Source organism: Anolis carolinensis, chromosome 5, assembly GCF_035594765.1.
Source record: "Anolis carolinensis isolate JA03-04 chromosome 5, rAnoCar3.1.pri, whole genome shotgun sequence".
Lineage (NCBI taxonomy): Eukaryota > Metazoa > Chordata > Lepidosauria > Squamata > Dactyloidae > Anolis > Anolis carolinensis.
Genome location: NC_085845.1, coordinates 170,365,041 through 170,641,984, shown reverse-complemented (window position 1 = coordinate 170,641,984; position 276,944 = coordinate 170,365,041). Strand labels below are relative to the sequence as shown.

General features: G+C 39.3%; 6 protein-coding genes, 2 long non-coding RNA genes and 1 other non-coding gene across 18 annotated transcripts; 6 read left to right on the top strand and 3 right to left on the bottom strand.

Annotated features, from left to right (window-relative positions):
• Positions 1-14,292: 14,292 nt before the first annotated feature.
• Positions 14,293-37,875, bottom strand: st13 (ST13 Hsp70 interacting protein). Its single transcript, XM_062981010.1, has 12 exons — positions 37,645-37,875; positions 31,826-31,883; positions 27,978-28,053; positions 27,812-27,882; positions 27,440-27,506; positions 25,992-26,076; positions 24,064-24,174; positions 23,498-23,600; positions 18,356-18,472; positions 17,701-17,764; positions 16,745-16,869; positions 14,293-15,911 (listed from the first exon to the last, which is right to left on the bottom strand). The coding sequence occupies exons 1-12, from the start codon at positions 37,752-37,754 to the stop codon at positions 15,783-15,785; spliced, it is 1,116 nt and encodes a 371-aa protein (XP_062837080.1). The 5' UTR covers positions 37,755-37,875; the 3' UTR covers positions 14,293-15,782.
• Positions 37,876-38,206: 331 nt separating this feature from the next.
• xpnpep3 (X-prolyl aminopeptidase 3) lies at positions 38,207-68,971 on the top strand. Its single transcript, XM_003221022.4, has 10 exons — positions 38,207-38,433; positions 43,443-43,559; positions 47,089-47,487; positions 51,601-51,803; positions 53,786-53,848; positions 55,037-55,150; positions 57,938-58,023; positions 59,669-59,852; positions 63,951-64,071; positions 66,231-68,971. The coding sequence occupies exons 1-10, from the start codon at positions 38,373-38,375 to the stop codon at positions 66,395-66,397; spliced, it is 1,515 nt and encodes a 504-aa protein (XP_003221070.2). The 5' UTR covers positions 38,207-38,372; the 3' UTR covers positions 66,398-68,971.
• Positions 68,972-74,712: 5,741 nt separating this feature from the next.
• On the top strand, positions 74,713-79,489 carry rbx1 (ring-box 1). The gene is made up of 5 exons (XM_003220987.3): positions 74,713-74,971; positions 76,596-76,674; positions 77,948-78,018; positions 79,030-79,115; positions 79,331-79,489. The coding sequence occupies exons 1-5, from the start codon at positions 74,894-74,896 to the stop codon at positions 79,341-79,343; spliced, it is 327 nt and encodes a 108-aa protein (XP_003221035.1). The 5' UTR covers positions 74,713-74,893; the 3' UTR covers positions 79,344-79,489.
• Positions 79,490-96,809: 17,320 nt separating this feature from the next.
• On the top strand, positions 96,810-100,890 carry LOC134299611 (uncharacterized). Its single transcript, XR_010006840.1, has 2 exons — positions 96,810-97,425; positions 97,832-100,890. It is a non-coding gene; the product is annotated as an uncharacterized LOC134299611 (long non-coding RNA).
• A 23,032-nt stretch (positions 100,891-123,922) lies between these two features.
• ep300 (E1A binding protein p300) lies at positions 123,923-208,650 on the top strand. 2 transcript variants are annotated; one of them, XM_008110739.3, is made up of 31 exons: positions 123,923-125,461; positions 142,557-143,218; positions 156,015-156,191; positions 168,861-169,122; positions 169,596-169,709; positions 170,718-170,954; positions 171,794-171,887; positions 173,564-173,701; positions 175,891-176,008; positions 176,849-177,020; positions 178,520-178,594; positions 180,200-180,309; positions 180,920-181,075; positions 181,931-182,416; positions 183,530-183,733; positions 186,150-186,306; positions 186,692-186,810; positions 187,160-187,399; positions 188,301-188,389; positions 190,640-190,720; positions 193,442-193,498; positions 193,819-193,896; positions 194,788-194,855; positions 196,498-196,648; positions 197,981-198,127; positions 199,958-200,071; positions 200,868-201,033; positions 201,918-202,082; positions 202,625-202,786; positions 204,384-204,665; positions 205,313-208,650. In XM_008110739.3, the coding sequence occupies exons 1-31, from the start codon at positions 125,368-125,370 to the stop codon at positions 207,542-207,544; spliced, it is 7,407 nt and encodes a 2,468-aa protein (XP_008108946.2). In that variant the 5' UTR covers positions 123,923-125,367; the 3' UTR covers positions 207,545-208,650. The 2 variants fall into 2 exon arrangements, with proteins under 2 accessions (XP_008108946.2, XP_062838961.1); XM_062982891.1 differs by having other exon boundaries at positions 190,610-190,720.
• Positions 195,449-216,262, bottom strand: LOC134299610 (uncharacterized). The gene is made up of 3 exons (XR_010006839.1): positions 216,087-216,262; positions 197,057-197,202; positions 195,449-195,636 (listed from the first exon to the last, which is right to left on the bottom strand). It is a non-coding gene; the product is annotated as an uncharacterized LOC134299610 (long non-coding RNA).
• Positions 216,263-216,326: 64 nt separating this feature from the next.
• On the top strand, positions 216,327-258,037 carry l3mbtl2 (L3MBTL histone methyl-lysine binding protein 2). Of its 5 annotated transcripts, XM_062982900.1 has the most exons (18): positions 216,327-216,482; positions 222,042-222,300; positions 225,200-225,333; positions 226,511-226,634; positions 228,372-228,440; positions 230,464-230,543; positions 232,494-232,611; positions 233,918-234,052; positions 237,554-237,642; positions 240,057-240,288; positions 240,716-240,792; positions 241,409-241,513; positions 243,485-243,632; positions 244,522-244,604; positions 245,786-246,020; positions 247,078-247,146; positions 251,853-252,020; positions 255,080-258,037. In XM_062982900.1, the coding sequence occupies exons 1-18, from the start codon at positions 216,462-216,464 to the stop codon at positions 255,226-255,228; spliced, it is 2,295 nt and encodes a 764-aa protein (XP_062838970.1). In that variant the 5' UTR covers positions 216,327-216,461; the 3' UTR covers positions 255,229-258,037. The 5 variants fall into 5 exon arrangements, with proteins under 5 accessions (XP_062838970.1, XP_062838971.1, XP_062838972.1 ...); XM_062982901.1 differs by lacking the exon at positions 228,372-228,440; XM_062982903.1 differs by lacking the exon at positions 222,042-222,300 and having other exon boundaries at positions 216,402-216,482.
• On the top strand, positions 227,264-227,374 carry LOC134299811 (U5 spliceosomal RNA). Its single transcript, XR_010007055.1, has one exon. It is a non-coding gene; the product is annotated as a U5 spliceosomal RNA (small nuclear RNA).
• A 2,070-nt stretch (positions 258,038-260,107) lies between the features above and the next one.
• On the bottom strand, positions 260,108-272,180 carry chadl (chondroadherin like). 5 transcript variants are annotated; one of them, XM_062982897.1, is made up of 7 exons: positions 271,793-272,180; positions 271,286-271,470; positions 268,541-268,571; positions 266,262-266,429; positions 263,149-264,819; positions 262,483-262,649; positions 260,108-260,838 (listed from the first exon to the last, which is right to left on the bottom strand). In XM_062982897.1, the coding sequence occupies exons 3-7, from the start codon at positions 268,550-268,552 to the stop codon at positions 260,607-260,609; spliced, it is 2,250 nt and encodes a 749-aa protein (XP_062838967.1). In that variant the 5' UTR covers positions 268,553-268,571; positions 271,286-271,470; positions 271,793-272,180; the 3' UTR covers positions 260,108-260,606. The 5 variants fall into 5 exon arrangements, with proteins under 5 accessions (XP_062838967.1, XP_062838966.1, XP_062838968.1 ...); XM_062982896.1 differs by lacking the exon at positions 271,286-271,470; XM_062982898.1 differs by lacking the exons at positions 268,541-268,571; positions 271,286-271,470.
• Positions 272,181-276,944: the final 4,764 nt, after the last annotated feature.

Below are 276,944 nucleotides of genomic sequence, written 5' to 3'. Positions count from 1 at the left end.
AGGTTAAAACAGTGGATGTGGCTCTTAATGAGACATGTCGCATCATCACAGGACGCCCCACACCACTGGAGAAATTATACTGTTTAGCCAGCATTGCACCACCTGACATCCGTGGGGAAGTAGCAGCCAGCAATGAAAGAACCAAGCCAGTGACATCTCTGGGCCATCCCCTGTTCGGCTACCAGCCAGCACACCATCACCTTAAATTAAGAAATAGTTTTCTAAGATCTACAGAGATACTTGCAGGAACACCTCAGCAAGCAAGAATCCAAAAGTGGCAGTCTAAAATCCAGAACCTCAATCTGGCTGACGCCGGATGAGAGACTCCCTCCTGGGCACACAGAAGACTGGGCGACTTGGAAGACGCTGAACAGATGGTGCTCTGGCACCACAATATACAGAGCCAACCTTAAGAAATGGGGCCACAAAGTGAAGTCCACGACATGTGAGTATGGAGAAGAGCAAACCACAGACCACTTATTACAATGCAGTCTCAGCCCTGCCACATGCACTATGGAGGACCTTCTTACAGCATCACCAGAGGCACTGCAAGTGGCCAGCTACTGGTGAAAGGACATTTAGTATAATGACAAGTTATTGTTTTTTTATACTTTGTGTTTTCAAATACATTACAACTTGTACCCGTGGTTCGCTTCTGACACGATAAATAACCAAATGACATCTCCCATAATACAGATGACATAAGAGAGAGATTGGTCAGTAGTTCTTGGTGTTAGAGGCATCTTTACCATGTTTTAAAATTGCCATAATCTTAGTTTTCCTCCATTGTCCGGGAATCTGTTTGCCAAGCATTGATGCTAAAAATTGAAGAAGCCAATGTGTTGGCGAAGTCTCTCATGGCTGGAATAACTGGGTTGCTGTGATTTTTTTGGGCTGCAAGGCCATGTTCCAGAAGCATTCTCTCCTGACGTTTTGCCCACATCTATGGCAGGCATCCTCAGAGGTTGTGAGGTCTATTGGAAACTAGGCTGATGAACCAACCTGGACACAGCATATTATTTGAGAACACAGAAATGCTGAACCACTCTAACAACCACTATGTCAGACTCAATTGATTGTCACCTTGTCGTGGTCAGGGGGCTTGCTTATTCCAATGAACCTGCAGGCGTACCACCAGAGTCATGCACTCCCAGGAGGGGCCGCAGGGGAGGTTCCAGATTAAGCACAATCCGAAGACCTGAAGACCTCCATGGCAGATCAGGCGGAGGATAAAATGGTACATGTTACAACATCTGTGAAGGTGGAAGAAGGCTGCAACAGATTGGGAAGCCACCATCGTCATGTCAACCACACCACTGGTTGGTACCCCACTCTGTGAAGACTGTATGTTGATGGGCTGTGTGCCAACCTCCACAAATTAAAAAAAACTCATGCACAGGCATCTTCCAAGAAACCACCACCAAGACACTACACTTGGAGGACCATCATCTTCGAACTACCATGGATTGCTTAAGAGAAGAAGAAAGAATATCAGACTACATAGAGAAGCCACTGAAATCCACAAGCATTTGGACAATTTCAACAGAAAGGAGGAAACAAGGAAAATGAAAAAAATCTGACTGCCAGTATTTAAAAAAACTAAAAAAATCACATCAGTAAATAAAATACAACACTCTAAAATGGGAATTCCAGACATGAAACAATCAGGTCTAGCTAACACCTCCCAACAAATTATTCCCCCAGGCAGAAATCAGCCAGGCCTTGAGGCTGCAAGGCTTCTTAATACTAATCAAGATTATTCATTGCAACATTCACACTTTCCTCCAGCAGACAAGAGTTCTTTTTCCCACCCTGAACCTTCCACAGATATATAAACCTCACTAGCCTAGTTTCCAATATACCCAACAACCTCTGAGGATGCCTGCCATAGATGTGGGCGAAACATCAGGAATTAATGCTTCTGGAAACATGGTGTTTGATTTCCTCCATCATCTAGGCCAAGTACTTTACCAGTTTTGCATCGTTTAATAACTTCTCTAAGTTCTTTCAGGTTTAGGGGAGATGACAACTGGTGGGTTTCAAGTTCTAGTGCCCTGTTGATTTTCACCTTTACTCTGCTGCAGTTTGTTTTCCCATTCTGAATTAGCTGGTGTGCTATCTGGTCTGGTGTTACATTTGCATGTCCACAGTTGATCAGAGGATCATTATACAGGCATCTCAACAACTGCCAGGCTCTATGACTACTCTTACACATATCAAGATTCTTCACAATCTATCCATGTGAAGCAGGTGAATATAGCACTAGATGAAACATGTAGAATAATCACAGGATGTCTTAAACCTACATCTGCTGATAGACTTTATAAGCTGGCTGGCATTGCGATGGGAAGTTGCTGCCAATTGTGAGATAAATAAGGTTGAACACTGTGAAAGCCACCCACTGTATGGCTATCAGCCTCCTTGATTTCCTTGATTTAAGTCTACTGGGAGGAAACGTTTCATGAGAACCACCACTCTTCTAAATGTTCCTCCAGCAACAAGAATATCCCTGTTGGCAGCAAAATCAGGCAATGTAACTGGATGCCCCCCCCCCTCCCAAATGAGGGTCTTATTCCAGGGGCAAACCAAGAATGGGCAACTTGGAAGTCTCTGAACAGACTCAGATCAAAAGTTAACCTGGCAAAATGGCACTATCTAGAAGAATCCCCTGCTTTGTGCGACTGGAACAGAACAAACAACGTATGTATGCTTGCCTACAATACCCTGCCTCATGCACAGAGGAAGAACTGTTTAAAGCTACAAACAATGCGGTTGCTGTTGCCCATTTTTGGTCTGAAATTATTTAGCTTCTAGGGCTCCCTTCATTTTATCAGTTTTAAACTGATCTATTTATGCAATGCTTTTGACACGAAATAAATAAATCTCCCATGATTCCATAACATCGAGCTATGGATTACAACCAGACACAGTGAAGACGTCTGCCCTTGCACTTTGCTCCTCTGCTGCTGTACGCATGCCCAGCATGGAATACATCTCACCACATTAAAACTGAATGTGGCTCTTAGAGCCCTTCCACACAGCCATATAACCCAGAATATCAAGGCAGAACATCCCACAGTATCTGCTTCGAACTGGGTTACCTGAATCCACACTGCCATATATTCCAGTTAAAAGCAGAAAATGTGGGATTTTATTCAGCTGTGCGGAAAGCCTTAATAAGACATGCCGCATTATCACAGGATGCCTACACCCTACACCACTGGAGAAATTATACTGTTTAGCTGGTATTGCACCACCTGACATCCATCAGGAAGTTGCAGCCTGTAATGAAAGGACAAAGGCATTAAAATCTCCAGCCCATCCTCTATTCCAGTGGTTCTCAACCTGTGGGTCCCCTGATGTTTTGGCCTACAACTCCCAGAAATCCCAGCCAGTTTAACAGCTGTTAGGATTTCTGTGAGTTGAAGGCCAAAACATCTGGAGGCGCACAGGTTGAGAACCACTGCTCTATTCGGATATCAGCCAGCATGCCAACACCTTAAATCAATAAACAGCCCCATCTACACTGCCATATAATGCAGTTCTGTAATGCAGTTTAACTGCGTTGAACTGAATTATATGAGTCTACACTGCCAAATAATACAGTTCAATGCAGTGAAATCACATTATTAAACTGTATTATATGCCAGTTTAAGTGGGATCTGGCTTAAGACAACCAAATTGCTGGGATTTCTTGGCCAGATTTATTTAGAGAGGTTTGCCTTTGCCTTCCTCTGCAGATGGAAGCGTGATTTACCCAATGAGTTCCTATGGCATTGTCAAAGTCTCCATAATCATCAACCATCAATCATCCAATAAATGTTGGAAATAAATAAATAAACCAAGGCTGAGTCTACACCAGAGCTTCCCAACTGTGTGCTGGGATACACTGTGTGCCTGTAGTCCACAGGTGTGTTGAATTAAATATGCTCCCCCCCTTCTGTCCCCAAAAACAAAAGCTGTCTGGAAACCACTTGGAGGAAGCATGTTGGCCACCCCTGGAGGAGGAAAAGAACCTCAAAGGGCATCTAGTCCAACCCACTTCAACCAGGCAGGAAGACGCAAAGTCCTCCCAACAGACAGCCATCCTCAGTTCAAAAACCTCCAGAGAAGCAGACTGTTGGAATCCCAGGCAGTCTGTACTTCACTTTAGTTAGAAGAACCCTCCCCAGACAGCATCTAGTCCAACCCCCTACAGCCAGGCAGGAAATGCACAATTGAAGAACTCTTTGATGGCCATCCAACCTCTGTTAATAAACCTCCAGAGAAGCTTAATTCCTACAGAAGTGGAATACTGGTGCTGTGCAAATGTAGGTACTGCTATACCTCTTATAACTATCCTATTTAAAACCTGCAAATATTTGACACATAAAACCGAGGCACATGTGGCTAAGCAACAATCACAAAGTAATAAAGAGGAAAAATGTATTAATGAGAATGAACACACAAACTAGGAGACCCTAGTTTGAGTTTGCCTGGATTTAGTGCAAGCTACTTTTTGCACTTTGAACTCTTTCGCGATTGAAGTAAGCCAGGATAAAGGAGAAGGAGAAAGGAGGGTATTTTAAAAGCAGCTGGAAAAGTAGTACAACAGATGATTCATTGGGACTATCCTTGACAAATCAGGGCAGTTGGAGAGTATGCGTTTGCAGGGCTCAATGCCAAGCGTGAACAGGAATCAAGAATATGCAACTGGGTGTAGTGACCGCATATTTCTAAGCCAGGTACAAACAGCAATTAAGTATTTAGAATAGATATCGTAGAACCCTCTTTATCCTTACACAAAGTGTGTATATATTCTGCCCTATCTTGTTCTGAAAACCAGTTATGCAGGTAATACTTCATGGAGATTTTTTTTAAATTCTGCAAATCTCTCAGGAAGATGGGGGACAAACACCAACGTTCTGGAAGAAGCCATCAGCACTGAAGCAATGATTCTTCCATCTCAACTTCGCTGGGCCGGTCAGTTCTGAATGCCTGATCACTGTCTCCCAAAGGAGTTACTTTACTTTCAGCTCAAGAACAGAAAACAGAATTTCAGTGGACAGCAAAAGAGATTTAAAGACAGACTTAAAGCTAACCTAATTTTTTTGGAATAAACACCGAAAATTGGGAAACCCTGGCCCTTGAGGATTGTAACTGAATGTCAGCTGTTACCAATGGTGCTATAGATTTTGAAACAGCAATAATAGAGGGCAAAAGAGAGAAAGGTGCAGAGGAAGGTGCATCAAGCAAGCCCTTGTTGGGACTGCCTTCCATCTTGAAATCTGTGTCCTCATTGTGAAAGACCATGCAGATCCAGAATAGGTCTCTACAGTCACTTACAGACCCACCACCAGGGCTCTTCCCTTGGAAGACAATTATAGGCCATGAGTGATCGATCACCTATCATGATGACTTAATGTAGAAACAGTTAGATGGCAAGCACCCCCACTCCTGAAGCTTTATGTGCTGGAATGTATGGTGGGTTGTGGTAATCTCTGAGCGGTTAGACTCAATTTAACCCTCTCTGGGGGAGATTCCACCAAAATCAGCAGAGTAGCAAAAGCAAAGCTTTCAAATGCAACAGTTACTTACACTGGCGAGCAAGAGAAGCCTTTTTAGGATTGCAATGGACTGCAGAGTCTCAATAAAAGTTCAAAAAGTATTTATTCAGGTAAAAGGAACTCCATTGTAGATAGAAAGCCTTGGGAGCTGTCTAGATTACTATAGACTGGATTCTAAGGAAAAATAAGTAAGGAAAAATAACAAACATCTACATAGTTACATCTTGCCAGGAGAGATGGCAGGATGCTGCTTGTTAGTTTGAAGAACAAAGGGAGAAGAGAGAGAACCAAAATGGTTCCAACCTCATGGTCCAGTTTATTGGGGCCATAAAAGACACTCTGACCAATTGGAAGTTAGTGTCCCTAAAGATTCACATTTCTACCAACTTCAAAGTAAGGGACGTGACGTAAACAGGATAGAGTGAAACACAGTAAAGCCTGTCTAGGCATGCTTTGGAAACAGGGAAAGGATTCCCTCAATCTAACTCTATCATCTATCTAACTACATTTGGACTTGAGTAGTCCAGGATGATTTCCCAACAATCCCCTTCTTCAGCCTGGGCTGCTCATGTCCATCAGGTTCAACATCTTCTTCAACTTATCATGAGCATGTCTAGGCAGGGGTTTTGTCAGAATGTCGGCAATCATGTCTTCAGATCTGCAAAACTCCAACCTCATAAATCCTTCTTCGTGTGCATTCTTCACGATGTGGTATCTTGTGTCAATGTGCTTGAGCAATGCACTGATCTTCTCTGTTTGAGTATACTTCAGACAACCTTGATTGTCCTCAAAAACTTGTATTGGTGTTGGTTCTTCGATTCCAAAATCAAATAACATCATATGTAGCCATTTCAATTGTTTGCACGCTTCTGATGCGGAAACATATTCTGCTTCTGTTGAAGATGAAGCTACTACTTTTTGTTTCTGTGTTGTCCAGTCTATCAGTGCATCTCCGTAGAAGAATAGATAGCCGCTGGTAGACTTGCGATCTGTAATATCATTGGCCCAGTCAGCATCCACATACCCTGTCAGTGTAGGGTTGCTGGTGGCTTGTAGTCTCAATTTGAAGTTCAGTGTGCCTTTTAGGTATCTAGCAGCTCTTTTGATTGCAATTAAGTCATATTTGGTTGGTTTACTAGTCTTCCTGCATAGTATCCCAACCGCTGCTGAAATATCTGGTCTTGTGATTCGAGAGATGTACAACATTTTCCCAATTGCCTCTCGATACAAGGTGTTGTCACTCAATGGTTCACTTTCTGAAGTGTTTTTCCAATAGTTCACTTCCATGGGTGTAGTCACTGTATTTGCTTCTAAGAGTCCAAGATGTTTTAGCAAGTCAATAATCTTTTGTCTCTGATTCAGGAGAAAGCTCCCATCTTCTTCTCTTTCAACCTGTATTCCCAAATAATGACTCAAATTGCCAAGTTGTTTGATTTCAACGGTACGGCTCAAATGTTGTACAAGATCATCAAAGTCAGATTTCTGTTGAAAGCAACACACTATGTCATCTACATAGGCTAGAACATATGTCCATCTGTTGTTTTTGAATCTAGAATAAAGGCAAGGATCAGCTTTCCCTTGTGCAAACCCCTTCTCAATTAACATTTGATTTAATTTCTGATTCCAGCATTTTGCTGCTTGTTTTAAACCATAGAGAGATCGTTGCAATTTGCATACATATCCTTTGTGTGCCTTGTCTTCAAATCCAGGTGGTTGTTGCATAAATATCTCTTCTTCTAATTCGCCATGAAGAAAAGCTGTAGCAACGTCAAGGTGTTCAACATTCATTTTTCTAGAGGCTGCAATTGCAAGCAATGTCCTCAAGGTGGTGTGTTTTACAACAGGTGCAAAAACTTCATCATAATCCTCTCCATATTGTTGTGAGTAGCCCTTAGCTACAAGTCTGGCTTTGTATCGCTGTATCTGTCCATTTTCATCACGTTTCAGTTTGAAAATCCATTTACAGCCAACTACATTCCTATTTTCTGGTGGTGGTACAAGTGTCCATGTCTTGTTTTTATGTAATGACTCTATTTCATCTGATGCAGCAGTAAGCCATTTTTCTTTTTCATCCTCTGGAAACTTCAGCATCTGATTCCAGGATGATGGTTCCTGTAGTTCAGCTTCATTGGTAAGATAAGCAAATCTCTGGGGAGGGACCCCACAATTTGTCCTTTGAGATCTGCGTGGTAATTGCTCATTTTGTCCATCGGGTGTCTCTGCACTTTCATCTGGTCCTTGAGGGTGCCATTGATGTTCCTCTGCCATGCCACTATGTGGGTCAATCCTTTCATCGGGTCCTTCGACCTCAGATGTCAGGGTCTCTCCACTGGGTGGCGTTGGCTCATTTCTTTGATCAGCCCTTCTGACCAGCGATGGCAGGACTTTTCCAGCAGATGGCGCAATTGGCTCATTTCCACTCTGCAGACCGCATGTTAAGTCATCAGAGTCATTTCTTAACAAAGGCTCATCAACAGGAGGCTGTAAATTTCTTCCAACTCTTTCATCTATGTAAACCGTCTTTCCTACAAAAATTATATTCTTTTCTGGATCATAAAGTCGGTAAGATTTATGTTCATCAGAATAACCAACCAGTAGGCATTCTTTAGAGCTGCAATCAAACTTCCCACTTCGCTTTTCTCTTGGGATGTACACATAGGCTTTGGATCCAAACACACGCAAATGCTTTACACTTGGAGAATGACCAAACCACAATTCATATGGGGTTACATGACTTTTTGCATTGGGCATTCTATTTTGCAAATAACAAGCAGTATTAATGGCCTCAGCCCAGAATTTACGCTGAATTCCTGCATGGTAAATCATGGATTTTGCCATTATAATCAAACTTCTATTCTTTCTTTCTGCAATGCCATTCTGATGTGGAAAATAGGGAAGAGAATATTGGCGTCTAATCCCATATTTCCTCAATAGATCATCCACTGCTTTATTGCAAAATTCTCCTCCATTGTCTGTCCTCAGAGTTTCTGGCATCCTTTGAAATTGATTCTCAACCATGGCCAAATATTCCTTTAATTTGTTAAATAATTCGTTTTTGTGCTTCATGAAATACACTTTGGTATATCCAGAAAACGAATCTTTGAAAACCACAAAGTACAAAGACCCCCCCAATGATGTAGACATGGGGCCACATACATCACTGGATATGACCTGCAGAGGGCGTTGCGCTTCAAACTCTTTGTCTTTTGGAACATTTGGAGCACATGCCTTGGCCTTTATACAAGTTTCACATATCTCCTTACAACATGAATTTACTTCCATATCTCTACATACTTCTTTTGCATTCCAGACATATTTCTCATTGGCATGACCAAATCTTTCATGCCATAAACGAGCACAATTTCGTTTCTCACATTCTGGTAAGGCTAATCCTGAAAACTTTGGCTCAAACATAACTTTGAATATCCCATGATATTCCTCAGCCTTTAAAACAAGTTTTCCATCTTTCAGCACTTTACATAGTCCATTCTCAAAAACAATTTTACATCCATGACGCATCAGCTTTGCCACAGAAATCAAATTAGTTCCAATGTCTTTACTGTAGTAAACATTGCTGAGAGTTAGATTGATCCCAGAGTCTGCACATGCAAGATTCACTTTGCCTAGCCCTGTACAATTAACTTTTTGACATCCAATTCCTTTCACAGTAGATTTTTCTTTCTCGATTTCAATAAAATAATCCAAATGACAAAAATAATGGTCCGTCGCTCCAGAATCTAATAAGATATCCTTTTCATTAACAAGCTTATTGGTCACATGTAATGCAAGACTTCCAAAGAAATCATTAATTCCTTCTGACTCAGCTGTGTCACTTGGTAACACCAAATTTGCATGCTTTGCAGAGGTGTGCTGACCTAATCTCTCATTTGCATTTTCACTGGCAAAGGACTGGCTTTGTCTTCTGACCTGGGTATTGAAAACCCTAGGCTTTGATCCTTGACTCCTGCTGTGAGAAGCTGTAGAACTAGTTTGATTGTTTTTAGCAAACCAGCAGTCCCTTTGCAAATGTCCTGCCTTTTGGCAGAGATTACAAATCACTTTATTCTTGAGTTTAAATTTGTGCCCAGCTTTCAGAGCCATGCTTTTTGACTGAGATTCAGATTGCATATTATTTTTGGGATCAGATCCATTTCTTTCGAGATATTCAGATTTCAACTCAGCCGTGATAGATTTAAGAGTAAGCTCTTCACTTTCAAGTCTGTGTGTATTACGTAAAATTGTAATAATACTTTTGTAAGATGGATGGATCCCACACGCAACTAATCCTATGCACATTCTCTCAGTAATTGGTTCTCCGCTAGATCTCAATTGATCAACTAGAGATCTTATCTGTTGCAGGTAATCATTCAAATCATCTTCTGAATGCATTTTTGAATTAAAGAGTCTTTTATATGCCAATATAATATCTGCCTCCGACCCTTTACTGTAATTAGTCTGCAAATAGTCCATCATCTCTTTTGCATTAGAAGCATCTCTTACAAATTGAAAAACTCTCTCTGATAGGGAATTTATTATTATGCATCTCACCAAACGATCATCTTTCCGCCACGTCTGGATAGCCTCCTCCCCGGCTCCTTCTGGTGGCCCGCCTTCTTGCAGCACTTTTAGTTGTGCTGGTTTGAGCATGGTTTCCAGTCTTCTTTTCCAGTTCAGGTAGTTCTCTCCATTATCCTGCAGCTTGGGTAGGCTCCAAGAGGTTTCTTTGTTTTGCTCCATCCTTTCAATTTCCAAAAAGATTAAAAATCTCCAAAAATCAAAATATTTGGAATAATCCAGAAAAATAAAAAAAAAAATAAAAATCTTGAAATTAAGTCTCAAATCTTTTGAGAACTTTCCTCTGCTCCTTATTTCAATTCAATCCTTTTAAAAAAACAGGCTATTTCCCTTTTGCTCAGCTTGCAGTGTCTGGGCCCGTAAACCCTTTGTTGTGGTAATCTCTGAGCGGTTAGACTCAATTTAACCCTCTCTGGGGGAGATTCCACCAAAATCAGCAGAGTAGCAAAAGCAAAGCTTTCAAATGCAACAGTTACTTACACTGGCGAGCAAGAGAAGCCTTTTTAGGATTGCAATGGACTGCAGAGTCTCAATAAAAGTTCAAAAAGTATTTATTCAGGTAAAAGGAACTCCATTGTAGATAGAAAGCCTTGGGAGCTGTCTAGATTACTATAGACTGGATTCTAAGGAAAAATAAGTAAGGAAAAATAACAAACATCTACATAGTTACATCTTGCCAGGAGAGATGGCAGGATGCTGCTTGTTAGTTTGAAGAACAAAGGGAGAAGAGAGAGAACCAAAATGGTTCCAACCTCATGGTCCAGTTTATTGGGGCCATAAAAGACACTCTGACCAATTGGAAGTTAGTGTCCCTAAAGATTCACATTTCTACCAACTTCAAAGTAAGGGACGTGACGTAAACAGGATAGAGTGAAACACAGTAAAGCCTGTCTAGGCATGCTTTGGAAACAGGGAAAGGATTCCCTCAATCTAACTCTATCATCTATCTAACTACATTTGGACTTGAGTAGTCCAGGATGATTTCCCAACAGTTGGGACTGCCTTCCATCTTGAAATCTGTGTCCTCATTGTGAAAGACCATGCAGATCCAGAATAGGTCTCTACAGTCACTTACAGACCCACCACCAGGGCTCTTCCCTTGGAAGACAATTATAGGCCATGAGTGATCGATCACCTATCATGATGACTTAATGTAGAAACAGTTAGATGGCAAGCACCCCCACTCCTGAAGCTTTATGTGCTGGAATGTATGGTGGCAGGGCTCACAAAAAAGTGTACTATGGGTGGTGTAAAGAACAGTGGTTTGCCAACTATTCTAAGATCATGGTTTTCAGGAGTATTCCTACATGTGATTGGACTTTGTCTGGCATCTCTTAGAACAGGTGCACTCCTTTAAATATCTGGGGCTGCACTTTGCTGAGAAGCATTTTTAAGCTACCAGAAGCTATGATTTTTCTGCACTAGAGGGAAGCAATCAATAAATCATGTCCTATGGAGAACAGGAGAAGTTACAGCAGGCTGGAAGAAGGCAAATATTCACCCATCTTTAAAAAGGAGGGGTTGGGGAGATTACCCAAACAATAACTGCCCTGTCAGGCTGGCATCAATGCCAGGAAAGATTCTGGAGCAGATAATTAAACAGTCTTTAAGCACTTAGAAAGGAATGGCATACTTACAGAAAGTCAATACAGGTTTCTCAAAAACAAGTCTTGCCAGATTAACCTTATCTCTTTTGTTGATAGTTACAAGCCTGGCAGATGAATGCTGTGGATACTACATATTTAAATTTCAGTGAGGCCTTTTACATGGTTCCTCATGACATTCTCACAAAAAACTAATGTGACATGGACAATGATACTGTTAACCTGATTGGGAATTGGTTGACTGGCCGACAACAAAGGATGCTTACCAATGCTTCTCTTCATCCAGAAGAAAAGTGACTATTGGGGTGCCATGGGAGTCTGTCCTGACCCTAGTGCTATTCAAGATTTTTACCAGTGACTTGGACAACAGAATAGAAGGCATGCTTATCACATCTGCAAATGACACCAACTTGGGAAGGATAGCCAATACCCCCTGAGGACAGGGTCAGAATCCACAATTCTGTCCCAAAATTAACAAAATGAATTTAAACAGTGAGAATTGGATGGTTGACACCTGGCTTGAAAACAGTCCATGTGAAAGGGATCTAGGAATCGTAGACGACCATAAGCTGAGCATGAGTCAATATGATGTAGCAGCCAAAAAAGCCAATGCCATTTCTGGCTGCATTAATAGGAGGGATCAAGGGAAATAGTCAATAGTCAATAATAGTCCCACTCTATACTGCTCTTGTCAGACCTCATTTGAAATAAGACTGGGCACAACAATCTAAGAAAGATACTAAAAAGTTAGAACATGTCAATAGAAGGGCAACCAAGCAGTGGAATATGCTGCCTCCTTGGAGTGTGGTTGTCTCTTCCTCTGATGATTTTTATGCAGAGGCTGGATGCCATCTGTCGGAAGTGCTTTGATGTATGTTCCTGCATGGCAGGGGGTTGGGTTAGATCAGTGGTTCCCAAACTTATTTGGCCTACTGCCCCCTTTACAGAAAAAATATTACTCACCTGCCAGGACACAGGGAGTAGGGCTAGAGGAGGGGGCGGGGCCTTTTCCCAATGCCTGACAGGGCTGAACCTCTATACCCTGCCCCGGTGTTCTAACAAGCGCCTCAGGGGAAGGTATAGAGGCTCAGCCCTGTCTCCAGCACTTGGGAAGAGGCCCCACCCCTCCCCCAGCCCCACCCCTAATAGGTGCTAATAGGTGCCATCACCGCCCCTCTGGATTGCTGCAGCGCCCACCGGGGGCAGTAGCGCCCACTTTGGGAATCACTGGATTAGATGGTCCTTGTGGTCTTTTCCAACGCTCTGATTCTGTGGTTTCATTGTCACTCAAATGCTCTATGGAGGACTAATTGGGGGGAAGAAAGCCTGCTTAGGAAATTTTGCAGAATAAATTCATGCAACAAATTTTGGGCCTTCTCCCAAAGTTTCCAGCGGCTCATGTTAGTTCTGTGATGAGTCTTCCTTCAATTGCAGATTGAATTGATCAGTCTAGTTTGTCATATACTACACACACTTAAGGAACGTTCCCCCAGCAAACTTGGTTGACTAGAGCAACTGATATTTGGGTAGGGCAAAATTGGACCAAAACAAAGGTATCTAATGTTTGCAACATACGTGCTTTCAAGGAATCTGTCAATTTATAGAAACCCTATGAATTTAACAGGAATTGTCTTGGTTACGGAGAATTATCTTCACCCTTTTCACCTTAAAAACGAGAATTTTTATTATCATGCTAGCCAAAACAGAACAGTTGTACTTGGGGCACAAGTTTTCATTTGGTATCCTCAGATCTAGGTCAACCATGCAAGCTACAGTATTTAGACGCTTTTATACCCACCAAAGAACTTTTACAGTAGCCAGATTCCAGCAGATGTCTTCTGTGTAACCTGAGACTTCTAGGTATTCCAATTACTGGGGGGGGGGGGGGGAGTATAGATTGTCATTGATTTTGTTTTCTTGTTCAATGGTTTTTTTAGAGAATTGTAAAAATGGTTTGAAAATAATGTCTAATATTTATTTATTTATTACAACATTTATATCCCGCCCTTCTCACCCAACAGGGTGTAGTAACATTTGTAGTGATTTATTTCTAATACTGTAATGCTAGATGTTATATGCTTTAAGACTTTGCCTACATATAATAAAGTTTACATCCACCCATCTAGTATTGGTGGCTACGAGACTAAAGATTTTTACATCATCTGTTGAGTATAGAATACATGCTGTGCTTCCAAACGCAAATTCACATAAATGCTATGACATTCATGTAGCAAGGCTATCTATTCTTGTATATTATAGAGCTTCAACAGTTAAAGAAACATTATTTTGCAAAAATGAAATAGAAACATTGTTCCTGTTCTACAGAAACTCTACCTACCTACCAACCTGAAGAAATTCATATCCTAAGAAAATATGTAGGAAAGATTTTAAAGTATTTTACAACCCATCTCACTCCCATATGTTCACTTCATATTTTTGCTCTGCCTTTCTCCAACTCAGAAAGACGTTACTCTGTACTATAGGAGGGAATCAGTACTTCAAATACCCTTGAATATCTTATTTCTTCTAGTTACCTGAAGCATGTTTGTGCAAAAATAAACCACAACTTTCTTCAAAACCAATCTTTATTTTTTTAAAGGCAACTAGAAGTATTTTCAGAACTATTTATCAAGCAAAAAGGAAATCATGTTTTTATTTTATTTGACAAAGTAATTAATGCATGAGGGGGGAAAATCTGGCATTTTATTTTTTAAACTCTGTTGTGTTCCTAAACCAGACCAGGTATAATTAAAAACAAAAAACATACATCGATTATGGATTCAGACAAAATTACAAGAGCACAGAACAGGAAACATTTAAAAGTTCAAGAAGAGACCAAGACTTAATTACTGTTACCTTCTCAGCCCTAAGAGCAGAAAATTAGTATAGACAGAAAACTCCCCCCCCCCCAAAAAAACCAGTTTAATTGCATTAGTTATCAATGAACAGTTCAGCAAGGCGTTATTATATTTAAGACCTGCTATTCCAGCACTTTACCTCTCCCTCTTCATAGCTCGACCTGCACACGTATCAATATAATAGTATGACATTAACAGAAAATATAAAACTAGTATTAGAGATTGATGACTGGGATGTATGAAAATATCCAACTGAACGAATGGAGGTAATACCATCAAATCTTAAGGATCTGTTCAAGATATGTAGCCTTATTAGGATTCTCACAATCACAGAATCCAGAGTTTCAACGTTTAACAGACCTGTACAGTACATCTTCATTATGAACTGTTTAAAGAACAAATGCAAAATGATGGTAAGATTCAGTTATTTTTCTTTCCACAATATTAAAAAGTTAAGCCAGGCAAGAATGTTCAAATGTGAAATCAGTACAACAACAAGATTCGTAACCACTGAATTCAATGAAGGTATTAATGTGGATAGAAGCATTTGCTCAAGACATCCTGACAAACCTGTTACTCTGCTAAACATTGATTGTTAAGTTGTCAAGCCTTAATAGCACTTGTACTAATAGTTAAAGCCAAAACATGCAACAGTAAGGGTGTTTCCCTCTGTTGCAGGGATCTGATTTATTAAGAGATTGATTTTTAGCTGTTTTAAGTCACCTTTGTGAATGTAAAAAGTGAATATGAATTATGTACTATTTCTTCTAGTGAAAACAAAAATGCTGAGCTTCGCCTGCTCATGTCAGATTCCAGTTACTGGGAAGAAGAAACTCAACACCATTATTTTAAAAAACCCAATTATCTTCCCTTGCTTCCCCTATTTAAAAAAAATAAACCCAAACCACCCACCCTACACTTTTTGGTACAATCTACTGGAAGCTTATATGTAACGAAATATAAAAGTGAACTGCACTACTGTTGAGTAATACAGAGCAAAGGTGGTGGTGGGGAAGTGTTTTTCAAACAGAACTTGGATACAATCGTGAACTGGCTGCCATTTATTTCTGAAACATGGAGGGAGAATTCTACCCAGTGCACTCCAGTTCTCTTTAGAGACTCAGAGGTACAATGGTTTGTTATTGCAACATACAGTAAATGATCAAGACTTCCCCCATGTCTTGCAACCAAAGAGGATTTTATGGTTGACTTCCAAACTTGGCTGATAGTTTGCCAATGAGATTCATGACTTTGGGGTTATTCTGGTACTTTGACATATTTGCTGGGTTCTGGGCAACATCTTGAAAAGCTGCCATAACCTCTGGATCCTAGAAAACAAAAAGGGAAATATGCAAAATTCTATTAATGTTTTTATCTCTGAATTACCTTTGTATACAAAACGCAAAAGATATTATTTCAGTTTCATCATACATTTTACTCATAAACCCCAAACAGATCTGTACTGAGTTGAAATGAGGGCAGCTGGAGAGATTTGTCAGAAACAAAGACGATCCCAACAGAGAATGAAAAGTAAATGAAGAACAGTTGGGAGCCAGGATCAGCAGGATAAGCTTATGCTGTCCACGTATGGCATCCTGGGGGCAGCTGCTGTGTACTTGAGCCATGAGGAGAGGTGGGTAAGAAATAAAATGATCAGTCCTCACAACCTTTGAGAAGAGAATGCTTCTGCAACAACAGCAACAACAACAACAACAGCAACAATACACTGCTGCAATAGGATCAGGCTGGGTACAATGCTGCTCTATCAACTAGCTCAAGTGTGAACTATTTAAAGTGCAAGTTTCTCCAGCCCTCCTCCAACCACTTAATGCTTCTCCAGTTAGATAGAGGATGATATGTAAACAGGGCCCTTAGGTAGACATATGAAGACTTTGTGAAAAGGAGTGTCTTTTTCACAGACTTTCTGTATATGCAAAAGTGGAAACAGGAGAAAATATACTGTTTGCTGATTATTACCAAGGCAGCAAAAGTATTATACTGAGAGCATTTCTGAAGGCAGCATAAATTGGGTGGAAATAAATGATTGGGCAGCAAAAGAATTGGGGAGAATATTGCTAAGAAACAAGGACAGCACCTATGCAGAATCAAAGGTCCACATGTTTCTCAGCTTTCATGATTGTTCTTATTTGCTTTGTCTCACCTGCATGGCTGCGAGAACTTCAGGATCACTAAGAATTTCATTAAGTCCTGGCATGCCCCCCATCCCAGGCATTCCACCAGGCATTCCACCAGGCATTCCACCAGGCATGCCACCAGGAAAACCACCTGCAAATAAAAGGGATACTTTCAGAGAGAGAAAACTACATTAAATGATACATTTCCTAACATTTCCCCCTTCTCAGGAACCTTCATGTATCTAGGAAAACAAAGAGAAATGTATTATCAGGATCAAGGGCATGTTATAAGGCGGCTTACTTAACTAATTGATTATAGCAATTAATGATTTTCATCTGAAAAGCACTTTCATCTAAAAGAGAATATATTTGATTTGGTGCTTAAAAATTGTGCATTATGGTAAACCTTTGCCCATCTAATGAGGGATATATTTTACTGAGATACCTCCAGCTCAGCCTAAAGTGGGATTTAAGAAGCTGCAAAAGTCTGTTTCAAGCTGGATGAGCTACTGGAAGCAACATCTATCCTTAGCCCCAGATCCTATCGACCATTTCTTGCTATGTGCTATAAGCTATTGATTGATTGATTTATATTCCACGTTGTCTCTGTCAAAAATGTACAATTTAAAACCAAAAGGCATTGAAATAGAATTAAATGTAGGGGTGTTAAAAATAGTTACAACCGCAAAATCATTAAAAAGGAATATAATTAGCATGAAAAATTCATCAGCAGGACTTCAATATACTTACATTAAGGAATGGGGTGACAGAACAGATATCAAGAATGACATTTTGCTTGATGTGTATAAGAAAGTGATTCTTAAGTGAGGGAAATCCTGAATCATAGCCAAGCAGCAGTCCACAATCCGAAAACAGTCCCTCAGATGGGATGCTATAGCCAAGAGGACAACTGCTTCTTGGGTATCACTCACTTCACCTCTTAGACCTTCATCTAACCAAATGATATGAGATAAATTCCTACCTGGGAAGCCACCTGGAAAGCCACCAAACTGAGGACCTCCTGCCTGTCGACGTGCCTCTTCCTCCTGCAAAGAATCACAAGAACCGTCCACATACAAGTGGGTAATTTACGAAGATCAGAGGACTACATGGCCCCCAGATGCTGAAAAGCATTTCCCATCATTTTCAACACTCCATGTCCCCACTCTTGACTGGACACTTTCACTCATGCCCTTCACATGCCTAAAATGGCTTCACCCATCTCCTAGAAATGACCTGGGGGTGAAAAAACAACCTTGGGGCAGACTGCAGGCCACATACTGTCCTCTCTTGCTCTACCAGCCTCCCAAGGTGGTGTGTAGAAAATAGAACAAATGGCCTAAGTGGTTATAAATAGATTTTAAGCCCATATGCTCCAGATATTCCAGCAGTCATGGTACTACTTCTGTCAAGCCTAATACAAAACAGATAGCTTTTACAAAATATTGATTCAATCTCTATATTGCCTGTTATTGACTCACATAATTCTAGCAGTGGATTTTAAATTACCCTGATTTTAATTCTCTGCAACTACACACTAAGATAAACACAGGACACTAAAACAGAATTCACATTCACATATTTTGAGGTATAATGTTATAACAAGGTCCTAGTATACATGATTTTTAAGTTCTTACCCTCTGAGCCCTTTCATGTTCCTCCCGGGCTTTCTTTACTCTTTCCATCCTTTCCCTGATTTCTTTTTCCTCACGTTTTCGTTCATATTTTCTTCTGTGTTCTGCAATCTTCTGAGCCTGAAGCACATGAAAGAGAGTATTCATAATAAAGTAAGTGCACAATACTAGCTTCAAACTCTGCATAGTCATTTTAATTAATATATTCTCTACATAAGCCCCTTCCACACAGCTGAATAAAATCCCACCTTTTCTGCTTTGAACTAGAATATATGGCAGTGTAGACTCAGATAACCCAGTTCAAAGCAGGTATTGTGGGATTTTCTGCCTTGATATTCGGGGTTATATTGTTGTGTGGAAGGGCACCAAGTCTCTTACGGTAGACAGAACTGATATACATTATTATTTTTATGTTTTAAATGTCCTCATACAGAATTTACAATCAAAAACAGAAAAAGCAACAATAAAAAGTAGTTCATCAGAAAAAAGTGCAGAAAAAAGCATAAGTACCCACTAGACACCACATCAAAATAAAACAAGGCACGGGAGAGTGGACATGGATCCTGAGTAAGAAAGGTCTCAGATTGCTGACTGAAATATCCTAAAGAATCCATCACAGATTGGTTGTAAAGGAATTCTGCTGGCTATCAATATGTTCCCATTCAAACTGAAGGTGGTAATGATAACATTTAAAGCCCTGATCAGTTTGGGACATGAATACTTGAAGGAGCTATAAAATGCTTTCCTAGAGGTTGAGATTCACTGAAGGAGCTTTCCTTTGTGTCTTATCAGTGGAGCTGTAGAAAAGGGTGCTGTGACATCCCACCTCTGGAATACCACCCCCCCCTTTGAGAGATCTGACTGCCATCAACATTAATTTCATTTATTTAATATCCCACCTTTCTCCCAATCTGGGATTCAACCTCTTAAAAATGGAATACACTAAAAAAAATCTTAGAACACCTTTAAAAACTGAAATTAAAAAGAAAGGAAAACCAAATTTTAAAACAAATTTAAAACTTAATATTTTTAAAAAACATTTTTATTAAGTCATTTTCAATAAGAAATAAAATGTACATACATAGCGGGGGCTTAGTAGGGGGAAAAACTTAATAAAATTTAAACACAACACTCCATTAAAATTCTATCTGCCAAAACATATTTTTTTTAAAAAAAACAAATGAAAAAGTCTTTACTTGCTGGCAGAACAGCAGCAGGAAGAAGCCAACTGGACCTCTCAAGGAGTGGGCTCCACAACATGGGAGCAGCCACTGAGAATGCTCTAATTTGTGATTATGATGGGACAAGTGTAAACCCTTCCTCACATATTTTAAAGCTCAAACATGTTCATACAGGGACATACAGTCTTTCAGACAACCTGGATCAAAGCCATGTAGGCATTAAATATCATAATCAGCACTTTCGATTTCAACCCATAAACAACTTCTAAAGAAAGTGTTTCAGCATCTTTCTGCAAAAACATTCAAAGGCCTCTGCTGATAGTAGCTCAAGGTCTGCCTTATCAAATACTGGCTTAGCTCACTTGCTCCTTCTTATTGTAAATATACGATTGGTTTGTGACTCTTTTTTTGTAAATATTTTTATTAAATTTTAATAACTATCTACATTGAAAATGTGAGAACATTGTTTTAGAGTAAAAAGAAAGATAGAGAAGAAAGGGCTTTATATAAAGAAAAAGAAGAAGAAAAAAGTTTGTTCGATTTCCATTCTTCTTCCTTCCCTTTGATATTCCTAAGTTCATTTCAACAGCTCAATATTCTTTCCCTCTTGTCCATTGATGCTTTTCTGTCCTTATATTTGGAATTCTATTTTCATGTAATTGTCAACTATAGACCAATCGGTTATTTTTACTCCTCTGCGGTTATTTTTTTCAATAAAAAAGTTAGTTTATCCATATCCTTTATTTCCATTACTTTCTGTAGCCAGAGAGTCTTGTCTAGTATTGTTTCTAATTTCCACATTTTTGTAATACCATTCTGGCTGCCGTTATCAAAAATATGAATAGTTTTTCTTTATTTATATCTACAAACTCTTTTTTATCAAATATGCCCAGTAAATAAAGTTCAGGTTTCATTGTGTATTACATTCTTAATATTTTTTGGCATTCCTTGTGGATCATTTTCCAATAACCATTTGTCTTTGCACATGACCACCAAGTGTGGTAGTAAGATCTTTCTTTAATCTTACATTTCCTGCGTCTATTATCTAGATTTTTGTACATCAAACTAAGTTTCTTTGGAGTTAGGTGCCAACGATGTAGCATTTTTAACCAGTTTTCTTTTACGTCCGTGGCATAGGTGTATCTTATTCTTTTTTGCCATACCTCTTCCCATTCTTTTAACTGAATTGGTCTGCCGATATTCCTTGCCCGTTTTATCATTGAGTTTTTCGTTTCCTCTGTTTCTGTATTCCAACTGAGCAACTTGTTGTAGATTTTTGTTATTAGCTTCTTTTCGGTTTGTAATATTATTTCCCAGAAGTCTTCTTTCTCACTAAAATCTTTCTCATTGTCTATTTTGTAATATTCTTTTATTTGCAAATATTTTAACCAAGTAACTTCTTTATATTTTCTTTGTATTTCTTCATGGTCTCTTAGGCGGTGAGTACTTCCTTTTCCTATCAGTAGTTCTTTATATGTGGGCCATTTCATCCACCCCAGCAGTCTTCTCTGATTTGCTTCTAATTGAGAGACCCATTTTGGCATTTTTTCGTAAAAGTGTCTTATATCTCTCCCACACCCTAATCAGGGAGGATCTGATAAAGTGATTACCAAAAAAAAATTACGTTGTAATCTTTCCGTACCAAATGTATGAATGCCACCCTTTCCTCAGGTCAAAACCTTCCAATGTTAATATTTTTACTTTGTCTAGTTTTATCCATTTTTTAATCCACGTCAAGGCACTGGCTTCGAAATAGAGTTTAAAATCCAGCACGCTAAATTCTCCTTTTTCTTTAGAGTCAATCATTACAGTGTTTTTGATTCTTGGTTTCTTCCTCTTCCATATAAATTTCTTCAGCTCCTTATTCCATTCTTTAAAAAAATTATATTTCTAATTATAGGAAGGTTTTGGAAAATATAAAGCAATTTTGGAAGTAGATTTATTTTAATTGCGGCAATTTGTCCCAGAAGTGATAAATTTATATTCTTCCAGTTGTCTAATTTTTTTGAATCTCTTGCCACTTTGTTAAATAATTGTTTTTCAGTAGTTGATTGTTTCGGGCTGTTATTATAATTCCTAAATATTTTATCTTTGTGACTCTTGAAAGCAGAAGAAAAGCATGTTTCAACAGTTTTCACGGCAGTTAGTCCTGCCCATTTTCAGGCATAGGCATTTCCTAAATAAAGCTGCCATCCTATTAATGTATAAACCAGGAGAGCAAGAGATACAGAATCCATAGTTACAAGCACATCAGAGACATTTCTAATTCCTACTAATTTAAACTCTGCCTGAAAGAAATGCAGAAAAGGAGGACAAGAAAACACAACTCATTCAGCAGAACTCCTCAATGAAGTAGATAGAATATGCAAGATTTAGGATTGCTGAATTAAACTATAATTCTACATATTAAGCATGTAAAGATAGTATGGCATTAGCAGCTCCACCTACATAATGGTAGAGAAAAGGAACAGGGCAGGGGTTTCAAATCTAGGATTCAGAATGTTCAATTACATATATGATCATAATTCATTAAAATTGATACAGTGCTATTGCATGCATTCTATAAGGTGAAATATTTCCCCTGTTGATTTTTCCTATAATACAGTGGGCCCTTGGTATCACTGGTGTTTGATTTCCCCTGCAGATACAAACTCCTGTGGATGTTCTAGTCCAGTGGTTCTCAACATGTGGCTTCCCAGGTGTTTTGGCCTACAATTCCCAGAAATCCCAACCAGTTCACCAGCTGTTAGGATTTCTGGGAGTTGAAAGCCAAAACATCTGGGGATCCACAGGTTGAGAACCATTGCTCTAGTCCAATTTTATACAATGGCATTGTAGAAGGTGTCCCTTCTATATAATGCCAAAATCAATGTTTGTTTTTGGAGCATTTAAAAAATATATTTTCAAGTCACAAATGGTTAAATCCATGGATACAGGATCTGTGGATATGGCAGGCTGACTGTATTCCAGTCACATAATGCTACACCACAAATATCAGTAAAATATTAAAATATTAAAAATTATTATTTATAATCTACTAGCTGTGCCCGGCCACGCGTTGCTGTGGCGTTGTCTGGTGGTGTTGGTGAGAAATTGTTGAGGTAGTGGTGGTATTTAATGTCTGTTGTATGGTTGTCTTTATGTTTAGTATGCACACTGAAGTGGATTATATGGCAGTGTGGAGTCAAGATAATCCAGTTCAAAGCAGATAATATAAGATTCTAAATGGGTTATATAGCTGTGTGGAAGGGCCTTGAGTCTACACTGCCATATAATCCAGTGAAAATCTGATAATCTGTGGAAGAGGCCTAAGTGAGGCCTAACTGTGCCTGTCCCCTGGGCTGAGTAGGTTGCTAGGAGACCAAGTGGGCAGAGCTTAGCCTTCAAACTGGCAGCAATTGGATAAAAACTATTATTCCTCTCCCTGTAATTAGGACTTCATTTTTCTTTTCTTTTTGTTGTATCAACCTTGAGCCGTGAATGATGGGTTGTGTTGTCAAATTTCGAGGTTGGGGGGCCTGTAGTTTTGTTGTTTTGTCCGCTGCCCTGATGCCATCACTCTTTTATATATATAGATAGGTGTGGTCCTATCGAAAGAATGTTACAGAATTTTCTAACCTACAAAAACTGACAGTGGTCCTTTGTGGAAAATCAGCAAAGCAAATAAAAGGCATTGCAACCAAAGCATTCATTTTGAATTTTACAGAGAAACTGTATTTGCTTCTTTTCCAATGAACATATTTATATTGGGAGGAGATGCTCTCACGTATGCATACACATAAACACACATGCATATTTGCTGCCCAAATTGCAGCTGGTAACAAAAACATATACAGAAGTCAGTTTGGACCATAAAATTCCAAGAAGCTCTGCCGTCTGGTGCATGTTCCATACAATACTGCAAAAATAAAACCTTCACTAAGGAAAGGAAAGCCTTATAAACATTCCTCCTTTTCTTACTCACCCGTGGCTGCACCTCCTTCAGCATGGCACTAGCATCTTCATCATAATCTAGTTTACAGGCCAGAGCCAAGTCGTGTGCAGCTTCTTCCCAGTGACCCAGGAGCCTTATAATGGAAAGATTCCAATCCAAAAGTCAGTATTTGTTCCTAAGTAAAAACATTTAATTTGTCCTAAAAGAAAACCCATCGGTATGCTCTCAGTTAATTATTATGCCATATTATTTTTGGTGTCTAAAATGTTTATTATTTTTAAATTTTACACTTAGAAAACAAAGGCTATTTATCCCACACCCCACAAATGTTATTTCCTACAAACTGTTAAAATGCTAGAAAGACATGCTACAAATTTTATTTAAAGGTATACTTCAACAGCTTGACTAATTCATTATGATCATATTTATATGAAGTTCAAACCACAGGGTACAACAGTAAAACTCATTCAAAATATTTTGTTTGGTTGTGTTATTTGCAGAATTAAAAACCAATTAAAAGAACAGTATACAATTTGCTCATAACAGAAAAATCAGAATATTTTATTTTCTTAAATCAGAAATTTCAGTTTCTGTACCTGTGAGCTTTTCCTCGCCATTTGTAGGGCTGTGCTGAATCAGGGTTTATCTGAATGGCTCTATCACAATCCCTTATGGCAGCATTTGGCTTCTGCATTTTCACAAATACACTGTCAACATCAAAAAAGCATGCAGATTTCATAATTAGCTACACACTGTTTTAATATTTATGCTAGAAGCAAACAGGAACTGCAATCAGTCGAAAATATCTATTATATTAATTACATCCCGTTGTTTCAGTATTTTGTGTATATCCTACACTAACAAGTAAAATAATGACGTAACATTGTAATGACTTCCACATTTTTCCAGGACCATAAATTGGTACTGACTGATTATCCCTTAACTGAAATGACTGGGACCAAAAATGTTATGGATTTAGGAGTACCTACATCTGTATATACGTACACAATGGCCTATCTAAACACAAAATTATTTGTTTCACAAACATCTTATATGAATAGCCTGAAAATGATGTTATATATGATATTTAAATTGTTGTGTATAAAACAAAGTTTATGTTTGAGGAGCTATCAGAATTTAAAGGTATCACTATCTCAGCCACCCATGTGGATAGTTTTGTATTTTGGAATATCTCGTATTTCAGCATTCCAGATAAGGGATACTCAACCTGTATACAACAGCCACAATGTCATAAATTACAAATATTCTTCTCAATTAGCAACTCAAAGCTAGCAGCTTGCAAGGCTTATTATATGTTGCACTATTCATGTTAAAACTCAGAAATGTGACATCCATGTTACCTTTGAAAAAATCAAATTAAAAAAAAGCCTGCCTGATTATATATTATCTCATGAATACAGCTACGGTGATATGAAAAATGAGGAAAACAGAAAAGAAAAATGCAAACAGGGACTCTTGCAAGGAGTGACAACCATAAAATGTTGGTACAGTAGAGTCTCGGTTGTCCGAGATAAAGTGGCGGGCCCAATCTCGGACAACCGAACTGCTCAAATTGCCGGGAAGCCCTATTATCCCTCCCGGAAATCTGGTTAAGGGAAGCACCCGTGAGCGCTGCTGCCTAGCAACGCTCACGGGCGCTTCCCAAGGGGCGAGGGCTGGCCGAGGGATGTCTCCCTGGATCTCCCTCGGCCAGGCCCTTGCTGGAGGAAAGAGTTATTTTTACTTGCTGGAGCAAGGGCCTGTCCTGCCAAGAAAAGTAGAGCGCGCCCCAGATCTTCCTTGGCCAGGCCCTTGCTGGAGGAAACTTTTTCCTCCAGCAAAGGCCTGGCCGAGAGAGATCCGGGGAGACATCCCTCGGCGAGCCCTCGCCGCTTGGGAAGCACCCATGAGCGCTGCTGCCTAGCAGCGCTCGTAGGGTGCTTCTCTGGGCTGAGCCCTCGCCGATCGCGGGGCACTTCCAGGGCACTTCCTCCTCCCTCTCCCTCTTGAGCTCCCTTCGCTCAAGAGAAGGAGAGAGAGAGGGAGAGGGAGGGGCACCCCCGGCAGCCCCTCGGATAATACAGAGGCTCGGTTAACCGGGGCTCAGCAGCCCCTCGGATAATACAGAGGCTCGGTTAACCGGGGCTCAGTTAACCGAGACTCTACTGTAATTGACGAAATTAAGAAAACCTGATACAAACAGGTATCTCCTATCCCATAAACACCTCCATAGCCATCATAAGGATAATAATGTCATTAGTTTCAGATGATTAATAGCAACTTCAATGGTGAAACAGTATTTTAGCTTGGAGGTGGGCCTACCAAAAGTTAAAAGAGTTTAGACAGCTTTAACACCAGGTAAAGTCTTAAGAGCAATCATGTAATATACTAAAGTTCAAATTTTAACAATTTAAAATAAGATCAGTTTTATAATCCAGATTATGTCACATTAATTAGTTCATACTGGACTGTTTGTGTATAAACAATTTGATACTTACACAAGTTTTAAAGTTTTAACACTTACCTAGCTCGTTTGGCATACAGGATAGCCAGATGAGGATTCAGCTTTATGGCTTCTGTAAACAGATCAATGGCTTTTTGCAATTCACCTGAAACATTAATAAAGCTTCAATTATAACCCCCCGCAAAATAAGTCAGTACATGCCTTAATTAGGACAACAATTTCTCTGGTAGATGGTATCAGCGGCAGCAACTCAAGCAGCTTTGCAGAAGGGGGTCAGGAAATGTCCCACACACAATAATTATAGCTATAATTATTGTCAACTGCCATCAAGTTGGCTTTGACTTATAGTGACTTATAGAGACCTCTGAGTCACCCTATTATCAACAGCCTTGCTCAGGTCTTCCAGACTCAAGGCCATGGGTTCCTTTTTTGATTCTATCAATTTATAAATAGTTTTCCTCTTTTCCTACTACCTCCTACCTTATCAAGCATTGTCTTTTCTAGTGAATCATGTCTTTTCACGATATGTCTCAGTTTAGTTATCCTGGCTTCTAGAAAGACCCAGATTTGATTTGTTGTAGGACACATTTGTCTTTTTAGCAGTCCACAGTATCTATAGCACTCTCCTGTAGCATCACATTTCATAATTTTATTATTTTGTTATATAATTTTGAATACATATTAAATTCTCTATCAACAAATAAACAAGCTACAGAATGTCTTGCCCACACATTCCTGCTTTGTTATAATTACATGCAGTATTTGATATTTTATAGTATTTGACCACTTATCTCATGGAGTCAGAAACAGAAATGCAAGGGAGCAGACTTTCTCAGATTTTGGAATGCCAGAGAGACAGAGGGTGAATGAGGGATAGCGAAGGAAGGGAGCTAGTGAAATTGCCCAGAACTCACTTATTTTTTTCCTGAAAGGGCCCTGATGGGTGAAAAAGAAGGGGAAGGGAGGAAGGACTCTACTCACACAAGGTCCCTGTATAAAAACAGATGCCATAGACATGTGCCTGATTATCAAAACACTTTCTCTTTCAGTAAAATAGCCAGGAAGGGAGGAGAAAAATCCTTCTATCTCCCTATTAGTCTTTTTCATTTTCTTTGCGCTGGATTCAGGCAGCAGCCAATGGGGTTACTCAATGCTTGCTCTCCCAGTAGTACCACTGGTGGGCTCTGGATGTGTCACTAGCCCTCATTTTCTCAAACGTAGAAATAGCAGTTGTTGACAAAAGGTTCCATTTTTGGAGTATTTTGAATTCCAGATTTCTGGATATGGGAGATTCAACATGGGAAGTTATCATATAGGACTTAGACATAGTCATCCACTTTTATATAATTAAGAACCCTAACCATGCAGGCAATTTTCAATGGAGAAATACATTTTGAACTATTTCAGACAGGTACGCTCACAATTCAATCTGTAAATGAAAAAGTACTTCATATATACTTTATTAGTAATTTTTTAATTTTTCTAAAAAGGGAACTTAAGGAGCTTACCTTCACTTAACGCATTAATAGCTTCCATCTTCTTTTCATTAGCCTGGTCCATCATTTCTTCTGTTACCTAATAAGAAAAGAGGGAAAGAGACTGGAATGCAGAGGAAATGTTTCATGTTTAAAATTAAGATACCGTAGTATCAATGTGAGTAAGATGCTTCAGTGGGTGTTTAACTAGAAACAGATCTGAGTTATTTTTCTGTGCGTTGAGGTGCTGGTTCTCAAGGTTGGTGGAATACCACACACTTATCATTGTTGACTTGTTAAATTTTACTTGCCATTTGTAAAGCTATCCCATCAAGAAAGAACCAATTTATCTGAAAAACAACATGTGATTTACTACGAATTTCAAACTCATTGAAACTTAATTACCTCAACATTTTCATCGCCCATTGCCTGAGGTTCATCATTGTCTGGTTCAATCACTCCTTCATTATCAATGTCTGCAAACAAACAGTAATAAATTAGCAATAATTACAGTTATGAGATGTAAAAATAGCTCCATAACTCCAGAGACTTCAAAATGTTAACAAGTCACCTAAATCGCTCTCTTCACTCTCTGGCTCTGTTGGTTTTGGTGGTTCTTCTGGTGGTTTCTTTTCTTCAGCTTTTTCCTAATGAAAAATTCATCCAATCACTGACATGCTTACTTAAATCTTCTCTCAAATGACAGTGTTACCGAATGCTAACACAATCCTAAAAGGAATAGTGTGTCATAAATTCTTTATTATACTTAGAAAGGTTTAAACCAGCATCAAGGAGAACATACGGTATGCAAACATAACAGTTTTGTGAAAAACTGCCCGTTAGCATTAAGCCACTAGAATTTCAATTCAGTTAAAATGCATTCATGAATCGGAGAGCAGGTGGAAGCATTGGCTGGAAAAAAGCAGTGCATTTAAATCGGTAAACCTTAATGTTTGCTAATAACAGAATAATTTCTACCAATGGGTGGGACAAAAGAAATTGCACCACAAATTGCATGCTTTATAATGAAACTTCTTCTTAAGAGCAGCACCCTTTGCCCCCTTGGATGGTGGTAGAAAAATTACCAAGAAACACAGTAAGAACTTTCAGAGGCTCAAAAGTATAAATGCAATCAGTGAGATTTGCTTTCTGGTAATGCTATTTCAGTACTGCAGCCTTATTTTTATATTTCAGCATACTGAGTGAATCCACTAAGTGAAGCTACAAATTCCTACCCTTTATGCTTCATAAACAGAAGCATTTTAGTTACTGGTCCCTGACAGATAGAAAAACCCCTTGGGCAGGGTAATGGTGATGGCAGACACGCCCACCATTTTGGTTGGGATCCCTCTTCTCAGGGAGACCTCTGTTTGCGCACTTAAGATGTACCAGTTCTCCCCTCAGCCAATCAGGGGTGAGCCTCATGGCTCGCTATGATTGGCTGAGAAAGGTGGACTGAGTGAAGATCTGCCTACCAGCTATTTGAGCTGGTGCACTCGCTCCTCTGGCTCAGTTGCATTTGAGCTCTTGAAGGCGAAGGTCCAGAGGAGCAGCAGGACCTGGAGAAGATGCTCGAAGAGAAGAGGCAGTGATAGAAGAAAAGAGGACAAAGATGAGGGAAGTGGCGGCATGAGCGACGAGGAACAGGCTCCCATGTCCAAATGTTCCACAATAGACTTTGTCAGGACTACGAGAGCTGAGGGGGTGGTCTGGGTGAACTGCAGCGGCCATCAGGCTCCCTGACATTACTGGATCTTTTTTAAGGCCAAGTGAGCAGATCACCTGGCCTGGGAGGCTCTCAACCTTACCAACAGATGAGCTACCTCTACACAGAGGAAGGCAGGCAGAGTGTACTGCGGGCCCAGACTTTGCCTGGCAGTGGGTTTGTCTTACGGCCCCCACCCAGTTGACGAGCAGGTGGTGAGTCCAGGTCACCATCTTGTCACCAATGCCCACCTTTTGGGAAGGTTAGTCACATTTGTGGCTTGGTGGTTGCCCCTCAGGGGCTTACTAGTATACTGTCTAAATCCCACCCCACTTTATCTCCTGAGCAGAATGCCACCGAAAAAGAGCAACAAGAGGGCCCCACCAGCAAAGGAAAGCAACGAGGGGGCCCCAACCAAACCTAGTGCTAAGCAACATGCGGCTGCCACACCAGGACAGAAGGAGTGGCAACCCCCCAGCAGGTGTATGGTGCCAGATGGGCCAAGGGGGAGGAACAGAAGCTGGAGCATAAAGTATATGCTGGAGCATCAGGAGGTGAGGAGACTTCAGAGGCACCATCCACTAGCTTACCATTACAGGAGGCAGCACGGCAGCAGAAAATTGCTAAACACAAGAAGGGAAATAAGGAGCAGCAGAGCAGCCAAAGCAGCTTGGAGTCAAGTGAGGAGATGTTCCTGTCCAAGGCAGAGGACAGGAATCTGGCCAAAAAAAGTCTTAGCAGCAAGAGGAAAACAACTATCTAGGAAGCGATGTTGCCACCATGACTCCGACAGTGAGGATTCTTATGGTGAGTGTTTTGATTATGTTGAAGGGGATCGAGTTAATTATTGGAGAGCAGCAGCTCATGTCCCTGGCCTCCCCTCTTGGGTATTGAAATGTAGGTTCATGCAAAGTGATGTCCTATTGTCCCCCTACAAGGCTCGGAACAGAGGTAAGTCCAATGCCCTTTTTCCTTGGGTTCTTTTCAAGGATAACTAAAACACACATGTACCCCTCTCTGGGATCCATTTATCCTACAAGGTGAGGGATAGAATCTTAAAAGGTGTTATGTGGATGTCTTCTCCTTGATTAAGCTGGACGGGGAAGAAGGGTGGGACCCTCCTTACAGGAAAAAAAAGTTAAGAAAGGAGAGAAGTCTGAGTCTGTGGAGCACACATTTAGAAATTGGATAGCAGGATACATACATAGTCTTCATAGGCATAGTTCAGGTGGCCTTCCCTGATGGGCTGGCACCTCTCCAACCACCAAGCCAAGCAACCATCATATATGACACGGCCTTCTGAAAGAGGGTCTCACAGAATGTCAATGCTAGATGGGATCTGATCAATCATAAGATATGGTTAACTAAGGTGGATCCCAGCATAAAAGAAAAATCTGACACAAGTTGTGACCTTTGTTATCCCAGTATATTTTGTTTGGCTGTTTTTTTCTGGGAGCGGGATGGTTACCCTGTGCATGCAACTACAACAAAGGTAGAACTTGCAGGGGCATGGCCCACAATGTTTCTCTATGAAGCAATATTAGCTCATACACAAATGTTGTCCACTCCTCTAGATAAAAACTTTATATACAAAACATTGAAAGCCAAAGTATACATCAAGCTCCATCAGGTCTTCAGAAAAGCCCTCAAGGCTCTTTATTTTCAATGGGCTTCTGTTGACTGTTGCATCTTGCTTTGTTATCATCATCATCATCATGATTTAATTACTTATTAATCGCCCTCCATCCAAGATGCTCTAGGCGATTTACAAGCTAAATTGTAAGGGATAAAAATACATACATACAAATATTGATAAAATTAACATAGATCAAAAGCTCTAGTAAAAAGCCAGGTCTTAAGTGCTAGGGTAAAAGGACCTAACTCACGCATGGCTCTCATATGGGGCGGCAAGGCATTCCATAAGGCAGGGGCAGAAATAGAAAAAACTCTGCGTCTTTCCAAGTGCACTTCTCTAGGACCCGATATATAAAGTAAGTCGTGTTGGGATGGTCGTTGCGACCTCCGATGAAGGGAGAAGTTATAAAACTGCTGATGGTATAAATGCAATGCCTTTTGGATTTTAGTATTTTGAAAATGGGATATCTCATTATTGCCTATTATAATTCACTGCAAGACACTATGATGTGGTTTTGCTCCCAGATAAGAAATTACTACTTTAAATATTCGTTAAAAGGCTAATAAAAATACAGAAAAGGATTTTAAAGGCTAGTTGGTAGATTCAACTTCTGAAAGTGCAACACAAAAGTCTTTAAACTGCTTCCAGAAAAATGACAGAGGAGCCATTGGTCTCCTAAGAGAGTCAATGCAAAAGGAAGTATCCTGTAACCATGGAAAGTCTCCATAAGCTTTTTATAAGGCATGTTAAAAATGGTGCTAGAAGAATCATAGGGGCACATGTCTTCACGTAGGATGCCCATGGAAACAAGTAAGACTGAAACAAATTTTTACCAGTTGAAAAATAGATTGGGATGCCAAGACATTCCTAACCAGCTTTTTGAAGAATGAAACAAATTTAATCATATAAACTCATATGTTTATTTTCAAAAACAGACCCTTTCAGACTGTTTTGAAAAGTAATTAGAAGACTATGCCCTGAACTGAGAAATAAAAATCTTACACTTAAATAATAAGTGCTTCCCTATTCTAGAATCGTATGTACAAATTTAAAAGGCAGTCTCAAGTTCATTTCTTACCTCATTGTGCCCTTCTCTCGAAGTGTTGCACGGAGGAGGTGGAATTCTGCCTCCCATGCTTTATAACAGAAAGAAAGACACCAGTTAGATACAGGATTTGACGTACTTTGTAAGCCACCTTGAGTCCCCTCCAGGGTGAGAAAGCGGGGTACAAATGGGACAAATAAATAAATAATAAATTAATACTTTGGAATACAAGAAGAACTGCAATTAAGTTGGCAGCATCTTACAGTGACAGTCCACCCATATATTCAAAAACTAATTTAATAGAAAAATATCCTGAAACTGATTAGTTACATTCTTAATGCTTCTCAGAAACATTTCATTAGAATACAGAACAAGTTGGGAGAAATTATGACCTGTAGGCAGCATGTGACCCAGTGGGCATTTTTCAGCCTCCTGACCCAGAAAAGATATAGAAAATGACTAGAGATGATTACTTTTCTCGAAATAACTTGTACTTTAAAGTACCCTTCCACAATTTCCCAATATTAGAATAATCCTAAAATATTCAACTTCCCCCTCACTCCAAACAAAATGACCAAAGAGAAGTCAACTTAAGCTATTTTAACAGTAACATAAGAATTCTTTCCGTGAAGAGATGTGGAATGCAGAGCAACCACAGCACCTACAGCAAATAATGTCATTAATTTGCTTAGCTTGCAAACTACCACTCTGCACTACTTTAACTGCCCCAGGATGGAAAGCAAAATGCAGGCGAAAAATATCACAGTTTCAAACCACTGAGCTGCTGAACTTGCTAACTGAAGGGTTGCCAGTTCGAATCTGGGGAGAAGGGGATTCGAACCTGGCAGCCTTCAGGTCAGCAACCCAACCTCCAAGTCACAAGGCTTTAATCCACTAGGCCACTGGAGGCTCCAGGCGGGAAGATAACGGTGCTCCATGCAGTCATGCCTGTCACATAACCTGGGAGGTGTCTATGGCCAGCTCTTTAGCTTAAAAATGGAGATGAGCACCAACCCCCAGAGTCGGACACGACTAGATTTAATGTCAGGGGAAAACCTTTACTACATCAATAAATTCATGGTGTTATGTTCTTTCTCAGAAAGACATGGGAGCTAAAATAGTATCCAACTACATTAATTTTACAGTGTAGAGTTTGTCACATTTATCAACTAATTCAATGGATCTATTCTTGTCAGGAAAGCAACTAGATTTAGCCTGTTGCTTCAGCATTTATTTCTTAAAATTGAAAAACTTCTATGGGACAATCCCATAGTGAGTTAAAAATATCTAAGCCCACAATTTTCAACACTGAAAAGGACAGTTGATTCAAAATCAAAGAGCAAAAGTAACAACAGGAAAAATGTAAATAACCTAGTTGTTTGCTTTAGCTAAGAAGTCATACTGCTACAGCAAGAGCAATCCTGAAGGAACTCCAATTATAATTTTTCTTGCACTGCTCCAGTCCACAACACTTTGAAATGCATGCCTTTGCACTACAATCGAATCATACTTTCATCTAAAGATGCCTGAAGTCAAAGTTATCCTACTGTTAATAATCTGGTTCGACTCTGGACTATGAAGCAATTCTTCATTGTGGTTTTGAATTTATTTCTCAAATATATGTTGGATGAATAAATGGCACTCTTGGCAACATAACATTACTTTCAAACTGGGCCTAAAACCCTAAAGGGGACATTTTAACAGCCAATTCCGCTGCTATGCTGAGAGAGATGGGTAATCCAGTTCAGAGCTTAAAGGGCTAAAATACACAACAGTATGGGAGAAGCTCTGTCTTTCCAAATATCACAGGGGCAGGTTTTCAAAGTGAACACAACTGATCGCAGTCAATCTATTTGTGCTGTCATTTTATATGTTTTAGAATACATGGTTTAACAGAGTTTTATTTTTTACAATGAAAAAACTAAGTAACTCAGAGGTTAGAGCTACATCAATAGCTACATTTTCCCAAAGACAAATTTCTAAGTAGAAGAGGGAAAACAAGGAATAGGTAGACAATCCTCAAGTTACAAACATCTGACTTATAAATGACTCATAGTTAAGAATGAGAGCAAGACAACACTGAATGAGAGAAACCTCAGAAGGGAAATTTACTCCTGAAAGAGTTATCGTGGGAAAAGGTGTCTCCACTGAAGCTTTTATCACCAATCCTTTTCCCCAAAACAAGCCAAATATTTCAAAATCCAACTACCACAGGGACAGAAAGTGAGATGAAATCTTCTGAAAAGGGGCACAGACAGCAAAATAAACACCACAGGGGTGTTAACCCTTTCCTATGCTATCCAAGGTGCACACTCTCCCTCCTTCCTGCTATATATATATGGCTGGAGTTAAGACTTCAAAAAAGTACCTGTTCCAATTTGCATACAAATTCGACTTAAGAACAAACCTACAGAACCTATTTTGTTCGTAACTAGGGAACTGCCTGTAATTGGTTCAAAAAGTGGGTAGGTTTCCAATGAGGTGAATGACCAGGCTTCCCTCCCAGAAATGCAGCAATACATCCCCTAAACCAGTATCTCATCCATGGAAAAATACTGAAGAAGCAATTAGAGAGTTAAGCAATCTATTATGCAAAACACTGTATAGTTGGTCCTCTGTATCCATGGATTTTGTATCCATGGATACAGAGGATCCGCAGCTTGAAAATATTCAAAAACATTCCAAAAGCACATTTCAAGTGTACCAAAAAGGACACCATTTTTCTAAGCCATTGTATATAATTAGACTTGACTATCCATGAGGTTCCTGGAACCAAACACAAGCAGAGACCAAGGGTCCACTGCAATGACTTCTCTTCCTGGCAGCACAGAATTCTGTAGAGGTGCATCTACACTGTAGAATCAATGCAGTTTAAATTGTTATGGCTCCATGCTATGGGATGGTGGGAGTTGCACACTTTGGTAGAAAAGGCTAAAGGTCTTCTAAAACTACAGCTTCTATAATGCTATGCTTTGAGTCATGGTTGTTAAAGTGGTCTCAAGCTGCAGTAATTTCAGTGTTGAGGCACCCTAGGACAGGAGGCCACGTTCCCTCACAGCTCCTGGCTACCGGCCTTCTGCTCTGGCTGGTCTGCAAGGGGTGTGTCTCCAGTGCAGAATGGATGCAGTTTGACGCCACTTTAACTGCCAGTGTTCAATGCTCTGGAATCCTGGGAGCTGTAGTTTAGTGAGGCACCACCACTCTTTGGCAAAGGCTAATGACTAGCTCCATATGCTGCACATATTGGAAATGACAACCTTCTACAAGCCTTCGCTAGTAATGTGTATCTATGATCCTGTTGCTTACTATTTGTATGTATTTTCTGATATGCTTCTTTACTCTATGGTTCCTGAGAAATTATAAAAGGGGCTACAGACCACATGATCACTTCAGACTACTACAGCAGACCACTTCATATTTCAGATCACACACATCCTTACTGTTTTGCTGTGAGAGATGTTTTGTCCAGATGGCACATAGAATTATCTCAAACATATCTGAAACTGACCAAATGTGTTGTTTTTATGAAAGTCTACTTCATTTTTGTTACTTGATGCATGACATCAAACAAGTTCTTTTATAGAAGCATTTGAGCACTAAAAAACACTTCTAAAGCTCTGCTGTTTTTTTTTAATGCACTGGCAAAATCTCTGTTTTCCTAACAGATCAGAGGTAACAGGTTATTCATTCTAACAACTGAAGCCATTGTCTTGCGTAATTATATCTGGTTCTATACAACAAGAGAAGATTCTATTCTAAAGGGTTTTTGGCTCTTCACTGGAAGGTCATGCTTTTCTTAAAAGGTTATGATCTCCAAAAGGTTACGAATGCCATTTTTCAAAAGAAGAATCATGGCAGCTGTAGTTTTACAAGGTCTTCAGGCTCTTCTGTCAAAGAGCAGTGGTGTTTTCCCAAAGCACAACTCCCAGGATTCCATGGCATTGAGCCACGCCAGTGAGGGAAACAGAATTCTCTTTTTAGTAACTTTCAAAACCACCTCCTTTTGACTTCCCTCCCCCCCCTCCCCTTTTTCCAGGAATGGAAAAGGGTTCCATTGGGAAATACTGCTCAGTCACGGTTTTCTTTGATTTTCACCAATTCACTCTTATATCAATGGGAATTGAGAGAATGTGCTTTCTAGGCACCAGCCTTGTGTAGCGGTTTGAGCAATGGATTATTGTCATAGTCATAGAATTGGAAGAGACCTCGTGAGCCATCCAATCCAACCCCTGCCAAGAAGCAGGAAAATTGCATTCAAAGTACCCCTGATAAGATAGCCATCCAGGTTCTGTTTAAAAGCCTCCAAAGAAGGACTCCCCACTACATTAGGTTAGCCTACTGCTGAACAGTTCTCACATTAAGTAAGTTCTTCCTAATGTTCAAGTGGAATGTCCTTTCCTGTAGTTTGAAACCATTGCTTGGCGTCCTAGTCTTCAGGGCAGCAGAAAACAAGCTTGCTTCCTCCTCCCTATGACTTCCTCTCACATACATGGCCATCATGTCTCCTCTCAGCCTTCTTTTCTGCAGGCTAAACATGCCCAGCTCTTTAAGCCGCTCCTCATAGGGCTTGTTCTCCAGACCCTTAATCATTTTAGTGTGTCTCCACCCCCCCCGGACACATTCCAGATTGTCAACATCTCAATTAAATTGCGATGCCCAGAATTGGACACAGGATTCCAGGTGCAGTCTGATCAAGGCAGAATAGAGGGGAAGCATGACTTCACTGGATCTAGACACTATATTTCTATTTATGTAGGCCAAAATACCATTGGCCTTTTTAGCTGCCACATGACATTGTTGGCTCATGTTTAACTTGCTGTCCACGAGGACTTCAAGATATTTTTCATATGTACTGCTATCGAGCCAGGCGTCCCTCATTCTGTATCTTTGCATTTCATTTTTTCTGCCTAAGTAGAATACCTTGCATTTGTCCCTGTTGAACTTCATTTTGTTAGTTTTGGCCCATCTCTCCAATCTGTTAAGATTGTTTTGAATTCTGTTCTGAAGTATTAGCTATCCCTCCCAATTTGGTATAGTCTGCGAACGAGATGATCATGCCCTCTAACCCTTCATCTAAGTCAGTGGTTCTCAACCTGGGGTCTCCAGGTATTTTTGGCCTTGAACTTCCAGAAATCCTAACAGCTGGTAAACTGACTGGGACTTCTGGGAGTTGTAGGCCAAAAACATCTGGGGATCCCAGGTTGCACACCTTTGATCGAAATCATTAATAAAGTTGTTGAACAGAACCGGGCTCAGAACGGAACCTGGTTATGGTATTCCACTCGTCACTTCTTTCCAGGATGAAGAAGAAACATTGCTGAGCACTCCTGGAGTTTGTTCACTGAGTCCTCCTGTGCCGGCCGACTGATGACTTGAAGGTCGGGTTGCTGACCTGAAGGTTTCTGGTTCGAATCTAACCCAGGGAGAACGCTGATGAGCTCCCTCTATCAGCTCCAGCTCCATGCGGGGACATGACAGAAGCCTCCCACAAGGATGGTAAAAACATCAAAACATCCTGTCGTCCCCTGGGCAACGTGCTTGCAGACAGCTAATTCTCTCACACCAGAAGCGACTTGCAATTTCTCAAGTCGCTCCAGACACACACAAAAAAACTTAGCCAATTACAGATCCACCTAACCGTTGTTTTCCCTGGCCCACATTTAAAGAAAAAGAAAAGCCCATGAGACTGGCACTCAATTCAGCTACTTTATTTCAACGCTAGCTTAAGCAATACCGAACTGCATTCATTCGACAGCGTAGATGAGCCTCCGAGTCCCAAACCCTGCAACGCGAACGAAAAGAAGGCAACACGGGCCTACTTTGGCTCCAGCGGCGCCTGCTTGCTCCCTTACCTCTCCACCCATTCGCGGAAGAAGCCGAGCTCCTCGGCGTGAAGGAGGGTCGGGGTCTCCTTGCAGAGTTTGACGAAGGCCCGCAGCTCGGTCAGCTTCCGCGGGTCCATGGCTGACGGAGACGCGAGGCCTCCCCGCTGAACAGCTCTCCCTCAGAGAGGCGCACTAACCGAAGTTCCTTCCCTCCCTCGAGGCCCCGCTTGTCAGTCACGCGCCACTTCCTGCTCCTCCTTTCCCCGCCCCTTCCGGCTCCTCGCGAGCCCTCCAATCCGCTGCTTTCTCTCGCTGAGGGCGCGGGGACCAGAATATTCTAGAAATCGTATTTTAGTTGTCTATTGTAATGCCTGTTTCTTTATCCTATTTATATCCCGTCCTATGTACCCACTCCACTCGTGGTTAAAACCACTCGTTGTCTTAAATCGACTAAGGGGTTATGGGACCTCAAAACCGCCCCTGACTCGAAGCGAGCGGTGGCACTTTCTAAATCAGGCCTTTGCTGTGAATGGCTATGTAATCCTAACCGTCATTTCCGGAAGCTCTGAAGCAAAAAGGCGGTATGGCAAAGGCGTGATGACGCCATCAAGCAGGGACCCAGTAGGGGAGAGGCCCTCGGAAACGTGCGGGTGGTTGTTCGAGGGTGTTTTTTTGAGCCCGGGGAAGTCGGCCCATGAGAGGGAGCGGGGGCTTGCTGGCGTTTCCTCCGAGAAACGGTGGGTCTGGGCTCAGCCATGGTGCGGTTCCCAGTCCAGAGGCTGATCCAGCCCATAAAGGGCAAGCGCTGTCTCTCAGGTCAGAGTCTTCCTTTCCTTCTAAAGACGGGAAAAGCTAGGAGTTACTCACGTCAACTCGTGTTATGTAGCTGCCTTCTTTCTCAGTATTCAGAGGGTATTCGGGGCTACATCTACACCAGGCATGGGCAAACTTGGGCCCTCTCTCCAGGTGTTTCAACTCCCACCATCCCTCACAGCCTCAGCCCCCTTCCTTTCCCTTCCTTTAAGCGGCTGAGGGGGAAAAGGAAAAGGCCTGAGGCTGTGCGGAATGGTGGGAGTTGGAGTCCAAAACACCTGGAAGGCCCAAATTTGCCCAAGCCTGATCAACACTGTAGTTTTAATGCAGTTTGACATCACTTTAACTGTCCTGGGTCAATGCTATGGGATCCTGGGAGTTGTCATTCTACGAGGTCTTTGGTCTTCTCTGCCAGAGTGCTGGCCCTTCATCCCACTACGACTCCCAGGATTCCACAGTCATTGAGCCATGACAGTTAAAGTGTTGCCAAACTGCATTAATTCTATTAATTCCACAGTGTGGGTACATCCCTAGAGTTCCTTTCTGTGTAGAACAGTGGTTCTCAACCTGGAGTCCACAGATGCTTTTGGCCTTCAACTCCCAGAAATCTTAACAGCTGGTAAACTGGCTGGGATTTCTGGGAGTTGTAAAGCCAAAAACATCTAGGGACCCCAGGTTGAGAATCACTGGTGTAGAACCACTCAGTGGGTGTATCTAAAGAATTAATGCAGTCTGACACCACTTGAACTGCCACAGGTCAATGCAATTAAATCCTGGGAGTTGTAGTTTTACAAATAATAGTAATAGTAATAACTTTTTTTTATATCCTGCCATCATCTCCCTAAAAGGACTCGGTGTGGCTTACATATGAAATAAAAAGTTCAATATACATAAAAGCAACAATCCAGTAAAACAAAACCAACCTGTAAAATCAAATCGTTAAATAAAACAATCCATATAAAACACAGTTAACATAAAAGAAAAACAGCAGTATTGAGGCTCCATCAGGCCGTGTTCAGCAAAAATCAATGACCATGATTATAAAATAGGCATGACCAGCCTTTGGCCTTCTCTGCCAAAGAGTGATAGAGCCTCATCAAACTATAACTTCCAGGATTCCATTGCATGAAGCCAGGACAGTTAAAGTGGTGTCAAGCTGCATTAATTGTACAGTCTAGAATAGATGCACCCTAGATCTCATGTAAAGAAAAAAGCATGTTTTTTAATGTCTAAGGTCACTAAAACTATTTCAACATCTACATAGGAGCCCCCGATGGCGCAATGGGTTAAACCCTCATGCTGTCAGGACTGCTGGCCAGAAGGTCAGCAGTTCAAATCTAGGGAGTGGAGTGAGTTCCTGTCTGTCAGCTCCAGCTTCTCATGTGGGGACATAAGAGAAGCCACCTACAGGATGGTAATACATCCAGGCATCCCCTGGGCAACATCCTTGCAGATGGCCAATTCTCTCACACCAGAAGTGACTTGCAGTTTCTCAATTCATTCCTGACACAAAAACACAAACATCTACATTTATGACTGAGATCATGAAAGAGGCATGGTTTTTGCAAAGTGTATGGCAAAACGTGCATCTACACTAGAAATAATGCAGGATTTCCATAATTTTGAGCCATGACTGTTAAAGTGACTCACTGCTATTGAAGCTGAATTAATTTGATCTACAGTGTAAAGGCACTCTTAGTGAAGCCTCAAGATGGATAACAAACTAATAGAACCTTCCTGCTTTTTGAAATTCATTGTAACTTCAAGCCACTAATCATACACAGGCAAATCATACACATTGGTAGTACACGTCTTAGTCACATTCACATTAGACTGCTGTAACACACTCTATGTGGAGCTGCCCCAGAAGAGCGTTCAGAAACTTCTATTGGTACAAAGGTCAGCAGCTAGACTGCTCACGGGAGTGAGATGTAGGGAAAGAACTATATCCTAAAGCAGTTACACTGGTTTCCAGTTTGTTTCCACGCGCAATTCAAGGTGCTGGCTTTAGCCTATAAAGCCCTAAATGGCTTGGGCCCAGCCTATTTTAAGGACTGTGTCTCCTGCTATCAGCCCACACTAGCCCTTAGATAATCAGGAGAGGCCCTTCTCTCAGTCCCACCACCGTCGCAAGTACGGTTGGTGGGGATATGAGAGAGGGCCTTTTCGGTGGTGGCCCCGTGGCTCTGGAACTCCCTCCCTAAAGAGGTGCGTTCGGCCCCCTCATTACTGACCTTTAGCTCCCAGGTTAAAACCTTTCTATGGAATCAGGCCTTCCCCAACAACCCATAATAAGCTATGACTAGGCAGCCAGTGATTACTGCCAACAGTCATCCCTGACAGCTATTTCAATGTGGCAAGGTTCACATGACCAAAGATTGGAGCTTCGTGAATCCCAGAGGATTTTTAAAGATAATGACAAATCTTATTTATTATGCTTATTTATATGGTTTATATAATGTGTCTGGGTAATGTGTTTATTTATTGTTTACGTGGTTGTGTTGGGGGAATGATGTTGTGTTCTTGTATTATGTAATTGTTTTTTAACCATTTGTTCGCCACTTTGAGTCCCACCCATGGAAAAAAGCGGGATAAAAATAAATAAATAATAAAATAAATCATTGTCCAGTGTAACAGTCTAAGCCTTCTGTTTATTTTATCTAAAAGGACCTATTAGTTTTTAAGAAAAATATTTCTACATTAGTCATTGGAGGAATTTATTGCAATTACACAATAAAGGCTTTTTTTACATATTCCATTATAGCTAATTAATTATGAAAATGAATGTTAAACAATAGTTTTTACAGACTTTTTACATCTTTATTGTCCTCCAAAGTATATACAATAGAAGGTATGTGAGCTAAGAAAACCCATCAGTACAGATGTGTATCACCATATGTTTTAATGTCAGTATCGAAAAAAGACCAGTGCTTTGGCTTTGGTTAGTGTGCCTAACCTTAGGGTAGATATGACCAACTCAACTGAAATCAACAGGTTAGGCATGTCGAATTCTATATAAAGCTGCACTGCAATCTTATTTCAAAATGCTGTGGGGCGTTGAAGGCGCACAACAACAAAGCTGGTGAGGTTAACTTACGTCTTTGGTTGTCACCCTGTTTTCTTGTTCACGCATGCTCAGAAAGGGACTCTGGAGGTAGCTGCTGTTTACCTGGTCTGTTGTAGGCAGGGCCACAAAAGTACAATAGAATTGACTAAAATGCCTGACTCGTGCTTTTATTGTATTGTTTATAGCTGAAGGGCTGCTGCAACCTAATGCTGAAATTTTGTGTTTCTCCAGCCCTTCATCAGTGACTTGTCAGGGCTAATGTTAGTACAAATCTTCCCGCTAAATATAAGAAACTGAGAAAGATGAGAATAATTCAATTTATTTATTTTGTGTCAAAAGCATTGCATAAATAAATATAAAAATGATAAAAAATAGAGGGAACACAAGCAATTAAATAGTTTTTGACCAAAAACGGGCAACAGCTACTGCTTTCAACAATTCTTCCTTTGTACATAAAGCAGGGCATTGTGGGCAAGTATACATATGCGAGGTTGTTTGTTCTGCTCCACAGTCACACAAGATGGAGGATTCTTCTAGGTAGTGCCATTTTGCATAGAAAGTGGAAAGAAGCTTCTATGTCAGGGTTTTTGTCAACCATGGGGTTCCCATATAATAGAAGCTAAAGAGATATTTTTCAGGAAATAATCCTCAGGGAGTTCCTATTGGTAGTGGAATTTGTCTGGGAAACAGGTACAACTGTAGTCCTTATTAATTTTAGTGAGCCTATGTATGTTCACCTGTATATTGAGTTCAGCTGGACTGGCTCTTACAAAATTAAATTTTAGATTGTGATTGTGTAGCCTGAGCTACACAGGGCTCAGAAAAGTTGGCATTGAGTTAGGATGCATCTACACTGTAGAATTAATGCAATTTAACACCGCTTCAATTACCATGGCTCAATGTGATGGAATTCTTGGAGTTGTAATTTTACGAGGTTTTTACTGTTCTCTGCCCAAATGTGCTAGGGCCTCACCAAACTATGACTCCATAATTCTATGGAATCAGACCTTTATATTTCTCTTTAAAGAAGTCTTTGATTCTCTCACCCTCAGCAAATTTCAGCTTCACATCCAAAAATGTCTATTTTGGTAAAGTGCTTTGAGAACTGGACTAAAATACATTTAGTGTCCAGTGACAACCATGCTGACTTCCAGAGAACAAAGGTGCTGTATTTTTCTCTTACAAAAAATGGAAGTTCACACCTAAAATGAAATTCACTTAAATAATTTCTATTTCTTGTTTTTCTTGTTTTTTTCCTATGTAGCATTTAATAAAGATTAAATTTTCACTTTACATTTTGTCAGATTTAATTGTAATTGTTAGTAGAAGAATCGCGAAGTATACAACCTTTCCCTTCTTTGTACCTCACTGGCTGTTTAGTAAATATTTTACTTGGATTGTGGAAGACACTGGGCAATTTTTAACATATAAACCGTGATATCAGAACCACTGTCTCATCAGCAGTTGCAGTTTAAATACTCAAGGCAAAAAGGTGTGTGCTGTTTTATCCCTCTGAATATCAAAGGTTCTTTTTGTTTTAGTGTTGCCTGAAACATCATATATTAAAACAAAATAAATAAATAAAAATTTAATGCTTTGGAATTGTTAGCCCTGACCTTTTTTTAGTGCATTGGCAAGTATCCATGCACTATTTTGTTAATTGTTAATTAACAAAAGTACAGGAAAGAAACCCCCAAATGTTGTAACACTCCAACCTTTAGCCCCAGCAAGGTAAGGTCAGTGATCGATGTAATGGGAATTTATTTCTAAGAAGAACTAGAGGGCAGAAGTTCACAAATGCTGAAACTAGTATCCAACATGTTATGTAAATATTGAAATGTTAGACAGGAATGTATCATAGGAAGCAAAGTAAGATGACTTGGCTGCTTATGGGTACAAAGGAAAAGTATTTTCAGCCTGACAAAGTGCGGCTGTTTACTTTTAGGCTGCAAGTTCTGTTTCTTTCGGAATTTGTCCATCCTGCCAGTTCAGCAAAAGAAGATCCCAAACCGGTACCTAGGCCAACCCAGCCCTTTTACACACCCTCATCTTCTCAAAGCAGGTAAGAATCATTATTACATTGTCCTAAGTAGAGTTACTTAGAAATAAGACCCAGCATCTGTTCAACATGACTTCCTTCTTGGCAAGTTTGTATAGTAGTTACAGATACCATTTCTCTGTTGTGAGGTCAGATCCTTTCATGCTATTTCTTTAGAGTAATATAATAAGGAAAACAATTGTACACCTTTCATGGAATTCCTACTTGTGTCCTAGGTCAGAAGGCATTTCTTATAATTCTCTAAATATGACATCACCTGTGCATTAATGAATCACAGATGGGCAGCAATAATTTCAATTATTGAAACAACTGAAAACATGATATGCTAATTATTGCAATTTATAAGAATTATGTTATTGTGTAAGAACGCGTCCAAAAACTAAGAGCCCTGTAGAAGACCCCCATCTTGTAGTCTTTTACTGTTCTAGGCATAACAACCAAAATGTCATGTCATGGCACCAAGACATGTCTTTAGAAGTAAGGCCAACTTCAATAAAGAATGATCTGTTTTTACTAGTTTTCTGGTGGATGGTGAAGGCAGCTTCATTCCAACAAGTTTTGCTTCTTTTTATGACAAGTTTTAATTTTTACCATTTTTTTACTTTGTTAGATATTGTGATTATCTTTGGATAGAAAAATAGGCTAAAATGTTAAGAAATATCTTGGTTTGCTCAAATCACAGATTTAAATTTGAGCAAAATATATATATTTGCTGTTGTTTTTAAAAACAAAATACCAGTACAACAAAATATCAACAAGAAGTATCATCTTGTTCTGGCACAAGTGTAGTTAATGTCAGTTCAGTTCCAGTGCCCAACTACGTCAATTGGAAATCTCAATTCAGATTATTAAAGGCTGGACTCATCCACTAGTGGGGAAAATAATTGAAAGTACACTTTTGAGAGGAAAGAGAAAGGAAAATGTTTCCTCATTTTTGACATTTATCATCAGATGTCTAGCATAAAGGTAGTCCTAACCTCATGACAGTGTTTCCTGCTGAAGTTTACATTCAAGCAGTCATGTATTTACAACCAGGAGAGCTGCCCTATTATGGAATCAGGCTTAGCTAAGAATTTTCTCCTGTATGAACTATTTTTTTTCTTCCTGTTAGACAGGAGAGGGTATTATTGAATATTTGTTCAATCAGGCAGTCATCCAAAAGCAAGTGTCTTTTTTTCTGGGTTACTTTAGTTTGTATGGTATGATTTACTTCTTTTATTTTTCCAAACCTGTGTTTTTATCTTATGTACCTGTATTTCTATGTTGTAGTTGTCTCCTTTGAATAAATACACATAGAAATGCAACCTTCCTCTATCACTCTTTGTGTATTATTTCATCATCCCTCTTTGCCACCAAATTAAAATTGTCAGGTTTTTTTCCACTGTAAACACTGTATGGGTCTGCACTCTACTGCTAAGTGTTCTTCCTCTTCTTCAACATTTTTTCAGAATGAGCTTTTAGAAATCCTATAACAGAATAAGTTTGGCACATTTATATTGGAAATTATCCTGATTTGTGAAATTAATTGCAATCATGTGTAAATATTGCTCCAGGATGTCTGCACTAATCTCAAGCGCCTAGTTTGGGAAATCCAACACAGTGATGATTAGATTTAAAGCTCTGTAGGATAGAACTTAATATTCCCAATACAAATTCTATAGTTTCCCCAGGGAATTAATTTCTCCAAATGAGGCTAATTTACTGAGAAGCAATGCATGTCACTTCTGCTTCATTGAAATATATTTTACTATTCTTGCCCCAACATATTATATTGGCTCATTCTTAATAGACCTCAACAACAAAGACCAGTAGATTTGTTGGGATATTTTGTCCCATCTGACTGTTTATTTATTGTTCTAAAATAATTATACAGGGCAAGTGAATAAAACATGGGGAAATGTTGTGGAATGCCTAAATTATATGAGTTTATTATTATTAACTCTTTTCTTATGTCAATTTTCCATCAAAATGTTACTTTGCGAAATTAGAATATCTTGTTATGGGATACAGATTTTAAAAGTGTGATGTTTCATATAAAATCTTGGGTACATTAAACATCAAGAGCAAACTCATTATTGAACTGCATTTATAACTATTCGTAGCAATTAGCATTTTCTGCCCCTTAAATTCCAGGAAAAGCCCTATTGAATCAAACCATTTAATTTAGTATCAAGTTTACCACAGTGGCCAGTCATACATTTCCAAGAACAAAACTAGGGCATGAAGGCAGTAGTCTTTTCTTGCTGTTCCCTCTAGGCATTGGAATCCAGAAGCATGCGCTTTCTGAACCAGTCTATTCAGTTGTCATAATCGCTTGGTTTCAAAAATACAATTTTTTAAAATCCAGTGGAAGCACATGTTGACAAAAACAGGGAAGGCAATTTTTTTTTGTAGAATCTCTTTTCTACAGCTAATTGGGTCATTTCCTATAACATTCTCCAACCATTTTGGACAGGGATTTTGAAGTGCGCAGATCTGGAAGGGGAAAACAGATCTGGAAAAATCCTGTTTCCCTTTGCATTAGTGAATGTCAAGAGCATTCTTTCTATGAACTTCATTCAAAGCATTAATGAGCTCAACTCAAAATGTTATACATAACAACTATTTTCCAAACATAACTTTGTTATATATAGTAATAAAAATATGTTTTAGGCATACATCTTTAAAGTTTAAGTTATAGGAATAATATCTTACCTACAACTCAGAATACTAAGAATGTTATCCTAAATGTATATATGCATCCGTAAATTGAATTTTACAGTGACTTCAAAATAATTTTGCTTAAGATTCTAGTTGAAGAGTGCAGTTTTAAAATCACAAGGGAAATTTTATTAACTTCAGTAACATGTCTAAGTTCATAATTCAATGATAGGTCATGATCTTGAATTCATTCAACAATGTACTTCATTTGCTGTTAGCAGCTCTTATGTCTTCAGTTCACATTTGTTAAATGTGAAATGTACTTTGCGTTCATTGCAGATAAATACCGGTATGTAGTTGAAAGATTAAATCTGAAGTTCTCAGAAAGAGAACTTTTCCTTGGAGCCATCAGGTATATAGTTTAAAATACATACTAAAAATAGTATGTCTTATTATTTACTGTTAGAAATTGGGCATTTGTTGGAAATTTTTCTTTGGGAAATCCAGTATCCCATCTGCCATCACCCCAAGAGTACAATCAGCACTACTATTGTCCATTCAATGTACAAGAGTTACAACAGCTCAGTATTTAAATTTATACCCTGACGCTTCTTATAATATAAAATTAACATTCTTATGTTACTTTATCCTTTGGATTGCCTTCAGAATTCAAGTTCAACAAAAATACACTAACATTTATAAAGGATTATTTCATTTAAAACACTGGACATTTGAACACTTTAGAATAGAACAAAGAGTGGATAGGGGCATGAGATTAAGCATAAAATTCTGAAGAAGGGAGATCAGTGATCTTAGTAGTACAACAAAGAAGTCTAATAACTACATTAATGGGGCACATAAAAATAGATGTATCTTTGATTTCTCGCCACAGGAGAAGTAACGCCAGGGGTGTCGCAAGTTGAATATGCTCTCCGTAGACACAAGCTCATGGCTCGGATAAATAAAGAGGTGCAAGGAATGGACCATACAGTGATTCTGCTCTCCAATCCCACCTACTACATGAGCAATGATATTCCGTACACCTTCCATCAAGAGACTAACTTTCTGTACCTATGTGGGTTCCAGGAGCCTGATAGCATCTTAGTGCTGCAAAGTGTGCCTGGCAAACCCTTGCCTTCCCACAAAGCTCTGCTCTTTGTTCCCCGGCGGGATCCAAGCAGAGAACTGTGGGATGGACCACGATCTGGTACGGATGGTGCAATGGCTCTCACAGGTGTGGATGAAGCATATAATATAGAAGAATTTAGACATCTGGTAGCAAAATTGAAAGGTAAGGAAAATGCAGGTGTCATATATGGAACACACAGCAAGTTTTTGGCATGGTTTGTGAAATTTGGGGGCAGTTTAATCCAAGAAGATCAGAATGCAAATTCTTGAACCTTTAGTCCATAATTGCAATCACCACCAATATGATCTCAACAGAAAGTATAAATTGGAAGAAAGTTAATAGTTAGGAATTCTTTTTTTCCTGTGACTCTGTGGTAGACTGAGCAGTTTTATTTTTGGTTGCAAAACACTAACAAAAATGACTATTGGTGTACATGGATATTGGTGTAAAATGGTGTAATTTAACTTATTTCTTGAGAACGTTTAGGCCATACATGTCAAACACAAGGCCCGTGGACTGAATCCAGCCTGTCATGTCATTTTATGTGGCCTATGAGGCTTTCAGTACCAGGGCAACATAGTTACATTTATATAGTCTTGCAAATACAAATGGCCATTTAAAGACAATCATAAGGCTGGTATAGCCCTTGGAGAAAATGAGCTTGAACGGTTACAGCTCTCAATAAGGAAGCCATATTGGTCTGTAGCAAGAAAAGAGAAAAAATGAATTTTACTATATGCAATTAGTAATGTGCATTTTGTATGGAATAGCTTTCCATTTTGTTTAGTTTCATTCGTTTCAGAACTGTTTTTGTTTTTGTTTGCTGCTTCTGAAAACAGGGCCATATCCAAAAGGAATTTTGGTCTCGCATCCGAAAATATGAAAATTTTCAGACCATTGACGGCAATGGGAGGGCTTCCTAGGCTCACCCTCCCCTCATATTTAGGGCTAGAGGAGTGAAAATCACCACACATGGAGGGCATATTGACCCCTTTTAGCCCACCAACTTTTAAAGTTTTTAGAGATTTTTTTCTTTTTATAAATACAATCCCCTTTAAAGCATTCAATAGGAAATGCAAAGGTACTAAAGGGATTTAAAAAATTATAGTTTTCCCAAGGGCCATTTATAGAGAAAGATTGAAGGTTTGATTAGAGAAAGTGGTTTTTTTAATAAGGTATTATACAACAGGAGCCCAAAAATGTATTTGCTTTCCTAAGTATATTGTATCAAATAATATTTATTCTATTCTATTTGTTCTCTGTAACAGCTTAAAGGAGAGGGAGGACCCATGCCAGAGACAATGCAGAAAGATAGGCAGAAATAAAAGAGTAGATTTTCCAAGGACCAACTATAGAGAGAGACAGGTTTGATTTCTAAACTGAAAAGAGAAGCCCAATAATTTATTTCCTTTGAAAAATATTTCTTTTTTAAAACAATTGGGGGGGGGAGGAAAGGGAGGGGTTAATTAAGAAGAAAATATTTAAAGAATTTTAAATATTAAAGTACAGCAAAGCTAGCTACCTAGTAGCTACAATAGAGAAATGCCCTTCTTCCTCCCACCCCCAAAGCCCGCAAAGTCCCACACACGCCCCCCAGCCAAACTCAGCCCACACCCCTTCAAAACTCCCAGCCCCTTCCTTTTAATTTAAAAAAATATGCCAAGCAGCCAGGCAAAAAATAAAATATAAATCTTTCCCCACCAGCAAGGCAAGGAAGGAAGCAGCAAAGAAAGGCAAGACCCCTAAAGCAAAGCAAGGCAAAAGGCAAGCAGGCCACTGAAGCCAGCAAAAGACGTGCCTGCAATGGGTGCTTTAGGAGCTGTCACCCCCTTAAATAGCTTGTGGCCAGTGGCCACAATACTGTTTCTTTGGCCTCTGATTGGTCAACAGTCTCCTCCTCCTCTTATGATTGCAGAAGAACTCCCCTGGAAAATCATATGGCCTGAAAATGAAAAAAAACCATAGTGACCGTGCAGCTTTCTCTTTCATGTCATCTTTTGTTTCATCAGAAAATGGGGTCTTTCGTTTCATGCCTTCTGAATGGACGGTACGAAACGAATACACAAATGGAACAAATACCACGCACAACACTATATGCAACTATTATTTACTAGCAACAGAAGGCCACATAGGTAAGATCCAGAGACAGAAACAAGATTCCGTCCCAAACCTGGATGTCAATTTGCTTCTATAATTTTATCCAGAAACGAAATGACAGTAGGTTGCTGTGAGTTTTCCAGGCTGTATGGCCTGATCCAGAAACATTCTCTCCTGACATTTCGCCCATGTCTATGGAAGGCATCCTCAGAGGTTGCGAGGTCTGCTGGAAACTCAGCAAGTGGAATTTATATATCTGTGGAATGTTCGGGGTGGGAGAAAAAAACTCTTGTCTGTTTGAGGCAAGTGTGAATGTTGCAATTGGCAACCTTGATTAGCATTGAATACCTTTGCAGCTTCAAAGCCTGGCTGCTTTCTCCCTACACAGAGAAGCTACAGAAATCCACAAGCATGTGGACAATTTCAATAGAAAGGAGAAAAACATGAAAATGAACAAAATCTGGCAACCAGTATTTAAAAACTCTAAAATCAGGACAATAAATAGAGAACAGCACTCAGAAAACAGGGGAATTCCAAACAGGAAATAATAAGGGCAAGCTAACACCTCCCAACAAAGGATTTCTCCAGGCAGGATGCAGCCAGTCTTCGAAGCTGCAAGGCTATTTAATGCTAATCAATGTGTCCAATGGCAACATTCTCACCTTCCTCAAACAGACAAGAGTTCTTTTTCACACCCTGAACATTCCACAGATATATAAACCTCAATTGCCTAGTTTCCAACAGACCTCACAATCTCTGAGGATGCCTGCCATAGATGTGGGCAAAATGTCAGAAGAGAATGCCTCTGGAACATGGCCATACAGCCAGGAAAACTCAGCAACCCAGTGAAAGCCTTCAACAACAAAATAACAGTACATGAGAATGACTTAAAACGCTGCTTTGGCAACAAACACAGAAAGGAATGGCCCATCCTTCATTTCTGTAGTTAATTGAGCTGCTCAGAACTGGTTCCAGGGGTTTTTACAGCCTTTCTGAGCAAGTTTTTATGGTACACCAGGAGCTGTAGTGGAAAGAGGTGACAAACCTCTTCTGCTACATTCCACAGTACCACAGGCAGAAGTCCTGCATTGTATCTTGCCTAGTATCAGTAAAATTGGCTCATTCACTTCCTCATCTTCCAAACTGATGTATACATGCCTACTACTGCGTTTCAGCTATATATGCCTTTTATACAGAGCAGATAGGCTTATCTCTTTGTAAACCAATAAATGGATGGAAACCTTTCACTTGAAATACCAGTATTTAAAAACGGAGAAAACATTTAATTGCCATCGATGCCCTGACACTTTGTCACTGATCTTAAAGTAGCATTTGTAGAACAAAGAAATATCAAGAGGAGAGAAAATGAATCCGAGTTACACTTCATTGAGGTTTGCGGATTTTTTGTTGTGTTCTGTCAAATTATTTCCATCTTATGGAAACCCTAAGGCAAACCTATCACTGAGTTTTCTTTACAATACTTGTTTGCAAGAGAGTTACCATTGCCTTCTGAAGCTGAGAAAGTGTGACTTGCATACAGTCACCTGGTGGTTTTCCATGGTTAAGTGTAGACCCAGATCTATGACTCCTAGTCCGGTACTCAAACAACACCACACTGTCCTCTAGTTTTATGAACAACTGGTGTCAATAATGTAAATGTAACAGTCATTGTTACCTGCATTCTATATCATTTTGACCTAAGTACATTTTTTCCTGCCAGTCATGTTTGTATTCATTTTTCATACATGTTAATACAATGTTGGATAACACTTCATATATCTGATGAGGACTATGATCCATGAAAATACCTGCTATAATCTATTTGGCAATCTGTAACTTTCCACAGTATAATGCTTATTTAAATTCTGTTCCTTACCAGACCCCTTTCTTTGCGGAATGATTATTAAAGAAGTTAGTAGTGTAGTCTGGTATATTAGTGGAACATAAAAAGTTGTTTTGGCAAGTAGTCTTCATATTTATAATTCCTTTAAAAACTTTCAACAATAATGGAAGATCAAAGGAAGACTGCCTGATAATAAAAAAATTGAGGAACTGAACTATTTCTTTATATGGTGAGACCAACAGATCTTTATAGTTGAGCAGGAGTGTGCAGGTTCTAAATTTGCCTAAAATTTATTTAGCTAATATAAATATGCATATTTATATTTTGTTTCACAGATGAGTCTTGTATGGTTTGGTATGATTTTGCTAAACCTGTGCATTCACAGCTCCATTCTGATTACCTGCTGCACCTAGCTGAGGTCAAGGCTAGAAGCAAGAACCGAATCCGATCTATCCGGCATCTAGTACAAAATTTACGGCTAGTTAAATCTTCTGCAGAGATTGAGAGGATGAAAATTGCAGGCAAGGTGACAGCCCAGGTATGAGGCAATGCTGTCTTTTTCAGCAAGATGTCAGTATAAAAGCTACTGCCAAATGGGGAGTGAGATGAAAATTTTATTTGTTGGATTCTGGTGGGATCTTTCTCCAGACCTGTTCTGTTTTGTTTTGTTTTTAAGTTGGTCATACCGAGAAAATGTCATATCCCTACCTCATTTTATCAGAAAACATGTGCCATTGAGGACACAAGACATTCAGTGTAATCTCAGGTAGCTACCACAGTAAGTTTGGCCAATATGAATGAATGAACAAAAAGAATGAGTGGGTAAGGTGAAAGGAAACTAAGTATACTTAATACACTTTGCATTATTTAGCTTTAGAGACATATTTAATTTAGATCATAAAAATTAATTGGTTTTAGATCTGAAATTACCATTAAAGATATTTGATATGCAACAGTCATCAAGGGCAAAATTGGTTTCTGTCTGTAAGATTAATTTATGGACATTACTGCTGATATTTTAGGACAGGGGTCCCCAAACTAAGGCCCGGGGGCCAGATGCGGCCCATCGAAGCCATTTATCCGGCCCCCACAGCACAAGGGCCGAAGGGGGTTGGGCTAAATGATCCAAGGGGTCTCTTCATCTCTTACAACCCTATTATTATTATTATTATTATTATTATTATTATTATTATTATTATTAACATTGAGGCTGGGTGGCCATTTGTCAGGGGTGCTTTGCTTGTGCTTTTGGTGCACAAAGGCAGAAGGGGATTGGACTAAATGGCCCAAGGGGTCTCTTCCAACTCTTTTTGTTGTTGTTGTTGTTGTTGTTATTAATTATTGCTCGGTGGCCAACTATAGTCCGGCCCTCCAATGGTCTGAAGGATCGTGAACTGGCCCCCTGTTTAAAAAGTTTGGGGACTCCTGTTTTAGGACAAGATCAAACAGAAATTACATTTAGAAATAATCATATTTGGCAGCAATCTTTTTATAATGTGCATTCAAAATTTGGAGCTCATTACTAGTTTTTTCAACTGGGAATATTAAGTTTTGTCCAGAAATATAGACTTAATAATGTGTGATTCCTACAAATTGCAGATTTTCAGATTCATCATTTCCTACTTAGGGCAATTAACATTAATAAAAATAAGTCCCTTTGAAACTGATGCAAATGGACTAAAGATAAGTATCGAAAATCTACAGTGTTATTGACGTACAGCTCTTTATAAGTTTTTAAAAATTCACCATGCAAATTGTTGATAAAACTAAATTTGTTTAAATTTACAAAATGGATAAAAAAGCATCCTTCTGAATGTCAGCCTAGAAATAAGTTCTATTGAATTCAGGGGATCGTCTTTCCAGTGAATTTGTATAGGACTGCAGTATAAATATTCTGTTATTCCCAAAGTTTCATTGAGAACAATATTAATGTATAAAGTATTCTATATTTTACAAGCAGGAAACCTATGGCCCTTCAGGTGTTTTTGAATTCTGATTACCATTAAGTCCCAGCCATGATTAAGGATGCTGAGAGCTGTAGTTCAACTACATCTGGAGGACTACAGATTTTCTATCTGTGATACAGTAGAATCTTATCCTAGGCAAATGTGGAGCTTGTGAATTATAAAATTAACAAACATTCTGAGAATAGAGTAGTAAAAATAGTTATTGTATATCCTGCTGGAAATAATAATAATAATAATAATAATAATAATAATAATAATAATAATAATAATAATAATTTTATTCTTATATCCCGCCCCATCTCCCCGGAGGGACTCGGGGCGGCTTACATGGGGCCATGCCCAGACACGACAGCACAAATCAGATAAAACATTAAACTGAGCAGTAAAACTTCAACATGATTAAAAACAGTCATAAAAGTCAATATAGACATAAATAAGTTATTTAGAAAAAATACTTGAAGAATATTAAATATTTTAACTTAAGGTAGTTAGCATATAAGGAACCTTTTTAAATTATCTGTTTAATAGAAGTCTTTTCACTATGTTTTGACAGGCATTCGTAGAGACAATGTTTGCAAGCAAAGCTCCAGTGGATGAAGCATTTCTGTATGCTAAGGTATGTGCTTTGTTGGGTCATTGAAGAAGCATCACAGTCCTTCATTCAGTCCATTTTTACATTGCAATCTTATGCAAATTTACCTGAAAGTTTAGTTCTGCTGAATTCAGTAGGACATATTTCTAATTCAACATCTAAACCAACAGTGGGAAGTTCACAAAAGGCTTTGATAATGCCAGCAACAATTACACATCTTTTCTGAAATATTTTCCTTCCTTTTAAAGGAATAAAAGACATGAAGCTTCAGGAAAGGTTAGGGTGAAACCAGAAAGCTATTTAAAATGTTGGCATACGTTACTCAAAAAGTATTTAATCTCATAGCCATTGACACTTAAAACCAATAATAGGTATTCTTTCACATATTTTTATAAGTGTGGCCACAATCACCCTTACAAAAATGACGGTACAAAGATTTCTCTGTTACTCATTGCACTGACCTAGAATCCTTGCTTTCCTTTGTTAGGAACAAACTAAGGATCAGAATTTGCAATGGGGAGCTTGTTAATGGCATTAGGAGCGTCTCCAGACTGTCTATGTTTCTTTCATATAATTTAGGAAATCCTTTGATTGATTTGATGCTCTTAAGAATTCAATATCTGGCTATCAAAATAGACCAAAATCAAAAGCATTGTGCAGCAGTTTAACCAATGGAAGAATAGTCAGGGCCAAGAAGGAGAGGTTAAAAAAAGGGACTTAGCTTCTTAAAAATTATCACTGACATCTATGCACTTAACATTTGGCTGAAAAAGATCAGTAATCTCATGCTTTTGTTGTTTTATGTAAATCCGGACCCTTTGGGATTCTTCTGCTACACAGTCAATGTCCACATGTTTCTTCCAAGGAACTTAGAATGCCCTGAGGATACTTCATTTTTTATTTCACAGTCACTTTTGTAGTGGATTAAGGTGAGACTGGTCACTGAATAAAAATTTGAACTTACATCTCCCGAAGAGTCAAATCGGAACTTAATAAGCTTATTTTTTGGACTACAGCTCACACGAGCCAGTCTAGATAGGGGGTTTTGGGGTTATGATGCAAAAAATAATATTTCCAAATTCTGGAATTAGTTCAATACTGCATCTTCTGAAACCTGCTGATTTGTTGCTGTCATATGCATGGGCAAATGGGAGTTTTGTAATTCTGAACTAGAACTAATATATTTTCTCATTTTCAATTTGGTCATTACAGTTTGAATTTGAGTGCCGTGCGCGTGGTGCTGACATTTTAGCTTACCCTCCTGTGGTTGCAGGTGGCAACAGGTCCAATACTTTGCATTATGTGAAAAACAACCAACGCATTAAGGTATCCAAGTAGATTCCAATAATTCTGATTTTTTTTAGTTCCTATGTAGTGTTTGCTAGGCCACAAACATGGCTTTATTCCAAAAAGTGAGTGGCAGTTCCATTTATCTTTCCTTCTTGACAGTGTAAATGTGATATTTTATTCCAAAACTACTATTATTTAATAGATATTTCTGTTAAGATCTTTAATCTGCAATGTGAACTATCTGTTTGATAGTATTAAATGTTTCCAAATGATATCTGTGTGTATGTGTGTGTGTTTTTTTTTACTTATATCTAGTGCATCTACACTGTAGAATTAATGCAGTTTGATGCCATTTTAACTGTCATGTCTCCATACTGTGGATCCTGGGATTTGAAGTTTAGTGAGTCACCAGCACTTTGGCACAGAAGGCTAAAGACCTTGTAGAACTCCCATGACTGTACAGCATTTTGCCATAGCAGTGCCAAACTGCACTAATTCTACTGTATAGTTGTATTCCAAGTCTAAATGTGGGTGATATGAGACATAGTACACAAAACTGCATATCCAGTTTTAATACAGAGTGTCCACATATTATCGTTACAGTTTTAATTGTACAAGCAAACAATTGAAATTGTAAAGATCTGCTATGTGGTCGAGCCAAGAATGTATCACCTGTGGATATGGAGGCCTTACTCTGCTGCTTTTCTAGAAAGAAGAAAAATTAATTTCCAAGATTCTGTTATATTTTTTTACTTACACATTTTAAAACAGTCCTTCATCCTTCAAGATACTAGATTAGGTTAAAACAGTCCAACCTAATTAAAACTACAAAACGTGTTATTCCACCCCCGCCCCAAAAAGAAGTAAGAACAGCAAAACAAAACTGAAAGAGCAAGCTACAACTAAAAGCTGTAGCTTATTCTGCAGTTGGGATGCCATAACTGAGAACGCCTTCTCTTTTGTTGAATGTTCTTCCCAAAATCAGAGAACTTTTACTGATTTATCTTAAGTCTTAATAGGCTGATACTTTATTACAACTAAAGTTAACACAATCCTCTTTGTGGGGAGAAATAGGAAAATGTTTTTTCTGTAAATAAAAACTATGTGAACAATGCACATGTCGTACACACTCTCATCGATAAATGGTCCTAGTTCAACTTCGCTTGCCTCAGTTCATACGAATAGCAAACCGGGGCATAATATTGTATTGTGCTGTTGTTTCTTAAGAAAAGTGAATTTCCTAAGAAGTAGACATTCTGTTTTCTTCTTCATTTTCTTACAAAGAGACTGATGAATGTGGACACTTGATTCCAGTCAGTCTCCCAAATGGGTGATGCCTTTTAACAGGTGATTAACTAATACTGGGGAAAGAGAAGCTTTATGCTTACAGCAGGGATTTCCCCTATTCTCTTTAATTGGGGGAGGAGGGAATATAGGAATGATAATGAACAGCTGAAGCACACATGCACAGGGGACCCTCTCAGTGCAAGACAGCAGGTGTTCTGTTTCTTCGAAAGCAAGTTACTGGTGAACATTAGATCTTAAAACAATGTCTTTTATCTGTACTGGTCTCTCCTGTAACTTAGCGACTTTGTTCACAGCTGTTCTGAAATGGGTTGTAAGTTCTCCAGAACAACAGAGTCTTGTGTGTGTTTTCCATCTAGTTTAGCTAAACTATTCCAAGGATCACAGCCAGATTAAAAGTAATTTTACTGAAACACATGCCAAGGGATCCAGGTTAAAAGTAGAACTTCCAGAAGAATGAGTTTTGTTCTGTTGACCACTAAACATCATGCTAAAAAGGCTGGACTTGTAAATATCATAATTGAAGTTTTTATAATTTGTATTTTTATAATTGAGCGTTACAATACAAGAAATCTCAATCCTACCAAAATATCACACCTTGACCATTTATGTTATAGGAATTATTTAACATAAATTGTATAGCCTATATAGTAAACCTCCTTTACTATTTATGTCACTATGTGGAGACAACAGTTTTATCTCTAGACGCGATTGCTTCTAAAGGTGGTTCAGTAAATTGAAATCCACAAAAAACTCTCCGAATTTTAAAGTGGGTGAGCAACTGTGCAAAACTGTGGAGTACATTAGCCAGTCCTTTGGAGGTCGAACCTTGCCCTAGGAGACTGGGTGGGCATTTTCACCATGTTTTGGATGCCTATAGGCTGTTTGAGGCTCAAGAGAGGCATTTATTCACAAAAGGAAGTCAACAGAAGTCATTTCCTTTTCACTTTCTGTTTCTAAAAAGGCCTCTGCTTGTGCATATGCCTTTTGCCTCTTGACACATGGCATTTCTAATCCTCTGAATGATTGCTATTTAAAACTGGTTCAGAGACTAAAAAATGGAAAAAGCCATAATTAAAGCACACATTAACAGATGGAAAATTAGAAAGGTGATAACTATTACTGGACCATCTTGTTGCCCCATATCCTCCATCATACATCTGCAGGTGTGTACTTGAATGACAGATATTTCATAGGCGTTAAAATGGGTTAAAGTGAAGACATTACCTCAAGAACTGGTAATATTTCAGGATTGAGAATCCATAATTTCATTTTACTATGAGTACTTACAGAAAGAAAGTATTGGCTCGTGCTCTATCCTTTTCCAAGAAAGAGTGGGCTACAGCTGAAAAAATTCAGCTTCAAGCTGTGCAAGCCACTATCAGATGAAAACCTGCAGGTAGTCCATTTCATTTGCAAACATAGGTTCAATATTGGTTGTTTTTTAAATCTGTTTTATATTTCTGTTTGAATGAATAGTTTTGAATACCATAGAGCTGCATTTTTATTGTGTTTTAGGATGGAGAAATGGTTTTACTGGATGGGGGATGTGAGTTGTCCTGTTATGTAAGCGATATCACCCGCACTTGGCCCATCAATGGCAGGTAGGTTCTCTTTCAATCACAAGTTTCCAATGGGCCATAATTCACTCCCTCTTAAGCACTTAAGGGGATAGAGGAAACTGGAGTTGAAATCTAGGCATAATTCCAGTAACTGATTAATTTGCGTTCCTTCAAAGTGCCTGTGTTTTGTTTTCTTCATTTTTATTACAGATTTTTTGTGTTTAACAAGATTTCTGTCTCATTTTCAAAGGAAAAGTGGAGGAATGGGAAATGGAGAAAAATATGATATATATGGGTTATAGAGTTTTGTTAGTAAATTAAATCTATACAGAAGTCTATTGTATCGTGGAGGATGTAGAAGTTCAGTAATGATTTTTCACAAAAAAAGGATAAAACCAGTTGGTAATGAGTACTATATAGCAAGTATATTTTCTCAATACTTCTGAATGACCTTCCCGGAGGGGTACCAGGATAGTGCAGGGTTTATTTCAGGAGGACTTATTTCAGGAGGGTGAGGTTTGCTGCTCAAAATGCCTTCCCGAAAGGCCTCTTGTTATAACACTGGTTCAGGACTGTGTGTCTCCCTGTTTATATAGTTTATGAAGGAAAGCTATTTCTGGATGAAGGTGTAATCTCTGATGAGATCTTTTAAAGCTTTCATGCTGCGCACTAGTTTTTTCAAGAGACGGGTGGTCTTTTCCATCATTTATCTATTGTGGAATTGCCACCATACTTCAAAATCAATTCTTTATACATTAGGATTAGTTTTTATTACTATAAACATTAAGCAACAGTAAACGCATCCATGAACTTTCCATTTACAGTATGATGAGTATCACTAAAGACCAAACGTCGAGTATCTTAGAGTTTTGAACCACATATGTGTATACTTTCCAATAATGTCATATCCCCTCAAACATTTTGGACTAAGACCCTTAGTCATTTTGGCCAGTTGTTAAGAGTAAGGCAACTTTTATTCATAATTTTAAGGGTCCCTTTCATGGCCAAGACAGAGCAAGACTTAGAATCATAGAGTTGGAAGACACCACAAGGGCCACCCAGGAACATTTAATTAAAGCCTCCCCCCCCCCCCCCCCGACAGATGGCCATCCATCCGTCCCGAGAAGGAGACTCCACCACACCCCAAGCCAGCATATTCCACTGCCAAACAGTTCTTACCATCAGGATGTTCTTGAAAGATGGAGAGGACCAGATAAAAGGCCATTCAGTATCTACTATTTGTCTGAACATGATTCATTCTTTCACTCATTCATTTCACGATACTTCTGAGACTCATTCTCCTTACAAATATTTTCATCCTCCTTCCTGATACACAGGAATAAAGATTTTCACATATTTCACATGAAATTGCTTAGTGTTGTAGTGATCCAGAACTAAACTGCTCATCTGGAAATAATGTATCTTTGCTTACAGAAGGCTAGCATTTCAAAGGGGTTTTCTCCCTCTGTTGTCTTCTTAATGTACTGAGTTTGGATGTGTAAGGATTGGCATAGGAGGAAGTCCAAAGAGCCAATCTTTCACTTGTATTCTGAAGTATTCTGAAGCGGAACAGTCCCAGAGAGCTATTTTATGTGATTATTTTGAAAAAGTAGCATGATCCATAATGGAGAAATTTTCATCTTCTAAGCCATGCCTTAAGTGATTTCTGTTGGCCTCTCATTCTCAGGTTCACCAGTCCCCAAGCAGAGCTGTACCAGGCTGTATTGGAAATACAGAAGTCTTGCCTGAGGCTTTGCTCTCCTGGTGTGAGTCTAGAGAACATTTACAGTCTCATGCTGACCCTCATTGGACAAAAGCTAAAAGATTTGGGGGTCCTGCAAAAAAGCACAAGTGAGAACCACCTCTTCAAGGTACTTGGCCTTCTTATATTACAATCTGTCAATTCCGCTGCTTTTCTCCACTGGAGAAAAACATATTGAAGAAACACTTAAAATTAAAACCAGCTTTACACTGACAAATTTCTGTTGAGATAGTTGCCTATGAACGTTCTGGTACTATAGCCAGTCCAAGAAGGATGTTTTCTGTAAAAATAAAGGCTTGCACTAAGTGCAACTTTCATCCAGCAGATGGCAGAACATTCAGATCGTTCAAGGCACGCAATTGTTTGATTCTTGACAAGTGTCATTTGAGTGGGGTGGAGATAGGAGGTGGCACCGTTTTAACTTGTCACTGAGAGCATTAAGCAGAATTGCTAGACTGGGGGAGGGAAATGCCTAATTTTGTGATAGTGGTGAGAATTATGAAAGGCATTTTTACACAGAGTATTTTGTTCTCATGAAAACTGAAAAACTACCTCTACTGAAAGTGTCTGTCAATGAATCATTTTGATTCTGCTTAGCTTAAAGAGGCCTTGCTTTGTTCTCTGATGGACAGATAGAAGCACAAATAATATTTCAGCAAATGTTATTTCCATCTTTTTATCACCGTTTCCTGTAAGGGTAAACAAGATCAGAATCCAGGCTCAAACAAACCTTCTCATCTTAAAGTAAATGATAGGATTCTCTGTTTAAGAAAAGAAGAGCCTAAGATTTATATTTGCACAAAACTGTATTTTCAGAAATCAGTCACTTCATGTCCATAAAATTTATGCTCAATGTAGTTCGCTCTTCAATAAGATGCTTTGTTATAAACATCTGAAGGACAGAATAATGTGAGTGATACTTAAAATGTTCAGGGATAGGGAAAAAAACTAGGAAAGGAACAGCTCTTAAATGAAGTCTGCATCTACAGCAAGTTTCACATATGTATTAGTGAAAAACTTGTACTGTGTGGCGTTTCATTTCTGAAATAAAAAACACTGGTCATTTTGATGGCTGTACTATTATATTCTCATGCTAAATTTCCAGTTAACTTCAAATGATATTTGATACTAATGTGATTTCAGTGTGTAAGACAGCCTAGTTTGTAAAGATCTGAATAATTCTTGACTCCCACTATTTACCCGTGAATAGAAAAAGCACATAGACCATATATCTGTAAATAGGGATGGGTGGTTTATTTTAAATAATACAAGTAGTCCCCAAGTTAAAAACAAGATAGATTCTGTAGGTTTGTTCTTAAGTTGAATTTATGTATAAGTTGGAACAGGTGCATTTTTAAGTATAACTCCAGCCTATCTATCTATCTATCTGTCTATCTATCTATCTATCTATCCATCCATCTATTGCTTTGGATAGCATAGGGAAGGGTTAAAACCCCTGTGGAGTTTGTTTTGCTGTTTGTGCTCCTGTTCAGAAGATTTTACCTCACTTTTTGTAACTGTGACAGTTGGATTTTGAAAATTTTATGGAAACAAGGATTGGTGATAAAGTTTCAGTAGAGACTCTTCTTCCCCATGATAACTCTTACAGGAGTGAATTTCCCTTCCTAGGGGTAGATTTCTCTCACTTCCTGTTGTCTCACTCTTGTTCTTAATTATGAGTTGTTTGTAAGTTGGCTGTTTGTAACTCAGGGACTGTCTGTATAATATTATTTCAAGTATATCAAATGCAGTATGAGCCCATAGCGTTGAATCAGCGTTGGAGGAGAATATGGTCTTCTAAATAATTTTATAGGAACTAGTCATGCAGAGCCAGTTGTCAGTCCTAAGTTGTTGCTAGCAGGAAGGAGAAACAAGCTCTGGCCAAGATAGTAAGATGGGCTATGTCCTCTGATGATGGTGCACAAAGTAGTAATAGAAGGAACACTTTTGAAAGAATGCTAAAAAAGCAGCTCAATTCCCAGATGTTACTAGTGTTACAGAGTGGGCACTGATATATTTTGAAAAATCTGAATCACTCAAGACTTGAAAAGTATGTTTATAAAGTATAAATCAAAGATATAGCCATGTGTGTCTGATTCGGTGTGCAAAAGAATATTGAAACATTTTCGAGACTGAGAGATTTTTGTAGCATAAGCTTTCATAGACTGAGACCACTCCATCAGATGTAAAGTATTAAAGTAGTATGGAGTATAAGGCAGAAATGTTGGTGTATAATACTAAGTCCATAAGCACTGGACAGTTCCAGGTAGGAGGTCAACCTCATTATAAACAAGCCAATAAGCCTAAGAAAGAATGTAAACAAATTGCCAGCTTATAACCAACCCACTGTAAGGGTTATTAATGCAACATTAAATGTTACTGGTTGATGCAATCTGATGGAAGGCAATCAACAACCACTAGTCATCAAGTATTAGGTCATAGAGCAAAGACAAGTAAAGAGCTTTGGTCCGATTGAAAATATTATTTACATAAGCCCGTACAAATAATATACCATGAGGCCAGCATCAAATTCTCTTTTATCTGACAACTGCAAGAAAGGATTAAACTATATACTTAGTAAGATACAACATTATTGGGTCTAGCAGTTGTAAATTACACAATTCAGCTTTCCCGATACCAATCTATCTTGAAATTCTACTTAGAAAATGACGGCAATCCCTTTATGATATATCCAGGGAAAATGACCACTGTTTTCAGTTGTTGAGAACCTGCCTGAGAAGATTAGTAGTGTTTCTAGCATGAGGAGAAGGGTTCCAAGGATGATAATATATTATATTCTAAACAAAACTGGAGGTTGGAGGTCTGATTTGAAAGCAATAGTAAGCATTTATCAGAAAATCCACGTATACATACTAAATCAGGGGTCCCTAAACTTTTTAAACTGGGGGCCAGTTCACGGTCCCTCAGACAGTTGAAGGGCTACACTATAGTTTGTTTGTTTTTAAAAACTATGAACAATTTCCCATGCACACTGCACATATCTTATTTTGAAGTAAAAAAACAAAACGGGAACAAATACAGTCTCAATGTTAATAATAATCATAATCATGATAAAAATAATAAAGAGGGTTGGAAGAGACCCCTTGGGCCATTTAGTCCAACCCCTTTCTACCTTTGTGCACCAAAAACACATGCAAAGCACCCCTGACAGATGGCCACTGAGTCTCAATGTTGTTAATAATAATAATAATAATAATAATAATAATAATAATAATAATAATAATAATTTTATTATTATTATTATTATTATTATTATTATTATTATTATTATTATTATTATTATTATTATTATCAACCGTCCGGTGGTGATGGGCACATTGGGTGCCGTGCCAAAAGATCTCAGCTGGCATTTGGAAACAATAGACATTGACAAAATCATGATCTGCCAACTGCAAAAGGCCACCCTACTGGGATCTGCACGCATCATCCGAAAATACATCACACAGTCCTAGACACTTGTGTTCAACTTGTGATTTTGTGATACGAAATCCAGCATATCTATCTTGTTTGCTGTGTCATAATAAAATAATAATAATAAATCACACAGTCCTAAATGCTTGGGAAGTTTTCAACTTGTGATTTTGTGATAGGAAATCCAGTATATATATCTCGTTTGCTGTGTTATGCTGTGTCCTTCTGTCAATAATAATAATAATAATAATAATAATAATAATAATAAGGGTTGGAAGAGCCATTTAGTCCAACTCCCTTCTGCCTTTGTGCACCAAAAGCACTAGCAAAGCACCCCTTAATAATTAATAATTAATTAAATAATAATAAAAATACCATTATAAACAAGCAAATAGGAGGAGGGAGCCGCCACCGTGAGGGCCGGATAAATGGCTTCAATGGGCCACATGTGGGCCCCGAGCCTTAGTTTGGGGACCCCTGTACTAAATAGAAGCTGTTTTTCTGGATGTCAAAGCTATATACCCACTAATCAGTCTATGTTTCCAGATGCTCACATTTGAATTTAATAAAGACCACATTGTAACAATAAATTCCTTGGGTTTTCATTTAATACATAACACTATAAAAGTGATGTCGATACAAACTGCTCTAGTCATATGCAAGCAAAGCCAAGTTATTATCTGTGTCCATCCTCTTTAGGGTGTCAAACTATGCTTAAGAAGTCATCTTCTCAATAAATGTTTACTTTAGCAGCATGTTATTTCATTGCTTTTAGGCTGTTCGTAAATACTGCCCCCATCATGTAGGGCATTATCTGGGAATGGATGTTCATGACACACCAGATGTATCCAGATCAATTCCCCTCCAACCAGGCATGGTGATCACCATTGAACCAGGTAAAACAGTGCTTTATTAACAGTTCTAGAAGTAAAAATGTATATGTGTATTCACATGTTTGCAGAATTGTTCCGCAGTTGTCAGTTGTCATCTTCAGCTTGAATGTTTTTAAAACATGTTTGAAACTGTTACAGCTATAAAACTAGAAAAGATGTTGGTAAAAAAATTGGATAGGATGAGGGCTGACCAAAAGTTCAGTGTTGCTGGGGAACAGAGGCCACATGATAGCTTTCACTAAGTTCTCTTAAGGAAATAAATTCTATAGCTTTTTCCTCTTGTTGAACTATGATTGAGAAGAACTACATGTTTCATGAAAGAGCTGGTAAATTTATAGCTATCCAGAAATGTGTTTATTTGTTGTGGATAGAATTGATAGGAGTTGGGAGGCCAACATCTGGAAGATCACAGATTCCCCGACTCCTGTTGTACAATATGGAAATTTTTGATGTACGTAATAAACATCTCCTTATTCCCCAGGAAGCTTCAGTGTTGGTGTAATTCAGTATTATGATGATGTGCTTGGGATCAGTATATAAGCCTCTTTCAGTTTGGTTCTTAATGTGCCATAATACAGACAGAAATCTCTCATTCATCGCATTCCAGAATGTACATTGGGGTAATATCTTTATTACAGTAGTCAGAAGAGCAGAAAAAGTGTGCAGGCTTTTAAGATTGACATATCTCTTCATCAAGGAAGATGTTTCAAATATGGAATAGGTAGATATAGGGGAGAGAGGTATACAATTACTTAATGTTGAAGTCATGTTGTCTGTATGGTGCCCTAAGAGAAAACAGAGGATGAAGAGTTTGCAGACTTTTGAGTGAGTCTCTGTCAAATGCTCTGAGGGTTTTAGGTTTTTTTTGGATTAATCTATTGCCACAAGGGAAGAAGGATAAAAAGTTTGATACTGTTTTTGAAAATATAAATCAAGCTGTACACACAAAAGTATCTTCATCCTGGATGAAGCACCCATGCTCCATTTTCAGTGGAATACACAAACTGAACAGTTTTTATATGAACAAGAATGGAGATAATTTGGGATGATGGAAGAGATCGTTCCTGCAGTGACCAATACTTAAAGACACTGTCTTCAAGTAACAATGGGTAACTTTGTCTTGGTTTTTAAGTTCTTTTATGTATTATGACAAGAAAAGATTTGCTGCTGCTACTTCTTCATTCTTGTAAAAGTACAACACATTACTCATATCTCATGGAACAAAAAAATAACTATCCTAGTTTAATATCTGCAGCAGCACTACACTGCTGTGATAGTGAGTTAGCAGTGGCATGGGCTAAGGCGAAGCCTTGAAGGAATGTGGTTGACGATCAAAAGAAAGCTGAGAAATAAACAACCACAGCAGCCAATGGAAGATATCTTTCCATTTCATTCTTGTAGAGGAAAATGTATAAAGTGAGACTAAACATTGAAAAATTCTTCCTGTTGTATGATGTCTGTGTCTGTCCCCTTACGGTGTTTAGGTTGCAGTAAACATGATGACTAATTGTTCTCCTTTCTGACTAAAGTGTATTAAAATAATAATGAGGTTTTATTACGTACATTAATTATTCTCAAAGTATAGCATGCACCTGCAGAAACATACACAGCTATCTATTTGCAATCCATCTCCTCCTTTGTTCCAACTAATGCAATACAACAGGATGTTTCCTTTTATTGCACTGGTACTGGAAACAGTGGGAAAATTGTGTTTTTCACTAGCTCCTAGAATCTGTTCATTGCTATTGGCCCTTTTAACATCCCTTCTTGATTTTCATAATTTCCCTCAGAGTTGAAGATTAGTTGGGGGGGTTTTAGTTAAAATCAGAGAGAAATGTTTGGACTTGAAAGCTTTTCTAGATAGAGAGTTCATAGCTCTATCAAAAAATGCTGTCCTTATTCCATCTTTTCCTCTTTATCAGAGTATCAGATATCAGGAAATAAAAAAGGTGATAGGAAAAGTGGAAAAGCATGATAAATCATTGCACCCTCTGTAAAATCCCATGAATGAAGCACAAGAATTGCACTGTAAATGCCTTGTCTGGAAATACACTAAGCCTTTAATTATTGTTATGTTTCTAAATAGTGTTCTGGCATATTGCACATGCTGCATAATTTGCAAAACAAGAGCTTTAGTTTTTGATCACCAACTTGATTTCCAGGCATCTACATTCCTGAAGATGATGTAAATGCTCCTGAAAGATTCCGTGGCATTGGTATACGTATAGAAGACGATGTTGTAGTAACAGAGAATACATCACTAATCCTTTCTGCAGACTGCCCAAAGGAAATCTATGACATTGAGCAGGTCTGTGGTTGCAGCCCTTAACTACTCTTCACTACCTTTTACACTTTGCTCAAGTAAAACTCAGGAAATATACTCTTTTAGGTATAATCTAGTCATGTGCTGTCATTATAGTTCAGTTTTAAGAATGCTAGTAGAATTTCTATTGAAAACCTTTTTGTGGAAATGTGTGCAAATATTTTGGGAAACCAAAAGTGTGCTATTGAAGTGAATGAAATATATTTTGATATTTGACAGGTATTCTGGCTTCATGCTAATGGAAAAGAATTCAGATATAGAAACTGGATTCCACACCACTCTCTGAACTATTTTTGCTCTTCTGTAATACTTTAATGATATTTCTGTTACATACACTAATATCTTGAATTGCGGTTCATTTATTTATTATAAAGAAAGTGGCGGCTAAATTTTAGTGTTCACATAGATGACCCTACATTTTAATTTCAAGAGACTAAAAGTATTTTCTCTTTCATCTTTTCTACTTTTTTTCAACTATATCAGTGCTAGCATTCTGGCTGAGCAATAGAAGCCATAGAGAGTCAAGAGAAGGTTGATTCTTTCAAAAATACAAAACAGAGCCTTTAGTATTTGGATATATACAGATGTTAAAATGAATCCTTTTAAAGCAGTGAACAGCCTGATCCTAGGCAGAATTAGCTGCCTCAAGCCCATCAACCATAAAAAGTTAAGGACATCTACATCTCCACAGAACTGAATCTTTATATTACTCAACAACAGGCAGGTCAATGGTCATTTTTAGATGTGCAAGATCTTCTGATACATGTACTTACTACATTCAGGATGCTTGCTTCTGGGTTTGGAATACTTTCACTTTACATTTTTGAACTTGTAACTTTTATTTAATGCCTTAAAGAGAAACTGAAAATGAAATGAAACAGGGACATTTTAGGACTCTTTTTAACCTCACATTTTATATTATTGTAGGTGCCCTGAAACAAAATTTGTTCACTCTGTCAGTGTAATATATCAACAGAGGACAAAAGTAAATATAGAAAGCAGGGAAGTCAGCTATTTTTCTGCAAGTAAAAGCCCAAAAATAAATAACAGGAACTAACTAAATTAAAGTAAAGCTTGATACTGTTTTAGTTAGCTCAAGCGAAATCTTTTATCACAGAAATCTTGTAAAGGAGTAAATGTTACAAAACTAACCAACAATCAGACTTTGTCTGAAAAGCACTTTCTGGTTCTCTGAATGAAAGGTATTATATTTATACAGAATAATATTATATATTTATATATAATATCCAAATATATTTTTCTTCTAGGAACCCTATCAGTAATAGCATCCTTTAGAAATAGCATTAAAATTCAAGTTAACAGCATTTCTGATTTGGGAGGCCTTTGTTCATCACTGAGTATCTTCTTGTCATATCATCCTTGAAACGATCACTGCGTATATGTACAGAAATGTAGTATTTTAAAGGAATGTAAGTAGATAGATATAAGCATTCATTCCTATAAAAAGAAAAGCAATGAAGACATAAGAAGTACAATTCGGAGCTGTTTCTTTATAAGTCGAAGATGTAGAAGATACACCCAAAGGTGATGTAGATAGCTATGCCACTCTTGGGTGATCTATGTAGCTCTATGTCAGCCCAATGTTAGGTTGCCCTTTCTTAATTAAAAGCAGCACATATTCTTTCTGCCACAATTCAACATTTGTCTGCGGATAGATACAACTTTAATTTATTACTGGCCTTTAGAGCTGGAAAACAGAACAGGAAAGGAGAGCCTTACTCCACTGACAGCTAACTCTATTGGTAGTGAACTTATTGGACTTTAAGGTTTCTTGGCTGCATATCTTCTTACCCTTTTGGTATAAGTCACCTGAAGGAGGACATTGGCCACAAAGTATTTATACTTTTGGGGATAACTGAGTTAGTACAATATACTAGAAGCTTTTATAGAAGGCATAGCTCTCCAGTATAAAGAGGTGAGAAAATATAAATACTTAACAAGGACAAAATCATTTCAACCGGGATAGAGAAGGATATAATAAAATTAAGTTCGTCTTTTTTCATTCCCAATATTAGTTACATTTTGTTACAAGTGCAGATATACAAGTATTTTGTCTGTTGGTTTACAAACTAGAAAATGGAGAGTTTTATTTTATTTGATTCTCTTAACTTTGTAATATTGGATTTTTTACACAAAGCCTTGTTTGTGAGTCCAGAGTTATTTTCTGTGGCCTAAATCTAAATAGTCCTTCAAATTAGTGAGTACACTCATTGAATGAACAGAAACACAGTCAAAATGATATTTAAGTAGGGTCAATTGATTCAGTGGCTTTACTGTTTGAGATTAAGTTTAGATTTAGACTGACCTGAGGAAGCATTTTTCAAAATAGAAAAAGCAAAAAAATGTTTGACAAAACTAAACATCCCATTGGACATCTGCAGTGTTCATCTCATCATTAGAAGAGCAGAACGGGACAGTGTACAGTTCAAGATAGTCCTGGTATGTTTTGTATCTAACATTTGTGAAACATATGCATCTGATTTACACATTGTTACTTTCCCCTTAAGTCCTATCTGCTGTTGCAGAGCAAGTATGAACTGTGAATAAACAGGTTGTTTTCATATCAGTTTTATGTCTTTCTGTGTGCGTGCACCTCCAAGATGCCACCATTTTGCTTCTCACATGAAGAAAAGGAAGCTACAAAGACTCCATTTGTGAATTTAAAACATCAACAAAGCATACAAAGAATTGCAGCCGAAATCCTGTGTAATGTGGCTGGCTTTGTGAACCTCTTGCTCTGTTTTGTTATTTTTCACTGCCCTCATTTGCCCTTCTGCCTGGAATATTAACTAATTTGCTGTAGTAACGTATGATATCTAGACATGGTAGACATTTACATTGATTATTGATCTGGAAAGGCCTTTTTAATCTTCTGTGTATCTTTACTCTCGAGTTTCCAAATCCCTATTTATAGTGATTTATTTCTTTTAAGTTGTTTTTATCCTGCCTTTCAAGGTAAGTTTCTTCAAGGTAGCTAACATATAACCAATATGAAAAGAGAGAGAGATCAATTTCAAAATTGCTATCTGGTGCTCTAACATCACATCTTGCTGTTATGGCCAGAAGGACCACATCAGATGCAGCAAGTTACTATCCAATACATTTCCAGTCAGAAATCTCACTTAATTTAATAGAACCAATTCACAAGTAAATGCATAGATTTGCAGCCTAATCTGTAAATATATTTGTGAACTGTTCCACATTTGAAATGCAACTTGAGAAGAAAGTGCATGGGGAAATTGAATTGAAAAGCAACAAGAAGAAGAAAATGTTAAATCAAAATCACTGTTTTAAAAGCTTATGAAGACTGATTTTAAAAAATCAATTAAGGTTTCTGTTTTCCTGCCATTAAGCAGACCAGAATGCCTATATGCTAAAACTTGGATAATATTTTTAAACATTTTATTTCTTAGCCAAAAGGCCGAGAAGCGATTTTATTTTAAACATTTTATTTCAAAAGGTTTTTAAGGTACACTTTTAAAAAAAATAGACTACTGGCATTTCTTGCTTTTGAAACAGATCTTGCATAGAAAGGAAGAATCATATTATGCATTCAGTCTTTGTGATAACATGCTGATGAAGCATGGATGAAGTCAACCATGAAGGCCCATATTGAGAGGAAAAAATCCATTGAGTTCAATGGAAACTTAATTTTTAAGTGAGCTATGTAGCATCAACACCTCTGGTTAGTAGGTCAAGTCTGTAAAATAAACATGTCTTTTTTATTGTCCAGTGCTAACAGCACAGTAAGTGTGTTATTGTGCTTACCTATGACCGATGTCTCCAGTTCCACCTTCCCTCCATGGAACCTCTCTATACCACTTCAATGTTCACACTTCCAGCTTTTATGTTAGTTGTAAGCGCTGGGAAAACGTTGACTGAAAGGCAGTCCCTGAGTTACAAATGACTCATAGGTAAGAACAGTAGTGAGACAACAGAAGTGAAAGAAATCTACCACTCGGAAGGGAAATTCACTGGAAGAATTATCATGGAGAAAAGATGTCTCCACTGAAGCTTTCCCATCAGTCGTTGCTTCCACAAAAAGCCAATTTTTTCAAAATCCAATTATCACAGGGACAGAAAGTGAGGTGAAATCCTCAGAACAGGGACACAGACAACAAAACAAACACCACAGGGGTGTTAACCCTTCCCTACGTTATCTAAAGCTAATTGTGTGTGTGTGTGTGTGTGCGTGTACAGAGAGAGAGAGGGGAGATATAGATATATACACGCACACAAAGGCAGAAGTCCACTTGAAAACTTAAGAACAAACCTACAGAACCTATCTTGTTCGTAACTTGGGGACTACCTATATTTGAAAGTTTGTTATTTCCACAAACAGTAAACATCAGTCTTGTTTTTCCTTAGGTTTAAAGCTCTTTACTTTAAAGCAAGTACACACACAATCATTACATTTGGTGTTTCAACAAAAATGTACTGATGTTTTTTCTAACCAGCCTTTTTATGTTGTTTTTTTGGTTTGGAGTGGGAAGTATCAGAAAATCAGGACATAAAGGCAGTAAGTGCACTGACCCAACTTGTAAATTACGAAGTCACTTATGGTCAGAAGGAGACCTTTGGTGTTACAACTAAACCAGTTGAGGAATAGGGTAAATAGAATATAGAAGCAACTTGTGGTCCTCCAGATGTTGTATTACAATTCTCATCTGTCAGCATTGGCAATTCTAGTTAAGATGCAAGTTGCAGCCCAACATCTGTAGGATCAGATTTCCCACGCTACAAGACAAACTCTTTATATGCCAAGGTTTTATTTACTAGAAATAAAAAAATACAGATGAACAAAGGTGAAGCAGATATAAGGATTTAGTAGTAAGAGATACTTGAAGAATGGCATCTGATAAAGAACTTATATGAAAAAAATAGTTTAAACTTTACAATGCATTGCAAATGGGTACATGACAATGGCAAGAAGGTTACTCTGAAGGACAATGTTGGAAGCAGAGGAACAAGGAAGATGGCAACTAAATCAAAATGATGGTAAAAATGTATTTGAGAGCACTAACTAGATCTCTAGTTCTCAACTTGTGGGTCCCCAGTTGGTAAACTGGCTGGGATTTCTGGGAGTTGTAGGCCACCTGGGGATCCACATGTTGAGAACCACTGGAGTAGATGAAGAAGTGAAGGAGAAAGATTTAAAAACAGGGTTGAAGCATGTTGCAGAGGGGGTCTGGGAAGGAAACTGATATGGGTCTGTGGAAGGAGGGAAAAATGAGGAACCAAAAGGACATGAATTTAATAAAGTGTTTTTTTAAAAAAAATAGAAATAGCCCCTCTCAGCTTTTGCTGATCAATGTTTAAGGGGCGCAATATAGAGTTAATCAGAAAAGGAAGACTCAGGTTTAGGAAAGGGGTTGGTTTATCTGGTTTAAGATATTTATTTATCGTGTTGTCAAAGGCTTTCATGGCCAGAATCACTGGATTGCTCTGAGTTTTCCACGCTGAATGGCCAGGTCCAGAAGCATTCTCTCCTGACATTTTACCCACGTCTATGGCAGGCATCCTCCGAGGTTGTGAGGTCTGTTGGAAACTATACAAGTGAAATTTTATATATTAACAAACAGAAGATTTATTTATTGTGTCAGAAGCAAACCAAAGATACAAGTTGTAATGGATTTGAAAACACGACATTTTAAACAACTTGGCATTATACTAAATGTCCTTTGACCAGTAGCTGGCCACTTGGAGAACCTCTTGTGTTGTTGTAATAAGGTCCTCCATTGTGCACGTGGCAGGGCTCAGACTGCATTGTTGTGGGTGGTCTGTGGTTTAATTCTTCACTCGCATGCTGTAGCCTCCACTTTGTTGCCCCATTTCTTAAGGTTGGCTCTGCATCTCATGGTACCACAGCGCAGTCTGTTCAGCGCCTTCTAAGTTGCCCATTCTTCTGTGTGCCCAGGAGGGAGCCTCTCATCCAGCGTCAGCCACTGATTGAGATTCTGTGTTTTAGCCTGGACTCTCTCTTGCTGAGGTGTCCCTGCGAGAATCTCTATAGATATTAGAAAACTAGTTCTTGGTTTAAGGCATTGGCGTGCTGACTAATACCCGAACAGAGGGTGGGCTGGAGATGTCACTGCCTTGGTCCTTTCATTGCTGGCTACTACTTCCCGGTGGATATCAGGTGGTGCAATGCCAGCTAAACAGTATAATTTCTCCAGCAGTGTGGGGCGTAGATATCCTGTGATAATGCAGCATGTCTCATTAAGAGCCAGATCCAACAGAAGGGTAATTTAGTAAGATACTTCACATTGGCAGAAAGATACTTCACTTCAGCAGAAAAAATGGAATGCAAAGATACAGAATGGGGGACGCCTGGTTCGACAGCAGTACATGTGAAAAAGATCTTGGAGTCCTCGTGGACAACAAGTTAAAACATGAGGCAACAATGTGATGCGGCTGCTAAAATAGCCAACCGGATTTTGGCCTGCATCAATAGGAGTATAGTGTCTAGATCCAGGGAAGTCATGCTACCCCTCTATTCTGCCTTGGTCAGACCACACCTGGAATACTGCGTCCAATTCTGGGCACCACAGTTGAAGGGAGATGTTGACAAGCTGGAATGTGTCCAGAGGAAGGCAACTAAAATGATCAAGGGTCTGGAGAACAAGCCCTATGAGGAGCAGCTTAAAGAACTGAGCATGTTTAGCCTGCAAGAAGAGAAGGCTAAAAGGAGACATGATAGCCATGTATAAATATGTGAGGGGAAATCATAGGGAGGAGGGAGCAAGCTTGTTTTCTGCTGCCCTGGAGACTAGGACGCGGAACAATGGGTTCAAACTACAAGAAAGGAGATTCCACCTGGACATTAGGAAGAACTTCCTCACTGTGAGAGCTGTTCGGCAGTGTTACTCTCTGCCCTGGACTATGGTGGAGGCCCCTTCTTTGGAGGCTTTTAAGCAGAGGCTGGATGGCCATCTGTCGGGGGTGCTTTGAATGCGATTTCCTGCTTCTTGGCAGGGGGTTGGACAGGAAGGCCCATGAGGTCTCTTCCAACTCTATGATTCTGTGATTCTATGAGTCGAAGAATGTTAAAAGTTTACTAGCACTTTTTAATGAGTATACATAACCTAGAGAGCAGGATGACTGCTGTTTAAAGGCCCTGGCTCAATGCTCCGGATTCATGGGAATCCTGAGCATTGTTTAGCAGGGAACACAAGACCTTGTCTAACTACAGCTCCCACTGAACCATGGCAAACGCAAAGACGCAACCTGAGATGGCCTTTCTGTATGGAAACAAGTGTATATCCCAGGCATGGGCACAGTTGGGCCTTCCAGGTATTTTGGACTTCAACTCCCACCATTCCTCACAGCCTCAGGCCTTTTCCTTTTTCCCCTTAAGCGGCTGAGGGGAAAAAGGAAAAGGCCTGAGGCTGTGAGGAATGGTGGGAGTTGAAGTCCAAAACACCTGGAAGGCCCAACTGTGCCCATGCCTGATATATCCAAATCCAAGGCCTTCTTTAGGAGGAAAGGCCTTTGTGTGTGTCTTCGACGCCTCAATACCAGTTTCAAGGAAATGTGTGAATTTTCCTTTGGACAGAAATGGCTTGCGGGGGATGGCCTGGCCTGGCTGGGCGCTGCGGATTCGTCTTTCCCAAGGAAATAGAAATGAATAATAAGACAAAGCTGGGTGTATTAGTGAGGGGAGAGAGGAGGAGGCGCTCCACACAAAAGCCTAATAATGGATTCTCGAGCGACGACTGGTTTAGCAAGGATTAGTCATCCTAATTAAGGCGATGCGCTGGTGCAGCGCAAAGAGGGAGGGAAGGCAAGGCTGCTGACGAATCCCACAAGGAGCCACAGCCTCCCCCCTTTCCCATATACACGTATTTAGGTTGCCTTCAAGTAATGCTATTTGGTGTCAACATACATATTAAAGGCGGGGACACACACACACACACACTGATTCATATTAAATCCTTATCATGACATGTAATGTATTTTGTGTAGCCTTCAAGTAACACTATTTGGTTGTACGTACGTTAGGATACACATGACACTGTATTTTCAACCGACTCCCTTCCCCAGGATCTCACACACCGAGAGTAATTGGTGCGTATCCCTTTAAATAACCCTCCTCTCCTTCCTCCTCCTCTTCCTCCCCCCTCCCCTCGCTGGAGCGCAGTAAAAAGACGACGACGCACGGCCCTGCAGAACGGCCTCCGCCCTGAGCAGCGCCTTTAAGAAAAGAGGGCGGCACGTGACCAGGCCCCGCCCCTTTGTGCCCCCACCCTCTCCCGCGCGCGCACACACACACACCTGTTTGGTAAGGAGGGGCGGGGTGAGGCAGCCACGGAGGAAAAGGACGCACATATAAATAAATAAATGAAACCTACCTCTCAGAGAGAACAGGAAGTATCGCGAGGTTTCTTTTTTTTTTTTTTGTTTCTGTTGGGGATTTTTTTTTTGCAGAGCGTGCGCATGCGCGGTTCATGAAAAGTCTGCCGGGAGTTAAGTCTATCCAAAATGGCTGCCGCGATGGATGTTGACACACCAAGCGGGACCAACAGCAATGCCGGCAAAAAGCGTTTCGAAGTGAAAAAGGTGAGAGGGAAGTGGCCACGTCCGAGGTTGAGAAGGTGGCGGACGTAACGGGAATTGGGTAAGGGTTATCTCCCCGCCCCCGAGGACCGTCTTTCATGGAGAATGTGAGGTGAAAGTGAAAAGTAATGGGGAGGCTTAATGGGCCGCTGCGTTCTCTTGGTCCGGACCTCGCCTGGAGGCCGAAAAGGAAGCTACAAAGTGCTTTTTCATTGGCGCCCTAGAGGGCCCCTTCCACACAGCTGAATAAAATCCCACATTATCTGCTTTGAATTGGGATAAATTACAGTGTGGTCTCAGATAACCCAGTTCAAAGCAGATATTGTGGGATTTTCAGCCTTGATATTCTGGGTTATATGGCTGTATGGAAGGGCCCTAGGTTTGTTTTTTAAGTTGCGAGACATGTTTGAGCGGGAGCCTTTGTGCTCCTCTGGTTTTTAGAGGTGGGATGCACCGCAGTGTGGCGGGAAATCACAGATTTTTCTAGCATTTTATTTCCCAGGCTATGAAAGTCATTCAGAAACATGGCAATTCTTGTTTATCAGCAGAACAATAAAACTTGAGAATCCCTCACCATTTCTGTACAGTTAATTGAATTAAAGCACTACTAGATATTGCTAGAGTGGTTTAGAAAAGTGAGTGAAAATAGACCACATTTGTTTTTCTGCAGTATGTGTCTCCATCATTTACTTGGTTTTGAACATTTTAATGGGCTATATGTAACTTATTATTATTATTATTATAACTTTATTCTTGTATTCCACCACTGTCTCCCCGAAGGGACTCGTGGCAGTTTACACATGGCACAAAAGTGTCTAAAACAGAGCATAAAATGAAACACAATATAAAATGCAATAAAATAAATAGGCACATAAAACAACTTAAAACTCCATTAAAACAGCACTGTTCTGTCAGTAAGCTACTGTAAACATGGCCAGGCTGTAAACAATGGTCAAGGAAATCAGATAAGTGCAAAGCTGCAGCCATGGGATGAGGGCATGGAATGTTGTGGAAAACTGCATAACAGTTGCATAGAGCAACGAGCGACTAGGCGTTCTCAAAAGCTTGTTTGAACATCCAGGTCTTCAGGCCCTTACGGAAGGCGGACAGTGTGGGGGGCTGCCTATCTGCAGCCAATTGAGCTGTTTTACTAGGGGCATCGTGTGCTCCTTATAGCTAGCATCTGGAGTAGCCTGGAGTGTTTTTATAATATAAAATGTATACTGTGTGGTATGGTATGATATGTGTCTCCATCACTTTATTTGGTTTTGAAAATTTCAGTGGTACTTATGTAATCCATTCTGGTGTTAAATTATTATTGTGTTCCTTTCACTTGGTGGAAGAAGACAACACACATAAAAAAGAACAATTAGTTTGGCTTATTTACAGTACAACTTCCATATCCATAGGACTGGTATTTGTTCTCCTTAGGCATTCTCTAGGTCCTCCAGCATGGTTTTCATGGGCCAAATGTCCTTACTTTTTACAGGGTCTGTTATTATCCATGGTTTCACTTACTCACTAACTGAAAATGTATCCCGCATTTTGTGTTTTGCTAGGCTCAACAGCAATGTAAAAGAAAATAGCAACTAAGAAAAATTGCATTAATTGTCATTTCATTCTTTAGTGGAATGCAGTTGCACTCTGGGCTTGGGACATCGTGGTTGATAATTGTGCCATTTGCAGAAACCACATTATGGATCTGTGTAAGTACCTCCATAATATTTGTGCTGTATATACAGGGATTGTGGATATCAGAGGCTGACAGTAAAAAGGGATAAGATGATGAAAACATAGCCTCATAACAGTCTCAACAATTGTGCAGTTAAGCTACACATATAAGATTGGGGGATAATTGTCAGAGCGTGCGGTTTGGATGAACACACATGCAGCGGAAGATCAACGAAGAATCACTGGCACCAATAAAGAGGCTGAAGCCTGTTTGGCTTTCTACAAAAGATTTACTGACAAACGGAAAACTCTCAAGACGACATATACATACAGAGTGCAAATAGGCAGAGGGCAGAGGGAAGAACAGATAACACAGCAAGCTATTTATAACCACCTCTGCTGTCTGATGCAATACACAGTTAACTCTTTACACACTCGCATAGCGGACAGCAGACAGCATGATGCAATCTCCAGCTCACATTGCAACACTATAACCCAATTACATTTAAACAACTCTATATACAATCATTCCCACTTCAACAATAATTTGGTTACAGGGGAAGTTATGGCTGTATTTGCAATATAAACTTAAATTAGTTTTGCTGATCTCCCTTGAAGAACCTGAGGATTAGGAGGTCATACTGTTAGGAACTCTTACTTTAGATCTCCAAAGATCTAATTGCCATTCTTCCATGTGACATTGTGACTGCAGCTGTAGTTGCTCAATACAACTGTATTGTTTGGGATAATATTTAAATGGCTACATTGCAGTTCTTACAATATACAAAATTGCTTCTCCATGTGGGATCATGAATATAAGAATTGTCATGCAAAATCAGATTAAAAGATCCAGACTGTGTGATAATATGTTACTAACACAGACTTGTAGGTAACTTCGAAGGTACAGAGCATAATAAAGCAGTTCTATGCAAAGGCCTGGTTTGATTGATTTGAGATTTCATCACTGCCATGCTTTATGGAGCAGGATTTAGTGCTAAGCACTCCTCCATCACCTCTTCCCACTGTACATCCATACTTGGAATCTGTTATCTATCAGTTAATCAACTAGAAAAATAGATCAGAATTACATGTGATTTATATATCCAGACTCCCATCTACTCCAGAGTTTGGGAACCCTGTAAGTCCCTCCAAGGGAAGCTGGGTCTCAAGATACCTTAATTCTGTTTTTCATCCCCTAATGTGTCTGCATCTTTTTTGTATCTCAAAATATCCACATTTGACAGAAAATGTGGATATTTCATCACAAGTTGTCTTTTCAGAAATAAAACAATAATCTTGTTCTTACAGGCATAGAATGTCAAGCTAACCAAGCATCAGCTACCTCTGAAGAATGCACTGTTGCGTGGGGTGTCTGTAATGTAAGATAACTACTTTTCAGTTGTTACAAATATCAAAGTTTGGGGGAAAGAACCGTGAATGGTTTTGTTACAAAGATCAAAGCTTGGAAGAAAAACTTGAATGGTTTTGTTAAATGCCCCATAGCTAAACTCCATAGATTTCCTGCATTATACTGATATTGATTCTATACCTCAATAAATTAATTGTTTTATGTTCTTAGAATGTGTTGAGGTGAGATAACTCCCTAGATTCAAGAAGGACAATTATATTTAGATGAAGTTTAAAGGCAGAGGACACAGTGATCTAGTTGTGCAGAATGTTTTGTATATACCATGCAAAACTTTCCTGTTCAAAAATCTATCTTGATCCACAGACTGATATTTGCAATGGATCAAAATCCTCTGTTTGAAATAAGCATAATTCCTCTGGGCTTTAATATTACTCCTCATTAACAATTAGCAGACAAGGGTGAGTGAATAGGGTATATGTTGGCAGGGGGTGGAAAAATTTGAGAAGATATGTAGATCAATTAAACAGAATTGATCAGGTGTTCTGTTCCATAACTAGGCATATTTCCAGTCTTCTCTAAGAATTCTTTCAGTGATAAATACATATTACTGCCATAACATAACTTTTGACCATTGTGCTGACGGACTTCAAAAGCAGTCTTGCCTCGTGGCAGAAGCCAAACTCAACAGGTTGATCTTACAACCTGTTGAGTTTGGCTTCTGCCCCGAAGCAGACTTCTTTCGAAGTCCCATAAGACACTGTTTCTCGACCAAATAGATTTTGGATTTGTTATTCTACACCTCCCCCAAAACACCACTTGCACTGTTTCCACTTCATTAAATTCATAAAACCTTGTGGTAGTTCATACACATCTGATCATTGACATTATTCCATGCCAATTTTTGCTCTGTACCTCTGGATGCTGCATTTTTGTTGCTTAGAATTTGCTTCCTAATACAAGTTTTCTTCATTCAAATACAGTTTTCAGCATACTGCTTGATTAACTGTGTCTTATTTTTCAGCACGCTTTTCATTTTCATTGTATTTCTCGCTGGCTTAAGACTCGGCAGGTTTGCCCCTTGGACAATCGAGAATGGGAATTCCAGAAGTGAGTATATTGTACTTCTATAAATAGTATAATATTTGTCATTTGTAATGAAGTAGCCACCTCTCTAAAATCTTATTGAGGGATGGTCATCCTGATAGTTGTTGGTAGTATCCCATAGACCATTCAGTTAGTTAACATCAACATTTGTATTTTAAGTGATTGTATGGTGTCATACCTGCTACTGATTTCTAAAGCAAAACTACATTTCTCTCTAGGTATGGACACTAGCAAGACAGAAGATTAGCAAGTTTGCTCTGTACTAAGTTTATTCCACATCCAGGTTTTCCTTTCACCTTTCCCATGGATTGTTCCTGTGACTTGTTTCTTTCACTATGATATAATTCTGTGAATAATAATAAATCCTGATGACTGTCTTTGTTGGCTTCTTTTAGAACTGTTTCTTTTCTTTGCATTACACTTACATGTTTTGAATACCATTTTAATTTAGAATGCAATGAACTAATGTAAAACATAAAAAATAATATATTTGAAAGTTTTTGTATAGCTTTCTCAACTAAAATGACTACCAGAAGTGGAACATTATCTCAGTGTTTGGTCCCAGAAAGAACAGTTGTTCCTCTGAGTGTGGCATAGGAATCTTAACTTTTTATTATTTCTTTGTAGTTTACAAATATATGAAAATGCACGCACTTAGATTATAGCTTCCAGTCTTTCAGAGTTTTAAAACAATTAAGAACATTCTTTTTATCAGACAAATATGTTCGTTTCCTGGTTTCAAGCCAAGCGTGCTCTTTACACCAGTGTGGAATTTATCTCTTCAATGAAGTACATACACTTAAGTAAACTAATCACTTAGCTGCCTGCTCCATGAAACAGATTTACGGACAGGTGTATGTTTTGTCAAAATTTTGTGTTGTAGATTTTATTACTGTAAAAGCTCTGCCTGTGGCCAGTTTGAAATGGACGCTAATAGGGATTAACCATGCCATAGTTGTCTTGCCCTTCCTAATAGGAAGCAGAGTACATGAAATGCCACAGCCTCAGAAGACCTTCCTCTTTTTTTCTCTTTCCTGAAAATATTTTTTTCTCCTGAAAAAAAGCTTTCATTTGCAAGCAATAATGTTTGATATACAGGCAGTCCCTGAGTTACAAACATATGAATTACAAATGACTCATCTTTAAGAGCAGGGGTAAAAAAAAAAGAGCAGGGGTGAGACAAATGGAGGTGTGGGGAAATTTACCCTCAGAAGGGAAATTCACTCATTAAAGAGATCATGGGGAAAAGGTGGCTCCTCTGAAGCTTTATCACCAATCCTATCTTGTTCGTAACTTGAGGACTCTTTTGTACTCCAAGACTTGAGAAGGCTATGGATCAAGCAGATGTGTCCTCTTCCTTCCTGCCCACCATCATGTCCTCAACCCAACTCTTTTTTTTGGTCACTTTTGAAGTCAGTAGTTCAGAGTTCAAAATGAAGTAATGTCATGAAATTGTGATCAAAATTGGGAATCTGTGATTGGATCTCCTCTGCTGAGGCTAGAGCATCATCGGCCTCAGACATTCCTAATATGAACAGTGTTTTTTTCAACATTGATTATCAAAATGGGGGCTTTGTCTTTACTATTAAGGATTTGCTTTAAAGTCCTGAATAAGTGCTTTAGTTCCAAAGCATTTTTGATGATTCAGGGAGGAACAAAAGCAGTCTTTCCTATACTTCCTGTTCTTCAGGTGTGTGTTCTATATAATAGCTTCCTCTTCTCACTGGCCCAGTTCCAGTCCTTTACAAAGCCTTTGATGGTCTCTATTTTCAACTAAGTAGGCTGTATTCGAACTTACTGGTTATTCTTCTAAATTAAAGTGAACTATGACTCATCCAGTAGGCAGAGATTTCAATTTTTAAAACTTTATTGTTTACTGTATATCTGAACTTAATTCTTGATTTTGCTGTCCTAAAAAGTTTATATATTTATTCTTCCTGTATTGGAAAGCAAAGCAAAATCTGCAAGAGATTATTTCTTTTAAAAGCATGCTATTTTAAACAAGGACTATTTTGGTTTTTAAAGGTTACTAACCACCTAGCTTCAACTTAGTGCAAATTACTATAAATTTCAGCTGTAGGTTGAACAAAACAGACTCTTGTTCCATTCTTTAATGTATACAGTTGATCTCATTCTCTGGTTGGCTTAAGAACAAAGAAGAAAAAGTAAAACAAAAATACGATTATTAAGAATCTAAAACTTTTCTCCTATTATAGACAGAATAGTTAACATTTAAATTTTTAAAAGTACGCCTACAGTCTGTGGAACAACAGTTCATTTAAAATAACATATTTTAGATGTATGTGTGAATAAGCATTTCTTCATATGGCAGTGCAAATAAGATAAAGAAAATCCAAGGGGATCTTGTCAGACAAAAGTGTTTCAAACCTCTGAAGGCATTACTGAGAACTCGTTTCTATAGCCATCTACCTCATTACAAAGCACTGCACTGGAAAAGGATGTTGTGTTCTAATAGAAATGTATTGGGGGAACATTGATCTCTCAGTTAATAATAAGATGAAATTTTTTTTTATTTGTATCCACTTTTCTCCCTACATGAGACCCAAAACGGCTCACAACATTTTAAAACAATACAAGTCAACCATACATATAATAATAATTTGTAATACCAACTTTAGGGAGCCCCATGTGGCTTAGCAGGTTAAACTGCTGAGCTGCTGAACTTGCTGACCATCTGTTCCAGCAGGAAGGTAACGCGCTCCTTGACCTAAGAGGCGTCTACGGACAATGCTTAGAAATTGAGATAAGCACCAACCCCCAGAGTCAGACTCGACTTAATGTCAAGGGGAAAACCTTTACCTTTACTTTTTCAAATCAACTTTACAAAAAGGCATAGATAAACATTTTTTAAAACAATTAACAAATACAATTGCTACGGGAAATTCATCAATACAGGTGGTAAATTTGCATGACTCACTGAAAGTTAGCCTTCCTGCAATTCCAAATTAAGTATCTTCATTAAAAGCATGCATGAACAGGAAGGTCTTTAGTAGCTTCTTAACAGATGTCAGGGAGGGGCTGTTTTAACCTTCTTGGGAAGAGAATTCCAAAGGGTTGGGGTGGCCACCAAGGAGGCCCTCTCGTTGCCACAAACCGCATTTGCTATTGTGACAATGAGAAGGGCCTCTCTGGAAGATCTTAACATTTAGGCAGGTTAGTATGAGAAGATGCGGTCAGATAGGTAAGCGGGACCTGAACGGTTTCAGGTCAAAAGCAGCACCTTGAATCTGGCCCGGAAACAATGGCAGCCAGTGCAGGTACTTTAGCAGGGGGGTAGTACACTCCCTGGGTCCAGCACTCGTCAATAACCTGGCTGCAGATCTCTGAACTAGTTGAAGTTTCCAGACACCCTTCAGGGGTAGCCCCACGTAGAGCCTGTTACAGTAGTCTAAATGGGATGTAATCAAGGCATGGACCACCATGGCCAAGTCTGGCTTCTCAAGGTATGGTCGCAGCTGGCACACATGTTTTAATTGGGCGAAGGCCCTCCTGACCACCACTGACACCTAGGCCTCCAGGCTTAGCGATGGGTCCAGGAGGACCCCGAGATTGCGGACCTGTGTCTTCAGTGGGAGTGTGACCCGTCCAGTACAGGTTGCCACCCTATACCCTGATCTGCCTTATGACTGACCAAAAGGACCTTTGTCTTGGCTGGATTCAATTTCAAATGAACCTAAGCACAAATTATTAAACACTACCTATTAAGATGGGCTGAAAACAGTTGTAGCAGGTAGAACACAATAGGATTAAAATTACAATTTCCAAATAATCCTAGAACTCTTGTGAATTGACTCCTGTGTTTACATGCAACAGTCCTTAAGAGATTATCAGAGTAGTATTGTTAAAGTATTCTTCTAGCTGATGTGTTAGATGTCAAAACACAGACTTTATTTAATAGGATTCTTGAACTTCTAAGGTAAAGGTAAAGGTTTCCCCTGACTGTAAGTCCAGTCATGTCTGACTCTGGGGGTTGGTGCTCATCTCCATTTCTAAGCCGAAGAGCTGACGTTGTCCATAGACACCTCCAAGGTCATGTGGCCAGCATGACTGCATGGAGCGCCGTTACCTTCCCGCCGGAGCGGTACCTATTGATCTACTCACATTGGCATGTTTTCGAACTGCTAGGTTGGCAGAAGCTGGAGCTAACTGGGCGCTCACTCCTCTCCCGGGATTTGAACCTGGGACCTTTCGGTCTGCAAGTTCAGCAGCTCAGTGCTTTAACACACTTCGCCACCGGGGCTCCTTGAATGTCTAAAGATGATGCTTAATTTAAACTCTAATTTACAAACTGCAAATTGACTCTTGGGAGAAGGGCCTCATCCAGAAAACAAGTTAAAATGCTGTTGGTTTATGTGGATGACCCAACTACCAACAGTGCCTCTACATTTTATCTGGACTCAGAGTAACATGTATTCACATATCACTATCTCTTGGCACAGGGCTTCAACTGTTTCACCTTCATTTATTAAAAAAAAAAAGAGTGATAGCAGGTTTATATTCTTTTGGGAGGAAAACCAAATTTATAGGTGATCTCTCATATTTCTATAAATAATATGGGGAAAAGAAGAGGTCCTTATGAGAAGCCAAAGACAGTGGTATAGTGACTTGAATTTTGGACTAGGACATTGGGAAACCAGGGTTTTAATCCCTTCTTTGCCATGGGAGCCTACTGGGTGACTTTGGGCAAATCACACTGTAGTTTCAAATGAAGACATTCCAAATTCCCTCGGAACAAACTCCACCAAGAAGCCATGTGATAGGTTTGTCTTAAGGTTTCCCTAAGTCAGAAATGACTTGAAGGCACACAACACCTATGAGGCCCCAAAACACTATCATGGCATGAAACAACTTTTTGGGAGCCAGCCAACAGAACTATTTCAAGTGGTCAGGGATCTCTTATACACAACTATCTGACACTTTGCAAACAAAACTGCTTGCATTTGCTCTAACTTCGATGCTATAATAGATCCAGATCCGATTAATGTAGTCTTGGCCCCTACATGATCAGTGACAACTCATACTTGTCCATTTCTGCAATTCAAAGATGTGGACAGGATCCTTGGAAAGGTGACAGCCACTGTGTATAGGTTAGATCCTTGTTCTTCCTTTTCCTAGAGTTTGTCCCATGAATTCGTAGGGTCCACTTGTTTACTTCTTGTTCTCCACTTGTTCCTATCGGTTGCATCTCTGTGAGTCTTGCTTCAGCCATGTTGTGTTTCAAACACTCGACTCTGTGTTTTAAGTTTGCCATGTGACCTGGCACCTGCAATTTCCATATTCAGCGCCGTTTTAGCCATGGAATCCTCATCACTTCATTGTACATGTCCAAACCATCTCAGATGGGATTCCTTCATCTTCTTGGCGATTGGAGCAACTCCGAAGATGAAGCGCACTGTATCGTTTGGAATACTGTCCTTCAGGGTAACATCCTTGCTCTTTGTGGCTTAGTAAAGAACAGATCACTGGGCTGAATGGGAAGTGGTTAATGCCTCACGAAACCAAGAATTACAGATCCTGCTTGTCATCTTCATTCTTGTAGTCACTGAAAATACCTACATAGCTGACTCCACTCAAATATCCAGGAGATAGATGCCTTAATTTTAAAATGTTCCCTGCTCTTAAAATTCAACCATTATGCTGAGGAACCTACCTCCAGTATGTTGGGAAGGCATAATGTATATGTAAACTTTTTTAAAATCCTGATTTATTTTCAGTTAATGGAAATAGCTTGCAACAAATTAGTTAAACAAAACATTAAATTACAAATCCAAGAAGCAAAAGTAAAAGCAAATTTCAAATAGAATACAGTAGTCTGATAAAATAAACCTATCAAAATAAAAAACAGAAGCAAGAGGTGAGATGTAGTGGTTTGAGCACTGGACTAGGAGTCTGGAGAATAGGATTTGAAGCCCAGCTCTGCCATTAAATCACCCGGATAGCCTTGGAAAGTCACACTCTTTCAGCCTTAGAGGCAAACCTATTTTGAACAAATGTTGCTAGTGTTTGATAGTGTCCGTTTAAGGTAATCATAGTTTGGAAATAACGTCCAGGAACACAACAAAACAAATATAAGAGGTCACAAAGAGTCTTTATTGTGGCACAATCACCAAAGCTATAAATTGAAAACAAATTATTATGAAAGAATGTACAAAAATTAGGTTTTAGTCTGACAAGAGCCTCCTAATTTAGAGGCCCTAGCAAATAGCTGATAAATTGTATGTAATTTGTTGAAACGTGTTTTAATGATTACCAATATGTGTGTGGAGGAAAAAGGCTGAACTAAATGAGGATGAGTGGCTGCAAGTTTTCAGTTAGACTTAAGTAACAGTATACACATTACTTTCTAATATGTGAAATTACAATGTTATAATTTGTAAATCACCAGTGCAAAATTAAAGACAAAGGGATTGAATTGTAGTTAAAGATAGTTTATTACCAATACTATGACTAGGAAGAAGTGTGTAAGTGCATAGGGTTAGATTAAACTTGTAGCTCCTCTTTTATCAGAAATGCTAGCGATTACATGAGTTCATCGTGACCCATAGCGGTTAATTATTAACAATTAAAATAATATTCACTACACACAAATAGACAAGCTCTTTTAAATTGATTCCTTACCCATCTTGCGTCTATCCCTGCCACCAATGTGCATAGTATTTAATGTACAATACTTCCCCAAGACCACATTTGATCTCACAATGAGGGTCAGCTAGAGTATAGCATGAATATATTTATTTTATTTGTCCCGTCTTTCTCTAGACAGGTTACCCAAGGCAGCTTGCAACAAGGCAAAGACAAAAAAAAGCCAAAATCCTGAGAAGATGATGATTATGACAGCAATATTATTATTATTATTATTATTATTATTATTATTATTATTATTATTATTAATAGTAGTAGTAGTAGTAGTAGTATTACATTTATTTATACCCCGCTTTATCTCTCCACAAAGAAGACTCAAAGCAGCTTAGGAATGTTTTCCCCAATACAGGGAGAATGAGAGAAATATCAGGTGCTTAATATTGCCCTGCTAAAGGGAGGAGGGATATAAATGGTACCTTTGTTACCATATTTAACTTTTGATTATTCCATTAGCCCAACAAAAGCATGAAAAATGGATCATTTGGACAACGGACTCCATAATCTCATTGTTTCTTGTATAGCATTGCTTCCTTCCTCCCACCTGTCCAGCCTGTTTAAAAGCCTCAATGGCTGTTCTGTCAGCTGCTGGGTTCAGATGGCAGCCTTTTGGTCCTAATAGCTAAACCCTCCAAAGGGCTGGATTGGGCCAACCAGCTTTCTCTCCAGGTGACGTTCCCTTTACAGCAGCTGCTGGGGCTTTCGCCTCACTCTCAGTTTCTGTGTAGCTGCTGGACTTATTTTTCTGGTCTTCCTGTTCAACAGGTTCAGACAGCTGAGATTCCACTCCACTCTAGAAGAGCCTTTCGTTTTTACTTTTAAGCAGTGCCTTTTACATACATTTCTTCTCAGCTCAATTGCCACGTTCCTCTCTCTTTCTCACTAAGCTGATTTTTCCCTCCCTACATTTTTGTGGGATGCATCTAAACTGTAGAATTAATGCAGTTTGACACCAGTTTAACTGCCAGGGCTCAGTGCTAGAGAGTCGTGGACGTTGGATTTTGGTGAGACATCAACAATAGTTGGCAGAGAAGGCTAGAGACCTTATAAAACTACAACTTTCAGGATTCCATAGCATTGAACAATGGCAGTTAAAGTGGTGTCGAATTACATTAATTCCACAGTGTAGATGTTCCCGCAGATGTGTCTTCCACTAAATATGAACTGTCAGTCGGGCACATTTTGTACAAAGCTCATAACCATGTTTTAGAGCTCATCTGTCAATACATGGCTAGCATGGCTAGCACTTTTTTTTTTCTATATTCATTTACTATAAGAAATTGGAATTGCTCTTCATACCTATAGATGCCAGGCTGGTTTAAAATAGAATAATAATAATAATAATAATAATAATAATAATAATAATAATAATAATAATAATAAAACCACATAGTCATCACAAAACAAACAAAAGCAGTTGATATACAATAAAAATAAAGAAACCTCTCCTAGTACATGGACAAGCAAAAGTGTTAGCACTAGTTGTGTCTATGATGGTACCAGTTGCATCTCCATTGTTTTCCTAAAGCAGTGGTTCTCAACCTGGGGTAAACTGGCTGGGATTTCCGGGAGTTATAGTCGAAAACATTTGGGGTCCCCAGATTGAAAACCCACTGCCCTAAAATGATGTGCCCAACCCAGGATCCATCTACATTGCTGAATTAATGCAGTTTGATTCCACTTTTAACTGTTATTGTTCAATGCTGCGGAATCGTTTACAAGGTCTTTTGCATACTCAGTCAAAGAGTGCTGGTGCCTAGCCAAACTACAGTTCCCATTAATCCATAGTATTGGGCCACAGCAGTTAAAGCAGTGTCAAGATGCATTAATTCTATAGTGTGGATGCATCCTTGGAAACATAGCAAGTGCCTAGTTGAAACGTCTAGGAGCCAAATGCAAATAGGAACATTCTAGTATAGTATTCACAACCATTTTACCACCTGTAAAGTAAAGGCAAGCTAGCTTATTTTTAAAATGTGTGCTAAAGTGCAGCAATAAAGCCAAACTCCGACTAGTTTTAAAGGTTGCTTTGGCTCCTCCTTGAGCGACGGACTTGTCCTGTTGCTATGGCAACAAGGTGTTTGTTCTGTCTATCCCTCCATGCATTTGTCTAGCATTTTTCTACTTCCTGGTTCTATACAGCAAATATGTTTATTCTATTCTCCCAGTCTTAAAAATGAATCCACACCGATATTTATATTATAGGCCTTAGTTTCCAGTATGTTTTTTTAAATACATCTTTATGTTTCTTTTGAAAAAAATAAATCATATGTGAAGAAAAACTGCGGAAAATTGCTTCTATAAAGTTCATTTTATGCACCAAAATAATAATAAACAAATATTTTTTTCAGATACACACTAGCCAGCCTATCACTACATAATATACAAACATGGCTTTAGAAAAATTACGAGATGGCTTCCCTATAAAAATAGCATATATAGTGTGTACATCAACAATTAGATACATAAAATATTTTTAAAACCTTAAGAATACTGCAAGGAAGTAAGTTTTTAAAATATAGGAATTGTTCATATTCAGACACTTGAAGACTTTGGAGGAACAAAGTGAATATAAGACATTTGTTGAAAAAAGATTCTAGCTATAAAGAAAAGCCTTCTCTGTTCAATATAGGCACTAAGGATTCATAATTCAGGGTGCTTCTACACTGTAGAATTAATGCAGTTTGACACCACTTTAACTGCCATTTTCAATGTTATGGAGTCATAGAATAATAGAGTTGGAAGAGACCATATGGGCCATCTAGTCCAATCCCCTGCCATGCAGGGAAGCACAATCAAAGTATCCCTGACAGATGGCCATTCAGCCTCTATTTAAAAGTTTCCAAGGAAAGGGCTTCCACCACACTCCGAGGCAGGGAGTTCCACTGTTGAACACCTCTTATAGTCAGGAAGTTCTTCATTATGTTCAGGTGGAATCTCCTTTCCTGTAATTTGAAGCCATTGTTCCACTTCCTAGTCTCCAGTGCAACAGAAAGCAAACTTGCTCCTTATCAAGCCAGGCATCACCCATTCTGTATCTCTGCATTTCATTTTTTTTCTGCCTAAGTGTCATATGTTACATTTGTCCTTGTTGAAATTCATTTTGTTAGTTTTGGCCCATCTCTCTAATCTGTTAAGATCATTTTGAATTCTGATCCTTTCCTCTGGAGTATTAGCTATCCCCCCTAATTTGGTGTCATCTGCAAAGTTGATCAGCATGCCCTCCAAACCTTAATCCAATTCATTAATAAAGATGTGGGCCCAGGACCAAACCCTGCAGGACTCCACTAGTCACTACTTTCCAGGATGAAGAGGATCCATTGGTGAACACCCTTTGGGTTCGATCATTTAACCAATTACAGATCCACCTAATAGAATCATTGCCTAGTCCACATTTGTCTAGTTTGCTTTGTCATGGGAGTTATAGTTTGGTGAGGCACCAGCACTCTTGGGCAGAGAAGATAAAATATATTGGAAAACTACAACTCACAGAATTACGTAGCATTGAGCTGTGGCTGTTAAAGCAGTGTCAATCTGCATTAATTCTACTATCTAACCACATATTACATAGTAAAGATACCAACTCCTACCATAATAATCAGTAGCCAAAATAAGTTGCACTATTTCTGTACAATGGTCAAAACACATTGGCTTATCTGTTTCCTAGTCATGGATAGGAAAACAAGGAAGCAAGTAATCATATGGCAGAAAATAGCCCCACATTCAGCATCATGTCCTAGAAACACAGGGTGCATCCACACTGTAGAATTAATGCAGTTTGGCATCACTTCAATTACCATGGCTCAATGCTAAGGACCCATGGGGGTTATAGTTTTACAGGGTCTTTTTCTGCCAAAGAGACCGGGTGCCTGCCAAACCACAGCTCCCAGTATCCCATAGCATTCCATCAGGGTAATTAGAGTGCTATAAAATGCATTTTTTCCTATACTGTTGTAGATACACACTTAGGAAATTATGTTCATAACAAAAGTCAAATACGGATACAGGTAGAGCTGTATTTTGTCATCTTTTTTGTAGCTAAGGTTTGTTAAGAGAAGCGACAAGGATAGGATTCCCCCCACCCCCTTCCTTTAAAACTCTAGGTTGCAGCTATGGAGAAATGCTGTAGTTGAATGATAAATCATTGTTATTTTCTGTGAACCTCTCTACCTAAATTTCGTATAAACCCTGAAGATCTTTCTTTTTAGGAAAATAATATGCAATGCCTGGCTAAATTATTATACATTCATTTAAAAAATAGTTAAATTATGCCACTACAGTGTATCATACTTCTAAAATTTTATATTTAATTTCCCCTTTGGTAAGTCAATGCATCATACAAATGTAGGCAAGCTGCATGTAAGTGTATTAATTTCTCAGGAAATAATGCACTTCTGTACCAGCATAAATAATATATGAACACATAGCAGAGCTTAGGGACTTATTTTAATGCCTTCTGATCTAGCATACTTTAAATGGTATCCTTTAATGCACACCAGCCTCTTCTATAGATTCAAATCTGGAAGCATGGAAGGCATTTATTGGGATGATTCTACAGTGTAGGATTACTGCAGCTTGACACCACTTTAACTCCCATGGTTCAGTGCTATGGGATCTTGGGATTTGTAGTTTTGCATGGACTTTATCCTCTGCCAAAGAGTGCTGGTGCCTCCTCAGACTATAGCTCCCAGGATTCTATAACATTGAGCCATGGCAGCTAAAGTGGTGTCAAACTGCATTAATTTTACCATGTAGATGTACCCTTTCTCTCTTGACATGAGAGTTGTAATTTTACATGGTTTGCCAAAGAGTGCTGGTGCTTCACCAAACTACAAATCTCGGGATTCCATAACAGTCATTTGGGAAAGCGTTTAAATGCCTTTGTATCCCCTGTTGCGCTGCAAAAGATAGCATGGGTGTGGTTTTTATTCTATGGGTACATCTACACTTTAGAATTACTGTATGTCTTCTGTCCTACAATACCATCGATTGTAAGATGCACTTCAGTACTACCAAACAGAATAAAGCTTTATTTCACTACTAGCTTGGGTACCCGGCATTGCCTGGATTATTAGAAAAAGTAATTTTTTATTTTACAAAATGCATAAGGCTGTGGGTGTACTAAAACTACAACTCACATCATGCCAGGTTACCCCTCTGAAACTCCATCAATATTTAAAGTTTGTCATGTTGGGCAAATTTGTTCTAGATGCATCATCGGTGGGCTTCAGTGTGATCTCCAGCTGCAGGATGAATTACAATTCCCACTATGGTGGGTTAATCCCGTCAAATCCCTCCAGTACATTCAGTTGATCATGGGGGCTCTGTCTGCCAAATTAGATGCAGGTCCATCATTAGTGGGGTTCGGAGTGCTAAAAATCCCAGTACCTACAACTAACAAATGTCAAAACCAATTCCACCCCAAATCCAACAGTATTCAAATTTTGGCATATTGGGTATGCGTGCCAAATTTGGTGCAGATCCATTGTTGTTTGCATTCATAGTGCTCTCTGGATGTAGGTGAACTATAATTCCTATAAATCAAGGTAAATTGCTCCCAAAGTCCTACTGCATTTTTTGTTGGTTATGGGGGTTCTGTGTGCTAAAGTCCAGGGCCATCATTGGAGCCACACACACACACATATTTTTTCACTTTTATTATGTGTATAGATATAGATATAGATATAGATATAGATATATGGAGCCCTGGTGGTGAAATGTGTTAAAGCACTGAGCTGCTGAACTTGTAGACCGAAAGGTCCCAGGTTTAAATCCCGGGAGCGGAGTGAGCGCCCACTGTTAGCTCCAGCTTCTGCCAACCTAGCAGTTCAAAACATGTGTGTAGATCAATAGGTACCACTCCAGCGGGAAGGTAACAGCGCTCCATGCAGTCATGCCAGCCACATGACCTTGGAGGAGTCTACTGACAACGCCGGCTCTTCGGCTTAGAGATGAGCACCAACCCACAGAATCAGACATGACTGGACTTAACGTCAGGAGTTACCTTTACCTTTACCTATATACACCCATGACTCTATGAAGCATCCTGTTTCTAGAGATGTTTATTGGGGGGGGGGGGGGGTGGTTCAGAATCAAATAAATGCAGTAATACAGGTAGGCTTCCCTTTAACTGCAATGATTAAATGTTATGGAATCCTGGGATTTCTAGTTTGGTGAGGCATCAGCACTCTTTGGCAGAGAAGGCTAGAGGCCTTGTAAAATCACAACCCCCTGGATTCCAAAGCATTGAGCCACATGGCAGTTAAAGGTGGGGTCAAATTGCATTAAATTCTACATTGTTGATTTGATTAGGTGATCCTTCGTTGTCCGAGTATGATTGTCTTCCATGTGTAGTGTCCTGGCGGTGGATACGTAGGTGACTGTGGAGCCCTATTCTTGGCCCACATGTTCTTCCACAATGAGGACATCAGTTTCCAGATTGAAGTGGTCCTGATCAGGGTTGGCTTGATGTGCCTTCCTCCTGGCATGTTTCTCCCTTTTGCCCTCCATTTGTGTCTCTTCAAATTCCACAGCACTACTGGTCACAGCTGACCTCCAGCTAGAGTGCTCAAGGGCCAAGGCTTCCCAGTTCTTGCTGTCTATGCCACATTTATTAAGGTTAGCTTTAAGCCCATCTTTAAATCCCTTTTTTTGTCCACCAACATTCTGTTTTCCGTTCTTGAGTTGGGAGTATAGTAACTGCTTTGGGAGACAGTGATCGGGCATTTGGACAATGTGGCCAGTCTAGTGGAGTTGATGGCGTAGGAGCATCGCTTCAATGCTGGTGGTCTTTGTTTCTTCCAGCACGCTGATATTTGTCTGCCTGTCTTCCCAAGGGATTTGCAGGATTTTTCAGAGGCAACACTGATGGAATTGTTCCAGAAGTTGAGTGTGATGTCTGTAAATGGTCCATGTTTCACAGGTGTATAACAGGGCTGGGAGGACAATCTTATATATATAAAAGAGTGATGGCATCACGGCAATTCACAAAACAACAAAAGTACAGGCCCCCCAACCTCAAAATTTGACAACACAACCCATCATCCACGCCTCTAGGTTGATACAACAAAAAGAAAAGAAAAATAAAGTCCTAATTAGAGGGAGAGCAATAATTTTTTTATCCAATTGCTGCCAGTTTAGAGGGCTAATCTCTGCCCACTTGGTTGCCTAGCAACCAAGGGACAGCCAAGTTTCAGTTAGGGGACAGGCAGATTTAGGCCTCACTTAGACTTCTTCCACAGATTATCTAATTTGCACTGGATTATATGGCAGTGTAGACTCAAGGCCCTTCCACACAGCTATATAACCCATTTATCATCTTATATTATCTGCTTTGCACTGGATTATCTTGACTCCACACTGCCATATAATCCACTTCAGTGTGCATTTTATACAGCTGTGAAGAAGGGGCCTCATATAATCCAGTTCTAAGCAGATAATTTAAGATTATCAATATACAGTAGAGTCTCACTTATCCAACGTAAACAGGCCGGCAGGATAAGTGAATATGTTGGATAATAAGAAGGGATTCAGGAAAAGCCAATTAAACATCAAATTAGGTAATCGCTATACAAATTAAGCACCAAAACATCATATTATACAACAAATTTGACAGAAAAAGTAGTTCCATGCGCAGTAATGCTATGTAGTATTTACAGTAGAGTCTCACTTATCCAACACTCGCTTATCCAACGTTCTGGATTATCCAACACATTTTTGTAGTCAATGCTTTCAATATATCGTGATATTTTGGTGCTAAATTCATAAATACAGTAATTACTATATAGCATTACTGTGTACTGAACTACTTTTTCTGACAAATTTGTTGTCTAACATGATGTTTTGGTGCTTAATTTGTAAAATCATAACTTAATTTGATGTTTAATAGGGTTATCCTTAATTCCTCATTATCCAACATATTCGCTTATCCAACGTTCTGCCGGCCCGTTTATGTTGGATAAGTGAGACTCTACTGTACTGTATTTACAAATTTACCACTAAAATATCACAATGAATTTAAAACACTGACTACAAAAACATTGATTACGAAAAGGCAGACTGCGTTGGATAATCCAGAACATTGTATAAGCGAATGTTGGATAAGTGAGATTCTTCTTTAATATGAAATAATTACTGGGATAGAATAATGCAGAACAATATAATCTCTAAAACCAGGACAGTAAATAAACAGGGGAATTCCACACAGGAAACAATCGGGGCCAGCTAACACCTCCCAACAAAGTATTCCCATCATCAAAGTCTGGCAAATCCTGTTTTCTCAGGGCCACAGACAGTAGAAGCACATAAAATATCGCAAACAACACCACTCTGAAAACAAGGGAATTCCAGACAGGAAACAATCAGGGCCAGCTAACACCTCCCAACAAAGTATTCCCATCATCAAAGTCTGGAAAATCCTCTGTTTTCTCAGGGCCACAGACAGTAGAAGCACATAAAATATCGCAAACAACACCACTCTGAAAACAAGGGAATTCCAGACAGGAAACAATCAGGGCCAGCTAACACCTCCCAACAAAAAATTCACTCAGGGAGGAAACAGCCAGGCTTTAAAGCTGCAAGGCCATTACATCCTAATCATTTTTCCTAATTGCAGCATTTATACTTGCCTCCAACAAACAAAAAAAACCAATCAGAAATATTGTATATTCACAACCTTTAGGAAATAATATCCCCTGATGGCGCAGCGTGTTAAAGTGCTGAGCTGCTGAACTTCTGGACCGAAAGGCCGCAGGTTTGAATTGGGGGAGTGGAGAGAGCCCCCACTGTTAGCCCTAGCTTCTGCCAACCCAGAAGTTCGAAAACATGCAAATGTGAGTGCATCAATAGGTACTGCTCCGGCGGGAAGGTAACGCCGCTCCATGTAGTCATCCCACATGACCTTGGAGGAGTCTACGGACAACGCTGGCTCTTCGGCTTAGAAATGGAAATGAGCACCAACCTCCAGAGTCAGACACGACTGGACTTAATGTCTGGGGAAAACCTTTACCCTTGACCTTAACTACCACCAATTCCTCAATACTTTATTTCCCATACCACCATACTTCGCCACAGCAACGCGTGACCGGGCACAGCTAGTAGCTTTATAAACAAGCACCTTGGTATCTCTATGGAGGTCCCAATCCTCAAACACTCTCTGCTTCATTTGGAAAAATGCTGCACTCGCAGAGATCAGGCAATGTTGTATTTCAGTGTCTATGTTGACTTTTGTGAAAAGGTGTCTGTAGTTCACCTGTGTCAAACTCAAGGCCCACAAGTCGAATCTGTCCCTCCCTGTCATTTTATGTGGCCCTCCAGATGATGGACTACAATTCCTGTATTCCTCATCATTAGACATCATGACTAGAGTAGTTGTGGGTTGTGGTACAGTAACATTGGGAAGGCTGCAGTTTGTTCTGTTTAGTCAGGATCGTGGGATTTGGATTTAGAAGCAAGTCTTGTGGGTATGATGTCTGACTTTAAAATATGCCTTAACCTTTCTGAAACCTCAGAGCCACAAGTGCTATTAGACTGCAATTCCCATTAGCCCTAGTCAGAATTGTGGTTTTTTAAATTTATTTATCGTGCCAGAAGCGAACTGAGAATACAGTTATAATATATTTAAAAACACAAACAAAGTAAAGAGCTTGGCATTATACTAAATGTCCTTTGACTAGAAGCTGGCCACTTGGAGTGCCTCTGGTGTTGCTGTAAATAGGTCCTCCATTGCGCATGTGGCAGGGCTCAGGCTGCATTGTACTAGGTGGTCTGTGGTTTGTTCTTCTCCGCACTCGCATGCCGTGGACTCCACTTTGTAATAAAAAGTGATGGGAGTTGTTAATAACATCTGAGGTGCAAAATTAAGAGCACCGACCACTATGTAAAAATTATGGCTCTAAACAGTTCCGGCCCAGCTTACTTGTCTGAACGTATCTTCCACTATGACCCACCTCACAGTTTAAGCTCATGAGAGGAGGCCCTGCTCTCGATCCCACCACCCTTGCAAGTACGACTTGTGGGGACGAGAGACAGGGCCTTCTCAGTGGTGGCCCCCCGCCTGTGGAACTCCCTCCCTAATGAGATCCAGCAGGCTCCCTCGCTCTTGTCTTTTCATAAGAAACTTAAAACTTGTTTATGGGACCAGGCATTTGAGCAATAAACGCAGCATTAATTGTAAAAATGATTTTATTATGAATAACAGACAGACCTGGATCACGACTCGGAATGCGCCTCTAAATGTATATTTATATGGATGTTTTTAACTGATGTTAATTGTTTCAGTTGTAACTGTTTTTATATACTATGTCGTTCAGCATCGAATGATGGCTAATTGTAAGGCCGCCCTGAGTCCCCCCTCGGGGTGAGAAGGATGGGATATAAATGCTCAAAATAAAGAAATAAATTATAGTTGGCCTCAGTATCCACGGATTCTCCATCTATGGATTCAAATGTAGGCAACCATAAGGCTGATGTGTCCCTCCACGACAATGAGTTTAACACCCCTGGTATAGATGGATCCTTTGGGTCATTTTCTTGGGAATCGTAGGCCAGGGATTGGAGGCAATCTCTGGATAGCTAACAAGAAGGAACACCACCAGGAGCCAAAGCCCAGCTCTTGGCAGCTGCTAACTTGCTATTAAGCAGCTCCCTTTGGGAACTGGAAGGGGAGCTTCAGGGATCGCCTTCACCAGTCGACCAACTGGCCGGGAGTGGGCTCGCCTGCAGCCTGATGGGCCGCCCTCGGGAATGGCAAACTGCCTTTTCTCTTTTGATTTCATGCCTTTCGGAAAAGGAAAGGCTGGGTGGGTCACCCTCGCCGATGAGATCCCCCAAGCCCACCCATTAATCTACAAAAGCAAGGACAGGCGGCGCTTTGTGACTAAATGGCTGTACTATATAAGATATATTATGTAGAAAGTGGGCAATCGCCGTCTTGAAGGGAGCTTTTCTGATTCACTCCCTGCTGAAGCCTCGCCCCAGCCTTCGGTGATTACATAAAAATCCAAGGTAGTCCATTCCTTAAAGGGACAGGGCCAAATAATTGAGTCCAAATGCTCAACGCTGCTATTTAATTCTCCCCCCCCCCCCCAAAAAAAAAAATCTCCTCCCGTATCACAAAGCTTGGTTTCTAACAAGCTTCTTGGACGATTCGCACTGTTGAGCCTTTCTTTTCAAATTCCATTGGAAGGGAGTGAAAACAAGGGACACACCACAACAGACCTGAAAGTGAAAATGCTTCGGAGACGAAAATACAAAATGGATAGAGGGCCAGTCTCTCTCTCTCTCTCTCTCTCTCTCTTTTTCATGGAGCTGAGCGAAAGAGACCGCCTGCTGTTCGGTTTCTAATGCTGTTCCTTGGGCAAAACAAAAACAGAAGTGATTCACCATTTGTGAATAAAACCGAGATTGCGTGGAAGGCGAGCAGGGGGCAGGAAAGCTCTCTGGGAAGTTAACCTTCTCTCTTCTGGAAGCCTGTATGTTCAGTTCTGCCGTAGAGAGCTGGGAGATTGGTTTTGCCTCTGGCTCCATTATTATTGTTATTCCTCAAAGGGAGGGTCAAATTTTTGCATTTTGCACAAGCACTGTTGTCTCTTACCACTTTACAAGCTGCGTGGCTGAAACAGAGCAGTTAGCCAGATTTTAAAACTTGGCACAGGTGAGTCTTGGCCAGGTGTCTTGGGAAATCCATCATGATCTGCCAATGACAACAATGATAGATCTGCTGCGTTTTGCACCCACTCCTTGGACTAAATAGTCTAAAAGGCGACTCTGAATCCATAAATTCTGAACGTTAAGGGATGTCCCAAGCATCCAGCTGGGTAGATAGCGAAGGAGACGCCTCCTAAACTAGAAGGAGAAGGAGCCAACCCTGAATCCTTGAAAAAAGCATTTAGCCAGGTGTTGTTGTGAGTTTTGGACCATATGGGGACAACATCCTCTGGGCTGTAGACCAAACACAGCAATCTTAGAGTCTGAAATCGGACTCCCAAGAAAAAACATAGTCTTGAATTTTGACTTCATAAGTGATGAGGAAATTGATAATCCTATGTTTGTCAAAGCAGGGGCAGCTCAATTCTCTCAATGCTGAAATGCTGCTAACACTCGGATATCTGGAATGGTAAGCAATATTCCTTTCTCAGTACTTTGAATATCAGATACACTGATAGATGCCACAAATCACGCTAGCAGCAGTATAATCAAAATAGGTATTTATTTATCGTGTCAGAAGCGAATTGAGAATATAGTTATAATGTATGTGTATATATATATATATAAGGTGTATATAAAGTATATATAAAGTTATATATAATCAAAATAGATAATAGGCAATATACGATAGGCTATGCTGACTTACTCCTGCCAACCTAGCAGTTCGAAAACATGCAAATGTGAGTAGATCAATAGGTACCGCTCCGGCGGGAAGGTAACGGCGCTCCATGCAGTCATGCTGGCCACATGATCTTGGAGGTGTCTACGGACAACGCTGGCTCTTCAGCGTTGGAGATGAGCACCAACCCCCAGAGTCAGACATGACTGGACTTAACATCAGGGGAAACCTTTACCTTTATGCTGACTTAAGGCATGTTAATATATGACTGTTGAAACATGCTAAGAAGGATTATTTTAAATAATGAATGTACTGCATTAAAAACATGTAATTAAGATTTCCCCCCTCTATCGCTACTGTAACATCCCAAGAAATGAGAGATTTTGTGTCTGGGGAGAACAAATAGTGGAAGATATCGAACATTTTTTGACTGACTGCCCAGCATATGCCGAACTTCGACACAGTTATTTACAGGGTTGTTGTATGTCTTTCGGGCTGTGTGGCCATGTTCCAGAAGCATTCTCTCCTGACGTTTCGCCCACATCTATGGCAGGCATCCTCAGAGGTTGTGAGGTATGGATAAACTAAGTAAGGAAAGGAAAGAATATATATATCTGTGTAGAGTCTGGGGTGTGGCAAGGGTCCTTTGTCACTGGGAGCCAGCATTAATGTTTCAGTTAATCACCCTAATCAGCCCGAAAGACATACAACAACCCTGTGATCCCGACCATGAAAGCCTTCGACAACACAGTTATTTACATCCATTACTATCTAATTTTAGGTCCCCCAACAGAAATGATCTTCTGACAGTCCTCTTGCAAGGACAAGAAAGATCCACCATAATTAGAGTAAGCCTTTTTATCCTGAAAGCTATCAAGAAAAGAGCACATTTCCTGAAAGAAGAATCAGGAAAATAAGATTTTGTCGGCAAACAGATGGTCAGCTGCCTGTCCTCCCATCCTTTTTGCCTTGTTTTTATTTATGTTGCACTTTGAAATGGTCATATGACTGGTCAAACAAATAAATTATTATTATTATTATTATTATTATTATTATTATTATTATTATTATTATTATTATTATTTCCCCCCTCTATATGCCTCAAAAAGGGGATTCTTTTGTTTGTTATATAATTCCATACATTGGTCCTCCATATCAAGGGACTCTGCGTCCACAGATTCAACTATCCATTTTGCCATTCCGTATATGGGACACCATTTCACTATAGTATTGTTTATGATGGGACTTGCGCATCCAAGGATTTTACTATCCACAAGGAATCCTGGAACCAAACCCCAACAGTTAGCAAAGGGCCCACTATATATACAAACTGCTGTATCTCTGCATCCGCAAACAACTCATAAAGGAAACTCTTGCCTCTTGAAAGGGTGGGGCATAGAGTTTCCAAGGATTACTGCCAAATGCCTTTCCAGCACACAAACAGCCCCAACCAAGATGATGAACCCACAACATAAGACAGCGGTTCTCAACCTGCAGGTCCCCAGATGTTTTGGCCTTCAACTCCCAGAAATACTAACAGCTGGTAAACTGGCTGGGATTTCTGGGAGTTGTAGGCCAAAACACCTGGGAACCCACAGGTTGAAAACCACTGACATAAGACCTAATGAGATATTCTCAGTTTGAAGAGTTATTTTTCAGATTTCTTTCTGGCACAGAACAATTAGAAAAACATTAGAATTAATTAAACCATTGTAACCTTGTGTAATTGTAACATGTTGCTATTGTGAAATATACTGCTTTGAAATTGGGTCCATCCTGTACTTTTCTATATCATCATTTCTTGATAGTCCAAAACTTAAAATGAATCGTTAAAATGATCTTAATTTGTAGTATTTTTTGCTGTTAGGCCTGTTTGATATAAATAAAGACAAAAATAAAGAAATATTATTCGATTGTATGGTGACAACGGCAAGGATGACCTGTGCTAAACTGTGGAAAAGCAAAGAAATACCAGAAATGGAGACTTGGATAGCAAAGATCATGGAGATCATGAATATGGACAGGCTCACCTATTTGTTATCAACAAATCAGGGTAAAGCAAGAAACAAACAGACTGGGAACCATTTAGAGACTATTTTAAAAAGGAGAATATAAAAACTGTAATTTGAAAGACGAGAAAGAAGAATTAAAAGAAATAAAAATATTAACAAAAGAAACTGCTTCCTCAAGAAAAGACTAGTAGAGAAGAAAAAGCGATGCCTGAAAATCAGAATAAGGACTACGGATTGGGTGAGAAATCGATCTTCACTGAACACACTACGCAGCAGATGGAAGTCAATTTTTATATATACAATTTTTATTTTAATATTTTTCTTTCTTTATTTTTTCTCCCCCCCTTATCTTACCTTTCCTCTCTATGTTCACACCCTTTCTCCCTCTCCTTACCTAACCCTAACCCTAACCCTCCCCTCCTTCCTCCCCCCCCCATAAAAATTTCTCCTTACCCAATTTTATTTATGTCAGTAAACCTTTAACAATTTTTTATTTTAAAAAAACAAAACAACAAATATAAAGCACAGAATTTTCTACATATAAACCAGAGCAGCGGTTCCCAAACTTTTTTTTTGTCATGGAACCCTTCAGAAGACCTTTTTTCCTGACTGAACCCTAACACATTGTCACGTGTGTACTTTTAATACGTTTTAATAAGTTTTAAGCTTTTTAACTGTTATTTTTATAATTAATTTAATTGTTAATTTTTAATGGTTCAATTCTATTTTAATGTTTTAATATTTTTGGATTTTAAATTGTATTAAAATGCTTTTAATATGAGCCGCTTTGAGTCTCCTTTGTGGAGAGAAAAAGTAAAGTATAAATACACATCATCATCATTGTCATCAAATACAAGTCTTCTGGAATCCATAGAAATCCAAAATCCAAAATACTTCTGGCCCCAAGCATTTGAATAAGGGATACTCAACCTGCATACAGCGATAGCTGTATAGATAACATTATTTACTTATTCCCTCTTGGATTTATATCCCATCTTTCTCCTGCAAATGGAACTCAACTTGGGATATTAATCATATAACCAGCTCTCCAAATGTTTTTAGATGGTAGTTCCCAGCATTATTTGCTTTGGATGTGCTGATAGGACATGCAGTCCTACAACATCTGGAGGGCCACACAGTTCCTATTCCTACCTCATACTGAAGAAAAGGTAAGATTAACACAAGATCAAAGATTAAGACAGATTAAAATTAAAAGACCAATTTAAATACAATTGTATAAACAATATCATTCAGGGAAATTACTGAATAATTAATTGAAAAAGCCTGACAACTTTAAAAAAAATTCTTAATAGAAAAATAACAGGGAAAACAAAAAACACTTATTTTTATTCCAAACCCCAGAAATACAAAATTCCAAATATTCAGAAACAGATACAGAAAAACTGTTATAGGAAGCAAGAACAATATCTCCCTTATAAAAATATTTTTCTTTATATATAAAACTGGGTCACAATAACCAACAGAACTATATCCAAAACAATCATCTCATATAAACCCACAGTATTAAAATGCATACTAAACATATAACAACAAGAACTGCTTATAAGCCTCGGACTTGTTGCCTGTTGATTTTTTACTTCTTATTTTCTGGTCCATTAAAATATTGTTAGGTACCCACCCTTCTACTTTTAATAACAGTCTTCTAAATCAGAAAACTAATAGTTGAACTGTTTTTTGATTGGATTCACAAATGGATCCCCCCACCGAGTCCAATATAACTATGTACTGCTGTGAATATGAGATGGGAATCCCAAATGGTCCAGACTGTATCTCTTATTGTCAGATCTGTTCTGATACAGTAACAGTGTTTGAGGCTGTTATTACATCCATCTTCTCTGCAGCCAGGAAAATGTTTCTTTCCAATTCCAATTCCCACTTGAAAATTCTGTGCAATTTGAAAATGAATATTTTCCCAAGTTGTTTGCGGGTTCGATGTTTTCATATATTTTATGTATTAATTTTGGGAATGTAATTTTATGCTATGTATCATTGTGTTTTTAGGGCTTAATCCGAATGTAAGCTGCCCGGAGCAGGAGATGGGGTGGGATATAAGAATTAAGTTGTTGTTGTTGTTGTTGTTGTAGATTGCTTAAGGCCTGAAATGGCAATTTCTTAGCTTAGGCAGAGCTAGAATTACTGTAAGTTCCAAAACTGGTAACAAATATTTGATGCAAATATATAACTGTAAAAAGTAGTATCTGACTCTGATAATTTAATATTCAGTAGACAGCCATGTATGTCAAATAGGAATTACAAGATAGTTTAGCTGAATTGGAGTCAGGGTTGTGTTTTTTCCTCCCAGAGGCATCATAAAGTATACTACAGTGCAAACATTGCACACATTTACTCAGAAGTAAGCCATACTGAATTAAGTGGAACAGCATAAAGTCTTTTGGCACATTTATTATTTATTATTTATTTACAGTATTTATATTCCGCCCTTCTCACCCCGAAGGGGACTCAGGGCGGATCACATTATGTACATATAGGGCAAACATTCAATGCCCATAAACACATCGAACCAAGACAGAGACAACAGACAGACAGACGCAGAGGCAATTTAACCTTCTCCTGAGGGGATGTTCGATTCTGGCCACAGGGGGGAGCAGCTGCTTCGTCATCCACTCTGATGGCACTTCCTCATTCCAACGTTGTAAATTAGTTAAACTTGCCTCCCCACTTTTATAAGTGGTACCTTATTTCCTACTTGATAGATGCAACTATCTTTCGGGTTGTTAGGTCAGCAACGAGCAGGGGCTATATTTTATTTTTAATTGACGGGTGCTCACCCCGCCATGGGCTGGCCTCGAACTCATGACCTCATGGTCAGAGTGATTTATTGCAGCAGCTGTTTACCAGCCTGCGCCACAGCCCGGCCCCTTTACTGTGGTATAGGTTTTGGAAACTACAGTACAGTCCCCTTATCATTGGGTGATACATTCCCGATTTTTGTGGGGATACGTAAACCCACAGATCATAGTAAATGTTGTTGAAATTAAGGACATCTGACCCAAGAATAGCAGAGAGTGATACTGGAAGACCTAAAAATGCTTGGAGATGACATAATTTGTAAGATGTGGATAAATAAAACTGGAGATACCAGTCCTGCAGATATGGGGATCATACTGTACAGACCACTTTGCCAGATATAGTACATGAAATGTCATCCTGGCTTGTGGTTGCATGTGTGCCTTTAAGCTATCTCTCAATTTATTACTATAATCCGGAAAAGTCTTACAAGTACTAGCCAGGGCTGGTTCTTCTTAGCTTCTGATATCAAATGAGATTGGTTGCCTTCAGGCTATTTCAGTTCTTCATCCTGGCTTCTTCCTGGTATGTGCCTTCAACTCAAATCTAATTTACTACAACCCTATACTAGTGTTTTCTAGACAGGATGCTTACTATTGCCTTCTTCTAAGGCTGAGAGATTGTGTCTTGCACAAGGTCACTCAGTGGGTTTCCATAGCAAAGTAAATAATAAACTATTGGAATCCCAGGGTCCTGGGATGCAACTAGATTATAGAATTAATGCAGTTTGACTCCACTTTAACTGCCGTGGCTCAATCCTATGGGAATTGTAGTTTTAGAAGAACTGTAGACTTCTCTCTTTCATCAAACTACAACTTCCAGGATTCCATAACTTTGAGCCATGGCAGTTAAAGTGGTGCCAAACTGCACTGATTCAACAGTATAGGTGCACCCCTAGTCCAAAATTAAAACCAACTACCCCATGCTGGTTTTCATCTTGACTTTCAATTATATTCACACATGACTGGAGGTGGATGTGACTGTAAACGCCAGGAGCAGAGGGAACTGAACTGTAGTAACTACCAACAGTGATAATTATCTCATAAGAGAGAATGTCCCCAAATCAGTTGTTGCATGTGAGCAGAAGCATCCATATCTTGCTAAAATGAGTAGCACATGTAAGCATGACCTCTGCTCTGAACAAATCAACTCCATTTAAGCCATAGGAAACAGAGCTGACTTCTTTACGCTACATATCTAACTAAAGAGCAACCGTTGAAATATGGGGAAAAATTCAGAATAATGTCTACTTGAAATAGGTGGACCACAAACAGATTGTTAAAGCTGTGCTCAGTTGCTATAGCAACCAGACTTCCAAAGTGATGCAATGAAGAAATAGCATCAAAGAGTATAGCTAAGTGTACATGACAGAGTCAGAGGCAAAGCCAACCAACATTGTGGAGGGAGCTCACTTGGCGGAAGAGAACAGGGCTGCTTTGCCTGGATCAGCCATTTAAAGCACAGTCTCGAAGGGCGGCAGGACAGGAAGCAGAGATCCCATTTTCTTGTGTGTGTGTGTGTGTGTGTGTGTGTGTGTGTGAGAGAGAGAGAGAGAGAGAGAGAGAGAGAGAGAGAGAGAGATCACAACATTCAGTTGTTAATCTAGCAGTCATTTATAAGTGAAAAAACTGTGATGTAGATATTGTAGGATTTTAAAATGTACTTTCTTATACTGTAACATTCATACAGTTTCTCTAACAAAAGACAGGGAAATAACAATTTGATACAGCCATCAAGGGCTGGTAGTTTTGCAATGAGCAAAAAAAATTAAGAACAAAGAGTAAGATTGCAATATGATATGTACATTTATTATAAAATAATTCCTATTAGATTGTAAGCCCAAGGGCAGGGACCTAGGTGTTGTTGTTCTTTTGTTCTTCTTCTTCTTTTACATAATCACCATGTACAGTGATATGTAAATGAATTGGAATATTAATATTACTACCCAGATAACTTTGGTTCTATCCAAAGTAAATTTAGGGAAATGAGAACCTAGGACATATCTGCTGTGCCTGTGATGGAACTGTATAAGTCCCAGCTCATTTTGTTAGGCAGTCTCACACACAGCTTGAAAATAGCCATTTTTCTGTTAGTTTTACGAGGGTGGAGCTTGAGGAAACCCTTTTTAGTTTGGAGCAGTAAGTTGGTTTGCCCCTTTGCCCGGGGAAAGGGAGCCATTTTTAGTTTAAGGTTATTACCACCAGGAAACCTTGGAAACAAGATGTGTTTTTTGACAGTCTCAGCGAGATCCAGGCTTGGACATGCCATTTCAAGCCGATACTACTATTCTGGGAACTCATGCGGCTATATTGACTTACCGCTGGTTAGTGACAGCCTGTGGAGTTTCCAGCGCCTTCGGGAGGTGCCAGGCATCAATAGAAGAGACCCGCTCTCTCAACCTCTGGCCTGATCACCTTGGGCTTTGGGCGCCCCAGAGGCCCCTCTACCACTGAAAGTGAGCAAGGGAAATTTTCATCTCCATAAGCATCCATGAGCAGCAACTTCAAGAACAATCAGTTGCCTTCAAACTTTAAGTATGGATTTTGTTGTGGAGAAATCAATATAGTGCCTGGGTGGAGATAGGCATAAGACCACTTAATATTTTTGTAACCGTTTCTTGAAAGCAATAGAGTAGACATCGATTCTGTGGGGTTCTTTGCTCAAACAGGTAGGCAAACCAGCATCTCCAAAGCCAATAGAAAGTTAATACACGGTAGCGCTAAAGACATTTAAAGCAGCTTGAATGTGACAGCACATCTGCACTGCAAAAGTATGTGGGTTTGAAACTTTAAAAACCACCAAAGGTATGTCTACACTGAAAATTTCACAGAGATTGACATCACTTTAGCTGCCATAGTTCTCATTGTTTTCTCTCTGTTTTCTCTCTTTTAAATGCTGATTGTAAATTAGGTTTATTTTATTTTATACCTTGTATACTTGTTTGGGCTTGGTTCCCCATGTAAGCCACCCCGAGTCCCTTCAGAGAGATGGAGGCAGGGTATAAAAATAAAGTTATTATTAATAAGTTATTGTAGTGTTAAAATCAAGCAATAAGTTTAAAAATGATAGCTTCTATCAGTACTGATAAAATTATAATTCTGAATTAATGAAAGTTCTTTTATATAAATGTTGACTATAAGTAAGTCGGAGCAGGTACATTTTTAAGTGTAACTCCAGATAGATAGATAGATAGATAGATAGATAGATAGATAGATAGATAGATAGATAGATCTAAAAGCTTTGGGTAGCATATAGAAGGATTAACACCTCTGTTGTGTTTGTTTTGCTGTCTGTGCCCCTATTCAGAAGATTTCACCTCACTTTCTGTCCCTCTGATAATTGAATTTTGTAAAATTTGACTTGTTGTGGAAACAAGGATTGGTGGGAAAGCTTCAGTGGAGACCCCTTTCCCGCATGATAATTCTTTCAGGAGTGAGTTTCCTTTCTGAGGGATAGATTTTCCTCACTCCTGTTGTCTCACTTCTGTTGTCTCACAACTATGACTTGTTTGGAAGTCGGATGTTTGTAACTCGGGGACTGCCTGTATTCCTCGAGAAAGAGAATGTAGACTGCAGGGAGCCTGAAACTGTTATGCATTTCTAGCACAGTTATGATATTTTGTAAATGTGTATGATCCACCTTCATTACCTGCACTGCCCTAAAGAAAAGCTGTACTTAAAATCTGGACTGGTTCAATACATGCAATTAATGCCTTCAAAGAAGAACTATTGATCTTATACTTTGTTGCTGGCTTCTTTGCCCTCATTATTTATGTAATTAACTTGCATCTTTCTCTTTCTTCACAAAACTCAGTGATGAATAGGGGCTTCAGCAATACACGATTCAGGCATTCACTGCTACTGAACTGTATGTTATATCTCTCAACTTGCCTTATGCACTTTGAATCCTTTATTCCTATCTTCTTTTTGATTGCCTTACTACTTTTTGTGATCCTTTCCAGACAGCATCCTCCAACTCACTCTAGCCAGTGCAGCATATTGAATCAGATTTTGTGTCAGGAGACTAAATATTAATTAAATTAATTGGTGTTCTTGGACCAATCACTTGCTCCCAGCCTCTCTTTTCTCATAGGAATCAGTCATGACCTCAGCTTCATGTACTTCACAAGGGAAATTACAGAGAACTAATTTACTACTTGCCAAAAAGAGAAAGTGTGATGTTCATGCCCGTATGGCAGTTTGGAATCTTGACTGTCATCTTTTTCTGATGAGCTTCAGTTCACATTAAGCCCTGGACCCGGGAGGTCCTTAATTCAGTGTCTCCTTTTTAAAATTAATTCATAGTGAGTTCGGAAAATATTAATATAGGGAGGTGCTACCATTAAAGTTGTATGATATGACTCACTTTCCAAAACTATATTCTGAATTGCTAATTTGTGAATTGATATGCAGACGTGAGAAGCTCTGCATTTGCTATTTTCAAGATATTAGAAATATTGTTCCAGATACATTAGTTTCCCCTACTTAGATGTCCTATGTTTTGACAGATATCTGTCTATTAAACAGTAAAAGAAGATATATTTGGAAAATGTACTTCAAAAAGGCAGATGGGACTCTGTCCTTTATTGTTGATATTAAAACTTCTTGTCCCTCGCTACAGCATTTCTGGTCTGTGATGCAATATTTGTTTATCAGCGAGAAATTATCACAGTTGATTATCTACCCAAAGTTGTGCGTGAATAACAGAATTGCTTGAACACAGACACAGGGGAGAAAAATAACGTGAGGAGGAGTTATGATAGTGGTTGACCAATGAATATCTGGACCATTGCAGTGGTCTCTGGACCATCCTCCAAAAAATTGGCTGCCCTGACAAATCATGGCTCCTCCACGATGATATGATGGCAACAGTCTTGGACACCAATGGCTACCAAAGTGACCCATTTAAGGTGGAATCAGGTGTCAAACAGGGATGTGTTCTTGCCCCAACCTTATTTGCCATCTTCATTGCTTTGATACTTCATCTTGTGGATGGGAAGCTTCCCACCGGAGTGAAAATCATCTATTGGACAGATGGCAAGCTATTTAACCTCAGCAGACTGAAAGCCAAAACCAAGGTCACAACATGTTATAGAACTCCAATATGCTGATGACAACGTAGTCTGTGCGCATTCAGAAGAAGAGCCACTCTAAACACCTTTACAGAAGCATACGAGAAGCTCGGCCTCTCATTGAACATTGAGGAAACCATGGAAAACATGGAGGACCATCATCCTCGAACTACGAGGGATCGCCTAAGAAGAAGAAGAAGAGAGCAATTAAAGCCTGCTCAAGATGGCGAGTAAGGACCAGTAAAGTGATTATGAATCCTATCATTTGATGTCTGTTCAAAAGAATTGGGCTTTAGGAGTAGGTTAATTATTTGCGTAGATACTCAGTAGTTATGAAAGCATGTGCCTTTCTTCTGAACAGGGCAAAGCGGAATATAGGCAGGCCCCAAGTTACACACATCCAACTTCCAAACAACTATAGTTAAGAATGGGGGCGGAGCAGTGAGACAACAGGAAGTGAGAGAAATCTATCCCTTGGAAGGGAAATTTATTCCTAGAAGAGTTATCATGGGAAACAAGATGTCTCCACTGAATCTTTATCACCAGTTCTTGTTTCCACAACAAGCCACATTTTTCAAATCTGATTATCACACGGACAGAAAGTGAGGGGAAATCTTCTGAACCGGGTCACAGATAGCAAAACAAACACTATAGGGGTGTGAATCTTTGGCTGAAGTTATACTTAAAAGGTATCTGTTCTGACTTACATATAAATTCAACTTAAGAACAAACCTACAGAACCTATCCTGTTCGTAACTTAGGGACTGCCTGTACCAATTGCAGACAATTGATAAAACAATATGACAGCAATACTTGTAGAAAATGCTCTTGTAACCTGAATCAATCATCTTCTTCTTTCTTCTTCAATTACACAGTCAATTCTGACTCTTCATGACCTCATGGACCAGTCCACGCCAGAACTCCCGTTTGGCCATCGCTGCCCCCAGCTCCTTCAAGGTCAAGCCAGTCACTTCAAGGATACCATCCATCCATCTCACCCTTGGTCGGCCTCTCTTCTTTTTTCCTTCAATTTCCCCCAGCATCATGATCTTTTCCAAGCTTTCCTATCTTCTCATGATGTGGCCAAAATACTGCATCTTTGCCTCTAATATCCTTCCCTCCAGTGAGCATCCGGGCATTATTTCCTGGAGGATGGACTGGTTGGATCTTCTTGTGGTCCAAGGCACTCTCAGGATTTTCCTCCAGCACCAAAGTTCAAAAGCATCTATCTTCCTTCACTCAGGCTTCTTTATGGTCCAGCTCTCACATCCATAGTTTACTATGGGGAATATCATTGCTTTAACTATGCGGACCTTTGTTGACAGTGTGATGTCTCTGCTTTTCACTATTTTATCGCGGTTGGCCATTGCTCTCCTCCCAAGAAGTAGATGTCTTCTGATTTTTGTGCCTAGAAATATAAAGTCTGTCACTACCTCCATGTTTTCTCCCTCTATTTGCCAGTTATCAATCAGTCTGATTGCCATAATCTTGGTTTTCTTGATGTTTAACTGCAGCCCAGCTGCACTTTCTTCTTTCAATTTGGTGATAAGGCTCCTCAGCTCCTCTTCACTTTCAGCCATCAGTGGTATCATCTTCATACCTAAGGTTGTTAATATTTCTTCCAGCAATTTTAACTCCAGCCTTGAATTAATCAAGCCCCACACATTGCATGGTGTGTTCTGCGTACAAGTTGATTAGGGAGGGTGAAAGTATACAGCCCTGCCACACTCCTTTCCCAATCTTGGACCAGTCTGTTGTTCTGTGGTCTGGTCTTACTGTGGCTACTTGGTCTTTATACAGATTTCTCAGGAGACAGACAAGGTGACTTGGTATCCCCATACCACCAAGAACATGCCATAGTTTGTTATGATCCACACAGTCGAAGGCTTTCGAATAGTCAATAAAGCAGAAATAGATGTTTTTCTGAAACTCCCTGGCTTCCTCCATTATCCAGCGGATATTGGCAATTTGGTCTCTGGTTCCTCTGCCTTTTCTGAACCCTTTTTGGATATGGGGATATAAATATAAATTGATTTTTTTCAATCTGATGGCCATTCTTGTGTTTTCCATATTTGCTGGCATATGGCATGCATCACCTTGACAGCATCATCTTCCAAGATTTTAAACTTCTCAGCTGGGATCCCGTCATCTCCTGCTACCTTGTTATTAGCAATGCTTCTTAAGGCCCATTCAACCTCACTCCTCGGGATGTCTGGTCCTCTATATTGTTATCCTTCCTATACAGATCTTCTGTATATTCTCGCCACCTTTTCTTGATTTCTCCAGCTTCTGTTAGGTCTTTGCCATCTTTGTTTTTGATCATGCCCATTTTTGCCTGAAATTTGTCTCTGATGTTTCTGATTTTCTGGAAGAGGTCTCTTGTCCTTCCTATTCTATTGTCTCCTTCCATTTCCATGCATTGCTTGTTTAAAAATACAGTAGAGTCTCACTTATCCAACACTCGCTTATCCAATGTTCTGGATTATACAACGCATTTTTGTAGTCAATGTTTTCAATACATCATGATATTTTGGTGCTAAATTTGTAAATACAGTAATTACTACATTGCATTACTGTGTATTGAACTACTTTTTCTGTCAAATTTGTTGTATAACATGATGTTTTGATGCTTAATTTATAAAATCATAACCTAATTTAATGTTTAATAGGCTTTTCCTTAATCTCTCATTATCCAACATATTTGCTTATCCAACATTCTGCCAACCCGTTTACGTTGGATAAGCAAGACTCTACTGTAGTTCCTTTTCTCTTCTGGCTAACCTCTGAAATTGTGCGTTTAGTTGGGCATATCTCCCCCTATCACTGTTTCCTTTTGCCTTCCTTCTTTCGAATCAATCATAGTCCTCCATTAATAATAATAATAATAATAATAATAATAATAATAATAATAATAATATCTTATTTGTATCTCATCCTTTCTCCCCGAGGGGACTTAGGGCAGTTTCAAACAAAAGTAACAAAATGGCAAACATTCAATGCCGAAAACAATGATAAATTAAAACAGTGGATAAAACAATTTCAAAATAAATGTATAAAACTAAATAAAAATAATACATACAGTAGAGTCTCACTTATCCAACACTCACTTATCTAACGTTCTGGATTATCCAACGCATTTTTGTAGTCAATGTTTTCAATTTCATGATATTTTGGTGCTAAATTCGTAAATACAGTAATTACTACATAGCATTACTGCGTATTGAACTACTTTTTCTGTCAAATTTGTTGTATAACATGATGTTTTGGTGCTTAATTTGTAAAATCATAACCTAATTCGATGTTTAATAGACTTTTTCTTAATCCCTCCTTATTATCCAACATATTTGCTTATCCAACATTCTGCCGGCCCGTTTATGTTGGATAAGTCAGACTCTACTGTAGTTGAATTTATATAATGCATCACACAGTTTTCACAGGCTGAAGTAGGTGTCCAATAGCTAGGTGAGTTTATATATAAAGGTATACTAGTCTTCCTCCTCTCCATATGCTAAGGTGCATAAATGAGATTTTAAGAGCTTTTTAAAGGTGATTTAAAAAGGTGATTTTTATTTCTTTAGAGAGGAAGTTCCAGAGGAGGGGGGCAACCACAGAGAAGTGCTTGAAACGGGGGCAGGACCGAGGGCCTCCCTCGTTGACTGCAGGGCTTGAGCTGAATTGTATATGGAGATGCAGTTTTTCAAATAGCCTGGGCCCAAACTGTTTAAGGCTTTATAGGTAATGACCATCATTTTGTATTTAGCCCGGAAGCAGATGGGCAGCCAGTGGAGCTGCCGCAACATGGGAGTGGTTGTATGGCCCCTGTATGGCGCTCCAGTTAGCAATCTGGCTGCTGATCTTTGGACTATTTGTAGCTTCCGAAGTATCTTCAAAGGCAGTCCCACATAGAGAGTGTTGCAGTAGTCCAAACGGAATGTGACTAAGGCAGTGGTTCTCAACCTGTGGGTCCCCAGGTATTTTGGCTTATAACTCCCAGAAATCCCAGCCAGTTTACCAGCTATTAGGATTTCTGGGAGTTGAAGGTCAAAACATCTGGGGGCCCACAGGTTGAGAACCACTGGTCTAAGGCATGGACTACCATGGCCAGATCAGGCGTCTCAAGGTATGGGCACATCTGGTGCACAAGTTTCAATTGTGCAAAGGCATTACAGGTCACCGCCGACACCTGGGGTTCCAGGGTCAGTGAAGAGTCCAGGAGCACCCCAAACTGCGAAGCTGTGTCTTCAGGGGGAGTGTGACCCCATCCAAAACATTATACAATATGCAATCAGTTTGTTGTCTTGTATAAAGCAGTGCCAATTTCAATTTTTAAGGAGATTATGTCCATAATTCTGAAAGCTTCAGAACATATAGATAATGTGATTTCCTGACCGTCAGAATGTGTGTGTATGTGTGTGTATGTGTGTGTGTGGGGGGGGGGGGAGACACTGAATGCTGTGAAGCATGAGAAATTCAATATTATTAACTGTGTTTGCTCCATTTTTAATTTAAAATGTCAGTCAATGCGATGTTACCATATTACAGGATGTGCATTAATACAATACTTACATGACATGAATGGTACATTTAATACTAAAAAAAATATCCCTGTGTGGTTTTGCTCTATAGCTATTATGTACTTGAATTGTTATCACAAATGCTAGAATGATGCCCCTCAGGAAATAGAAAAAAATAAAGAAGATTTTCAAATAGATGTTTATACATTATTTAAATCATAGGATTTTAAGGGGTAAATGATGAAACAAGATACAATAGGCACCATTAAATTAACATACAGTAATTATATTCTTGAAATGGATAACAAGTTGAACTACACAGGAGAGGTAGGTAAGTTTTCAACTTCTGAAGGATGTGCTCAGGGGAAGTTTCATACTTAGCATTTTTTGTATAAACTTCAGCATTTCCTTTATATATCATATTTTACTCCCAGGCTTGAGTGTATGTATCTTTATCCAAAATTCCATCTTCTACTACGTAAAGGAATGTTTGTGCAGGTTTTGAGATCACCCAGCACCACTAATTGGAAATAGATGCAAAATTGACATGAAACAAAACATATGTGCTGGAAATGTGCAAAGGAAATAGTTCTCCTGAAAGCAAATACTTTAAACAACATTATTCATTTAATCTATCAAGCTATGTAGTTGCTTTTCTAGAGCAATATTCCTCCTGTGACCTTATTAGTTACCCTTAATTCCTTGTGACTTTAAGCAGGATTTGTAAGTATGGAGTTACAAGTAACTCACACCTAGTTACAAGAGGAGCATAATTACAGTATATTTCATAGTAACTCAAGTAGCAGGAGAAAAGTTATTTTTGTTAATGGAAAAGGTAAGACATTACACTTACTTTTTAAATTGACTTTAAAAATAAGTTTAAAAGATATTTTGATAGGCATTGTTGATGTTTTAGAATTCTTTTAGCAGTCGTGATGATTTATTCAGACTGGTGATTTTTTAACCAATTTATATTGCACCATTTAATTTTTACTTTTTCATGTTTCTTGACATTTCCGCATTCAAATGGTGTCCTTTCTTGAAAGAAAAATTACCAGAAAAGTGGTGCACTTCTGTTCATATCTTGCTTATGACATAGCAATCTTGCTGTGACATTGGATGTGAGTGGACCCCCAGATCCCTAGGATGTATTTTCAAAATTGCTGGAATCCTCCTACAATAGTTCTCCCACAGTATTTCCTTAATTTCATTTCTTTTCTATAGGTCTGTAGTACTAATCTGTAATGGTGCTATTTTGAGAAAAATAAGATTCCTCCTACCTACAATCTCCCTGTAAACAATATTCTCTCCTGTATGTCTCAGTTTTGTCAATTTGATGGTAATTAACAACAAAATGGGGGCAAACAAGTAACTGTAACTAATTACTTCTAAAAGCATAACTTTCCAAATTCATGTATCACACTATTTGTAGGTTTAAGAAACAAGCATCTTATATTTCCTTCCATTTGGAACAGTGTCTGGGGAAAGTGCAACTACAAGAGTAATCCAAAGCAATCCCTAGTATTGGGAGTCAACTTTGCAAAGGTGTATCATGGTGATGAGATTCCTCTACAGTCACTCTCCTCTGCGGAAAGTATCAGGTGGGGAATGGTTTTAATTTAAAATATGTTACAATACAATTTAAGTAAAGCCACTTTGGAGCTGTTCAGCTAGTCTGACATAGTGGTTTATGCCACTAAGTAACCAGGTATGTCTGTTAAGAATTATGAAAAGCCTTTGTTTGCTTTTCTACTCCCTCCCTCTCTATTTTTAAAATCAATGCCAATGTTTAAAGTGGTTGGGCTGAAAACAGTTTGATAACTACAGTGGTAATATATAAGATTAGTTTATATCTTCTACGCAGAAACAAAAACAGGCTTATTGGCATGACAAAAAGTATGTATCCCATTTAGTTGGGTTTCTACAAAATAAGATAACATTAGTCCAGGTCAGAGCAGAATCTAACCCACTGTCCATGTATTCTGTGCTTCTCTGCTGACAGTGAGAATACAGTAACTGCCCATAGTAGCTATTTGTATTTACTACAAATACATCCCTAGTATTAGTTAAGCAAATGATGCCATCCTATTTCTAAAAACCTTCAACTGTTGCTAGATGAAGAAGGGTAGTTACTAGGTCCAAATCAAATCTCACTGCATGACTCCTAATCCAATTAGGGAAAATCATTCAAATATGTGGTTTGTTGTGCATTTTCCAGGCTGTATGACCATGTTCCAGAAGCATTATCTTCTGACGTTTCACCCACATCTATGGCAGGCATCCTCAGAGGTTGTGAGGTATATTGGAAAAACTAAGCAAGGAAGGTTTATATATCTGTGGAAGGTCCAGGGTGGGAGAAAGAGCTCTTGTCTGTTGGAGGCCAGTGTGAATGTTGTAATGTGACAAGAACATCTAGAAATTGCAGTTTTCCTTCGTTTTCTTTTTCCATTGTGAATTTGATGTTTGGGTGGATGCTGTTGAAGTGGTACAGGAACTTACTGAGTTCTTCTTCTCCATGTCTCCAAATGGTGAAGGTGTCATCCACATATCTGAATCTTATAGTGAGCTTTTTTGATGCTGTTTCTAGGGCTTGTTCTTCAAAGCGCTCAATGTAGAAATTTGCGATGACTGGGCTGAGAAGGCTCCCCATCTTTTTATTCATAGAATTCATTGTCCCACTGAAAGTAGCTTGTGGTGAAGCAATGGTGAAACAGGGCTGTGATGTCTTCTGGGAAATTCTGGTTGATTAGTGTGATGGTGTCTGCTACCGGGACCTTGGTAAGTAGAGACACCACATCGAAGTATGTGATCAGTATGCCCTTAGTGCTGAGCTTGAGGTTGCTGATTTTTTCTATAAAGAGGGCTGAGTCCTTGATGTAGTGCGTGGTGAGCCCAAATGGTCTAATTATATTTTAAATACATAATCAGAACCAGTTATATCTATACTGTATTACCACAATACATCCTACAACAGATTATTGAGTCTTCAGAATGCTGTTGCCAGATAACTGATAGTTGTCTAAAATATCACATCATGCCTCCTTTGCAAAGGCTGCACTGGTTACCAATTTGTTTCTGGGCACAATTTAAAATGTTAGTGCTTAGCATTAAACCCCTAAACATTTCAGTGCAAAACACCATAGCAGTCACCTCTTCCTTTAGTAGTCTGCCCAAATCCCAGGATTTGAGGAATCATGATTGAAACATGATTGATGGGGTCCAAGGGGAAGGATCTATTTAGCAGATACAGTTAAACATTGGCATTAGTTTCCCTGAGAACTATCCCGATACCCTCTTTGATGGTATTTTGCTGTTTGGCTAGGACTTTTCTATTCAAGCAGCCTTTATTGTGTGCATTTTATGCTGTGTTTTATCTGCTATATCCATCTGTCCTTATATGTAATTATGTTTGTAATTCTATTGAATTATTGGTTTTGTTATTAGCTGTCTTCAGTGGTAGGCAGACACTGAAAAGATGGGATATAAATTTCTGAATGCAGAAGTACATAATAGCAACCCCAATGTAGTTATTCACATTACACACACAAGAAAAATGGAAAATAGAAAGGTGACTAGACTGTAGCGCTTTCTGTTACAAGACTAAAGTCAACATTGTTATTATTCTTACAATAAATAGTATATATTCTGTAAGAATAGTATAAATTAAGGGTATTATTTCATTTATTACGGAATATAGATATTGTGGAAACAAGACAGGCTTCTATCTTAATGGGACACAATATAATATTTTTTAACTTCAGCCTCTTAAGTGTTCTTAACAAATTACTCAGCTGTTGCTATGGCTAGGCTTGCTTTAAAAAATCCACACAGAAAATATGAACTATTATCCATACTGTTTCAAATTGCCCAAAATATATTCAATAAAACAACGACATATTAATAAACAATAAAAACTACTCATCAAAGTTTTTAAAGACACCAGTTTCTGATAACAAAGGCAAAAGGAGAGTGGCTACTGGATCTTGATTGGTAGGATAGTAGAGAATACCACAGGGATACCACTATCTTGTCCATTCAGTCCCTTGGGCAAAAACTGAGATTTAATTTAATGCTAAGGCAGAGATTTTAATTTAATGCTCAGGCAGAGAATAAATGAAATGAAAGGGCACCTGGACCTTAGGTCGTTTGAAGCTTTATAAAAATCCTAAACTAACAGTAGCATTTGAAAGTCAATATGTAGCCACTGGAGTTGATGAATTACACCATGTAACATGATTTTTGTTCCTGGGTTGTAAATGTTATTTCCTAATTGGTTCTATCATAAAAAACATGGAAAAGTTTATTAACAAAAAATGTGTTGTTTTTGTGGGACATCCTTCAACACATTTTGCTATAGTTCAATGAATATCTCATTGAGTCTCAACCAATGCAACATAGTTTGTGGCAGCCACAAAAACGAAGTTTCTGGAGTATAACAACTACTTTCAAGGTAAGTATTGCACAATTAAATAGGAAATAATAGTTTCAAACTAGGAACAGAATTTTCTTTCAAATCGTGTTACATGGTGTTATTGGATGATTTCGAATTAAAGCTGTCACGTTTTCAACCAATTGAATCTTCCAGAGCACATTAGAATGGATTTCAATAGCCTGGAGGGAGCATGGTGCAACTGAGTTTATTCCAGTTTCTCTAGAAAAGACTAAAGTTGGCAAAGTTACTAATGCTAGTTTTAAAAGCTCCTGTGTTCTGCAACACTTGGTCCAACCTATCTTCACAACTGCATCTCCCCCATGAACCAGCGTGGGCTCTAAGATCTGCTGGGAAGGCTCTTCTCTCAGTCCCGCCTCCAACTCAAGTACGGTTGGTGGTGATGAGAGAGAGAGAAAGAGAGAGAGAGAGAGAGAGAGAGAGAGAGAGAGGGAGGGAGGGAGGGAGGGCCTTCTCAGTGGTGGCCTCCTGGCTTTGGAACACCCTTCCCAGGGAACTTTCAGCAGGTTTTTCACATTGTTTAGACCAGGCATGGGCAAACTTGGGCCCTCCAGGTGTTTTGGACTTCAACTCCCACAATTCCTAACAGCTGGTATTGTATCACATATGTCATGGCACTATTGTGTGTTATTTTGTAAGCCGCCCCGAGTCCCTATGGGAGATGGAGGCGGGATATAAATCAAAGCTCCTTTTTCTTCTTCTTATTATTATTAAAACAATTGATCCAGGAACACTTTCAAACTAAAAAAAGTGCTCTTTCAAGGAAATGTATTCATATCTGAAATAAATTGAACTACCTCATATATACCTCATATATATCATTGGTCCGTAGCATCTGCCTTGCCTAGACAGGATTTAAACTTGCTAGCCCCTATAGTCTTGTACCTTCCGTTTTTGAGCAAGGTGATTGAACGAACAGTGGCGGGACAGCTACAGCAATTCTTAGATGAGACTGCGGGCTTAGACCCCTTCCAATCAGGCTTTCGTTCAGGTCATGGGACAGAGACTGTCTTGGTAGCTATTACTGATGAAATTCGTCGTCAGTTAGACCGGGGCGGATCAGCGCTATTGGTACTCTTGGACCTTACAGCTGCATTCGATACCGTGGACCATGACTTGCTGATCCATCGATTGGCTATGTCTGGTGTATGAGGTTTAGCTCTTCAATGGTTCAATTCGTTTCTCCGGGACCGGAGACAGAGGGTGGAGTGGTCAGGCCAAAGCTCTGAGAGCTCCTGCCTTTGCTGTGGAGTTCCCCAGGGTGCTATCCTTTCACCCCTGTTATTTAACATCTATGTCCGACCACTTGCTGGACTAGTGCGGAGCTTTGGCATAGAGTGCTACCAGTATGCAGATGATACCCAGCTACTCTTGCATCTCGAACCTGGGACAACCACGATTCCTGAGAACTTTAAGCTGTGTTTGGAAGCAGTGATGAGTTGGCTGCGAACAAGTAGATTAAAAGTGAATCCCGCGAAAACTGAGATACTCTGGCCTGGCCAGCCACCAGAGTTAACCCAGTCACTGCCTGATTTTGATGGGGAAGTTCTGGTTCCGTCTGCTACTGTTAAAAGCCTTGGGGTTGTGTTAGACTCATCGCTGACGATGGAGGCCCAGATCACTGCCATAAGTAAGCAGGCCTTTTTTCATCTTCGCCAGGCAAGGAAATTGGCATCCTACCTCTCGACAGAAGCATTGGCAATGGTAATCCATGCAACAGTCACCACTAGGTTGGATTATTGTAACGCCTTATATGCCGGCCTTCCGAAGATAAAAACCCAGAAGATCCAAATGGTCCAAATTGCGGCGGCCAGGCTGCTAGCGGGATCATCTATAAGATCCCATATTACACCGATTCTGAAACAACTGCATTGGCTACCAATAGAACATTGGATCTCTTACAAGATACTGATCCTGACATTTAAAGCTCGAAATGGCCAAGGACCATTATATCTTAGGGACCGCCTCATTCCTTTTTTCCATCAGTGGTCACCTCAATCCTCCTAGGAAAATCTCCTATACGTACCGGGCCCTAGGGAGGTACACCTGGAAGCTACAAGGCATAGAGCCTTTTCGACCTATGCTCCAATTCTGTGGAACTCATTGCCTCCATATCTTAGAGCAATGTCGGAGTTGCGGCCTTTTGGAAAAGTGCTCAAGACTTGGCTGTTTGGTTGTGCATTTAAGTAAATCAGATCTAATTTGCCAAATAGTCACTGTTGAATGTTTTTATGTTGAATGTTTTTATGATGAATGTTTTTATATTGTGGAATGATATTTTAAATTGTAAGTTGCTCGGAGCACTCTGGTGGAGAGCGACTAATTAAGAAATAAAGTGAAGTGAAGTGAAGTACTGACTATAGCAGACATGGGCAAACTTTGGTTCTCCAGGTGCTTTGGACTTCCACTCTACAATTCCTAACAGCCTACTGGCTGTTAGGAATTGTGGAAGTTATAGTCCAAAACATTGGGGTGCCAATGTTTGCCCATGCCTGGACTATGTTTGTTGTTTATTTGTTCAGTGGCTTCCGACTCTTCGTGACCTCATGGACCAGCCCATGCCAGGGCTCCCTGTCGGCCGTCGCTACTCCCAGTTCCTTCAAGATCAAGCCAGTCCCTTCAAGGATACTATCCGCCCTCTCTTCCATTTTCTCCAGCATCACTATCTTCTCCAAGTTTTCCTGTCTCCTCATTATGTGGTCACAGTACTTCATCTTTGCCTCTAATATCCTTCCCTCCAGTGAGCAGTCGGGCATTATTTCCTGGAATATGGACTGGTTGGATCTTCTTGTGGTCCAAGGCACTCTCAGAATTTTCCTCCAACACCACAGTTCTATAGCGTCTATCTTCCTTCGCTCAGCCTTCCCTATGGTCCAGGTCTTGCATCTATAGGTTACTATGGGGAATACCATTGCTTTAACTATGCAAACCTTCGTTTCCAGTGTGATGTCTCTACTCTTCACTATTTTATCAAGATTGGTCATTGCTTTCTTCCCAAGAAGTAAACATCTTCTGATTTCCTGGCTACAGTCTGCAGTAATCTTCACACCTAGAAATATAAAGTCTGTCACTGCCTCCACATTTTCTCCCTTTATTTGCCAATTATCAATCAGTCTGATTGCCATCATCTTGGTTTTTTTTAATGTTTAACTGCAACTCAGCTTTTGCACTTTCTTCTTTCACCTTGGTTATAAGGCTCCTCAGCTCCTTGCTTTCAGCAATCAAAGTGGTATATCTAAGGTTGTTAATGTTTCTTCAGTGATTTTAACTCCAACCTTGGATTCATCAAGCCCCGCACGTCGCATGATGTGTTCTGCATACAAGTTGAATAGGTAGGGTGAGAGTATGCAGCCCTGCCGTACTCCTTTCCCAATCTTGAACCAGTCTGTTGTTCTGTGGTCTATTCTTACTCTTGCTACTTGGTCGTTATACAGATTCCTCAGGAAACAAACAAGGTCACTTGGTATCCCCATACCACCACGAACTTTCCACAATTTATTATGATTCACCCAGTCAAAGGCTTTAGAATAGTCAATAAAACAGAAATTGAAACAGACCGTGGTCATACAGCCCAGAAAACTCACAGCAGCCCAGTGATTCCGGCCATGAAAGCCTTCAACAACACATAACTCTCTTTTAGCTTTTCTGATGCCCTCCTTTTTAAAACGTTGAATTATTCCTTCTTTAGTAACATAATAGTTATTTGTTAATATAATGGGGTCAAAATTAGATGTAAAGAAGATGAATTCAGGAAACGTATACATTGTTCAGGTAACGATTTTTTTTCCTACTGACAGTTTTAATGGGATTTTAAAGGCAAGCCATGGGCTTGCTCACATACACTGATCACTTATGTCTGCTTCAAACCAGTATTGAAGAAAATGGTTTTAATTGGGAAGTTTTGGAACCAGTTTGAGGCCTGAATGGTTATTGCAGGAACCACAGAGCACTGATGTGTATTGAGGGCTTTCTTTCACTCACTTTTATGCCAAGTTCTCTGCTTAATAATAATAACAATAATAATGTTATTTCTTTAAAACACAAGATACAAGTTTAAGATTCATGATGAGAACTGTCTGGGTTTAGCCTAGGCATGGGCAAACTTGGCCCTCCAGGTGTTTTGGACTCGAACTCCCACAAGTCCTACAATTCTGATGTCTACAATGCTGGAAAAAAGATAACCATTTTGAAAAAAAGATTTGAGAGTTGTACTGCAATAAAAAACTTATCCAAAATAGGATAAAATGTTGTTGTTATGTGCCTTCAAGTGGTTTCTGACTTAAAGCAAACCTATAATATGGATTTTGGTGAGGAGGGGGTGGAACTCAGCCAGGGCCATCCCAGGGGTTTCCATTCTTGAGCAAGGAATTGAACCCTGGTCTCCAGAATTGTAGTCCCATGCTCAAAGCACTACATCATGCTGGGTCTGGGATTGGATATAGTTTGCCATAAAAATGAATATATACCCTGAAGTATTCACTGAAGATACCCAATGTTCTTTATTCCCTTGTGGTATCATTATACAAGAAAAAAAGTGATTGCTTTTAAGCTGTGGAAAGGGAGGAAGAGGAAGGTAGGAACTCAACTTAAGTAACTTTGTGGAGCCCAAATGATTAATGCCACCAATCTGATCACAAATTATACAGTAGAGTCTCACTTATCCAACACTCACTTATCCAATGTTCTGGATTATCCAACACATTTTTGTAGTCAATGTTTTCAATACATTGTGATATTTTGGTGCTAAATTTGTAAATACAGTAATTACTACATAGCATTACTGCGTATTGAACTACTTTTTCTGTCACATTTGTTGTATAACATGATGTTTTAGTGCTTAATTTGTAAAATCATAACCTAATTTGATGTTTAATAGGCTTTTCCTTAATCCCTCCTTATTATCCAACATATTCGCTTATCCAACGTTCTGCCGGCCCGTTTATGTTGGATAAGTGAGACTCTACTGTAATCAGAATGTGAATTGGTAAGAGTTTGCTGGAGTCTGACACACCTGGAATACTGTGTCCAAATCTGGGCACCGCAATTGAAGGGAGATGTTGACAAGCTGGAAAGCGTCCAGAGGAGGGCAACTAAAATGATCAAGGGTCTGGAGAACAAGCCCTATGAGGAGCGGCTTAAAGAACTAGGCATGTTTAGCCTGCAGAAGAGAAGGCTGAGAGGAGACATGATAGCCATGTACAAATATGTGAGGGGAAGTCATAGGGAGGAGGGAGCAAGCTTGTTTTCTGCTGCCCTGCAGACTAGGACGCGGAACAATGGCTTCAAACTACAGGAAAGGAGATTCCACCCGAACATCAGGAAGAACTTCCTCACTGTGAGGGCTGTTCGGCAGTGGAACTCTTTTCCCCGGGCTGTGGTGGAGGCTCCTTCTTTGGAGGCTTTTAAACAGAGGCTGGATGGCCATCTGTTGGGGGTGCTTTGAATGCGATTTCTTGCTTCTTGGCAGGGGGTTGGGCTGGATGGCCCATGAGGTCTCTTCCAACTCTACTATTCTATGATTCTATGAGTTGGAGTCCATCTAGACTGGGTGGAAGATCAGCCCTAGTTCTGGAGTCCATGAAGTTTGTCTTGGTTGATCTTCTATTCCCTTTCAGCAAACACAAAGAAAACGGATTTTGTCACCAGTAGTGGAAAATCCAGGAGAAGAGGGGCTAAAGCAGGCATGGGCAAACTTGGGCCATCCCTCCCTCCCTTCCTCCAGGTGTTTCGGACTGCAACTCCCAGCATTCCTAACAGCCTCAGGCCACTTCCTTTCCCCCCTCAGCTGCTTAAGCCTGAGGCTGTTCGGAATGGTGGGAGTTGCAGTCCGAAACACCTGGAGGGCCGAGGTTTGCCCATGCCTGGTTTAGCCACTGCTGCTTGGAGCTAGCTTCAAACTGCATTAAATGGCTAGTGTGGATGGGGCCCTGCTTGCTGCGTCTGAGGATAAGCAGAGAAAATGGGGTTCTCTAATTGTATAAGGAGAAATGCTGAAATGCAGGGAGAAAGTGTTGCTGTGTGTTTCCGGAGAAACTGGTCCACACAGGAAGCACAGGGAGTTCTTGCCGCTTGGATACAATTTGGTTTCCTTGTATCGCGGAAGAAAGGGGTCGGCTACCTGATCCGTGTTGCCAGTCAGGGCGGTTTCGTGGTTGGGACGTGGGTTCGGGCCCCAGCCGAGCGGCCTTGGGCGGCGTCGCACTCTCTCAGCCTCGGAGGAAGGCGAAGGCTTCCTCCCCACACACCGAGGAATCTGATTTTATTTCAGAAGGGACAGAGTGGGTTGTGGCAGGGAAGCGAGGGCGAGGAATGGCGTAAGATGGGAAGGAGGCCTTTGCTCCGCCGCCCTTAGGCTGTGCGGTGATTTATTCTCACTACGGCCCCCCTCCTCAATACGTGTGTATATCTATATCCGGGGCCTTGCTCTCTCTGCGGTCCTATGGTCAGTGTATGTGCACGACACACAAGTGGATATCAATACGTGTGTGTATATTAATGTATACGAGGCCTTGCTCTCTCTCGCTCTCTCTCTCTCTCTCTCTGCGGTCCCTCCCTCGCCCCCTGCTTGCGAGGCTCGCTTCGCCCGGGCTCCTCTCTTCTCCCTTCCCCCGCCTTTTACAATAGGCCTATCCTGAACCTCAACCTGGTGGCTGATTTTGGCCGACGGAAAAAAAAGGGAGGAAGGGGGAAAGAGGCGCTCGTGCGCCTTCCCCTTTAAGTGGCCGAGCCGAGCGGGTTTGCGGAAGGGGCCGAGGAGGGAGCGCGAGCCGAGTGAGTGGCTGCCCGGAGCCTCGTGACCGCACCCGACCCCGCCTCGGGCCTTGCCTTTGCCCCGCCCACCCCCGGCGTTCCATTGTGTGCGCGAACTGCGTGCCGGCCCCGCCCCTTTCCCCTCCCTCCTCCCTTCCCTCCCGGCTTAGCCACGCCCCTTTTTCCTCTTGGCTCATTTCCGGCCGCGGCTGCTTGGCTTCCCTCAGAGGAATCGGGAAAGAGTGAAGAAACAACAGCCGCCATTTTGTTTGTGTGTGTGAGAGCAGAGCGCGACTGGCTGAAGGGGAGGGAAGAGAGAGAACGAGAGAGAGGAAGAGGGGGAGACAGAGCTGGGTGAGGAAGGAAGGAAAGGCAATAAGGCAGGCAGCGGCTGAGATCTCCGCGCACTGAGGGGGCTCCTCGGTTCAGGAAGAGCCGAGGCCACCAGAGAGCGTCGCTGAGCCGTCTCACTACTCCCAGAGTCGCCTCCCGGCCTGGGCTTGGGGAGGCCCGGGTGGACCCCACCCACAGTGCCGCTTCCCCGGCCGCTGAGGGAGGGCTTGAGGGCTGTTGCCTGGCTTTTCCTCCATGGCGGGCAGGAGACGGAGCCGTCCCAGCAGCAGCAGCAGCAGCGCCTGAGGCTTCGGAGGACTGTCTCCCTCCGCCGCCTCCTCGCTCTCCATTAGAGGCAGCGAGAGAGAGGGAGAGAGAGGGAAGGAGGGGGAGGGGCCGACGGAGCTGCTTCCTCCTCCTCCTGTGGGATCGATCCCTCCGCCTGACCAGCCACAGAGAGAGAGAGTGAGAGGAAGGAAGGTGGTGGTGGAGGAGGAGGAAGAAGAGCCCACCCTCTTCCGAAGCCTCCCCCCCCTTGCCATCCCTGCGCCCTCCCTCCATCGGGACAACAACCCCCTCCTCCTTGTTCCTGCACAACAAGATGTGAAGCGGAGACTCCTGGGACTTCTGCTGCTGCTTCTTCATCCTCCTTTCCTGCAGCCATTAGTAGTGACTGGCGAGGAAGGAGGACCCCCTTTCCTTTTCCCTTTTCCCTCACCACCTGGGGGCCAGATCTCGTTTGGGGGAAGCGGGGACAGAACGGTTCTCCTTGGCCCTTTTCCCCCTTCTCCTTTGCCCGCCGCCTCCTTGTGGCGATGAGGAGGAGGAGGACGACGCCGAGGAGGAAGAGGTTGATGGCGGCGAAGAGGCAGCAGGAGAAGAAGGAGGAGAACAAGAAGACATCGGCGGCGGAGGCAACGACGACGACGACCCCCCGGAGGAGGATGGCGATGAAGATGGTGGCGTTGGTGGCCGCGAGGAAACCCCAACAGCCCCTCAGCCGGATTTGAATCGGCTTGGGAACCCATCAAGCCCGCTTGTTGTTACTCTGGTCTTTTTGATCCTGGAGAAAAAGACTGCTGCTGCTGCTGCTTCTTCCACACCCTGTTTCTCATCTCTGTTTTCTCCCCTCTTAGTCGCTGCTAAGATCCCGAGGGACATTAAAAAAAGAGGAACTTTCTCCTTTTCTAATTCTTCTCGTATTTGTTGTTCACTTGATTCCGGATCCGAGGAGGTGGCTTTTGCGGCATTGGAGATCCCCGGATCCCCCGTCTTCAATTTGGGCTCTGTTTGTCTAAAAAAGAATTAAAAATGGCCGAGAATGTGGTGGAGTCGGGCCCGCCTTCAGCCAAGAGGCCTAAACTATCTTCACCGGCTCTCTCTGTCTCTGCAAGCGATGGCACAGGTCAGTGTTGGGGACAGATTCCCCTCGTTTTACCTCACTGCACTCTGGGCACATTCTCTTACCTCATGGGCCCCTTTTTTGGCCAGTCTGTTGCTCTCTTGTAGGCTTTTCTCTTGCTCTTCTATGAACCCACTTTGCTGCATTAATCGGTTTTGGGGTTTGATTGCTGATGCCTTTCATGTCTTTGAAGAGGCTGAAAGCCAGTATATACTGGCTGGTTTACCTGTTTTGCCATTTGCTCTCTTGAAACCTCTGTTACCACTGTTTCTTAGTATTTTGGACAGTGCATTGTGCTACAATATATATCAGGCATGGGCAAACATTGGCCCCTCTGGTGTTTTTGACTTCAACTGTAGGATTGTGGGAGTTGTAGTCCAAAACACCAGGAGGGCCAAAGTTTGCCCATGTCTGATATATATCATAGTGTGGGTGCATGTTCACTTTCTCATCTAACAGGGCATTTGGTGTCAGCCTGCCTTAGTCCTTAATGTTATCAACATTCTGTTTTTAACCATTGCTTGTTTCATTTCCACCTAAGGGAAATGCCTATGTAGGTGGCTAGTGTTCATACTGGCATTTTTGTTAAAGCAGTTACACCAGATTTGCATTGAAAACAACATGGATCCTCTTAAACTGCATGTTTGTTTCTTTGTGAGTCCAAAATGTCTGAAATTCCGATAGTCTTGCTACATTTTTGAGGACAAGGGCAAATCATCAAGTTATATTTCCTATATTTTAATGATAGGTTTATTGATGAGCCTGTGAGTTTAGATGGAAAGAACTTGGAATTAAGTATGGAACATAGGAGTGATAACCAAGTCTTACTGGTTGTCTTATAGGTTTAAGGAATGGTATCACTATAGAATGAAAGTGATTTTATAGAGAATCTGGGTGTTGCTTTTCAGAGGAGTGGTCAACCCATTCAATCATTTTTAGGACTTATTTTTTCAAAAGATCTGAGACTATGGCTATTTTTAATCAACCAGTCTTATTAATTGAACTTGTTGATTCTTCTGAGTGTTTGAAGGAAGGGAAAATGGCTGATCTTGTGCCAAAGCCAACAGAATATATGTTTTTTGTCTAAATTCTGCTTGGTTGGATTCACATGATTTTGAATGCTTCTTGTATTAATTGTTCAGTGCTCGGTAGTTCACTTGAACTGACATCTTTTCTTAACATCTTTTCCAGCAAGATTAGCAGTTTAGAGGTAATATTTGGTGGCTTTGGTTGAGCTGTTTTGGGGGTGCTAAATTTACCTGAAAATCAACAGGTTCCATATTACTAATGGGAAAGTAGATTTGGAAGCCGTCTTTAGAGTTGATTTCAAAGGTAAATAATAAGAAAAAACATACCGTGAAGGCAAGGCAGTACTGTGTGTTTCTCTGAATTGCAGAGTAGTATTTGGATTTACCCTGTATCACTTTCCCTTACAGTATAGATAGAAACAAAACATGTCACTGGTCTGTTCTGTGCATGCTTCCTTGGAAGCATTTCTCACTGATATTTTTGAACAGGCTGAATAAAATTCCACTTCAAGTCACTGCAAACTTATGAATGTTCACTCACACATAGGTTTTGTTGCACTCCATGAGACTTACACATCAGTAAGTATGAGCACAGCAGATGTATTCAAGTATGACACCCCCCATGATAACTTGAGGTAGCTTAGGCTCTTTTTAAGAAACAAAGTTGACATCTTCCTTTTTTATATGCATTATAGTAGTAAGTCACTGTATATTTCTATCCAGTTTCAACCACTATAAGCATATCATAGTGGTTATTTGATTTGTTATCTGCATTCTTAAGGTAATTCTTTCCTTAATGTTCTGATTTCTTTTAATTATTACACATTATAAAATAAACTGGTGTCTTATTAGACTGAATCTTGACTGAGTTACTAATTGAAAACTAAAGATGCTGAAGTATAGTTTTATTTGTTAAATATGTTTAACATCCTAGAGTATGGAACTTTGGGATTTATTTTATAATAATTGTTATCCTGGAGGCTGTATTTGTACAATCTCTTGCATTTTGAAGGCAATGGCTCTGATTTACAGTGTTCAGAACATAGCTGTACAAAGAAATGCTAACATGTGCTATCGTAGTAAGCCTCATTTCTGAAACAAACTACTAGCCTCTTCCCCATTATGCTGCGTCACAGTGCTGCATCTTGTTCTAGCTATTTAGAAGCTGTAGCTGCTTCATTTCTCATCTTGCTCTGTGCTTGCCTACAACATATTTAATTTGAAGGCATATACAGTAGAAAACCCCATGATATGTCTGCCTTAGGGTTGCCATATCTTGGGAAGAACACAACAACAGCTATAAATCATTTAAAGTAGATGCTAAATTCCATGAGGCCTATGGAAAAAGAGAAGAGAAATGTAAGGCTGTGTTGTCGAAGGCTTTCATGGCCGGGATCACAGGGTTGTTGTATGTCTTTCGGGCTGTGTGGCCATGTTCCAGAAGCATTCTCTCCTGACGTTTCGCCCACATCTATGGCAGGCATCCTCAGAGGTTGTGAGGTATGGAGAAAACTAAGCAAAGAGGTTAATATATATCTGTGGAAAGTCTAGGGTGAGAGAGGTCAGTGTGAATATGTGCCATAGCAGAGCATTTGATGAACCAGCCTGGACACAGAATACTATTTGAGAACACAAAAATGCTGGACCATTCTAACAACTATCATGTCAGACTACACAGAGAAGCCATTGAAATCCACAAGCATGTGGACAACTTCAACAGAAAGGAAGAAACCATGAAAATGAACAAAATCTGGCTACCAGTATTACAAAACTCAAAAATCAGAACAGTAAATAAAAAGCAATACTCTGAAAACAGAGGGTTTCCAGACATGAATCAACCAAGGGCAGTTAACGACTCTAAACAAAGGATGCCCCAGAGGCAGGAAGAAGACAGCAGATAAGCTTTTCAATGCTAATTTAAGTGATTAACTACACATTCACACTGACCTCTCTCACCCTAGACTTTCCACAGATATATATTAACCTCTTTGCTTAGTTTTCTCCATACCTCACAACCTCTGAGGATGCCTGCCATAGATGTGGGCGAAACGTCAGGAGAGAATGCTTCTGGAACATGGCCACACAGCCCGAAAGACAAATGTAAGGCTGTTGGTAAACTTAAAATTGTATTTAGGGTCTTTGAGTAGCACAATAATAAATATGATAATTAGCAATATATTGCATATTAAACAAACTATGATTTTACAGTAGAGTCTCACTTACCCAAGCTAAACGGACCAATAGAAGCTTGGAAAAGCAAATATCTTGGATAATAAGGACAGATTAAGGAAAAACCTATTAAACATCAAATTAGGTTATTATTTTACAAATTAAGCACCAAAACATCATGTTATAAAACAAATTTGACAGAAAAAGTAGTTCAATACACAGTAATGTTATGTTGTAATTACTGTATTTACAAATTTAGCACCAAAATATCATGATATATTGAAAACATTGACTACAAAAATGGCTTGGATAATCCAGAAGCTTGGATAAGCGAGGCTTGGATAAGTGAGACTCTACTGTAATAATGTGACTAATCGAGTTTACATCTGTATGAGCACAGTAGAAAACACTAGAGCACTCAACACAAGCTTGAGGAAAGCAGAAAAATAACAAAACTGTGGTGCTTCCATAAAATTAGTAGATTGTGCTTAAAAACTGCCATTCAGATATACATAATCTGTTTTCAGATTAATTATGCCTCCTTTAAAAAGGCAGAAGTTGGTGGTCTAATGTTGTTAATGATGTTTTGGACTACAACTCCCATAAATGCCAAACAGTATGGCCAGTGGTTAGTGTAAGAAATAAAATCTGAAACATCTGGACGGCATCAAATTGCCTATTTCTGAAAAATGGGGAAGGGTGCTCAGGATGTATACAGCCCTCATCATCCCTAAGCACAAGCAGTATAGCTTCTGGCTGAGGAATGTTGGGAGTTACACTCTAATGACATCAGGTGGGCTGAATGTTGCCCAGCCTGGCATATGTGAACATGCAAGTTTACAGTTTATTGTATTTCCACAATTAAGATATATTTAGAATTATTTAAGTAAAAAACTAGACTCTTATCCAGATACATGAAACTATTAGTATATATTTCAGTCAATGAGAAGCAAAGTAGATAAGAGACATACATTGCATTGAAAATCTATTTCTGATGGTAGGAGTGTGATTAATTCTCAGTCTGATGCTATTACGCTAACACGTTACTTCTCTTCCAGAAACAAATTGTTTCTGTTAATTTGTTTCTGTTTTTTTTATTACAGAATGCTTTCTAAGTGTATCATTCACTTAGAACCTCTTTGGGATGACACACAGATTTGGTTTCTATAGTTCAAAAACTAAAAAGTTGTGTGAGGCATGTTTGAAGTCTTATAGAAGCCCCATAGGGCTTATAGAAGCCCCATATTCTGTCCTCTTTCCCTCCCCAGATGCATTTTTAAAGTTCTTTTTAGTATCAAATGAGTTTATAGCACATAGAAAGAACTCATGTTTGAAAACAGTCAAACCTAAGATTCATTTAGATACAAGTTGTTTGACTGTTTGGATCTTAAGTGGTGGTTCTGATTAGTTATAATGTATGCTTGATCAATTACAATACATTGCCTGTGCTTATTTATATAGAACAGATTAGAACTACCATTTTGATCTTGAAAGTATCTACTTTCTATCTGTTGATACTAGCTAATGAAAGTAAAACATACTTCCTCAGTACCATATTAACTGATAACAGAATAACATCTTGAACAGAACGTAGTCCAGTGACTATTAAACATTGTCACCTGTTTTCTCCTATATGATTTTTAATATATTGGCTTTTTGAAGAAACTAGTGAACCTTTGAAAGCTTACATGATGCATTTTATGCTTTGGAATTGACTGAAGATATAAATAGTTTGTGTATTTTGTATTTTGTCATATTTTACTGCATGGCCAGTACAGCTACTACTCTGTATGCTCCATTCGGAACAATTGAATTACTATGATATGCTTTATTCAATACTTATTGCTCTCCATGAGTGTTCAATTATCTGTTATCAATATCAAGTCGATCAAATCAATCATACAGCTTACCTGTTTGTCTTTGAAATTGCTATAAAGCAAATATTTTTCTTTTAAGATTTATATATTTGCTTTTGCAGGCTGACTTTTCTAGGAGTTTGCAGATGAGGATATAAGGATATATTTGTTTTTTATGAGAAATGAGCATGTGGAGGGGGAAAACATCTGATAGACAAGCAGTTAATGCATGAATCAATGCTCTAGCACAGTATAAGCCAATCAACATAACTATAGTCCATATAGTAAGTTTGAATAGGAATGATCTTTTACCTCCCCTTTCTCTCCGCTTGTTGCCAGTGTTCATGGTTCCAGCACTGTGGAGGAGGCCTATTCCAGTTTTCATCCTTGTGCCTCCATAACCACACAGCAAGAACAATAGCTTTCATTTTGTCTTTCACTTAGGAAAACTGGGATTTTGTAACACTTTTCCAGATCAGGTAGTTGAACATAGGAACAGTTTCTATAGGTGGATATCATGGATCTGGGAATCCAGATGACATGTTGGCAGAGAAGACTGTGATTGTCCCTTGGCTCTTGAAGTAGAAGTTGAGAGAGTGTAGAGCGAGCTTTAGACTGGCTACAAATAGAATAGCCTCTCTAGTTTTAGTGCTGTGAGATTTAAGAGTACACACTGATGAAAACTGTTCACATCTTCCCTGAGCAAATTTGACTTACCCAGTTGAATAGTATATAAGATTGTTTTTCTTTTAGACAATATTTTCAATAGGTCAAAGCAGGTTAAACATGTAATAAATTTAAGCTTTAGGCTTTAAGTATTGTAGTAAAGAGACATTGCAGCAAAAGTTCAGTTTTCTAATGTCTGTAGATTAGTGTTTAACTTCTCATGGGGGAAAGGATTAAAAGTACTCATTGAGAATTCATCTGTTTTTTTAGATTATAGTTGGAGTACATCAGAAAAACTTTTCTGCCTTGCCTACTAAAGCCCACTTTGGTTTTTTGTCTTGAGATATCTACCATTAGATTATTAAATATTGATATTGTCAGGGTTTTCTACCATCCATAGTCTCCTCTCTTTATTTTCGTATTTCCAAACTGAGTTTTAAAAACATTTTTGATATTTCTGGCATTATTTGAAGGTATATCTCAATTACCTAAAACAAACAAATTAAATCTTTGTGAGTAGTTCTGTATTCACCATTCTTTGCTTTCTTCTAATTAAGGAAGCTGAAAAATAAAGGTTAGTGGTGTTTAAGAGTAGCTCTCAAGAGCCATATGTGTGTGTTTGAAAATACTGGGATTTCAGCAAACTTACCCTTGTTCAATAATATGCAAAGATGTTGGGAGTTGAGTGGGTCTGGCTTTATGAACTGGATGATTGTGCAAATTGGTGGAGAAAGTGATTTTTGCTGATTCCTCCCCAGTTTCAGTTTCTTCCCATCTGTTATTCTGGATTTTTGACAGGTCTTCCAGAGCAGTGTGTAGGATGATGATGGAGGGAGATGCTGGAAATTTATGCTCTCTCACTTTTCTCCCTGTTGGGAAACACTGCTAGATCCACATTCTTTTGTTAACAGAATAAGCCCTTCCTTCACTGAAAGTCAGCTTTACATCTTATCCCACTTCTGTAAAGCTATAATAGTACATATGGAAGTAAGTTCAGTTTGAAGCAGAAGGGTCTTACCTCCAAGTAAACATGAAGAAATGTGTTTTGAGCAATAGTATATTAGATTGTACAGCCACGAAAGAAGACATTGAATTGGTTGAGGTACTGAACTAAAAGAGAAGTATAAAAGTTTAGGTACCTGTTTACAAGTCGTTGAAAAGGCATTAAACCCTTCAGACAATTACATGAACAAAACATAAGCTAAGACCATTAGAGATAGTTTCAAACTATCAGCAGATAACTTGAAAAAATAAGTTCAATTAACTTTATTTGAAAATATTTTAATATTTGGACTATAGATGTGCAATTCAGTTGCACAAAAAGTATTTCTTTCAGAAAATACAGTATTACAATCAGAAATTTTCTAGAAGTATGAAGTGTTCAGATTTTTTGATCTATAAAATTAAGTTGGTACTTCTTAGTTGCAAAACTTTCTATCTGTTGTTTAAGTTTACTGATCTCCTCTGAAATATTTTTTATGTTTGAAGATAAATTTGTTGGGTCACATACTCAGTTCTTAGAAAATTACCTCAGTGGATCAAAACTATAGGAATAATTTGGAATAATTTCGAAGTGTTGTATTCCTTTAATGCTGAAAGATTTGATTTGCAAAGGGAGAGCAACATTGGTTGATGGCAGAAAAGGATAGTTGTGCAATTGAAAGATTACATCTGTAATCCAAGTGTGGGACTGCATCATTGCATCCTGTTGGAAATATAAAATGATACTCTATATCAGGGGTCCTCAAACTTTTAAAGCAAAGGGCCGGTCTACAATCCTTCAGACTATGGAGGGGCCGAATTATCATTTGAAAAAAAATACAAATTCCTATGCACACTGCACATGCCTTATTTGTAGTGCAAAACAACAACAACAACAACAATGAAAGAACAATACAATATTTAAAAATGAAAACAATCTTAACCAACATAAACCTATCAGGATTTCAATGGAAAGTGTGGGCCTGCTACTGGCCAATGAGATAGTCAAGTTAAGTAGGATTGTTGTTGTTGTTGTCTGCCTTCAAGTCATTTCAGACTTTGGGCGAGCCTAAGTCTAAAATTATTTATTTATACATTTACTACATTTATTTATTACATTTATATCCTGCTCTTCTCACCCTGAAGGGGACTCAGAGCAGCTGTATGTACATACAATATATTATATTATTAGCATAGCAAAATATTAGCATTATACATTACTGTATTGAACTATACCACTATACTGTAATACTATATGTAATATATAACATATAATTAATATTACATGGTATTATTATTAGTATTATATTGTATAACATTATAATATTTTATCAATGTTATATGTATATACAATATATTATATTATTAAAACTGATATAAAAATATATTATAAAACTGAGGGCGGGGGCCAGGTAAATGACCTTGGAGGGCCGCATCCGGCCCCCGGGCCTTAGTTTGGGGACCCCTGCTCTATATCTATTCATCTTGTTACCCCATCTGGTAGAAGGGAGCAGATTGGGAAGATCTTGAATGCCTACCATGGAGTTGCATCTCTTGGCTTAGAAACAAAGTGTAGGCATACGTAGGATGGCAAAGTGAGATGAATTGTGGCACAGATTTGTGGGCTAGAGACCACCATGTGGAATTCATGGCACTATCTTCAGTTGGCAGATGTGTATGTTCATGTTAACAATGATTATAAGCATGAGATGTGGTTCTTGCAGCCTTCTATTATGTGTTTGCATTTAGATTGAAACATTGGAATCACCAAAATACTGTATTTGAAGAAAAATGTAAGAGTAATTCTTGTTATGCTTGAATCAGTTCATGGATTTTAAAATCTTGATTCCATACAGAATATGAAAATAAATGTTCAATTTTGTCATGAAAGTTTCTGTGAGTGTTGATTTTGGAATGATTTTTCAGTTCATTTTTATAAAACATGTTCTGGTACATTTTGTGATTTTAAAACTCATTGTTTTGTATTATATTAACTGAACATAGTGATGGATTAATTTCAAATAAGTTTTTGATATGTTTAAAATGAGAGATCAGATTTAAATTTATTATCATTTAAAAAAGATTGTATGAGAATCCAAACAGATGCACCAAATACCAGAAACTAAATGATAGTTCTAAAAGGATTCAATGTTTAAAACTACCATAGTACTACAGATAACAGCATATCTTCAAGAGTAGCTATAGTAATCTAAAATGTATAATAATGTATTATTTCCTATATACTCAAAATGCTGTGGGAGAGAAAACCTCAGTGGTGTTGTGGTAGTTTGAAAAGGAAGTGGACTCAATGCATTGTGTTATAAATTAGAAGTGAACAATCTTTTTTTTGGAGGGGGAGGTGTGTCACAGCAAAATGAATCAAAATGTTGGTCCAACCAAAATACTTTACAAGTCCTGTGCCACCACAGCTATAGATGTATGGGGTTACTGGTTCATTGTGTTGTGATTTTGCTGGGATGGACCTGAAGATGATTATTTTTAGCTTTAGCTCTTCCTCACTTGGTGAAGACAAATGAAAACCATTTGCACTGTAGGGAGGCCTTTGTTCATGTTGGAAGAAGTACAACACAGAGACACTGCTGCTTGTATTGTGCTCAGAAGGGCTTACACTTTGGTAAAGAACTCCTTCCCTCTCAGGCATGTTGGGTCACAGTTCATAATTTTGTGGGAGCCATTTCTATCTTTCTAGCAGGTGCTCCAGCTGCTTCACAGTGAACTGCTTTTCTCAAAAAGAAATAGGGGGAGGTCTCACAAGGATCATAAATTCCTATCTGAAATCCATATTGCTTGCATAGTAGACTAGGAGAAGGGGAAAGGAATGCAAGAAGTAAGACTGATTGCTCGTTCTGTTTGCTTGCAATCCATTGGGCTTGCACTACAGATAGGTTGTAGCTTTTGTGCTTTCTGGTGATAAGTTATTTTTGTAGATTTTGTGATTTAATTTTTTAAAGGCTTATTAACAGACTAAATATAGTATGTTTTTTTCTCTCTGGAGTTGAAAGGGTAATATACCTGAATTTTCTATTGTATACATGGTAGATGTTTGGTATTGAGATGTCTGTGTGTGTTTTCAATAGAATGTGAATGGGAAGCAATTCATATATTTACCTCAGACAGTAGTTTGCATGCACTCTTTAGAACCCAAAACAGTTGGAGAAATCTTACCTGTTATCTGCTGCAGAATCAGATTTGGATCTATCTGGTATCAGGAGTGCAATTGTTTTGATCTTACAAAAGTGCAGTACAAGATTAGGACTAGCAGTCCAGTCCCCTGCATACTTGTCAGAAATGAAATTGGATGGAGATAAAATTATATGTAAATGTACATTGGATTACAGCTAAGAGTTAAATGGGGAGAAAATCCAGTAAACATAGTGAGACTTAAATGCTCTCCAAATGCTTGCTCCTTTATCATGTTTATAATAAATATTCCAGAATTATTAAAAAATTAAAGATCCCTGGGTACAAATATTTTTCATAATAGAAATATAGGGTGCAGTTTTACTTAGTCATTTTTGTGCCATTAAATATCTTGAAATCCTCATGATTTCTGCTGATTTATTCTCTCAGTTTGTAAGGTGTAAAAGAGAGAACTCCTTACACTGAATTAGTTCTAGCCTATATGCTTCTGAAATGTGACTACTGTGTTAATTTTTCGCTACTGCAGTACTTATTGCGTTGTAACTGTATGGTTAAAGCTCGTATTTCTTACTTTAGAATGCAAGAGTGTGCTGGTTCCCATTGGTGGTAAGAATACAGTGGTGAAGCACTGAAATGAATATGGAGTTTCTGGCTGTCCAGATACCAATGTACAAAATGACCAGTACTTTGCATTTTGCTAGATTTGGTGGCTTTCCTTTATGTTTTCTTTTTAAACCACTTTTACAACTATTGCTTTAAAAACTGCTTCTGAAGTTAAAGTAATCCATGGTTTCGTAGAGGAAATCTGCTAAATGGGGGAACAGTTGAAAAAACCAATGCAGTTGTGTTTCTTTTAGGATTTTTACCTGGTCAGTATCTCTGTAATGAACACTGTGCAGTTAGAAATACATAATTCTGCTCATCTATGTGTGCAGGTTTCTTTTACTTGTTAGCTAAATACATGAAGTAATGAGGTAGAATTTAATTTTTTAATGCTGATAGGTATGAGATGTTTTGTTTGTTTTTTGTCCCAGGATCTTTGCTTCTTGGATCAATGGATTCTAAATCTACTTTATGTTAGGACTATGAATAAAATGGCTAAGAAGTTGTTGAAATGCCTAGAATTTGTAAACTATTTTTACAATAATTTCTAAGCATACCTATAATTTAATGTTGGTAAGGAACTTAAAAATATTGCAGAACACAGAACATAGTATTCGATTCCTCCCCCCTTCCCCCCCTTCAGTTCTTTATAACTTTACTGTTTTATCTGATACAATAAATGTTGATACTCAGAGGTTACTACAGACTTTTCATACTTAATAATAAAGATCAGAACCTTTGTAACTGTAATGGGCAGCTGCAATGTGTTATAAGAGTGTATTAACAAGCTTAGTGAATAAAACACACTGTGGGTTAGCTTCTCACTGCTGGTGTAAGTAGCTGGTGTATGTAGTTGGTGGTATTGACTGCTAGTCACTGGTGTTGGCTGTTAGCTACTGGTATAGCCACAAGTTGCTACTGCTGGAGGTGGAAGCTGAAGAAGAAAGCTTCTGAAAAAGCCAGGAGTGTTCGTCTCACCGGACCAGTTAAAGGCATTGTGGAATTCGTAAGGAAAGAAGTTGAACTGTTTATGTTTTTCCTTCCTTCATATTATCAAGAAGAAGTCTTCTCAAGGAGAGAATGTTTGTTTGCTTTTTCATTGTAGTGAGCATAACTGCTGTGAACTGTGTTATATATTTTTGTTATTTATTTATTTACTGTATTTATATACCACTTTTCTCACCCCTGGGGGGACTCAGAGTGGTTTACAACATACTAATGGCAAAATTCAATGCCAAACATACATGTAAAAACCAAATTATAATATCTAAACAATAACATATAACTATGAGTTCGGGGCCCCTGGTGGCACAGTGTTTTAAAGCGCTGAGTTGCTGAACTTGTGGACCAAAAGGTTCCAGGTTCAAATGTTTTATATTTTATACTGTGTTTAATTGGTTGTATTTTTTATATGTTGTTGTTTTTAATGATGTATCGGCATTGAATTGTTGCCAATTGTACGCCGCCCTGAGTCCCTCCGGGTGAGAAGGGCGGGATAGAAATATTTGAAATAAATAAATAAATAAAATCCCAGGAGCGGAATGAGAGCCCGCTGTTAGCCCCAGCTCCTGCCAACCTAGCAGTTCGAAAACATGCAAATGTGAGTAGATTAATAGGTACCGCTCCGGCGGGAAGGTAACGGCGCTCCCTGCAGTCATGCCGGCCACATGACCTTGGAGGTGTCTATGGACAATGCCGGCTTTTCGGCCTAGAAATGGAGATGAGCACCAACCCCCAGAGTCGGTCACAACTGGACTTAACTCCAAGGGAAACCTTTACGTTTACCTTTATGAGTTAAAATAATTAAGACCATTAAACATAAAGCATAAGCAACGTTTAAACATTAAGACATAGAATTGAAACCTCCTAGTATAAACATTAAAATTGTTATTTCCTTATGCTTCATTTAGGCCCTCCCTCAAGTCCAAAGTCTCCCTGTTTCTGCATCCATTCTTAAAGCTCTTCTCTGTGATTAAGTGAAGCTCCACTTAGGCCCTTCCCACCTCAAGAGTACAAATGTATCCTGTGGTGACAAAACTCAACAGGCAGTGGAGAACCTCCCAATTTGAATACCCCCAAATTTTAATTTAAAAAAAAAAACCTGACCCCTAACACAGCAATTTTGCTTTTCTCCTTTTTCACAACTTTCTCTCAAAAGCCGAAAATAGATTAAAACCCAAACTGGAACTGATGTCATGACATTTCTCATTCTGTGTAAATGCACCCACATAGCCTGATAGGAGGACTAACTCTTGGCCCTAGGGCAGTAGCCCACCTCCGACTAGAATATTGGTTTAAAATAAGTCCTGAAATGGTAGTTTTTCCCATAATTCTGTGGCAGAATTATGTTATCCTTAAAGCAAATGAACTACTTTCAGTTTCTATTTTAAAGCACAGCTGATTGAAGCGGTTTTCTTTCGTCAGGACTTGAGTTCAGGGGCACACAGAGTACCAAAGGGCTGTTATATCCTTAACAGGATAAGAGCTAATAATCTTCTGCACTCTGCAAATCAAACTATATGGCCGTGCTACTAATCATGGTTTGACAATAAAGTAGTCAAGGTGCTAGATTTCTTCAAAGTATAGTAAGTTGTACAACTATTTGAAGAAGTAGAACACTTAAAAGTATTTGCGGGGTGAGCTCCTGCTGTTAGCCCAAGCTTCTGCCAACCTAGCAGTTTGAAAACATGCAAATGTGAATAGATCAATAGGTAACGCTCCGGTGGAAAGGTAATGGCACTCCATGCAGTCATACTGGCCACATGACCTTGGAGGTGTCTGCAGACAACACCGGCTCTTTGGCTTAGAAATGGAGATGAGCACCAACCCTCAGAGTCGAATATGGCTAGATTTAATGTTGGGAAAACCTTTACCTTATGGATATGGGAGACATGGATTTTTAATCCTTATTCAGCCATGGAATCTACTGAGTAACCTTGGATAAGGCAAAGGTCTTCTCTGAATGTATTTTGCCAGCATTACCCTATGGTAGGATTATTATAACGTGGCATCATTGTGAAAGCATATAAAAACAAAGGGCAGCAAGCACCTGGTTCCCGAGTCTTAGTGTGGCATAGTGGTTTGTATTTTGGACTAGCACTCCAAAGGGTGGGTTTGAATCATTCATGGAAGCTCATTGCATGGCCTTGGGCAACTCACACTTTCTTGGCCAAAGAAAGTCAGTAGCAAGCATCCTCTGAAGAAAATCTTATGACAGAGCTTTCCAAACATTCATGCAGGTGACACACCTTTTCAGACATGCACCATTTCGTTACACAGTGATTCAGTTTTACTAGTAAACCAAGCCATTAAAAGAGATACGGACACATACATAAATTGTAATAATAAAACGTATAGGACATATCTCATGAAAACCTTTCTCACACACACACACACACACACACACACATGTATGATGTATTTCTTATTTCACATAGACCCGGAAGTTTCTCATGACCTACCTACCATAGCAGCTGGCACACAAACGTGTCTTGAATACAGTTTGGAAAGTTATGCCTTACTGTTTCAGCATAGGTTGGAGTCACAGCTACTATAAACATTTTATAAAAATGTATTGTATGTTTTTTCAGTTTTCACCAAACTTCAGAGGAAGTTTGCTATTGATTTTTCTTTGGCTGAGAAAATGTGATTTGCCCAAGTGGGTTTCCATGGCTGAGTGGAGATTCAAACCTGTCTTTTGGAGAGTTAGTTCAAAATATAAACTGCTGTGCCATACTGGTTCTAAAACTAAGACTCAGGTACCAGACACTTTCTGCCCTTTGTAATTGGCTCTTAGGATGCTCTGTGTTTCAGCAGTCCTATGCAATTTTCCTAGTTTTGCACAGATACTGTTTTCCATTGCTGCCAAATGTCCATGTTTTTATCTCTTAGCTATACATTGTTCCCAGGTATAGAGTTGTTATTCATAAAATTAATCAGTTAATAATTAAGAGCATTGTGGCAAAAATAATAAAGTGTTGATGTTCCTTCCCCAATTTTCACATCTCTTTCCTTAGAGTCTAATCCTTCTTTATGTATGGCATGTTCACTGTTTGACATGTTCATACAAGTTAAGCAGATAGGGTAAAAATGTAACTTTGCCTGACCCTGTTGCCAATTGGAAATAATTATGTATCTCCGTATGCCAAGACGACTGTAGACCCATGTCTTGACAGTCAGGATAATCAAATCTTGTGGTACACTCACTTCCATAGTTTTTCATGATCTTTATTCTCTACACAATCAAAGGCTTTGCTATCATGTATCAAATGCAGGCTAATTTTCTTCTGAAATTCTTCTGTGTACTCCATTAGCCATCATGTGTTCTCAATATGAATTCTAGTGTCTTCTGTTCCTGAACACATTCTGTTCTTCTGGTATTTCTTAATCCGCATATGCTAAAAGTACTTGTAGAACTTTTAACAAAAGTTTGCTTGTCTTGGAAATTAATGCAGTGGTCCTGTTGTTACTTCAATCTTTGGTATCCTTCTTGGGGATTGGAATATATATTGCTGAAGATACAAACTAGTAAAACCTAGAGATGTCTTGGTCTTTCAGAGATTTGTAGATGTTATTATGGGATATGGCTAAGTAAAATAAATAGAGCAAGTTTTTGCATGTTCAGTTTGGTTTGAACAAATGCGTCTGTAGCTGTTTAATGTTCTTTTTGGCTAGAAGTGTCTGGATCCTGATAGTTGTCAAACTAAAAGTACTGCAAGTCCAGACCAAGCAAAGAGTCAGTGAAATGCTAGAAGTGTAATAGCTGTCATTTATTTCACATGCTACTTGAGCAAATCGTAATGGATATCTACACTTACCCATTTGCAGATGTGTATACTGACAATTGAAACTTGCAGCAATAAAAATCTAAAGAACTCAATTAAAGACCCACAATATTATGAATGTTCTGAATGCTAATTTCTTAGCATTAAGTATATACAAGTACACTTTCCGTTTGGAATAGCCATAAAATACTAGTATTACACATTCTGGTATGGATATTGTGCCATATCATACTTTTAAAATATTGATTAAATTAAAAAATGTGTAAGGTAGAAGATTTGTCTAAGTTGCTTTAGGATTCAGTTTGATGATAAACTTATATTGTACAAATTTACAAAAGAAACTTGCAAGAGTTCTTGGGTCCCTAGGTTGGATATTGAACGGCTATTTGCTCACTGTAGGCCAGAGATTTTTTTTGGATTGCTTAAATGTTCAGATGTTGCACTTTTGTGTGTGTGATTGGATTTCAGTTCACTCTGTGTGTGTACTTGTGTGTGTGTTTCTTTAAGTTGCCTGCAGAGTTAAGGTGACCCCATGGATTTTATAGTTTTTTTAAGGCAAGGAATACTTAGAGGAGGTTTGGTGCCACCTTCTTTTGAAATATAGTTTATACCACCTGGGATTCATGGGTGATCTCCCATACGACTACAATATTGTCAAGTGCTTTAGGGAGTCTGTGGTCATTAAATATAGTATTTGAAAGATCATCCCTCAATTCTGGGAACAGAGACAGAAATGTTACAAAACCACTTTCTGGTTTAAATTTTCTTTTTTCTCAAGTCTGTTTTCAGTCATTTTGTTTTTAAGGTAAAGTGCTTAGGGTGTTGGGTGTGTGTGTGTTCAAGGTGTATCTCTTCTTCAGGCAGTAGTTTGGATTTTTTACAAGTAATTTTCCTCCAGAAAATAAATGTGGGTGAATAGTTGGAGATTTTAGAGTTTTTGGAGGACCCAGGAGTGACATCGAGCTCTATAAAGGAGGAGATGCATGTTTTTCACCTGTGTTGTAGGGCAACCAAGACATTTCTACATGCATATGGGAAGAGTTAGTGTGGTATAATATGAGTCACTTCTGAAGTATTAGTTCATCTCACTTCAATTGTGGACTTGCTATGTGACCTTACAAATTAGTGTTCTCTTGTTCAGTCTCTCCTTTCAGTATGGAATTAATGTTGGTGTGTCTTACTCTGTATTTATAAGCCCTGCTGGGGGCTTTGCATTTCTGATATGCTTTATGAAGGTCCCAGGTTCAAATCCCAGGAGCGGAATGAGCACCCGCTGTTAGCCCCAGCTCCTGCCAACCTAGCAGTTCGAAAACATGCAAATGTGAGTAGATCAATAGGTACCGCTCCGGCGGGAAGGTAACGGCGCTCCCTGCAGTCATGCCGGCCACATGACCTTGGAGGTGTCTGGACAACGCCGGCTCTTTGGCTTAGAAATGGAGATGAGCACCAACCCCAGAGTCGGTCACAACTGGACTTAACGTCAGGGGAAACCTTTACCTTACCCTTTATGAAGGCAAGGTAACAACTTTTTTCTAACTGAAGACATTGACTATAATTGATATTCCTGACAGAAAGAGAGATAAAATACCTGAAATACATTATTATGGACAACATGGGTTGTAGTGGACTGGGAAGCTCAGAAGATCCTGCTCACTATGGCCCATTCATTGCTTCTCAGCCTTGTCTCTTTCACAGAAGGAAAATAGATTTTCTGAAAAAATGAGTATTTTACAAAGAACATTAAATGTGAAATGATAATACTGTATGTTTTTATTGAAAAGTTACATTTGTTTTTCTGAAATAATCTGCTCAGTCTACTAAACTCCCTCCTTTGCTTCTTCCCATGTAGATTTTGGATCCCTCTTTGATTTGGAACATGATTTACCAGATGAACTGATCAGCTCCACAGAACTGGGACTTACCAATGGCGGTGACATTAACCAGCTTCCAACTAGCCTTGGTATGGCACAAGATGCTGCTTCTAAACACAAACAGCTGTCTGAACTACTCCGAGCTGGTAGCTCACCAAATCTTAATATGGGAGTTGGTGGTCCAGGCCAGGGCATGGCCACCCAACCTCAACAAAACAATCCTGGAATGGGAATTTTAAACAGTATGGTCAAAAGCCCTATGGCACAGGCTGCATTAACGTCTTCAAACTTGGGAATGGGTGCAAGTGGACCAAATCAAGGTCCATCAACTCAATCCACTGCAGGAATGATGCCAGCAGTAAACAGTCCAGTAACTCAGCCTGGAATGGGAATGAATGCAGGAATAAATGCTGGCATGAATCCTGGTATGTTGACTGCAGGAAATGGACAAGGAATGATGCAGGGACAAGTTATGAATGGTTCAATTGGAGCTGGAAGAGGACGGTCCAACATGTCGTATCCAAACCCAGGAATGGGTAATGCTGGTAACTTGTTGGCTGAGACACTGCAGCAAGGTTCTCCACAAATGGGAGGACAGGCAGGCTTGCGGGGACCTCAGCCTGGTGGAGTAATGAACAAGGTAAGGCAAGAATAATTTGTTGTAGTTAAGCTTTTGAAAGGAAAATGCTTCAAAATATTCCTGGATAATAGAGTTGTTAGAGGCATTCAGTTATGCTATGAATGCATTTTATGAATGTATGTGAGCTTATCAGTGCACAACAAGAAGGAGGTGACACTGTAAGTGGAAGTTACTGTATTTTCAATCAATTGGAAGTGTTTGTGTCTACTCACAGCACATGATACTAAACCAGGGGTCCCCAAACTAAGGCCCGGGGGCCGGATGCGGCCCATCGAACCCATTTATCCGGCCCCCACGGCACAAGGGGGGTTGGGCTAAATGACCCAAGGGGTTTCTTATTCTTTTACAACCATTATTATTATTATTATTATTATTATTATTATTATTGAGGCTGGGTAGCCATCTGTCAGGGGTGCTTTGCTTGTGCTTTTGGTGCACAAAAGCAGAAGGCGATTGGACTAAATGGCCCATGGGGTCTCTTCCAACCCTCTTTATTATTATTATTATTATTATTATTATTATTATTATTATTATTAACATTGAGGCTGGGTGGCCATCTGTCAGGGGTGCTTTGCTTGTGCCTTTGATGCACAAAAGCAGAAGGGGATTGGATTCAATGGCTCAAAGGGTCTCTTCCAACCCTCTTTTTTATTATTGTTGCTGTTGTTAATAATAATTATTATTATTGCTCAGTGGCCAACTATAGTCCGGCCCTCCAACTGTCCGAAGGATCGTGAACTGGCCCCCTGTTTAAAAAGTTTGGGGACCCCTGTACTAAACAAAGCCTTCCACTGATTCCTTACCTGTAAAAGGATTTTGTGTGCGATGATGAAAGTATTAACATCTTTTATCTAGCCTGTCTAACTACACCAAAGGTCAAATATTGCTTTTTGTAAAGAAGGATTGCCACTTATCTCTTTTTTTGTAAGAGTTGCTCCTTATTTAAGGGTAATAAAGCTTGTCCTGTATGAGTATCACAGGATGCTAATAAACCTATAATTACAAGTGTGGTTTAAACACACAAACCACAAATTAAACACCAATTTTTCAGAGGTGGGTTACGAACATGGCCAGTCCCTATACTTTGAATCCTAAATTGAACTGTGTACCTGATTTGAAAGCAGTTAGATTCACCCTCTAATGAAGATTGCTGGCCTGGCTTTGCAAGAGTTGCAGAGGTTCAAGGGTTCTTTGTGATTTGAGATCTCACAAGAAATCCTTCACTCATAAGATGTGGAAGAGTAAGACGACATAATAATGTTATTAGTCCCAAGGAACAAAACTTTAAAGAGCTCTATAGAAAAGAAATGAGTTTGTATTGTTTGTAATGATGTGGTTTGACAAATTTGGTGCAAAAAAGAAAAAACCCATATTGACTGCTCTCTTAAATTAGCCGGGGGGGGGGGGGTTGGGGGGGGGTTGGGTTCTCTAGCTGAGGGGAATAGCATATGTTTTGCACATAAAGGTCCTAGATTCAGTTATTAGCATATATAAATACATAAGTTTTATTTGGAGGAAGTATATTTTTATTGGTAAACTGCTTGGCTTACTGCTGGATAATATTTCTAGGAGACTAGAGTTCAGTTCTCTAGATTTCCATGATAAACTCATTGGGTAACCTTGAACAACTCATATTCTCTCAGGTTTAGAAAAAAAGGGAAACCATTTCTCAATAAAATTTCCAAGAAGATCTGAGGATAGACTTGCCGTAAGTCAGTCAACTCGAAGGCAAGTGATAACAATTTTTCCCTTAGAAATGAAAGATTAAATGTAATGCCAATAATCAAGGAATTTTGTTCAAAAATAAAAAGTATGTAATTAATAGCACTGGCTAACATTCATTTTGAGCCCTGTTTCAAATGTTAGCCCTCTTTCTGGGTATATTTGACCTGCTGATTCCAAAATGGCACAAGTTTTCCCCTATCATTTCTAGTTTTTGAGATACAGAACATATGCCATCTACCAGTTACCATCTGCCCACCCACAGAAAATCAGATAACCCTTTCTAAGAAACTAGAGCTGATGAAGTCTGTCCAATGCAATTTTCTGAATCAGCACCCCAAATAAACCCTGTAGCAGGCCTAAAAACCAAGACATCTGATAATTTGTTTTTTTGGTTTGGACTGTGTAGTTTATAGTTTTGAGACTGCCCATAATCGGAGAGGTCAGTCCAAGCTTGTACATATTTCCTTAAACTTGCAAAAACTCTTCCCTATGGTATAAATTCAGCAGTCAAATATAATACTGGTTAGGGGTTGAGAGTCAGTATGGTATAAAAGCTAGCCTATTGGACTAACAAGGACACCAGGGAATCTGATTCCCAATTCATTATGAATTGCATCTAATACAGGTTGGAAAAACCCTGTATTAGTAGTTTCTGACTCTGGGGGTTGGTGCTCATCTCCATTTCTAAGCCGAAGAGCCGGCGTTGTTTGTAGACACCTCCAGTTGCCATCTGCTTATGCACAGAAAATCATAGAAAATCATGATAACCATATCTAAAAAACTAGAGCTTGTCCAATTTTCTAAATCAGTGCCCCCAATAACGCCCGGAACTGCCCTAATAAAAGGATACCAATAATTCTTCAAAGCTGTTGGAGACATAATACTTCTAATAAATGGAAATGAAGTTTTTAAAAACAATATCTGGTTGAGAAAAGTAAATTTAGAACAAATCTGTACATATTTTAGAAGAGAACAATGAAAGGAACCTCTAGAATACATTTAAATGTATTTGCTGGCAAATGTTCAGATAGGTAAAAAAGTATAATTCATTTTGTACCAAAAGCAAAATTATGTTGCACCCTTTTTTACCTGTTCCCACCCTGGGAGAGCGCGGATGAGCTCCCTCTATCAGCTCCATGAGAGAAGCCTCCCACAAGGATGGTAAAAACATCAAAACATCCGGGCGTCCCCTGGGTAACGTCCTTGCAGATGGCCAATTCTCTCACACCGGAAGTGACTCAGGTTGCTCCTGACATGAAAAAAAAACCCTGTTACATTGAAAGAATAATCTATCTGAATCAATGTTTTATTTTATTTTATTTACTTCATTTCTACCCTGCCTTTCTCACCCAAAGGGACTCAAGGCAGCCTACAACACTCAAGGCAGCTTACAACAACAACAACAACAATAATAATAATAATAAGCCTTTATATACTGCTCCATCTCCTTGAGAGGACTGAGGGCAGTTTCTAACATTTGTGCAAGAAACAGTCAATAGTCAAAACATCATACAGTAGCATAAACATAGCAAACATAATAAAAACGTCATAAGACAACAGTAAAAAAAGTTCAATTAAACTATTAAATTAAATTAAAAATAGATATAGTCAATTATAAGGGATAAATAAAGACTTGTACATCAGCATATCATAGGGCCTGGGGGTGAATAGTGTACAGAGTAGGGTCAACATGCTATACCACTTACATGTGGAGGCACTTTATATTGGTGTTTAAGGAATGAGTTTCATTGACAGGGTTGTAACAGATGTATTTCTTAGGTCTCACAGTAATGTGTTAATAAACCAGAAATGGAATTGAACTCCTTGTGTAGGCTGAGGAACATTGGCAGAAAACAAAATATTATCTTTTAGGTGTTTTTCCCATATATTGTCCTTATACATAACTGGAATAGTTTTTTAAATTTCCAAATAGAATAAAGAAGTCCTTTCCACATGTATGGGTATAGCATTGGCTAGCCTAGTTCTAGGTAACAATTGGAATTTGATTTAATACCTTTAGACCCAATGAAGGCTCTGTGAAAAAGTGCTTCCTCTCTCATAAATTGGGTCATTCTTTCCCTATCTATTGCAGCCTTCCACATATGTTCAATTGCGTGTTTTGCAGCTTTCCAAGGCTTTCAAGAGATTTTTTTTTGGTAAGGGAGGGGAACAGTGAACATGGATGCCTCAAGTTATGTGAATTGGAACATTTTCGGTTTGGAATAGAATTAAGTGTATACTTTGAATTTCTCAATCCTGGCCCTGTGCATTTTGGTTTGTTGTAAGTATTAGATGGAGGATGATTGGGAACTGTTCCTTTAAGCCTGAAAATTGCTGTATTTGTGCTTAATTGCATAACTGAATTTGAAAAATATTGTTGTGTTTGGGAAAAACTGCATGTGATGGACACCGTTTTAAGGATGTGTCTGCTTTCTGCACACAAGGAGATGCCTTTTTTATAGTGTCTTCTGTAATACAGGCATAAAATGATCGAAAAACTAAAATTTATTTTCACGTAATTTATTTTTTACACATTAAGTATGACTCCATTTCTTTGAGACCAGTACCTGCAGTTTCATTTGGCCACATCTGACAAAAATGGCCTCTCTATGCATTTCCTAGATCCTCTAGTACAGTGGTTCTCAACCTGGGGGTCCCCAGATGTTTTTGGCCTACAACTCTCAAAAATCCTAGCCAGTTTACCAGCTGTTACGATTTCTAGAAGTTGAAGACCAAAAACATCTGGGGACTACAGGTTGAACTACTGCTCTAGTATGACTCTATTGTATTTTTCTGTTGGAAGTCGATCATAAAGTCATGCTGGAAGCCTAGCAATGCTTAGAGAGGTGTCTCCTCTATGCATTTCTTAGGTTCTCTAGACTATACTATGATATGCTTCCTCCAGAAGTCGTTCATTCAGTTATTATCAAACTGTATCTCCCACAGATATGGTGAGTGTAGTAAATGTAGATTTACAGCCCAGTACTGTGCATTTTTCTCAAGGTAGTTCCATTGAAAGCAGCACAGATGTTTGTAAAAAGTGTACAGGAGATGATTATCTTAATAAAATTGATCAATTAATTATATGTGATTTTTTAAATCAGTGGTTAGCAAAGCCATGTTGTTGTGTGCCTTCAAGTCATTTCCAACTTACGGTAGGCTGTTAGGAATTGTGGGAGTTGAAGTCCAAAACACCTGGAGGGCCAAAGTTTGCCCATGCCTACCCTAAGGTGAATTTTGGGTTTCTCAACAAAATTTGTTTAGAGGAGGTTTGTCTTTTCCCTGCTCTGTAGCTGAGAGTGTGTCACCTGCTCAGAGTCACCCAGTGGGTTTTCTATGGCTGAGCAGGCATACAAACCTTGGACTATAGATTTATTGTCTAGTGCTTAAATCACTACACCATACTGATCTTATAACATAGCCTATAGTGTAGCACAGTAAATATGAAAGGGGTTGTTTATAGTTAGTTTCTGGTTTAGAATTGGGTAGTAAAGAAAGTTGGTGCTTAACACATCTTTTAGATGCAATTTATCACTGTTGTTGGATTGGCAGAAAGGGAAACATTTTGGTTTTAGTTTTATGTCATTTGGACACAAAGTTTCTTTCAAAGCCTGTTAGAGAAGAAACGTGAAATGGAGGCTAATATTCTATAGTGCATTCAGTAAGATTGGCAGAAAGCCCAGGTTTCACTTTTTTGAGGTGGAATTGGTACAAGCTGACAGCAGATGTGTTTGATCTATGTTTCTCTCCAACCATCTGCCCTTAATAACTTCCAAGTCTAGAAAAAAATGGGCAGGAAACTAGAGATTTTTTTTTATTCTGTCATACTTTGGTAGTGTAAGCAGTTATAGCTTAGTTATCGTTAGGCAGGGTAGAAATGAAGTAAATAAAATAAAATAAAACTGTTTGCATGAAAAATTGCTTCTTTTAGCTAGTGCCACAAAAGTTGTGGTTAGAACATTTTGCACACTGCCCTTATTTTCACCCTTAAGAGTGGTCCTTTCTACATTTGATGGATTTCAAATCCTTACATCTCCAGCCACTATGGCTATGCTGGTTGGGATTACCTGGAAATGTTATCTCACATCTTTGTGATGTTTGAATCCAAAAGGTATCAAATCCTAAAAGAATGAGTTATAGGCAGAAGCACATGTTAGCTAGAAGTAGAATATTATGTACAGATCAGACTTATCAAAATGTTATCAAATCACTTTGATACAGGCCTTGGGAAATTGCATTTAATAGCAAGAGAATGCATATTAGCCCTTTTTTTAATTCCTGTAAAATCTGTTCATTTTGGAGTAGTAATTTTTTTACAAAATTATCAAGTAGCAATTTCTAATTAATTGCTCTAGTAATTTTACATAATTTAAAAATAAAACATGAGTAGTTGTTTTTTATTTTATTGTTTGGATAATTGTAGTTTTCCAGTATAGCAAGAATGGAGAAAATACAACTTTCCAAAATCATTTCTCCCTGAGACTCCCCATAGCTGATACTTTTTGTGGAGGTAAAAAAAAATGGTAGCATCAAAATGGCCACTAGTGGCAGCTAGACTTGTCCATTTTGCTTTCATCCTCTTGCCTTTTTGCTCCATGGTCTCTTTTTTTGCCAAACCATCTGCTTTTTCTACCCCCTTCATGTATTCTGATGTATGGACCTGGAATAAACAAAGGGGGTACAAAACCACCTTCCAAATTTGGTACTAACCCAAATCCAACATCCTTGTGGAGTGCTTTTGGAGTTTTTAGGGGCTGATTTCTTTTTACCCTTAAGGATGCAGGCAGCTTCCCATTGAGATTTATACATCAGTGTCTCCTACTAGTGAAATAGAGCATGGATGAAGAACGATAGTTTGGGTGAAATGACATCAGCTTTGTACCAGGTTTGTGGCCAAAAGTGGTTAGGTAACTACCTTCTTTTTTACCCTAGCTTTTCTTATAGCCATGCTGGAATTAAGATTTTAGGGAAAACTCTCTTTGATACTTACTTTCAATGTTAGCAGGGAGGATCACAGGTAAGGTAAGGTTTAATTATTCTTAGCACAGCGATGGCATCTGTTCCCTTTGAAAATCCTTTCTACATTATTTTTCATGTCATGGGAAGCTTTTTTTGAAGTCTGATTGCTGCTAGGTGTGGTATAGGTAGGAAAAATAGTAATGGGCCAAACAGAGAGACTCTGTGGGTGCACATATTTTGTGGGATCCCAGTTTATGAACTATGAGTATAGTAGAAGTAAATTCTGGTACAACTAATGAGTATGGGAATTATGAAGATTAGAACTCAGGAACATTATCTCATTTATGCAAAGGAACATATATCAAGAGTAGCCCATGTGCTTTGCATGTTGAAGAACCAAGTTTCAAATCTCGGCATTTTAGTTTCTTGTCTGGAATCTAAGGCAAGTAGTAATTGATATAGACAGTACAGAGCATACTATATCAGTTGTCTGATGCATCTTCCATTTCACATTTTATTCAGAAGCATTATTCTATTGCAGCCTTCTCCAATTTGATATCCTCTGCAATTCCCATAATCTCTAATCGGTATGGCCAGTGGTCAGGAAGTTGTAGTAAAAATTAAAAAAAAAAACAGATTAGGGAAGGTTGATTTAATATATTGCTTAAACTTCCTCTACTGAGGAGAGCAGTTATTCACTCTTAGTTTGCAGTTGGCACAATAAAGTGATTTAGTTCTAGTTTGTTTGTTTTTTTGTAGAAAAGTAAAAAATGGATTTTGGCTGATATGTGGACTTCATTTTTTTTTACATAGGTTAACATTCACTGCTTTTACTCTTCATTTAGTAGAAGTGTGAGAAACAAGGAATTGATGATCCAAAACATAATGAAGATTGTTTCAGTTATGAATTTAATATATAGTTGATCTTTACAAGAGGGGAGACTTTTTATTTTGCAAACATGATGCTTTTTATTGGGGTATCCTTGCATTTTAGATTGCTGACTCTGGGCTCAGTTATATTTCAAAAGGTTTTGAACTTAAAATGTTGATATGGAAACCAAAACATTTCTATATAATAAGTCTTAACACTCTTCCAAGATTACTGTTATTGTGTAGTGTACTTTCACACATTTGTGGAGTTAGAAATATAAGAGAGTGCTAGATAGTAGATGAAACAGTGACAAATATTGGATAAAAGCAATCATGCAGTCCATTGGTTACTATGTTGAATGTTTAAGGTAAAAATTGTTTTGATTGATATATTTGTGAATTAAAACACAGGCAGATGTTGCAGTGTTGCTCCTTGTTTGGAATTGTTGTATTAGTAGATCTACCTTGCTTTGTAAAAAAACAAAACAAAAACAGCTAAACATTGCAATATTTGTGTTATCTGATATACTTCAGGTAGCCATTATAGTACTAGTGAAAAAGTGCTAAAAGGCAACTTAACCTACAATCATAGAAGTTTTCATTTTACCAGTAGAGGAATACTTGCTCAGTTGACTGAATAGACAATTAGGGTGAAAGCCACTTTTTGCTGCAGATGCTCATGTCTCCCTCCATCCAAGTACTTTCTGAATTATAGAAGCAGTCATAGCAAAGTTGACAATCCTCTACATGGAATCCTTATGCTTGTGAACAGCACTGTTTGAACCTCTTTGGTTCTTGAGTAATGACCAGTTAAAATGCTTTAATTGATGAGGCCTGTCACACATTTGTCTCACAAGTTCAGTCTTGATTTACTATGAAACAGTGAAATCACAGTTAAAGTGCTTGAAATTATAGTAATGCTAAACAATACAAATGTACAGCGGACCCTTAATATCTTTTGGGATTTGATTCCATGGCTTCTCATGGATACTGAAGTCTTATTCCGCAAAAAAGGTGCCTCCACTGAAACTTTATCCTTGTTTCCATGACAACCCCAAATTGTCAAAATCCAATTTTCACAGAGACAGAAACTGAAGTGAAATCTTCAGAACAGGGGCACAGACAGCAACAAAACAAACATTACAGGGGTGTTAACCCTTCCCTGTGCTATCCAAAACTACAAACTGATTTGGAATTACACTACAAATGCACCAGTGGAGGCACCTTTTTCCCCAGGACTTACATATAAATAAAATTTAAGAACAAACCTACAGAACCTATCTTGCTCGTAACCTGGGGACTACCTGTAGGCATATAAAACTAGACTGCGATGTTTCAAGCCGCTTGATTATTGGTGTGCATGTTTTGATTTCCTTTAATACTGGAGAAAACTCCTGCCTACAGTTTTTAGGCTAGGCTGTATGATATATTAGTATTTGAAGGTCTTAAGTTCAAGTTACAAAAAGAGCCACTGTATAATTTCAACTGAGAGTGAATCAGAGCAAATTGAATAGTATAGTTAGAAGCCAAAATGTGACTTCTGTTTTCCACTAGTAAGAAAGGTGAGGAATTTGATTCTTATATCTTTAAAACTGAATAATCAAAGCCAGCACTTCAAATTATTATTGTTACTCAAAACTCCCTGTCTTAAATTTCTTTCAGCTTTCTAGCAGTGGGAACTTACTATACTACCTGCTCCACACTACATAGGGAATATTGCATTGTGTAGATTTTTCAAAGTACAGTACTAGTAACTATTTTAATCTTTTGGCAGCAAAATTGAATAGTAGAACAATAAGTAATAATATACAGTATTGGAGTTATAATTAAGATATATATTGACCTCTTTTATCTTAACTACACATTTATTTGGTCAATGGAACTTGTTAGTAATTAATGTGAATGAAGGATTATTAGAATTGTAACTAGAAACGACCTGTGATTCAGACATACTTTAAAAGCTTGTGTTTGCTGAAAGTGAGATCTCCACTTAAAATAGATTGTGGCTAATGAGCATATCTCAAAATTTTCAGTGTAGAATTCTTGTTATTTCAAATGTTTTGCAGCTAGATAACATGAGGTAGTGTTACACCCTAGGTAGTTTAGATCTGATTAAAATCAACACATATAATGTAAAATCTTAGTGTACAAATATCTCTTTAAAATTTATTATCTATATTTATAATATTAAAATCTATTTGAAGCATACACTAAAAGCCATAGTTGTCTATTCAGTTTCATAGAGGACATAGAGAAGATTTGTTGGTTTTAAATCTGTTTAAGGAATGATGGGTCATGCATCTATATCTATATACACATAATGAAAGTGAAAATCTGTATATTTGTATGTGGCACACAGACAGCCTCTGGCCGCCACAAACAAGCTATAGTTCCCAGTGCTGAGGAGCCACCAAGTCACTCCCTCCCAGGACATTGCAGGTTATAGCTAGCACATTCCAGTGTTTCTTTCTCTTCTGTTTGCATGACCCCACCCACTTCCTCTCCCTTAACCCTTTCCTACCCTTTCTTATAGCAGGCAGAGGCATTGATCAGCAACAGAACATACTGGAGAGGTTTGAGGAGAATTCACCATGATTTATAGGAGTTGTAGGGACTAGGATGTATAGTTCACCTGCAATCTAAGAGCACTCTGAACCATAACAACGATGAACCTGGAACGAACTTAGCACACAGAACCCCCATGACCAACAAAAATACTGGAAGTCTTTGGGGAAAATTCACCTTGAATTGGGGAAGTTGTAGTTTACCTACATCCAGAGAACACTGTGAACCCAAACATCTATGAATCTGGACCCAACTTGACACACATGCCTGATATGCTGAAATTTGATTACTGGGGGGGGGTTTGGGGGGAACTGAACTTACTTTCCGGCAGTTGTAGTTCACCCACAACCAGGGAAACTGTGACCTCCACTGCTTATGGACCTGGACCAAACTCGGCACACAGAACCCCTATGACTAACTCAACCTACTGGAGTGGTTTGAGGAGACTGACTCACCATAGTGGGAGTTGTAGTTCACCCTACAGCCAGAGAGCACACTGAACCCCAGCTATAATGCATCTAGAGAGCAAACTTGCCCAACAGAACAAACCTTAACTGCTGATGGAGTTTCTTAGGTTATCCTGTTGTAGTTAATTCACAACCTTATGCATTTTGTACAATTAAAAATTGACCTTTTTCAAATAACCTGAGCAACGCCGGGTACCCAAGCTAGTCCTAAATAGAATGCAAGAGATTGTTTTACTTATTAGGGTTGAAGGTCTTCCATTTTGAGAAGGGCCATAGCTCAAAGGTAAACACTTGCCTTGAATTCAGAGCTTCAAGTTGAATCATTAACATTTCTGGGGTCTATTTGAGATCCTGGAGAACCCTTTCTGTCAGTGTGGATAATGCTGATCTATATGAACCAGTTAACTATTGTCTGTTTATAAAACCCCTTTATTAAGAGTTTGATATGATGATGTGTCAAGTTGTCTCCTTGTGCAGAGCCACAGCTGGCTTCTTCAGCTTGGAGATGAAGACAGAAGGAGGAAATAGTTGTTGACTTGTTTTGGAGATACAGCAACCAAGACCAGCCATATTTGGGGGATTCTGAAGGTTATATTTTTAAATGACTATGCAAGTAGTCTGCACATTTAACATAAATACGGAGATTTTCCAATTTTGTTAAAGATATTAAAATACGGTATTTTCAGAATTGGGAGAAGAGTGAGAAATATCTGGCTGAGAACTATATCGTATTTATGCTTTCCTCCTCCACGCCAGCCCAATGATCATTGTTTGACGACATAACCAACCCACACTGTTTCATGAACTCCAGTTGGCTGTTGTAAATTAATGTGGATGTTTGTTTAGATTTTATGTTATTATATAATTTTGTTTGACTACGTGTAGTTTAATTTACTGTTGTTAGGCTTTAATTTGATGTTAGGTTTTAATGTTATTTTCATATGTGGGGTTTCTCTGGGATTTTATGTCAGTATTTGTTTGTTTTATGGAGGCATTGAATGTTTGCCATTGTAATGTTGGAATTCGCCCTGAGTCCCCTTGGGAAGATAGGGCGGAATACAAATAAAGTATTATTATTATTATTAATAATAATAATAATAATAATAATAATAATATTAATATATGTGTGTGTGAGTGTATTAGTCTTACATAAAATGTTTTATTTTACATAGTTTTTAGTAATTATTTTGTGGAAGTAAATATTCAACTGTATTGTCTTGAATATTTTATTTTTAATTATAAAATAAAATGTTTCAGTAACAATTTTTTCATTTTTCTGGGGGGAAATGGCTGAAGAGGAAAAAAAGTTCTGATTTCCATCATATTTTTCCATTTATTTTCTGGCCTTCATATCTCTATTAGGGACCATTGAAGATCCACTATACTCTGTGGTGGTAATTTACTATCTTGTTTTACTATACTGTTTAATATTCATTTAAAATTCTGTTAAAACTTAATTTTATAATTTCAGATCATGAACAGCAAAAAATGATTGTGTGTGTGTGTGGGGGGGGGGGAATAATGTGTATCTCAGTAAATTGCAGTGCATCTAGAAAACATGAACATTGATTGGACTTCAGAGTAGACCCAATTGATCAATGGTAAGACAACGGTCACACGTCTAGTGAGGACTGGCAGTTTGATTTTGCCTTGGTTTCCAAGTGAATGGCTTTGCTTAGTTGTGTTATGAATAAAATATTTTAAGTGGAATGTAGTTAATAAAAGGTAAAACTTAGAATTGAAAGGACACGGCACAAGAAAATGAACTGGGGAGAGAAAGAAGAAAAACAAAAATTGGTTTAATCATAAAACTGAAAATGGTGCTTGGCTTTACATTCTTTCAGAGATATGTTCTTTTGTGAAGTTATCAAACAATCAAATATAAACATCAGCTAGAAATAGAATCTGAGATCTGGAAGAACATCTTCAAATAATGCTTGTTTAAAATAAAGGAAAATTAAAATATTGATAATTATAGTACTGAATAGTGGCAAATATTTCTTTATTATTAGTTAGATTGGCATATAAGTCCGTCTAGGGAGGAGGCAAAGCTCTTAAAGTAAATATGCAGGTCAAGATTTTTGCTGCCTACAGTTTACTGAAACTTTATTCCTTGTACCAAAACAGTTGTTACCTGTAGAATGTTCTGTTAGATGAACCAAATGGAAAATGGAAATCTCTATAAACAACTGTTATTTCTTCACTTCTAGATGGGAATGATGAACAACCCCAGTCCTTATGTCCCACCATACAGCCAGAACACTGGACAACCAATTGGAGCCAGTGGGCTTGGTCCTCAGATGCAGAATAAGCCGGTATTACCTAACAGCTTGCCTCAGTTCCCAATGGACAAGAAGCCAGTGCCTGGTTCAGTAATGCCTAACATGGTAAGCAGTAATTCTTGCATCAAGCTGTTGCATAAATTATTTAGGATTCTCCATTGTCTCTTTCGTGTAACTTGTGTAATATGCTATTAATTGCTTCTGATTGGGAGCTATTATGGCTTGAGCATACTTTTTTTTTCACAAGTGGCTTTGACGTTTTTATGTTTTAATATGTGACTAAAAATTTACAAAATGAAACCTATTTTGTGGCCAGTTCAAAAATATTTATTTACACAAACTAAAAAAAATGGTTGTGTACATCTGCACCTTATGCAAAAGACTTAGGCGGGATCAACACTGCCATATATCCCAGGATCTGATCCCAGATTATCTTCTTATCCCAGATTATGTAGCAGTGGAGACTCATATAATTCAGTTCAAAGCAGATAATCTGAGATCAGATCCTGGGATATAGGGCAGTGTAGATCCAGCCAAAGTAGTCCCTTATTTTTCCAGTGAAGTTTTGTCTATTGCTTTCCCTTTTGGGTGCCCTGCTTCCCAGTTTTCACGATACAGCATCCAGCAATAATCCCGTAGCATATTAAAGTTCAAATAACTTTCTTACACTTTTTCCATATCCGTAATGTCTTGATGGATACGATCCCCTTGTTTCTGTATTACTGCACCTAGATTTTCTGCAGAAAAATCCAAGTCTGTATTCACCAACATTGAGCATCCCAAAGCTTTGAATTTTTTAAACATGTTTTTAAGAAGTGCTTAGTCTGAGTTGTTATTATTCCCAAGAAACCTAGCAACCACACTTTTGAATGAACCCAAGCCTCTGTTTTGAGTTATCTCAGACAATAAATTTTTCTCCGAGAGCAATCTTTTAATGTCTATTCTGATCTTCTTTCTCTTCAGTGTTTTTACTCCCAGTTTGATTCTTTGCTCTGCAGTCTCATTCACAAAGGAAATTTTTGAGAATAGTATATCCGCACCATGCACAATACCTTAACATCTCCACCAGTCATGACCATTATATTTTATCTTTGTGAGAACCAATTTCAAATTCTCATACTTTTCTTTGAGATGTACCAAATGACCCACAAGTACAGAGGCAGAGTTGTTCCCATTTTGCAAAAGAACATATTTTGTACTTCTTTTAGAAGAATGGATGAAAAGTCTACATTTATTTGCTTTTAGTCAGTATCACATTTCTATATCCAACTATCAATATCACTACAACAAACTAGATCACCTTCCTGTGAAAAGTAGAGAGTAAACTTTTCTCTGCTTCTATACAAATATACTTCAGCTGCTATTTTTTTAAATCTCAAACCGAAGAGTTCACCAGAATCTTCAGATAATCCCAAATCTCTCATTAAATTGTTTAGTTCAGATTTGGTGCATAACTTGGGGTTTTGACATACCATGTCACATTGAATTTTTTCATGATATATATCAGAAACAGCATTACTGGAAGAACCTTCCAATGTTCTGGTGGAAGCATAACTGGAATTTCTGGATGTGAGAAACAGTTGATAGAAGATTTGTATAGAAAATGGTGTTGGGGAGATGGGGAGATGGTGGCGGGGTATAAATAAAGTTTTATTATTATTTATTATTTATTATTATTATTTCTAGTTATAGCCAGCATCATGAGAGCAAAAATATCCATTGTCAGGTTAATTTCTTGGCTCCCTCCATCTCATTGGTACACCAAATCTGAATGTTTTCTTTTGCCTTTAAACCACTTCCTTAGACCATTCATGCTAATAAAACAAACTTAGTATTTAGCCCATCCCTGGGTTGTCTCCCCATTTCTCTGATATGCTTTCCTGATAAAAGGTGTCTTTGATATTTCTTATTCTGTCCCCCTTTTTAGTGACATCTACATCTGAACATGTGGGTGTACGTTTGTATGTGTGTTTGTATCTGCAAGTTGCCTGTTACTTTATGTCATTCCCATGAATTTTGTTGGATTTTCTTTGACATCACTCCAAATACAGGTGTTTCAAAATATCATCCTCTCCGTCATATTATCAAGACTATAATTACTGACGATATCATGGTTTACAAGCCATAACGTACCACCATTCGCATCAGCTTCAGTGTCTGTCCCATTGTGCCATGTATTCACCATCTGTCCCAACCTCCTTGTGTCAATCGTCATCATTATCATCATCATCATCATCATTATGTTCACTATGTTTATTTTATACCCAGCTTTTTTCTCCACAAAGGAGTCTCAAAGTGGTTTACATTAAAAGCATTTCAATACAATTTAAAATCTATAAATATACATACATTAAAACAGAATTAAATATCAATTGTATCAAAAATTCACAGTTAAAATCCATAAAAATTGATTAAAAACATTCAAAGCTATCACAGCACACCCTGACTTGATTTTAAAAACCTTCCTTGCTCTTCTCCTCTGGCCCTGTCTGTTGATCATCCGTCCACAGATCCATTGGTTCTGTCTGATCAATCTTTGATCCCTTTTTATTATTTACTGGCTTGGGAACCTGGCGATGCCCGGGTTGTTTGAAAAAGGCATTATTTGCCTTTGATTGTTAGGTATTCTCAGTTTGGAGTGGGTAAACTACAATTCCCAGAATCGTGGGTCAATCTTCCCCAAACCCTACCAGTATTCAAAGTTGGCCATTTAGGATCTGTGTACCAAGTGTGATCCAGATCTGTCGTTGGTTGGTCATCACCTGGCTTCAGTGCTCTCTGGATGGGGGTGAAGTACTACAACTCCCAGATTCCAGGGGCAATTGTCCCGAAGCATCTGTCATTGGCTGGACTCAGTGCTCTTTGGATACAGGCGAACTCCAACTCCCAAAATCAAGGCCCATTCCCACAAACCCCTGCAATATGTTCAGTTGATCATGAGGCTTCTCTGTGCAAAGTTTGGTCCCGGTCCATTGTCGGTAGGGGCCACTGTTTCTCTGGATGTAGGTGAACTATAACTCCCTTTTCCCCAAACTGGTCCAATATGTTCTGTTGGTTATGGGGACTCTGTGTGCCAAGTGTGGTCCTGGTCCATCATCGGTGGGATTTGATTGAAGGTGAACTATAAATCCCAGTACCTACTACTCCCAAATGTCCAGGCCAATTCCCCTCCAAACCCACCCGTATTCAAATCTGGGCATATCGGGTATTCATGGCAAGTGTGGTCCAGACCCATCATTGTTTGGGTTTATATCATTCTGAGTGTAGGTGAACTACAACTCCTCTAAATTCCCCAGTAGGAGTCACAGTGCTCTGACTTGATGCAGGGTGAACTACAACTTCCACCATGTGGAGTCAATCCCCCAAACTCCTCCTCTGCTGTGTTTGTTCTGCAGACAGATTTGAAAGGGAAGGGCAGCAAATTTCACACCAATGGAGAACCTTGGGATGCCTGCCTGTGGTGAAGGAAAATGCAAAATCCTGGATGAAATTGCCCCCAAATGAAAGCATTCCTTGGTTGGTGGGCCGTAGTGTTTGGGAAGAACACTGGCAGGGTTCATGGTACTCACTGTAACCGCAATGTCAGTGGACGGGAGTGACTTGTTGGCATCTCAGCAATGGGAACTACAGCCTGTTTGTAGAGGCTGGAGGCTGTCTGTGTGAGCGGACACCCGTGCCACATAGACACATACGGGTTTTCACTTTTATTATGGACTAGCTTGGGAATCTGTCAGTATCTACAGCAGGCTATGTTGAGTCTGTGCAAAGTTTGGTCCAGATCCGTCATTGGCTGGGTTCGGTGCTCTTTGGATGCATGTGAAGTACAACTCCCAAAATCAAGGCCCATTCCCAAAAACCCCTGCAGTATGTTCAGTTGGTCATGAGGCTTCTCTGTGCAAAGTTTGTTCCCAGTTCATTGTTGGTGGGGGCCACTGTTTCTCTGGATGCAGGTGAACTATAACCCCCCCCCTTCCCCCAGACTTGTCCAGTATGTTCTGTTGGTTATGGGGGCTCTGTTCCAGATTTGGTCCCAGTCCATCATCGGTGGGTTTCGGAGTACTCATTCATTGCAGGTGAACTATACATCCCAGTACTTACAACTCCCAAATGTCGAGGCCAGTTCCCCTCAAAACCCATCAGTATTCAAATTTGGGCATATCGGGTATGCATGCCAAGTTTGGTCAGATCCATCATTGATTGGATTCATAGTACGTTCAGGCTGTAGGTGAACAACTCTCTCAGTGGGAGTCACAGTTCTCTGACTTGATGCAGGGTGAACAACTTCCATAATGTGGAATCAATCCCCCAAACTTCTCCAATCTGTTCAGTTGGTGCTCAGTTCTGCTCTGTTTGTTATGCAGACAGATTTGAAAGGGAGAGGCAGTGGGCGGGGTCATGCAAATTCCACACCAATGGAGAACCCTGGGATACCTGCCTGTGGTGGAGGAAAATGCACAATCTAGAATGAAATGGTCCCCAAATGAAAGCATTCCTTGGGTGGTGGGCAGTAGTGTTTGGGAAGGACATTGGCAGTATTTGGGCTACATGTTCATGGCGCTCACTGTAACCGCAATATCAGTGGACGGAAGTGACTTGGTGGATCCTTAGCACTGGAAACTATAGCCTGTTTGTGGAGGCCGGAGGCTGTCTGTGTGAATGGACACCCATGCCACATAGACACATATGGGTTTTCACTTTTATTATAGATATAGATATAGACTAGCAGTGCCCGGCCACGCGTTGCTGTCGCTGATGGGAATCATTTGTTGACCAGGTGGAATAGCAGTGAATAGCCTTGCAGTCTTAAAGTCTGGGTGTTTTCTCCTTACGTGAATCCTTGTTTGGTGAGCTGGAATACAATGGAATAGGTTTGCTGCTTGGAAGGCTGGGTAGTTGCGTTGTAGGGAAATGGTTTTTTAGCCAATTTGAATGGCACTGAATAGCCTCGCTGTTTCAAAGACTGCTTTCTACATAGGGGCATCCTTTCTTGGGCAGGCTGAATGAGACGGAGTAGCCTCATGGCTTGAAACCCTGAGGGTGTACTATGAAGGGGAAATCTTGCTTGGTTAGGTTGAACAGCACTGAATAGCCTTGCTGTTTGGAAGCCTGGTTGTTTCCTGCCTGGGGGAATCCTTTGTTGGGAGGTGTTAGCTGACCCTGTTGGTTTCCTTTCTGGAATTCCCATTTTCAGAGTGTTTTCTTTATGTAATGTCCTGATTTTAGAGATTATATTGTTGCTTCCTGCCTGGCGGAATCCTTTGTTGGGAGGTGTTAACTGGCCCTGTTGGTTTCCTTTCTGGAATTCCCATTTTCAGAATGTTCCTCTTTATTGAATGTCCTGATTTTAGAGATTATATTGTTCTGTATTATTACACCACAGTAATTGTAGATATGATATTTGTTGCCTGAGACAACAGCCAGGTGGCCCCTCTTTTCAATCCCTGGAAGAGAGAGAGAGGCCCAGGCAGCTGAGGCTGGGAAGGGAGGGCCCTCCTCTGAAGAGGGGGAAAGGGGAGGGGGGCTTTAGGACCCTTTAAGACATGGCGGGGGGGGGGGATCTGTTCCCGGCATTGCGGCCACCCCTGCTTCCGCCTTTGGAGGCCTGTATTTTAAAAAAAACTAAACCAAAACATTTAGTTTTGGCGGCCTCCCTCCTTGGGTCTGCAGCGCTTCCCTGCCTTGAGGCCACCCCTTCAGGCCTCTATCTCCAAAAGAAAATAAATTGTTAAAAGAAAAGAAACCTTGGTCCTTGCGGCCTCCCTCCAGCCTGGCTCTTGGGAGGGGAAGGCTCCGGCTCTGGCTCTGGCTCTCTCCTGGCTGGGGCCGCCCTGAGGCCTGCGGGGCACGGAGGAGGCTGCGGTGCTTTTCGTGGGGGGGGAGAGCTTTCTGGAACCCCCCCCCCCCCCGCCTTCGCCTCTGCAGGCCTCAACATCAAAAAAAGAAAAGAAAAAAGAAACCTTGGGGCCTCGTGGCCTCCCTCCGGCTGGCGGGAGTCTGAGGTGGCTCTTGGGGGCGGGCGGCCTCCCTCCGGCCTGTGGCGCATGGAGGAGGCCGCGGTGGGTGGGGGTGGTGGTTTGTTCCATGCCTGCTGGGGCCCCGCCGCGGCCTGACATTGTTTACTCTGCGGCCCCGCCGCGTGGAGGCCCCTCCTCCTCCGACCACCATGGAGCCTTCCAGCCAGGCTGACGGCTGGGGTTTTAAGGCCCTGTGGAGGTTTTTGACGGGATTTTTTATTGTATCAACCTAGAGGCGTGGATGATGGGTAGTATTGTCCAATTTCGAGGTTGGGGGGCCTGTAGTTTAGTTGTTTTGCTCGGTGCTGCGATTCCATCACTCTTTTATATATATATAGATATAGATATAGATTATTATTTTCAGCAGGTCCAACCTCCCAAACATATTGCCTTGGCCAGGAAACCTCTATTTCACTCTACCGTGCCATGGAGTCCCCAGATTTGGAGTTGGTCTCTTGTGTGGTGCCAACTGCAGTTTCCCTTGTTCACCTTTATTGCAGAGTTCGACCCTGCCTCACCAACGGTGGATGTTATATCTTTTGTGGACCTGATGCTTCATATGACTTGGTTCTTCAAGCTACAATCTGAACCTGGAATGCAAGATCCTATCTACTATTGGATCTAGAGTCAGGTGCCATCTCCTGCTCCTCCTCTTTGATATAGTCAAAGAAGATTAGGGAACTACAAGATTACAGAGATGGGTACTGAATGGCTTGCGCAACATCCCAGGCCAAAATATAATAGCAAAGGCCACACACGCAAAATCATCACAAAAATTTCACTCCACACCAGGTGACATGAATGCAAGAAACCTAACATTTTGCAAGTTTTATGTCGTCGACCGTGATTTTTCATATTGCCAATAATAGTCAATGTATAGCTGCTTATCAGCAATTCTTGTGGGGAAAAGCTTTTGCCCTTCTTGAATCATCCTCTCCATGAAGATAGAACGTTTTTCCTCATGTTTCATAATAAGTCACACACTCTTTCCTCTCAGAAGATCACCATTGCCTGATATTTGGCAAATTGTAATGAGAAGACCATAGCTGACTGAGGTCTTCTTCATCTCATCAAGTACACTCTGAAGGTCTTTCACTTTGACAATGCTGGTCTCTTCAACTTTGCAACTGATGAACACCTTGAAGGGCAAACAGAATTAGATCTTCTGCTGGGAAAATTGGATTCCACCTCACTAGCCTGAATCCTGTTTCAGTAGGCTTTCCTTAGGGATCAGGTTTACCTACAGTCTTTCTTACTCTTGCTAACACAGACAGGGTCTTCCTCCTCCTGAGTCATGCAAGATCTCATCCATCAGAAAATACACATTACATTACTAAATGCGACCCTGAATCTGGTAGAGGTTTTCTTTGATGGATTTCAAATCAACCAACAGTCAACACTGGCTGTGCCTCCACCACTGATTCTGCATTCTACATGTCACTCCTTCATCCACAGCGAGAGACCAGGTGAAAAAAATTACCTGCTAAAGGGGGTCCTAGAACCTGGTCCACTTTCTCACTTGTACCAAGGATTCTTTTTGCAGTATTTCATTCTCACCAAGAAAGATGAAGGATTGTGTATCAAGCCTTTGGATAATAATTTTTCAGTGCAATAAGTGAATATGGAATAGTTCAGTTTACAACTGGAATAGCTCCTGGACTATGCCTTTGGATCATTTGGTTTTTAATTGATTGGTTTTAAAATTGAGTTGTTTTTAACTTTTTGAGTTTAATGTTTATGTTCTGTGTTATTGTATGTATGTATATGCGGAATCAAATCATGCCTTTTTTGTAAGCCGCTCTCAGTCCCCTTGGTGGGTGAGAAGGGCAGGGTATGAATACAGTAAATAAATACCACCCTCAGCCTCAGAGGTTTGAATGTTTTTATTCTTCTTAGATACTTTTGGATGGTTACACTTCTTGTGATCCTTCCCCTGGTGCAGGAGAGTGATTGATTTGTAGGTTCGGTTTAAAGGACATTTATTTTCATATCTCCATTTGTCCTTCCCTTTTCTGCCTTTTGAATTATGCACTACTCTGCAAGTGCTTGCCAAGTAGTGATGTCTGCTTGCCTTCAACAACAGAGGGTGTATATCCTGTTTCCTTATATTGACAATTTGGCTGTTGGTTGCTTACACTTGAGACCATCTAGTATTGGACATTCACACTACCTTTCGACTTCTCATAGTGAACCATGAGAAACAGATGAGATTAATAGGAACCAGCTTCTACCAGCCTCTCTGTCAATATCATAAAATAATTCAACTTGTACAGCTCTGAGGGAACTCAAATTAATTCTTGGAATATAGAAGGAAAGAAGTACAGTAGAGTCTCACTTATCCAACGTAAACGGGCCGGCAGAACGTTGGATAAGCGAATATGTTGGATAATAAGGAGGGATTAAGGAAAAGCCTATTAAATATCAAATTAGGTTATGATTTTACAAATTAAGCACCAAAACATCATGTTAAACAACAAATTTGACAGAAAAAGTAGTTCAATACGAAATAATGCTATGTAGTAATTACTGTATTTACAAATTTTGCACCAAAATATCACGATATATTGAAAACATTGACTAAAAATGTGTTGGATAATCCAGAACCTTGGATAAGTGAGTGTTGGATAAGTGAGACTCTACTGTAGATATCATGGGCCAGAAATTCTTTTTAATCGTTCCCTTTCTTCCAAGGTATCTAACTATATAGTGTAAATGACAGTTCTTATTGTAAAATATTACTCTATACATATATAAATTGGAACAATGGCTTCAAATTACAGGGAATGAGATTCCACCTGAACATTAGGAAGAACTTCCTAAGTGTGAGAGCTGTTCAGCAGTGGAACTCTCTGCCCCGGAGTGTGGTGGAGGCTCCTCCTTTGGAGGCTTTAAAACAGAGGCTGGGTAAGCTATCTGTCAGGGTGTGTGTGTGCTTTGAATGTGATTTTCCTGCTTCTTGGCAGGGGGTTGGACTGGATGGACCCACAAGATCTCTTCCAACTCTATGATTCTATCTCTGCTGGAATCTGTCAGGTGAATGCTTGAGTCAGCACATAGACCATCTATTCAACATTCATACTCTTCTAAGCGGAACAAATTATTTGGGTTTATAGCCCATCAGTGGTTCTCAGCAGGAATGCAGTTTAATCATGTTCTGGACTTTCTCATTTCTTTTTCAAACATAGGCCTTTCTCTGTCATCAATCCTGTCAGCAGGCATTTGGCATTTCCAAAACTTTGGCAGACCTTCTTGCTTTCTACACCCCTTATTCAAGAGGTTCCTGAGGTATAATAAAAATCTATATCCACCAGTGACAGGACCTGTGACTAATTGGAGCCTCAAGATGGTTCTCAGCCAATTCTCAAGGAAGCTCTTTGGTCTCATATGATCTGAGGTTACTATTTTGGAAAACCACTTTCTTGGTGGCCATAACCTCAGCCCAGGAGAGCATGTCAGCTTTGAGCCTTAAGGTTTTTTTTAATCGTGTCAGAAGCGAATTGAGAATATACTTCTGGTGTGAGAGAATCAACCGTCTACAAAGACATTGCCCAGGGGATGCCCGGATGTGTTACCATCCTATAGGAGGCTTCTCTCATGTCCTCGCATGGGAAGTTGGGGCTGAAAGACAGGAGCTCACCCTTGCAGATTCTAACTGCTGACCTTCAGATCAGCAGTTCAGCTGGCACAAGGGTTTAACCCAGTGGTTCTCAACCTGTGGGTCCCCAGTTATTTTGGCCTACAACTCCTACAAATTCCAGCCACTTTACCAGTTGTTAGGATATCTGGGAGTTGAAGGCCAAAACATCTGGGGACCCACAGGTTGATAACACAGGTTTAACCCATTGTGCCAAAGCGGCTCCACAGCCTTAAGGGTTGATCCTCCTGAATTCCATTTTCTTAAGAACAAAGTAGTCTTCAGACCTGACATTCCTTTCATCTCACACTATAGGCTGGATGGAGGCTGCTTTTGGGAGGACCATTCTTCTCTTCTGTGTCACATGACACTCCTTCCTCCTATGGTTAGAAGCTTGCCAGTATACTATTGGTGTGAGCCCCAGATACCTTTCCCAAAAGAACAGATTGCTTACCACTAACTCTGATTTTTGGAGTGATAATCTGTGAACTCTCACAGCCTCACTCATCCTCTCCTTGTCCTGTCTCCCTTCCATTAACTCCTTGACTGCTGCTTAAGCATTATGGGAGCTGAGTGTTTAGGTGGGAATGGTGTTAGTCTTATGAAGAGATTAAAATATTTATTGGCAAAACATATTGCATAACTTGAGTCGTTTCTGAGAGATGCAGTGCGCATACACAGATGAGACATTTATGTAAGTTCAAAGATGACCAGTTGAAAAACCACAGTTTACCAATTACTGGACACTTGGAGTTCCTGTTAATGCTATAGCAAAATCTTTCTAAATGTTGGAACCCAAAAAGATTTAGTGAACCTCATTTGTGCAGTACTTGCAAAGAATTATTTTCTCCTCCTAGAAATTCAGCTTATCAAGACAATGGCAGATGCAATAAGCAATAATTATTTTGACACAACCACATTTTCTAATCAGACCTATTTTTAAAACTCATCTAAAGTTTTTAAAAATAATGTATTGTAGATTATTTGTAGTTCAAAAGTGCAATGTTTAATGGCTTACATTTCAATAAATTCATCTTTAAACTTTGTGGTGATCTTTTGTTTTTGGAAAGTCAGTTACTCAACCTCCTTTTCAAGTATAACCTTAGATATCAATAAGCAACAAAGCTGTTCAGTTGGTTCAGCTCTTACTTTAGGTAGCTTACAAGGGTTAAAAACAAATGCAGTTAATTTAACAATTTTTAGTGGCAGTATAATCTTGCACACTATAATCCATATGGTGAAAATCAGTTTAAAAACACTACAATATGAATATGAATTACAGTAATTAATGCAGGTATCTTGTTCTGCTAAAAGAATATGTTACCAGTTTTGGTTGAAATCCAGTTTGTATTGAGTGGATTAATATTTAGAGAGAGTATGGTTGAGTAACTTTTATGCCATTTAATATTGGTAATCCTAAAAATTAAAATTGCTTGATCTGATTTTTAACAAATGGGTTGAACCCATAAAATTTAAGTAAACATGCACATTATATTGGCCTTGAGGTAGATACTATTTTTAAGATAATGAACCAAGTGTAATTTAAGTTGTTTGTTACAATTAGAAAGAAAATACATTTTTCATTTTTGTAAAATAATATAAATTAGAATACTTTTCACTCAATAAACATGCTTTCCCTCAACTCTATTCCAAGGATTATAATTTGATCATCAGCTAAAGATTTAATAATCGGGTAACAGTTCTAAGCTCTAGTAAACAAATGAAATTTCTATTTAGATTACTTCAGACAACTTGGATTGAACTTGATTCAATAAGGAAAGAATATAGCCATCTTCAATAAGATAGAATAAATGTAATTTTGAAAAACAAAAAATTGATATTTTTGTTGAGCTAATACACAAAATACACCATGAAAGCTTTTATCCATTATTCCAGGGGTTGCCAACCTGGCTACCTATGAAGATGTTATTAGACTAATATATACAATTCTAATTGCTTAATTTTTTAAATTAATTTTTAATTAAAAAAATCTACAGCAAATAAATGTACACTGTTTTTTAAACTTATGTAACTAGGTTCCATCTTCTACACATCAGTAATTTTTATTCATATACTAGAAATGTGTACTATTTTTCATGCTTCTCTTTTTAAATGATGTGCTTTATGCACCCTGGCAGGGAAGTTTTATGGAGTTCAGTGGCATTTTATTGCGAATAATTCACACAAGTGTAATTTCAATGTTAAGCTTGTGTGGGAAATATGAAGTACTGTATAGGCAATACTGTACCACATGTTATTGGTAATGGCAACAGCAGCTGTTTCTCTTCTGCTTAATCTATTCTTTCCCTGTGGTCTTTTCATGTGTTGGTTGCTAGTGACTTGAAATATTCAATAATTCTTCTATATTTGGTATTAACTTGGTTTGTGACTGCTGGCTGTCATTAGGGATACTGTATATCTATAAAGATATATCTGTTATTCTATATAGCTTCTGAATATAGGTGAATTCACATAGAATGAGAGCATTTTGGTGCATGCAGCTGGTGCTCTCATACTTCGCACAAGTAGAAAAACTTACTAGAAATGTGATGTCTGAGACCAAGATTCTGATTTGTTGCTCTCAAGCTAGGAAACATGAGACAACAACAAGTCAGTGTTGCTTGGGAACAAAAGCTAGGATGTTGTTTTAGGATATCACAATAGGATGACAATTTCTGGTTGGCTTTATTTGCTTGGAGGAGTGAAGCAAAAGTGATCCACAGTAAACCAGGATAAGTCAGAAACCCTGTCTTGTTGCTCAGTACAATTATGCCATGGTGAGTTTCTAGGTGAGCCTTACTAAATCATAGATTTTCTTCCTCCACATTAACAAACAGCTTGATGAGGGATTCTAGTTCTCTGATGAATGTTCTGTCTTTTTTGGCTTACATCAACATATATATTTCTATTTATGACTTTTTATTGAGTAATGTATAGTTTGAATGTTTTAAAGTAGAATATATTTACATCTTTTTAAAAAAACATTGACACCCCACATTGTTTTACATGTTCTGTTTTAATTTATATTCTAAAATGCTTTGAATTCTTTTTGGAAGAACAGCAGGATATATGTCAAATGAACAAATAAAAAGTTTCTATTTGTATCTCTTTCTTTTCCCTCTGAAGGCTCAACAGCAGACTCCTCCGGTTCAGCAGGCTGGAATGGTGTCAACTGCCCCACAGGGTATGGGATCAGGGGCACCTACAGCAGACCCAGAAAAACGGAAGCTTATTCAGCAGCAACTTGTTCTCCTCTTGCATGCTCACAAATGTCAGCGACGGGAACAAGCAAATGGTGAGGTTCGACAGTGTAACCTCCCTCATTGTCGAACCATGAAGAATGTCCTTAACCACATGACACATTGCCAGGCTGGAAAATCCTGCCAAGGTGAGTGAAGTTTTTATTTCTAAGAAGTTTGTGATCCCAGGCTAGGATCTATTGGAAATCTTACCATTTTACAATGCAAAGTGAATACTGTCTGATAAGAGTTGAATAAAAGAATGGTTTGTAGTAATTTGTACTTTTTATAATTTTACAAGGTCAGGATAAGAAATAAGAAATAAAAAAATCTTAGTTGTCAATGTGGACCTTTGTTGTGCAGTTGGACCAATAATCTTGTAACAGTTCAGCCTTTTCCTAACTGCCTCTTCCTATTCAATTAGATGGGTCCAAAAAAAAGTCTAGTTAATTACAATATCAGTCAAAACTAGCCCAGGGAAAGTCTTTGTGATTCTAAACATCAGCAGAAATTTTCAAAGTGACATTTCTATATTCAGTATTAAATAATTGTGATGTGTTCTTAGACATCAGCAGCAGACCTCAATTTTATGAATAACTCAATGTTTGTAACTGTCTTTTAGTGGCTCATTGTGCATCTTCACGACAAATCATATCACACTGGAAAAATTGTACACGGCATGATTGTCCGGTGTGTCTCCCACTCAAGAATGCTGGAGACAAAAGAAATCAACAATGTAAGAAGTTCTTTTCTTTTTCTTATAATTAAGAACTCATGTTTGAACATTTGGATTAATAAAAATTAACATGTTCTGGCATTTTACCTCATTTTGCCAAATGCTATCAAAATCTATCCTCCTGTAACTTAAAACCATCAGGCCTAGTTCTGGTTTCTTGGGCAGTGGAGAACAGGCCAATCCCCTCCTTTCTGTGATTTTCAGGTTTTAAAGGGTGTAGCTATGCCACCCTTCAGTCTTTTCTTCCCAAGTTGAACATGTCCAGATCATTTAACATTTCCTCATGTTTTATTCTCCATACTTTATCATTCTTGTTTCCTTTCTCCGAATCCTCTTCAACTTGACTATGTCCTTCTTAAAATGAGATACCTGGAACTTAACACTTTACTCCAAATGAGATCTGGCAAGCACAGAATATAAAGAAACTATTATTCAGACTATAGTAGAACTATTACATTAAATCAGTATAAAAGGGAATCATACATGATCGGTAAATGAGTATTTTGCTTTAATTTCCTTAAAGAAACCATAAGTATAAACTATCTCTTTAGATTTGTTCTCCCCACACAAAATTCAGCTTGGCATTGGTAATACTCTCTTTTGTTTACAATCACAACAACTCAATTGATTGAAATCTCGTATTGCCACAGTGAAATTTTTTTCTCACTTTATCACTAAACTTTAAGGACAATGGTCTTCAGTTGATTTGTATTTTCTTTTAAGAGTCAAAAGTGCTTTTTTTAAAGTCCAAAGTGATTTTACTATACCAAAATCTGTGGATGCTTGTCCCATTATATATAAAATGGTGAAGTAAAATGGTGTCCATTATATAAAATAGCAAAATCAAGGTTTGTTTTTTTGGAATGAATGAATGAGTGTGTGTGTGTGTGTGTATGTGTGTGTGTATATATATATATATTCAGCCCATGGATAATGGAATCCATGGATACAGAGTGCCATTTGTAGTGTTTTAAAAACACATTTCATGCTGGTTTTCATTTCTTTTAGCATTATTAGGTGGTGCTGCAGTGGGACTTGTCAATTCTGGGTCTGTAGGAGTTGGACAACAAACGACACCCAACTTAAATGCTACTAACCAGATTGATCCCAGCTCTATTGAAAGGGCTTATGCCGCTCTTGGACTGACGTATCAAGGGAACCAGATGCAAACCCAGACTCAAGCTCAAGTGAAGAACCAACAACAGGGACAGTCACCACAAGGTCTTCGCCCCATGAATCCCACGAGTAAGTTCATCTCATTATTTGTGGCCACAGATACTTGCATTTTATTAAATATTCTTATTCTCTAAAATTATGCATTCTTTGGGAGAAAGTGGTAAAAGATTTTCTTTGTAACAAAAGAAGTTTCTCGAGGTTCCCTGGAGTCTGTCATGACAGCAAAATGGAAACCATGATAGTTTTATAGCTAAATCAGAGCCCAGCAGTGTCTGTTAATTCTAGTTAAATCTGTGGGCTTCTGTCCAGGACATTTAAGGAATCAAGGTTTACCTATGTTATCAGGTTTATCTGCCTTCATTCTACTTCACAATCTTACAAGAGAAACTAATCACTTTTACACTGTTGTACGCTGCTAATAGAGGCACATGTACACAAATATTTCTTGCAGTTCGCGTTCAACTACACTACTTTCTGTCATCATAATAGGCATTTAGTCTAGTATGGGTAATAATTTGAATTTGTTCTTAAAAAGCCACAAGAAAATAATGGGAGAGAAATATTGTTATAGAATTGAGGTTCTATGTTAAGTTACTAGAACTACATCCTTTTGCAAAATGACATATGGTATGTTTCTGTACCATTTTTCAGTAAAGATAACCAAGGAGGTTGACGACAATCGTGAAATATTAAATCAATAAAAAATGAAAAGAATTTAAAAGCCCAGATTAAAAAGATAACACTTTTTTTGAAGCAATGGAGATACATCATAATAAGGTAGAATTCCTGAAACACATTAAAATATACAAATGTTGTGTTAAGGTTCTTAAGTACTTAGAGTAAAAAATTAAAAAAAAACTATGCTGGAAAATGAGTTGCTAACCTGCATCCACCCATTTTCCACCTAGATGCTAATCCTATGGGAGTGAATGGAGGTGTTGGAGTTCAAGCCCAAAGTCTGATACCTGATTCAATGTTGCATTCAGCTATGAATTCTCAAAAGTAAGTTGATTTCTGTTTAATTCTATGCATAATGCTTTTTGAACAATGCATTGATAAAATAAGTCACCCAAATCTTGTACGTATATAGAATAATAATAGCAAAAGGTAGATTTTTTAATGTGAGTGCTTTTGAGGAGGTGGTGTTGGAATACTTCAGGATTTAATCTTTGGAATCATGAGGCATACAGGCTTTAATAGTTCTGTTCTCATTTATCATATGGTCAGAATTCAAGCTCAGTATATTTGGAGTAGTGTTGGGATACTCTGTTCTCTCAGCCACAGGACTCCACCTTTACTTATAGATCTTACCAAAAAGAGTTACAAAAAATGTGGTTTCTTTTAGTAGCTTCCATCTTTTTTGGCATTTGTCATCTTATTTGCTCTGAATTTTCAAGTGGTTTTGCCACAAGTTTTTGAAAAGCCAGTAATGATTGAAAAATGTAGGCATTTGAATGTTGCTGAGGAACTGTTTTTCTGCCTTTGGGGATCATTTTGCTAATGATATGCAAGATCCAGAAGCTTTTCAACCTGGAGGTCTGCCTAGAATGCGGGGCTGAACTGTTCACACAAATATATTCTCCTTAGTGGTGAACTTTCCTGATGGAAAGTTAAGGCATGGCAGGATTGGGAAGCTTTACTTAGTGAGAGTTGCAGGTTATGCACCACTGTTGTACAGCATATTGTGTATAAGCTATTACAAATAATATGAAAAGGGCTGTGTAAAAGTTCCAGTAATTTTAAGTCAATGCCCTGAAAAATGAACTCTCATGAAAAGATGCATTTCAGAAATTGGTTTAAATTTGCTGCTTCTGGTGCTTGTTAAGTGGAAAAGAATTGCAGTAGGGCCATGAAGGTCTAACTTCAATCAAGTATATCTTGATGGACTAATTTCAAGTTGAGGGTACTTATAGGTTGCCTATAGAACAAAATATATCTTACAAAACTCATAAAACAGCAAGAAGAAACAATTTAAATCAAATTAATAACTTAATTATTAATAGAAGTCAAACAATAACACTAAAACCAACCAAAGAAGAAAACTGAAATCAATCATGTCCACAAAAATCCATCAAGCAAGACCCATAAAAACCTTAGGGAAAAGCCAAGAAGACTAGATGTGGATTTTAGGTAACTTGTGAAGCCTGCATATGATTCCTGCTACACTCCAGCACATATTATGCTTCTTAATTAAGGCACCTCCACTGGAAAAAAATCAGTCTGCCTTCGAGTCCAAATGTTCTGAAAAGGGTGCACACAAGCATTGTCACTGTAGACAGCCCCATTAAGCAAATAGTAGTAATCTAGGCTGAATATCCCTATTATTTGGAGCCTCAAAAGCAAATCTGCCTTTTCAAAATAGAGCTGCAGCTGGCTTACTAGACTGAATTCTGCCTGTTTTATACCATGGCTATCACTGCCCTTGCCCCAATAGCGAATTGTTCAACTTCAGGAGTTTAAAATCAGCTTTTAAATTTGAATTTTTTAACAAGTGAAAATAATTTAGAGCTGAAATTTCTTTGAAATGCCAAAAAATGTTTTATGCATGCTACTCATCTCTTTATCTATTTGCTTTTGGTTACGAATCTATACATAAATAGACCATAGTCATGCAAAATATCTTACATTGACTATTTATCACCTAGCAGCCTTTAATATGCACTTGTTTCATTTTTCAGCCCTATGATGAACGAAAATGCTAATGTTGCCAGTCTAGGGGCTATGCCAACTGCAACTCATCCATCTGGCATTGGGATTCGAAAACCATGGCATGAAGATATTACTCAGGACCTCCGAAATCACCTTGTTCATAAACTGTAAGTATTGATCACCAAATGCTTGTTCAGACTTCATTTTGAAAACTGAAATAGCAAAAGATGTACACTGGAGTGGGCAAATGTGCAGGAGCATACTGTGCCAGCAGACTACATGTGTCCATCCGGGCTTGAAGTATGCCTTTTCTTTCTTTGACTTCCAGTTGTCATTATGGAGGCCACAAAGAAGTGCTTTGGATGAGCAGTTCAGGGTATGCATGGAAGAGCATTTTCACCATTTTTCAGGTGTTTTGGTTTTTGTGGTGAAAATTGTCCCAAAAGCTCACTGAAATTTTAAATATAAATATATAATGAGAAGTTAGGGAACTGGCAGGGGACTTCATGGGCCATAAAGTGGGGTCTCTGGGTTACACTTTCCCTGTCTGATGAGTCTTTAATGCATCTGAGGCACTTTTGCCCTCCGTAATAGATATCTATCGCTTTAAAAAAAAAACCCTCTGCAGTCATTGTTCATGTGTAGGGGAGTTACAGGAATACAAACATGTGAAGTTAAGAAAAAATAGTATTACAAAACTAGGATATAAGACATGTTCTAAATTGTTTTCTGACTAAACCATTTGGAGCACAACAAACTATACAGAACTGTTGGGTTCATCACTGAGAGGAAGACAACTAGGAGGGCCCAGTTGTATGACCCTCATCTGTCGTAGTGGTCTAGTTTTCTTATCCTGATAAATCAGAGGGACTGGGTATTGTGTACTGCCTGATCACTGTGACAGTTTGCCCTGCAGTCATTTTGTTCAGGTCAGGACACAGCCGTTAGTCTCGATTACACCTTTCCATACGTCAAACCTTTTTTCTAATATGTTATGGGGAAGGGAACAAGTTGCAGTGTAAGCTGTGCCTGTATTAAGCCAATATGCAGAACAAAAGTTTGCTTGTTGAGATAGTGCTTCAGCAAGTAGACGTGATAGTGTAATGTACGACAGCATGATACTTTTTCTCTATGAGTCCTGGTAACATATAATCTGTTCTGCTTCCCAATGCTGTTGCTACACCATGGTCATTCAGCCAAGACACAAATTCATACTTTTCCCACTTTAACAAGAAATTAGGTGGAGACTGTGATGGGTAGTTGTATTCAATTGTTGTTGTAGCCTACCTAATTTTTTTCTTAGAAGTTTCCAGGACCACTTTTCCTGTCATAGAAAACAAAAGCAAGGCACACATATATCTTCTCTTGAAAGCTAGGAGTGCACTTCTAGCCATAGAAGCATTAAATCAGAGAAAATGTTAATGATGAAGAACATCTTTGCCCCACCTTAAATAAAATTTATGCCCTCTCCCCGTGAAAATGTATTTAATTTCCTAAATGCTTGTAGTATTACTTTATCTTAAAACTTCAGTTTAATATTACCCAGATATCCAAAGAAGAGGGTCAGGCAAATTTATCAAGGGAGTGTAGGCACAGCAAATAAAAGAGCTTTTAATACGAACAATTTTAAGCATTGCACTCAATGCAATGCTTCAGTTTTAGGGACTGAAGAAGAATTTCACTGAGGAGGAAACAAATGTTATTTTTCAGGCATGTCCTTCCCCCCTTCCCCCATTAATTTGGCACAGATCCTAGCTGCACGATAATTTTGTGCAGTCCTCAGTACCCTCAAAGAATTTGAGCTTGTGTGATTTGGATTTTGAAAGTTTTCAGTGAGTATAGTAAAATTATTTTTACTTTTGTTTTAGCCATCATACCTTCAAAATTTCATCCTGTGTTTATTTTTTAGCTTTGACTTAGGTGTTGATGACAATATACTGAGAATAAAGTACGGTGTACCTTAACAATTTATCCCTGCTCGGGTTGGATTCCTGTTTTCCTTTACAAAGGAAAAAAGTGCTTGGGTTGGTTCTCAGTAGGATGCATTCTCATTCTTTCTTGTTTTGCTCATGGTGGTTAAACTTTGAGGACATCTAAATATGTCAGGATTGGGGAAAAGTGGATTCATTAGCCCAGCTGCCTGCTTAATGTTCCTAGAAGGAAGTGGGGCTAACAGTGAGATGCATTATTATATAATCTTTTTTTAAAATTTCTTAGTAGAAAAATAAAACTTGCATTATGCTTATTCTTTTATTGAAATAGTGATAATTTGATTTGGAAACACAAATATTCTGGAGGCGATTAGTGTGTTCAGAGTTTTTCCCATTGGTTTTTTTTTGGGGGGTTTTTTTTGCAGAGTACAAGCCATATTTCCAACGCCCGATCCTGCAGCACTAAAAGATAGGCGCATGGCAAATCTTGTCTCTTATGCTCGGAAAGTAGAAGGAGACATGTATGAATCAGCAAATAGTAGGGTAAGCTGTTAAACCTTTTACCTTTTTTGGGATTTGATTTATTGCAGTGAATATTCTTTTCTATATACAGTACTTGAATCTTTTATCTTTACTAAAAATAATTGCATTTCCATCATTCTAGCATGCATCTAAAACATTATTTGGAAGGAATGCTTCAGCAATGCCAATGAATCATTACCTGTTTATGGTTCAGTTACCTATGAAACAAATTAGAAGGATTTAGGTTCAGCCTGCAAGCTGAGGTTATTTATTTATTTATTTATTTATTTATTTATTTATTTATTTATTTACAGCATTTATATTCCGCCCTTCTCACCCCGAAGGGGACTCAGGGACTCACATTACACATATAGGCAAACATTCAATGCCTTTTAACATAGAACAAAGACAAACAAACATAGGCTCCGAGGGGCCTCGAACTCATGACCTCCTGGTCAGAGTGATTCATTGCAGTTAATTGCAGCTGGCTTGCTCTTCCGCCTGCGCCACAGCCCGGGCCTGTGGTTATGCAGACGTGCAGTCTTAATTGTGATAGGTTATCTTTGTGGATCAGAGTAACTGGACAGCATTCAGTAAGATAGAGGGAGAAAAAAGTGGGATTTCAATGGCAGGGGGGTAGATATAGCCATTTACTTCCTCTCTTTCCTAAACCCCTATCCCCCAGTCTAGGTAATTCCATTGTAAATGCTCTCTGTGTGTATTCAGACCACCCTTCCAAATGATCAGCATTCTACTAGTGTTGCAGAAAAACAAACTTTTAATGAGAAAAATACATCATAATAAGATACAGCTGAATAGTTTCTTCAGTTTTTTATTTTCTTTTTTATTCTCCACTTATAGGCAGAGTACTACCACTTATTAGCAGAGAAGATTTATAAAATCCAGAAGGAACTGGAGGAAAAGAGGAGAACAAGACTGCAGAGGCAGAACATGATCCCAAATCCCCCAGGCATGCCACCAGCTCCTATGAATCAAGGGCCTATGGGGCAGCCGCAGCCTGGAATGACAGCAAGTAAGTGTGCTATATTTACATTATTGGTCTATGGTTTCCGTTCTATTCAAAAATCTAAATGACAGATACCATATACAACAATATGGTGTGATTTAGGTGCTGCGTGTGTGAATGAAACAAGCAAATAAATAAGAGTGATTGTATACTTCTCTCAAAAAACCCTGGTAAGTTGTTATTGTTATAAGCTATTGTTTCTATATATATTCATGAACAGCTTCAGGCCTTGGGATGGGGGGGGCAACAGAGATTGTCACGACTGCCACTAACCACCTCTCAAAATCCAAGGCAGCTGTGTGAATGTTCACACAAACAATGTCAGGCTTTGACTGGGCAGAGCACCAGCAATCATCTTTGCGAACCATCTCCTGAAGTCAGCTATTGGCTTTGGGAGATGGTTGGCAATGGCCATTACTGCTTTTCTACTCTCCTGAAGCCCCATGCAAGTGTGTCAGGTTTCAGGATGACAGACCACCAGTGATCACACATCCCTTCTTTCACAGGGCTTCTATGTGATTATGTGGTTTCGTGAAGGGATGTAGCAGTTGAGGAGTCATCCATGGAGCTTTGCCCTTCACCGTTATAGCCATGTTTTTTTCCACTTTCATGACAGTCCTGTGCCCCTCTCCCCACAAATGCGGCAGTCTGATTGTATTACTTTTACACCAGCTATTCAGTGATAGCCTTTCAAAGTGGTTGGGTTGTTTGAGCTGGTAGGAACCCCTATCACTGAGCCCATGCACAGAATGCACCATGCTACCATTTTAAAAGAGTAACTCATTGCTCCTTTTTGTTGCCACTAGTTTTTAAAATGTTTCATTTCTGTTGTATACTAAAAAAATATTAGAATGGGTTGTTAGTCATACACCAAGCTCATGATAGCCCCTGCAATTCTACTTGTGGACCTACGGTCTTTCTCATACAGTTGGAACCATCTTTTGTTTTATTTAAAATTGTTTTTAGAACATCTGCTGCAAAATCTTCCCAGGGTGGCATGTATATTTTCTTTAAAAGTACAGAATGAATTAATTTAATACAGCAGTTCAGAAATAATGGTCAGTGAGGACAAGTGTGTCTTCAAGGTGTTAATGAAGACCTACAAGGAAGGAATTTGTGAAACATCAAGTGTAAGTTCATCTAGGCCTTTGCCTTTCTACTGGCAAAACTGTCTAACCTTGAAAAGTTGAAAAGTGAGAAGGGGTTCTATAGGCCAGCATTACTGTATGGTATCTTTTGCTATGTAGTCACTGTACTTCCAAATATCACCTTTTAATGATTAGTATCCTGGTGCCTTTGAATACAAAAACTAGGTTGTGCTTTCCAGTTGAAATTTCCTTAAGATTAAAGCATAATCTTAGAGCAAATTATGCATTTTTAAGGACATTTTAAAATATTTCTTATAAAGCTATCCCTTAGGATTAAGACACTGCAATTATTGTTTTAATCCATAAAGTATTAGAAATGTAGAATTTTTAAAACTTTGGCTTTTCACCTAATTACAGATGGTCCTCTTCCTGACCCAAATATGATCCGTGCCAATGTGCCAAACCAGATGAGTCGCTTGCAGACACCACCAGGTAGGAATTCAGAGATAATGAAGCCCAAGCAACTTAGATGAATAGGAATTTAATCCTCTGTTTCCTCTGGATAATGTGAAAGAGAAACTGACGATTAAATTAGTCCTTTCTATCCCATTCGGTTTTTTAAAATTGGGTTCGTGATGTGTTTCATAACAGTAATTTCACTTTGGATTTTCCTGCATAATGATTTCTTGATTTAGGAAAGAAGTGGTTGCTATTTAGATGCAGCTAAATTCAACACAATTTGTGGTTCACCAATCCATTTAGATGGTTAGAGCAGTCATGCCGGCCACATGACCTTGGAGGTGTCTATGGACAACATTGGCTCTTCGGCTTAGAAATGGAGATGAGCACCAACCACCAGAGTCGGACGTGACTGGACTTAATGTCAGGGGAAACCTTTACCTTTACTTTTAGGATACCAGAATAGAAATGCTTTAAAACATTTACATTATTTAATATACAAAACATGTAGATACTTAAAATATAAAGAAAAATCTTCTGGAACACAGGAGCAGATATATGTTCATGGCAGAAAAGAAACCAGCTTTTGTTCCCTGAGTAATTTTTTCTAAAAAAATACTTGAATGAAATCACATTTTGCTCATGCTAATGTTCAATCACACTTTAACTGCCAGCCAGTTTGACCATTCTCTGCTACCCCAATCCATCGAATTATGTTTTTGCATATTGGCTGATTCTTGCTTTTGCTTTTGGAGAGTTTTTCTATACCTCCTTACTGCTATTTGGATGCTTTCCTCTGTCTCTGGGTAATGTTACAACCTCATGGTTTCTGCTATAAGCTTTGCTGATTGATGTATCTCTTTCTACTCTGCTTTTTATAATTTTGCCCAGTTCTGTGTTTTAATGACATATTTTCCTAAATTAATAATAATTTTAATGACATATTTTCCTGGATCTTCCACTGGTTTTGTCTTTGAATATGTAAAAATAGTTCCTACCCTTTCTCAGCACTTGTGTCACTTGTGTTTCTGCAAATACATAATATAAAATATGTCTTCCTCATTTTGCTGGGGCGTATATGATGTATCTGCTCTTTTTATAAACCATTTTCTTTGGTGAGATAAAGCTGGGTATAAATAAATATAATAAATATAATAATGATATTTCTAGTGGCATGGACTGTCCAAATCTAGTATTTACCCATCAGACTTAGCTTTCTCACTTTTTTATTTCTGATGTATTCCAACTCCTTTTTTAGAATTTTTACTCTGAATGTGTTTTTCTTTCTGCAAACTTCTTTGCATCCATTTTCTGTCACTTGGGCTTCAAACTACATTTTTATCAAGCTTACTGCTCCACTAAATTGTATCTCTTAAACTCTCCTTACATTCACTGTATTTCATAGGTACTTTTCATAAATTAACAATCCTAGTTACATCTACTGTACTTAGTCAATCAGTGTCTTTTATTTATTCCTTTCTATGTAATATCAATACTTCTTTCACTTGATACCTCCATCTCTTCTGTTATTGATTTTATAACGTTCTTCTTTTTTCTCTCTTACACATGAATCTGTGTGTGGCATGACATAAACATTCTAATGACTTCAGTCTTTGTTTTAAACATGTGAACTTGCAGGAATGAATCAGTTTGGCTCAATGAACATGCAGATGCCATCGGTTGGACCCCGGCAAACTCCTCCCCTTCAGCATCCTGCACAGCTAAGCCAGACAGGGACCATGAGCCAGGTCAGTTGATCTTCAATGAGTGTGATGTCCAAACTGTTTCTATGTATAGAGTCCATTTCACTTTTTATTCAGTTCTACTTTAAGTTCCTTTGAATAAGGTGTGTAGGAAATCTTCAAAGAGTGGATTTACTGAGCTGTTGGAATTATAATAGGAAGGGAGTCCCACTTAGGCCTCTTGTACTGATAGTCTGAGTATAATAAATAATAATAAAAGTTTATTTATAACCCTCCCTATCTCCCTGGAGGGACTCAGGCCAGCTTACAGACATAAAACATAAAAACTGGCAAACATGCAGTGCCATTTCAACAACATAATACATCTATGCAAATAAGTTAAAGTAGAATAAAATAATGGCTGATAATCTGGCAATCAACATCATGGAACACACAGTTGAGTAATTAAGTTGTACGAAGTATAAAAATATAAAATATATAGCTCTATGGCTGAAAAAATTGATTTACAGATGTGAGAAAGAGGGTGGGGTAGCAGTAAATGTACTATATTGTAATGACCTTGCAATGTCAGAGCAATCTGAACTCTTTGACTATTACACAGATACAAGCAAATGGTACAGTATTATATTACTTCATAGTTTATATTTTCTTACAGATGGGATTTTCCCCACGTATGCAACAGCAAGGGGTTGGACAGCCTTCTAATCAAAGTCAGTTTCTGCAGCAGAACCAGTTTCCTGCATTGTCACCAGGAATGAATCCAGCAAACACGCCTATGACTCAACCTGGCAGTCAGACTCCTACTTCTCAAGTATGTTGAGTGAAGTGTCACTGGTAGGCTCTTGGAATGGGGTTTTATCTGTATGCTTGGGATTGATAACAAGGAAATAGGTTGCTTCATACAGATTAGATAGTGGCACCATTAGTAATTAAGGGGACCACCTTCCTCCTAATTCTTCATATCCTCATTGGAGAATGTCTTGTAAATTGTTCAAACTTTAATCTCAAATAACAATCAGCTAGAGAGCTTTGATTGGATGGTAGTGAACCAGAACTCTACACATTCTTCAAGTATACTACCAGCAAACCCCGTTATCACAAATACAGGGTGGGATGGAAAGCTGATAATACAGTAGAGCCCTGCTAATCTGAGCCCCGCTAATACGATCATCTGGATTATCCGAGGCAAATGTCCTCCCCCCCTCGCTCACTCACCCTGCCGGGTCCTGGTGCTGCCTTGCTCACTCGCTCCTTTGCCGGGCCCCAGGGCCTCCCTGAATGGGGCGCTGGGCGGAGGAAAGAGTGCCTCTTCCCTTCGCCCAGTGTCCAGCGCCCCGTTCAGTGAGGCTGCGGTGCATGCTCTTTGCCTAGCAATGAGCTCCGGGGCCTCCCTGAATGGGGCAGTGGGTGGAGGAAAGAGTGACTTTTCCCTTCGCCAAGCGGCCATTTGGGGAGGCCCCAGTGCGTGTTGCTAGGCAGCAAGCACGCACCGGGACTTCTCTTAACCGGGCCTCCCTGGTATCCGGGGAGTTTGGTTATTCGAGATTGAGCCCGCCCTATTATCTCGGATAACTGAAACTCTACTGTACTATGAGTTCTTAGAGTGAATTTTGAATTGAATGTTGAATGAATCCAGAAACCGATAGTTATAATTTCCTCTGTACAGGCACAAATGACCAGCTCTTCCTGTCCTGTGACTTCTCCTGCTGTGGCTTCAGGTTCCCAAGGGAGCCATATTCATTGCCCCCCTGTTCCACAGTCTACTTTGCATAGAAACTCTCCTTCTCCAGTTCCAAGTCGTACTCCTACACCTCACCATACGCCCCCAGGTCTGATACCCCAACAGCAGCAGCAGCAACAGCAGCAGCAGCAGCAGCAGCCACCAGCACCACCACAAGCGACAATTGCTTCTGCTCCTGCCACAGTGTCTCAAGCAATGGCATCTGGACCGCAGCCTCAAACTATGCATCCCCCCCAGAGACAAACTCCAACGCCTCCCCAGGCTCAATTGACTCCACAAGTGCAGCCTCCAGTCTCTGTGACCCCTTCAGCAGAGCAGCAGCTGCCACAGCAGCCTCTTTCACAGCAGAGCACCACTGCATCTGTACCCACCCCAACAGCAGCACTGCAGTCTCAGCATCCTACAACACCTGTAAGGAGACATAGTTGCTACTGAGTTTGAAATGTTTCTATGATTTTTTGGGTACACAATATAAATAGCTAAATGCTTTTTTATTACTTTAATGCCAATGATTTTGTGGATGAGCAAAATAGTATGTTTGCTAATCCGATCATCTGAACTTTAGCACTTGTACTGTCTTCAGCAAGCCTTGTTTAAAAGAAATTTAATGTTATCTCAAAGATATATATAATACTGAGTATATGAACTGTGAAACTTTTTTATATGAAGCATATGTGGTGTAAGACCATAAAACTAAGTGTACTTCCATAGGGCGCAAGGATCGATTGTGTCAAACTTATTGTAAAGAACATCTACATGTTCTTTGAAGTTGCCAAAGATACATAGTGCTGGTTATGGCCTTTAAAGTCCTATACCTCTCAGATCCAGGATATTGGCTGATCACATCTCCCTGTATGAACCTGCCCTGGCCCTGAGATCCAAAGGAGAGGCCCTTCTCTCAGTGCCATCTCCATTAGAAGTTCAGTGGGAATGAGAGTGCGGACCTTCTCTCTCAGTGATTGCCCCTCAACTCTTGGAACTCCCTGCCCAGGGAAGCCAGAAAGGCCCTCTCCATACTATCCTTCTGACAGTAGTCTAAAACCTTTATATTCAAACAGGTTTTAGACATTTTAAAGATCAAGTCAGGGGGTGTTGTGGTTTTAGCTATGAGTAGGTTTTTAATTGGTTTTAAGGGTTTTACCCTGAAATTTTATTTTTATTTTAATGCTTGTATATTTTAGGCTTTAAATTATATTATATGGTTTGACTGTAAGCTACTTTGAGTCTCTTTTTAGAGGGAAAAAGTGGAGAATAATAATAATAATAATAATAATAATAATAATAATTATTATTATTATTATTATTATTATTAGCTGAGGATATGATCAATGGTTTCGTCGGTTTCCTTGCACAGTCTGCATTTTGGGTCAGCAGCTGATGCTGTGTCATAATAAAATAATAATAATAATAATAATAATAATAATAATAATACACAGACACAAAACGAAGCAAAATTTTAATTTTTTTGCATTTTTGCAAGATCTAAAACCCCAGTATATCTAAAATGTTGGGTTTTCTGTTTAGCTTTCACAGACGGGTGCAAATATTGATGGGCAAGTATCAAACCCACCATCTGCCAGCAGTGCAGATGTCAACGCTCAACAGACTGCTCCTGAGCAGCAGCAGCAGCAGCAACAACAACAACCTCTGCCTGAAATCAAAATGGAAGTTAAAATGGAAGAGGAAGAGTTAGAACAGACAGATTTGCAAATGGAAGAAAAACCAGAGGTGAGTTTTTGGAATGCACCGTGGATTGGTCTAGTGATTATTATTTTGTTTTATCACATTTGATCCTGTTACTCATCCAAAAGCTCAGCATGATGTATTTCATCCATAAACAGCTGTATGCAGTAAAAGGAGTGTGAATGGTTCAAGGCTACTTGTGTCATACCTGAGCATGAGTTTTAATCCAAGTTTGTCCAGATCCAGCAATCCATCTGATACCATTCTGACCTATAGATCAAGAAAGTTTGTAAACAAAATTTAAAGGCTTCAAAGTTGTGTGTTTGGTGGTCATATTATATGACTCAGTACTACAAATGCACAGTTTAATTTGAGGAGATAAGAAACTGATATTTTTGACTTGTCAAATTATCCAACAATGCTGGTATAGTAAATTTCATTGCAGCTAAAGGAGAAAGGGGCCCAATTCTACCATGCACTTGTGTCTTCCTATCCTTGCTTCATCAAGGGAGGATAGCAACGCAGATGAAGATGTGGGAAAGAACTCATCCTACCTTACCCCTTGAAGAAGACAAAATGGTTATATTCCCTCATCCCTGCTAGCAGCCATAACTGCTGTACAGTTCTGGCTGTTTCTTACATTTTAGCTTTAGGTCTTTAAATTAAAACTCTCTGAGAGTGGCAGAGGAGACCTGGAAAATGGCCTGTGCTGAGGCAGAAACAATTTTTATAGATAACCCTGTTCTTCCTTTAGAGTTTGACTAAAGCTGAGTGAGAAACAGCCAACCATGTACAGCAGATTTAGCTGTTGATGACAGTGGCATTTTTGCCTTTTCCACATACTTTTTCTTAGTCTAGAAGGGGAGCAGCAGCACCATCATTACTCTAGCCATGGTTTGCTGCTAAATTCCAGCAGCAAATGATATTATGGTAATATGTTAGCAGCTTTAAAACAAACTGGTTTTTATTTTTCTATGAGTTTTGTGGATTTGAACCTGGGGAAACTGACTATTGATAAGCAGATTGATTTCTTTCACATTTCAGCACTAAATAACTAAAGATCAAAAAGATCTCTACTACCTTATGCAGACCATTGAAAACTTAGAGCAAGGATCATGGTTTGCATCTTTCTGTATTCTGTTACATTCTATCCCATTTCCACAATTGTATAAATATGCTTGATACCTGAAGCCTTAATACTACTCAATGCTTGATCCAAAAATGGGTTTATATTCACAAAAACTTATGTAAACATTTTAAAAAGTTAATCTTACAGGTACTGTATTGCCATGTTTCTTTTTTCTCCCCTTTAATCCATCCTTTTTATGCTGCAATTAACTAACATAGCAACTTTGATAATATATAATGGCAATAGCATATTGATGCATTTGTAGTTGATAAGTGGGGACTTTCATATCCCATAAGCTGAATTTTGCTCTCCCCTTTTCTGTGCTGCATTCACATCATAATGTTGTGTAAATGTGTCATTTGGTTATATGTTACTTGGTTTTCACACATTTTTCTATTAAGGCATTCTAAGGGAATAAATAGTGCTTGACATTTCATGTGATGGTAAATATTTCGGATTAGGGCGTGGTAGTCCCCCTGCTGATGTTGGGGATAGCATATAGCGGGGTTAGGCAACTGCCATCTAGCTCGGAGCTGCTTTTCAGGTTGACCAGGTGCTGAAGAACAACGTTTTGTCGTGGGGTAGGGGAATACTAAAATTTTTGGCTTAAAACATAAAAATAAAAAAATGTGGAAGATAGATTATAGTGACTTGGAACTAATTAAAACACTTCACTCTAAATTCATTAAAATCCATAATTTGGTACTAACACATTATTATAAGTTTGACTATTATTAAACATATATTTATATCTAAATACCTTAAATATTCTTAATTGGACTTTAAAGTGATACTGACTATGATGCTGACCTTTTGAAAAATGACATTGGCTATGATGTTCATTATTCCATTAGCTATGTATTTTTGTCTTTTGACTCTTGTGCATTTAGTGATTTGCCATTGATTTATGGCAGCAAACTACAATGTCAGACTTAAAAAAACTTTTAGGTAGTATTGGAAGCTGCAAAAGGGGTGTGTGGGGAGAAACTTGAACATTGTATATGGTCTGTAGACTGCACATTACCTTTCCCTGGCACATAGCATCTTGTTTTAATTGATGGGGTTATATGTTATTTTATGCAATTGTTCTGTGAATTTATTTTGTTATTATTTTATTTGTTATATATTCTATTGCATTTTGTGTGTCCTGCATTATTGTGTACTTTTTTGTGAGCTGCTCTGAGTCCTTTCGGGGAGATGTTGGGCAGGGTACAAATAAAGTTGTTTATTATTATTATTATTATTATTATTATTATTATTATTACTACTACTACTACTACTACTACTACTACTAAATTGATTCCTTCTAAAGTTCTTATTATCTCATTCCAGGTTAAAGTAGAATCCATGGTAGAAGAATGTAAACCTGAAGCAACAGAGCAAGAAGAGAAGAAACCAGAAGTGAAGCAAGAGGTGAAGGAGGAAGAGGAAAGACCAAGTACTCCAGGTACTCAGTCTTCACCAGCGTCAGGACAGTCAAAGAGAAAAAGTAAGTTAAACTTCTCTTACCAACATCTTACAGAAGCCAAGTAATTCCATCAAGTTCAGAGACTTGAACATCCATGTCATATTTTGGTAACATAAATTTTACGTAGAATGCTATTTTTGGCTAGTGAAACCTTGTTTGGAAGATAGTCCTGTGAAATGTGTTGTTCAATATCAGCATAGCTGGATATTTACTATATACATTAACCCTTCAGTAAATTGTATTAGATTGCCTGTTTTATTATAACATACTTCTGACTTTTACAAGTTAGAACTGCATCTAGCACTTGAAATTGTTTGAAGACATTGCAAGAAGTCCTGTTTTTATGGAATAACATATTCCTGATTCAATTAATTACTTAAAAATGTATTGTCTTTCTTTTAAAAAGTTTTCAAGCCAGAAGAGTTGAGGCAGGCACTTATGCCAACTTTGGAGGCACTTTACCGTCAGGACCCTGAGTCCCTTCCTTTCAGGCAGCCTGTGGATCCCCAGCTACTAGGAATTCCGGTAAGTATACAATAAAATTAATTGATTTCTCCTAATATAAAGCAGATTTTGTGTCATATAGTTCTTATTTTTCTTTCTGTATTACAGTACCTGTAAGAAACCATTAGAAATCTCTTTCAGAAGGAGATTATGTTATTTCTGTTTGGAAATTTAGTAGTTTAGAATTTTTCTCATTGACTGGCTAGAAGCAAGTTTCATTACAATTTCTGGGATGGGCAGATAGTTTCTCAAGGTTTAATTTAGTAATATTTGCTAGGCAAATGTTGAGAGCTTCAGCTGGAAGAAAATGAGATCCAAGATCTTCAACCAAGGATTCAGAATTCTAAATTGTGTTACCTTTTTTGGTCAGGATTATTTTGATATAGTGAAGAACCCCATGGATCTTTCTACCATCAAGAGGAAGCTTGACACAGGACAGTATCAGGAGCCCTGGCAATACGTTGATGACATTTGGCTTATGTTCAATAATGCCTGGCTTTACAACCGCAAAACATCTAGAGTGTATAAGTATTGTTCCAAGTTGGCAGAGGTGTTTGAGCAGGAAATTGATCCAGTTATGCAGAGCCTTGGATATTGCTGTGGACGAAAGGTGAGGAAGACTGGGGTGAATATCAGGAAACTGTACCAGTTGTCAAAATAATTGAGTACCTTATTTTAAAAATTCTTCTGACAATTTTGAACAAAATATGGGCATCAAATACGATAGCCTAGAAAATTCTGACCCCTTCCCTCCTAATCTGACATTGATTCTGGGGTAAAGTGTTTTATAAATTCAAATTGACACTTGGATAATGAACACAAATGTTTTTGATTCTTATAGATTAATATACATTATTGAAATTGTCCATATATATTCATGTATTACTTAAGTCAGTGCTTCTAAATCATCTTGGAGGCTTTCATTTTAGATGTTTCTTGTGCATATTTGCTTTAAAATAGTTCTAACAGTGTTCAGTGGCATAGACTTTCTGAGTAATATGTAAAGGATTGCTACCTGTTAAGCTATATTATGCTGCTGTAGAAAAAGTATATTTAAGCATTGGAAAGCATTGAATGAATTAGTATTTTGATGTATTAATTAGCCCCACAAAATATTCACTGAGACCAAAAGCTGTTTCTGTATGTAGACAATGTTGATTATGAATTACGAAAACACAGTCTATTATCTCTTAGACTGTAAACTTATTCTGGCAAGTTAATGTTGCACATTATTTGAGAACTCAATTCATGATCGTAATACAGACACCTTTATTTATTTATTGCCTCTTAATCCACAGTAAAATAATAAATATGGCTCCGGTACAAACCAATATTCAGTACTAGTCTGTTGAAACTTTTGGTACAGAGCCCACCTCTGGGCCAAATGACCCACAGGATATGGTTGGTACCTTTGAGTTCAGACTACATTCTGATCACCATAGTAGTAGAAGCAACGGAAGTTCCTTGGATATCAATAAGCAACCTGTTCCCCATTTCCTCTTTTTTTACAGTTGGAGTTTTCACCACAGACATTATGTTGCTATGGAAAACAGTTATGCACAATCCCAAGGGATGCTACATATTACAGTTACCAAAACAGGTAAGAAAGCATTTTGCTCTGTGCCTGATGTAAAAATGGTGGCAGATGGATTCAGGCACCCTGTTAAATTTTTAGCAGTCTTGCCATAGCAACAGCTGGCCAGTTGCAGCATTGCCTTTTCCCCCATTTCAAGGAACTAGGATATTTATATAAAACCTTTATATATGCTTTTGCATATATATGCTGTTGCAACAAACCTTTCGTCCTTTTTACTCCTTACCAAAACAGCACAAAGCATGCATGCCTGCATCTTGATGTCACTGTCTTTTTGGCTTCAGCCCCCCCCCCCCCCCCCGCCCCAGGTGTTTTTTTATGTTCAGATTCATTCAGTTGTCTTGTCCACAGCTATGATAGTTAAACTGCTATGGCTAATAGGCAAATTAAAAAGCAGCATGTTTACTGATTGGAGCATAGATCTTCTTGAGTTGATGTCCTTCTCCATTTTAAAAAGTTAGAATCTCTGTGGTAGTCTGTGTATGTGCCTGGGGTCTTTTTATGCTTCTATATCAACAAATATCTGATTAGAAAAGTGTATTAATATGTCTATTGAAGACTGAAACAACATTGAGGAGACATAAGATTAGGAGACACGTTATCTGTTTTTTGCCCGCTTATATTTTACTGTTACTGCAAAGCATATTATTCTAGTGAGAATCTGAAGGGGAAAATTGGGTTTTCTATCTTTAAAAAACTAGCTTCAAATTTGTGTAACTACTGCTTCAGGGAGCCAGTATATATATAAAATGGATTGAGTATGGGCTGTGACCAGAGCTCGAATCTGCTCAGTCATGGAATCCAACTGGATTACCTTGGGCAGGTCACATTTTCTCAGCCCCAGAGAAAGGGAGCTAAAGCAATTCCCTCTGAACAAATCTTGCAAATAAAATCCTGTGATAGGTTTATTTGAGCATCACCATAAGATGGAAATGACATGAAGGCATACAACAATAGCTACTTGAAACACATTGTTTTGAGTTTCACATGAAATACTGAGTTGCTATGTATATATCTAAAGAGCTGTTATAAGCATAGTCAAGAAGTTGGGCATTTTTCCTGAGAACTTTGATAATTAATCAAGTTATATCACAAACTGCTTTTCAGATACGCTTTATCTCCAAAGCAATATGCTGTGTAAGACAAACCCACATTAATTAGTGTGCTTATCTGGATTCTGTCCTTTTGAATGTATTGGCATTTTTATCATTCTGTCAGTGTAAACAAGAAATATATTATGCCCTGGAAAAAGGAGGACCCATAAGGAAGGGATCCATTCCTTAGCAACTATATTTCCCATAGTGTTGATTTTCTTTTGCTTTAAGATATTGTCGCAATTTTGTTTTTTGTTTTTGTTCCCTTTTGTTGTGCTTGAGCGCTCAAATTAACTTACCTATCAGTGAAAAGGCTGAAGTTTCTGTACACTCTGAGGGTTAAAAACATCTAGAAAAAAACTCAAATTTAATCCTGATAAGATGCAATTCCTTTAATATCCTAACAAATTAATGGACATTAGCATTTCAAATCTTAAAAGCATGTCTATGCTATAGTCCTTTGTATTAAAGTACCTAACATTTTTTGCAGATTATAATCACTGCTTTAAACACTTCAGGAGGGAAAGACAGTGCTCTGTCAACCTATTCTGAAGATGAATTCTTCCTTGCTTCTTTTTAGCCTTCTCCTGGCAGATGTCCTTATGAAAAAATTGCTACCCTGATGCAAGTGTCAGGGCAGCAATTTCTCTTGCCCTCTTTCTTCTTCATTTTCATTCTTTGCTTTATGTAGCATTGATTATTGAAATGAGGAGAACTGAAATTGAATACACTTTATTTGCTATAATTTGCTGCTTGTGATCCCATTTGAGAGATTTAATGCTAATCTGTGCTTTGCCTTGGCTTTCTGCTTTGTGTTGTCCTGTCTTGATTCTGTGTTTTTGTTTTTCGTCCTGCAAACCCCCATTTCTTTGTTTGTGTTTGTGTATTGTTTTTTTTATTTCTCCTTCATGCTTGTCGTTGTCTGCACTTGGCTTTGATTGCAAAAAAACCAAACCAAAACAAACAAACCAAAAAAAACCAACCAAACACAAACTCTGGGTCCCATAAATCTTCATCATTGAATGTCCCTGTCGCCGTTGATGACCTGCTCTCTGCTCCCGCCCCCCTCCTTGGCCTGATGTGATTGGTGGCTCCGTTGCTTGGCTTGGGCTGTCTTGTGTGGACGGAACAGTTCACCCAAATATGGCCTTCTTGCCGACAGGTATCATTTCTGTGAGAAGTGCTTCAACGAAATCCAAGGGGAGAGCGTTGCTTTGGGGGATGACCCATCACAACCACAAACGTGAGTAGCTATGTTACCTCCCCCCAATCATTGTATCATTAGTCTCATCATAGTAAAAATGCCACAGTTTTAAAGAAAATGTAAGCCACTTAGAATAAGATGTAATATTATATTAATACCTTGTGGCAGTTGCAGGAGGAATCAAAAGAACGGCATTTGTTGAAAAACACAGACCAAATCATTGCTTTAAAACATCAGGCTGTATTTTTGGAAGAATAGGAAATACCACTTCTTTCAAATGTAAAGATTATCCCAGTTTGTTTGGGAAATATTTAAATAATAAATAAAAATATGAACAATATAACATTCATTCCTAAAGCTATGTCTAATGAATATTATACTTTGCCATATCAAACAAAATGTTAATATTTGACACATTGTCTCATTCAAGCAGTTATATAACTCATTTTTATCTGTTACATTATAAAATGGCCTTTCTGTAATATGTAAACATCTATCCCCCACATGGTTAAATTAGCTTTAAAACATTTTTCAATGGAATGCATCTGATTTTAACAAACCTAATTTTTAAATCAGTTATTATTGTGAAATGGCATGTGCATGCTAAAAATGATGTGTGCCAACTTTCAAAGATATAAGAATGTTAACTAGTCCAGACTTTCTAAACAATTCCATATCCAGGGCACTCTCCCTAAAAGAAGTGCAGCCTTAGAGGCACATACCATATTTCAATTCATTGGGGTAACTGTAGCATCATGTCTTCTGAGGCTCTTATTGCATGGGGGGAGCCCTTTGGTATTCCATTCTGATATATTAATTTGAGTTTCTTCAGTAAAGCATTTCCAAAACAATGTAAAAAGTAAGAACAAAATTTGATGTCTGAATAAAACCACAACCAACCAATTAAACAGTAAGCTAATGACAAGATTTAATTGGCTAATATTAAAAGACACCAACAATTCAATTTCACCTTGACAAAAAAGCCCTATTGTGTGGTACTTAAATAATCATAGAGTATCTGACTCATAAACCCACCCATAGGGGTCTTTCAGATATGAAATACCATTGCTAAAAACCTCTCTCCTTTGTTTTTATTCACTTAATCTCTGAAAGAGGACTTAACAATTGCCATTGGTTGGAGTGCTGCATTAGTCCCCTCAAGGGCCACCCACTCCTAATGCACATCTGTTAAAAATAAGAGTGATATTTTGTTCTAAAAAGTTCCCTATGCATTTTGTGTCATAGGGAGTAATTTTGTTCCATCAGTCTGAGAACCACAAAATCTCTTTCTAGCTAGTTGATTTCCCGTTCGCTTGCTTCCTAATTTTGAAAAGGTCTTTCCTGGATCCAGCAACAGGGAGGAGGGCAAAGCCATTTCAGAATTCCAACCACTAGATGTTATGGGAGGAGATTTCTTAAAAAATCGCCTTGAGGACTACATGCAACCCATGGGCTTTTCTATTAATATGACAAAGCTTCAAAAGCTGATCTCAGAGACAAGGCAATTCTATGTCAGATAACATGGTTCTTTTAAGCACTTTGAATTGAACTTAGAAGCAAATTGTTTAGTTGTCTGAAGCCACATGATGCACCTACCAAACTAGATCAAAACAGGTTGATGTTTGCCCACCCCATGATGCAAGACTAGTTGGGAACCCCAGACCAAAGAAGGAAACTTTAGCCAAAAGGTTGAATGTTTGCTTTTTTTACAGAATGCTCTAGTTTCATTACTTGGTGTCTCTAGGTAGGGCTACAAAACTCCACTCAAAAGAGTCATCAAGAGTCTGGGTAAATTGTCTTATTTGATGTAGAGAAGCTTCCTCTGTTCCTGGCAGAGCTGGCCCTAGGTATTTTTCAAGTGTAGGCGAACAGAATCCCCCCCCTCAAACCAACCACTGAAAAATAAAAGCGTCGGATAAGTGAAAATGTTGGATAATAAGGAGGGATTAAGGGAAAGCCTATTAAACATCAAATTACATTAAGATTTTACAAACTAAGCACCAAAACATCATGTTTTACAACAAATCAACAGAAAAAGCAGTCTCGACTGCACCCTCGTATGTTTTGCGCCACAGGCGACTGCCTAATTCGCCTCATTGTTGGACCGCCTCTGGTTCCTGGTCTTATATTGGCCATGCTAATATTAGAGTTGTGGCAATTTTAAATATAGAAAGACCTTTTTATTACTAGTAAATAGTAAAACCAGTGCTGAAGCTTTTGAATGACCTTAATGGGCAGCCCTATAATATTGCATTATCAGAGTTAATTCACATAATATAATACAGCAAAGAGAGACCTCCTTACTCTTGTATGCTGCTGACAGAGGATGGATTTGGATTGCCAAAAGGTGTATGATAGATATGACAAATATATGTTGCCTCTTTTGCCTCATGAAGAGAAAAGAATATTTAGCTCTGGTCACATTATTGTTCTCTAGATCTGGTTTTGAATCATTTTCAAAGGAATTGCAGTGTCAGTTTAAGAATAGCGTGTTTCAGGCTTTTTGAGCTTTATTTAAATCCTGCTGCAATGTGCCTTCAAAGTTTTCTTTACTTCTGTGGCTAGCTGGAGAGAAAAACTGCTTTAATACTGGTTTATGATGTTTTGTCTTCTTGTTTCTTTCTGTTTTCCTTTTCCTTTTTCCCTAGACAATTACGAAGAAGCATATACCTGGAATGTCCCTTTGAAATATATAGAAGTCTGCTGCTGACATTAGATTTTTTTCTTGTCATAACTAAATCTGTCTATTTCTTTCCCCAGAACAATAAATAAAGATCAATTTTCAAAAAGAAAAAATGACACACTGGATCCTGAACAGTAAGTAATATGCATATTATCCCATACATACATACATACATACATATGTATACCTTCTACTAAAGTGACCTACCTATAAGGAAAAGCACTGTTTTAAAATTCATACATGAAATAACTGCAGTGCATTTGTTGGGTAGCTATTAAGGAATTTTATCTGTGTCTTAAGTGAAGAGGCATGTACAATTGATCAGTAGGGGGATATATGTAGTTTCTAGTCTATAGGAATAAGAACTATTTCACAGTGAAACTTTTAAAATCTCAATCCTGTTACTTTTGACAATATCCTATGTTGCTTATGTTTTTGTTATCCTCTCTTCTAGATTTGTTGAATGTATAGAGTGTGGAAGAAAAATGCATCAGATTTGTGTGCTTCACAATGAGATTATCTGGCCAACTGGGTGAGTTGCTTGCTGCTTTTATTTTACAGTCTTGTACATTGACTGCATATATTGATGCATTTGTCTGTAGAAATAAACTCTGGTTACAATTCTCTTGAAATGTTTTGGAAAATATCTGCCTTTAAATCGCAGTTCTTAGTATGAAGGTTGTTCTGGTAAAAATGACTGGGCTTTTCTTGAAAATTCTTTTCTTTTCTTGCTGTATATAGTCAGCCCTCTGTATCCATGGATTCAACCATACATGCCTTGAAAATACTCCAAAGGGGAAAATCCAAAAAACAAATCTTGGTTTTTCCATTTTATATAACGGGAACCATTTTACTATGCCATTGTATATAGTGGGATTTTGAGCATCCATGGATTTTGTATCCATGGGGGATCCTGGAATCAAATCTTAGCAGCTACCAGGGGCCATCCTGAAACACTTGGTTTTCTCATTCTAATAGATCCCTTACTAAAGAAATACCAGGAAGCACACAGCTGCCATTTATCACACAATTTACTACAGTATCTTCCACATTATCCATCCCATTGTAATGGCTAAATGGATTTCATGCTCACTATTTTTGCAAGAGCAATAATTTAAGAATGATAATAATTTGTATTGTCTTTAAATCAGATTGAAATTGATGCATTGCTTAACTGTTATTAGGTGTTGAATTAGGTGGTGAAATGTATCGAGCAATCTGTCATTTCAAGAACTGTTTGTTTATAAATTATAGAATTCTGTTCCAAATCTAATGTATTACATTTGTTTAGACAAATTTTTGAAACCAGTACTGGGTTCTCATTGTCAAAATACTAGAAAATGTCCAGGACAATTTTTTCTGGTACTGGTCAGACTTGGCAAAACACATTTGGATTAGTAACTCCAGTTATTTATTTATTTAGCTTTGTTTGTGATGGTTGCTTAAAGAAAACTGGACGAACCCGAAGAGAAAATAAATTCTGTGCTAGACGTAAGTGATGGCTTTCATATATTTTAACAATTAGCGGTGTTGTTGTAGTATGTCATTTTAACATATTATTTTTACTATGACTGAGTTATATTGTTTTATTGTGTTTTATTCTGCTTTATTTTTGTTGTTGTTGGGATTGTTTATATATGCTTTTAATCTTGCTTATGTTTTGTCTTTTGGCTTGGCCCCATGTTAGCCTCCTGAGTCCCTCCGGGGAGATGGTGACGGGATACAAAAATAAATTATTATTATTATTATTATTATTATCTTCATGACTTTGTTACTCTTTGCAATGCTATATCAAGATAAAAACAGCATGAATCATCTTATAAAAGTCAAACTACAGAAATGGCAGACTAAAGTTAATGTTCAGTCTAGCCAATTAATACAGTTTCCTGGGGAGTTTAAACAGTAAAATATAATATACATGTTCCTAAAAAGTAATTTTCTTTTGGAATGAGCCTAGATGGAGCAATTGAGAAGACCCTTTCCCTGATATCAATATCTGAAAGACTTTAGGAACATTTGACCTTTGTTGGCCATCTGATTAAGTTCACAGGTTGATGTGTTTTGCGGAATTGGCAGTAATGTCCTTTAAATTCATTTGATTTTAATGCCAAGTAACACATTGGACTACAGCCTAATTGACACAGGATAATGTGAACTACACGCTCCTTCCCCTTAAGCTGTTGACTCTGTTGAAGAATATTCTGTTGATCAGAGAAGTTCCAGTTATACTACTAGCACATGTCCAATAACATCATCCTTTCAGGAACATATTCTGTTGTGGAATAAAATGGACATATAAGCATTTGGTTATTTTATAATGAAAACCTGGGAATAACATACAAATCCATGATTGTTGGTTACTTCTTGGTAACTTATTCTGACAAGGTGTAATTAGGAGGCCCAGTTTTCCATACATCCTTGAAATGTGGAAGATATTAAAACTATTCAAGAATCTTATTCTTCAATTCCATATTTCTAAAAAGGGAACAAACCCACCATATGAGATTGATGAGCTACAACATCTGTTTGCTTTTTTCCATAATTAAAGCTTCCTGGATTTATTGGAATCATTGAGAACCCAGCTGGGGAAGCTACTTTTCTTGTGTGTAGTTTGAGTTTAAATTCCTTTCTTGATTCCTAAAGACAAATTTTACTACAGTATATACAGTGTTTTTGTGGAGATGTCTACCAGTATCTTTTCTTCCACTAGGTAGTCTGTTAGCTCAAAGAAAAGTCTTCTTGTCATGGTGAATAAATCCAGAGGTCTTAGACCGTGAGAAGATTATTGCCTTTATTCCTTCCTTGTGCATTTCTCAGAAACATAGGCTACCCACTTTTGGCAACAGCAAAGGACTTTCCTGTGCTTTAGGGTTTTAAAATTTACCTTTCTTCCTTTAGGCAATTGCTAAAAACATCATTTTTCATAGTGAGCATATTTGGAAGTTACACAATATTGAGTGTATTGAATAGTGGTATTGCAATAACAGATCCATTCTCAGCCCTTAATTGAGAAACTGAGGGTCAGAAGTTAATCAGCAAATAATTGGTGAGATTGTGAGTTAAGGGCATACTTGCACAGGCTATTCTGATTATGGGTTATTTGTTTAACAGTATATTAATGCTTTTTATACAGGGTTGCCAACTACAAGACTTGGTACATTCTTGGAGAACAGAGTTAATGAGTTCCTGAGAAGACAAAATCATCCTGAGTCAGGCGAAGTCATAGTTAGGGTGGTTCATACTTCAGAAAAAACTGTAGAAGTTAAGCCAGGAATGAAAGCAAGGTATTGTTGTTATTACTTTTAAGACATAAACCAATGTAATCTGTTCTTTGAATCATTCTGTTTTAATATGTAGGCAATGCAAATTATTTATTTTATTGATAATAGGAAGAGTATTGGTAGTATTATTTTCATCAATAGTATCTCTTTATTTTCATTTTATTTTATTTTTATCCTGTCTTTCTCTCAATATGGGGACTAAGGACAGCTAACAACAGATATAAAACAATTTAAATTAAATCAATGTAAATGTTTTGATTTGCTCTTTGTATCTTCTTTGGCAGACAAAAAGTGGGGTATAAATACACATAAATAATTATTATAATAAGACATTAAAATATAAGCATAAAAATAAAAATTAAACAATTTGTGTCATTAAACCATTGAATATTAAAATGCATTAGAAAATACCTGGTTGCAGAGGAATGTCTCTACCTGCCTACAAGCAGGTATGAAGCCATGCTGGTCTCCTCAGGGAGGGAGTGCCAGAGTCTGGGGGCAGCCACCCAAACCTTGGTGCGACGGAGTGAAGGTCCTCTCCATATGATTGAAGTATTCTAAAAGGTTAATAAAGAAAGATATGTTATTTTAAATAACCTGGACCCAAGTGTACAGAGCTTCATAGGTCAAAACCAGCACTTTGAATTGTGCCCAGAAATGATTTGGCAATCAGTAGAGCTGTTGCAACAAGGGAGTTGAATGTTCCCTGCAGCTACTCTCAGTTGGTAACCTGGCTGCCATTCTTTGGACCAACTGAAGTTTCTGAGCATTCAAGGCAGCACCATGTAGAGTTCTTTATAGTAGTCCAACCAAGATGTTACCAAGGCATATATCATTGTGGCCAGATCCGACTTCTCCAGGAATAGGCACAGTTGGCGCACTAGCTTTAATTAGCTAGTGTGCTAACAAAAGCATGCTTGGTCCTTTCTGAAACCTAGGTTTTCAGGTTCAGAGCAAAATCCAGGAGTATCTTAAGTTGCATTGATCAGATGTGCTCATAAGATGATTTAATTGACTATTAATGTTTAGTAAACAATATTATTCCCTCCTTCCTAACAAATGGAAGAGAAAACAATATTTAAATTTTTATGTTGATCTATAACTTTTTAATGAAAAAATGTTATCTATTCCCTTTCCATTGAGTATCAGTTACTTGAGATAATAAATGTCTGAGTTATAACAATAAATAATTAAAATATAAAGTAGTTGTTAAAACACATATGTGAGCTAATAGCCATTTTAAAATTCTGTGACACTTTATTAAATGTGTTTATTTAATTGTATCACGTTTGCTTTTTAAAAGAGCCTTAATTTTTTTCATTTTCTATTTTGCAGGTTTGTAGATAGTGGAGAGATGGCAGAACAGTTCCCTTATCGAACAAAAGCCCTCTTTGCTTTTGAGGAGATTGATGGTGTAGATTTGTGCTTTTTTGGAATGCACGTTCAGGAATATGGGTCAGACTGCCCTCAGCCCAACCAGAGGTAAGGAACTACATTTGGATAACATTTATTCTTTTAATAGTATATTATTGCTTGATATAGATTTCAGGCTTCTAAGAAACACATGAATATGTCTGCTCAACTCAACTACATCTGTCAGATTTATTATTGAAGGCAAGACTTTTCTGATTTAGTACATTTTAATTGTGTAATATATGTGTGCTCTGTGTACTTATAGTAAAATACTTTATTGTCTCCCGTTTCTTTTTTAAGTGTTGTTGTTATACCAGATTCTTGTACCTTTACATGATTATCTTGTGGGACCTGTGTGTTTTTTGCCTGGCCTTGGTGGCCTAGCCAAACATTTTGGTCACCAGGTTTGTTCTCCAATCATCACAGTAGAAGTGCTTCCATCTTAACAACAGAGGAAGTCTTTGTGATCCCTTCATCAACACCTTTTCCTTGAGAAAGGCAGAAAAGGGACAGGTTCCTACTGATAATTGGCAGCAGAGCTCCACAACAATTTTTCTCTCTCCTTCTTGGAAAAAACTCAGCTAGAGCATGTAGACATTTGCTGCAAAGCTGCAACCAAGGAGTCAGAGTGGTTTAGCTGAAGGATAGTGAGATACATGGCTTACCTTTATGTGGCCAAGGTTCTTGAGGGCCCTTGACCACACATTTACCAAACCACTCCCTTGAATACTGTGGATTGAATATTGTACTCTAGTGCATCGGATAAACTGGAAATTTATGTTAAAATAAATAGTTTGGCTTGTCTTGAAGGGGTTACAAGGCACCCCCTTCTTTGTTGAATTTTTTATGCTATGTCATTTGCTGTTTTAGCCATGCATGCCGCTTTCGAGTCCCACCCAAAGGAGAAAAGCTGGAGAGAGAGGGGGGGAGGGAGGGAGAGAATGCTTTATACTGAAATAGATTAATAGGAATTTACATTGGAGAATTGCTTATCTGATAGTAACTTTTTTAGGACTTGATTACTAGAGAAATCATTGCTGTTCATCATGTCTGTTAGTTTAGTCCAAACACCAACTATGTTTTGACATTAATTCTGAAGAAGTCCACATTATTTGTCATTGCACATTCCTTCTCCTCTTCTCCTTGTACAGTTACCTTTCTTGTTTCAGGCAAGTCATAGTTTTGTATTTTGTCCAGACTGGAACTTGTGGTTAGCAGCAGCTTTGGAAAGCAGTTTCATCCATGTTGCGAATCCAATGCAAACATCCATTTATTAGATCAGACCAAACAGTTCCTTTGAAAGTTCACTCTCCTAAATCTCAACCATGATTTTTCTTTGTGTTCAAGTCAGCTGTATTTTACATACTTCAAAAGTGAGATTGCTATATATACAGTAGGCCCTCAACTTTCATGGCAATATCAACTACCCCCCCCACACACACACACACATTTTAACTGGCCTCGGTTTTACATTGCCTGTTGGAGTCTGAGGGATCAGAGGCATCATGGGCTGCAGGGGTTGTTGGTGGAAAAAGAGGCAGAGGAAGAGGATGACAACACTGCATCAATGTCATTGTCCTAGGATGCAGTAGGAGGAAGGTCTGGAGGCCAGTAGTAGAGGCAGCTACAAAATTGCAAATTTGTGAGAAACCCTCAAAAGCTGCAGGCCGACTCTAATGTATAAAGCATAGACTGGAGTAGGGAAACGGCTTTCTTGTCAGTGCTAAACGAAAGAAAAAAATACAAAAGAGAGTAAGTTTCTCAAGGATTAATTTCACCTTTACACAAGTGGTATTTTTTGCCTTCATACTTCAAATATTAAAAAAGAATATAAAAATATTTGAACATTGGAAAATGGTGACAGCTGAAACTTAGAAGCTATCTCTGTTCTTTATCTAGACGAGTATACATATCATACCTTGACAGTGTTCATTTCTTCCGCCCTAAATGCTTGAGGACTGCTGTATATCATGAAATACTAATAGGATACCTAGAATATGTCAAGAAGTTGGGGTAAGTTTATCTTATTTCTTAGTGTCTGTAATATCAAAATTGATTGAAGATGTTGCATTTTAATGTAAATGCGCCTTGAATGGTATACCAGAAGTGCAGAGTAAGAATTTCAAGGCAAGATTATTTGTTACAACTGTAGAGTGCATTTTGAGGGCAGTCAATACGTCAAATTATCCATGACGTATTGACTGCCCAGATGGCATTATAGCAGAGGAACAGTTCCCAAACTACTGACTTACAAATGTAGTCTTGTTAGCAGAGTGAGTAGTTGTTCTGACTGCTGTCATAGAAAACAAGTGAATCATTTGAAAATATCTGAAGTAGCTAAAGTCTTCGGATGAAACATTTGGCATGTTACCTCCGATTTTGCTAGTTGTTGTACAATAAGAATGAGGAACATGTAGGCTGCATGCACCCTCCTACCCATTTTTGCAGCCCTTGGATGCTGCTGCCTGAAAAACAGTATGTTTTTACTATTCTTTTTAAAGAATAATTATATTCCTGGTATCCTCTAGAACCAGCCATTTCTCTTTAAAGCAAGATAAGAGATCTTGCTTTACAAAAGATTACTTTTGCGATGTGTGTGTGTGTGTGTGTGTGTCCAGAAATGGATATCTGAGTGTTTCTGGTTTGAGGGGAGAAACAACTTGTTTTTTGGTGGGAGTACAGTTTTCCCAGACCTATTGCAAAAGAAGAAATCTTGCTTCTGAAGAGCTAGATAAATGTGCTAGCAACTCAGTGAGATAGCATTGCTACTGGTTCTAATAATGGTTTTGTTTTCTTTAAACACTATTAGATATACAACTGGACATATCTGGGCCTGCCCACCTAGTGAAGGAGATGATTACATTTTCCATTGTCATCCACCTGACCAAAAGATACCCAAACCGAAACGACTGCAGGAATGGTACAAAAAGATGTTGGATAAGTCTGTGTCAGAGCGCATAGTCCATGATTATAAGGTTTGTTGTGAATTGAACATAGTGTCCCCTTTGGTCTTTATACCCTCTTCATACTGGAATAGGTTTATTTCCAAAATATTGGAAATGTTTTTGAAATCATCATTTTTATATCCAGTATTACTTAAAATGTAATATTTGAAAAGTTATTGTTTTATTTTATTTATATCCCTCTTTTCTCCCAATACAGAAGTAAGACATTATTAAAATTGTTTGCTAGACAGAAAAAAATGTACCTTTCCCATAACCCCACTGTAAAAAATCCCAAAACAAACTGTTAGCCAGGGAAAGGAAAACTTACTGACTCAGGACCACATTCCAGTTTGGGTAGTCACTTACAGTGGGTTAAGCTAAGAATTTGGAGTATAGTCTAAACAAAATGGGGAGGCTAGATATAATCCCCTCTTTAAATTTCCTGTTTTCTTTAAGTATGAAACAGGGAAATTCCAGACAGGAAACAATCTGGGCCAGCTAACATATTCCAACAAAGGATTCCCCCAAGCAGGAAGCAGCCAGGTTTTGAAGCTGCAAGGCCATTCAATGCTAATCAAGGTGGCCAAATCCAACATTCACACTTGCCTCAAACAGACAAGAGTTCTTTCTCCCACCCTGGACCTTCCACAGATATATAAACCCCACTTGCCTAGTTTCCAACAGTTTCCGGCTATGAAAACCTTCAACAACACAATCTGTGAAATAGCAGGGTAGCACCTGCACATCAGCATAGGGTTTGGTGCACAGCAAAATAATAGTTTAGAGCCATGGTTGGTTGAATCCATGGCTGCAGAACCTATGGATATGGAGGGCTAACTGTATGCCTCAGAATGTTTCTAAGCTTGGTACTGTCTTTTGTATGTCTTGTACTGATTAATCATTTTGTGTTGCAGGATATTTTTAAGCAGGCAACAGAAGACCGTCTAACAAGTGCAAAAGAGCTGCCTTACTTTGAGGGAGATTTTTGGCCAAATGTTCTAGAAGAAAGCATTAAGGAGCTAGAACAAGAGGAGGAGGAGCGGAAGAGAGAAGAGAACACTAGCAATGAGAGCACTGATGTAAGGAAACATTTTATGCTAGCTATCCTTTCTTTGGTAAAATCTGAATATTAGGAACCTGCACAAAAAACAAAAAGTCCCACTTTCCAGAATCACTAAGTAAGTTGTCTAATAAGACCGAGCACAGGACTAAATCCCTTGTTACTTACATTAAGAACATAAGAAATGTGTTGCTGGAGCAAGACAAGGATAGATTCAATGTTCTGTTAACACAGACAGTTACTCGAGTGCTTTTTAAAAAACCCATTAGCAAGACATGAGTGAAATAGCACTTTCCCATTTACATTCCCCAGTAATGAATGCAGAGAGGAATTCCTTGTCAAAATGTCCCAAAGGATGTTCCGTGTCCCAATCTTTACCTTTGTTTGGCTCCATTTGGCTTCTTGGGCTCTCTTATCAGTGGATTTTGTGGCTAGTGGCCTAACGAATGTTTGTTATGTTCCTGCTGTTAGATAGTATTATTATAGTATAGTTTTTAAGATAATGTAAACTCCTATATCTTTCTATTTTCACACTTGACTGAATTCTTGATTCTCTTACAGGTTAGCAAAGGAGATAGCAAAAATGCCAAAAAGAAGAATAACAAAAAGACTAGCAAAAATAAGAGTAGCTTGAGCCGTGGAAATAAAAAGAAGCCTGGAATGCCCAATGTCTCCAATGACCTTTCCCAGAAACTGTATGCCACTATGGAGAAGCACAAGGAGGTAAGAACAAATGCAAAAAGTTTCAGTGACTGTTTTGAAAGAAGGTAACATGTTACAAATCTAAAATAAATGTAGCATACACCATCTGAGTAAAGCTGATGGACAAATATGAATTCTCTTCTAATGTGCAGCTAGACAAGTTGAATCCATTACTAATTCAATCCAGTGATCTGAGATTTCAGTGAATGTAATTTTTAAATGAGAAAAATACTACAAACACAAACATGCAGACAAACCGAGGTGAAAGATGCTATTTGACACATTTTGAAAATAACAAGTGTAGCACATATGTTTCCATTTATATTAAATAAGTTAAAAATGAAGCAAATTGATTCCCTGGAGAATTTAAGGAATAAAAGGAATTTCTGTGGCTGTTAAAAAGCTATCTTTTATAAATTTCTAACTGGAACACGTTTGCCAAATTCTGAGGTATTGTATAGCATGAACAGTAGAAACTATATTCATCAGTTTATAATTTAAATAAATAGACCAAAAGAAAAGAGAGAAAAGGGTTACAGTAGCATAGACTTATGATCACATGGGGGCATTGCTTTGGTTGTAGAGTCACTAGAGTGGTTAAATTACCCTGACTTCATTTTGTTCTGATAAATAAGGTTATGAAATTATAGATCGAACTAGCTGTGCCCGGCCACGCGTTGCTGTGGCGTTGTCTGGTGGTGTTGGTGAGAAATTGTTGAGGTAGTGGTGGTATTTAATGTCTGTTGTATGGTTGTCTTTATGTTTAGTATGCACACTGAAGTGGATTATATGGCAGTGTGGAGTCAAGATAATCCAGTTCAAAGCAGATAATATAAGATTCTAAATGGGTTATATAGCTGTGTGGAAGGGCCTTGAGTCTACACTGCCATATAATCCAGTTAAAATCTGATAATCTGTGGAAGAGGCCTAAGTGAGGCCTAACTGTGCCTGTCCCCTGGGCTGAGTAGGTTGCTAGGAGACCAAGTGGGTGGAGCTTAGCCTTCAAACTGGCAGCAATTGGATAAAAACTATTATTCCTCTCCCTGTAATTAGGACTTTATTTTTCTTTTCTTTTTGTTGTATCAACCTAGAGCCGTGGATGATGGGTTGTGTTGTCAAATTTTGAGGTTGGGGGGCCTGTAGTTTTGTTGTTTTGTCCACTGCCCTGATGCCATCACTCTTTTATATATATAGATATGTTGGTTAGGTATTGGACTAGAGTACATTCACCCCACCCCTCCCAGCCAAAACAAAACTGAGTATTTCACCATTTCAAGCACCCTGTAACACAAAACTATAGTAACTTTACTTATGTCTCTGTCGGTCTTGCTTTTTTGCTGTTGTTTGTGACTGGATTATTAAGATTACACATTTCAAGGTTCATTTAATATACAAGGGTGTTTTGCTCCTAGTTATGAGATCATTGCTTGCTCTAATAAATGTTTAACAAAATGCAAAGCTTTGTGATCTGTTTTTCATCCTTACATTATTGACTTCTTCCAGACATTTCACACTGAAGTTACTGTCTCTAAAACAGCAAGTATTATGTAGCTAAGAGTGAAAGTATTGCCCTGCCTATCCAAAGAATAGAATTTCAACTGGCTCTTTTCTTTTTCAGGTATTCTTTGTGATCCGTCTCATTGCTGGCCCTCAAGCTAATTCATTGCCTCCCATTATTGAACCAGACCCACTTATTCCATGTGACTTAATGGATGGGCGTGATGCCTTCCTTACCCTTGCTAGAGATAAACACCTTGAGTTTTCTTCACTACGAAGGGCAATGTGGTCAACTATGTGTATGCTGGTAGAGCTACACACACAGAGTCAGGACCGATTTGTTTATACCTGCAATGAGTGCAAGCACCATGTGGAGACAAGATGGCATTGCACAGTCTGTGAGGTATGTCTGGCCTATATTGAAAGTGTTGAAAGTTCTTTAGCCTTCAAGTGTTTAATATGGCCTGTCATCAGGTTAGCTGGGAGATTGAGTTGTGTACTCCAAAAAAATAACATTTCCAAGCTTTTTCTCTACCCAGGTGTTTACTTTTTTTCTTTTCTGTAGCAAGGTCTATTTGATGACAAGTGTGAAATTACTGCTAAACTGCCTTTTCTTGGCATTCATAGTAGACATTCACTTGTATTGCTTTGTATTAACCCTGTTTTGTACTACATTTCCTTGATCATTGTATAGTAATAATGAAATATTCTTCCATTGGGGTGTTATCTACACTGTAGAATGACAACAGTCTGACACTGCTTCAACTGCCATGGCTAAATACATCACAAAATTATCAATCTCAGGAGTCCATAGCCATGAGACAATTGTATCAAACTTATAATTTTACAGTGGGTATCCATTTTCAGGTGATCAGACCATATTTTCTGTTGCCTTTGGACATAGATGCTTACATTAAGTAAAATAATGTCTAGCTCCAGGTGTTTCAGCCATTTTGTTGTTTGAAAGATTCTTCATTATCCGATTGAAATGGCTGACAGAAGCAATGCATTGATGTTGGACAGTTTTTTATTATTCATCTCTGTTTTTAGGATTATGACCTCTGCATCACCTGCTATAACACTAAAAACCATGAGCACAAGATGGAGAAACTGGGTCTTGGTATTGATGACGAGAGCAACAACCAACAGACAGCCACCACGCAGAGCCCTGGGGATTCCCGCCGCCTGAGCATCCAACGCTGCATTCAGTCTCTGGTGCATGCCTGCCAGTGTCGCAATGCCAACTGCTCACTGCCGTCCTGTCAGAAGATGAAAAGGGTTGTGCAGCACACTAAAGGCTGCAAGCGCAAAACCAACGGAGGGTGCCCAATTTGCAAGCAGCTTATTGCCCTTTGCTGCTACCATGCTAAGCACTGCCAGGAGAGCAAGTGCCCAGTGCCCTTCTGCCTCAACATCAAACACAAGCTTCGTCAGCAACAGCTTCAGCACCGTTTGCAGCAAGCTCAGATGCTCCGCAGGAGGATGGCAAGCATGCAGAGGACCGGCATAGTAGGTCAGCCGCAGGGGTTGCCTTCACCAACACCAGCTACGCCAACAACTCCTACAGGACAGCAGCCACCAACCCCTCAGACCCCGCAGCCGCAGCCTCCACCCCAGCCTGCCTCACAGCCACAGCCGCAGCCGCAGCCTCCCAATAACATGTCTCCATTTAATATTTCAAGAATTCAGCCTCCTGGAACTGTGTCTCAAGGCAAGGCCGGTGACCAGGTAACTCCTCCGACAACTCCTCAGACTGCTCAGCCGCCTATTCAGGGCCCTCCTGCAGCTGCGGTAGAAATAGCCATGCAGATACAACGAGTAGCAGATCACCAGCGGCAGATGGCTCATGTTCCTCTCTTCCAGAGGCCAATTCAACACCCAAACCAGATGGCCCAAATGAATCCGATACAGCCCATGAGTGTTACACCACCTCAGATGGCCAGGGGTCCCGGTGGCCACATAGATCAAGGGATGGGACCAACAGGAATTCAGCAACAGCCAGCTTGGGCCCAGGGAGGGTTGCCTCAGCCTCAGCAACTGCAGCAGGGAATGCAGAGACAATCGATGATGTCAATGGCCCAGCCTGGGCAGCCGATCAATATGTCCCCACAGCCAGGAATGGGTCAAGTACCAGGTGCAGCTCAGTCGAAAGCAAGTCCTCTGCCCCAGGCAGCCTTACAAAACCTGCTGCGGACTCTCAGGTCTCCCAGCTCTCCCATGCAGCAGCAGCAGGTGCTTAACATCCTGCATTCCAACCCTCAACTCTTAGCTGCTTTCATCAAGCAGCGGGCTGCCAAGTATGCTGGGAACCAGAATCCACAGGGCATGCCAGGGCAACCTGGAATGCCTCAGGGGCAACCAGGGCTGCAGCAGCAACAGGCTATGCCAGGGCAGCAAGGTGTGCACCCAAATCCAGCCATGCAAAACATGAATCCAATGCAAGCAGGCATTCAGAGGCCCAGCATGCCTCAGCAGTCACCACCTCAGCAGCCTCCACCCCAGCAGGCTATGGGTGGAATGAATCCTCAGGCACAGCCAATGAACATGCAGTTCCGGGACCTCTTAATGAGGCGGCATCAAATGATGGAGCAGCAGCGTCAGCAGCAACAACAGCAGCAAGGCGCAGGCCCTGGGTTGGGTCCCGGCATGGCCAACCATAACCAGTTCCAACAGCCGCAGGGAGTTGGATACCCCCAACAGCAGCAGCAGCGGATGCAACACCACATGCAGCAGCTGCAGCAAGGAAACATGGGACAAATGAGCCAGCTTCCACAAGCAATGAGCGCAGAAACAGGATCGAGTCTGCAGCAGGCTTTCCAGCAGCGACTACTCCAGCAGCAGATGGGATCACCAGCTCAGCCCAATCCCATGAGTCCTCAGCAGCACATGCTCCCAAACCAGGCCCAGTCCCCACACATACAAGGCCAGCAGATCCCATCGTCACTCACCAACCAAGTGCGTTCGCCACAGCCTGTCCCCTCACCGCGGCCCCAGTCCCAGCCTCCCCACTCCAGCCCTTCCCCTCGAATGCAACCACAACCTTCTCCCCACCACGTCTCCCCACAGACCAGCTCCCCACATCCAGGACTGGTAGCTGCCCAGGCTAACCCCATGGATCAAGGGCACTTTGCCAGCCCGGACCAGAGTGCAATGCTTTCTCAGCTTGCAAATAATCCAGGCATGGCGGGTCTCCATGGTGCAAGTGCCACAGAACTGGGACTCAGCTCAGATAATTCAGACTTAAACTCAAATCTTTCACAGAGTACACTAGACATACACTAAAACACATTGTAGCATTTTGGGAGCAAAAAAACTTATTTTCTCAAGACTTTTTGTACTGAAGACAATTTTTTTTAATCTTTCTTAGCAGAACATTTTTCCCTGGAATACATCTGAATTCTGCAGCAGTAGTTTGTGGTTTTAAAACTACAAAACCAACTAAATGAACCTGAGGGACAATAGAATACAAAGAAAATATATTTTTGTTATGGCTGGGCTCATAACCAGTCCTTTTTCTTGTTTTTGTTTTCCCTTCGCGTGCGTTGGGGAGGTGCTTGGGAGGGGGGCAGTTATTTGGCTGCTGACTAAATGACTTCCTTCTCTAGCCTCCATTAGGTTTTATTTTTTTTAAATTAATGAAAATATGTAATATTGATAGTTATAATTTACTGAAGCAGATGGTTAACTTTTCCCCCTATTCTGTTTTTCCTCATGTCTACTGCAAAAAACAAAACAAAACGGAACATTGCCTACAACTGGAGGACAAAAAGGGTGAATGTTGCTTTAAAATACAGTGCATATATATATATATATATAAATATATATTAAAGATAAATACAATTTTTTCCTCTTTGGTTGGAAAGATGTCAGTTCTTTTAAAAACTGTAAAATTATTAAGTAACCCGGTCTCCCTCCCAATGTCTACTTTTGTCCTCCAAGAATTTTCTATACCAGAGTCTGAGCTTAAACTTCAAGTATTAAAATTTGTACATGTAGAGAGAAAACAACTTTTTTGCAAATACATGGGGGCAGCTGCCAAATGGATGTAGTATATATATTGTGGTTTGTTTTCTTGAAAGAATTTTTTTGTTATTTTTACATCTAACAAAAGAAAAATAAAGAGGGTAAGAAACCATTCCAAGGGTATAATTTTAACCTGAGAGAAAATCCCTGGGGTTTCTTCTTTATGCTTGCTTTCTCTTTCCCTCCCCATCCTTTTCCTCCTCTTCCATTTTCTGTAAAACTTGAAAATAGAAAGCAAAAAACCCTCAAAATGTTGTAAATCATGCAATTAAAGTTGATTACTTATAAATATGAACTTTCGATCACTGTATAGACTGTTAATTGATTTCTTATTACCTATTGTTAAATAAACTGTGTGAGACAGACTGGTTTTTTTTAATGCTTCCCTTCTTTCCCTACTATTGATACTTATTTTAAAATGGGGGAAAGAAGATGATATGCTTTTGCAAAAACAATTTGTGGAAATCTATTTCATGTATAATATTGTTTTGTTTGGTTGTTGGGTTTTTTTTAAAGATGCGTATTTAGGCTGTAATGAAGATTATAGTGTCAGATTTACATACCTCTGAATTTGCTTCCACTTGCACAACTACACAACTATAAGAGTTTTTAAATAGCCAAGTGTGATACTGTCTGCATAATTTAGATAGTACTTCATTTTCAAGTACACTATCAGAACATGCTTTTGTGTTGTAGACATCGAAACAGAATAAGATATTAAGTACTCTTGTAACATTGGATTATACCAATTCATGATTCAGCAGATTCTTGAAGAGTTAGGATATAATTGAAATTTCAGGTGCATCAGAAATATATTGTCAGTGTGTCAGTAGCAGCTTTGATTTCCTCAGAAGAATGCTGTGAAAATTGAAGACTTTATCAAGTGACAACACTTAAAGTTTTTCATGCCATCTCACTTAGGTAGAATAATATCTAGCTACACCTAATGAAATAAGGAATCTGCAGAATCATTTTCGTTTCTGCTCATTTGGGTAATTCTAAGGATGTAAGGAAGTTTTCATGTTAAGTACTAATACATAGATGGTGCCTATGCAAACTGGTTATTTATTTATTTATTTATTTATTTCCATAATTTCTATGCCACCCTTCTCACCCAAAGGGACTCAGGGCGACTCACAATCTGGCAAATGGTAAAGATGGTTTTCTCAATGATTCTCAGATTCTTGTATCCTTTTGTGGATTGGCTCAGTACCAAAGTCAGGCTTTCATTCTGTATTTAGATTCTGAAACCTAGTGCTGGCAGAGTTTCGTTTTGGAATGGCAGAGAAATAGGCTAAACACCCAATTGTTTCACAAGGTGAAGCGTAATATTATACATTTTGTTATAATGCTCAAATATTATATTAATTACTAGTCATAAAGCCTCACTCCCAAACAATAGCAAAGGTGTTAGTACATAAATGTATTCTAGAAATATAGTAATTGTACTTCTTAAAAATGGAAATCTTCAGCAACTATCAGTGTATAGTTTTTTTTACAGAGTTCCATTATGCTGCTGCTGCTCAGTCGTTTAGTCGTTTCTGACTCTTCGTGACCTCATGGACCATTCAACTCCAGAGCTCCCTGTCGGCCGTCGCTGCCCCCAGTTCCTTCAAGGTCGAGCCAGTCACTTCAAGGATACCGTCCATCCATCTCGCCCTTGGTCGGCCTCTCTTCCTTTTTCCTTCCATTTTCCCTAGCATCATGATCTTTTCCAAGCTTTCCTGTCTCCTCATGATGTGGCCAAAATACTTCAACTTTGCCTCCAATATCCTTCCCTCCAGTGAGCAGCCGGGCATTATTTCCTGGAGGATGGACTGGTTGGATCCTCTTGCGGTCCAAGGCACTCTCAGGATTTTCCTTCAGCACCTTCTATCTTCCTTCGCTCAGCCTTCCTTATGGTCCAGCTCTCACATCCATAGGTTACTACGGGGAATACTATTGCTTTGACTATGGGGACCTTCGTTGCCAGTGTGATGTCTCTGCTCTTCACTATTTTGTCAAGGTTGGCCATTGCTCACCTCCCAAGACGTAGACGTCTTCTGATTTCCTGGCTGCAGTCTGCAACTGCAGTGATCTTCGCGTCTAGAAATATAAAGTCTGTCACTGCCTCCACGTTTTCTCCTTATATTTGCCAGTTAGCAATAGGTGTAGTTGCCATGATCTTGGTTTTCTTGACGTTTAACTGCAACCCAGCTTTTGCACTTTCTTCTTTCACCTTGATAATAAGGCTCCTCAGCTCCTCCTCACTTTTGGCCATCAGAGTGGTATCATCTGCATATCTAAGGTTGTTAATGTTTCTTCCAGCAGTTTTAACTCCGGCCTTGGAATCGTGAAGCCCCGCACGTCGCATGATGTGTTCTGCGTACAAGTTGAATAGGTAGGGGAAAGTATACAGCCCCGTCACACTCCTTTCCTAATCTGGAACCAGTCTGATGTTCCGTGATCTGTTCTTACTGTGGCTACTTGGTCTTCACACAGATTTCTCAGGAGACAGACAAGGTGACTTGGTATCCCCATACCACCACGCCATAGTTTGTTATGATCCACACAGTCGAAGGCTTTAGAATAGTCAATAAAGCAGAAGTAGTAGTATGCTAGTAGTTGCCAAATATTTCAATTTAAAATGAACCCTCTATCTACAGTCCACTATGAGCATGGCTTTATAATCTCTTAAGTGTAAATGTCCAAAATCAATAAGTTAGCTTCAGGTCAAAAGGCAAGTATTTATATTCAGCCTGCCTCCCAATATGAGACCCAAGGCAGCTCCCATGAAGAACTTACAATCCTAGTTCCACAATTGACTGCAAATTATTTCAATTTAAGTGCCTTATGATCCTGGATCAAAAGTAAAACAGCTTTCCAGCTAGTCTTGACTTAACTACATTCAGAATTATCCAGATGGATGTATCATAGGTATACAAATTTCTTTTCATGCAGCAATTAAGTCTCTGAAAATACTTGCCTTATCATACCTTTTAAAATGCACATATGTTAATCTGACGCAGGTTTAGTGTAATCTTGTGCATTGAAGGGACAGTACTTTTACAGGATATTTTTATTATTAAACGCTAGAAGTGTATAGTCTTTATAGAAAATACTGTCAAACTGGATATGATCATTCTTAGGTTGTCTTGGACTGGATATCAAAGCATACAGCTTCTTTATTATCAGCAATGTGATGCACTACTGTTGTTGTGTACCTTCAAGTCATTTCTGAATATAATGACTTTATCATAAGATTTTTCTGAGGCTGAGAGTGATTTCCACAACGGTCAACCAGTGAATTTCCATGGCACAGCAGGGAGTACCCAGAGTCATTGATCTAGATATACCAGCAATTTGCAATAATGCTGAGTTCTTTAGTGTGCCTTAGTGCAGTACAATTACAATATGCCTAATGGCTTCTGGTCTATACTTAATTCCTGGTTAAGTAGAAATTAAGGTTGTAATTTTGTGCTGCAAAACCTGAAGTCTCAAACATACCTAGATAAAATACAGTTACCTGAAATGAAGTTATGTCTAAGGAGGAGAGTATAATCATAGCTTCTCTTTCTATGAGGGGTAAATGTGGAGAACAGATAGACACAGATAGAAAATTGAAGTTAATTCTAGTAGCCGCTCCCCATTTTCTGGGATTAGGGGTTAGGACTCCACAAATGTAGGAAATTGCATTTTTTTAAATTGAGAGAACATTTCTGTAGTAATCTTAATTCCTCCAGTTTGACCTTGGTCAACTTCCAATGGACTATAGTTTCACTGAAGGACCTAGAGATAACATAATAGGAAGGCCAACGGTACTGAATTGGAGAACTTTGAAAGAAGCAGCATCTAATTGACTATATTTCATTATTCCCAACTGGGCCATAATATCAGGACATCGTTTTTGTATATGTGTATAACATGCATATAGATATAATGTGCTGTATGACCACTCAAGACAATGCTGCCATTGACAGACACTGGATAAATGAAAAAGTATTGCCAATCTATAGGAAGACCTGCCAAATACCTTTCTGTATGGAAAGGTTTTGACTCAAGGAAAGCAAGTCCAACCAATGAACCCCACGGAGTCCTGAGTTCTCCAGGAATGTTCGTACCTAACACACTACAGGCAGTCCCCAAGTTACAATCAGGATAGGTTTGTTCTTAAGTTGAATTACCATGTAAATCGAAACAGGTACATTTTAAAAGTGTAATTCACACACAGGCATACATATATACATACATACATTTAGATAACTTAGGAAAGGGTTTATTTATTTCATGTCAAAAGCATTGCATAATAAGTTTAAAGTGATAAAATAAAGGAATCACAAACAGCTAAATAGTTTTAGACCAAAAGTGGGCAACAGCAATTGCATTGTCCGTAGCTTTAAACAACTCCTCCGTGCATGAGGCAGGGCATTGTGGGCAAGCATACATATGAGGAGTTGTTTGTTCTGCTCCACAGTCACACAAGGTGAAGGATTCTTCCATGTAGTGCCATCTTGCCAGGTTGTCTTTTGATCTGCCCACTCAACTTCTCAGTCTATTTAACACCCTGGTGGAATTTATTTTGCTGTCTGTGCCCATATTCAGAAGATTTCACCTCACACTGTGTGATAACTAGGAGTTTGAAAAGTGTGGCTTGTGGAAACAAGTACTGGTGATAAAGCTTCAGTGGGGACATCTTTTCTCCAGGATAACTCTCAGAAGTTAATTTCCCTTCCGAGATGTAGATTTCTCTTACTTCCTGTTGTGTCTCTCTCATTTTTAACTATGGGTTGGACGTTTGTAATTTGGGGACTGCCTATGTTAAATATAAAGTGAACTGTGTTCTACATGCAAACAAGATCCTTCAATGAAGCAGCATGATCATAACTCCTCAACTGACACAGGAGAGGAAAGGCAGGTTCAATGACTTTAAAAGCTTTGATTTTTCATTGATTTAAGTGCTTCTGTATTAAGATCGTTCCATTTGTACAGCCCATGCTTTTTCCCTAGCTCTGAGTAGCAGCACCTATAGGCCGAGATCCTGTATTGTGCACTGGAATAGAAATCTCCCACCAACAGACCGTTGCTGGGTTTCCACTGGTACTAGTAGCACAGCACAAGTTTGAAGGCATGAGGGCATCCTACCTCCACTCCACTCCAAGTGTTAAACGAGCAGCAAAAGGCCTGCATGCACCAGCTGCAGTTGTGTAGCTGCATAGGACTCGGCAACCTCTTGTCCTTGCTGACCACTGACTGGATGCACCCTGGTATCTTCAAATTTTATTTATACACAGGATGGTCATTATGCAAGGAAATACTGGATACCTACTTCTACAAGCACAAAAATGCTGATATGCACTAGCTGCAGTTTAGGTCCTGCTGTATAGAAGAAAATGCTGGTATAGAAGTTAAGGCAGCATGAGTCACCAATAGGATTCCATCCATATAAACTAAAGTTGGAAAATTACCCATTACCTATAGCTTGCTTTTAGTTCCTTTTTTCAGTAATGAACATACATACTGCTTCATACTTGTAAATCATACATTAATGTCACTTATTTTGTGGTGTAGCTGTAATTGATTTAGTTGTTATAGTTGGGAGGAGTTTGATCTCTGTGCTTAGATATGTTTTATACCAAAAGTAAGAAGCTTGTAGCAATCTGATTTCTTAAATATTTATTATTCCAACAGTTTTTGACTAATGAGAAAACAAAATATGTGTCAGTAATTGAGGGAGCTGGTACTGTAACTACCACAAATTATTTTTTCAAAATAACTAGCTCAGGTCTGATAGGAGTGCAAGACCCCCTTTTCATTGTTTTGCTTCTTTAGGTATAGAGGGCAACTGTGGCCTTTATAGCAGTGGTTCTCAACCTAACAGCTGGTAAACTGGCTGGGATTTCTGGGAGTTGGAGGCCAAAACATCTGGGACCCACAGTTTGACCCATTGGGCTAAAGTGACAAGATCTAAAGATAGTTGCAATAATAATTACAATTATAATAATACAGCTGGAGGAACACAGTTTTGGACAAGTGGTGGATTGGTATGGTTTCTGCTACCACAACTGAAACAGTGCAATATCAGAGCCAAGGTGGGAATAAATCTCAAAAGGAAGCTGTAGCATCTCTAATACTAATATATGCTATGACTGAGTCTCTGGCATTTGAAATAAACATCACAGACCAAATGAAGCTTCAAATCTAGCCATATCATTAATCACAACTATTCACATTACGAACTACTTAATTCACCATGACCTGTAAATAGGCCCAAATCGGTTGTGGGTGAAGTTTAGGGAAGGGATGGTGTTCACTAACGAACTGTCCTACAGGGAGACCCACCAGAAGGAAAAGCAGAGCTAAGTGTACTGTTATTTCTTTCTATCCCACCTTTCTCCCACAAAACTGAAATGTAAGGTTGCTTCATTTTGCTAACAAAAATATTAGTTTGGCATGGTGCTTGTGTGTGGTGGTGTTGTACCACCCCCAACTCTCAAGACTTCTCTACCTGGCTTCCACCATCACCCCTTCTGGCTAAATGATAGTATGGTTTATTTAACAAAAGTGTTTTGATTTAACAAAGTCTGAAACAGGCCGGGGCCAACTTCAGCCCTTCGGGTGTTTTGGACTTCAACTCCCACAATTCCTAAAAGCCTGCTGGCTGTTAGGAATTGTGAGAATTGGAGTCCAAAATATCTGGAGGGCCAAAGTTGGCCCATGCCTGTTAGAGCCACTGTCAGGCATCCTCAGAGGTTGTGAGGTCTGTTGGAAATTGGCAAGTAGGGTTTATATATCTGTGGAATGTTCAGGATGGGAGAAAGAACTCTTGTCTGTCTGAGGCAGATGTGAATGTTGCAATTGGCTGCCTTGATTGGCATTGAATAGGCTTTCAGCTTCAATGTCTGGCTGCTTACTGCTTGGGGGAATCCTTAGTTAGGAAGTATTAGCTGGCCCTGATTGATTCATGTCTGGAATTCCCCAGTTACTGAGTGGTGTATTTTATATACTGTCCTGATTTTAGAGTTTTTAAAAATAATATGCTGTGTCCAGGTTTGTTCATCAGGTACTCTCCTATGGCTGATTTCTCTGGTTGAGTTAGTCTGCAGTGCCTTTCATGTTCCTTGATTCATGTTTGGGCAATGCTGTGCGTGTTGGTCTCTGTGTAGACTTGTCTACCGCTGCATGGTATACGGCAGACTCCTGCAGAGATTAGAGGATCCCTCTTCTTTTGCTGAAGGTAGCATTCGTTGGATTTTCTTAGTGGGTCTGTAGATAGTTTGTAGGTTGTTTTGTCAGGAGAGAATGCTTCTGCAACATGGCCATACAGCTCAGAAAACTCACAGCAACTCCGTGATCCCGGCCATGAAAGCCTTTGACAACACATTATTCTACTTTGCCTGATTTAAGTTCAGTTCTGCTATAACTATTTGTATTTTGCTAAGCTGTTATCCAAAGTTCCAAATACTCAAAAACCCAATATTGTTCACGTGGTTTATAATTTTAATGACACAAAAAGCACAGTTATGACACAGCAAACGAGATGTGTATGCTGGATTTTTGTGTTAGTAAAATAATAAACCATGTGAACGATATTGGGTTTTGGAGTTGTTATTATTAAATGAGTCCTACACTGTGGGGCGGGATTCAGGCCTGACCATGCCTCTCCCTCAGAAAGGGGAGTTAATAATGGCAAATTAATCCAGCCTGCCCTCGCTGTTCGTTTATTTATGATGTCCATTGCAAATGACGCCAGTGAAGTGGAACACAAAGTGCAGGTAACATTTCCCTCCCTCCCTCCCTTTGCCCCCTTCGTAGCCATTCTTACAAAACAGGACTCCGTTTTGGCCGTTCTTCTTTCAAAGGGGAAAACCGAATTGTTGGACCGCCTCCAAACGTCCCTTCAACACCCGTCGCGATGCCAAGAATACAACTCCCGAAATGCTTTGGTGGCTCCCTCTCTCAGAGTGTTTCCGCTGTCACCGCTGATCCTCTCTTCCCATTGGCGGCGGCGAGAACGCGCCCGGGCCAATGGGCTTTCGAGGAGCGCGAAGCTACCCTGACTCCTGGCGGCGGCTCGCGCCTCGTGCCTCCTGCGAGTCAGGGAGCGCATGCGCACGAGCTCGTGCATCTGTGCGCGCGTGCGCTGTTTTGGTGCCTGAGGTAAATAGTACCCGCTCCTCTGCAGGGGGCGGAAAGAGCCATGGAGCGGGATGAACGCGAGGTAAAGCCTGCTGTTGTGGGGAGTTGGCGCGAGGTGGAAAAGCGAGAGGCAGCTGTCGTCCTCAAGGGACGGCCCTGGCGGTGCTTTCTGTATTGTGTGTTCCTTGGCAAAAGGAAATGTCACGATTGTGGTACACGTTGAGTGAGCATCTCTCACCTGGAAATCGAAAATACTCAACATGAGTGGCTGAGCTGGTGACCCCCTTTGCTTTCCTGTGATTATGTGTACACAAAGTATTTTCATGCAATTTTTTTTACAAATATTGTGCTTAGAAATGCCTTCAGTATGAATTCTCTTGTTTAGGCCTGGGTCCCATCTCTAAATTACCTCTTAATGTACAGTATGTGCAAATACAGTAGGTTCCCAGTTCACTGACACTCATACTGATTGATAGAGGCCAGGTAAATTCAGGTTTTGGTTGCTTGAGAGTTACTATTAAAAACAGGCCTAACAAATACTGTATCCTAGGCATGGGCAAACTTCGGCTCTCTGGGTGTTGGGAGTCCAAAACACCCGGAGGGCCAAAGTTTGCCCATGCTTGCTATATCCCATACTGTGTCATACCATACATGCTGTATTGACTTGAAATTAATATTAAAATACAGTAATTAAAACCAAATGAATACAAACTCAATGTAACATAGTTTTACTGTACAGTATTGTAAAAACAGCTTTTTGAACACACTATTGTTGGATTTATTTATTTATTTATTGCCAGTTGCTTGAGTTCCAGGTAATAGAATCTGCTGTATACCAAAACCCAAATAAATCAGTAATCCGAAACACTTCTGGTTCCAAGCATTTTTGATAATGGATACTCAGCCTGTAATAAGGGAGCCACAGTGGCACAATGGCTTAAATTTTTTAAACTCTTGTGCCAGCTGAACTGCTGACCTGAAGACCAGAAGGTTGGAGGTTTGAATCTGCCAGACGGGGTGAGCTTCCATCTGTCAGCCCCAGCTTCCATGCGCCTCCCACAGGATGGTAACACATCCGGGCGTCCCCTGGGCAACAAAGCCGATTCTCTCACACCAGAAGCGACTTGCAGTAAACAGTATTCTCAATTCACTTCTGAGATGATTTTAAAAAAAAAGCCTGTAATAGCTTTATTAGGCTAAACTAAACATCTCAAAATTCTCTGAAAACCAAGCCAAAAGTTTATTCATCACTTTTTTATTTAAAAAAAACATGGTTTTTGAGGAGGATGGCTGTGTCAGAGTCATATGGTGCAGATGTTGCTTTCTGATGGTTTGATAGCAGTTCAGTTATGCTTCATGTACCCAAAAAGCAATAAAATTTTTCTCCATTTGATAATATGAGATCATTTGAGACTTAAATTTTACCTTTATCTACTGTGAAGATCACAGTTCCTTTAATCTCCAGATATACATTTGGGGATAAGTCAGAGCAAGTCAACAAAAATCAGTTTGAATAATTTGACTACAGTTAATGGGAATATTATCGCTGATAAAATAAAATCCTGGTTTCAGATGGAATAAGTTCCTCTCTCTGCCTTTGCATGCATGCTTAATTTTTGTTTGACCTAGTGAAGATATTTGCATTTTTAGAAGCTTGTATATGTTGAGTATCCCTTATCTAAAATTTCTGGAACCAGGAGTGCTTTGGATTTCTAGATTTTTTTGGATTTTAGAATATCCGTATTTCTATATACATACATAATGAGATATCTTGCAGATGGGACCCATGACTTAAAAGGAAAGTTATTTATATTTCATAAACATCTTATATTGTCAGTCCCCGAGTTACAACATCCAACTTACAAATGACTTCTAGTTAAAAACAGAGGTGAGACAATAGGAAGGGAGATAAATCTACCCCTCAACAGAAATTCACTCCTGAAAGAGTTATCCTGAGGAAAAGGTGTATCCACTGAAACTTTTTCACCAATCCTTGTTTCCACAAGCCAAATTTTTCAAAATCTTCATTATCATAGGGGCTGAAAGTGAGGTGAAATCTTCCAAACAGGGGCACAGACAGCAAAACTACCTCTACAGGGATGTTAGCCCTTCCGTATGCTATCCAAAGCTTTCTATGTATATAGGCTGGAGTTACACTTTAAAATGTTCCTGTCCTGACTTACTGGTACATACCAATTCAAGAATAAACCTACAGAACCTATCTTGTTCATAACTTGGGGAATACCTGTACACATGTCCTGAAGGTAATGTTATATAACAATTTAATTAATTTTGTAAATGAAATGAAGTTTGTGTACTTTGACTATCGGGAAGCAAAGATGTCACTATCTTGGGCTATTTTGGATTTTGGAAGATTTCAGGGAATTTTGGACATTTTGGTTAACCTAATTAATGCTATAACCTTATTATGGATTTTGGAAAGCAGACAAAGTGCAATCTGCAGTTGGTTCCTCCCACAGCCATCCAGTTGGCTCCTGTGGTAGTTTATCCCAAAAAGTCATAAGAATGCTTACCTGAGAAAATAGTATAATTAGAAGGACAACCTGCTATGGAATATACCACCGCTCTTATGTAACATCTGGACAATGTTATATCCTTTGTATCATCACCCATGGCAAGAGGGAAAATGAATTCAATTATATGTGTTTCAGGTTTGGGATTGGCCCCAGATTTATGGGTCATTGTAGATCTGCCAGAGTCATGATGTCACAAAATTTGATATGTTTTGTTGAATGTTTGAGAGGAAACAATTTTTGATACTGGCTTGTTGTTTATTATTCTGTCAAGTTTATGTTGAATAAAATGATTGCATACGGCAATATCTTTAAAATTCTCTTCTTTGAAACTGGTGTCTGTCATTAGTAATGGACTGGATGAGGGCAAATAAATTGAAGCTTAATCCAGATAAAACAGAGGTACTCCTGGTCAGTTGGAAGGCAGATAAGGGAATAGGGATCCAGCCTGTGCTGGATGGGGTTATACTTCTGAAGACACAGGTCCACAGTTTGGAGGTACTCCTGGACTCAGCACTGAACCTGGTGGCCCAGGAGAGCCTTTGCACAATTAAAACTTGTGTGCCAACTGCACCCGTTCCTTGAGAAGCCAGATCTGGCCACAGTGGTACATGCTTTAGTTACATCCCATCTAGATTACTGTAATGCACTCTATGAGGGGTGTTTGGAAACTTCAGCTAGTCCAACGAGCTGCAGCCAACAAGGAGTGGACAACTCCCCTGTTGCAGCAGCTCCACTGGCTGCCAATTTGTTTCTGGGCATAGTTCAAAGTACTAGTTATGACCTTTAAAGCCCTAGACCAGTGGTCCTCCAACTTTTTAAGCAGATGGCCGGTCCATAATCCTTTAGATTGTTGAAGGGCTGAATTATCATTTTAAAAAATACAAACAAATTCCAATGCACACTGCACATGTCTTATTTGTAGTGCAAAAACAACAACAATGAAAGAACAATACAACATTTAAAGATAAGAACAATTTTAACCAACATAAACCTATCAGGATTTCAATGGGAAGTGTGGGCCTGCTACTGGCCAATGGGACAGTCAAGTTAATTAGGATTGTTGTTGTATGCCTTCAAGTCATTTCAGACTTTGGGTGAGTCTAAGTCTAAAACTCAGGGCGTGGGCCAGATAAATGACCTTGGAGGGCCGCATCCGGACCACGGGCTTTAGTTTGGGGACCCCCACCCTAGACGGCTCAGGTCCAGGCTGTTGGGCTGACTGCATCTCCTTGTACGAACCTGTCCAGGCCCTGAGATCTTTAGGAGAGGTACTTTTCTTGGTCCCACCTCCATCTTAGGCTTGGTTAGTGGGAATAAGAGAGAGGGCCTTCTCAGTGGCTGCCCCTCCACTCTGGAACTCCCTGCCCAGGGAATATAGAATGGACCCTTCCCTGCTATCCTTCTGGCGGCAGGCTAAAACCTTTTCATTCAGACAGGCTTTTAAAGAAGACGTTTTTAAAGATTAAGTCAGAGGTTGCTGTGGTTTTTTATTTGAAAATGTATTGATTTTAATTGATTTTTTAAATACCCATGATATTAAGTTCTGTTTTAATGTTTATATATTTGTAGATTTTAAATTGTACTGAAATGCTTTTAATGTAAGCTGTTTTGAGTCTACTTATGGAGAGACAAAACAGGGTATAAATAAACATAATAGTAATACAGTAGAGTGTCACTTATCCAACACTCGCTTATCCAACGTTCTGGATCATCCAACTTTTTTGTAGTCAATGTTTTCAATACATCATGATATTTTGGTGCTAAATTTGTAAATACAGTGATTACTACATAGCATCATTGTGTACTGAACTACTTTTTCTGTCAAATTTGTTGTATAACATGATGTTTTGGTGCTTAATTTGTAAAATCATAACCTAATTTAATGTTTAATAGGCTTTTCCTTAATCTCTCCTTATTATCCAACATACTCGCTTATCCAATGTTCTGCCGGCCCATTTACGTTGGATAAGCGAGACTCTACTGTAATAATAATAATAATAATAATAATAATAATAATAATAATAATAATATACATCACACAGTCCTAGACACTTGGGAAGTATTCGACTTATGATTTTGTGAAACGAAATCCAGCATATCTATCTTGTTTGCTGTGTCATACTTATGATAATTTGGAACCATTCAGATGCTACTTAGGAATTCCTAATATTTGTCTAAGTAAACAAACATTTTGAAATACAGAATTTGTAATATATCTGCACTTGATTATGATCTCTTGTGATGCAATGACTGGACTAGAAGGATGATGATGTCATTAAGCATAGTCTAAGGCCGCCCTCCTTAACCTGTAGTTTTCATCTACATGGCCAGTGATGGAGGACCACGGAAATTGAATTTCCAAGTCATTAGGAAACAGTATTAAGAATGCAGTTCTTCCCTATTTCTTCAGTTAAACTGGATGAGAGCGGGCCCAGTGGGTCAGCTTAATAGTTGAACTGGATTCAAAGTTAGCTGTTGAAGATTCTCCCAAAATGTTTTGTCTTGGTTCCACAGTGGAAGTGGAAGAATTTCTTTGAGAAGTCAAATCAGATTGGGCAGGATTCCCCAAAGACAGATGAATAACATTGGCAGAGTTTGAAGGGCTGTGATACTACTATTCCCGAAACCACAAAGAGAACTGTTATTGTATGCATATTTTATTAGATTCTTCTGGCTTAAGTTATTTGCACAGTGGGCCCCCACTGTCTGCTGGGTTTGGTTCCAGAACTCCAGTGGAACTTATTATATACAGTGGCATGATAAAGTGGCATTCCTTACTTAAAATGGCAAAATTAATGTTTTGTTTTTTGGAACTTTTTAAAATGTTTTCAATTCATGGATGATGGAATCTGTGGATACAGAATTCCTGGATACAGAGGGCCAACTGTATGTATATCAGTTGTGTTTTCTTTATATTCATACAAATACTTCTGATTGTGATTTGTTTTAAGGGAACGTGAGACCCAAAACATAGAATCATCAGCCCTTGATTTGCTGGCAACTGGGGTGATTCTGCTGTTACTTGAAGTGAATGCCTCTTTTTTACTTGTTATGTGTTATTACCTGTAGATGTTTCAAAATCCTCTGGTCTGTTTCACTGCTAGTTGGAACCCCCTGCCCTCCAGAAAGCCTCATCCTTTGAGCAGAATGAGGAGGAGGAAGAGGATGATGACTTGGATCTTTTTGGGGGTTATGACAGTTGTCGGCGTTACAGCACCAGCGCAGACAGTGCCAGTACATCCTATCTGGAAGACTCTAGTGAAAATGAAGCAGGGGATAGAGAAGCTGGGGAAATACCTGTGTCCCCCTCAAAATCCCAAACACCTGTTCCCCGGGTGTCAGATGATAATGGATCTGAACCAGGTACTTGGTGCACTGTTTAGTTGCCAAAGAAGCCCATAACTAATGAAGCAACTGTGCTCTGTTTAGAGAGGGATTAGAATGATTTAGTTGGAATTTTTCCTATAACATATTAAATTACATTTTTTTTTACAAAAAATAGAGAGAATTGATACCCATGTCAGCATAACCTGGACCCTAAAAAGAAGTGCATTTTAAAACTGTGATACCATGGCAGAGGAGGCCCAGAGAAAATTTGTTAGTTACTGATTGTATATGTTCCACTGAGTTCAGTGGGTCTTGCATCATATTACCAAAATTATATCAGATAGGTTGCTGTGAGTTTTCCAGGCTGTATGGCCATGTTCCAGAAGCATTCTCTCCTGACATTTCACCCACATCTATGGCAGGCATCCTCAGAGGTTTGTTGGAAACTAGGCCAGAGGGGTTTATATATCTGGAATGTTCAGAGTGGGAGAAAGAACTCTTGTCTGCCTGAGGCAGGTGTGAATGTTGCAATTGGGCAGCTTGATTAGTATTGAATAATCTGGCAGCTTCAAGGTCTGGCTGCTTCCTGCCTGGGGAGTCCTTTGTTGGGAGGTGTTAGTTGGCCTTGATTGTTTCTTGTCTGGAATTCCCCTGTCTTCTGAGTGTTATTCTTTATTTACTGTCCTGGTTTTAGAGTTTTTTTAAATACTGGTAACCAGATTTTGTTCATTTTCATTGTTTCCTCTTTTCTGTTTAAAATTCCCACATGCTTGTGGATTTCAGTGGCTTCTTTGTGTAGTCTGACATGATGGTTGTTAGAGTGGTCAAGCATTTCTGTGTTCTCAAATAATATGCTGTGTCCAGGTCGGTTCATCAAGTGCTCTGCTATCACTGACTTCTCTGGTTGAGTTAGTCTGCAGTGCCTTTCATGTTCCTTGATTCATGTTTGGGCAATGCTGTGTTTAGTGGTCCCTATGTAGACTTGTCCACAGCTGCCTAGTATATGGTAGACTCCTGCAGAGGTGAGAGGATCCCTCTTGTCCTTTGCTGAACATAGCATTTGTTGGATTTTCTTAGTGTGTCTGTAGGTTGTGTTTCTTCATCAGCTTCCCTATGCAGTCAGTAGTTCCCTTGATGTATGGTAAGAACACTTTTCCTCTGGGTGGATCTTTGTTTTTGCTCTCGTGACTTGTTCTTGGTCTTCTGATGTCTGTGGTGAAGTATCCATTGACCTGTAGAGCCCAATTTTGGTGGTTCAGTTCACCTTGGAGAAGGTAAGGTTCGCAGATTCTTTTTTTAATTGGGCCACACAGTTTACAGAAAACCTACACACAGAGATAGGTGCCTACATAAAAACTCCCAACCATTGCCCAAGTCAACTCACCTAACTCAGAGACAGGGGAATTCCAGACAAGAAACAATCAGGGCCAGTTAATACCTCCCAACAAAGGATTCCCCAGACAAGAAACAGCCAGACCTTGAAGCTGCCAGACTAGTCAATGCTAATCAAGCTGGCCAACTGCAACATTCACACCTGCTTCAGGCAGACAAGAGTTCTTTCTCCCACCTGAACTTTCCACATTCCGCAGATATATAAACTCCGCTGGCCTAATTTTCAACAAACCTCATAACCTCTGAGGATGCCTGTCATAGATGTGGGCAAAACGTCTGGAGAGAATGTTTCTGGAACATGGCCATATAGCCTGGAAAACTCACAGCAACCCAGTGATTCCAGCCATGAAAGCTTTCGACAACACATTATATCAAATAATGTGCCATTTTCTGTTTTCTAATTAAAGTAGCTTTGTGTAACCATTTGGAATTAGGACCATACACTTTAAGAAGATTCCATGTGCTAGAGCTCTAACTATACAGGAATGTGAGATGTTCAGATCTACCTAGCCATTTGCAGTTGCATTAAAAAAAAAATCTTAAGCTTCCTGGCCAAGCCTAACGATACGTATTTTACATTGATACATTCTGGGCAATGCCCTTAGCTTCCAATGGAAGTACAGTAGAGTCTCGCTTATCCAAGACAGGCTTATCCAAGGTTCTGGATTATCCAAGGCATTTTTGTAATCAATGTTTTCAATATATCATGATATTTTGGTGCTAAATTCGTAAATACAGTAATTACAACATAACATTACTGCGTATTGAGCTACTTTTTCTGTCAAATTTGTTGTATAACATGATGTTTTGGTGCTTCATTTGTAAAATCATAACCTAATTTGATGTTTAATAGGCTTTTCCTTAATCCCTCCTTATTATCCAAGATATTCGCATATCCAAGGTTCTGCCCGCCCATTTAGCTTGGATAAGTGAGACTCTACTGTAGCTGTTTAAATAGCCATATTCTTCTCTTGCAGCCTAAAATGGAGGAAGGAAGATGGGAAAAAAGGAATATTACAGAACCTTTAATACTATTCTTTTTAAATTTTAATGGGAGCTTTTGTTCAGATGTAGTATCTTTAGCTATGTGTGATATCCTTAGCTATGCACTTTCATTCTACCTTGATTCATGCTCTTAGTAGTTAGTGCAATAAAATATTTTTATTGATATCTTTTAATCCCTTGTGGGATTATGCTTTCTCCATTTTCCTATCAGTTTGTTCATTCAGATGCAGTAAGAACTACTGTTATTATGTAATAACAGTAAATAGTTATTAATTACAACTATGGTGCATTGTGTATAACATTATACTCTACTTTAAACCCTTGTCCTTAGAATTGACTTCACCATTATGTGGCATTAGCAGTAGCAGAAAGAGTTCTTCCTAAGTTGAGAGAAGATAGCCCCAATAAATCAAGCTTGATATACTCAATTTGCAGAAATTGGGACTCGAAACTTTCAGAATCTTCCAGCCAGCATATGCTTTCCTGACAGAATTCATTTTTTGCAATGCTGAGGCTTATTGTATTTGTACTCCCTCAGCTATCTGTGAGATGTGTGGTATTGTGGGCACAAAAGATGCCTTTTTCTCCAAGACCAAACGTTTCTGCAGTGTCTCCTGCTCCAGAAGTTACTCTTCAAATTCCAAGAAGGCCAGTATCCTGGCAAGGCTGCAGGTGAGAAAGACTCATTTGATAAAGCCACCACTAGTTGTTAAATTGAATATAAGTAGACATGAAGAAATAATTTGGAGAGTCAATATAAGTGATGTCTATCAGTTTGGACAAATTCATAGAGAAGATGGCTATTGGCAGTAAGTATTAGTACTAGCAGTTCATATTGCCTCTGGTATTGAAGGAGGTGTACATCTTAAGGCTGTTTGCTAGAGAAAATAAGAAAGGATGCTTTGCCCCTCATTCTACACTGGCAGGTTTCCCTTAGGCAACTGATTGTCCATTGTTTAAATAGAAAGGTGGACTAGTAGGTATGATCCATTAGATGTCTTCTTATCACCATGAGTCATGTGCCAAGAGGCTGTGGCGGATAGAAGTTGATAGGCTTGAAAATGTTTGGGAATAGCTTTACTCGGGGATTAGAAAACTTCCAGTTCTCATGAAAATTATATTTAAATTTAAATCAGTTTCTTGAGGTGTAGCTGTGTTAGACTGTTGTATAAAAATTGTTATTATTCCACAATGTATGGAAGGCTATGTAACCTTCACTGCTGCCCTAATCTTTTCAATCCATGATTTTGTACAGTAGGGTTTTTAAAAAATCCTTATTGCATGATTCTAATTAGGGAACCTGGGTCTGGTGGTTATTCCAGCTTCACTAATTACACACAGACAAGGAAAATATTTTATATAGGCAGCTTGTGCTTGCAGTAGTGATTTCTATCTGCATTAGGAATTGTGATTACTCAACCAGAGCTGGTAGTCTATTGCAAATTTAGATTCCTGTATGACAAGAGGCTTTTGAGGGGAAGAAAATAATGGGGCCACTAGCTGGAGAGAAGAAAGATAATTAATGGAATTGCATAATCTACACATATAAAAGCAGCTTGCAAGGGATATGAGTTTATTTGATAGAAACATTAAGGAGCTTATAAATAATTGTAATTTTTTTCTTGTTTTTTATGTGAATTTCCTATGTGATGGATAAGGATTACAGAGTTCTATTTTCTTCTTCTGTAAGGCCTCCCTGTACTTGCCCTTAAAGACATTAATAATGGAACTTTTCTGGTTTAATAGTTTTGTTTATTAGCTCCTATCAGTTGAGTTTTTCTTTGTCTCACTCAGCCTGACACATGTACGCCTCCTTTTTCTTGTTTGTTGTTTTGTTACATTTTCGCAGGGAAAGCCACCCACAAAAAAAGCCAAAGTATTACACAAAGCATCCTGGTCTGCTAAAATTGGGGCATTTCTCCATACACAGGGGACAGGACAGTTGGCAGATGGAACACTCACTGGTCAGGATGGTAAGCTCTGTCACTTATTTCAAGCTGTGGAGTACATGGAGAGTTCATCAGAGCTATGTGCGTGATAAAAAAAATACCTTTTGGAAATAATGAAATAAAAATAATACAATATAAATTAGTCCAGAGAAGTGATTAAATCTGGAAGCCAAGCTATAAGGAACTAGACTAGGTATGTTAAGCTTGGATAAGTGGATGTTGAACTAACCATGTTTAACTATTTGAAAAAATGTCGCAATGAGGAGGGTGCAAGTTTGTTTTCTGAACACTGAGCAATGGATTTAAATTGCAGGAAAAAAAGATTCAATCTAAACATTAGGAAGAACTTCCTGTCTGTAAGGGCTGTTCAACTGCGGAGTATTTTGCCTTCGTGTGGCGGCGTCACAGCCAACTAATTTGCATACAGGACTCAGCTGACAAATTTGCATACCCATCATTCATTTCTGCAATCTACATGCATATTAAAGGCTTATAAACATGACTGTTGATACTATTGTTATTTAAATTCCTTTTCAACGATGGTTAACCTCTATTGTTTCAAAGAATTATCTTTTCCTAGTACATTTTGAGTTCACCCTTACATTATTAGAAGTTGTCAAACTCCTGGTGGCTGCATTGTGAAGGCAGAAAGCATACTCTGTTTTCTCTTCAGATCGTATAAATCTTTCACCTTTTACTAAAGATTTCCATGGAGAGGAACATTTATGAGTTTTTAATCAAATTTGTTTAGTTTTTTAAAAAAGTTCTGGCATAATGAGGTTTGCAGAATGGCTTCTATGACAAGAGGGGGGCTGTGTACTTAATGCAGTTTGACACCACTTTAACCTACAATAGGTCAATGCTATGGGATTGTGAGAGTTGTAGTTTTACAAAAAATTTGGCTTTCCCTGCCAGACACTCAAAGTGCCTCACTAAACTTCAAATCCCAGGATTGCATAGCATTGATCCATGGCAGATAAAGTGGGGTCAAATTGCATTAAGTCTAGTGGGGTCAAATTGCATTAAATCTACAGTGTAGATGTGCCCCTAGTTCAACATGCAAAGTATTATGCCACATTATTTTACATCTTTTTGAACATCAGGTCATTTTTTATTTATCTTTACCATGTGTATTCCAAATTAAAAGGTAGCAGAATGTACTGAGGAATACTTTTATTTCTACACTGTAGAATTGATGCAGTTTGACACCACTTTAACAGCTGTGTTTCAGTGGTATGGAATCCTGGGATTTGTAATTTTACAAGCTCTTTAGCCTCCTCTGCCAAAGAGTCCTGATGTCTCACCAAACTACAACTCCCTTGATTCCATAGCATTGAGCAATGGCAGTTAAAGTGGTGTCAAGCTACATTACAATACAGATGTGCTCATAGAAATTGGGTGTAACTTGTGAAAGATCTGATCTTTTTAGCGGGGCCCATCTGAGGCCATGATGAACCAAGGGGTATCTCCTTGGAGTCACCGTTTTGTTGCCTTTTTAGCAAAACTCTCTCGGCCCCTTCATGCCTATGCTTCCCACAATCTGCAATGCCACTTTTTCTCACAGAAAGCTCAGCAGATATGTGGCAGTATTGGGGCAAACTGCCAAACAAGGATTTAGAATCTTTGTGGACCACAAGATGAACATGAGTCAACAATGTGATCCGGGAGCTTAAAAAGTTAATCTATTCTAGACTACATCGAAAGGAATATAGTATCTAGGTGGAGGAAAGTAATAGTCGCTCTCCATTCTGCATTGGTCAGATCTCACCTGGAATACTATGTCCACAACTCAAGAAGGATATTGCCAAGCTAGAACGGATCCAGAGAGAGGTAACCAAAATTTTCAAAGGTCTGGAAATGAAGCCCCGTAAGGGAGCTGGGTATATTTAGCAGAAAAGTTACAAAAACAATCTAACAACATATTAAAAGCCACAGTATCTACAGTTAGATTAACATGCCAAGATAAAGATTGCAAACTTAAAGAATCAGTTTAAAGCAGTGGTTCTCAACCTGTGGATCCCCAGATGTTTTGGTCTTCAACTCCCAGAAGTCCTCACAGCTGGTAAACTGACTGAGATTTCTGGGAGTTTCAGGCCAAAACACCTGGGGACCCACAGGTTGAGAACCACTTGTTTAAAGTATGCTGATACTTGATTTCACCTTAAGGAATATAGTATGAGCTATCTTTCTCCATCTGTATGGGAAAAGACTGTCAGCCATTTGGAGACCTATCTATTGCCTTTGATATTGTTATCTGTGTAATGTTTAATCGCAGTAAGATGGAGGAGGAGTCTTGCTCCTGATCTCCTTGTACAGTCTGGCTTATACATACCTTGTTTTTGGGACATGAAGTAGAAAAGCCACTTGCCTGTTTTGTTCTCGGTATAGCTGCAATTCAGTTATCTTTCTTGTTTATCTATAGCTATATATATCTATATCTATATTCTATATTCTATTCTATTCTATATCCATAATAAAAGTGAAAACCTGTATGTGTATATGTGGCACAGGTGTCTGCTCACACAGACAGCCTCCGGCTTCCACAAATAGGCTATAGTTCCCAGTGCTGAGGAGCCACCAAGGCACTCCCGTCCACTGACATTGCGGTTACAGCGAGGTCTATGAACATATAGCCCAAACCCTGCCAATGTCCTTGCCAAACACTATGGCCCACCACCCAAGGAATGCTTTCATTTGGGGACCATTTCATCCTAGATTTTGCATTTTCCTCCACCGCAGACAGGCATCCCAGGGTTCTCCATTGGTGTGGAATTTGCATGACCCCGCCTACTGCCCTTCCCTTTCAAATCTGTCTGCAGAACAAACACAGCAGAGGAGGAGTTTGGGGGATTGACTCCACATGGTGGACGTTGTAGTTCACCCTGCATCAAGTCAGAGCACTGTGACTCCTACTGGAGAATTTAGAGGAGTTGTAGTTCACCTACACCCAGAATGCTATGAACCCAAACAGTGATGGGTCTGGGCCAAACTTGCCATGCCTACCCCATATGCCCAGATTTGAATAATGGTGGGTTTTGAGGGGAATTGGCCTGGACATTTGGGAGTTGTAAGTACTGGGATGTATAGTTCACCTGCAATGAATGAATATTCCGAAACCCACCGATAATGGTTATTGGCACACAGTGCCCCCATAACCAAAAGAATATATCGGACAACTTTGGGGGAAAGGGAGTTATAGTTCACCTGCATCCAGAAAAACAGTGGCCCACACCTACAATGGACCATGACCAAACTGCACAGAGAAGCCTCATGACCAACTGAACATACTGCAGGGGTTTGTGGGAATGGTCCTTGATTTTGGGAGTTGTAGTTCACCTGCATACAAAGAGCACTGAACCCAGTCAACAACGGATCTGGACCAAACTTGGCACACAGACTCACTAACAGATGTTTTGGGACAATTGCCCCTGGAATCTGGGAGTTGTAGCAGATCACCCCCATCCAGAGAGCACTGCAGCCAGGCAATGACCAGCCAACGACAGATCTGGACCACACTTGGTACACAGACCCAATATGGCCAACTTTGAATACTGGCAGGGTTTGGGGAGGATTGATCCACGATTCTGGGAATTGTATTTCACCCACTACAAACAGAATACAGTACCTAACAATCAAAGACAAATAATTCCTTTTTCAAATAACCCGGGCATCCCAAGCTAGTGCTAGATAAAGGTTTTGTTGTATGTTGAAAGCATGGGTGCTGTTACTTTAACAGGATGCTTTTCCAAGAAATCAACATGCCTTGTTATTGGACACATTTTATTGTGTCTGCTTCCCAGGCTTGAGCCTTTTGTACTGAGATTTCCTTATAGTCTCTCATATCTTCTCACAGCTGTCATTTCAGGCTTTGACTGGGGAACATACCTGCAGGACCATGGATACAAGGCTGCACCTGTTAGCTGTTTCAAGCATGTGAGCACTTCCTGGTTTTTCCCATGCCCTAATATACTGTACTGTATCTGAAGTGGAAATGCTGTGGCCTGCCTGTGTGGGCTCTGGCTGCTTTTTGCAGTTCCTGTAACCCTGTCCATAAGCTCCTCTTATTTTAATATTTTTTTCAGTCTTAAAATTCATTTGCCTTCAAAATTTCCCTTAAAACATCAAAACAATCACAAGAACATGATGGTTTGGTTGCCCTCAAACTCCCAAACTGCCAGAAAATAAAGAACAAAATTCAGATTTCTAACCCCAAATGCAAAATTAGTGTTGATGTTATACCACTTAAGGTTGTGCCAGAGATTTGGTCTGTGAAGCTAATAAACCTCTCTGAATAAGAGAGACCCAGGAAGAACCTGTTTTATAAGGATGCTTGATTGTGCTTTTCCAGGATGGTTTTGAAAAACATAGTGAACATAAAAGATTTCTTGTGTCGAGTACCATGGGAGAAATTAGGAATCACATGAAAGACAGGCTTATGGAAGAATTACAGTAGATTCTCAGGTTTAATCCACAATATCTGCTTTGAACTGGGTTATTGCATTCCACACTGCCATATACCGTAATTAAGTTCAATGTAGGAGCCCCCGAGGGCGTAGTGGACTAAAGCCTCATGACTTGAAGGTTGGGTTGTTGACCTGAAAGCTGCCAGGTTCGAATCCCACCCGGGGAGAGCGTGGATGAGCTCCCTCTATCAGCTCCAGCTCCATGCGGGGACATGAGAGAAGCCTCCCACAAGGATGGTAAAAACATCAAAACATCCGGGCGTCCCCTGGGCAGTGTCCTTGCAGATGGCCAATTCTCTCACTCCAGAAGCGACTCAAGTTGTTCCTGACATGGGAAAAAAAAAGTTCAGTGTGAATGTTATACAGCTGTGTGGAAGAGCCCTCAGTCAACTGGAACTCAAAACAACCAGAACTCTCAACCAACTGGCAAAAAACTTAAAGGAAAAAAATGTTTTAAATAAAAATTAAAATAAAATCATTTTAGCTTAAATATTACATTAAATTATCTTAATTTGCTTTTGTGTTTCAGTCTTAATATTAAGTCAGTGCAAAGTTTATACTATGATATAGTACGAGATATAGTATTAATTAGACCTATTTTTAATAGTAACTCCTAAGTAACCAGAAACTACATTTATCCATCATTTACCAATCCCCATGGGTGCTGGTTTACTGAGATTCTGGTGTATATACAATAAATATGTCTTTTAACAGTTACATTGAAAACCTTAATAGCTTATTTTAAGTTGGGCCCGGGGATCATGGAGTGTCCCAGATGTTATTGGCCTCTTAACTCCCCTTAGTTGCAGACAAAATGGCTTGTGGTTGAGAGTCATGGGAGCTGAAGTCAGCACAATCTGGATAATTATGCCCCTTCCCCCGCTATTGTAATTGATCCCAGCTAATCTCTGCAAACTAAAATATGAACAATAAACTAAAAACCTAAAAATGTTTGGGGTTTTGCCAGTAATAGTGTGGAAATCTCATGTTGTTATACAACTTTTCCTTAAGGATCTCAAGAAGTATTTTGTTATTTGACATTTTAAAATTCTGTGTTCAAACAACAAAAAGTTCAGATAAAACATTTTCACTGTCTGAATGAAATATTTTCCCTCTGATTTCACACACCCCTTCTCCTTTCCCAGATTTTTGGATTCAGCCAGGAGGATTAGAAATGGAGGATAGTATACTCAAAAACAATAAACATCTCACATGTTTAGATATCTACCAATTATCTACTGGTACCAGTTCTAATATACACTTGTCCTGCTGAATGAGAATGTTGTGCCTTCGACAACACTGCCATTTTGAATATAAACATATATAAATACTGCTAATGATTTTCTGCTCTTTCTATGCCTTTTTCATGTTTTTTTTTCCAAATTGCTCCCTATTCTTCACCAAACCTTCCATCTTGCAGGTGCCTCTTTATGATCAGTGGGAGGATGTGATAAAAGGGATGAAGGTAGAAGTGTTGAACTCTGATGCTGTCCTTCCCAGTCGTGTGTATTGGATTGCTTCTGTGATTAAGATTGCAGGTGGGTCTTTTGAAGGAAATAGAGAAAAATCAGTAATGCACAAAAGGTTAAGAGAAAGAAAAAATGTAAAAGTAATACAATACTATTATAAAATGAATTATCCAGATAAAAATCCCATGCAATACAATAGAAAGTGAATTATCAAATACATACAATCAAAACATACAAAGTTATAAAACAATATTAAACTTAAGTTCGAAGTTTTCAGTTGAGATTTGAAATCAGTGAAGGAAACAGCAGTTCATAAATGTTCAAGGATGCATTTCCAGGTGTATTGAGCAGTAAATGAAAAACAAAGCCAAGCCAAGAAAGAGAAAACCTTGGACTGTGTGAGGAAATAAAGTTTTGCTAGAACAAAGATCTGGTGAAGTGGCGGGCTGCTATGGAGAAATGCCGGCTGAAAGACAGGAGAAAGCTAGGTTGTATACGCTTTAAACATTAAATCAAGACGTTTTTACTAAATCTTTTAAAAGACAGTCAACCAATGATGAGATATCAAAAGTGATCACCAATTGACAGGAAAATGTTAGATAGAAACTGGGGGATAGGATGAAATAATCAAAGGATATTAATCAAAATGAGAAATGACCAAGATGCTAAATTTGCAGAGGAATGTTAGAAAATACTTCATTTTGGGTAATATTACAAAGAAGAAAAAAGACATGATTTCACTGCAGATTTGATGTGAGGAATAAAAGATAAAGAAGAGTCAGAAATAAAACCAAGATTACATGCTTTCTTCATTACCAGATGAATTCTATGGTCATTTCTCTTCATGGTTGTTTCCATGACCATTTGTTGTATTGTTTTGGTCTGTTGATCTGTGTCCAAAATAACCAGTATAAAATGTGTAGAAATGCTAAATTAGAGAGAAACTGTAACATAGGTGGAGTATGTTCTCCTACCCATGGGGAGATTAATTGCCGTGCTGTGCTGTGTGTCAACCATAAGATTGAGGAAAGCTATTATTAGACCATATTGGGCTGCAGGGCAAAGTACAGTGGGCTGTAAAACAGTTTTCGAAAACTACTGGCAGAAGCCTTGTGATAGTAGGCATGTAATGGCCCAGACCCTGAGATACAGATTCAGAAAGTTGCTTTACTGGACTATAGCTTTCTAACATGAACTATGCCATTTGGAAACATACCATGATACCTTCATAAAATCTACAGCTCCCAGAAACCACTGGGTATACATATTCTGTCTGTGGGATTCTGAGAAAAGCATGGTTACAATGTTTCAAAACTTGATGGTCTGATATTTCTTTTCTTTTTTTTCCTTTTCCTTCAAAATTCAAACATGGAAGGATACAAGGCATTGCTGCGTTATGAAGGATTTGAGAATGATTCCAGCCATGATTTCTGGGTCAACCTGGGCACTGTGGACGTGCACCCTATAGGCTGGTGTGCCATTAATAGTAAAATCTTGGTCCCCCCACAGAGTAAGTATCTTCAGTGTTATCCAAACTTGGAAGAAGTTACTTTTCTGAATTAAAATTCCCAGAATCCCTCTGACAGTATGCCCAGTGGTCATTCTAACCAAGTGATTCTATCAGCTGTAGTCCCTGCAATTAATTATTTCCAATCATAGATCTCACTGAAGTATGGGGCTTTATTTAATTCACAATTGCATCGATTTTTATCTAGTCAAGTCAGATTATATGTATGAGATTCAGTAAGTATAAAATCCTTAATTTTATAGTGTGGAGTAAATTAGACAAATTGGAAATGTTAGTATAAAACATTTAATTTGCAGCCATGCTTTCAAATAAGAGAGTTTACAAAATGATGTTATTTAATCAAGGGACTGGGTTATTGGAGGGGAAGAAGAAATGTGCATAGTTGATGTGAGATTTAAACCATCTTGATCCATCTCAAAACTCAACTCATCACTTGAATTCAAGTCTTTAGCAAAGATTGCTTATTGATGCTTTCTCTGAAGCCACATTTTAATTGCTTGATTTCCATTTCAACAGTTCTCCCCATGAACCTATGAGGAAAGCCCCAAACAGCTTTCTGTTTTCTGTAGGAGTAGCCATACCAATGTGTTATGCAAAACTGGGCCCCACGACACCTTAATTATTAACACATTTGTTATAAATTGAAGGTTTGTGATCTATAGACTACTTCATCAGAGGCATTTAGTATTACCTTGAATCTCACCAACACAATAAAACATGTGGTGTCAAAGACAGAACGCCACCAAATAGAGTAAAACTCAGTTTATTGAGGTTACAAAACTGAAAATGCCCGTAGGAAACAAAGGATTAGGCAAACACTTGACTTCAGTGTGAAAAGTAACAAAAACAGCTCCGTTTGAACTAAAACGGTTCAAAAGGATAAACCGGATTAAACAGGAGTTTAATCCGGATTAAATCAAAAGTGCTTACTTCAGCCTACAATTTTAGCAAACAAAAGAGGATTAACAAAGGTCAGAATGAACACAATAAACTAGCAGCAGATTCCTCTCTGCTACTCAAAAGCTACAGATGAGTAAATCAGGCTGTTTACTCCTCCGTGCAACGAGCGAAATCCGGGTCCAGGCACATCAATCAGGGTAACGGCAGTCAGCAGGGTCTCAATCCGGTCCAAGGTCGAAAGCCAAGTGCAGACGTCTAGAATTCCACAAGTCCCACCGATAGCCACAGAAGGGATAATCCGGGGTCGAAGTCAGTCAGTCCAGCGTCAATCCAGAGTAGGTAATTAATGTCTGTCAAAAAGACGACGGAGGTCCAAGCTATCAAGATTAAACACAAGTTGCACAGAAAAACCCCACACAGTACCTCCCGCCGTCTATGCCCAGTGTCCTTAGTAACTTACGTATCCAGCAACGAATCACACCCGTCTTCAGGAAGTTCCCCAACAAGAGCCCAAGCGTTCGTCCAGATTACCTTGCCCAACGCAATTAGACATTGATCCTAAACCCCATTTTATCCCAGTTCAAACTCATCATCACTGTCAGCTGCCACCCTAATCCCAGGTGCCTCATCATCATCATCCTCATCAGAGCTAAAACACCTTTGACTACGCCCCACAGCATCCCCAGCTGTGGATCCCACTCCATCCCTCCAGCCCATCCATGGGTCTGATCCTGCAACCCGCCAATCGCCTCCCATGCTTTCATTGCCGGTGACACCCAAATCCTCCCTCACACGAGTCCACTCCATGTCATCCTCCTCCGAGCTGACCATTTCTTCCTCCATTCCCTCGGTAAAACCCTCAAAAGAGTCCTCATCTGTTGGTTCTGCAAATAAGTCCCGGAGCCGTTTCCTTTCACGCTCCTCAAAAGAGTCTGACTCTCGAGGAGTCTTACGACCCCGTCTCCTAGTATCGGAGCCAGAAGGCTCAACCATAACATGTGGCATCCTATGATTAACAAATTTATTATAGCATGAGCTAATTTCCAGTTCACTTCATCTGAGGCATGGAATATAATGTTATAGGTGTATGTGTCCGTCTGTAAACGTCTACATAAGCACATGCACACATATCTTTGGAGATTATCTTCCATTTATTTTATGATGTGGCTTGTAGTTCATGAAATCTAGTGCTGTAATCTGTTAGTCTTAAACTCTTGCCACATCATGACATAAAGGCTAGACTTAAAACTGACACAGTTCCCTTCCACACAGCTGTATAAAATCCACATTGAACTGGATTATATGGCAGTGTGGACTCAATTAACCCAGTTCAAATCAGATATTGTGGATGATTTGTCTTGATATTCTGGATTATATGGCTATGTGGAAGAGCCCACATTCATCGTCCATTCAAAGATCAGAGTTAAGGTGTGATGACAACAATTACAGTAGCAATATAATAATAATAATAATAATAATAATAATAATAATAATAATAATAATAATAATCCCCCCCATAGGTGCCACCTTGTCGTGGTGGTGGGGGGGCTTAACTGTTCCAATGATGCTGAGAGCTGTGCTGGCAGTAGTGTAACTACCGGCAGGTCCAACCATGTCCGACCAATAGACATTGACAAAATTACAATCTGCCAACTGCAAAAGGCCACCCTACTGGGATCTGCGCACATCATCCAAACATACATCACACAGTCCTAAACACTTGAGAAGTGTTCGACTTGTGATTTTGTGATACAAAATCCAGCATATCTATCTTGTTTGCTGTGTCATACAATGTCGTTGTGTCAATAATAATAATATCTCCATCATGGGACCCAGAGTGGCTTACAACATCTTAAAATCGTGCAAACAGTCCAAATACATCAATAATAAATATTAACATCATAAAATAAGCAATTTAAAAATCAAACTACAGTACAGTGCTCCCTCGCTAATCTGCCATTCGGGTTCCGCGGATGCGCTGTATCGCGGATTTTTCCATCCAGCCCGCCCTCTGCAGGCACAAAAGGGCCCAGTTTGAGTCACGTGACCCAGCCCGAGCTTCCTCCTCAGCCGCCTGCAGGCAGCGCCAGTAGTCCCTGCCTGCACCTCATCGCCCCAGGAACAACAAGGAAGACAGAACAGTATGTTTAAAGAGGGAAAAGAGGGAGGGAGGGAGGCTATATTTATTGAAATAAATAGAGTGCCGCTATATCGCGGTTTTCCACTTTTCGCGGGCAGGCCTGGAACCTAATCCCCGCGAAAAGTGAGGGGACACTGTATACAGTATATAGTATAAGATATACTATAATTTCTGTGGAGAGAAGAAAGAAACAATGTATCCAAGCTGTAGATCGAGTTTAGACAATGCTGAATCTTTCCTCCAAGGACGCTGTGGTGTTTTTGAAGGTGAAGAGCATGTAGGTGAAGATTATCAGTGAGCAAACTAAGAAACTTCAAGAAGCCTTTTAAATTCACCCATAAAATTGGGGAAGTAGCTCTATTTAAATCTTCACATCAATTTTATGTACTCCTGAAGATATAAAAACATTACTATATTGGCTCTTTTAATGTTTTTCTGGGCAGCAATACATTCCAAGTTCACAAACTGGAGGGAGTACCTCATGAAAAGGCTTGTGGGATCCAGAACCATCCCAGTGGACTTCCATATAAAGGTGAGGAAGAAACCTTCTTTAACACATGTTATTTGGCCCATCCTTTTGAAAATAATTTATCAAGCCTATGTCTGCCTAGAAACTGTGGTGGAGACAGATGTATAGTTAACCTGTTCATGGAAGAAAGGGCCCTTTAAGTATGTCAAATCTTGAGGTTTGGGTATGCCATGTATTATTATGGGGTTCAAGGTATTTGGAAACAGAATGGTGTGAAGTAGTTTGAATTCTCATCTAGATATTAAAACAAGGTATTGGTATAATGTGCTCTAGTTCCAAAGGCTTTTAAATAAAGAACACCCAAGTCCTATTTTAATTCATTGTTTTCATTGCCTTGTCTCAGACGCAGTTCTTTCCTCTGGAAGTGTATATGAGATGTACTATAATTTTTGTGGAGAGAAGACAAAAAGAAGCTCCCCCTGCTGGAATGTTTTGAAAAGCATTTTTTGGCCAAAAGGGATTTTTTTACCTTATCTGTGCCTCTCACTAGTGAGATGGCGGATATAAGGAAGAGCTTGTGCAGGTTTTGTGAGCTTCTGAGTTAAACATGCACTCAGCAGCTCTGTTTCTTTGGAATTGCTGTATCTCCTAGATGTCCATTGTAAAAGGCTGTTCAGCGGTTGCAGGGATGAGGGTAGAAGGGAGCCGGCTGCCTTATGCTCTACTTCTTCATTTTGCTCTCTCCTTTTGACACTTAGAGAAAGGGGATTAGGCAGTAAGTGTCAAGAAGACTTTCCCTTTGTAGACGCTTTAGCCTGCAGGGCCTTGACAATATACTCTGGTTTCTCTTCAAATTGTATAAATCTTTCACTTTGGCTATATTATCCAAAGCTCCAAGATTGATTTAAAATAAATTCCACTACATAAATATGGTTTGCCACTGAATTACAACAGAAGATTTTTTTTAACTTCGTAGATGGAGAGGCACAGAATGCCTTTGTATTTCAATTATTTATTAATAGTTCAAATTTGATGTTGTGCCTAATGTATGAAATAAATTAAACACACAGACGGGTAAGTCCCATTGCAGTCTATGGAGCCTGCTTTTGAATAAGCATAGCTAGGGTGATTTGGCTGAACATTTCTTGTTTTATAATGTATGATATTTTTCTGTAGTTTTAAAAAACAGCGCCAAGTATTTATTTTATGTTACCTCATTGATCCCAAAGTTACCTTTTAAATTTAGTCAGCATTGATCCCACATTCTAGATGGAGGGTACAAAAAAGTAAGTGACTTATTTAAGGCTACCTACTGAGTTTGTACCAGACATGTTATCTGCCGCAGGATATCATGGTATGCAGCTGTAGTATCAAACTGTTTTACCTATTTGCCAAAGATGTAGGACATCAGCCTTAGTGTGGAGTGCTTATGGGGTAAAGAAACTAATGTTGGTTTTGAAGTTTTAACTGGATCATTTTAGTCCCAAGTAAAAAGGACTTCATTGTAAAGTGGTAGGAATACCATATTGGGTCTAGTTCAAGTCCTTATTCAGCTATGGCATAGCAATAGCCTTACAGGATATAGTTTATGTATTGCTGGCTTTGACCAAAATGTACAGTCAGACCAGAGGATATGCATTCCAATATACCATTCAAATAGATGTTTATGGGAGGCCCATAAACAGGATATAGGGTGGTGGCTCTTGTCTGGTATTGTTCTCCAGCAACTGGTATTCAAAGGGATACTTTTTCTACTGCCCAAGGAAATACGTATCTATCACAAATAGAAGCGCAGAACACTTTTAAAGCTATTGAAGGTAGCAGCCAGTGCCACTATTCTTACCTCTGCACTGTGAAAAGAGGTGCTACAATTTTTTCTCTCTTGAACTGTTCAGCTTCAGTGGATGACCTTTGGTTTTAGTATTATGATAGAGTCACATTTCTCCCCATTCACTTTCTAGACAACACAATGTAACTTTTTACATTTCCCCCCTTTATTTGTCTTTTTTCCTAAGCTTAAAAAACCTTCAACATCACAATATCTCTTGTAAGCAAGTTGTTCTTGTCCCTTGATCATTTGGAGTACCCATTCTTTCCAATAGATGACCTTCGGCCAGCCATACTCTGTCATCTCTGTCAACCTCACAAAGTTGTGAGGGCAAAAAGAAGACACACTCTGTTCCCTGCCCTGAGGTTCTTAGAACGCAGGAAATGTTTAAAAAATACCATAAACTATTATACCACTTGATATATCTGAATGCTCTGGACTAGACAAACCAATCAAGAAAAGTGTTAGGAAAAAATCTTATCTGAATTGAGATCCTGCTTGACTTTTGTGGTACCTCTCATTCAAGAATAGATGTAAGGCTGCAATGTGGAAGGAAAAAACATGAAAGTACAGATAGTGATTGATGTACCGAGGGACAGCTGTTTTTACAAAAGGGAACACAGCAGCAATTGTCTTCATCTTTGTTTAGATGACTGAGAACATGAAGTATCCTTTTCGTCAAGGCATGAGAGTGGAAGTAGTAGACAAGGCTCTTGTTTCCCAAACACGTGTGGCTGTAGTGGACAGTGTGATTGGTGGCCGTTTGAGACTCCTTTATGAGGATGGAGACAGTGATGATGATTTCTGGTGCCACATGTGGACTCCCTTAATTCATCCTGTGGGCTGGTCCAAAAGAGTTGGTCATTGCATAAAGAAAACAGGTAAGCATTGGTTTAAGTTTAAAATGTTTTTTGTGTCACCAGCTTATGTGTGTCTTGTGTATTCTCAGCATATGTACACACCTTAGAGGCATCTTTATTGTCTCCTGTTCATTTTCCTGAATTGCCGAATGAACATGTTAATTCCTGGACCTAATTTGCTCCTCCGCGTATACAAGGCTTTTTGCATGTAGACGTTTATTCTGATATCAGTTTTAATGTAATTATTCTCTTCCAAGACATGATACATATCTAAGTAATTTAGAAATCTGTTGCAATTTTTCTGGGTGTGAGAATAAGGAACCAGGCTGATGTATTGTTGTAATCTCAAATTGTTTCATTTATCAAAAATAAAAAGTAACTAGCAAATTCTAGGCCTTATTCATCTTTTTGTTATTGATGATATTGTTTTATACATTTTTGTTCAAAGAAAAGGGTAGTGAGATGGCAAACCACCCTACCTTCCGGAAGGTTTACTGTGATGCTGTCCCATATCTCTTTAGAAAGGTAAGAAAGTATTCGGGTCTTGTATTCATCACTGTCATTGGGTCAGTTTTTGCTTGAAGGAGGGGAAAACTCTGCACCCTTCCCAGAACTATGATTTGTGGACCTATTAAAATTTCTCCTCTTATATGAAACAAGTTGGTAGCTTCCATGGAGTTCATGCTCAAAATAATGGACTCTCTGGAGATGGGATGGAAAAAACTGGGTGAGTTGAATTCAGGTAGAAATCAGGGAAAAGAAAGTAAGGTCTTGATTCAAAAACATGCTTTTTATGTCTGAAAAAAACAATTGTTTATTTAGACTATACTGGAATTTTAAATGACAGTTGATAACTCCTTGTCAAGTAGGTTTAAGACCTATTTTCTTATATTGCAGGTTCAATGAAGAAGAAATACAAAATAAAAACTCTTTACTGTGTTTATTTTACTTACTTTTGCAACATCCAGTGATGTGGGTCGCTGTACTTTTATACAGCAGCTAATGAAGGAGAAACTACAGCTAACCCAGTAAAACCATAGATGGAAAAAATATAAATTTAGAGCTCCTGGGTCTTAGAGTTGACATTCAAGCTTCTCACCTTTTAAAAAAAACAACACATATATCTCTTAATTTATTTTAGGTGCGTTCTGTTTACCCAGAGGGTAGTTGGTTTGAAGTGGGCATGAAACTGGAAGCCATTGACCCTTTGAATCTGGGCAACATCTGTGTAGCTACTATTCACAAGGTATGCTGGTCTGAGAAAAGAGAGAGCAGTTAAAGCCAAGCACAGTAATACAAACTTTCTCCTTACATACCAGATGCTCTTACCATAGTTTGCCTTCTGAAGTATTGGTGTGTAAGTTGTGGGTTTACAGCCGGAACTGTTACAAAAACATAACAGGAGTCCTGCTGTGAGATTTTTTAGGTTCCTTCTCTAAATAATCATGTTCAATTCTGCCACTTTTAAGGGTCTCAGTATGAGATGGCTTTGAGCGCCTTGGTGGATGACCTCCGCAGAGAGCTTGACAGGGGAAGTGTGGTCCTGATGGTTCTCTTGGACATCTCAGCAGCTTTTGATACCTTTGACCATAGTATCTTCTGGGGCGGTTTTCCAGAACGGGCCTTGGGAGCACTGCTTTGCAGTGGCTCCACTCCTTCCTGGATGATCACACCCAGTCGGTGAAGCTGAGTGATGCCTGCTCGGATCCCTGGCCTTTGACCTGTGGGGTCCTGCAAGGTTCTATTCTATCCCCCATGCCCTTCAACATCTACATGAAACCGCTGGGTAAGGTCATCTGGAGTTTTGGAATTTGGTGCCATCTCTATGCAGATGACACTCAACTCTACTACTCTTTTCCACCAAATTCCAAGGAAGCGCCCCAGGTCCTGGAGCAGTGCCTGGCTGCTGTGATGGGCTGGATGAGGGCTAACAAGCTGAAGCTTAATCATGACAAGACAGAGGTTATCCAAGTCAGTCGTTTGGCAGATTGGGGTATGTGCTTGATGGCGTTACACACTCCCCCTGAAGACACAGATCCATAGTCTGGGGGTCCTCCTGGACTCAGCGCTAATGCTTGATGCTCAGATGTCGACTGTGGCCGGGAAGGCTTTTGCACAGCTAAAACTTGTACACCAGCTGCGACCGTACCTCAAGAAGTCTGACATCAAGATTAGACTACTGCAATGCACTCTATGTGGGGCTGCCTTTGAAGATGGCCCAGAATATGCAATTGGTGCAAAGGTCGGCAGCCAGGTTGTTAACAGGAGCTAGTTACAGGGAGTGTACCACGCCTCTCCTGAAGCAGCTCCACTGGCTACCAATAAATTTACGGGCCCAATTCAGAATGCAGTTCATGACCTACAAAGCCCTAAACGGTTCAGGTCCTTCTTACCTTCATGATTGTATATCTCCCTACAAACCGGCATGGGCTCTAAGATCTGCTGAAGAGACCCACCTCTCACTCTCGACACCATCTCAAGTGCGGTTGGTGAGGATGAGGGATAGCAACTTCTCAGTGGTGGCTTATCCCTTCTCGGGAACTCCCCAAGGCCACATTCCGTAAAGATTTGAAAACATGGATGTTTCAATGTGCTTTTGAATAAATCAGCTTTCACTATCACTGTACAGTCCTAATTTGCTCTCGTTCAGTTTCCAGCACTTTATCCTGCTCCTGGTCCCATTACCCGTGTTTGTAAAAGTCTTCACTTCCCACGGAATTTGAATAGTCCAACTTTTGTCCTGTAATGATGATGTTGTGTGATTCATTTTAAGATGTTTTAATTATTTTGTTCTGTTATGCAATTTAAGCCACCCCAAGTCCCTTCCGGGAGATGAAGGTGGGTTATAAGAAATAAATTGTTGTTGTTGTTGTTGTTTTTATGAGTTTGTATGAAATTTTGTTTTTTTCTGCGAAAGAAAAGCAAGAAAAATTCTTCGATAGAGAAATGGGAGTGGAAAGAGTATCAAGATTAGGCTCTTCTACACTGCCATATAAATGCAAAATATCTGCTTTGAACTAGATTATATGGTAGTTAGACTCATATAATCCTGTTCAAATCAGATAATCTGGATTATATGGCAGTGTAGAAGGGACCTTAGGCACCTAACCCGATCCACCTCCATTAGTCCATCTTTCTTCTCTGGTGACATTATTTGGTAGAGTGGCCTTCAGGGTGAATGATTTGAGCATGAGCTCTCTTTTTTTCCTATTTTCAGATTCTTTTAGATGGTTACCTCATGATTGGTATTGATGGTGTGGCTTCAAGAGATGGTTCAGATTGGTTTTGCTACCATGCTTCCTTGCATTCCATTTTCCCTGCTGGCTTCTGCATGAAGAACAATATTGAGCTGACCTTCCCAAAAGGTGAGATCGGAGGACCCTTTCACACAGCCATATAACCCAGAATATCAAGGCAGAAAATCCCATAATATCTGCTTTGAACTGCATTATTGTGTCCATACTACCATATATTCCAGTTCAAAGCCAAAAATGTGGGATTTATTCAGCTGTGTGGAAGGGCCAGAGCCTGAAAGCAACAACTTACACAGTTAACATGTTAGATCCAAAAGGAACACATTACAAATACAATTTCTTTTTACCTGGAATAGTGAGGCTCACCAACATTCCTTTACCTTGCAAGAAGATCATAGACTATACCTGTTACTCATTGCAACCCCTTAACCCCACATATCTCTTTTTAAAAAAAGATCCATACTTCATGGGAAATGAATGGCCTTTTGGTATGGTGGGGTAATTTCTGGGAGCACAATCACTATTGTACAGAGGCTCTGTACTGCCGTAAGCTCTACAGTGATGTACTCCCAAGATTTTCCCAGAGCATTTTTTGCCACACAAAAATAGGCCATAGAAGTCTTTAATTTTTCTTTAAAGGAAGAACAAATAATGTTCCCTCCTGTAGTCTCCTGTTTTTAACACTGTATCCTGCTTGTTGATTTTAATGATTGTTTTTATTGATGTTGATGTTTTTTTTTTAACTGGGATAATTGTTTTATTGCTTTGTTACTGTTATTTGTTTGTTTTATCGGGCCTGGCCCCATGTAAGCCGCCCCGAGTCCCTTCGGGGAGATGGGGCAGGGTATAAAAATAAAATTATTATTATTATTATTATTATTATTATTATTATTATTATTATTCCCAGTAGTTTTTCTGGTGGTCTTGATTTGGGGATGGGAATGGTTCTACTGCTCTCCCTCCTATCTTGTTCCAGTAACATCCCAACTTCATACTTCAGGTTATGATGCCAACACTTTTGACTGGGAAAGTTATCTACAAGATACCAGTTCAGAAGCTGCACCAGCACGTCTGTTTAACATGGTAAGTAGTATCCCACAGTGGATCAAGGTAATAACAGATGCATCAGCATGCCTCCAAACCAGGGGCTGTGCTATTGAGTACCATATAGCTCCATATGAAGTGCCGTTTTGTCCGGTTTTGATACACATACATTTTGGGAGTAATGTAAACAATTCTGGTTCCCCTGACACAGACTTGAAGGTACAGGAAATGTCAATAAAAGCAATAAAGGAACTGGAACACTTCGCCTCAATACTGGTTTCCACTTTAGAACTTTTCAAACTATTTAGAAATGTAAAATTTTACACAGCATAATTGAGAACAAAAGTATGAACAATATTTTAAAAAGAGAATGGAACTAATACATTAGAGATTCCACTTAAACATTAAGAATAACCTCCTGGTAGTAAGAACTATTTGACAGTTGAATATGCTGTCTTGGAGTGTGGTGGAATCTCCTTTTCTGGAGGTTTTTAAATACTGAATAGCCATTTGTCAGAAGTGCTTTGTGCATTCCTGCATGGCAGGGGGTTGGACTGGATGGCCTTTAAGGTCTCTTCCAACTCTAGCTTGTACTTAGTTGGTTTATGTTGTTTTGTGTCCTGCTGTCAAAACATGTGTTAATGAAAGGAATCAGGTGTAAAATCTGTCCTTCATTTTATGCTTTTCATCCAAAATGGAATTTAACAATGCATTGAATTTTAGAAAAATATTTAAACACAAAACAATTTACATAGTAAAATACATTCATATTTAATTTCTAAGTACAAGATGAGTCATATTTTGTACTTAGAACTACAGTATTATTTGAAAAGAATAGGAAAGAATGCCTTATATAGTCAAACCTCTTTATTGCCTTACAGTGGTAATTTTTAATTATAGTGCTATAGTGTGTGTTGTTTTGTTTTGTGTTAGTATTTTAATCTGTCTTTCTCTTATTGGAAACCTCAAAAACAGTAAATGTTTTAACTATTTTATTATATGTAATTCCTTTTTAACTTTTGTAAGATAATCATTTTGATGGTATCTTGTAGGTTGTCTTGAATCTAAGCCTGAAATAAATAAATAATAAACTATTAGAAAAGATGTTTTAGAATTTGAATGCCTAAGAATTTTGGTTTTCATTTGGAGGTATTCAATTGTATATTTTGTGTGTGTTTGTTTGCATAAACCTAGCTTTGGATTTATTCCATTCCTCCTAGGATTGCCCAAGTCATGGCTTCAAGGTGGGCTTCAAATTGGAAGCTGTAGACTTGATGGAGCCCAGACTGATTTGTGTGGCTACAGTGAAGCGCGTGGTCCATCGGCTCCTCAGAATCCATTTTGATGGATGGGACAGTGAATACGACCAGTGGGTTGATTGTGAGTCCCCTGATATCTATCCTGTGGGTTGGTGTGAACTGATAGGCTTCCAGCTGCAGCCACCAGTGGCTCCAGGTAAGAGAATGGACCTTTTATTCTAGCGTAATACGATCGTCAGTTTGCATTATCCATCACAAGATCTTTCTTTTCTTGTGCATGAGAAACTCCAGAACATAGTAGTGCCAGAGCCTAGTGAGCAGCTACAGTGGAAGTGAAATGTTCTGGGAAAGGTTTTCTGCAAAGATAGGTTTTGCCCATTTTTATGGCTTTCCTTATCATGGCTCCAGTAATTGCAAAGAGGATAAGCCAGACATGGTCAAACTTTGGCCCTCTAGGTGTTTTGGACTTCAGTTCCCACGATTCCTATACCGACTGTTGGGAATTGTAGGAGTTGAAGGCCAAAACACCTGGAAGGCTGAAGTTTGCCCATGCCTGAGATGAGCATTAGTGTTATTCTTCCTTTAGTGCCACTTTCTAGTGTTACTTGTCTCTACTGTCAGCAAAGATTAGTGCTTCTGAATCTTAATTTTGTCTTAGATCTCAGTGCTGTCTACGTATCTAGATACCACTTGCCTGAATGGTTTGCTTTCTAGAATGAAACACTAAAGGCAATACAATATCTGATATCCTGAGCTTCTTTGGGCTATATGTGGGTATGTTTAAATTTAAACAAACTTCCTAGCCATCATATTTGTGAAAACATACTTTAAAAAGTGCAGGTGGTATATCTGCATTCTGTTTCCTGACATGAACTAGGAATATATGTGGTAGTGATGGAAATTATTTATTGAATCTTCTATTGGAAAGTGCAGCTGATTACAGACACCCAATCTACTTACTTTTGAATATGCTGGGTTTTTGGATGCATTCCTTAATGCCTTTAAGGCTGTGCAAATATATCAGGCAAATATACAACAGGAGAAAATACTGGAAATAGGATGACCATGAAGGCCTGAATGAAAGGACTGTCAGTCCCTCCCCTTTGAGCTTCCTCCTTTTTCACATAATATGCTCCTGGCAAGCTGCAGTTGAAACTAATCACAATTGTTTTTACCTAGAAACTTTATCTTGCAATGTCTTTATAGTGAGTTTTTACTTTGTGTAAATACAGTCTCTTTTCTATCCCTTGTAGTAGAGCCCATGTCCCCTGTGCCAGCCAAAGAGGTCCCAAAGAGAAGACGAAAGCCATTTGGAAAGAAACGTAAGTAGGGTTTGGCCCAGCTTTGTATCCACGAGACCTCATTGTGTTGTGAAACTTGATTTGAACAAAGAGTGGCTAGCAAAATCTCTGGCTTAACAAATGGTAAGATTAACACCAAATCTGTGTAATTCTGAGTATAGAGGATGATGGCAAAAATGATGTGCATGGAATTTGTAATGAAAGCTTTGTTGGATCTTTAGGGTGCTCCAGGATGACGCCTAATAACATACTGTTATCAGGGCTGTTTCCTTCCGGTTTGTTTACACTGGCATATAATCCTAGGATGTTCTAAATGTCATATCTTCATTCAATTTCTTTGTGACTATACCTGTATTATACTGTAAAGCAATTTTGTTGGGAAGCTGGTGCCTATTGCCCCCCTTCCCCCCCCCCCCCCCAACATGTCACCATGTAAGCAGGACATGCCTGTATGGTGGAGAAGGGAACCTTTTTTGCTTCTTCAATCCATTGGCCATTTTGCTTGGGAACTGGGGATGTTTGCCTCCCTCCCCAGATGTTCAATTCCTAGAAGTTTTGTGGAGCCGGTTAAGATTCTCAAGTGTTGTTCCCGAGATTCTTTTCTCTTCTCTGATGTTCCCGAGGTTTTCTTCTCTTGCTGTAATTAGTCTCTTCTGTTGTAACCTGGAGCTGCTGTCTACCCATGCATCATAGCAGAAAACAAACACATTGGGATCAGCTTAACTTAGAGCCACTTTTCCTACTCCCTACTTTTCTGCTTAGAGGACTTTAAAAAACAGAAGAGCACTCAGTGATATGATATCTACTTTCAGAAACCTACTGTACTTTCCGGTATAGCCCAATCACAGTCTTGTGATCTCAGCAAGAACCAGGCAAATACAGTGATACCTTGATTTAAGAATGTAATTTGTTCCATGCCTGTGTTCTAAAGTAAAAACATTCTTCTCTCAAAGCAAACTTCTCTATTGAAATTATATTAATCCATTCCGGCCTCCTAAAAACCACCCCAATTTTTTGTTATATGTTTTTAAATAAGAAAATGTACTTTATAAATAAATCTCTCTCTCTATATATATATATATATCTATATATATAAAAGGATAAAGTTGTTTGCACAGTGACTATAACAACAAAACTAAACGTCCCAGAAATACAAAACTTAGCAACACAACGCAAAAGCCTTGCCTCCTGGTTATAACAACACAACCACACCACAAAACCACAATCCGGACCAACAAAACTCACAACAACGCATCATGACTATAACAACACAACTAAACGCCCAAGAAATACAAAACTTGGCACACAACTAAACGCCCCAGAAATACAAAACTTGACAACACAATGCAAAAGCCTTGCCTCCCGGTTATAACAACACAACCACACCACAAAACCACAATCCGGACCAACAAAACTCACAACAACGCATCATGACTATAACAACACAACTAAACGCCCAAGAAATACAAAACTTGGCACACAACTAAACGCCCCAGAAATACAAAACTTGACAACACAATGCAAAAGCCTTGCCTCCCGGTTGTAACAACACAACCACACCACAAAACCACAATCCAGACCCACAAAACTCACAACAATGCATTGTGACTATAACAACACAACTAAACCGGGTGGCCATCTGTCTGAGGGGTTTGGGTGGGGTCTTCCTCCATGACAAAAAGAAAGAAAGGGGTTGGACTGGATGCAAACTACAAATCCCAGCACCCCATGGCATGGAGTCCATGCATTTCAATTAGAGGCCTCTTCCTTCTCCCTTTCCCCGCCATCCAACCCATTGACCCAGTTCCATGGCTCCGCAGGTACGGATAGAACGAAGGAAGGAGGGAGGGAAGGGAAGCGAAGGAATGCCAAGGACAAGACCCCTCCCACTCTGCCCAGAAGGCCAAGAGCAAAAGGGAGAGAAAGACCATTGTTCCGGTTAAATTTACCCTCCTTTCTGACCAGTGTGTTCTTATCAGAGAGCTCAGGATCGGAGCAGAGAAAGGGAACAGCATAGGAATAAAGGAAACAAGGAGAGCACCCACTCTATCTATCCATCCACTCACCCACTAATAATAAACACCTACACAGGCAAGAATCAGCCATGCACTGAGGCTACAAGGCCATTCAGTGCTCATCCACCTCCCCAATCCCTACATTCACTCTTGGCCTCCAAAAAAACAATTACAATAATAACAATGACAACAACAACAATAAGAATCAACACCATCACAGGCAAGAAGCAGCCAGGCACTGAGGCTGAGAGGCCAGTCAGTGCTACACTGGGCCTCCAAAAAAACAATACAGTAGCATCTAACTTATCCAACCTTCATGACCACTACAACAACAATAATAATAAACACCTACACAGGCAAAAAAAGACTATTGTACCACAATAAAAATATAAACCACACTCAGCAAAATCAGACATCACAATTAACAACAAACCAAAGACAACAGGGATCTCAAACAATAATCAATCAACACAAAAATTGAAGAAGGTAACAGACTTCAAATACTACTACTAATGTGAGTATAAAGAAGGGTGGAGGTCACAGCATAAATACAACCTAATGTAGACTGACCAACACCACCAGACTAAGCCACAGCAACGCGTGGCCGGGCACAGCTAGTATATATATATATAAATGTAATGTGCGGTTTTACTATGGAGTAAACAACAAAACCTCTGAACCCAAACACACCAAATTTGGCCACAAAAGACATAGTCATCCAATCTATGTCTTTCAAGCAAAAAAACCTAGAAAAATAGTCCAAATTACAGAGGATGAGGAAGAGCCTTTCTCCCCCTAACTGCCAGTTAGAAAGGTAGGCCATGCTGCCTTTAGGCCCCTGCTGCCTTTAGGCCCCTGCTGCCTTTAGGCCCGTGCTGCCTTCATATCCTACCAACTCCCTTAGCCAAAATAGCACCCAGGGGACAGGCAGAGTGCACTTAGGCCTCATCCACACTGCCCATAAAATACAGATTATCTTATTTGAACTGGATTATGTGGCAGTATAGACTGAAGGTCCTTCCACACAGCTATATAACCCAGAATGCCAAGGTACATAATCCACTGTATCTGCTTTGAACTGGATTATCTTGAGTCCACACTGCCATATAATCCAGTTCAGTGTGGATTTTATACATCTGTGTAGAAGGGGCCTCATATAATCGAGCTCTAAGCAGATAATATAAGATTATAAATATAATATATAATAATTACTGTGGTATAATAATACAGAACAATATAATCTCTAAAATCAGGACGGTAAATAAAGAGCAACACTCTGAAAACAGGGAAATTCCAGACAGGAAACAACCAAGGCCAGATAACACCTCCCAACAAAGAATTCCCCCAGACAGGAAACAACCAGGTTTTGAAGCTACAAGGCCATTAAATGCGAATCAAGGTGGCTAATTGCAGCATTCATACCTGCCGCACCGAGACTATTAATTCAACCTGGCCAACCAAGGATTCTGCAAGGTAGAAAGCAACCAGGCTTGCAAGCAGCAAGGCTATTCAGTGCTATTCAACCTGGCCAACCAAGATTTCCCCTAGATAGAAAACCCCCAGGCTTTGAAGCCATGAGGCTACTCTGTCCCATTCAACCTGGCCTAGCAAGGATGCCCTATGTAGAAAGTGGCCAGGCTTTTAAGCTGCAAGACTATTCAGTGCAATTCAAGCTGGCCAAACAATGATTCCTCTACAAAGAAAGTAGCCAAGCTTCAAAGCAGCTCTTTGATTGAGGGTGCTACTCCAGCTCACCAAACAAGGATTCCCTTAGGTATAACACAGCCAGACATTGAAGCTGCAAGGCTATTCAGTGCAATTTAACCAGACCAACAAAGGATTAAATTTGGTAGAAGGTGGCCAGGCTTTGAAGCAGCGATACAACTCTGTCTATTGAAGCTGACTAACCAAAGATTCCCCTAGGTAGCAAGCAGCCAGGCTTTGAACCAGCGAGGCTATTCATTGCAATTCTAGCAGCCCAAAAAACCAGTCCCCTAGAACAGAAGTACACAGCCTTCCAAACAGCAAGCCTATTCCATTGTATTCCAGCTCGCCAAACAAGGATTCCCATAAGAAGAAAACGGCCAGGTTTTGAGGCTGCAAGGCTATTCACTACTATTCCCCCTGGCCAACAAATGATTCCCATAAGCCACAGCAACGCATGGCCGGGCAAAGCTAGTAATGTATAAAAATATTCAGATAGGCAGTGCTTGGTTCCATCCAGCCACGATGGCAAGGAAGCACATTTGAGGCAACAAAATGTGTTGGTCAGTGTACAGCAAGGTAAAACAGCATCATTTTCTTCATACTGTAATTCCAGCCTCCCTCCCTCTCTTGCTCTCCCTCTCCCTCTCTCTTCTTGAACCGATACATACAGTACTAGCTGTTTAGGCTGAGGCATCACTCTAGGCCAGTAGTTCTCAATCTGTGGGTTCCCAGATGTTTTGGCCTTCAACTCCCAGAAATCCTAATAGCTTGTAAACTGGCTGGGATTTCTGGGAGTTGTAGGCCAAAACACCTGGGAACCGACAGGTCGAGAACCACTGTTCTAGGTCGAGTGAGGATTGTTAAGGTAAAACATGCTTATGTTGGGATAGTCTTATGTTTAACAGTATTGCTGCCCAGCACTCTTTAAAGGAAGTACATGGTAACAATGTAAGATATAAAATGTTATAAGGTGAATGTATGATTTCTTTCTTTCTGTATGCCAAGGGAAAAAGGTGACTCCTAAAGCCCGTCCCGTCAAGCAAACAACCAATAAAATTGCTGCCCCAAAAGCAAAAGAGGAAATGAAAGCTGTCTCAAAAATAGAGCTTTCAAAATCAAAGGAGGAAGCACAACCTACGAACAAGACTTCATCAAAACCAGCTTCTGGTGAAAGTAAGGGAAATGTGCAGCTTCATGAATGATAGGAAAAATACTCATTTTCACATGCTATCTCATTAGCTTCCTGTTGGTTGGGGGAATGGTGTAATATCAGTCCCAGGGATGTTACTTGGAGCAATTTCCAAAAGGAAGAGCTTTACTGTATCAAACATCCTAGATCCTCTATTTGGGATGAATTATGTTATAAAATAAGCAGGCTGGTTATTTAGTGGAATGAGATCAGTTTCCAACCAAACTGTAATCTTATAGCTACTGTCTACATGATAAAAGTATAATTTATAAAGTAATGAAGGTACAGTAGAGTCTCACTTATCCAACATTCTGGATTATCCAACGCATTTTATAGTCAATGTTTTCAATACATCATGATATTTTGGTGCTAAATTCGTAAATACAGTAATTACTACATAGCATTACTTCGTATTGAACTACTTTTTCTGTCAAATTTGTTGTATGACATGATGTTTTGGTGCTTAATTTGTAAAATCATAACCTAATTTGATGTTTAATGAGCTTTTTCTTAATCCCTCCTTATTATCCAACATATTTGCTTATCCAACATTCTGCCGGTCCATTTGTGTTGGATAAGTGAGACTCTACTGTATTTCATGTATAACAAAACTTTGATTTATAAAGAATTAAAAAGACATATCTTGGTTTTGCTCACAATTATGCACTAGTTTTAGTTAAAATGAGCCCTACTACTGCAAAACAACCACCAGATACAACATTGGCATCAATTTTTTGATAACAGCAACATAATTCCTAAATGTCTTGATCCAAAATACCTCCTTTGATTTGTCTCTGGTGATTTGGGGGGGCTTTAGCTTTCCCCAAGCAATTTGGAACTAGCATTGATGCATACTGTACTGAAGCGTCACATCCAGTGTAGAATCCGTTTGCTGCTACAATAAAACGTAGACCAAAACTCCTTATTTTCTGATTAGAAAATAGCATGTTAATTTTCTTGTTGTAGTCCCAACAACATGAAGACTGGAAATGCACAGGTGGTTCTTGTAGTATACAGTACAGGCCCATTTATTATTCATTATCTCAGTAAAATGTTAACATGTGTTGTCGAAGGCTTTCATGGCCGGGATCACAGGGTTGTTGTATGTCTTTCGGGCTGTGTGGCCATGTTCCAGAAGTATTCTCTCCTGACGTTTCGCCCACATCTATGGCAGGCATCCTCAGAGGTTGTGAGGTATGGATAAATTAAGTAAGGAAAGGAAAGAATATATATCTGTGTATAGTCCAAGGTGTGGCAAGAGTTCTTTGTCACTGGGAGCCAGCATTAATGTTTCAGTTAATCACCCTAATTGGCATTGGAAATGTTTTGTCCCTTGCCTGGGGGCATCCTTTGTTCAGTCAAGTCCTTATTGTGTTGTTCCCATCTACTGTTTTGATTTTGGAGTTTTGTAATACTGGTAGCCAGATTTTGTTCATTTTCATGGTTTCTTCCTTTCTGTTGAAGTTGTCCACATGCTTGTGGATTTCAATGGCTTCTCTGTGTAGTCTGACATGATAGTTGTTAGAATGGTCCAGCATTTTTGTGTTCTCAAATAGTATTCTGTGTCCAGGCTGGTTCATCAAATGCTCTGCTATGGCTGATTTCTCTGGTTGAATTAGTCTGCAGTGCCTTTCATGTTCTTTGACTCTTGTTTGGGCGCTGCGTTTGTTGGTCCCTATGTATACTTGTCCACAGCTGCATGGTATCCGGTAGACTCCTGCAGAGGAGAGAGGATCCCTCTTGTCCTTCGCTGACCGTAGCATTTGTTGGATTTTCTTTGTGGGTCTGTAGATAGTTTGTAGGTTGTGCTTTTTCATCAATTTGCCTATGCGGTCAGTAGTTCCCTTGATGTATGGTAAGAACACCTTTCCTCTGGGTGGATCTTTGTCTTGACTCTCATGGCTTGTTCTTGGCCTTGCAGCTCTTCTGATGTCTGTGGTGGAGTATCCATTGGCCTGTAGAGCCCAGTTTAGGTGGTTGAGTTCACCTTGGAGGAGGTGAGGTTCGCAGGTTCTTTGTGCACGGTCTGTCAGGGCTTTGATTGTGCTCCTTTTTTGACTTGGGTGATGGTTGTAGTTTTTATGAAGGTATCTATCTGTGTGTGTAGGTTTTCTGTAAACTGTGTGGCCCAATTGTTGATTGGGTTTGCGGATGACCAGAACATCTAGAAATGGCAGTTTTCCTTCCTTTTCTTTTTCCATGGTGAATTGGATGTTTGGGTGGATGCTGTTAAGATGGTCCAGGAACTTGCTGAGTTCTTCCTCTCCATGGCTCCAAATTGTGAAGGTGTCATCTACGTATCTGAACCAAACAGTTGGCTTTTTTGGTGCTGTTTCTAGGGCCTGTTTTTCAAAGTATTCCATATAGAAATTTGCTACTACTGGGCTGAGAGGGCTCCCCATGGCCACTCCATCCTTCTGTTCATAGAATCCAGTGTCCCACTGAAAGTAACTAGTGGTGAGGCAATGGTGAAACAGGGCTGTGATGCTTCTGGGAAGTTTTGTTTGAGGGTGTCAGCTACTGGGACTTTGGTAAAAAGGGACACCACATCAAAGCTGATCAGGCTGTCCTTGGTGCTTAGATTGAGGTTGCTGATCTTTTCTATAAAGTGTGTGGAGTCCTTGATATAATGTGCAGTGAGCCCAATGTGGGTTTGTAGCTGTGTAGCCAGAAATTTTGCCAGGTTGTAAGTCGGCGATCCAATGGCACTTACAATGGGTCTGAGTGGGATGGAGTCCTTGTGGATTTTGGGGAGTCCATAAAGCCTGGGTGGGAGGACTTCTGATTTGCACAGCTGTTGGCGTATGTCAAAGTTAATGGAGGAGTTCTTGATTAGAGTGTTCGTTTTTCTGGTTAACAGTTAATGGGATCCTTGAATAGGGATGCATTTGTGTTTATGTGCTTCTCCTTTTCTTTCTTTCCTTTCATTGCCTGGTAGGAATCCTTGGCAGTTAGCAACTGTATGTTTTATCACTCCCTTTACTGTGTAAAATAGCTCTGGGAACTGTTTCCTTATAATGTCTTTTGCTGTTTTTTTTGTCAGCTGTTAATAAACAGGTGAAAGAAGAAACCCTTTGTGCCCCAATATCAGATTTTGAAACCTCATGGTTCCCTGTACCAGTCAGCATGGCAGCAAAAGCTCCAGCAAGACCTATGCTTCTCAGCTATTTAAAGGATGAAGATGTGGATTAAAATATCAGGCAGCAAAAAGACTCCAGAGTCCTCTGTGGAAGTACTTGGAAAAGCACTGAAGGAATCACTGGCCTCTTTTGAGAGCTTAAACAAGAACTTGGGGGTAAAACAGATTTTTTTAAAGCTACAACTCCCAGAATCCGTTGTGATGCATGGCCAGTTGTCCAAAACAGTTTTAGAACTGTTTAAAGTTCTTTTGTAGAATATGATTCCGCATCATAAAGTTCTCAGAACACATCAAAAACTGCCTTTCTCAGAGGCATTGCAAGGAACCTAGCAAGAAGCTTTGTGCTCATCGAGTGGAGAGGCAGTCTTCTCAGGAAGTTTAGACTTGCATTGATGGAATCCATGTGTGCTCCAAAGAACTACAGGTTTACAGTCTTAAAAGTGTTGTTGGAGGTGGTTGCTACAAGTCATATATCTGATCTCTCTCAAATTGTCTTTATTTCCCCCCTTTTTGTTGCACACTTTCTTCTTCTCATTCTGCTTTGCCCAGATGGTTAAAAATGAAGATAATTAAATAGTGTATGAGCTGCTGCCACCAATACCATGCACACATATTGTAACATCTTTCCTTCCCTTTCCCTTTTCTTTTTTTCTTTTCTTTTCTTTTCCTTAAGAGGGAAATATGAATGTATAAATGTTTATACAGTGATAAATGCATCTATATCCTTGAAGTCCTGACTCCTATAAAGTTACTTTAGATCATGTCTTTAAAAAGTTGAAAAGCTAGTGGCTAGAGTAGAGGACTATTGTTTTTCCATTTACTCTTCTTTTACTATGAACTGAGTTAAATAGTATTAGAAAAGGAAGGAAGAGAGAAAAATTGTAAACTTTTCAAGATGCACAATGTAGTTTTTTGCCTCTTTTTTGTACAAACTCAGATTTTATTAATAAAATCTGTAAATAAGGCTTGGTGTAGAAGAGATTCTGTATCTGAAAAAAATAGAGTCTTTAGAAAAAATGAAGAAATAAAACTTTTGGGATCAAGATGGGTGCAAAGGTTAGGGTCCCTAGAAAAGTAAGTTGTATGTCTATAAGTTATGAAGTAGTATTTTCTGTCCTTTTGATTGGCAAATTATTATTGGTTTTACCTTTTGACTACTTTGGCTCTTCCTGGTGCTAGAATGATGTAATCAAAAAGATAATTGTTTTTACCTTGGAATATGATGGTCTGTATACACAGCACTGTGGCTTAGAACCTGTCAGCACTGTGTTCCTTCATAATACAGGGTGTTTGAAAAAGAACTCCCTAGTTTTAATGTATTTATACTTAAAACTAAGGAGTTCTTTTTCAAACACCCTGCATATGCTTCAGAGCAGGTTTGTTTGTTTTTTTTAGATTAAAGCAGCAGTGTCATATGGATGACTAAGCACTCTGTGTTTTAAGAAGACTTTGAGGACTAAGAGCGAAAAGGATGTCTGAGTATGTGTTGTGAATGAGTCTTCTGAGGCTGTGAGTGATAATGGAGGGATCAGGAGAGGAAGGAAGAACCCTCGCGAGGAGGGCTCGCTGGAAGATTTATACAGGAAGAGAATCAGGGAGATTGATGAGGAGTCTTCTGAGGAAGATTCATGTGGGGACTTGGGAGGGGATCTTGAGCTGGAAATGGATTCTGAGGAACCAGTGGTGACGGAGGAAGTTGGCATAGATTGGGCACGGGCTCCGGAGGATCTTGGGGAGGAATCTGGGTCCATGGATGCTGTAAATGCTGGAGAGACTTGGGTATCTTCAGAAGCAGATCCTACATGGTCTGCCTGGAGGAATGAGGGTAGTTCCACAGGTGTGGATAGAGTTGGGTGTGGGCAGGATGATCTTGACTCTGATGAGGAGTTTGGGACGCCTGATCCAAGGGCGTTGGCTGTTTGAATCTCAGATTCTGATGAGAAGTTTGGGACACCTGATCCAAGGGCGCTAGAGGTTTGGACGCCCAAGGAAACCTAAATAAATTGGGGATGTTGGGTCACTATGCTTTGCGTGTGGCAAGGGGTTGCTGGGCGCCATTGGGTTTCCTGTATGTGATTCTGAAGACTGGCTTGAGACTTATGTAAGTTTGATCTGGGTTATTCTGCAACGGAGGGCTGGAATTGTGTGGGTTTCCCTGGGCTGCACTGTTATTACTATTTTGCATTAGCTGCTGTTCGCCTCCGTTGTCTTGGCTCTTTGTGCCATTCCATGACATGGACCTTCTTGTGACGACTTCACCCCTTGGACCTTGGACTGGAACTCAACTCAGGTTATCTCTTCGCTCCCAAACTCGGCATGGTGTCGTTCCTGTCTTTGTGGCTGTCTACTGTTGCTGACTACTGGCTTTGTTTCCGACCCTGACACATTCTCCTTATCCCGACTTCGAACCGGCTTGACTGCGTTACAGCGTTCTGCTCCTTTAATTCCTGGCTCAGCATTTGTCTCTGCAGCGGTTTGCCGCTAACTCTTCAGCGTCTTCCAGTTTCGCTTGTTTTTGCCGCTCACAGCAAAGAGCTTTTTAGCCCAGTTTGGGTTCTTGTTTCAGTTTGGAATCGCTGTTGTACTTCTGGGTTTTGGGAAAGTTTTTGGGGCTTCATAACTGTTTGCCTTTGTTTGTTTTGCCATTTTAAGCCCATTTTGAGCTTTTGGGCTGAGTTCAAGTATTCTATGTTAAATCCGGATTATATCTCTGGTTAATCCGGATTATATGCCAATTAATGCTTTTGGCATTTTTCCTGCTTTGACTGCCTAATAACACTGAAGATTAAGTGTTTCAAGTCTCTGTTAATTTACTGAACTATTTTTGGACTATTACTTTAATAAACTGTATTTTGGCTCTCAGTTGGCGTCTGACCTTTGACAGTAGGGCTTGCAAAATTCAAAATGGCAGCATTATTCCTCTTTCTAACTCTATGTAATCTAGTTCTATGTCTTTTAATAGTGTTTTATCTATTGTTTCAATGATGTTGGATCCTGCCTCGAGTTGCAGGGAGAGGCGGGTAATAATTTCATCATCATTATTATGTTTATTAAATGTGTCCACCCAACTCCATTTCGAACATGGTTTTACTTCTGAGGAAACATACACAGGGTTGTACTATAGACATGATTTCAAGAAGGACCTCAATATGCTATAATGCTCTTATTGTCTGTTCTATTCCTACATAGAATACCAATGGATTTTCAGAAATGCTTGCCCCTATCATTGCAATTCATATCTTGAAGCCAGTATTCCACAGTTGTCAGTTAAGACAAAGGGCATGAAAGAGACTGCTATGGGCTTTCAATAGCTTCAAAGTTTTGACTACTGTTTCAGCTGTGCTTCTGCAATGTGGTTTGATGCTTCTGCTTTTTCACATTTGGTACATATTTAACAAAATACCTTATATTATGTTTTCTTAAGGTGTTGGTTTAAAGCAGTGGTTCTCAACCTGGGGTTCCCAGATGTTTTTGGCCTACAACTCCCACAAACCCCAGCCAGTTTACCAGCTGTTAGAATTTCTGGGAATTGAAGGTCAAAAATATCTGGGGATCACAGGTTGAGAAACACTGGTTTAAAGTGTGCATTATAAATTAAAACTCACAATGGGCTTCCTGTAATATTCTTTCTGTAGATAATGGCATGTGTGATTTGTGCCAGAACTAGTGAAAGTAAGATTGACTTGATTCAGAGACTCAAGGCCAAGCTCCTACAATGGCAGCTGTCCTGTAATTAAGGCCTGTCCTCTCATCATACGGTCCTGCTCTTTAAAAAAAAAAAACCTCCTGAAAGGGAAATGCAACACTTGTCTTGGGTAAATTCATTCTATTGTTTGTTCCTCCCTGCAGTGAGAATGCACTTTCAATAAGAGGCGGCCATCCAAAGCATATGTACTCAAAAGTAAGGCCCTGTTTGCAGGCATGATTGAAATCTGGTCGTAACTCTTCTGTGCTATAGCTTGCACACATTGCTGCTCATGCTTTTCCTTATGTTCGTATTTGTTTGTGGAAGCCTTTCCTTATTTTAAACCACATATCATGTAACATTCTCATGTCTAGTTCAGCAGCCTCATCTCTTTTCAAACTCTGACTTTCCCACAGTTCTGTTTAAAACTCATGCTTTTTCTCTCTCTCCATTTAATCCTTCTAGTATATCTTCCAGAAAACTTCACTGTAGGATGTCATAATTTTTGCCATCAAAACTGTGTATATGCTTCCATCATGTTCCCATTAAGTGAAATAACCCCAAATGTAACCTTTCTTGAGAGGGAGGTTCTACTCTTTTGATCATTTTGATTTATATGAGTACAGTACATTTTATTGCCTTCTATGTTACTACGGCCCTCCAGGTGTTTGCTTATGCCTGTACTACACATTAATTTTATGTCTGTAAATATTGTAAAAATCACCAGATACTGTCTGATCTTGGAAGCTAAGCAAGACCAGCCCTGATTGATACTTGGATGAGTGACTGCTTAATAAACAGCAGGTGCTGTAGGCTATATCTCAGAGTAAGGAACCAGTAAAACTACCTCTGAGTCTTTGCCTCAACTTCTATTCTTTTCCTAAGTATCTCCATGATAGAATTTATCTTTTTATCAGCAGTTGGTCATCTGAATTGTGCTTGACTTAACACTTTTGCTATTAAAATTAAATATGCTGCTTAGTTTAAGCAAGTGCAAAAAATAACAAAGTTTCACATGTACAGGTGTAGAATGTTATGTGAATTATTGGAGAGGAAGTTTAATAAAGTAACTTGTTTAAAATCTGCCCTAATGGGATTTGAGCTACCAGTCAATCACAAAGAAAGGACTCATAGAGTTCTGCTAAATGACCATGTTGATCCAGCATGCAACAGCCACTGGAAAGGCAAATCACATGGTCAGAAAGGAATTCGTTTAAAGAGTCATCAAAATAAAATTGCTGCTTGAGTAGAGATGCAGAAAAAAACAGATAATTTAATGATTGTTATAACATTTAGCAGTTCTGAAGATCAAAGCATTTGTTTTAAGTAAAAGCCAACTTCTATCCTTTTGGGGAAAAGGCCTTTTTGGGTACAATGAGAGCATTAAAAGAATAAGGGGCTTCTTCTATTATATCTCCAGAGTCACTCTTTCCATTGTTTCTTGGCAAGCAGAACAAAACAAGCATATTCATCTATTTTGAACAGTTCACATATAATGTGTTGAAAGCTGTTGAATGTATTTTTGTTTTAATCTTTGTACATAGCTTTGCTGGCCAACTCTGCAACATCTTATGCTCACCAAATGTTGGATGATGTTAAGTCTCTTTTCTTCCTTTGAAGAAGTGTATGTTCTAGCGGAGCGAATCTGTAAGCCATGAAAGCAGATGACGCTTTCTGTTCAACTTATTTTTCTAATAGACGAGAAGATCAGTCAGGTTTCCTTCAGCAGAATTGGTTTGCTTCCTTTCATGCCTTGCTTTTCTTGTTTGCTCTCATTTGCCTTTTCCCCGCTTGCTGCCTCTTACTAGAGTGCCTCGCAATCTTAGTTTTGGCTTTAGTTGAGCTGGTCCGCTTGGCCTTCTTGGTACTCCAGTCACGGCAACTTTGGAAGGCAGTTATGCGCTTCACCTTTTGGCCACGTACAGCGGCTGGGGAGTCACACGTGGCTCCTACTCTCAGATTCAGCTTGTCAAGCCACCTGAGAAAGGAAGGTGTGAGAAATTTGAATCCATCTGACCACTTAGCCCATTTTGATAGTCACTCAGCTATAGAATGCATTGTCTTACTCAGCTAGATGATCCATTATTGGTAAAAGTCATGCAGCAGTGAGTAGCTCGTGGGTCATGATGCTTCCATTAAATGACTCCATACTATATTTTTCTAAAGCAAGAGAAGAACTTAAGCATCTCTGCCTGTCATAATCAGTGGATCTTACTTCACACTCTGTGGGTTTCCATATTTGATCCAAGCAATTAAGGTTTTGTATGAACAGGAATCATGGCTCCCAATGCAATTGGACTACAACTCCCAGCATTCTTCACTACTAGGTAGGGATGTTGGGATGTGCAGTCCAACATCATTTGGGGGTCTGCCTGATTCTTATCCCAGCCTTCCGAAACATAGTTTCAGAATTACTTACCTTAAATGTGAAAGAAATTTCATGAAAACTTTAGGAAAGTTCAGTTTAGGAAAGTGGGGATTCTAGGAGTTGTAACTGGAAAAAATCATTTCCTAGCTTTTTATTAGAATTAAATAAGAGTCAGTGGGTTTGAACGTTGGACTATTGACTCCAGATACCAGGTTTCTTACTTGTTAAATTTCTATCCTGCCTTTCCTCCAAGGCAGTGGTTTTCAATCTTTAATCTTCCAGATATTTTTGATTTCAAAGGCCACTGGTCAAGTTGACAAGGCCTTCAAAATGTCCAGAGGACCAAAGTTGGGGAAACACTGCTTTAAAGAGTTCAAGGAATCATACATGGTGTTGCTTCTGCCATTTTCATCCTCACAGGAGATCTGCGAGGCAGATTAGTTTGAGAAAATGTGATTGGCCCAAGATCACACACTGAGCTTCATGACCAAATGACAATGTCAACCCTGGTCTTCTGAATTGTTGTCCAATGCGCTAGTCAAGGAGTAGGACACTGCATGGGGAGAATTATCAATTCCCTCATTCATACACTGGTGGGTTGTGTGGTGCATTTCCAAGAAACTAAAAGGATGCCATATACACCAACACATTTGGCATAGGTTTTTGAGGAAATTCGTTTGGGAAAAGAGTGGAAAGGGAAAACAAAGCAAACCACATGCTTTCAACCAATTAACATCGAAATAATGTACATTTTAGGTGAAATACGAACATTGAGGGAACACCTGGAAGCTTGGTGGCTGTGAAAAGGCGATTGGGGGCTAAATATAGGCAACATTTTCCTCATTCCTCTTTAACTAATACAGTAGAGTCTCACTTATCCAAGCTAAACGAGCTGGCAGAAGCTTGGATAAGTGAATATGTTGGATAATAAGGAGGGATTAAGGAAAAGCCTATTAAACATCAAATTAGGTTATGATTTTACAAATTAAGCACCAAAAACATGTTATACAACAAATTTGACAGAAAAAGTAGTTCAGTACGCAGTAATGTTATGTTGTACTGTATTTACAAATTTAGCACCAAAATATCACAATATATTGAAAACATTGACTACAAAAATGGCTTGGATAATCCAGAAGCTTGGATAAGCGAGGCTTGGATAAGTGAGACTCTATTGTATATCACAGTGGACAAATGGGGAAAACAGAAGTTCCCCTCACAGTTATTCTCCAATAATAGAAGCTAGTGGCTTACTTTCGTAGTGGAAGAAGTTGACAGTCACAATGGAATGGTATGTCACTTAAGTTGATGACCTCCAGAGCCGTAAAGGCACTGAAATCAGGTACAGTATGCATTTTGTTCTTTTCCAGGTACATACTTCTTATCTTTGGACCCAAACCAGCAAAGGCACCAGAAGAAATCTGAAAATTTAGAAAAAGTTGTGAGGAATTTATTTACAACAGCAATGCATTATCATCAGAGCTTGGAAAAATTACATTTTTAGACAGTATTCCTCAAACAGAATGCCTGGTGGCTTCTCATGGTAGTAGTCTAAAAAACTAGCTTTCCCAAGTTCAGATTCTTTTAATTCCAAGCCATTATACAAAATTGAAACTCATACTGATCCAAGATAAAGGAGCGGTAGTTATCATTCTGATCAAGACAGCTCACTAAACTACAAACCCCAAAATCCCATAGAATGTTGCTATCGTAGTTAAAGAGGAATGGAGTGGTATAACAATGTGATACAGCTCTGAATGCAAACTATATTAAGGAAGTTATCAAAAAGACCAACCATGGGTCCATCAAGAGCAGAAGAGGGCAACTGTGGGAAGCTAGGAGGCCACATTAAGTGATCTTAGGGACCCTGAATTTTGCATATATCATAGTGCAACTTCCAACTCTCCTGTTCCAACTTACCTGTTCTAGCCCTGTATTATCCAGGTAGAGGTGTTGCAATGATCTTGACACAGGAAGAAAGGCATTGTCCTTGATGTACTTTATAGGATTTTTGGACAGCTTCAGTTCACTAAGTGTGGGCAGTCCCCTGAGGGACCTGGTGGGCACTTCCTCCAAAGAATTATCATCTAGGTGCAGCTTCTCCAACATCTTGGCTTGACTCAGAGCCCTGGGAGACACCTGAGCAATGCGGTTTCCCGTTAGATAAAGCCAGTGTAGCTTTTCCAGCCCAGACAGAGCATTATCTGGTATTTGGCTGATGGAGTTGTGTTCCAGGTGAAGGGCAAAGAGGTTGGGCAAGAACCTAAAAGCACCCTGGGACATGTGTGTGAATCCATTGTGATCCAGGTAGAGGTAAGCAAGCTGAGCAGTTCCTTTAAAAACAGCTGCATCTAAAGAAGAGATGCTGTTGTTAGAGAGGTAAAGATAGACAAGGCTTTTCAGGTCCTGGAAAGCACCAGGTTGCAGGGTTTCAATCTTGCAGTTCTGCAGGTGAAGAGATGTCAGGTTTTTTAAGCCTGGGAAGGAGTCTTTGGGTATGGAGCGGAAGTCATTGTGGCGCATGTCCAAGAGTTGGGTGTTGCTAGGAAATCCTTTGGGAATGCTCTGGAGATTTCTGCGGTCACAGTTTCCATGCTGGTAGTCTGATGAACAGGTACATCCCTTTGGACACTTTACAGCATCCTCCTCAGAGCTCCTGGTGAATGTGGCCATGCTAGGAAGCAACTTCTCTTCTAAGGCATGATCTTTACACTTCATATCTGTTGGCCTTAAAGATTCCAGATGTTCTCCTCTGGAGCTAACTGGGCCAGCACACACCACGTCGGCGTGTATCCTTTTTTTGGCAGCCCACTCTTTGAAGGGCCGCATGTAACAAGTGCAAAGCACCGGGTTTCCTGTCAAGTTGACCTTTCTCAAATGGGCCATTTCTGTCAATGGCTGCAGCACAAGGAGCTGGTTGTTGTGCAAGTCAAGGGTATGCAGCAAGGGGCTCTTGATGAAAGCTCTGTGTGAGACATCCTGAAGGACCATGTTGTCCAAAAAGAGTTGTCTCAGGGAAGCCATCTGAATGGCCTCCTCATTGATATAGGCAATGGGATTGTGTCCTAAATCCAGCCTATTTGTACCTGACAGTCTAGACAGTGCATCAGTGGGAAGGAACTGCAGTTCATTATGGTCTAAGCTCAACCTCCTTAGATTTGGTAGTCCACCAAAGGCTTCATTGGCGAGCACATTGAGGGAATTATGGGACAAATTGATCCACTTAGTCAACTGAAGTCCCTGGAAGACCATATCTGGTAGATACACCAAAGAGTTTCTGGCCAAATTAAGAAAGTTGAGGAAGCCCAGCTGTCCAAAAGCTCCTGGCATTATTTCTTCAATATGATTATTTTCTAGCATTAGCTGCCGAAGAGAAGACAGGCCATCAAATGACTCCTGGTAAATGAAAGCTATATTGTTGTAGGCCAGATTGAGGTAAACCATGCGTCCTAATCCTCTGAAGGCTCCTTCCTCAATTCTTTCCACCTTGCATTTCTGAAGATTCAAATGGGTGAGGTATGGGATAGGGAGGAACGTTCCGGCAGGGATGACTTTGATTTCATTACAGCGAAGGTCAAATCTTTGAGTTACCTGCAAACACAGATAAAATGTCAACTCCATCAACAATTAACTGTCCTATTAATTATTAATTACAAAATCATTGCTTCTAGAAATTCTAGAAAATAAAATGCTAACTTTCTTAAATTTGGAATTGGTACGGGAATAAACAATCCAAAACTCTCACTTTCTGAACGTTCAGTCTAAAATAAAAATCTTTTTAAACATCCATTTCATTCCCAAGTTGAGAGAGAGAGAAAAGAGGCTTCTCAAGACAAAGAAAACATAATATCTATAGATCCATTGAGCTGTCAAAGGAGAATTAACATTATAATATGATTATCCTTATATCACAAAACTGGATTTACTGGGTTAGTTCCAGATTTAGGGAGACTAGCCAAAATAAAAGTAATGACTTTATTCAGGCTCCAACAAATAATTGTTGGGGCAGATAGTTATGTGCTTTTTATAAGTTTTAATAAAGATTACTTTCACAGATATATGATCTGTTCTATAAATTTGAGGGAATTGGTGATTTTGTGATTTGAACTTTGGACCAGGACATTGGGAAACTAAAGTTTGAATCCCCGATTAGCCATCTGTACTGTAGCTGCTATGTGATCCTTGTAGATAAATAGATAAAATCTAGATAGAATGCGTTCACTTTCTAAATTAATAATTTAGACATCAAATGCATGTAAGGGGCCTTGTTCTGAATTTGTTGGTTAGTGCTAACCTTATTCTTGCTTGGAACCAGAAAGCTCAAGTTATTCCATCTATGAAAGGTCATATGACTAAAACCTTGGGGACTGCGGAAATTCCTAAATTGATGATACTGTTCATAAGCAAAATAAAGAAAAGGCAGGATTTGTTTTTATTCAGGTCTGAAGGTCACAGGGATCGTTCTGGCTTAATTGTCTCTCCTTAAGCCCTTCAGAGGTTGTTGGATTGCAACCTCCAGCAGCCCTAACCTGGATAACTGATGGTAAGGGGCTCATAGAAATCCAGTCCCGGCCCCCATGTTGGAAAAGCTCCAGCCATTTCCACGTTTTACATTAACAAATGAAGTCTGAAGGAGGAACAAGTTTTGCACCATGATCTTTGGGGTAGGAGCAAGAGAGAACAACCTCATGAGGACTCACTACTTTGATGTAGCCCTTGCCTCACTACTCAGAATCATAGAGTTGAAAAGGACCACAAGGGCCACTCAGCCCAGCCCATTTTGCCATGCAAGAAAACACAAAGCAACCCCAACAGATGGCCACCCAGCCTCTACTTAAAAACCTCCAGAGATGGAGAGTCCACCACACTTCGAGGAGGCAGCGCATTCCACTGCCAAACAGCTCTTAATGTTTAGATGGAATCTTTTCCCTTCCAATTTGAGTCCATTGCTTTGTGTCTTAGTCTCCAGAGCAGCAGAAAACAAGCTTGGCCCCTCCTCAATGTGGCATCCGTTCAAATATTTAAAGACTGACCTGAGGGATGTTAACTGGCACCACAGTTAGGTTCTTGTTCAAACACATGACTTGGTACTTGACGCGATCACAGATGCAAATTCGTGGGCAGCGCTCAGCAACCATATTTCCAACAAGCAGAGATGCTGCCAGGAGAAGGCTCGCAGAGGCCCACATATTGGAAAGTAACTAAATAAAAAATAAAAGTATTTGGCAATGTTGACATTTCCACAAGTCATGGCCAACCCTATTATCAGGGAAACCTCCTGCCATATGGTAATGCACAATCTAAGCAACCCCAGCCTCAGTTCAAAAACTTTCAGAGGAGACTCCAGGACAGTTTATATTTCACTAGATCTGGAGAACCCGCAATTGTTATCCAATCGAACCCCATTTGCCTATGTGCAAACACGCACAATCAAAGCACCCCTGATACATGGCCATCCAGCCTCTGCTTAAAAGCCTTTACAGAGAATCTGCCACTCTCAGAGACAATATCTTCCATCAATGAGTAATGGCATCTTCCAGTGGGATCCACTGCAATCCCCCATAAGTCTTAATGAGCGCTTTAACTAGTATATGTCTGCCTACACAGACATAGCCAGATGCTTCTCTGACCTCCCTGCCTTTCCACCAGCCAGAGAAAGGTAATTTACAGGAGTGATTGCAGCAAATTCTGTTGCAGCTTTGGTCAATACGTAATGATTTTAGCTAAGATTGCAGTTAGAGAGGTCGGTGCCTGGTGAGCATTTGCTAAACCGAATCAGCCAGGACAGAGAAACAAGCTCTACAGGTTGAAGGCAACAGAGGTTTGTTATGATTTGGCCAAACAGGATACAAGTACAAGCAATTTGCTTCAAAAGGCGCAACCATGAATTCACAGAGAAATACATGATATTTTATACAGTTCTGACAGCTATTCAGAACTGTATATTAACAGTTCTGACAGTATATTATCTTTTATTGTATTGTTCAATGTGTTATGACTTGTTGTTCTATTTATATTCTGCTATATTGTATTGTTCTGGGCATGGCCCCATGTAAGCCGCCCCGAGTCCCCGCTGGGGAGATGGTGGCGGGGTATAAATAAAGTTTATTATTATTATTATTATTATTATTATTATTATTATTATTATTATTATTATTATTATTATTATTCAGACTTCCCACTCCTCTGATTGGCTGGAAAAGAGGCAGGCTAGGATCTGCACCCGGATTGGCCAGGGGTTCCTTTGACGTCACATCCTTCAGGATGAGATTCCTGTGGCGGGAAGAACAACAACTAATGGTTGGTCAGTTCAAATCACCAAACCATTGCAGAGACGTCCCTTGAGAAAGCACAGTCTGAGGAAATAATGGTTTGGATATGCTGATGAGTCTCTGATTAACTCAAGTGTCCATTTCCATGTGAAACAAAGGTGTAAGACCCAAAAGATTTTCGACAAGGGCTTGACTGCCAGCATAAAGAGTTAACAAATCCACACCTACTAAACCCCAAATCCACGCCTACTAAACCCCTCTTTCGTAGAAGCAGTAGACTCCCAGCCTCAAGTTAAATGAACAAACATCCTGAGTTTGTTTTGTTGACAAAGAGGATCATCTATCTGCATATACACACAAAGAATCTGATAACTATCTGGCTTGGGAAATGGCTGGAGGGATCCTGGACATCATCTCCTTTCCCAAGTGATTATGTAAATTGGGGGCATGAAGAAGTGCCTGCCTTCTATGTACATTTAGATACATTTCATTGGATACAGTTTAGGAATGAACATAGTACGTAAAAGGAGACAAATTACACCAAAATCATCAAATTGATTAATATTTAAAAGGTTAGATTTGATAAGAGTTTGTAGGGTACAGCTGCTATTAGGTCCACTCCAGTGCCTATCATTTTACCATTTTGCAACTCCGGGTCCATGGAAAAGGTTTAAATAAAAAAAATCATATTACTTTCTCAAAGTCTTCTGATGTTCTATACATCGGGGGGGGGGGGGGGCTCAACAACAAATATAAAGTCTAGAACATAATATTAAATTCTTGCTTAATAGGCCACTGTGTCATATTGAAACCCGTTTAATACGTTGTTTTGTTCCACAATGCCCCCCGTAAGGTCAGAGATAGTGTCCTGGGGAAATTGTTACCTATTTGGGGGGTATATTATCATTTCTAATATCTTTCTATTAATTCCTTCTTTGTAGAAGGAACTTAAAATGCAGTATGACTTTGATAGCACATAATAATTGTATGTATCACATCAAAGTTTGATGAGATGCATAGACCACCAATATATATTTTACCTTGACAAGCATGAGTCTGCGAATGTAGTATCTGAAACAGAATAAAAGAAACCAAATGCGGTTGAACCAATTGTAAAAGAATAGAGATGTTCTATGACTAAGCCATGCTGTTGCCTTGAACATTCTTAAAGTTCTAGACCTCTTTTGTTATATGAGTTATTCATCATGAACAAAGGCAATTCAATGCTGAGTAAGTACAGCACTTACATGTTTGCATTAGAAAATAAGGGGTCAGTGGATAGGCTGCTGTACTTGTATAACAATCATTAAGCAAAATAACTTTTGTGCTAGGAGTATGTGCTGAAGGCTTTCCTTTAAAGCAAAACTTATTATTTATGGATTGTTTTTGTTCAAGCCAACTAGCTACAAACCCCTTCAGATATCCCACTGAATTTCTCTTTATTCTGTCGCCACATTGTCTTCACCTCAATGCAAAAATCTTCACCATCATCATAATTCTGAGCTCGCTGAGTATATCTGCTTTGAGAATGTATATATCTATACTTTAGGGATTTTTTTCCATTAAAAAAGGTACTGCAAACCATGAGGCTCCAAATAGATTCTCCCTACCAAACCTTTCTTCCTCCCCCATTGCATTGCAAACAAACAACCCCTGACATTGTAGTGATTGTTTCTATTCCTTATGAATCAGAACGGATTAAAATCACAGGCTGTAACATTTGTACTTCTCTAATACTGCTGCTTCCTACATATTATTAATCCTCTACCACATTCTGTATCTTTAACTTTAAAAATAATTAAGTGTTTGAAACTCTATATTTCTTAAATAAGGGCCTGATGTATCTAAACAGGCCCCACAGCTATTGCAGAGAGGATAATACGGAGCTTGGGAGAAAGACTGAAATGAAGGAAGTTGCTGGGTTAGGCGAGCAGCAGGAAACAAAAAAAAAAATCTCAGGCCAACAGGAAGTTTAGAGAAAATAATGGAAAATTAAATTATACAGATGTAAACATACTTTGGTCTCTCTCACACACAAACTAAAAACTCAGTAGCATAATGTATTTATATAGCAACCCCCTCAATATGCATTGATACTTTAGGGTAATTTTACATAAAACAACAATATTATGTTCACTATGAACTGTCTGGAGCCAAAGAGTTCACTTCCTTACTTTCCTTTGCCTTCTTTTCACATTGCTTCCTTTGTCCTCAGTCTGAAGTACCAAAAGTTGCCTTACTGCAGGCAGACTCACATTGTCAGCATGAAAGAGCAACAAAGTGTTAGCTATTGAATGTATTGCTGCTGTATTAACAGCAGATGCATTGACATCAGACTAATACAATTTTTATTGGTATGGATCCCTCCTATGGAATCCTGGGATTTGTAGTGGCTTATTATTATTATTATTATTATTATTATTATTATTATTATTATTATTATTATTGACACAACAACATTGTATGACACAGCAAACAAGATAGACATGCTGGATTTTATATCACAAAATCACAAGGCGAACACTTCCCAAGCGTTTAGGACTGTGTGATGTATTTTCGGATGATGCGTGCAGATTCCAGTAGGGTGGCCTTTTGCAGTTGACAGATCGTAATTTTGTCAATGTCTATTGTTTCCAAATGCCGGCTGAGATCTTTTGGCATGGCACCCAGTGTGCCCATCACCACCGGGACCACCTGCACTGGTTTCTGCCAGAGTCTTTGAAGTTCAATCTTGAGGTCCTGATAGCGGCTGAGTTTTTATTATTTTATATTATTATTATTATTATTATTATTATTATTATTATTATTATTATTATTATTATTATTGGACTAGAACACAGAGAGACCAAGGTCAGAATCCTCACTTGACCATGGAAACCCAGTTTGGGCAAGTCACACTCTCTCAGCCTCAGAAGGAGGCAAGGGCAAACCTCCTCTGAACAAATTCTGCCAATAAAGCCCAGTGATAGATTCACAGAGAACTGACGTAAATCAAGAATGACTTGAAGACACACAGCAACCACAACAGCATCATAACTCAGTGGTTCTCAACCTGGGATCCCCAGATGTTTTTGGCCTACAACTCCTAGAAATCCTGGCCAGTTTACCAGCTGTTGGGATTTCTGGGAGTTGAAGGGCAAAAACATCTGGGGAGAACCACTGTAACATAATTAATACATTTTTCTTGACTGCAGCCCTTGAACTCTCTGCCAGAAACCTCTTGTGTCTCATCAAACTACAAGATCCCGTGGGATGGAACTATGACTGTTAACGTGGAATCATAGTGCTACAATCATGCAGTGTGGCTATAACGTTAACCACACAAGCAAGGAAGTAGGTGGGGTTTTTTTTACTTCCAATGCCAACCTAAATTAACAGTCTTTCAGTGTTTTGTATCTTGACTTTAGTAGAAACCTTTGCTGCTCTATCTCAGGCAACAAAATGCCCTCATTATTTTCTGTGGCTCTAACATTAGGAAACGCAGCAAACAATTATGTAATTATTACTATTACATATCTAATCCTATCATTTGTCCGCCTCAAATGTCCTAGTTTACTATGCGCCTTGACTTTCGGGAGAAATACAATGTGTTGTCCAGTCTCAGGTATAATAACATTTGTGTCCTGTTCATCCCAGATGGTGACTTGGAGAATAGTTGTTGTTTTGCTCTCATAAAAAGCCAGCAATATGATCATTGTTTTCTTAAACTAGACATTCACAAATATTGCAGAACACCTCTCCTCCATTTTATGTGCCTTTACCTATTTTAAATCAAGAGTACTTACCTGTCTCCCGCCTATCACATTAATTGCTCCAATATGCAGGTTTTACTTGGTTTTGAGGGTAAAAACAGGATAATATTCTCCCAAACTGGGGATTTCATTTCAGCTGGAGACCAAAGAAGTGCTCTTAGTGATGTTAGACCTCAGTAGATACATCTCCTGAGTCACAGTTCTGTCTGTATGGTTGTCTTCCCAAAAATACAAAAGACTCTTTAAGATGGAAGCTTTCAAAAATAAAGGTGCACATACACTGCATACAAGATGCTAACTAATCTCTCTCACTTCCAGGATGACTGGAGGCCTGGCAACTCATTCAACAATTTAAAATGACTGACTGCACAACTACCTAATTTCTATGTGCGAGACGTGGAGAAACACAGTGGTATCCAGGAATCTTGACTTTCTTCAACCAGGAAACTTCCCCAGCAAAATCGTAAAACATAACTAAGAGACTCTTCTCTCAACAAGTATATTTCATTTTACTTTTTCGAAGGATATTGTATAACTTACCTAGTTCTTCTCTTGCATGAGGATAATGGAAGTGAAGAAAATAATAGTATAAAAGCCCTGCACTGTAAAAAAATACTCCAAGAATCTTGTGAATTTTCCTAGTATGCACCTCTGCAGTTAAAAGCAAGCTGAATGAACTGTTGTTCAACGGTAGTGTTTTCCCCCACTCCCCCTCCTTACAAACACACACACAAATTCCTGCCAAAATTCACTTTAGACTGCAGTCTTATAAACATACACTTGGGCATTAGCCTATTAAATGCTCTGAGCTTTACTTTTAAGTAGACCCATATGGGATTGGACTATTAACCTATCAGCTGTTACTTAGAAACTGGGCAAAAACAAATAAGTTTTGCTTGTGAAAATACATCCATGTAGTGCTGGGTGCCAGGTTCCTTCAGAGTAGGCATAGGCAAACTTTTGGCCCTCCAGGTGTTTTGGACTTCAACTCCCACAATTCCTAACAGCCTATCGGCTGTTAGGAATTGTGGGAGTTGAAGTCCAAAACACCTGGAGGGCTGAAGTTTGCCCATGCCTGCTTCAGAGCCTTGAAGGTGTGCTTTTAAATTGCCATAGATTTTTCACATTTAATTCTGTATATGCAACAGCATGAAATTGCCATAGAAACACTTGTGTAAAACCGTCACCTTTTTCTTGATGAATTTTGTCACTTACCTGCAGGAAGCTCACTAGGTGGACCTCCGCACGTGAGAAGCCTTCTGCATGTATTCCTCAGGAACCAATACATCACACTACTGGTTTATGTTTGCTTTATGATCAACAATAACTTCAATGTCCTTTTCACATCTGGTAATTTGATTTTTTTTTACTCTTATCAGTGGCGACTTAAGAACATATTGTAAGTTGCTTCTGGTGTGAGAGAACTGGCTGTCTACAGGGACGTTGCACAGGGAACGTCTGGATGGGTCACGATCCTGCTGGGAGGCAAGCTAGAGCTGACAGATGGGAGCTCACCCCATCTTGTGGATAGTACTTTGATAAAAAAAACATTGGAGAGTAACGGCTCTGGAACACAACTCTGAGGCAGCCCACTCAAGACTGTCTTCTAATTTGAAATGCCGGCATTAATTACAACTCTTTGAAGATTGCTTTGCAACCAATTATTGATCGACCTGACAAGATTTTAATCTATTTCAACTGACGGGCCAACATTTTGGCAAGTACCTCTTGATACCCAGCATTGTTGACTAGACCAGAAAAAGCACATTTTTGCTTGAAGAAGTAATTCAATAGCAGAGAAAAGTATACAAAGAGATGGGGCTTTGGGGAGAGACATCCTTCCTGGTGTGATTTCAGAGGCAAGGAGTGATGATGATGGTGATGGTGATGATGGAAGTGTATCCCATTGCCCCAAAACATTTCCTGCTCTCATTCCTGCTGCCCATTTTGGTGATTTCCTATTCAATTTGGGCCAGGGTTTATTATTAATGGTGCTAGTGGGAGGCAGCACGAAGCTACGTCTTTTCTTAGTCCGGTGCTCGAATTGCATGTCCTCTATGTTTCTTTTTATGAATGGTGCTCTGTGCCGGACTAAGGTCTTGCTCACTTTTCATCAAAGTAGTTTTGGACTGAACAACCTCTTCAGTTGTTTTGAGTCTCGTTTGTGGAGAGCAAAAGTAGAGTACAATAAACATCAACATAATTATCATCATCATTTATTTTTAAATATTCCCATAATTCAATATGCAACAGATGTTCTTCAATGTATGATTGTTCTGAGAGCTTCTGACTCTGAGAGGAAGGATGTAGTACAAGACTGGAATTTTCCACTAGGTTCAAGAAACTGAAGGCAATTTTTTATTGTGTCAGAAGTGTATTGAGAACATAGTATAAGTCGCTTCTGGTGTGAGAAAATCAGCTGTCTACAAAGACATTGTCCTAGGGGCGCCCAGATGTGATAGGCTTCTCTCACGTCCCTGTATGGGAAGCTGAGGCTGACAGATGGGCGCTCACCCCGTCTCAGGGTTCTCTCATGTTCCTGCATGGGAAGCTGGGGCTGACAGATGAGAGCTCATCCTGTCTCCTGGATTCAAACTGCCAACCTTCAAGTCAGCAGTTCAGCTGGCACAAGGGTTTAACGTATTGCGCCACTGCAGCTCACTGAAGGCAATTAAGAAGGATAAAAAAGTAGTTTGCTTACCATATGGTGAAGAGACTCTTTTCCTGTTTGAAATAATTATGAGATGTTTTAATGACCAAAGTAAGAGTATGACCAATTTCAGAACAATCTCAAAAAATGTTTATTGAACAAAAATTGTGCACTTAAGAGTCCTTTTTTTCTGAACATTCACTGTAAAACCAAAGGGAAAGAAGGACTCACTCACTCTCACTTCATAGCTATTTGTGTGGCCTGCAATTGCCGCAGATGCTGTGGGAGGCCTGTTTAATGAGCTATTAATCTTGGCATTAACACTAGATTCTTTGTCACAGTATTGAGCTGGGCAAACTGTACCGGTATAAGAAAACAAATAAAGGAAGCTCATGTTATATAGTAAAACTGTAGCATGTGTTGTTTCTTTTTTCAGACTGCCAATTTATAATTACACAATATTTTATTTGCAAAGTCAAAAAAATCCTTCTTCTGCAGCTAATTTAGTGGCAGATATAGGCACATAACAGACAGGCATGAAGCCCTAACAGAAATGTGCAAACTGGTCATCCAGATGTTTTAACTATAATTTCCTCCACTCCTAACTAGAATGGCTAATGATAAGGCATTGCTGGAGGACCAAAGTTCCCCGACTTGTCCAAGAAGATCTCCATACTCTGTCCTGCATCTCCTCTTCTGTTGTGTTTACTGCACTGCAAAAACAGAAAAGAAGAAGACATAACATGTTGAAATTAAGAGTAATTTGCATATAATTACTTCAAAAGACATGAGCCCCCGGTGGCACAGCGGGTTAAACCGCTGAGCTGATGAACTTGCTAGGTTCGAATCCGGGGAGCGAAGTGAACTCCCCCTGTCAGCTCCAGCTTCTGCCAACCTAGCAGTTCAAAACCATGTAAATGTGAGTAGATCAATAGGTACTGCTCCGGCGGGAAGGTAACGGCGCTCCATGCAGCCATGCTGGCCACATGATCTTGGAGACAACTTAGAAATGGAGATGAGCACCAACCCCCAGAGTCGGACACGACTAGACTTAATGTCATGGGAAAACTTTTACCTTTACCCACTTCGAAAGACATTTTGGCAAAAGGTGTCCTGTCTTTCCTTGTGAAATGGATTTGCCTCTATATAATTACAGAGTTGGACGAGACCACAAGGACCCACCACTGACACACAATCAAAGCACTCCCGACAGGTGGCCATTCCGCCTCTGCTTACAAACCTCCAGAGAGGGAGAATCCACCATATTCCAACATCCAACATATACCACTGTTGAACACCTCTTAACTATCAGGAAGTTCTTCCTAATGTTTAGGTGGCATCTATTTTCCTACAATTTGAATCCATTTCTTCATGTCCTAGTCTTCTAGGCTAATTGGCTTTTTTAGCTGCTACATCACACTATTGACTCATGTTCAGCTTGTGGTTTACTCAAACTCCTAGATCTGTATTGTCAAAGGTTTTAATGGCCAAAATCACTGGGTTGCTGTGAGGTTTTTGGGCTGTATGGCTATGTTCCAGTAGCATTCTCTCCTGATGTTTCACCTGCACCTGTGGCTGGCATTTTCAGAACCTCTGAGGATGCTTGCCACAGATGTAGGCGAAATGTCAGGACAGAATGCTACTGGAACTTGGCCATATAGCCCAATAAACTCACAGCAACCCTCTCCTAGATCTCTTTTACATGGACTGTTTTCAAGCCAGGCGTCACACATCCTATATCTATTTGGCACCACTTTCACTGCCATGGCTCAATACTATGAAATCATGTGTGTGTGTGTGTCCTCTAGTTCCTGTTGTGAAGCTAACTAAGAGAAAAGTGGGGCATTATGGCATCGCTCCACTCCTCGGCCCTTCATTGACTGCAGGAGGAGTTCAGGCACCAACTGGGCGCTTTTGCATAGCCATGGCGTCAGCCAGTGCTATGCATTTATCTCTGTTGTTGAAGGCTTTCATGGACAAAATCATTTGGTTACAGTAGTGAGTTTTCCGGGTTGTATGACCATGTTCCAGAAGCATTCTCTCCTGATGTTTCGCCCTACATCTATGGCAGGCATTCAATGGTAATCAAGGTGGCTAATTTCAATATTCACATTTGCCTCAAACAGACAAGAGTTCTTTCTCCCACCCTGGACAGATATATAAACCCCACTTGCCTAGTTTCCAACAGACCACACAACCTCTGGGGATGCCTGCCATAAATGTAGGCGAAACATCAAGAGAGAATGCTCCTGGAACATGGCCATATAGCCTGGAAAACTCACATCAACCCTATGTGTCTACCATGATTTCAACTGTTATAATTCAACACTTTTAACATAATTGTTTATTTTTACTTAATTTTTCTAATCAAATAGATTTTAGCTGCAAACTGCCTTGGGAAAGGAGAAATATTAATGAATTAAGGACACAGAACAATGGATTCAGATTGCAGGAAAAAAAGATTCCATGAAAACATTAGGAAGCACTTCCGGACCATAAGAGCTCTTCAGAAATGAAATTTGCTGACTCCCTCTGAACTTGATGCAATGATGCTCCTTCTCTGGATGTCTTTAAGCAGAGGTTGGATACTATCTACAGTATCTGGAGTAATTTGATTTGATTGGACTGGATAGGCTGTGTGGTCTCTCCAAATTCTAAATTCGATGATTCTATTAAATATCCCGAAAGAGTCACTGGCTTTTCTACCATAGCTCAGCGTTTCAAAAGAAACTGGTAGCAATTCTTGTCCTAGGTAAAGGTTTTTCCCTGACAATAAGTCTAGTCGTGTCCGACTCTGGGCGGTGGTGTTCATTTCCATTCCTAAGCCGAAGAGCCGGCAGTCTGTAGACACCTCCAAGGTCATGTGGCTGGAATGACTGCATGGAGTACTGTTACCTTCCCGCCAGAGCAGTACCTATTAATCTACTCACATTTGCATCTTTCTGAAATGTTGAGTTGGCAGAAGCTGGGGCTAACAACAGAAGTTCACCCCACTCCCCGGATTCGAACCGCCGACCTTTCGGTCAGCAAATTCAGCAGCTC

Coding starts and splice junctions, on each gene's coding strand:
- st13 (XM_062981010.1), bottom strand. CDS start 37,754: ATGGACCCGCGGAAGCTGACCGAGCTGCGGGCCTTCGTCAAACTCTGC. Junction 28,054..31,825: donor CGAGAGAAGGGCACAATGAG/GTAAGAAATGAA, acceptor ATTTTTCATTAG/GAAAAAGCTGAAGAAAAGAA. Junction 26,077..27,439: donor TATTAATGCGTTAAGTGAAG/GTAAGCTCCTTA, acceptor TTAATGTTTCAG/GTGAATTGCAAAAAGCCATT.
- xpnpep3 (XM_003221022.4), top strand. CDS start 38,373: ATGGTGCGGTTCCCAGTCCAGAGGCTGATCCAGCCCATAAAGGGCAAG. Junction 47,488..51,600: donor TCTGGTAGCAAAATTGAAAG/GTAAGGAAAATG, acceptor TTTGTTTCACAG/ATGAGTCTTGTATGGTTTGG. Junction 64,072..66,230: donor GGTGATCACCATTGAACCAG/GTAAAACAGTGC, acceptor CTTGATTTCCAG/GCATCTACATTCCTGAAGAT.
- rbx1 (XM_003220987.3), top strand. CDS start 74,894: ATGGCTGCCGCGATGGATGTTGACACACCAAGCGGGACCAACAGCAAT. Junction 74,972..76,595: donor AGCGTTTCGAAGTGAAAAAG/GTGAGAGGGAAG, acceptor TTCATTCTTTAG/TGGAATGCAGTTGCACTCTG. Junction 78,019..79,029: donor TTGCGTGGGGTGTCTGTAAT/GTAAGATAACTA, acceptor CTTATTTTTCAG/CACGCTTTTCATTTTCATTG.
- ep300 (XM_062982891.1), top strand. CDS start 125,368: ATGGCCGAGAATGTGGTGGAGTCGGGCCCGCCTTCAGCCAAGAGGCCT. Junction 178,595..180,199: donor TCGCTTGCAGACACCACCAG/GTAGGAATTCAG, acceptor GTGAACTTGCAG/GAATGAATCAGTTTGGCTCA. Junction 188,390..190,609: donor TATTACAGTTACCAAAACAG/GTAAGAAAGCAT, acceptor TGGACGGAACAG/TTCACCCAAATATGGCCTTC.
- l3mbtl2 (XM_062982900.1), top strand. CDS start 216,462: ATGGAGCGGGATGAACGCGAG. Junction 232,612..233,917: donor TTCTGTGATTAAGATTGCAG/GTGGGTCTTTTG, acceptor CAAACATGGAAG/GATACAAGGCATTGCTGCGT. Junction 237,643..240,056: donor CAGTGGACTTCCATATAAAG/GTGAGGAAGAAA, acceptor ATCTTTGTTTAG/ATGACTGAGAACATGAAGTA.
- chadl (XM_062982895.1), bottom strand. CDS start 268,663: ATGTTCAAGGCAACAGCATGGCTTAGTCATAGAACATCTCTATTCTTT. Junction 262,650..263,148: donor ATAATACAGGGCTAGAACAG/GTAAGTTGGAAC, acceptor CTAAATTTTCAG/ATTTCTTCTGGTGCCTTTGC. Junction 260,839..262,482: donor CAACTTCTTCCACTACGAAA/GTAAGCCACTAG, acceptor TTCCTTTCTCAG/GTGGCTTGACAAGCTGAATC.